Source organism: Ochotona curzoniae, unplaced genomic scaffold, assembly GCF_017591425.1.
Source record: "Ochotona curzoniae isolate NIBS_2020 unplaced genomic scaffold, NIBS_Ocur_1.0 scaffold_4701, whole genome shotgun sequence".
Lineage (NCBI taxonomy): Eukaryota > Metazoa > Chordata > Mammalia > Lagomorpha > Ochotonidae > Ochotona > Ochotona curzoniae.
The window spans coordinates 25,801,280-26,089,637 of NW_024467122.1; the positions used below are offsets into that span (position 1 = coordinate 25,801,280).

Consider the following 288,358-nt stretch of genomic DNA (forward strand, 5'->3'; position numbering starts at 1 on the left):
AGGTACAAGTTTGTCATCTCAAATGAAGACGGGATTGGTAGAGCAGGATGAATGCTCAGTTGTTTGTTTCTTTTGTTTTTGTTTCTTGGTCCTAACTTAGCATTGCTGAAACTTTGCTAAACCATAGTAAACTTCAGTATGTCTTAGGTGGGGAAATTCTACTACAACTTGTGTAGAATCAAGGATTCTTATACTGTCAAATTTTACAGATAATCACCATGCTCACTAAAGGGAGAACACAGTAACTTGTGATACACATGAGAATTTAGTCAAGTGGTAGAGTGGTAAGGCTTAGTGTTAATTTGACTATTCCCAAGAGAAACTTGGCAGGAAATATGTTACAGAATAAATAAAACCTGAACTGATCTTGAAAAAATAAGCAAAGAAACAGGCTGTGAAGTAAAAGAGAAATCATGAAGAGAGATGAGGGCCTACCGTGAATAACTGTGTCCCACAAATGGCGCACAGATATGTTCGTTTTTATACTTGGCTCTTCTTTTAGAAGGAAATGACAATGGGATTAAATTTACATCGATAATGGAAGGAACAGACAAAAGGAAACCACTGAATTTAGACAATAAATTTAGAACAAAATGCAGTCAGGAGATGTGAAATTTCAAAAGGATGTGAACATTTGCTCAATAAAGTGAGAAGTGGATTGGAAGATATAGAAGACAAAGCAATGACAAAAATTTAAAACATAGGCAATAGGAAATAGATTTCATTCTTGCTCTTCTTTCTGAAAATGAGCGATGATTTTTCTTCAGGAATCAAGGAAGTTAGTGGAAACAATTGTCAGCAGACAGTTCAGTTGTAAAATTCCTTTCATTCCTTCTGCTGTAGTACCGCTTTGATGAACACTTAGTCCAGTCTTGTCCCAGTTGGGTAGTCTGGGACAGATCATCCCGTCTTCAGACTCTCCTGGTCAACCGAGGCTGTTTAGACCGCAGTGCATCATCTCAGCATTCGGTTTGTAGAACTGTAAAACTGAGTGATTTGAGTTGGCCAGAATGGCTGACAGCAGGGCATTGTCAGAGCTGCACCTTGCTACCTGAGCCCTCGTGTTCCTTCCACCTTCTCAGGGTGCAAAACTGACCAAGTCTAAAAACCACCCACAAAAAGCTACTTAGCTCTCCTGCCACTCCACTCACTTCTCCATTCCAATCCCCAAATGCCCAGGCTGTTGGGTCACTGGGTCTCTGCCACGTGCTTCTTCTGTTTGCACATGGGTAGCTGGCCACCTCTTTGATTTATTCCTCTGATGTTAAATCCAATTTGCCTGTGAGTCTGCTCCACATCTGCTCTTTGTTCTGCAACTGTGCTAGACTTCAGGAACTCCTGCTGTTCTCAGTACTGCCACAGGCACACACGCACCGAGACAAAAAAAGTGACAACATTTAGACCACATGCTAAGGAAAGTAGATTATTTATCCCTCGTTATTTCTTACAAATGATAAATAATACTATTTTAAAAGACTGGTCTCGCTCTTTTTAGTCTCAAGGCAATTTTGCTTGTCAAGAAGAGAGTATTTAAAGGAATTTCAAACAACATATATATTATTGACTCCGTCCTCATATATAATACTTCTTTCCACTATCAGCAATACCTCCACCTCCTTTGAATAATCTACGGTGCTGAATTGTTCACCCTATGGCTCAGCTTTTCTTTTTCAGCAATGATTAATCGGGTCTGTGGAAATTGGGAAGGCGAAACATGGACTAGTTTTCTGGTAGGTTGGTGTTCTCTGTAAAAGTAACTTGCCTGTTAGCCATTCTGATTCCTTTCACTGGGACACAGCTTTTGGAAAATACAGTTTTATTAAGCACATCAAAAGTGTTTTTGACTGTTCATAATTATTAAAGGTTTCAAGTACGATATTAAGAGAGGCCAAGGTCACCTTGAGAGAGAGTAAGTGCACCTGGCACAAGTTGTTCTCCAGATATTCAAAGTCCAGCTTTTAATTAGCAAACATGTCACCATTATTTGTCTCAAAAGTTTTTTTTTTCTTTCTGCCTCATAACAACAACAACAACAAAAGGTTCGTTTTTGGGTACTTGAAAATTTCTAATTAAAGCAAAAAGTCACAACTTTTTTTATTTAATGTATTTGAAGAAAAATTTTCCAATTAAGAATGGGCAGGAATGTTAGTCAGGAAACATCAGTTTATGGCCTGTCCGCTAGTTAAGCTTAGAAAGCATAATTAACCAAGTAGACACTCATATCCAGCAACCTACCTAGCTGAAGATAGCCAGGAAGGTCTGTTCAAGCTATCGGCTTTCTCTGTCAAAAATTATGCATCCATTTAGTAATACAGAGCTTTTTGAATAACTCCAGAAAATAGTGCTTTTGCTCTATATAATTTTAAGGTAATTTGTGCTTTTATTGTCATTTTTTAAAAATTGAAATTTAAGTGGACTTTTATTACACAGATTTATCTAAGCAATTTGAACTTATTAAATCAAATAAAAGTTTAATTTCTTTTTATATTCATTTCAGACGCTGTCTTGAGTAATTCATACAATAATTAACAAAAGTGACACCTTTAAAGATGCAGTCTAATTAGCAAAAAGTATTCATGTTTTTATCTGACTTTGAATTAGGGAAAACTGCTTTTCAACTGGGCAGAGAAGATGTAGTAAGATTTCTCAGAATTTCAACCCCCCAGATTGCTATTAACTGAAAATTTCCATAGTGTGTAAATATATGATTTATGATAATGTCATAGCAAGAAACCAAAAATTTATTGCATCATATGTCTATGTCTTTGAAGGTGACAAACAAGAGGTAATGTTGTGAATATGTATTCTAATTGCCACTGCTTTCTGTGAGATGCTAATTTTTTCTCCAACTTCACCCTCACAGCCTAGGACTAATCAGTTGATTACTGATTAGTGAGTTTCAATTGTCACGTTACAATTCCTTAAATCATTGTCGTTGTTTTGTAATAGACTTTTTTTCTCCTCTAAATGTGCTAAATGCCCTTGTAAATATGTTGCTGAAAGGTCTTATAATTGCCATGACCAACACAATTTTACCCAATGTCCCCCACCTTTGAATAATCATATTTATGAACTCTTAAGAAGTGGTAAATCATTGTGGAAATAGAAAAAACGTTGAAAGTATAATGGGAAAAAATACTACGCAGGCAGTTAGTTCACTGATGAAAATTCTAGAACATCTTCTTGCATACCACACACCTTTATTTGCTTTCATAAATAACTTCAACTTGCATTGATTTTCATCCTCAAAGTATCATCAATGCTTCTATAGCACATTAATTTATTAGCATATATATTATATATTTATATATACTATATAAGTGAGACTGATAGTATATAGTGTGTGTATATATATATATATGTATGTGTGTATATATCCCCACCCACAGTGCACTAAAATTTAGTGCTTTTAGGTAGTAAAAGCACTTTCATTGATGCAGGTATTCGCCATGATCTGCGTAAACAGTTTCATGAAAAGACAAATTCAAGTCTCATAATTGACTACACAAGGACTTACTGACGTTAAAGATGTATTAGAGGATTTAACAGAAATTCATAAAAACTGGGCTTGATTGAAATACATAACACTGTCTTTTCATTTAAAAATATTAATATTTATATCTGATATCCCCTCTAGAAAGGATGCAACTGAATGTAGACATTGGTTTGCTAAATGTACATTTCTATTAGATACTGTTTCCTAGCAGAAGTTCAGTACCTATTACTTGGCCATGGTAAGAGATACCTAGTTTCTTGAGGTATTTGTAGTGAGCCTTGATAATCATTTCCCTGATTATATACTGAATATAATTTAGCTGTGCAAGCTTTTGATGACTCTGGTAAGGGTTTGCTCATTTTTCCAGGACCCTGGGGCCGCCACAGTCCATCAGCAGAAACAGTGAAGCACAGGAAAGCCACCTGGGGAGCAGTGCAGTTTGTTAGGCGTATGTAGTTACAGCCTGAATAATTGCAAGGTGTTTGCTATGGGAGCAATTTAGCTTTCTGGGTCTCTGGAGCCGTCCAACAAGCAATAGATCAGGCTAGCCACCAAGGAAAGAGCTTTTGCTACACAACCCTTCAAATGGCAGGCAGGAATGACCAAGGAGAGAAATCAATCTTTTTTATGGGCTACATTGGAAACCAAAGTAACAACATAGGGTACAAGACTAAGTGACTCTGGGAGAAATGCAATTGTATCAATCCTGTGAAGCATGGGGAAAAAGCTCAGTGGATCTTGGTAGAATGAAAGGTGGCTTCGAACTACACTTTTGGGAGAAAGAAGTTCCTTCCAGGAGGGAAGTGTTTTGTACCACTATGTTCCAGGTTGTGTGTGGAAACAAGGCTATTATGTTTTATACTGTCTTTGGTGGGTTTTGAAAGAGAATACATAACTCATTTACTGACATTTTGCAATAATTGCTCAATATTCTTTCCAAAATGGTATGTTCTTCATTTATAAAAAATGGAAAGGCAGTGAGAAGGTCCTGCATCTGCTGGTTCACTGGCCAAATGGCCACAAACTGCCAAAGCTGGGTTGATCCAAAGTTAGGAGTTAGGAGCTTCTTCTGGATCTCGCACATGGGACACCCTGAATTACTCTAATTGGTCATAAACAGAGATGTGTATTGGAAGTGGAGAATCTGTGACATAAGTGGGCACTCATGTGGAATGCTGGTGCCATAGGATGGAGGATTAGCCTTCTGAAAATTAGGTCAGTCCCCTAAATCTACTCTTAATTCACATCGATTGAGCCATGCATCTAAGATTCATTTTATTAAGGAAAATACCTGTGATTTGAGTGCTCAATAGAAAGCAGTCTGGTAGTCAATAAAAAAAATTAAACAAATGAAAAAGGAGAATTAAATTTATCTGGAACTGATCTCAAAAATGACATTTTAGATTTTATAAACATACGTACTTTATACATGGTTGAACCCTTTTAATTCAATGACATTATAATGACAACTTATAAATGTGAAAGGGAAGAAGCAAGTCCAATAAAATGAGTAGCCATTGTGCATCTGTCTTCCACTCAGAGCCATGCCTGAAACCAAAAGGAATGTTAACAAATTGCTATTGTGCTCATTGTGATAATTAGAATGCTTTGGATAGAATTTGGGGAAGATAAAAGGGCAAAATATCTTGAAAAATCAAATTGGCCCCCAGTGACTTCAGAAAGCCTGAATGTTACATGGGTAGTGTAAAGAGTAGGAAGCAATTTTCAAAGCAGTGAAAGTGTCTTTTGGATAAATCATAATGGTGATTACAGTTGGTAAGTAACAGTGTTCTTTTTTTTTTTTTAGTTATAATTTTCATCGGTCACGTTAAATTGACAAAGCAGAAGAATTATGAAGGTAAAATGAGTCTCACAAATTAAGAAGCCGACTTTATGTATTTGTTGGTAAACAGAGAAGTCCAATCAAGAGATAATTGTTTGCGTGTTTTGATATTTTTTTTCATAAAAGCAAGGAGAAGTTTGATATTACAGAATTCTTATGCCTACCAGGATTTTTTGTGCCCTGAAACAAGTCAGAGGAAAGATGGTGATCAGGTAACCTCCATCTCTCTATGTATTACCCTTTGGTTCTCCACAGAGAGCCCAACCCCTGTTTGATGGCATTTCGAAAATGCTTAGAAAAAAAGGAATCCAACTACTTCCCAATTATTCTGACTTAACTATTAAAAGATAAACAGTACAATTTTGGAAAACTGTACAGAATCTGTTTACTTCTGTTCAATATTAGAATATTGGACATAATGCTAATCTAATTGAATCATGCAAATGTTTCAAAAGTGCTTTGAAACATCACCCATAAAGAATCCTACATACTCTTCTCTGATTTGAAATCAGTTTTACTTCTAGTATTTTAGTACCCATTTAATGTTGAGCAATGACCAAAAAGCACAGAAACATCAATCAAATGAACAGAAATTAGATTACAATAAAGACCAAATTTTAGTCTCCCAAAGATGTTAAATCTATCCCTACATATTTTTTGTATATTTGAGGTCTCATGTTTTTATTTTTTGAGATTATAGTAAGTGCATAGTAATGTCCATATGTTTTTCTTCTTTTTCCTAAATCCATTTAACAGCACAAGATAAAAATAGTTGTAGGACATTATGTGATGGTTCATTAAATGTGTGTCTTGTGAGATATAGAGTTATGGTTAAAGAGAGAACACGAAAAGGCCCATTGGTGGCATAGCTGCACAGTAGATGAGTGGCTGTAAATAAATAAAAATATTGATTATGATAGCAACATTAATTAGCTCATAATAATCTAGGCAAAATTTTGGCTGCATCACAATCTTTAACTATTTTAATTTCCTACCTGCATCGTAGAAACTGATATTGTATTTAGAAATATTTTTAAAAACTTCATCAGAAAGAGTGTGTAATTTTATCAACATAAGATAATTGCTAGCTTTAAGATTTATAACAAATACATACTTGAAAATGAAGAATCCAATGCATATTATTAAACAAAGACTACAAGGTGCATGGAAACAGTTCTCAGTAATTTGGTAAAGTCAAGTTATTCTTAGCAGACTCGAAATTAACAGTAGGGATGAGTGTACTAAAACTACTAAATTATTTAATATAATTGTCATAAATACAATATTTGCAAACTTTTGAACAGTACATAAGTCACTCTATTACAGTGTTCCCTTTACCCAAAAATTAAGAGAACCATATCAGACAAAATTTTAAATACATGAAAGTTTGTCTTAAGGCCATTTTTTCAGTTTCTACCTTGATATCCAAAAAAAGTGAGGAAAGAGAAACAAGTTGGAAAGGAGGAAGTTAGTCTCTGTTTGCAATGGTCTGATCTAAAGTGGATAGGAGCTACCTTGCTCTGTGTGTGTGATTCTGTCTTTCAAGCACATGAAAATTAAATGTTTCCTTATGTACTGTTGCTCTTTATTTTATTTTCATTGATGCTATTCATTGGGTATCTGAGCTAAAAAATAGGATGTAAAATTAAAATTTACAAAACTGGTGTCATGTCATAGCTTATAAAACCGCTATATAAAAAAGCTAACAAAATTGTTTTCTTTATGCTTGTCACATCTCCTTAAATACACTCTTTGCAAAGAATACTTCTAAATCATATACTGAAGTTTCAGCAATGTAGCTTTCATTGATGTTAGGAACTTTCCTGCTAAAATACTGCATGATACTTTCATAATGCACTTTGTATGAAGAGAAAACTAGTGGACATTTTCCTAGCCATGTTATGACTTTTCACTAAAACAGAAAGCAAGTATTTCCCAGCTCCCAGCTAATAAAGTTGCTATCTAATATCTAGAAAGTATTAAATAAAGCAATTGCCTGCTTTACTTATTAAAGACCATGTAATGGATTCTCTCTGGGGAATGTCAAAACAACATCTGAATATAAACAGATTTATACATATGTGTATATATGTTTCACTCCCCAAGTGAGTGCAACTGCCGATGCCCAAAGCTTTGGGCCATCCTCAACTGCTTTCCTGGGCCACAGGCAGGGAGCTGGATGGGAAGCAGGGCCACCAGGATTAGAACCGGTGCCCATATGGGATCCCGGGCATGCAAGGCAAGGACCTTAACCACTGTGCCACCGTGCCGGGCCCAGAACTTACAAATTTTTTTTTTAAAGATTTATTTTTTATTATTTTTTCATTGGAAAGGCGGATATACAGAGAGGAGAGACAGAGAGGAAGATCTTCCGTCCGATGATTCACTCCCCAAGTGAGCGCAACGGGCCGATGCTATGCCGATCCGAAGCCAGGAGCCTCTTCCGGGTCTCCCACGCGGGTGCAGGTTCCCAAAGCTTTGGGCTGTCCTCGACTGCTTTCCCAGGCCACAAGCAGGGAGCTGGAAAGGAAGCGGGGCTGCCGGGATTAGAACCAGCGCCCATATGGGATCCCGGGCGTGCAAGGCGAGGACCTTTAACCACTTGCGCCACTGCGCCGGGCCCCAAATTTTTAAACATTAAATAAGTTAAAAGTAACTTGATAGGTTATGCCACTATATGACCATGATTACTTTGACAACACAATTTAAATAGAATTTAAAAGTCTTTAAAATATTCAATAGAAAATATAATAATAATATTCAATACTAAATTCATGTTTGAATAGTCTTTCATTTCACTTTTCCCATAGTTCATCCATGCTATCAATAAAATCGAGCTTCGTGGGGCAGACAGAATGTTATAACACACTAATCCTCTGCTGTGGCACTGACACCCCAAATGGGCACTGGTTCAAGTCCTGGCTGCTCTGCTTCGGTCCAACGCTCTGCCTATGATCTTGGAAAGCAGAGGAGGATCGCTCAAGTCCTTGGGCCCCAGCACCCAAGAAAGAAAGCAAAAATATAGTTGTCATGGCTCCTGACTTTGGATCAGCTCAGCCAAAACCATTGTTGTTATTTTTAGAGTGGATCAATGGATAAGAGACCTCTCTCTCTGTCTTTTTTTCTCTCTGTAAATTACATTTTAAAATATAAGAGAAAGTAAATTGACTTTTGAAAAGAATCTATCAAAAATAAGCAATATAAGGCATTATGAGTGAGTGGAGAATTTTTCATATTGCCATATAATAAGCTAGTGTAATAAGTCTAATGAAACAAGGAGGAAAACACTACTCAAAAAGGAAAACCTGAGTTCAGGAAAATGGCCTCTTAGCATCTCCATTCCTTTCTCACTAGTGCTATTAAACTTCATCTCTCTCTACTTAACTTTAAGAAATAAAGGGAGAATTTCTGAGTTTTCTTGCATTTCTTCACAGATATGAAGAACTTGCTTTCTTATAAAATATTCAGATGGAAAATTTATTCTAATTCTGCTAATTAAAACTGAAAGAAGTTGATTTGTCTATATGCTAATAAAATCTGTCTTATTATATAATGTTACATTTGATATTGTCTTAAATGTGCTAGTCAATATTAAATTTTGTCTCACAAGTAAGGAAGTCTTTATCTTGTATCATTTGTTTCCAGGATCTTTTAATTTAGAAAATAATAATAGTATTGGTTCCTCCTTTAAAGCTGTTAAAGCACGAATTCTTGGAGCCTCAAGATTGAGGTGATTATTACTAGGTTGAATGAAAGGTGTATTTTCCCTGTTCAAACTCACGCTTAAATCCTTTCCTCACCAACCTAAAGCACGAATCACTGAGTTGGTGCCAGCTGGGTAAGCAGGGGCTTAGAGGAGATACCATCAGGAGCAAACAAACTGGTCTGTACTGATAGCGCTTGCAATAGAATGGAGTTTGATAAAACCTCAGGTTTCTTGCAAACTGTACAGATGTGAGATTCTTAACTGATAATCAAAGTGCTAGAAAAGCAAGGTAAGAGAAAACATTGTCCCCTTGTTTTCATAGTTCTCTTTTGGAAATGGCAAAATATAAAAATCCAAGTCAACAAATAGCAAGTTTTTCCTGAAGTAAACTTTTGTGATACTATATCTGTCTCATTACACAACCAGTACCATCAGTACTCAAGTCAATGTTTCCATATTTCTTGTTCGTGTTCTTGGATCATTCACATTTTACGTGATTTTCCTACATCTGTTGCTGCCAAAAAGCATCACTTTATGTGTATTTAATCACTGATACAGATGTGTATTTTGCATCATCCAGAATATATGTGTATAGGAAAATGCATACAATAAGGAGTATTGGTGTTTAAAAGTGTTAAATTTCATTGCAATGTATAAACATTCTTTCATTCTAATGAGCCATGATTTGTGTTCAAGGAATACAGTGTGCCAAAAATAATCCCTTTGAATAATAAAGAAGGCATCTCAGAATATCTGGAGATATCTCACTCTTTTTGAGACGAACGTGGTATCTGTCAAACTATCACTCCAAGTTGAAAGAAACGTTTGGCATCCGTGGTGACAAGGAAAAAAACAACATCCAAGTGATCAGTAGGGCTGAGTGTATGCTGAATTTGTGGATGCTGCAGGTGGAGATACTATCAAAGGGGGTAAACAAAGCATAGCATCTTGAAGAATACAGTTTCCTGTTTATGTAATTTCAAAGCTTGATATTATAATTATTATTCAAAAAAGAAACCTTCAAAGTGACACCAAAATACAGAAGTCTATGCAAAGTTACCTCTTCGAACTAGTATAGTTTCATGTATATCAGCTTTTGGGAAGTAAATCTTAGCATTTGCCATACTGTGGATGAGCTGGGAAGATACTGTGCTGAAATCCTCCAAATGTAAAATTGGAAAAAAGAGATTACGTTTACTGAAGTGAAGAATGAAGAGTGGTTACCAGGGGGCGGGAAAGGGGAGAAAATACAAGAACTTCATAGATTTTTGCATCAAAATTGTCTTTAATTCAGATCTTTCATCAACCACAGACCTTTCTTTTGACCCACCCCTGCATCTATATATTCACATGAAGATGTGAATTTTTATAAGAAAATATTTGTTAGTTAAACTGAAAATCATTGTGAATGACATTTTTTTATGATCATAACTGGCGCCTTAGGTAAGTTAATATTACCAATAGGAAGCCACGATTTTCCATCTCTCAACTGTAATGGGTTTATAATTTCCATCTGCCCACATCGTTAGAAACCTCATCCATTCCTGCCTTCATATTTAAATCATGTCTGATTGTTCAGCATCACGTTTTATAGTGTGAATCCCTGAGCCAAAACATTTGCTAATGGCCACAGTTCCAAATCGGAATATCCAATAATCTGCAGTTGTTACGCCAAGTTTCTGGCTAGAAAATTGAAAGTAAAAGCAAGCAAAGCACCAATACAAGCAACAACAAACTACGTATAGACTGTTTCCCTGAAGTTAATTCCATTCCATTATATGTGGTTTTGGTCTTTTTCTTGACCTTTTTCTGAAATTTTTTTCCAAGACTCTAACCACAATTAACTTTCTATTTAAGACATATGTTCTTAAGAGACAGAGAAGGAATTGACATTCTATAGATGAGATGTTGATACTGAATAAAAAGTTCAAGAACAAAATTATGAGTATCCTAGACAAGGACAGGGGATTTCATTATCTTCCATTCAGTCAATTAAACATTTTTGGCTTTTTTTTATTATTATTTTTGCCAACATATCTCTTGCTTTTATAATTTGGCCATTAATTTTTAAATTTGTAATTTTAGAGATACATTTCCATTTTTATGACTCTGTGACTTTCAGCTTCTAAATAAAAAGTTTCTACCAGCTTATTTTTGAATACTATAGTTATAATGCTTTAATTTTGCTAAACCTAATCTCATTAAAAATTTTTCCCTACAAAATGGTAACTTTTTTAACATTTATTTATTTTTATTGGAAAGTCAGATATACAGAGAGGAGGAGAGAGAGAAAGGAAGATCTTCTGTCTGATGATTCACTCCCCAAGTGACCTCAACAGCCGGTGCTGTGTCATCTGAAGCCAGGAGCCAGAAACTTCCTTCTGGGTCTCCCACACGATGCAGGATCCCAATGCTCTGGGCCATCCTCGACTGCTTTCCCAGGTCACAAGCAGGGAGCTGGATGGAAAGTGGAGCTGCTGGGATTAGAATCGGTGCCCACAGGGGATCCCGGGGCATTCAAGGCAAGGACCTTACCACTACACTATTGCGCCAGCCCCCAAGATGGTAAATTTTATAATTGCTAACTTTCTTTTGAAATTTGATTGTCTATTTGGAAGACACAGCAAGAGAATGAGAGACTAACCAGCAAGTAATTCACTTCTTAAATGCCCACAGTTCCCAGGACTGGGACAGCCTGATTGAGAACAGAGCTGGACTTGAACCCAGTTACCCCCATATGGGCTGTGGGAGTCTCAGGGCTGTGGGAGTTTCAGGCAGGGTCTCATGATATAAGCAGGATCAGGTCTTATGAAGCACATAATGTTTGACTCATACTATTTTCCACTGTTTAACTTTGTACACATTTGACCATCTGATTACCAAATAAATTGAGTGATATTATTCTGACACTGCTCTATTTGGATTCTGTGTAACTTTTATAGTGTGAGTAGCTTTGTTATATTTTTTACATGAAAAAATTGTTTACTTTTATCCTCATATTTTTCAGCATGATCTAGAAACTGGGTCAATACATTTTTTTTTTACTTATCACTTAAATGATTTTCTTGTGCCAGTGGCCTATTTATGAGGTTCAAATACTAAAATATCAATAATTGTTCTTTTTTCTGAAAATCTATCCTTTGTTTTGCAGTTAATATTATTCTTTGGCAACATTCTTCTGTAGTTTTAATAACCTTTTAAATCATTTTGTTCTCTGAAATTTTTGTGTTCCTGCATCCAGGAGTTGTGCTAATACAAAGTGGAACTACTGTCAGTGTTATTTCCTGTGAATATTCTTCAATCATAGGATTTTGATACTTTGAAAAGACAAATTCTTATGCCCCGCCATTCTTTCACAATCCAAGGAGCATCAAATTCAATCTGCCTACTGCAATGGACATAGATTTTCTTTTGGATGCTTTCAAAGCTGTAGATTATGGGTGTTCAGTTGTTGCTTTCAACTTGGTTCAGACACAAATCTGTTGTCACTGTGTGCTGTGTGTGTGAACACCCAAACCTTTAGGTAACATGACCTGGTAATTATTCCAACAACTCTCCTAGAGCAATTAGGTGGGGCTGTTTTAGACAACAGGTTCTCTACTTCAATTTCCATTTATTTCATTTCTGCCACGTTAGTATTTTTTAATCATTCTTTATATGTGTTTGACCTATTTATTATATTTAATTCAGCAAGTCTGGGTCTTTTTTAGCTGAGGAATGTGTACAAATGTTTCAATATGCCTTTTTTCGGGATGAAGAATGAATGATTTAGTAATTATAATCCCTTGTGACTATTACGGTCAATGACAGTACATCACCTTACAGTTAACTGTTTGTATCAGTGCTAAAAGTATACTATGTTTTCAGTAAAATGAAACCCAAGAAGTGTGAAGATCTTAATTTTGGTAAATGTATATAAAAGCAGGCACTCGTGACTTACATTCAACTTGCAGCTCAAGAACAACGCAGCAGGAGCACAAATACTTGGGATGTCTTCAACTGCCTTCTCAGGCAACACTTGCAGCGAGCAGAACTGGAAGCAGAGTAGCTGGGTCTCAAGCTGGGACTCTGACTTGGAAGGTCAGGGTCCCCAAGGGCTATATGACCTGTCTGCCACAATGAAGTCCATTTAAAAACATATTTTCACTTTGCCAAAATAACTATTTAGAGTAGTCTTCCCTCAAAGACCATACATCATTTCTACAGAATCAATTGGTGTTCTCGATGCTTGGACAGGACTCACAGTTCTGCATTTCCCACTCTATGTAATATCTAGAAAACTAAGTTAATAAATGCCTGACTGCAAACCTATTGGTTCCCCCCGCTCTTTTTAAAATCACATTGACTTTTCCATTAAATATATCCTTTCAAATACTTTCAGCAGTGGTGAATTCAATGTTGCTTTGGCAGTTCTGCCTCTCAAGTGACATCAATGAGGAAAAGTTGCAGTGGGTGGGCCAAAAGGAGAAAAACTGGTGGTGAACAGGCATGGAAAAGCAGCTTAAGTAGAACTCCACTCCTTGGACCAGAGAGCACACTGCTGATTCACCAGTGGGTCCATCCACAGCGCCCACAGAGGAGGTGCAGAATGCGATAACCGTGGCCACTCAAAGTATATTTTCCACTATAGAGTGTTAGTGAGTGGTAAACTCTACCTGAGATGCTGTCTGGCGGTGTGGCATAGTGAGTAAAGCCACTGGTTAGGATGCTGGTGTCCCAAATTGGAGCTGGTTTGAGTCCAGCTGCTCCTCCTCTGATGCAGGTCCTCAGCAGGCACTCGGGAAAGCAGCAGAAGGTGCCTTTTATGTTCGGGCTCCTGCGACCATGTAAGACACCAGGATGACTCTCCTGGTTTCTGGCATTGGCCTGGTCCAGTTCTGGCCGGTGCTGACATTCGGGCCACTGAACATGAGCATCGAGGATCTCTAGCTCCCTCTTTATGTTCTGAGACTCTGCTTTTCAAAGAAATAAATAGTTTTTTTCTTTAAAAAAAAAAAGCTATATTAGGCTTTCGGTAGCTTAATGCAGTATTTTTGTCAGTAAGTATGTTTTGGTAAATTATAAGGGAAGCACATCTGAGATTGTGTCTTAACACATTGAGTAAAACTGCAGGTAGGAAAAAATCAAGTACCTAAATTTTCATAACTACATAAAACTGTACTGAAACTAATCTGAACACAAATAACCATTGGCTATATTCTTGACAGTGAATTTTTTTTACTTGATGATCTCTTTATTTATTTATTGGAGCTTTAAGTCTTTGTCTAATGAAGTTAACTAAAATTACATCACCAAAGTGAAAGAAAAAGGAAGGGAAAGAATAAATGCCATAGTCATAGAATTTTGTCTATTAAGTGTATGAAATTGCTTTTCATGCATTAACAAGAATATTTAAGAATCAAAAACAAAAATAAAGACATTGTGATGTATTTTTAAAACATTTATTTATTTGAAAATCAGAAAGTTGGAAACTAGGAGCAATAAACAGAAAGAGAGAGAGAAACTCCTGCTTGCTAGTTCAATCCCTAGCTTGTCCCAGGAGCTGGGTCTTAGTTAGCGAAGAGCCATGTGTGTCCCCTGGCCCCCCACTCCTGAGGAGGATGGCAAAGGCAAAACTGGAGCCTTTGATCCACATTTCCCACATGGGTAGCAGAAACCCCACTTCTTGAGACATCAGCACTGTCTCCAGACTATGCATTAGGAGAAGTCTGGAATCAGCAATCCTAGGTGGCATGGAACCCAATCACTCCAACATAGTATACAGCATTAAGTCCTGGGTTAACCATTCACAGTGTACATTTAAAAAATTGTAAAAAAAAATCCCAATAGACACTTTGCATGTTACATTTTCTGGCCAAATAACAGAATATTATTTCTCTAATACTGCTTTATTCTAGGTAAGTTTAACTTCAGTCACACCTGATATAAATTAAATGATGACAGTGGAAAACATCTGGCTTATATTTTATCTGTGAGTTTTATGGGTTACGTCATCCAGGACAGTTATTCAACTTATTGAAACTGTCATTTATCTTTTAAAAATATATTTATTTCATATACCAACAATAATCTACAAACTGTAAATAAATGTATTGTTTACTGGCTGGTTAGAAAAAGCATGGTGCATTGATGAATATACTATGGCAATAATTGCTTGGGATGCATAGCAAATACAAATTTTTGTTAGATTTATTATTATTGGTACTGTTGTAGTAATTATAGTTAAAATGTTGCCATGGTAGTACTATTTCATTTTGCTAATGGAGCATTCCATTAGCTTGGAATATCAGTATTTCTTTTCCTTGTTGCAGCATATAATTGCACTTGTTAGGCTACAGTGTTTCTATAACCATCACTGGCAGGATAATAAATGACTTGCTTAGGTGACATGTATGTATGGGACATTCTTCTATTTGCCTTTGGGTTTAGATGTCATTAAGTGAAGCTATTCTGTGTCATGTGGCTCCATTTAAGAGAAACACAATGATGAGGAATTCTATCATATAGCTTTAAAATTTAATTGGATTATGGTCTGATCTCTATATCATGTGAGTAAATGAAAAACATAACTATTTTTATCAGTTGGTTTTCACACAAATTATTTCTTGATTTAATTTAGTTATTTAAGAAGGTATTTTGATAATTTAAAATACTAAACTTTATTCCCTAGGAAGTGAGCATTTTTTTGAGTAACTGAAAAATCTTTCCATTAGTTAATTTTATATATTTGTCCAAAAATACTTACCTTCTTTGTCATGAACATGCCAATATGAATTTTATTTTTTTAATGACTTATTTTTATTGGAAAGGCAGATATACAGAAAGGAGGGTGAGAGGAAGATCTTCTGTCCTCTGAGTTACTCCACAAGTGGCTGGAACGGCCAGAGCTAAGTCAATCTGAAGCCAGGAGCCAGGGAGCCCGGAGCCTCTTTCAGGTCTCTCAAGCGGGAGAAGGGTCCCAAGATTTGGGCCAACTTTGCTTTCCCAGGTCAGAAGCAGAGAGCTGGATGGGAAGCAGGGCTGCCAGGATTAGAACTGGCACTGATAGGGCTTGCCAGTACAAGCAAGGTGAGGACTTTAGACGCTGGGCCTCCAAGCTGGGCCCTAATATTGTTTTTGCAATCACCATATTTAGAGCCCGGAGTGATTGCTTAGCATGTAAAGTCCTCCTCATGAACACACCAGGATCCCGTATCGATGCCAGTTCTGGTCCTGGCAGCCTAAATTCCCATCAAGCTCCCTGCTTGTGGCCTAGGAAGGCAGTGGAAGAAGGCCCAAAGCCTTGGGAACCTGCACCCGTGTTGGAGACCAGGAGGAGTTCCTGGCTCCTGGATTCAGATCAGATCAGTTTTGACTGTTGTGACTGCTTGGGGAGTGAATCATCAGATGGAGGATCTTCCACTCTGTCTCTCCTCCTCTCTCTCTATTTTTCATTTTGCAATAAAAATAGATAAATAAAATTTTAAAAAGCAACTGCCTTCTTGATAATATATTCATCATGATCCATCCAAATGAGTGAAAAAGTATGCTTCATTTAAAAGTCAAATAAATAATTAAGTATTTGGTTTTTCCTTTTCCTTTGCTTTTAATTTAGCACATTTGAACTCTAACAATTTAGGCCATTTAGTTGAGCTGAGCTTATTCTAGCTGAAATCATTCTTTGAGCAAGCATAGCAGAGTTCTATACGTGGGTATGTACTTGCTCGCATCCATTCAGTCATTTGCTGTTTATAAGTTTAGTACTTCTAAATTAACAGCTGTTTGCTCGAGCTGATTACCTAATATTTGGTGACTTATGAGTAGGTTAAGTTCAATTCAACCTACCACTGGGAACCAACCTATAAGCACATGATATTAGATCTGATTAAAAGCAGACTCTGTATGGTCATGAAAGTTTTCTCAAACATTTACTGAATTTGCCAGGCGGTTGCATACTCTCAAAGCCAATTTCTTCCTTATTGGTACAGCAGAACACGAGGGCATTTATCACCTATTTCCTGAGTTCAGTCTTCTATAGAGATTTGAATGGCCACACCATATGGCAAGCTGGCAATACTACAGCCTGGGGCCCGGCGCGGTGGCGCAAGTGGTTAAAGGTCCTCGCCTTGCACGCCCGGGATCCCATATGGGCGCCGGTTCTAATCCCGGCAGCCCCGCTTCCCTTCCAGCTCCCTGCCTGTGGCCTGGGAAAGCAGTCGAGGACGGCCCAACGCTTTGGGACCCTGCACCCGTGTGGGAGACCCGAAAGAGGCTCCTGGCTTCGGATCGGCATAGTATCGGCCCGTTGCGCTCACTTGGGGAGTGAATCATCGGACGGAAGATCTTCCTCTCTGTCTCTCCTCTCTGTATATCCGCCTTTCCAATGAAAAAATAATAAAAAATAAATCTTTAAAAAAAAAAAAATACTACAGCCTGGATTATTGCACGTTAACTTCAGCTCCATTCTTTAAGACTATTAGAACAGTCGCACTTAAGGGTGGAACAGGGAGTGAGGCAACTAGAGCCATCTTTTTGGAACTTTACCCAAAGAATGTGTGAAATCGGTTCTCTTCATGTAATAAACTTGGTTTCAAAAAAATTTTTTTTTAAATTTAAGCCTCACATAGAAAGTGAGAAGACGCTGTTCTGTCAACTTTTAGTAGCAAATGTAAATTTCTATCTCTTATAAAGTGAAAGATTCTATTTCTGAAGGTATGGTTTCAGCTGTAATTTAGTACTGAGTACATTTATAAATGATGCTTAAATAATTTAAGTTAAGTGGGCTAAAGCCCACTTACAGCTAAAATCAATGTGTATTTGTTCAGTGAAGTAGCTGCTGCTTGAGTATGCTTGAGTTCTGGCTTGGAATCCCAAATAGCAGACCGTGATTTTGAAGGCATTATAAATTATTTCTGAGAAGCCATAAAGAAGCCATCAGAATATGGCCTTGTGATTACACTGAAGAGTTAGAAGGCTTGAATCACATTCTCCACTGGGTTAATGATCCTTTTTTTTTAGCCTGGAAAAATCAATCAAATAATCAATAGTCAAACATAATTAGCTGTGAATTTAGTCTGATAGTATTATATTTAGGTGTGCATTATTTGCTGAAAATTGTCTTGGGTGCAATAAGATTACGTGCATTTTCCTTATTATATGCTTTTCCATATCCAACTATTTCTCCATTTAGGACTATTTGACAATATACTATTCTTTTTTTCTTCATTCAGAAAGCATATTAAAACAGTAACTCTGCCGTCTATATGTAATTTTTAGTAGTTTTCTTTATACGTGTTGGTAAATTGATAAAAGAAATAGCAGGAAACTAAAAGAATGCCAAAATAAAATTATTGGGAAAAATCCTATTATTTAATAAGTTGGTTTTTAACATAAAACTTTATTTATGCATTGATTTTAGAGAAAGTAAATAGAAAATTAATACTAGGGCTCGGCGTGGTGGTGCAGTGGTTAAGGTCCTCGCCTTGCATGCCCAGGATCCCATATGGGCGCCGGTTCTATCCCAGCAGCCCCGCTTCCCTTCCAGCTCCCTGCCTGTGGCCTGGGAAAGCAGTGGAGGACCGCCCAAAGCTTTGGGACCCTGCACCCGCGTGGGAGACCCAGAAGAGGCTCCTGGCTTCGGATTGGCATAGTATCGGCCCGTTGCGCTCACTTGGGGAGTGAATCATCGGATGGAAGATCTTCCTCTCTGTCTCTCCTCTCTGTATATCCGCCTTTCCAATAAAAATAAAAATAAATCTTTAAAAAAAGAAAATTAATACTAAAAATGTGGTCAAAAGGCATACACACACGATAGAAATAGAAAGAAATATCCAGTCGGTTCTAGCAGTACATGGTTGCTGAGGCGATACTGAATCATTCACTTCACTCAGCATCTCCCGCTCAGTCAGGGCAAGTCAGCACTCAGCTAATCCCGCTGGTGAAAACAACCATCGAGAGAGAATGAAAGGCAGGAATTGTTGTCATGACTCATCAGTGAATTCAGTATACAAAGAAAAAAAAAATCAAGCTTTTTTCCCCATAAAGTAGGTTGATGGAGCACCAAGAATAGCGATTTAAGTTTTATTTTACATTGTTCTTAGAGTTGCTTTCTCTAACATCAATACCCAAAGTTCCTATTGTTATTATTATAAAAGTTAAAAGCATACATTTTAAAATGGAAATAATATTTTCACCACTCCTTGTTTTAATGACTTGCTTATGTGTAATTGCTACATTATTAGGTACTGAATTAGAAATTTCATCATTTACAATATTCCTTTTTTTTCTCATGGTGTTTCTAGAAGACTTATTTTTGTTTACATGTTACTCTGTTTTATGAAAATGTTGTGTTTGTATATTTATTTAATCCAGTCAGAATAAGTGCTGTTATTGGGGAGTCACATTTTCCATATCATTAATCTATTGACTTGGCATAAACATGTATCAGGTGATCAAAAATCATTTATTCTCCATTCTAGAAGCACATAAAGCTATCCAACCTGTGTTAAATAAATTTTAGCTTATTCAATATGTGAATGAATGCTCCATGGATGATGTTTCTTTCACCTTCTCTTCATTTATCAACAACTAGCTAATTTCATCGAAGAAAGATTTCCCCATACATCTTATAGCTGATTCTAAATTTGCCAATTTTTTCTGACGTGAATCTACTGTTGAAATGCACTTAGAGAATACATAGTTCTTGTACACTCAAAGCTAAGTGCCACTGTAGGAGACAGAAACTTTTCAAATTAAAATTGAGTCCAAAAAAAAGAGTATGCATAATTCCATAAACAACACAAGGATATCTTGAATGTTGGATTTAGGGAAACTGGATTGGATTGATGTGGTAAAATATGGACAGTAAGTTGAAAATGAGACCATAGAATAATCTGTCTCCGCTATCTGACTAATAATTTGGAGATGTTAGTATGTATTCAGCTTCGTTAATTCCTCTTTGTTCTTTGTACTTGATTTCCACAGTGATGATTCTAAATCTGAACTCTATGTGTCCACACATTTAATTTTACTGTATCTGAACACTCGGGAAGCCTCTGAGTCACTTATTTCTGTATCCAAAGTGGAGCAAATCAGACCTGGCACATTTTAACAGCGGAATAAATGTTTGTCAAATTGTATATATTTTATAAATGGAACAGATATTTTGAAATAAATTTTTGAAAATAGAAAACCGCAAATGACTCAAAAGGAAAGAGAATATTTCAACAAGCCTATAAAAATAAAGACATTGAAGAGGCGACTGGAGCCTCTGAAGAAGTTCCAGAATGAGAAGATTCACCAGTGATTCCTATTACACACTTAAAGTGGAATCAACAACAACTCCTCTCAAGCACTTTCTAAGAGCAGTAAAAAGTGGTTTAAAACACTTCTTATTCCATGCGTCCATTAGTGTCTTGCTACCAAAGAAAATAAACCTATATACCAATATGCTGCAGATAGATAGATAGATAGATAGAAAGATACAGATAGGGATAGAAGCAAAACCTTAACAAAATAAATGCAAAGATATTTTGCAAAAAGGATGTAAGAAACATGAAGGATGTGTTCCAGGAACATCTGGTGAATGCAGGTAAGAAAAACAGTCAAAGTAATTTGGAACATTAACAAAAGGGAGAGGGATGGGAAAAAGCATATTGTCATTTAATTTGACAACGCAAGTTAATTAATAAAATCTAAAACTCTTTCACGATATGATACAAAGGAATCTGGAGACAACATGGAACTTAACATGATTGAGGCCTCTTATGAAAAAATTGCACTAAATTATACTTGCAGGAAAATATGGAAAGTTTTTCTTTAATGTCATAAACAAAGAAGGTTGGATATTTTGACCACTGCTATTCAATATTCTTGATAAATTTCTAGGTATTGAAACTACATCATAAAATAAATGAAAGGCATTCAAATTGCAAATGGAAAAGTAAAATACTTCTGTTCAGAGATGGCATGATCTCATACTCAAAGCCTTTCAAATAATCCTCTAAGGAAAAATTAGAGTTAGTAAACAGCTTCAGTCAAATTGCAGTTTGCAACAGCGAAAAAACAATGTTGAAAGAAATTAAAGATGTCTTAAAGTCAAGTGAAGGCATTCCAGGTCATGGGTTAGAGTTTTCAATGTTGTTATCATGTAAACGCAACCCAAGCTGACCTGCAGAGTTGATGTGATCTCTATTCAAATGTCAACAACACATTTTACAGAAATGGAAAATCCCAATTTCAATTAGTGTCTCTGTAATCTTGAGATAGAAGAAAAACGTTGGTCAATTCATCCTTCCATTTTAGACTTAAAGAACTGCAATAATCAAAACAGTGTAGTGGAGTGGAATGCTGAAGAGGTCCATGAAATCATCTTAAATGTCTAGTAGTAGAATGGCTTATTTTCAGTTTCATTTACTTGAGAGGTAAAAGGAGAAAGAAAAGAGATGCAGGCATGGAGGAAGAGACATACAGATAGCCTTCTGCTCTACAGATTTCACTCCTTCAGTGTCTGCAAAAGCCAGTGCTGGACAAGAAGAAAGTCAAGAACCACAAACCTGGTCTAGATTCCATCCTCCCAGATGACAGGAACTTGATTATTAGAGCCCACTTTACTGATTCTCAGAGCCTGGGTCATCGGAATCCTAGTCAGAACTCACAATATACAATCAAGCCCAGGTACTGCAATGTGAAATGAAGCCATTTCATCCAGTAGGCTGAAGGCTTAGTACCAGGTCAATCCAATTTGACAAGGTTATCAATTTGGTGCTGGACATTTAGGTTTATATCTCCAAAACTGCAACATGGATCATCTTACTAATAGGTGATATACAATGTTGCTAGATATGTCACCAAAATTAAAGTAAGATCTAAAATCATGGAACTCTTAAAAGAAAACAAAGTGTAGATCTTTATGATCTTGGATTCATAATGGGATATTTAAGTATGCCAATAACAGCACAAACAATAAAGAAAAAATATCATCAGCCACAAAAGTTCAAAACTTTTCTCAAGGAAGTGAGTATATAAACTATAAAATAAGGAAAACATCTTAAAATCATATGTGATAATAGAACATTGCTACAACTTAACCACACAACAATTGTACAGTGAGCAAAAACTTGAACAGATATAATTCCAAAGAAATACAAATGGCCAGTAAGCGCATAAAATATTGAACATCATTAATAATTAAGAAAATGCAAGTTAAAGTCATTTGAGATATTTCACACCTACTTGGATGACTTTAAAATTGAAAAAGAAATTTTTGAATAAATTGCAACCCTGACACCGCACGTTACACTGAAATAAATGGGAAACACAGAAAGTCTGAACGCAACATGGCTGATTCCTCCAGAATAGTTCAATAGAATCCTCAAAACTAAAGCTCTTGATTTAGCAATTCCACTTCTAAGCATATACTTTGAAAAGTTGAAAACTAAGAGTCACACATACCTGCACATCAGTGTTCATTGCGGCATTGAATAGTGAATAAAGCAGTGAAAAAACACAAATATCTATGTGATACAAACATGCTATGGAACATTGTTCAGGTATAAGTAGTAAACAAATCCTGACGTATATTCAAAAGAGATCAGCTTTGAAAGTATTATAACAAGTACAACCAGCCATGTACAAAAGAAGAATAACTAACGACTCTAGATCACAGTTTTTCATAGCCTGGAAAATGAAGTGAAGGGCATTATTGTTATCAAAGTATGTAATTTGGATTTAGATTGATAATTGCCCAAACGGGCTTTTTTAAAATAAGTTTTAAAAACAGGATCAAAATTGGACAGTATTGTGAAGATTAAAAGTTCCATTACTTTTTATATATAACATGTTTAAAATATCAAATTCTGTGTTATACTTTCCAAAATCAAACACACTTTAGGAAAGGAGCACAGATTGCCTGCATCTGTCACTCATGGATATTAAATGAGACAGTCACATGGTAGGGACATCTAGTTTGGTTGTACTCAACATATTCTGTGGCATTTGCATTTTAAATAATGGTGCATGTCTTTACTCACAACACACAGTATATTTAATGAGTAGCCTTATGAAATATCAGTACAAATAGATTTTGAAAAAAGTATAGAAGTTGAATAAGTTCTTAGAACAAACAAAAAAGCAAGATTGTGAAAGAAAAAAAGTGCCTGAGAGTATAAATGTAGTTTTGTAAAAGGAAGCAAAACATTTTCATGGAATAGTCCACATATATAAAAGTAGACCCTACATATTTTAAGTAACAATTTAAAATGTACAAAAATGCTTCTGAGAACCTCCAAATTATGAAGCAAATGTAAGATTAAAATTATTTGAACTTAATTTTTACATAAAATTATTCCTTTTGATTAGAAATAATGTTTTATTAGTAATCCTCAGTTGTGCAATTGAAATTATAGTTGTAGGTAATCAAAATATGAATTATAGTTTTCAGTTTCCTTTCTTATATCATCAGCTGTTCAGAATTTTCCTTGAATTTCTTGTGCACACATAATAATACAATACAAAGCATGTGGAGTGTGACATCAACTGAATTACAGGCCCATCTTCTAACATGAATTTGGCAGGCAGTCACATTTACATGTACTGGGAAGTGTGGAGTAAAAGGATAACCAGAAATATTTCCAGCCAATGTCCCTCAGCCTTACATTTGAGACTTGACTCCATATGTTAAACCATTCCTGTATAGCACAATATGCTCACTTAAAATAAACTGATTCTATTGATTGTAGTGATCAGTTTTAATTGATCACTCATTTTCAGATGATTAGTTATATTATGGTGTGATCATACATCTCTTTTGTTATGTCATTGAAAAAAGTCTTATATGGTGTTCCACTAAAATTGAGACTCAGACTTAAACCAAGACATAGACTGTGAGTGCCTATCTAATGTTCCTTGATTGAATGCATAATAAATGGAAGTTTTGGTTTTATCTGAATATCATGCAGTGAATAAGTAACTGAATTTCCATTCACCTGTAGCACCCTCAAAGTACTGTTTCTTGGTTATAAACATAGTATGAATGTCAGAGGGAAAAGGTAAGGCGGATGACAGCTCAGTCAGGAACACTGCATTGCTCTTCTCAAAACTCAGCCAAAGTGGAGTTTGAACAATGTGGAAATAAATAAGAAAATCACCTGCAGGAAAGATTTTCACAGCTGAGACGTTAAACTTTCCTTTGTTTGTGACCATGAAACACCATTCCATTCCTGCAACTTGTGTATTTGAAAAGTTGTATACAATAGGAAAAGTTTCACAGAGCTGATGCTTGCTCAGTTTGTCTCCTTTGCATTGGGATAAATATGTATGTGCATATATGTATGCATACATACACAGAAATACGGTTATTCTAGAAAAAATAATATTCTTCAAGTGATCAAGAAACAGAAATTGTGCAATACAAACTAACAACAAATCCTCAATTTAATTTCATTATTCTTGTTTCAATAATGCACCACAACTTTCTGGAGGAGGGTTTATAGGAAAGTGAGGTTCCTGAGTTCCCATAGTCATTGATTTTGTGCAGGCTGTTTTTGGGGACTTAAATACTTGTGACAGATGAGGACACAAGGGATGCTTTGTAGATGAATCCAAACGCTCTGAAAGCGGACTGTGTACTAGGACCAATGTTGTAGCACAGGAGTGAGCTGCTGCTTGCATTGCTGGAATCCAATCCACTTCACACAGAGCAGAATAGTGTCCCAACCTTTCCTGTCTAACCCAGCTCCCTGCTAATTTAGCTGTAAAAGCAATAGAAGAAGGCCAAAGTACGTTGGCCCTTGGAACTCATCCTAGAGACCTTCATGTAGTTTCCTGGCTTTGGGTTAATCTAATCTTGGTTATTGTGGGTATTCGAAGAATGAGGCAATGAGAAGATCCTTTCTCTCTCTCTCTCTTTCTCTCTCTCTCTTTTTCCTTCCACCTTTCACATAGGCAATAAATAAATATTTTTCAAAAAGGTAAGCTGTATTCTAGTTCTTATATTGTAAACTATTGCTTGGTATTTAAACTACAAATTGCTATTATTAATCAGAACTGTCAGTGAATGAAAAATAATCCCTTATGAATTTGGAGAATCTAAATTCATTTCAAAGAAGCAATGCCACTAATAATATTTTTATGATTGTAAAGCTAGAGGGGAGATCAGTGGGGAGATTTAGTTCTTATCTGAAATACTTGAATCATTTCAAATTCCATGCTAATGTATATCTTGTGATGATATGGGAGACTCAATGGGTAAGTAACTGACTAAATTTTCAGTTCAAGCTTGCATCACACCCAGGACCAGCTCTTAAATGCCATGTTCAGATATTGCTTAAATATGTTTGTATTAATATTCATTACTCATCAAAGATGCCTCACTCATACATGCTGGTAAAAATCAGATGCATATTCTTTATTTACCCTGGGATTGGACAGAACTGATGAATTTGACCCTCAAAATAAGTCATCATTGCTGGTATCCCCCTTTCTTCTGGCTTTCTCAGAAAACAGTAAACCAATTACTATGAATATGCCCCAGTCTTCTCTGAGATCCTGCAAGGGGATGAAAAGCCATCAAGCTCCTGTCTTACAAAGAGGCATACAGTTGACAAAGATCTGTTTAACTCACTGAACATCTCGCCCATGGAAGAGGAGGCTCCTGATTCGAAGGAGAAAGAACTCCAATCATACTTACAGTCTGTGAGACCTCGATGTTTCCAAGCAAGCTAAATTTAGAACAGTATTTTTACCTCTTGCAATAACCAGCTCATCACTCAGACTTGAAGGAGAAAGTCGTTCACAAATCAGGCATTGTGCAAATTTGGTCATAGTAAAACATTTATTTGTTAAAGTGTTATAGGTTATTCAAGATTCTACAGTCTGTTAAATCATGAATGGCAATGTAAGATGGACTGATACAGAAATTGATGCCAATATAGGCTTTTCTCTTTCCATCTTTAAAAAAAATATTTGTAGGCCAAAAAAAAATTTGGTTTCCAAAGGGGATGAACCATGGTCTGATGGAGCCATTGTGCAGGCATCAGAGACTTCTACCCCAGTCCCCATGGATGGTTTCTTTCAGGATATCAGTTCAACAATTAACTCTTGTGAACTGAAACAATTTTTAACTTTCCAGTAAAAATATCAGTGGCAACTTCTTTCAAGGGAGACAATAGCGCTCTTCAGACTGACTCCAGCCTCTGAAAAGAAAGGAAAAGAGAACACATAGCTAATAAGATGATCATGCTATTAACCTAATTATTGAGCTGTAAGTACTCAAGCAAAACTTTCTTGCCATAAAACGCCACCTTCTTTTCTTTTCAATCCCCAAAGTATCTACACATGCACACCAACACATAAAGTGCTGCTGAGTCATTTCACATTGGTGAATATTTAAGGCAATCTCATTTTTTGAAGCAGTCTAAGTGTGTGAAGCCTAAACAGCTTAATCAAAATCAAGCAGTGGAATGCCATGTACCTTGTTGAGGTTTTCACGTGTGTCATTTCAAAGTAAGATCAAACAACAAAAGGTTTTATTAATTAATGCGTGGCCTTTAGCAATCAACAGACATTTATATTGTTTTTTAAAAACGACATATATAAGTTTGTCTGGCTGTCTGCTTAACTTAGCATAGAAACTAGAAGGTGCTGCCCATACAGTGAAAGGCTACGTGAAGTGAAATTGCACCTGGACTGCTGTCTCTTAAAGGAATATTGATACCAAGTTCCACTAGTATTAGTCATCAAAACAATAGGACAACTGTAGCAGAAACCAGCCACAAAGTACAAAAAGGAATAGTTATATTGGGGTCAGATGCTATCTTTCATCCGATGACAGAGATAACATGAGCTTAAAAAGACAGGATGGTGTATTGCTGCTAAACTTTGTTAAAATTATTTTCTGTGGATTTTTATTTTCTAGTCACAGTATGGAAGGAAAATTTATGTTGACAAAATAGTCATCTCCTTTATTAAACAATAAAAGCAATAGGGTAAAAAGAAGACCTATTTAAATCCATTTGCAATGCACCACATAAAGTTAATGCAGAATAAACACAGACATATGAAATTACTACATATTGAAATAGCTACTCACTAAAATAGGTTGCAACAGACTATTATTTGTATCCGGGTGGAAAAATTTTATGATTTTTAAAATTTTATTATATTATTCAAATATTATATGGTTGTATTTTAGAATTTAAAAGGAATTATTAAGCTTGTGTGTATCTATTTTATATATATGTGGTATCACCTTCAACGGCAATATGAAGACTTCCTAAGATACTGTTTTTCCCTAAATTCTACCTCAACTAATGTGGTAAAATAAAGAAAAATATCCCATTTAGGAAATGTTTAAATTAGCAATTAAAATGACTGTTCCAAATGTAATGCAAGTTTTAGCAGTATTCTGCATTATGTTCCTTAGAGATTAATTTTTGATTCTCTAATCCCTTTTTAAAGATACACTAACTTTCAGTTCAATTGAATGTTCAAAATCATATGATGAATGATTAAAAGGATATACAGAGAAGCAAGTGACTGAGACACAAATAGGAGGAGACAGGAAGATAGGGGAGGTAGAAAGAGGATAGCAAGCAATCAAACAGAAAGAAAGAAAAAAGAAAAAGAAAGAAAGAAAGAAAGAAAGAAAGAAAGAAAGAAAGAAAGAAAGAAAGAAAGAATAAAAGAGAAAGAGAAAGCGAAAGAGTAGGAGGAAGCAACTAGCAGAGAGAGAATGAAGGGGTGCATGGCAGCACCTGCCTCTTCTCACAGGTCAATAAAATACACACACCAGAGCTCAGTGTGTGTGGCATGTCCAACACTGTGCTGGTGACTGCGTTTAGGGAGTCATCTGTTGGTCTTTTCTTCTTTCTTTCCTTCTCTCTCTCTCTCTCTCTCTCTCTCTCTCTTTGCATTACAACAATGGGATCCTAAATTCAAGAATGAAATAATGCTTGAAAATAATTTGAGTTTTGGATGTTGCTCATTGGGGAAAACCCTGAAAGGTTGACCAACTTCCTATTGTTTTAAAACTGAAATATATATTAAAAAACTATTTTACTACCACCAAATAAATCAATGGACTCCTTGGGAACTTTTAAAACGGAGTATTTTTTTTTTTTTCTGTGCTAAACCTAAGGCACATGGCTGATGCTTCCAGCTGTTTGAACAGATTGTGTAAGTGCTATTCTGTTCTGGAAATCTACCTTCTGATTCAATTAAAACACAGAAATCAAAACCTCATTTGAAATTTCAGAAAAAAAAAAAACACCACTCAAGAAGAGTAATTGGTTGCTAACAAAAGCAATACCATGAATATTTTATTTGTACTCTTTGGTTCAATTTTAAAGTGCCTTCATTCATTTTAGATAAGAGTGAAACACTTCTGTTGGACATTTTTCAATGAGACGTAATGTATCATCTCAGCTCCTTTTAGGCTATGGCGGCCAACAAGAGAAGTGAATATCTTCTTTAGAAGTTGCTGTATTCACTTTAGGAAATATTTGCCATAATGAACATTGTATTGTGCGTCACTGCAAGAAGAACTTTGATGTCTAAAACTCCATTGCTACTGCTACTTTCATTTCTTACAGTGTGATTAGCTGGAAAGGTGTTTAAACTTAGGAATTAGAAATTTACTTAACAATGCAATTTTAGTATTGTTTGTAAATGCTAGTTATAGTCCTGTGAATATGTGGTCTTTATATGTTTTTTTACTTTTTGAAAATCATGGTTAGTGGTGTATTAAACCTGTCATTATAAACTGGACTGAAATTATGGTTTTGTAAAACAAAAAAAAAAAGGAAAAAAGAAGATGTGCATTGAGTGAGAAAAAAGGACTGGGGAAAGTATGGTTGTATTCTTAGAGTTGTACCTTTGATGCACAGAAGATCTGTTCCCTTTATACTGACAAACATTTTAAAAAGAAAATAAATAAATTTGCTGAACATAATTATATCAGTATGCACTACTTAGCATTCTGAACCATAATGAGAAATTTCAACATTATACAAACTAGCAAATAAACATTAAAAATGAATCATGAAAGAAAACATCCATGTAAGAATTGAACTAGGTGGCTAGTAGTAAGAATCTCACCTGTGTTTCCTGGACCACCTGGTCAACATTAGTCAGCAAAGCATCTGGGAATAAAATTTTCAGTGTCATAAATTCATTTTTTAAAGAAGGACTTCTCACTGAAATCTTGGAAATTTTTTCTTAGCTATGATTCATGTAAATATTTGATTGGTTTTACTTACCAGTTTTGGGGGTAATTGTAACAGATTTACATATTAATTGATAGTTCCCTATGGCTGCTTCCTGAAACAAGTACTGTGAAAATGGAATTTTAAAAATATTGGCCTAATAACTTTTATAGAACTTTAATATGAAATGTGTTTTCCTTACAAGAGATGAATAAGAATTTTTTTAATTTCCTTTTGCACATTTCACATCTCAACTAGATAGTTGCATCTGATCAATATGGAAAATATGTCAAGTGAAAAATAATCCAAAGCCAACAGAGTTTTACCACATTCAACACAGAGATTATAAAATAATCACTTTTGTTTTCAACCATCATCCAATACCTACTACTTAAATAGCAGCATGTATATATAACCCACCCTCATTTAGTATTCTTTTGTAAGATAGCATAGAATACATTGTATTGCTGTAAAAAAAAATCTTCCTTGGCATGGTAGGCTATTGGCTAAGGTCCTCAACTTGCACACACCAGTTTCCCATGTGGGTGCTTACTTGTGTCCTGGCTGCTCAACTTCCCATCAAGCTCTCTGCTTGTGGCCTGGGAAAGCAGTCAAGGGAGGCCCAAGGCCTTGGGACCCTGCACCCACATGGGAGACCTGGAAAAGGTTCCAGGCTCCTAGCTTCGGATAGGCTCAGCTCTGGCCATTGCGGCTGCTTGCGGAACGAACCAGAGGATGGAACATCATCCTCTCTGTATATCTGACTTTCCAATAAAATATAAATTTTTAAAATATCTGCCTTAAGAAAATTAACTTTATCATTTAGAATGGTTACAGTAATAAGAAAAAATAGCTGTCAATGGGAAAAAAACACTTTCTGTGTTCACAGAACAGTATGAAAGACTAGGGATCTCATTTTTAAAAAATAAAACCTTCAGCATAAAAATTCATGTAAAATTCCAATGGCTTCTGGAGTCCAGGTTTTACTTGAAATCAGTGACAAATTTCACATTGCATGAAATACAGTCAGGAATTGGGAATATGACAGAACTAACATAGCATTTTTCATAAGCCCCTTCAGTGTATTATGGTAATTGTATGTATTGGGCATATTCTGGAGCAAAATCTGGTACTTACATAGCCATGTGTCAGTCAAGATGAAAAGAACAGCTACATACAACCACAAGTATTTTAAATGGCTTTCTCCTGAATGTACTTGAAATCTTTTGTGTGCTTGTTTTAAGCATTCATGAATGTGGCATGCACCAGTTTTGAACTTCTGGATGAAAGTGGTACATCTAGTTGTCATGAGGAAATTTGACCACTCCATATGCAACAGTAGTTCCTATAGTCTGACAAAATATGTCCAGGTACAATTTTGTTACACTAATGTGAGAATTACTAGTGTGTGTTACAGGCCAGAAAATGTCGATTATGATTGATTAGTATCATAAAGATAGGTTTATATATAATGCAAGATTCACACCTATGTATCAATATGTATATATGCAGCAACTTGCAATGTATGTATATTTCCAATATTAACCTTACATGCTAAGTTTTTATCTTGAAATAACTGAATATAATCAGAAACAATGGTATACATTTACATTTTTAGTGACTATAAAATTTTATAACCATTTATTCCAATTACCTTAGCAAGATAATTTAATGGTTAAGTAAACTCCAGGCTATAAAAGGTTACTTTCCATGTCCTAGTCGCATAACACACTTTTAAGGATTGCCCAACAACAGTAGTATGTTTTCTGTGCTTTGCAATTAGTCTTCTGTAGTGCTACAAGAATAATGGTTTTATAGATAAAAATAACTAAAATATGCAAACTAATTGCATTTCTAATCATATCTATTTTCTGTTATGGAAAGGGAATGAACACATAATATGCAATATAAGATTTTGAACCAATTATCAAAACCTAACCTTTGCTTTCGATGCTGAAAAATATGCAATTAAAATATTACTTATACATAAATGTAATTTAATGGTACTAACATAAAGTATATTAATATTATCAGCAACCTAGGAAGATAAGGAGCAGATCTTTTTTCCCATATGTACAACAATGCTCAGACATCCTTTCCCCCAAACATTTCCCACTCATACATAAGCAAACATTAAGAAAATAGAATCATTAGACCTTGCCCAGTCTGCCTCTTTCAGAACCAACCCTTACATTAGCAGACCGGGCAAGGTCCAGCAAACCTTAGCTGACAAGCAAGTACAGAAACTAGGCTGGAGTGCAGGTCATGCTGGGTTAGGGTATCACGCCTTGTATGAGATAGGGATGGGAGCAGACTGAGCAAGGCCAGGTTCCAGCAATTACGAGTGAAAGTTGGGAATGGGGCAGGCTGGGTCAGGCCATGCTACAGCATCCAAAGGCAAAGGCCAAGACAGGGGAGGGGCTATACCAAGCTGGTCAGAGCAACCACTGGATTGCACAAGGTCTGTGCTGGATTCAGGTCTGGTTGGAGCGCTAAGAGGATGCCCTGTGTTGTGGTTCCCACTAGTGAGTGCAGGGGCTGCAGTTGGGGCTGTGTTCTGGTCTGCATATGGCTGAGTGACCCTTGGCGCAAGTGTGGACCGAGACTGGGGTGTGCTGGCCTGGGCTAGATTCTAACACTCACAGGTGCTCATTCAGACCAGGGTAGGTGTAGGACAGGCTAGGCTAGGATAGTTCTTTGCCCCTGCTCAGCCATGTGTGAGCTGTGCCTGTGTGTGAACCAGGCTTGGCTGGGCTGTAACACTGAACAATAAAAACCAGAATGACTTGAAGGCTGGTCAGGAAAGACCTCTGTTCTTGCTGGAACAAGAGGTGGACTAAGTAGGCTTGGCCCATGGATCCATTAATGCACGTGAGATCTGGCATTGGGAGAGGTTCTGATGGAGGAGCTTGGGAAACTCCTCTGCTGTGACACAGTTCTGCATGTAAGCGCAAGAACCAAGAAAGGGAGCAGCCCAGACCAGGCCAAGGAATGGTACCCAGAGGCATATATTTGGCACAGGTCGGGGGCAAACCAGGCAGGGCCAGTTCATATCACCTGCTAATGAATCCAAGCACCAGAATGGAGTGGAGTGTGGGTCAAATTGGGTTCAGGCACAACACATGCCAGTTCACATGAGGGCCAGCTAAGCTGGAGTAGGTTGTGGCCCCCAGCAGAGTGAGCTGGAATTGGGAGTGGGCTGGGCCCAGCCAGGCTACAGTACCCACTAGAAAATGTCAAGGTGAGGTGGCCATGCCAGACTGGGCCACAGCACCCAACCAGTACATATGGAATCCAGTGGAGGAGGAGACAAAGCCAGTAGAGGGGCTGTGTGGGCTCCTATGCTGGACAACCACTCCCGCTGGAGAGCATGAGTTGGGGGCAGATCTGACCAGGCAGGGCTACAACACCTGTTGGCTTCATGTGAGTTGGATCAGGGAAAAGCCAGGCTGGACTGACTGTTTCTACTGGTCCAAGCATAAGCCAGAGTGGGTGTACGTTGGTTGGGCTTTACCACAGCATTAGCTGGGAGATACTGGCACTGGGGGCTAATTCTGCCAAGTCAACCTGAGGAACCACCTGGAGAGCACATGATCCAGGACTAGAAGTGGGTCCATTAGGGAAACAGTGGGTGCCTCTTGGTTACCACTTCCACTGGTGAGCATGAGACCCAGCGCTGGGGCAGGCATGGCTGGACAGAGTGGCACCCACTGGAATGTGTATGGGCTGGATAGTGGGGCTAGTTGGGTTTAACAAGGCTTCAATGCCCATTAACATGCATGAGAGCTGAATGGGATGTGGAACAGACTGGATCAGTTTGTTGTACATACTGACAGGCATGAGAACCAGTGCAAGGGGCAGAACTGGTGGGCATTACTGCAGGTCGCTCCAACAAGGTTTCAGCTCCCACTGGTTTGTGTGAGAGATGTGTGGTGCGCAGGATCAATCTGGGCTTCAACACCCATTGGGTTGCATGAAACATGGGTCTGGAGACAGAACTGACCCAGCAATTGCATCTACCAATATATGCATAACCTGATTTGGGCGATGGACAATGTCAGATCCTGTATCAATGAGCACACACAAAAATCAGGTCTGGGATCACCTGATATGAAGTTTGTTTGGGGATCCCCCAGTTGAATTGCTGGACTCAGAATCCCATCCATGAAGAGAATTGCAGGTTCCATGTTCTGATCTTGGAGTGCATGTGTCAAACCTGAGCCTTCTCAGTGGCTCAAATAGAGCATTGGACAAAATATCTAGATGAACCCGGAGAATATGGCAGTACATTGGAGCCTGCGGAGGACACCTGGTACCATGACAGAGGCCAGAACAAATTGATCAACTACCCCAGCCAAGTTTAGGCAGTGAATATCTGGGGAAATGGAGACCCTAGGTTGCAGTGTGTCAATCAGTGGGTCCTGGGGCAGGTTCATCATGCTTGGAGTAGTGAGATTGGCAGTAATTCAGAACCGTTGAACTATAACAATCTCTCGCCCAGGACTCTCAAAGCATGTTCAACATTGGCATTCCTGAGATAGTGACAGGTGCATTCTATTCCAGGGTGCAGAGGCGTTTGAGAGGCTGCATGTGGCTTCTCTGCTTGTCCCTGTTCCCCCTTCCCCCAGATATAGGAGGAAAAACAGAGAATGTGAAAATGCTGATCTCACCCACCTCCCTGTAGCCCTTGACCCTTATCAGCCTATTTAACTATCATCAAAAAGAAATATAATTAATAAAAGAAGAAATAACACTATCAACCAACATGTGCTGCTTTTTGGAATTTTGTGCTTTGCTTGACATTTGTTGGGACACAGTTATTCGAAAGGAATGAAAACAATAAGGGTCATATATTATTCTAAAAATATTTGCACCTATTCAGTAAGCACCTACTAAGATAGCCTTATTGACAAACAATATTTTATGTTGTTTTTCACATTCAACAAAATGAAAGAATAATGTAAAATAGTTAAAAATGCAAAAAATGAGAGTAAAAATAATCTGTGGTCTATACAATATAAATAAAATCACCAAATATATAGAGCCAAACATATGTTTCTGTTCACATAGGTGTGACTGGTTAATTAAAACAGGCAACACATGACAGAAGGAGAAACTAGAAAAGGAATTTCTTGCTTGCGACAGCACATCTAGATCACAAATCTATTATACTGATGTGTCATATCAATATAACTTCCTCACTGGTCACATTCACTTATCTATTCTTTTATTTACTCATTAATCCAGGCAACTCTTCTTGTGACATTTTAACAGGCTTGATTAAGTATCCCCAATTTGTTCATACTTATTTTTCCATCTCTTTGTAGTGAAATTGCCCTTTTAGAGCATTTTTTCTAAACACTTATAAATAAATACAGAAACAAATTGGTTTCCCCGATAGGCCAATATGCACATTTTGAAGACAGGAAAATGGTCCAGATATTCACTTTTAAGAACAATTGTCCAGGCATTTGGTTAAAACACTCTAAAAGTGATATAAGAAGGACAATAAGTAAAATAGTGTGCACGCCTTTGAGGCACAAAATAAATTTTAAATGTTTGGACACCATAGAGGTTTAAATGTGTTTGAGAAAAATACACAGGTCATTGGAAAGAAAAAACGAATTCTTGGAGAAGAAGTGCTAAGCTTATAAGCAGTTTACAAATTTTCAGGGCCTCCATCATTAAAGACAACTTTCATAATGCCAAAATTCTTCCTATTTGAATTCATTTTTGCAAACCGTCAAGTCTTTAACATATTCAAGTATTTTAAATAATATACAAATAAATCTAACATGTGAAATGTAATATCCCTTTGTTATTCAGTACCTCCTTAGGAAATGCATAATTAATATTAATTAAAAGTATTTTGCTCTGACTAGTACACCATTATAGTAATCATTTTAAAAATATGCTTGAGTCGTGCTTTTGATTTAATAAATTAACTTCCATCCATATGAGCTCATTTATTTCTCCCAAACACCGTATACCTGAGCAATAGAAGGGAGTACACTTATCGAAAAGTAAGGGGTAACAGAGAGGAGATGCTGCTTAGAAAGTGCCTAAGATCAATAAAGTTCATTGGGAAAAATATTTTTCCAATAAAGAGCCTGTGCTCTACTTTGACTTCCCACCTAATGAAGAAACCATGATATACGCATGGTAAGATACAGCTCTGACAAGTTTAAAATAAACTACAGTGTTTGTATATGCTTCTGTTAGAATGAGTTTAAACTCTTAATTCAATATTCCTCACCTATGCCTAGCAGTGCAGGTGATCTTAAACAGTTGATAATAATTTTACTGTGTGTTTATCTGACTCTGAGCAAGCATTTTATGAACGTAACTATCTATGATAGTGCTATGGGTAACATACCATGACTTTTTATAAAAAGAAATGGGTCTAAATTCTTACATGAGCTTTTTTCTAAAAAGACACATTAATAACATTTATGGAACCTTACTGAAACACCATCAAAAGGAACATTTGATTTTAATAAGTAGATAGACTCCTTAGTTATAAATCTTGAGTTAAGGAAATATTCATACATGTAATTTAGAAACAATGACATGTTATTACTAATTCAAATTTTGCCATGAAGTATTCCTACTAAACTGCAAGGTTTCTGAATAGATTCATCAAGGATTTTTGTTAAATACCAAAGAAATATACTTTAAAAAAGAAGCATCAAACTTACATCAAAGGGGGGAATCCACTGTTTGATTAACAAGCTATGACTTCATATTGCTTATAAATGAAATGAGATTTTTGTTAGAAGCTTTTTATTTCATTTGGCTATAAAAAATGAAAATTCCTTTGATAAAGATAGTCTTTTGTTTCTCTCAAATTAAGAGCAAAGTAAGTAGCATTCACTCAACAAATGCACAGTGAACGAATGAAACCATCAAGACATGTGACTTCAAACTGGTTGGATCAATTGATGAAAGCAAAAATAAGCAATATTTTCCCTTTTTTTCTACTTCACAAAAGTTATGTCATGGAAGACAAATGTGTCAGAACCATTAAGGCACCTAAACAAAAAATGCTTTTAGGATGGTAGGCATTTGATAATTGTTGGGTATACTAGCTGAACATTTTATTTTAAATAAATAATAAAATAATTGATCATCACAACATTTTCTTAAAGACAAAGGCAACATCCTTGTGATGAAATGAAAGTATATAGTCTACTAATTGAGAATTACCAACCATTCATGTACGGCCTTTTGGAAAATTTGAGAAAATGTAGATTTTCCTATGTGAGATTTTTCTCTCCATGACAATTTTGATTTTGTGATTTGCTGTTGCAGGACCTACAGGCAGGCCTTAGAAGAAGGGAAGGCACTCCTCCTGTGTCGTCTGTTTTTTCCCTAATCATTCATGTATGTTACCTTTATTTCTTACATTTAAATGAAGTATACCCAAGAATGTGTACATACAACCTCCATACTAGGAGCCATGCATCAGAGAAACAAGACTGGAATTCCAAATTGCAATTTCTTATGTGAATTCATAAAATAAATTTTCTTTAAAAGGAAATCATAAGTTACACCGAGCTTTCTAATATCCACTCAGAATTTGAGAAAGTTACATTTTCACTAGGACCATCAGAACCTCCAGACTGAATTCACATCCCATTCATAGACATGCTTCTTTGAGAAAACAGTCCACATGTGTTCGGTGAGTTAATATAACAATAGTATTCCTTTAATTCTCCATCCAGAGAGTACCTTTGCCTTGCTCTGGATCTCGTGGTAGGCAAAGTGAGAAACTTACTTGGCTGCGTGTGTGCTCTTTTAGCCGTGGGCCCCTCTGTGGCAGAATCCGGAGGTCGGCTAGCTAACTGCAATGCAGTTGAGTTGTTCCTGTTAGTGTTTTGGGACTCCACATTTGTGACAGCTTCACTCTGTGATTCGGTACTCGGCTTTGCGCCAGTCTTTCTTTTCTGCTTTTGGGACACAGATGTGCTTGAAGTCCAGGTAGGAGGCAAAGCAGAGGTAGTGGTAGAGGAGTCCTGACTCGAACAAGTTTCTGAAGATTGGATCACATTGTCATTGGCAACTTTACAACACTGGGTAGTGTCTTCATGTACCACAGCTTGCTTAGACATGGACTGGGGCAGCGTGACACTGCAGCCTTGGGTTTGAGCCCCATTTGTTTGAGAATAAACATTGCTAACCTTGGTGACTTTATGTTGCCCGTTATTGTTACAAACCTTGTATCGGATCATTAGAATGATGATGAAAACCAGCACAGATGCTACAATTATTCCACCAATGATAATAATCATGGTGCCTCCCAAAAACTGGGACTGCATGAAATGGCAACGCACATAATCCTGTTCCGTAGTAAACTGGATGCAACCCACGACTCTTGTGGCAGTGAGGGAAGTGATGCCATCGTCATATATGGCCAAGACACATAAGTCATACATAGTTCCAGCAGCCAGATTATTGACCAGGAAAGTTTTGCTCGTAGGAGGGATCATTCTGAAGGACAATGGAATTTGTGTTAATATGAAAAGCAAGACAAAACATATACACAGAAAGTCATTGCGACTGCAGTTCTGTCTCATTGCAGTACTCACTAAGAACCTTTATAACAGCTATGGAATATGGGAAATGATCTAATCTTGTATTTGCTTAGTTGAAATGGCTGAAAGTCATTGTTGGCATCTGCATTATATTAATGCTGCCTGCACCTTGCCTTGACAAGCTTACTAATTACATTGCTTGGCAAAGCAGAACTCCTAATAAAAGCCAGTGCTAAAAAATCATTTATGACAAATTGCTTTTGAAAGGTGTGACTGTGACATTATCTGACTACTAAACAAATCCATTTAGCACTTACAACACCTCTGTGACTAAAAGCCAATTTGAAGAAAGGGAAAACACTGACAATCACATTAGAAGCCAGAATGCAAATGCATTTCAGAGGCCTTATTTTCAAAATCCCTAGTAAACTGCTGTGCCCACTGAATCTATCTTTAATAACAAATATAACTAAGATTCATGTATTGTATTTATAGACCTCGCCCCTCTCTTATCCTTGCAGCACTCGTTTCCTGCCATGTTTTTATTTATAAATGAGGATGATGATCATGTATGAATTAAATGAATAAAATGATCCTGGAAACAGAAAAGGCACAGATGTTGACTAGAACGAAAGTCCCTTGCTCTATTGTTCACTGATGAAAATCTCTATGCGAAAACATTTTCCGAAATCTGTCAAGAGTTCTAGACACTCTAAACTATAAGAAACAAATATATTTTGAAAGTCTTTTAATGTGTTCTTTCTGTACAATCTTTTTTTTGTTTTGTTTTGCTAATTTGGAGAAAAAAACTCAAAATCATATTTTTCATTGAGAACGAGGTTTAGGGATTTCGAAAATTGACGATATTGATTTTTTTTACATTAAAATAATGTGTTCTAAAGAAGTATGGGGATTTCATGCAAGAGCCACTATCTGTGACTAACGCACCCTGCATTTGTGTGACCATTTCAAGTACCAGGCAGTAATGAGCCCTTTATACGCATCTAGAGCTGTTAGAATCACTTTATTTGACAGGTGTTTTCATTGTTTCACAGATGCCAAACCTTAGGATTAGAAATCCAAGGGATTTTCTCAAGGTCACACAAAATTATTTGTCACTGCTTGATTCAAATCTTTGGGTTGAGAAAATAATCTGACCGATTTGGTAGAAGCAATGTCTGTGGTGTACAGAATTCTCAACACCAACAAGCAGGTGAAGTGTTAGGGCGAGTGCCTGATATTGAGAATGCACTGAAGAGTGCCCGGGCTAGGGCAAGAGTCCAGTATGACAAGAGAAAACCGCTTTATACTAACACATGTGCATTTTTTTTCTACCTTCCTACACATTTTATGATGAGAAGAGTATTAAAAACCATCTAGTCTAGTCTTTCCCATTTAAAGATGAAGATGTTAAAACTCAGGCAACTAGAACCTTGCCCAGGTTTGATCATCAAGCTACCTAGTATAATTTGGTATTTTTTTTCCCTACTAGTCCATACATTTTTTTTTCAAATTACTTTCACTTCCACACACAAGTGACAAGCAAATGATCTTCAAGAATTCACCTGAGTATGTAAGAAAATAGATGATCTGATATCTGAAAAGCTTAAAAGCACAAAATCATTTCAAAGCCAGTATTTTGCCTCATTTCCTAGGGAAAATAATTGTTCATCATAAGTTAAATTATAGGAAAGGGTAAAAGTGTGTCGTTACCACTGAAAATTGAACAAGATGTGACTATAAATCAATGAGGCTGAACTTCAGAAAAACATACCAGAAATTCTTTAGCAAATGCAAATTCTTCATCGTGATTCTTACCTGGAGAATACATATTTAACTCCAGTGATACGTTCACTGCTCAAAATACTTAGAAAATTTCTCTTTTGGAACTGTCTTAAGAACCAGTGCACATGAGACCCCACACACGCATGCAACTCAGTCACTCAAAAGAAAAAATCAGTCTCATTATTTTATAGTTACATCCTATGTTTGACCAAAAATGGCAAATACCCATCTTGATCACCCACCTTATTCATAAGACTTGGCTCCAAATGGCTTTTGCTTGTTTCCAAAATTCAAATTCACCCTCAAAGGACGAAGATTTGCCACAACTCAGGATATTCAAAATAGTATGACGAAGGTTCTAAAGATAATTCCAAAAGTGCTTTGAGCAATGGCAGCATCATTGGGATAATGGTATAGCCTCCCAACGTGATTTCCTTGAAGGAAAGAACACTCAGGTGGATGTGTACATTCTGGTATGTTTTTGAATTTTTAAAATAAATCAATCTTGTTCCCTGATAGTCACATCTCAGATGAGGTGAAAAAGTAAGCACAATAGTAAATATAAATTTGAATTCTCTAAAAATAACACCCTTCAAAACATTTCCCCACATGTTCTCAACACTTTTCAAAAAACCTTATACAATACACTTTAAAAACAAAGTGTGGTGATTACAACACACAGTACAACTGCTAATTAAAAGAAATTACACGAATAGGCCCTATACTCAGATGCTCAGAATCCTATAAATCTGCTTAGTTCTTCTTACCTGTAAACAAGGGTGTCATCATAAGTACCATTGTACTGGATTTGAAACATACGTATTCCAGGGATATTTCTTTGAAAATTAAATTTTAGCAGTGCGGTTGATGAAGTTGCTTCTGCCACCACAATTTTATCTTGACTCATTTTAGTATCACCATTGCTACTGCTCGTGTTAGAACCTGACTTAGTAGAAGTTGAAATATCTGAAGAACCAGGATCAGGCTCATGAATATGGTTTGTACTGTTGAGTACGTGAGGGAGTTTAATTATTTGTAAAGCCATTGATTGGGTTGCTTCCCCTGCAGGATTGGAAGCAATGCAGGTAAAAGCACCTGAATCCTTCATAGTGGTAATCAGAATATCAAGTGTTCCATTATCATACACCAGAGATCGTGTTGCATTGGAAATAAGTTTCCCTTCAGGAGAAATCCAGTGGATGGCAGGCTCAGGGTCCCCCCTGGCCTTACACCTCAATGTTGCTCTTTGGCCCTCCAGGACTCTCATCTCATGTGTGTGGCGAGTGATAAGAGGAGGCTCACACAAAAACTCTTCCTCGGGAATTGACCAGAAATAGCGACCAGTTAGCAGTGCAGGAGAAGCACACGTCTCTAAGTCATCTTCTCTGGACAGTCGCCTCAACCACAGCAATTCACAATTGCAATGCAAGGGGTTTCCACCAAAACTCAACGCGAATGTAGATGGGCTTATGATTCCTGAGGTTGCTAGTACCTGAGCTCGCTGAAAGAGAGGGTCAGGTGGTAGCTTCTGCAGTTTATTGGATGTCACATCTAGCCGAGTCATCTTGTGCAAGTGGGAGAAAGTCCCCTTAGGAATGTTGTCAATCATATTGTGATCCAGACTGAGGGTGTGCAAACTAACCATCTTCTCCACAGCATCCCAAGGAATCGTTTCCAGATTATTATAGGACAGGTCCAGCTCCTCCAGGGCAAACACGTCGTCGAACGCAGTCGAAGAGATTAATGTCAGCTGGTTGTTGTTCAATATCAAATGGTGGAGGTTGGAAAGCCCGCTGAACATGTCATTTGTAATCTTAGTCAACCTGTTGCTATTCAAATGCAACGCCCTCAAATTTCGTAGGTCAGCAAAAGCATGAGGAGTAATAAAACTTATTGTATTCCTGGATAGTGTCAGGTCCACCAAGCTGGTCATATTGGCAAAATCTTTTCTTTTGATATTTGTAACAAAATTGTCTGCCAACCTCAGTTCCACAGTTCTTCTGTCAATGTTTGGTGGAACAAATAAAAGCCCTTTCTTGGCACAGAGGGTTGCAAGATTAGGAGACAAAATCTGACAGACACAACGCTTTGGACAGATCTGAGCTCTCACTGCTATGCCAATGAAAAAGAGATAAAAAAGAAATTTTTCCATTGTAGATCAGTTTAAGAGCCTGTAGGAAAAGACATAGAATAGGGTGTCAGCATCCAGTCATTGAATGAGTGCAGATTACTGCTAGAAAAATATCCGTATGCCATTTAGAATATAGAATGTCATACTTAACAAAAAAGTACTCAATATCTTCTGTACTGAAGACTTTTTACTTTGAACATCAGAATTGAATACATATCATTTATAGCTTGATAGCACATAAGAGAAATAAAAATATTGTTGAAGTATTCTACTTTTAAGTGACATTTTAGAAATATGTCGAAGATAATAAATATGCAAAACAGACACTACCAGACTGACTTAAATAGTGGAATTTCAGAGATACTTCACCCAAGTCCCAAAGAATATGTTTTGTAAGTAGGCTGGTAGGTTAAGGAATATCTGAGGATTTCCAGCTAGTTCAGATCACTAGTCTACTTTAAAGAAATAAAAATAAAACACCAAATGTTGTTAAATTAACATTGTAGCATGATATAATTTTTAAAGATTTAGTTTTTATTGGAAGGACAGATTTACATAGAAGAAAGGGCAGACATGGAGAGAAATCTTCCAACTTCTAGTTCACTCCCCCAGTGGCTGCAGCCACCACTGTTGGTTCAATCCGAAGCCAGGAGTCTGAACATTTTTCTGGGTCTCCCCACATGAGTGAAGGACCCCAAGGACTTGTGCCATCTCCTATTGTTTCCCAAGCATATTAGCAGGGAGTAGAACTGAAAGTGAAGCACATGGAATTGTAGGCAGAGGCTTAACCTACTAAGTCATGGTGCTGACCTTGTAGCACAATATTTGAATAGTATAAATTATTCACCAAGTTTCAGTCATGTTTTAGAAAATATTTATTTTTTGTTGTGAAGGCAGATGTACAGAAAGGAGGAGATATCGAAAGAAAGATCTTCTGTCCGCTGGTTCTTTTCCCAGCTGTCCACAGCTGCCAAACTGAGCCAATCTGAAGCCAGGAGCCAGGGGCAAAGGGTCATGAATCTCTTCCTGGTCTCATATGCCAATGCAGAGTCCCAAGTCTTTGGGCTGTCCTCAGCTGCTTTCCCAGGCCACAGGCAGGGAGTTGGATGGGAAGTGAAGTAGCCAGTGTATGAACCAGTGTCCATATGGGATCCGAGTGAATACAAGGTGAAGACTTCAGCCACTAAGCTATCGGCTTAAGTTTTATTCATTTTTACAGTCTATCTTTGCATAATTTTACTTTCTATCATTCAGGATCCTATTGACAAAAACCAAAGTATCATTTACTACATTGCGAGCTTTTGAAGATAATTTGTGTAAATCAGTTCCCCAAAGGACTCAAGAGTAAGCTGAAAAATATCATATTCTGCTCTAATTTTTTCAAAAAATCATAATGCCTTAATATTTGTCTAAACTGAATTTTAAAAAGCAATAAACATTTTGGTTATTTCACTTTCCAGTTATCTTGATATATATTCCTATTGAACTTAATTCTCAAAAATAAAAATATCAATCCATTTGTGATTAATTTCATAGTTTGCAATGTAGGAGGGAAAATAGCTATTGAAAACATTTAGTCTTTTAACTGATTTTATGTATGAAACACAGAATCATCGAAAAGTTATAAATCACTTTAATAGTTATAGCATATGATAATTTTAAATTATTTTGTTTTCTTATTAAATCTTAAATATGTTTGTGTTAATTATATTAAATATAGTTTTCTCTACAAATTCTTTTTACTGACTGAAAAAGCAACGAGTTCTTCCACCACTGGTAGCAAAGAAAAAAAGTGTGAAAATATATAAAAATTTTCAGATGTAGGAAAAGATTAAGCTTAGAACTACGATCCTTGATATAGGTGATTAAAATACAAACTTTGTGATTACTTTTGAACACATTTTTCACCATACAGTATGAAATGGGAAATAAAGACAAACTATAAGCAGTCTTATTAATCAGATGAAAGAGGATTTCCTTGTACAGTCTCAGGAGGTTACATTTTGTGAGGTAGTGTAGCAAAGGACAGAAGACTACAAGTTCTTCCAAATCCGTTATTATTGCCGGTATTATTGTTGTTGGAAGAAATGGAGAGAATCCATCCATCTGTTGCTTCACCCCTCCGAAAGACGGCAGCAAGAGTTGGGTCAGGGATGGAGCCAGGAACTGGACATCATCCAGGTTTCCCATAGTGAGGACAGGAACCCAAATTTCTTGAACCATCACCACCTGCCTTTCAAGATCTGCACTAACAAGAGCATGGAGTCTAGAATAAGAGCCAGAAATTGAACCCAGTTGAACCCAGGCATCATAACATGTCATAGGACATTAAAGTAGCCCATGCAGGGGCAGGTCATCAATGGTAACCCTCTTGAAACGTGGGGGGGGTGGGGGGAAGATGACAGAAAAGGAACAAAATTAAGTAACCTAAGGAACAATTACTAAAAAGTCAAAGATACTCTAAGTGGAATATCAGAATATAGGGAGGGAGATCACCCCTGGATCTCTGCCTGCCTCGTCCACGTGGAAGGTCACAAGGACACAGCACGTCATGTCCCTGAAGGAGCATCCTGGCATTGGTCTTAACACACTGAGACCTCAACCTGACCTGATCATTGGCCATGCAGGTGAGAGCAGTGGGCTGCGCACCAGTGTCTCTTCTCTGTCCTTGGACAAGTTGTGTTGGGACTCCCTTTATAAGCAACTCTGAGAAGTCGGCAGCCCCATGTTTTCTGCCAGCCAGACATGATCTACATGGTCTAAAGCATTTTTGAGGGTCCGGAGAGACAGAGATGCCTACTAGCCAGTCACGGTGCCATTGTTGGGTGGGAGGGTTGTTGGGAGACACCCTTCTACCTTCTCTTTTTCTTCGTCTATAGCAGTGTGTACTGGTTTTCCGATACCTGAGCATGCTCGACCAGATTGTTCCAGTTTTTCTTGTTGAGGAACACTTCCCTTGAGATCATGGGGGCCTGCTGGTCAGGGCGGTGAAGAAATGAAGGCGACCACTTTTCAAAATGTGATGAGAAAATACTAACTTTTAAGACTAAGCTTAACAGAAAGAAGCCATACCTAGCTACATCATAATCAAATCGTAGAGACCCTGGGGATCAGGGGAGAAACCAAAACCATGAAGCAGGCAAAGAGATAAGAGAGATTAAAATAAATTGAACAAAATGAGAGTGACTTCTAATTTCTCACTGACTTTTTTTTTCTGTAAATAAAACAAGATGGGAGAGCATCAGAACTATTTTTGAAGAGCTTAAAGAGGAAAAGAAATTATACCAACACTGTGGGATATTTTTTTATCATATAAATCAAGAAGAAAATTTAGAGAAGTATTATTCAGCTGAGAGTTTTTGGATAAATTTTAGAGTTTCATCAATAACAGATTACAAGAAAATGCAATATAATGAACAGAAAAAACATACTATTTTGTAGCTGAAGGAAATTTACAGAACATGGCAATACTTATCTCTTGAAAAATGGAGAAAGATCAACAAAAACGATACATTAGTACATTATAGATAAATATGACACTTTTTGTTGTTGTGCTTAGAAGGTTTATAATAGCACTTCAGGTATGGATATGGAAAATGTAGGAAGCTATCATTGTCACTGCAATAATTACAATAAAGTGGGCATGCTACAAATAATATTCCTAAATATGACACCATAAGCTAATACAAAAAGAAGAACCTAATTCTACAGGTGATACTGCAAAATAAACCATACATAGGTCTCCCTTTGTGCATTAACAGAACAAAGATGATCTGCCTTTCTGGAACTAGGAGACACCTGCCCACATTCTGTGCAAACATAAGCCACAAGAGACCCCAAAGCAAAAGGAGAGAACCCCAACATTCATTCTCTGTGGTCTGCATTGAGTGATGGGAATAACAGCTGGAAAATATAGAGATGGAAAAAATGGAATTTCTTTCAAGTTCTAGTTATCTGCAGATAGAATTGCTGAAGGAAAGAAAAAATGAAAGAAATACTTTGCATGACTTCAGCTTGAAACAGAAAGGAAGCAGAAGCTCAGAGAAATGGCCATTCTCAAGCAGTTCATCTATAAAAGACTAAGGGTATGATAAGAAAGTTGAATTTCTTTTTTTATGTTTATCTTATTTTTATTGGAAAGTCAGATATACAGAGAGGAGGAGAGACTGATAATTCGTCCGCTGATTCATTCCCCAAGTGGCCGCAATGACCAGAACTACATCAATTCACAGCCAGGAGCCCAGAGCTTCTTCTGGGTCTCCCACATGGGTGTGGAGTTCCATCTTCAACTGCTTTCCCAGGCCACAAGCAGGAAGCTGGATGGGAAGCAGAGGTGCTGGCATTAGAACCAGTGCCCATGTGGGATCCCTTTAACTGCTAGGCAACTGTACTGTGTTCAGAATGTTGAATTTCGACAAGAATGTGTGCAGTGGCACTGGGCAGCTAAGAAACCCTTGGGAACCTCCACCATCATAGAATGTAAGGAAAATGCAGCCAAAAGAAAAAAAAAAAAAAGTCAAGGCTGTGATTTAGGATCAAAGACACCTGCTGGGTTACCAACAAAGCTTTACGGTTTTAGCACAGGGCGAGGTTTGCAGCTATAGAGTACAAGCAGATTTACAAAATTACCGGACAGTCAGATCCCAGATCCTACTCAGTAGGAACTTCCTAACCCCATCCCCCAAACATTTGACAGTATGGACAACTGAACAATAACGGCATTGTTAACACATTACAAATGTTACTGGCAGAACATATAGACTGAGTCTTCATTACCAAAGACCAAAAGAAGACAACATCCTTTCAAAAAATGTGTATGCTGCACAAATCATTGCCTAAAAATATGAAAGAAGCATGAAAATATGATCAATATTCAAAAATGGCAATGTTCAACAGAATAGATGCAAAGACAACCTGGACATTATAGTAACCGTCGGAAGTATGTATGTACTTAGTGGAAAAGATAGATGAATTGTCTGAGAAGTAACCATTTGGTACTTTTCAAATGTCTGTGAGGACACAGCTAAGTGACATAATAGCTCGGTTATAAGCACCTGGACATTCTTAGGCAAACACAAAGTTAGTGGTCAAAAGAGTTAAAGTGAAAGCTGAAAAGATTGTAATCTCATAGTCATAGATCAAGGAGAAAGCAGGGAAGGAACTGTGTGCTAATACATACATATATATAGTTATAGTTATAACTTCCCAGGTCTGCTGCGCCACCAGGTAGCTGGTCTTGAAGGATCATTGTGAAAGTCTCCTTTGTCTGCACCTGCTGCATCTGATTCCACTTTGAGTGGACAGGTGGGGCTGTTTTCCCCAGTATGCATAATTCAAGGGAATTTCAGCAGAGATATAGGGATAACTTTAGAAATATAAATTTTCTAGAGTATACAGCCTCACCTAAATGAATCTTAACCAGGTTTGTACACAGCAGAATAATGTATCGGTGTATTTGAAGATGAACTCCTACAAAATGTCTAAAATGAATTCTAAAACCCTGACAAAACAGAATTTTTTGGACATTTTAGCCAAAGCTTCAGGACATCTAATGATATAACTGTAGTGCAAGAAGTTAGACAATGAGGAAGAAGAAATATTTAAAACAATAGCTGAGAGGTTCTCACGTTAATGAAATAAATGATCTCAAAAGGCTAGGGCAGTAGGATGAACAGGAAGTCAATGGCATGCAAAAAATCAAACAGGCATTGAAAAAATCAGAAAATGGATCCGAGACAAAGTTACCACATTTGGAAAGTAGCTGTTTGAACTGCAATTGAATTCACATCATACAGAATTAAGGAAAAAAGGAAAAACTAATTTATAAATTAGTAATATAAAGCCAGTCATCTAGAATTTTATATCCAGTAAAGTATTATTCAAAATGAGAATAAATATATTTGCATATCACTAAACACTTAAAAAATTATCTCAGTGATTCTTAGAAAACATAACAAGATCACTAGCATACAAAGTAAGGGAAGTAATGGAGCCTCGGGGAAAATATAAAATCAACCCGAAGTGGTAAAATCAACCTAAAAATGTATCAGTAATTTTAAGTGCAAATGAAACGTTAAGCTAAAGGAAAATATCATTGATTTGCCTAACATAGCATGCCTCAATCATAAATCTTTAGAAAATATGCTAAGTTTGGAAATATATAGATCCCTGAAAAATGAAGGCATGCTAAAGATACATCATGAAACAAGGATAGAATTGTTTACTAAAAATTTTTTTTAAAAAGGCAGAATGTATCAAAGATAAGCAAGAGCATTTCATAGTGCAAAGGAATCAAGTTTTCATGAAACCATGAAAATACTGAATGGACATAAATTTTACAGCAGCACTGAGGTCTAAGTAAAGTAATATTAATACAGGACAAAAATAGAGGAGTGTTTTAAAATCCATTTACAATTTGAGATGCAAATTCACTGGAATAAACAAAGTAAGCTGTCAGAAATGGGAGCAGTAGTTTAGAAGATTTGAGTAATCCAATATTAGTATCAAAAAGCACAACGTAATTTAGGATTTGGAGACACAATTTCAACATATATACTTACTTAATGATGCTTTGTGAAGACTGTCTTTATAACTCATGAGTTTTGTTACACTTGTTCTTCATGGTAAGTCCGTTAGAATATTTCTCTGATTTAATTTTTTGATCCATGCAATTCTGAATTTTCATTTCTGCATTTCTTAGATGTTTTGTTTTATTGACTTATAAAATGTCAGGTCATAAGCCTGTGTAGTCCATCTGATACAAAATATCTTAGAGGTTTTGAGAAGTAAGGTCAGTTATGCTTTTTATTCAATCGTTCCTTTTCATTTGTTAGTTAATTTTAGGTTTCAAGCAGACATAATTTATTTTGAACAAGAGTTTAACATTCTGTGATAATTTCATGAAAAGGAACGATTGAATAAAAAGCACAAATGAGTGAAATAGAAATAAGAAAGATAAAGACGTCATATTAGAAAGTTATGATTTAGAAATATTGGCAAAATTATCCATATATATATTTAAGGCTAAGAAAAAAGAAAAATGCTTGTCATTTTTGTTCATGTTTGCACTCCAGTCGAAATGTGGTCTTGTGACCTTTTCACACAGAATTGCTTAAACGTTATGATCAGTAACAAATTGAGCCTGTGGTGGTCGAGTAGAGGCATGGACGTTGGTGAAGCGAACATGACAGCAAGGGAAATGCAATTGTTTTCTTGGAATTGTACCTCTGTAACACATAGAATCTATTCTCTTTATAAGAATTAAAAAGAGAAGGAACAAATAAAAACAAACCTGAACAGCAAGAATAAAAAAATAATCATCAATAGAGACCCCAAAGGCATTAAGAGACCAGTAAAAGATTTTTATGAATATTATCATGCCAGTGAATGCAACAATTCACATGACACGGGCAAATGTACTAACAATATAAATTACTATATATATTTCAAGACAGACATGATGATTGACAAAACGAAAGTAAATCAGAATAAACTTTGGCCACGCTCTTTAACTATACTTTCTGTTTGAGACATCCCAATAATTAAGAAAATAATGTGAGTTAAGATCAATGAGTTTTCCCAAGTTATTAGAAGTAGGCTGAGATTTCAAAAACAAAATAACAAAATGTCTAGGATTAGCTAAAGAGCTACAGTTTTCAAATCCTAGGAGATAAAAAAAATCAATTCATGACCTATTTATTAGATTAATACATGACTGCTTGAAATAATGCATATGAGTTAGAACAGAGTACTTTCATGCTTTATTATAATTAACAACTTTTTCTATTTAGCAATGTGAGAAGGCCAGAATTGCAATTCTGTGTAGCTTGCTCATGGTAAAACAAAAAAGCCATCAGAACGGTGTGACTGAAAAGTTCTTTTTATTCTGCTGATGAACCTACGAGGGGTGGGATTGCGCTTTCATCTTGCTAAAGGTATCTTGTGGACAAAAGCCATCTTGTGAGCTTTTAAAGGAACATCCACCTTTTCTCTTTCCAAAACTTTCATCCATATCATCAAATGCAACATAAAATTCTCTTGTCTAGTTAAATAAAAATATTTCAAACAAAAATTTCTGTTGTGAAAAGAGTTAAATGCAAAAACACATGTTTTTTTTAATTAAATCTTGGATTCTACTATAACAGAAAATATTAACAGTTGAAAACTTTGGAAAATATTTACCCATCTCTATTGTATATGGTGTGTTCCTTCAAGCAAATTCTTTCCAGATACAATGTGGTACTTGGATAAATAAAGAAGAGTCTATCACACACCCAGCTTTCATTTCCTGATATCTATAATGCATGCTCAAGAGAATCAGTATTTATTGGGAAACTGGAAGGGGATATAAAAGATTTTAGATTTTGCAAGCAACTGGAAGGATAAGCTTATTCCATGCAGAAACCAATATGGTAGAAACTGACATACTGAGTTAAAATAAAAATGGTGAATTCCACTGGAACTGCCTAGTCATAACTCACAACTCAATCAGGCAAATTAGGACTCCTTTACAGGGCCCAGATTAATCCTTCAAGATAGTCTGACAAGTTATTTTAGGATATTGAAATGGTTACAAAATTGAAATAATATTTTCATACATTATAGCTAAGGACATGTGATACTTTTGAATGTTGTTGGTTGTGACATTACCCTCTTGTGGTAGGTTTGTAAATACTAATACTTAAACTGCATTGTTCATCAAAATATAGAGTGAGGTTATTGCAATTGAAATGACTGAATCCATGCCTAATAATCTGATAAACATAAAATAAATATATTTTTGATTATTTTATAGGTGAGGAAGTGATTTTAAGAAAAACTTTACATTAATTTACTGAGTGGAAAACTTGTAATGGATCATCCTTCTAATGTATAGATATGCAAGTGATTTAGCATGTATAAACTCTAACAATTATCTTTTTTCCTTAATACAGTTAACATAATAAATCATTATTTTTCTTAAGATGTATTTGTTTTTATTGGAAAGGCAGGTATACAGAAAGAAGGAGAGACAGAGAAAGACCTTCCATCCATGGAATCGTTCTCCTATTGACCTCAATGCCAGAGACACGCCCATCAGAAGCCAAGAGCCAGGAGCATCTTCTTGTTCTCCCACTTAGGCGGGGGGTCCCAAGGTCTTAAACTGTGCTCTCTCACTTTCCCAGGCTGTAAGCTGCAAGCTTGATGGCAAGTGGAGCAGCTGGGGCAGGAACCAGTGGCCACAATGGATCCTGGCAGATCCCGGGCAAGGATTTCAGCCACGCTATATGCAGGCCCTTAACATAATAAATGGTTAAAATATACCCCTCTATCCATGCCTGATTATTTTATTCCAATGATTTATTTCACATGAATATCATATTCAAAATATTTTGCTGGAATCTTCTATATTTGGAAGGTTTGATTCATTATAGGACAAGTGCACATAAAATTAATACAAATGTCAATAAAATGCTTCAATTAGTGTGTCTTTTAATGCTTAAGTATACAAAATTCAAAGGGGCTTGTTAGTTCTTAGGTGACATTATGAGATTTTTGTTTGCAGCAAATTTATGCACATGGATATATTTTGACATGATTTTTGCATATACTAAGACATAATATTTATAATGTTCTACAGGTAAGTGACAACAAATATCAATAGCAACAAGTAACGGCAGTCATCATTCACTGAATATAAGTAAACATAAAAGAAATAATGGTCTTTTTATTTCATAAATGAGGAATGAACTTGTGGCACTGAAACTTCACATTAATTTATTGAGCAAAATTTGCTGTGTTGTATGATCTCTCTAACTTGCAGTTAAGTAAATATTTCAGCAATTCTCTGCTTCTCTAACTTCAACTGAAAGCTAATAGACACTGTATGTCTTTTAAAACCTTTTGAATTAATTTATTAATTTACACTAGAAAGCAAAAGTTTTATATTGTATATTTATGCTATATATATACTTATATACTCATTTACATTATATTTATATACTTAGCATATGATATTCTGTTTAATCAACTCATACAATTACATATAAGAAATCAATTTTTGTTCACATTCCAATAGAACGAAATGGAATTTAAGAAATGTTAACTAATCCCTACAAGGTCTTATAAACAAGTTAAAAACTAAAGGAAATTAAAAAGTGAGTTGAAACATAAACATTATCTATTTTTAAAACCTATGATTTTCCTACTATTTTAATTCTTCGGTTGTAAATTTGATACACTGTGTTTTCCTTACTAGATAGGACTTTTTAAATTTAATTTATTTGTTTGACTTGACAGCCATAGGTTCACTCCCCAATGACTGCAATGGTGAGAGCGCCACTCAACAGCAAGGAGCCAGGAGCTTCTTTTGAGTCTCCCCAGAGAGTTCAGGGTCCCAAGGCTTTCCCAGGCCACAAGCAAGGAGCTGTGTGGGAAATGAATCAACAGGACCTGAACTAACACCACATGGATTCAGACATTTCCATGAGGAGGATTAGGCAATTAAGCCATCACATTAGCACCTATGTAGAACCCATAATGTAAAAGTTGCTAATTATCACAATAGCCTTGTTATCATATGGTCCACTCAATTATTTTTCTAGTCTGTACTCATAATCAAATTATATTTAAAAGAAAATAGCTTAATTTAGGACAAACTTTAGCATAGTGCTTTTCCGTTGTCGTTAGCTTGTTACATGGTTATAATCCTATATAATTAAATCAGCAAAGAATTGAAAAGAATGATTTAATTTTAAAAATGAGAAAGCCAAATCCTCCACCAAGAAACTATCAGAATTGATAAAAGAAATTTAGTAAGCTTTCAGGATGTATGACCAATTTAAGGGACTCACGTGTGGTGGTCTAGCAGTAGAGTCAACCTGTGGAATGATTACATTGTACATGGGCTCGGCTCTGTCTCTCTGGCTGTTCTGCTTCTGATCCAGCTCCCGTTAGTACAAGACGACCAAAGACCCTGGGTTCCTGTTGCCCATGCAGGAGACCTGGAAGAAACTTCAGGCTCTTGGCTTTGGCCAGGCTTCGGCTCAACTATTCCAGACATCTGAGAAATGAACCAGTGTGTGGAAGATTGCTTTCTGTTTGTCATTCGTACACACATGCACACACACACACAAAGGCATTCTGGCATTTGCAATAAGATGAACCCGGCTACTGTTATGTTGAGCAGATAAGAAAGAAAAACGCTGTTCTCTTGTATGCAGAACTTAAAAATAATAAAATTTATTATTGTCCAAGATGCTATGTATAGTACACATACACTTATGTGCATTTTTAAGCATGTATGTATATATTTATATTTATGTATTGGATTTTATATAATCATTAATAGTGTTTTAGATGGGGGTTTTGGAGAGCTTGAACGATATGTACCAAAACACAGTGAAGTGTGATAAGAAAGTTTGATGATTCCCTACAATGCTTAACCTTCAGGATTTGAAGTTCAACTAGCTATCACAGGCACCAAGGGTTACCTAAAATAAATTTGTGTTTATCTTGAGTTTTCTTAGTTGGAAATAGAAGGTGAAGTTTATAGGGAATAGGAAAGTAATTTATATTTAAACCTTTAACTATTAATCCAATCGTACCTATAAAAAGGGTAAGTATAATCCATCTGGCAAAAAAAAAATGGTTCTTTGTTGAGATAAATAATTTGACAACCTATCTTGTACCTGAAAATTTGCCAAGGCATGACTTTCAAAGATGACACAAAGCAAAGGATAGCCAAATTCTTCAACTTGACACATGATGAGGAAGAGCAGCAAAACTGAGAGAACCAAAAATATTTGGATGAAATGGTTGCGATATGACCTTCAGATAAACAAGTGAACTTTCAGTTTAAGAGTATCTGGCATGGCACGGTTGCTACCCATCAATGTCAAACCTGAAGACTTACCTGCTTTATGAGCAGTAGGAAACAGAACTTGACACTGAGTGGTGAGGAAACTGAATCTTACTGAAAGCCTGAAGACATTATGATGCATGTAAGATTTCAGCCTGATTCACTGCTGCAGACTGTTTCTGCCACATTTCTTTGCAGGATAATCAGGCTTATGTGGACACGGAAAGAAAAGGCATACATGCAGAACACGGTCATCAACATGTCACGCAATAGAATCATCATGTTTCTAAACACAGTAGACAACCTTTGTTCTGTTCCAATATCCAAGAATATAACTGCCATTTATATAGCACTGACTCTTGGTTATGATCATCTGTAAGAATATACAAACACTGAATGTGCAAATTAAAAGGAAGCAATGATATAATACAGTGATTACAGAAGAGATTACATTTTCTTCTCAACCAATGAAGATGTTTTTACCACAAAATGGACAAACATATGAGATAATGCATTTCTTAAGTCATTCCACATATTTGAAGATATATTATATACAATAAATATTTATAATTTTATCTGATAAATAAAGATGAAATAATACAATTGTATGTTATTGGCATTTCAAATAAGGAAGTGACTTATTGATTTTATAATACATTTTAATTGAAATTATGAAATGTAAATCTTTGGGTCTTTAAGGCATTACAGTAGCCAATGTATTTAACATTCCCTCTAACAAGATCCTGTGGTATTGTTGGCTCCGTGGTGCTGTTGCCATAGCAACTGAAGCAACACAGCCATGGGGTACTACAGGAAGGGTTTTAATCAACACAGAGTTTGAGGCAGTTTGGTCATTTTCAACTGAATTTCTAATAGAATAACTAAGAGTCAAGAAAGCTGAGAAACATGGAAGAGGAAAGCCCTACATGTCTAGCGTCAGAAGAAGTAGATTTACTGGGGGCTTTACTGCTAAATATGTGAGCGGATGGAAAGTACCGGCCGTGCTCCTACAGAAATATTTTGACAAAGTAACACCATATGGAAGGTTTTATATCTCAGAAAGCAGTGTGTTCCCTCTCTTGCTCTTCTTCTCTGTCTCCTACCCTCCTACACCCACTAGCCTGTCTCCAGTTCTCTTCCTCAGGGAAGTGAGAACTAAAATTATGTACAATAGTTTACTGTTAGGGTAAGTGCACTCATTTTGGTATGAAGAATATTAGATAAAAGTGGTATAATTTGTAGCATATCTATCATTTTATTTCACGTTGACTTTACATTATGTGATACATTTAGTTCATGACTGAAAGGAGGAGCAAGAATGGGTGTTATTCACCTGCGATGTCTCCAAACTGTCTCACAGCCCGGTGGTCTGGGATGCACGCACCATAGGTAAGAGTGCGGCAAATATGCCAATGCAGCAGCGTAGCTGGCAGAGTCAGAATAACCAGGTGGAAGAGCCTATTCCAACTTCAGAGAGAGCTTCCCTCTGCTATTTCACTCCCCAGAGAGCTGCAACGGCAAAGGGCTGACCTCAGCTGAAGCCACGAGCCAATAAATTATTAGAGATCACCCATATGTGTAGCAGGGACCAAATGACTCGGGCCATCTTCTCTTGCTTTTTTGGGTCATTAGCAAAGAGCCTTATTCAAAGCAGAGCAACTGGGACACAAACTGGTGCCCATTTAGGATGCTGATATTATAAGTTGTGGCATTACTCTATGTCACAATGCTAGCCCCTTTCACTTGGGTCAATTGTTAATGAAGATATTAAAATACTTTCATGAGTCACAAAGAAGCAGAACATAGGAACTTAGTGGAACAAAGCATAACAAACAAACATACAATCATCTTATATTCATACAAGCTTATTTATGCATTTCTGTGTTAAAACTTATGATCATGAATATGACTATACAAGGAGGTTCCCTTTCTAAAATTCATTCTTTAGGAAATAACCCACATTTCTATCTTTTGCATTGCTTCCCATAATTAAAAGTTTATTTTTTACTTCCTCTGCAAGTAAATGTAATTCTGTGAGTTACAGTTTCCTATGATATATCAGTAAAAAATTGTCAGAAGAACTTTAAAGTAGACTGGATAACAAAAAATATCTGAGATGGGCCATAGCTTCTTGTTGTTTTATCTGTTTGCCTTCCTCTGAACTAAAATGTACACTGTTTTGAAACTTGTTGCATTGTGACTTTGTGGATGAGACTTATGAGCCAAGATGATGAAGGAAGAATTCCTGATCATCATGGATTTGCTCTATCAGGCCTGGATTACCTCCCGGCATGTTTATGATACTATTTTAGAAAGTCTCTTTAGGGGAGCTTAGGGGGGAGCCAGTTGACACTGTCATAAAAGCAGATGGGAAGCAACACTTTCCGAGTGCTAGGAGTTGGCTCCCAGCTCTACCCTGACTTGAACCTCCTGCTAACCTAAGCACCAGGGAGCAATGCAAGAGGACTCAACTAGTTTGGCCCTTGTCACCAACCTAGGAAATGCAGGCTCACTTCCCAGGTCCCAGGGATTTGAGGAGTAAATGCTAGTTCTGTATTTCTAATCTTTCTGTACCTCAAATAAACACATGCTTTTGAAAGTATCTGCTACTGGGCCTGGCACAATGGCAAAATTGGCTAATTGTGTTTTAACAAGAGCCAGGATCCCATGTGGGCATTGGTTCATACCTTGGCTGTTCCACTTCCCATCCTGTTACCTGCTTGTGGCTTGGAAAGGCAGTGGAGGATAGCCCAAAGCCTTGGGATCCTGCACCCATATGGGAAACTGAAAAGAAGTTCCTGGTTCTTGGCTTTAGATCTGCTTAGCTCCGGTCATTACAGCCCTTGGGGAGTGAACCAGTGAATGGAAGATCTTTGTCTCTCCTTCTCTCTGTAAATCTGCCCTTCTAATAAAATAAATAAATAAGTATCTGTTATTCACAGCCAACTAATCTCAATTGTTTAGAGTGATTTTTAAGTTGCTGATATATCAAGTATAAATATGCTAGATTATTTAGACAGAAACATGTAATATATTCAAGTCTTTATCACCATATTTTCAATATGCTTTATGTTTTAATATTTTTAGTTTACCAATTACTATATTTCATTATATTCACTTCATCTGTATGTTATAATCTTACACACACACTGTTCTTGAAAGCATGATATGGAATTCATGACAAGGATCATAAAGTGAGAAAAGAGTGCATTATTTTGCAGAGGGTAAATTTAGTAGCACAACATTTATAGCTATTAAATAATTTTTTTCAAAAATTTATATGCAATGTGCACATATTTTGTGTAAAACAAAAAGAGAACACACTAAAACTAACTTTGATTCCATTAATACTAATGCACCCATGCCAGCCATGAGTGATAACCATAATAAGCCTATTAATTGAGACATTTCTGACAGATATTGCTCTAGGCTATAACAAAATTCTCAAAGACAAGCATTTTAAGAAGATTCAAGTGGGTAAACACATTTAGCATACATCCATCATTTATCAACGGGAAAGCATTACTCATTTAACCCCTAAAGCAATTCTTGATAGCGTCTTGATAGCTAAGGAAGTTCATTACATTAGTGTAACTAAGAATAATTTCATATATTTGTTGTCCAATTACAGATAAGCCCTGACTAGGAGAGTGCAATGTAAAAACAACTGTACAACTTGGCCACCGTTAGATGCGTGGCCCAAGAGAAATAATTAATAATGTGGAAGTCAAGGTAAAGGTTTCCACTGTAGAAGTATGGGTTGACTAACAGGAAGGGCAGGGCCTTGATATGGGTCTCCATCTTGCCCAGTGTGGTGTCCACATACATGTGTATTTGTGAAAATTAAGTTCTACATTTACATATGCACTTCTGTATGTGGTAATTTAGTACGATGCTTAAAATAAACACAATTCACATGAGAGTTATTACAGCCTTGTATCAGCAATTTCAGTGTTTCTTGATCATTACTATTTTCCAAACATTCTGGGAGACATTGGAAATAGAAGAATGAATAAGACAAAGTATTTCTCCCTAGCTCTAGTAAAGGTAAAACCACACCAATACATTTTAAAAACACAGCCCTACGTTGCTAAAATGCAGCTTTTTAAACTGTGGCATTCAAGATGTGTTACAAGCAATTTGAATACTGAAATACATGATAAGAATGGATAATTGTTGAACAACAGAGGAATTCATGAAGCAAAACTTGTAGAAGTGAATAAAAACTTAAATAGCTGATGTATAAGGAAATGGTCTTACATCAGTAGAATAACAATGAATAAAGATAGAAACAATAAAAAAGCTAAGAAAAATAACTACTTACCAACATGTTAATAAAAACCAATGTAAAAATAAGCATTTACTGATTACAATATGGTATATGTATGTATATATTATATACATATATATATTCATTTAACACATTAAGATACTTTTGCAGTTTTGAAATATTTCTTCACAAAAATTATTATTTTCCAGGGAACATGTGGCTGGTTTACACACAAAGAAATCTGACAACTTTTTACACTAGAATTTCTTTAACGACAAAGCTACAAAGAGAGAGGGAGAAATGAAGCAAACAGCCATGTGCTGGTTCCCTGGGCCTCCCACAGCTTTGCAGGGGTCCAAGACCTCGGACCGTCTTTGCCAGCTTTCCAGGGAGCATTCACAGGGAACCGAATCAGAAGTGGAGCAGCATTCAAACCAGTGTCTCTATGGGATGTTGGCCACACAGATGACACTGACCAGCTGAGCCACAGCATCAGTCCAATTAGATTTTTTTTTTATTATTTTTAGTAACATTTTAAAGAATTATTCCAAATATTTAAAGACCGAAGAGGACTGATAACAAATTTATTGTACAATATTGGATGAGACTCCTTTGTAGAATTATTTTTTTCCTTTAAAGGTCAATATTGGGATCATTAAAATTCTCTTTTAAAATGTTTCACTTCATTTGAATTGTCACTGGAGTTTTCAGGGGTTTGAGTTGAAGCGGATGTTTGCTGCTTTTGAGTTCCAAGCATTCCTCCCTCTGTCTGTTCCCTAGCCCCTGCTGGTGTCTGCAGAACTGCCTCCGTCACTACGTGGTTCTCAGGAGTGGCCATTGGTGCAATTCGGTTCCTCTGTGCTGGCTGGAGAAAAGGCAGTTACGGCAGCCAAGGGGGCAAATCCGTTTCACCAGTCTTTGCTATCCAATAACCCACTGAAACGGAAGTTCAATTTTCAAATTGCAGTTCAGCAACATAATTAAATACAGCCACGAAGATTTTGAATATGTAACAAAAATAAATCTTTGCGTGTACATGTATGGCCAGGATAAGGTGCTAACTGAAAAATTATTAGCTTCAAAATAATCTAGTTTGTAGATCCATTTATATTAAAAAGTTGCCTCTGGTTATATTTATGGCTGTTTATGCAGACAGTGATGTAGAAATATTAATGTAAGCATAAAACACATATTGGAGGAAAAGAGGAAATATTTTAAAAACTCACAGGATCTGGAATATTTACAGTGTTATAAAGAAGCAGAATCAGGGGTCTGGTGCTGTGGCAAAACAGGTTAATTCTCCTTCTGTGGTGCTGGCATCCCATGTGGGCACCAGTTTGTGTTCCAGGAGCTCTACTTCCAATCAAGCTCTCTGCTTATGACCTGAGGAGGCAAAGGGGTGGGGAGGGACTCCTGCACCTTGGAGACTCAGAGGAGACACCTGGCTCCTGGCCTCTGATCTGCTCACCCCTGGCCATTGCAGCTGTTTGGGAAGTGAACAATGGAAAATCTCTCTGTAAATTTGCCTTTCAAAGAAAAATAAATCTTAGAAGAAACTGGAGCAAATGCAATAAACATCAGTTTCTCTAGTGTTTGTGTCTGTCTCTATAAAGTGTATAAGTAATATTTTATGCTGAGCACATCCCTGTGCTTTTAAATTTATTAGACTTTGTGTGTACTCTGTGTGTGTGTTCTGCACTGTAATGCAAATTCAGCTTTCCTTTGCTTTCTAGCAAGCTAGCCTTGTGCTAGCGTGCTACTCTCTATCAGAATTATCTTGAATCTTGTCTTTGGATTCAATTATTGAACATTTAGACAAGATTCAAGCAGAGGAATGTAAAATGAATATATTAACCTCACATTTAATCCACGCACCTTTGTCAAAATCTGAATCATGTTAACCATCTCAGAAGCCCAGCATAACAGGATGATAGAATATATGATGTGATGTTTGCATAAAAGAGCATAAACACAAGTGTGAAGGAGTTAAGTTCAACGTGATGATAACTTTGAGGAAGTAAGGAAGTATAAGAGCAATTATATAAAGGTATGGTACTTCAGATATTACTAGAGATAAACTCCAACTGAAATACAAAAGCTAACCTTCTTTCTTAGGAAATCTGTGCCAGGATTATTTTAGATATTTCTACTTTGTACAATGTTTGAGTGTCTTCCTTCTACAGTAGAAAACTGGTTGAGTTAAAATTTGCCAGCATTTGACCTTACTTTTTTTTTAAAGATTTATTTTTATTATTTTTTTATTGGAAAGGCGGATATACAGACAGGAGAGACAGAGAAGAAGATCTTTCGTCCGATGATTCACTCCCCAAGTGAGCACAATGGCCGATGCTATGCCAATCCGAAGCCAGGAGCCTCTTCCGGGTCTCCCACACGGGTGCAGGCTCCCAAAGCTTTGGGCCGTCCTTGACTGCTTTCCCGGGCCACAGGCAGGAAGCTGGAAGGGAAGCGGGGCTGGCAGGATAGAACCGGCACCCATATGGGATCCTGGGCATGCAAGGCGAGGACCTTAACCACTGCACCATCGCGCCGGGGCCAATTTGACCTTACTTACAAACATGGTCCCTTTTGGGCACATGGACCATTGAAAGCATCCCCTTTCTGAGACGCACATTAGGTATTTATGATCTCTGTCCTGAGACGGAAAGGTGTTCAGCCATTGCCAACTCACTGTATTAGAGTTAGACATGTTGATAGCTCTAATAACCTTCTGAGGTTACTTCCCTCAAGTGGTTGGAAATTAATGCAGTTTTACCTGCAAACTTACGTTTGGACAGAGTTCAATTTTGGAGGCTGAGGGAGGGAATATGGCAGATTGATGTAATCAATGACTGAGAAAGCCTTTTGGAGCTGCTCTAGGTAGCGAGTTACTCCTACATATAACTTTAATCTGATTGCTCATGCCAGTAGCTAAGAAATCCAAAATTTTTGTTCCAAAAATTACTTTTTTTTGACTCATCACAGATATTTGCTAAATTTCCAGAAACTTTTCAGGCTGTTTCATCTCACAATGATGTCTCCAGAATAATATTGGTGGAAGTAATTATTCCACATAGATTCACAAATGCTGCAAATCGGAGCTTCTCCCCTAAATGCCAGCAAGCCATTATACATTGGCTTAAACACTACTGTGCTAGTGAAACAGTCTTTGTCATAACGTACATCATGACTAAGAGCACATGAGTCAGTACTGTAGGGTAGGACGCAGTATCTGTGAGAAACATGGATATGCAAGGAAAGCTAGAATATAGAACTAGGACACAAAACTGCGTATACCAGAAAGTCATAAAAGGAATCACCCATGTGAAAGGCCTGGAGAGCCCAAATAACATGGCAGGTGAGAAATATTCACTGACGTTTATGAGTAGCAGTTCAGTATGGTTGTGTGCAGTGGTGGATACAGAACAGATTGCAATGAGCCCAAGAGAACATAGACAAAGAGCATAGGACAAAGGGCAGGGAAAGTGCGTTCCTAGGGAATACTCTGAAAATAATTTGAAAATAAGACTGAAAGAACGGTGGGAGGAAGGATCTTTACTTTGTTATTTTTTTTTATTTCATTTTTACCTTAGCCATGCACATGCAAAGCTGAGGGTAACACCTTCAGAAGAATAAACAGGGCAGAGAAAGTACTTGAAAGATGGGGGCGTCTGTGATGTCAGAGGTGATCAGATTCAAAGTATAAACCTGGTCAGGAGACAGATGAAAGTGGTGTGGTAGATGCAGAAGCACACTGACTTGTGCTTGAAAACAAAAGCCCTTTTTCTCTCGAAGTAAAGGAAACTGGTTCCACTGACTTTCCTCAAGGTGGCATGGGCTGGATAGTACTGAGGAGGACACAAAGTTCTTTCACACAGTTTCTGATTTGGGAGCAAAGGAGCTGCTTGCAGAAAAATCTAGTCTCAAGTAAATTGGCCACACCATACAAGAGAGGAAGACATATGCTCTATTATCAATTCATATAATACCACTTCAGAGCAATTTGTCATCAGCTCTATTCTGCTCTTGACCTTGACTTTTATTCCTTCTCTCCAAGCTTGTTTCATTCTTTTGGCTCCAAATGGACTTATTTGATGTTGTAAACTTGCAATAGGATTTTCAGCATAATATGTGAAATATCTATTTTTAAGATAAAGAATTATAGGCAGGACAGAGCAAGGAATGAGAGAGAGGGAAGTGGAGAAAATAGGAGAAATAATGAACACCCAAGGAGGTATTGAAATTATAAATAGAAGCACCACTGACTATTGAAAAACTCTTTATTACCTAAACTTGCAAAAAATAAAAACATTACACAGCAAAACAGTAACAAGTACAATATAAAAAGGTGAATATTACTCAAGCATAATGCACAGAAAAATATCCCTGGAAGTTCTAAAATTCCATAATCTATTTTCTAACATTTTATTACACAGATAAATAAATCTAGGACATCCATATTTTTTGCTTGTTGGTTTCTAGGGAAATGGTATAGATAAGTTATTTAAAATTGTGGCATCTAGGTGTAACCGTCTATTGGCTAAATCCTCACCTTGTAACCACTGGGATCCCATATGGGTTCCAATTCCTGTCCTGGCTACTCTGCTTCCCATCTAGCTCCCTGCTTCTAGGCTGCGAAAGCAGTGGAGGGAAGATGGCACAAAATCTTTAGACCCTGCACTCGTGTAGGACACTCAGAAGAAGCTGCTGGCTCCTGGCTTCAGATTGACTCAGTTGTGGCTGTGGGACCACTTAGGGCGTGAGCCAGCAGACTGAATCTGCTTTTCCAATAAAAGTTAAATCTTAAAGAAAATAAAAAAAGAAAATGTGGGATCTAGCACCAATTACTTGGGCTCTTTCAAATCAAGGCTGTTACTGAAAGTCCTGGGACCCTCAGAACTGCACTGGAGTCTTGTGTCTTGAATTTAAACTGTAAGATGAGAATAATAACAATTATACCTATTTCAATTCATTCAGAAAGCCAAATTACACAATCTGCACAATCTAAATGTGATTGGTATTAGCCATTGATAATTTGGGAAAGATTTTATAACACCTGAAAAACTCACCAGTAGAGTTGATCATGTTCAGATCCTCACACATACTAATGTTTCCAGGCAAAAAAATCAAGTGTTTGAAACAGTAGCATACAAGGGTTGGTGCACATTCATCCCATGGTTCCTTTACCTAATATGAATCCACTAAAGCTTCAGCTGCTGGATGGAATGGGCTGTATACCCTCTAAATTTCTGTCCCACAGAGGCCCTGCTCACTGTTCTGAGTCACGTATTCAAGGATGCTCTAAAAAAAGCCCATTCCCTGCCCTGCTGTCTCTTCTGCTGCGTGCCTTCCCAGGGCTCTGGTACCAGGCTGGAGCAAGGCTTCTGTTGACTCAATCACCATGATACACATGATCAGTCATATCTGTTCTTCAGACAACCTCCTAGAAAGATCTGACCTTGCTTGGCAGTTGAATGTCACTGTGCCTCTGCTCCTACCGAGAACCTGACAATGTGCTCAACTGTTAAATACAGGCCATATGTGACTACATCTGCCAGATGATGTCCATGGAGGCTAAGAGATTGTGGGGGACCTTGACATTCCAGAGACTCACGAACACTTGGTTCTCCAGGGCCTTCACCATGAGGCAGTTACTCATCCCCCCAGTAGGACACTCAAATCTGGTACCATCCATAACATTGGTATTTGGGTTAATGTGGGCAGGTGTCGGGGTGGAGTTGTGTACAGGGAGCAGACATAATTGCACCTCCACATTATATATCTAGCTTCAGAAATTTGTGATAGACCAATTCCAGATACTTCAAGCACCTTTATAAACTGTACCACTTGTATTAGTAATTATCATTTTCAAGCGTATAAAGTAGTTCCAAATCTGCACTGCAGTTACTTGGTTTATCCTGTTGTAAATTTTGTGAGTCTTCTGCCTTCTTGCCAAAGCTAAGAGATCCTCAGGACCATGTGTAAATCTAAGTGGAGGAATCCTCAAACTGTAAAACACTCTACACTAAAAAAAAAAAAAGCAACATATCACAAACTAAAGAAAAAAAAAGTCATGTTTATATTTTTTGAACATAAATAACTGCAAAATGTGAAGTCATTTTGTGGAATGTACCAGCAGATGGATACCACGATTTCTCTTTCTTTCAAGCATATGGAGATAAATATGTTCTAAAATAAGGTAAATTACAGAAAAAAAATATCTGTCTTAGAATACCTATATAATCAGAATGACAGAACAGGAAGACCATGGAGGTTACATGTTGATTTTTAAAATATTTCTAAAAGGCAATAATCACTGAAGATTTTGTGAACTGCATCTACCATAACTCTGTAAACTAAGGGAAAATATCTATGGTAATTCTTGTTCAAAAATTAACTATTTTATATGGTTACAAAATTCATTTTTACCTAGCTTGTTGAGTTGTTATAGGTACAGGAAAGGCTTACTATTTACCACTAGGACCAATAAAATATTTATAGAAATGTTAATTCAGCTTTCTAGAAGTAGCCATGAAGAAGTTTCCTAGTAGACATAAATCCCTTTAATGAGCAATATATCTGTGTCTATGACATTCTTTTCTGACTGTCCAAAGGACCATTTTCCTCAGTGTTATCCTAGGCACAGGCTAGAAAACACACTGTACCAATGCGAAGTGTAGCTAGATACATTTAGTGGCAGTAATATAACATAACCTTCAAATTACCAAAGACTAAGGCTCATCATCTATTTCCAAATATGTTCTACTGCTTGAAAATCACCCAAGTCTCCCAACTTACCACGGAATAAACCCATACACAGCATGATTTTCACAGGCTGTCTTTGTGGGAATTATAGCCCATTTTTTTCATACCTTTGCTCACCCTGCCTCCTCCTTCCAGAATAGATTCCCTCCAAATGATGTCCATCAAAATCCCATTCATTCTGAGATATGTTTTCCTTCATGAGACCTTTCAAGGTCACTATGCTTGAAGCAGGGTTGCTTTGAGCTTTGATAGAAGCTTATCTGTCACCTAGAACACAGAACTAAGCTGTGTCCTATCCTGCATTCTGGAGATAAGTATTCTTGGGGAGAAATGATGAATTCATAACATGTTCACATGAGTGCATGCTATTATGATATATTGGTTTTATTGACAGGAAACACAAATTTGTTACTGCATGAAATGTAAAATCTACATGACAACCACACTTCTCTCCACAAAACAATATTTTTATTTTCTCTGATGAAGCACTAACATGAACAGAAGAACTCCAGGGGGCATACCTCGTTTTCCCCAACACACACGCTGCCGTCTAACAGTTCCTCGTAGTGAACCTGTGTACATTTGCATTCTCTCCTTTAGCTAAAAGAATTTACTCAAAGATCAAATGCTTCCAACAAGATGGTTTTTCTTTCATCCACCCCAACTTTTAAAGGGGATATTTCAATGGCTACTCTCTTTTCCTACATTAGTGATGTCTGCATACGATTATGTCCAATTGTACACAGATGTGTTCTAGTGCCTCCTTTAAGCAAATGAAAGTCTTCCTCAGCCTCCCACCCATCCCAGTTCCCCAAAGTGGGGCATGCCCTTAGGGTCCTGCTCAAGCAGTTTTGATAGTCCAACAGTTCTAATTTGCTGCCAATCTCGCCATTCCAATCGTGATGAAACCTATTCAGAATCCACTGGCTGACATAGTCTCTTTATGGTTGGAGTTCTGAGAACAACAGTTCAGTTGGAGAGACTCTTTGTACCCTAATTAACTAAATAAGATTATTAAAAAAAAAAAAGAAAAGAAAGTCTTCCTCAGCAAGCACAATGGCTCACTGGCTGAATCCTAGCCTCTGATATGCCAGGATACCTTATGGGCACTGAGTCAAGACCCAGTTGTCCACTTCCCTTCCGTCTCTCTGCACGTGGCCTGGGAAAGCAGTAGAGGAAAGCAGTACGGCCCAAAGCTTTGAGACCCTAGGCCCATGTGGGAAACCCAAAAGAATCTCCTGGTTCCTGGCTTCGGATTGGCTCAGCTCTGGTCATTGCAGCCATTTGAGTATTAAACCAGAGAACAGAAGATCTTTCTATCTTTCCTCTCTGTAAATTCGCCTTCCCAATAGAAATAAATAAATCTTAAATAAAAAAAAAGGTCTTCCTCCCAGATAAGATAGCTTACTCTTTTGTGCTGGAGCTTCCTCTCATGCAAACTAAAAGTAATAATGGTGCCAGATATGGTATGTTTGTCATAAGTACTAAATGAGTGCTGTAATTAACTTTAGGGTATAAGTTATTCAGAGAGGACAAAATGATCATAATTGTTATTATTAATCTTCTTGTTAGAATGACTATCACTATCCCAAGTTATATATTATTTCTACCACATATCTAAATATAACAATTCCTCTAACATCTGGCAGTTCTCTTCATCTACATTCTTATTCAAATCACTTTGGCATTTCCTGTGGATTTCATTCATTTCCGTAATGATTTTATCCACTCCAAATATCTCCAGTAGTCATTTCCATTGAGAAACAGATCGTATGTTTATCTGCCTTTTGGCATAAATTATCTTAATTGTAACCCAGTAGAAGCCTGCTTTACTTCCATAATGCTTCCTCACAAAAAGTCTTTTAAGCCATTTCAAGTCTTAAAAATTTCCTGGGCCTGAAACAGTAGCCTAGCAGCTACAGTCCTTGTCTCACATGCACTGGGATTCCATATGGGCACCTGTTCTAATCCTAGCACACCTGCTTCCCATCCAGCTCCCTGCTTGTAGCCTGGGAAAGCAGCCAAGGACCGCCCAAAGCCTTGGGACCCTGCATCCAGGTAGGAGACCCGGAGGAAGCTCATGGCTTCAGATTGGCTCAGTTCTGGCCATTGCGGTTGCTTGGAGTATAAATCAGCAGATGGAGGATCCTCCTCTCTGTATATCCAACTTTCCAATAAAAAATAAATAAAAGTCTGATAACCCATAGACAACAGACTCGAGTCAGCACTAGACAATAGTAAAGCTACACAGGCATAAGGGAGGAATTGGGAGCGACCCTGAAAGCCTCTTAACAGGAGGTCATGCATATGGAGCTGGGGGAGACCTCAGAGTGGAGCGGAAGGTCAGGAGAAGGCTTGTATCCCAACCCTGAAGACTCCCAGATCCTCATCAAGAACTGTCAACACAGACACCAAGGACTACATCCCAACCTCTAAGGAAACCACGGGGAATAGGAGTGCCTTCGGAGGCTGAGAACTCTGAGGTCACCCACCCCCATCTGGAGCCTCCACAGGAGGTGGAAGAAATCCAAACTCTGCGGTGCAGAAACCAGCGCCACCGGAACGATGGCCAGGAGACCTGAGTGGTCTGCAGAAACAGAAGAATAATAAACTTCCTTCTTGTATAGGGAGGCGAGCTCCCTCTGGTCCTAGCCTGGCTCAGACTCTGGGTCCCCACACTCCCTCGCGGTGACCATTAGGATCGCTCCAGTAACCCCTCAAAACAAACAAACAAATACACAGACAAAATCTAGAATGGACAGACAACAACATGGAAAGCTTAGAATTAGACAGGAAACGGCCAGCGTGGACCCAAACATGCCTCACTAGGTGGGGCACAAAGATTAGTTACGCCTCACTTGGGCATTGCGGATTTCTCTGCATACCCATCCTAAAAAAAAAAATGTATTGTACCTAAACTGATAACTGTATGGAATCAGGTTGAATACAAACCAAAATTGAAATGTCTATAAAGAAGTCACAGGATGTAGTTAAGAAACCGCATCTTCCTATCAACATACTATTAATCAATGTCATGTCAATTGATGCCATGAGATTGTAAATGGCTGTTGATGTTATGTCGGGCCTTTAATTGATTGGGATGATGCTTTGCTGGCTTTGCCTTCAGACCAGAGATGGTCTCACCAAGAAATCGTTGAGCCCACTAGGATAATAAAACACTGGACTTTATGCTTGGTAAATATTTCCAATGAAAGAACCTCAACTGAATTTGAACTGTGGTAATGCAGCAAGGTGGAGAAATTCACCATGGGGAGTGGGTTCGGGGAGGGGTGGGGGGAATCCCAGGGCCCATAACACTGTGTCACATAATGCAATGCAATTAATAACATTAAAAAATTAAAATAAATAAATAAATAAAAGTTTTTTTAAAAATTCCTTGCAAGATCACTTCACTACTATCTCATGTTTTTTTCCATCCTCGACATCCAAAATAATTACTTAATTATATTCATCTGGATTAAACTATATCTTAAATTCACACACAGTTATGATTGCTTTTTCTTTCACTGTCCTAAAGCGAACCTACTCACCAGTGTTCATGTTTTGTTTTTTTGTTTTTCCTAGAACAGCATCCCAAATTGTAATACAGAATAAAGGACAAACTGTTCTGAAGTGGTACTTGTAATATGAATCAATAGATGAAACATGTGTCTTCCACTCTTGTGGTTGTTCACAATTTATTTGAAAACGTTCTAGATTCTTAACCACTGCGCCACCGCGCCGGGCCAAAGACTTATTTTTTATTATTTTTTTTATTGGAAAGGCGGATATACAGAGAGGAGAGACAGAGAGGAAGATCTTCTGTCCAATGATTCACTCCCCAAGTGAGCACAATGGCCGATGCTATGCCGATCCGAAGCCAGGAGCCTCTTCCGGGTCTCCCACGTGGGTGCAGAGTCCCAAAACTTTGGGCTGTCCTCGACTGCTTTCCCAGGTCACAGGCAGGGAGCTGGAAGGGAAGCGGGGCTGCCGGGATTAGAACCAGCGCCCATATGGGATCCCGGGTGTGCAAGGCAAGGACCTAAAACGTTCTAGATTCTAATTTTCAAAAAAGTATTTGCTGGCAAGCATCCTGTTGCTCACATGGCTAGATAATTCACGGACACCATCACTCTGGTTTAGAAATACATCAGTGAGGACGTGCCGTGACTGTTAATGCTAGAACTGTTCTAAGATAAATGATGTGGTTGCACTAAAGACAGGTCCCATTGCAAGAGACACATTAATGACCCCGCAGTTCACATACTACTTGACATATCTAAGTCTCTAAGTTTGAGTCCCAGTTCTACTCTGGATTCTGTATGCCCTGAAAGTTGGCAAATGATGATTAACAAATGATTTCTGCCAACAAAGTTGGAAATCTGGATTAAATTTCTGGCTTTCAGTTTTAGCCTTGCTGGTTAGATATATTTGTGGGTGAATCAACAGATGGAGGATCTCTTTCTCTCTTGCTCTCTTACCCGCTTAGTTCCTAATTGTTACCTTATTATGGGACAATCCACATTATGTCTCCGTGTTAAACAGATGTACCTGGTTAATTTAAATGCATTTCTGTAATAAAGTACATGTGTATGTTTACCCATTGAGAAACTTTTGAATAACTGCTTCACATACAAATTTTAAATATAATATATAAAAATGGCTAGTGCTTTTTAACCCCTGTGGCATTTAAATTTGATGAGAGCTTTTGTTTTACCATCAGTACAAATGATATAATAGCAATAATCATAGAAGAGAGAACAAAAAGGTCATTATCCAAGAGTATATGTGATAAGATAAACCTGGGAATGATGCTCAACCAACAGGCAGAAAATCTCAGTGCTGCAAATCCAAGAAATTCAGTTTTTTCAATCTTCAGGAAAAGCAGGGAAATCAGTTATCCTCTCCAGCCCACAGAAAGGAACAGATCTGCTAACACTTTGAGACCCATGGCAGACATCTTGCTTACAGAAACATGCACATAAGTGCAGTTGACAGATTTCCATGTATACACATTTATGCCACTAGTATCCAGAGAAATAGAACACAACTGCTTCAGTTGTTACTACTATTCTAACATTTAGTTGTGATTGTTTGGGAACTTTCTGAATACAAAAGCATATACTATAGATTTTCTGTGTCTTATTTCCCTGAATATTATGTATGTGAGGTCTTTTTTTGTTTTATTTCACTGTCCTCACTCTGTAGTATTAATACATTATATGAATAAAGTATACCTTGTGCCATGTATTGCTGCTGGACGGTTTTGGGTGATTTCAAATAGCGCTAATATGAATTTTCTCTTTTTTTTGAGATTTATGTTTATTGGAAAGTCAGATATACAGAAAGGAGGAGAGTCAGACAAAAATATCTTTCTTCCACTGATTCACTCCCCAAGTCCCAAGTTGCCAGGAACTTCTTCCCAAGTCTCCCATGCAGGTGCAGGGTCCCAAGGCTTTAGACCATCCTCTACTACTTTCCTATGCCACAAGCAGAGAGCTGGATGGGAAGTAGGGCTGCTGGGATTAGACCCTGAGCCCATTTGGGATCCTGGCACCTGCAAGGCGAGAACTATAGCCACTAAGATATTGAGTGGGCCCATTATGAACATTTTTACACTTTTTGTAGATATATATCTAAACCCATGTTTCATTTATTCCAAGAAACACAATTTCTAGGTAGCAAGCATTTCATGTGTCTACACGTAAGTACATCTTTGGCAAATACTAGAAATAGTCTCCTGACATCGGTGTATAGTTTTGAGGTTGCTAAATTTGCTCTGGCATATTCTGTAGACACTGACTACCATGAAAGCCAAACATATGGTCATGTATGTATCATCCTAACTTAGTAATAATTAAGGAAAGGCTCTAAACTGACTTTACCATACTTTGGTTATCTTTCAGAAACAAATGTGTTGATAAATGACAAATTATTAAGATGTACACTTCCCTATTTTAGTTCACGAATACATGCACAATTTCTCACCTGCAAAAAAATAAACCATTTTCAAGTCTACATAGAACTGCTTATTTTAATCATATGCAAATATTTACTACTATTTTCAATATAATAAGCAAAAATGACATGCACTCAAATTCTTGCCCAGTTGTATCCGTTTGTAACAGATAATTGTGGAATTCTGTGAATGGACTGTTAAACTGTTAGCAGTAGAAGCTGGTCAGAGTAGAAATACATTCTGTCACAAATATTGGCAAGTGCTACAAATCAACACTTTACTTTTCATGGGGAACAAAGTTACCAACACACAATGCATGATTCTGTGCAATCAATGCTAGGCAAATTAAGCATAAATAATGTGATATTACATTTGCTAATCTGCCTTTTAAGAGGTCGGTAATGATTTTTAAACTAATGGAAGCATATGAAATCCTCCACAACCACATAAAAATTTTCTGTGAATTATACATTTTAAAATTATTTTTATTAACTTTAGAGTTGCATTGTGACATTTTTATATTTGAAAATCTCCTATTATTAGCAAGGCTGCTTTTTCCCCATAAGATTGACATCTATTTTTTCCTATTATGAGGTATCTGTGCACCTGACCTTTCAGTTGTCAGTCCCTTAGTGTTTTGTATTGCTTGGAATAAACTCTCTGCGTCCTGATGACGGTAGAAATTTTATTATCATTGACTACGTGCTGCAAATATCACACTGTATCTGATTTTCCACACTGTTATTTTTACATGTGGTAGTTTGTCCTTCATCTCCACCTTCATGATTGATTCATTTCTTATAGGCTATAAATTCCATGTTCATAAGATGAACACATTCATGGAGTTGTGTATTTGTATAAAGTTGCATTTTGTGTTGACATTATCTGGACTTACTTTGATAAAGGACTCAAGATTCTAGTCTGTCCAGGTTTCTCGCCCACCAAGAACCTTAACACAACATGAAAAGAAAATAGAGAGGATCACAATGATAACATAAGTATATGAGAAAAACATCAATACAATTTAATAGGGAAACAAAGTCTTCAATAAACAGTGATGTATATCAGTATATATTCATAAGATAGAACATGAATCTTGACTGTCAACACAAAAGCTGATTTGTGGAAGGTTAAAAATGAGAATCTTTTATACTACAAAGGAAAACACAAGAGTTTTTTTTTTATGATAGTGGAGAAAAACAGGGAAGTCAAAAGTCATCAACCGTTAAATAAATGCTAAGTCAAATCTAATCACAAAAGTTATGCTTATGAAGCATAGTTTTGAAGTCTTTTAAAATCAATTTCACAGTCTTGGAGAAGATGTTCATAGTACATATACATAAAAAGAAATCAAATCTATCACATAAAATCAGTTTCAACTCAACATAAATTAATAACAGGGCAAAAAACGTGAAGAAATATTTTATTGCAGAAGGTATTTACATTTTAATAACATATAACGTACACTAATTTCTATCCGATAATATTTAAAATCATAGATAATGTGCTTAAGATTATATCAAAATGTCCTAAACACTTCAGTAGCTGTGATACTAAAATACTGACAATATAGATTATAATAGAAAAATGAAATGATTATAACTTTACACATTCCATGTGTACAAAATGCTATAGATTCACTCAAGAAAGATCCGTAGTGGCCCAGAATTATGACTCAAAGGCTAAATTCTCACCTTTGACGTGCAGAATCTCATATGGGCACCAGTTCATGTTCCAGCTGCTTCATTTATCATCCAGTTCCTTGCTTATGGTCTGCAAAGCAGTAGAGGATGGCCCAAAGCTTTGGAATTCTGCACCCATGTGGGAGACCCATAAAAATCTCCCTGTCCCTGGCTTCAGTTCAATATTGGCCATTGGGACGACTTGGGGACTCAACTAGGAGATGGGAGATCTTTCTTCTCTACCTCTCATTACCAATGTAAATCTAATTTGCCTTTCCAATAAAAATGTCTTTTAAAACAAAAGTTGGGTCTTGTGTGAAAAATATATAACATATTTTGAGAACTGAAAACTAAATATATACATATAGTTATATATGTGTCCTTACTACAGCTTTTGCCAGTATGATAATGTATAGTAATGTATGGATGCTGATACAATTCTATTTGGTTTAAATTATATTTAATCAATTTATTGCAACGGAAAGATTTTTTTTTCTGTGATTGCAGTTAATAAACTAGTATAGTTTGGGAACAAATGTTTGTTGGTATTTCCTTATTTTTTAAAACATTTATTCATTTCCATTTGAAAGTCAGATATACAGAAAGAAGAGACAGAGAAGATGATCTTCCGTCCATGATTCACTCCCCAAGCAGCCAAAACAGCCGGAACTGCGCCCATCTGAAGCCAGGAGCCCAAAGACTTTTTTGGATCTCCCATGTAGGTGCAGAGTCCCAAGGTTTGGGCCATGCTCGACTGCTTTCCCAGGCCACGAGAAGGGAGCTGGCTGGGAAGCAGAATTGCTGGTGTTAGAATTGCTGTCCATATGGGATGCCTGCGCATGCAAGGCAAGGACTATAGCCACTAGGCTCCTGCTCCAGGTGTGGTATTTCTATATTTTCACTAGCACAAAGAGGTCAAACAGTGAGACCTGCATCTCTGCCATTCACTATGTATGTAATTTATTTGTTGATTCACCTAGTAGTTTTGAACATAGAAAACTATTTGTTTTTATTTCTATGATATTTACAACATGTTATTTTAAAATATGATGCATTTTAAATTTTTTTCATTAAATATCTTTTCTCTAATGCTTTCAAATGTTCAAGCAAATCAAAAGACAGTGTATTTACAATAAATGTATATACTGCATAATGGTATACAATTAGAATATATCAGATTTCATACCATGATGAGGAAAGCGATAGGGAAATATGCAGTCATGCACGGCATTATACTTCATATACAAGATGGTTTGATATATTACTTTCCTTATTATAATTTGTCCAAGCCGAAGTTTATACAATTTAATTTTAATCATATCAATGGTCAACAGCCAACCCCTAATATATCCACATTTTTTACAAACAGCTACAGTGAGCTCATATGAGCTTTCTCCAGTAAATCCATTCACCTTGTGATCAGAAACTGTACAACTTATACACTCAAGAGAAACAAACATACACACGTACAAACAGACTTGGGCAGATTGTTGTTCACAGCTTAATTTACAGAAATAGCTCCAAAGCGGAAGGACCATGGACCCCGAAAATCTTCAAGAACAGCATTCACCAAAAGATTATGGTGTTTTCATATCACAAACTCTATACAAATTAAAAAAACTATCCATGCATCTTTACAATGTTTGAATAGGAGAAACCGGATACCACAATGTATAAACTACTTAATGCTATGTGTTCATATACACGCGAACATGCTTGAATCAGTGAGGTTCATAAATTAGTTGTAAGAAATAAATCCATATGTCACACAACCATGATTTTATAACTACCTGTTCTAATAGGGAAATCTATTTTGCCCCTTTGTTTTACACACAACAAATGTGAACAGATTTTCTTTTTCAGTATGTATTTTATATGGGCCTTTAAAAAAATCAAAATGTTACAACTGCCATCTACTTATTCATTATAAATATAGTCACATATTACATATAGTTGTATATTTGCCAGTATGGAGGTTCAAGAATTAAAACCATTGCTACAGCTATATACTCGTATCGAATGATGGTTGTGGAGTACATTCAAATATCTTGCTTGTGACTATTAAAAAAAGTAGCTGATACATTTATTCAGGATGTTTGTCTAAAAAGTATTATCACTGCTAACTTATATTTTAGTCTCTATGCCTGGAACAAATATATTATTAAACATTTAACATCAACAGATGCTAATTGTGTAAAGTTTAAATAAAAAAGATGTTTACTTAAAATTACTTTAAGTGGCCCCCAGTCCTCTGAAGAATACAGCTCTTTTGGATCACTTAGCTGGAATATCCAATAATACAATGGCAAGGTTAAAACCTGCCCTACTTAAGGGATGAGTGAGAAAAAAACATATCCATTATTGATGCACATGGAAAATATTTATGCCTGAGACTGCCAGATCAGCATTTTTACAATTGCTAAAGTCTATTTTAAATTGTACTTAAGCACCAATAAAATGTTTTAACATATTACAATGATAACTTTGATGTTTCCTGAATATTACTATATGAAATATTTGGTAGGCATGATTAAATAACAACACAAGTCATTTTTGGTTCTGTTGCCAAATGTCTTTCAGGAATAATTGAAAAATAATCACAAAATACATTTACAAATGGCATGTATGATTCATTTTATGATACAAAGGACATTTAGAAACGTCTGTCTACCTATTTTTTGCATGAATTCCCTAGGGATATGAAAATCTTCATACGGCTAAGAAGAAAAACTGTGATTATTTTGTAAATTGTTAAGACGGCAAACAACCTACTAGACTAATTCATGGTTGTCTACATCTTTCTGGACATTGCAGATCACTTAACACATATTGGATATTTCTGCTTAGAAAGACTGGTACTCTCTAACACGAGTTTAAGGTCATTTCATAGTTAATGTACAATTCCAAGTTATCCTTCCAAGAACTCCTGAAATTAGATATATGTTTTAGAGCTAGAAGAACAAATGGAAGAGAAAGAATTAAGAAGAAACATTATGTCAGAATGATGTGACCATAGTGAGACAGGCATGTGTTCGAGATATGATGATTCTTTGGCTGCTTCTTTCAGTATTATCAAAGCTAGGAATATGTGCACAAAGCATGTTTAGCAAGATCTATTGGTTAGGAATTGAATTAGCTGAAGCCATGGGAGTTTAAGAGAAAGACCTCAGCAATGGAAAAGCAATAAATTTGCAAGGTGTCTAGATTAGGAAGATGATTTTCAAGATCATTTCATACAAATGTCTTTGGTGAGTTGAACTGTTAATCACAAGTTTTCTAAATATTAATATCATGATTTATAAAAAATCTGGTTAATATTTAGCAAGGGATTATGGCCGTTCTGCCCAGGATGCAAACAGGGCATCCTGTTTTTATGGAAAGCAAAGGGTAGCACCATCAAGCAAAAGTAAAATGGTTGACACATATTGCAAGGACTGGTATAATAAATGATTATAAAAATAGAGATACCCAAAGAAACAGCTTTTTGATTCATTGACCTTATTTATTGCTCTTTTGGTCTCTATTTTTTTTATTTACTGTCTTTTGTTGGCTATTTCTATTTTCCTGCTATTATATCCAGATGTAAGGATAAAATGCAGTATGTATCTCTACTTCCAAGTCAAAGACGGACTCCCAATGAAACTGTTAAATATATCTTCACAGTAGGATGCTTGACTCTCTGTCATTGTCTATACTGTTTATGTCAGGATACACTTAAATAGCAACATGATGGATATGTAACTGCTCATGAAAGATTTTACTATTGTAATGATACAGGCGATATCAGCAGAAAAGGAGAGTATTTGTTGAAAGAGAAATGGTAATCCCAGAGCTTATGGAACTGTATCATCAAATCATAAAAAACATGTTAAAAAGAGATACTATTGAGATCAATAGTACTGAATGTATTGTTAGTGTAGTACATTAAGAATCAAATACATGTTGCATAATGACAAATAACATATTTGGAAGCATTTCATCTCTTGAAGAATGCCTGTCTTTTCAAAAATTATATTCTTTTTTTTAAAGATTTATTTTTATTATTTTTTTTTTATTGGAAAGGCGGATATACAGAGAGGAGAGACAGAGAGGAAGATCTTCCGTGCGATGATTCACTCCCCAATGAGCGCAATGGCCGATACTATGCCAATCCGAAGCCAGGAGCCTCTTCCGGGTCTCCCACGCGGGTGCAGGGTCCCAAAGCTTTGGGCTGTCCTCGACTGCTTTCCCAGGCCACAGGCAGGGAGCTGGAAGGGAAGCGGGGCTGCCGGGATAGAACCGGCGTCCATATGGGATCCTGGGCGTGCAAGGAGAGGACTTTAACCACTGCGCCACCGCGCTGGGCCCAAAAATTATATTCTTAAAATTAAAAGAAACTAGTCTAGGATGTCATGATTGCCCAAATACTTAGTAAATGTATATCACTTTGAGTTCTACTTGGAATAATCTTTCATTTATATATGGAAGAAGAGAGGTAGCCATACTTATTGGAAGAAGTGACTGAGAGAATGGAAAATGTGAAAACATGTGACATTCTAATTTATGAAATTTATACTCTTTTCTGTAGGATATTTAATAAATTATTAGGAGAGAGCAAGTATTTTCGCAGGGAAGAAGCACAACTCAATATTAAAACCTTACGGTATGATGCAAAACAAACAACAAAAATGTTATTCTGCAACTGCCTGGTTTGCCTAAAAAAATTTTTAAAAAGATTTTGGAAATTGTTTTGTTTCAACTCTTCTTAAGATAAAGAATGGTTTCCAGTCACACTTATTTAGAGGCAATAAGAGACAAAAAAAAAAGAAAGAAAGAATGAAAGAAAGAAATACTCAACTCATTCATGACTGCCCGTATCTTTAACACTGTTAAAAACCATCATTTTCTACATCAGTCCAATAACGTCCTCTAATTTTAGCATCTTAATGAATAAAAAATATTCAGCCATTTGTGAGGTATCTATTGATAGTTTTACCAAAATGATGACACATTACAACTGAAAACATTTTAGTTTAATCTTATTTTCTTATCCTTATTTCCTCACTCTCTCCATGCCCCCTTTGATTTTTTTTTTTTAACCCCAACGGAGAACACAGACACAAGAATTATTTAGCAAGGAGATGATAAACAGAGTTGCCATTCTTCTTATGTTAAGACCCCTTTTCACAGTTCTCACTTTAGAGATTGCAAACAATTTAAAAACTAGCTACATGGCACTTGTGCTATTGAAGATTTCAGTGGGGTACTGAAAGAAAGAATAGAATAGGACCTTTCAATTTGATATTGTTCTTACCCAATTCTTTCCTGATCCTATGAGGTATTATCTATGCCACAGTTATATTTTCTACAGTAAATTAAAATGTGTAGGGCCCGGCGCCATGGCCTAGTGGCTAAAGTTCTCGCCTTGAATGCCCCCGGGATCCCATATAGGCAACGGTTCTAATCCCGACAGCTCCACTTCCCATCCAGCTCCCTGCTTGTGGCCTGGGAAAGCAGTCAAGGACGGCCCAAAGCCTTGGGACCCTGCACCCATGTGGGAGACCCAGAAGAAGTTCCTGGATCCTGGCTTTGGATCGGCATAGCATCGGCTGTTGCACTCACTTAGGGAGTGAATCAGATGGAAGATCTTCCTCTCTGTCTCTCCTCCTCTCTGTATATCTGACTTTCCAATAAATAAATAAATCTTTAAAAAAAAATTGAAATGTGTAGCATTAAAATCTCAGTATGTATTTGTGTTCATGTGTGTCTTCAAGGAATTTCTTAATACATTACATTCTCGGGGTCGTAGAAACACTTGATAATTGCCACAATACAATTCTCATTAATTCATTTGCCATTAAGACAAAGAGAACAGATGAAATGTAGTTCCTAGATACAATACTAATAAAAAATGATACCCCTTTCTTCCCAACCCTTGATTTTTGTTATATAATATTTTTATGAGTGTGTATGTGTGTAATATGTGAAGTATTATCAAAGGAAAAGAGTGCCAGAAACATTTGCATTTGATTTTGATCTCTACGATAAACAACACAAAACAAAACAGCATATTAGTATTCTCTGAACTTTTAAATGCATTATTACATTGGTATTACACCTTCATTGATGATTGATGATAGAAACACCTTCATTTCCCTTTGACATACTTGGTGTGGTTTGCAAGGCAAAAAGAAAAAAGAAACAGCGATTTCATTATTTTCAATGGTGAATAGTTCTTTTCCCGCATGGTAGATTTAATTCTATGTGTGTATGCAAATGCATCAGTAGGAATATACAATTGCTAAGTTTACACAAATGAGTGTATTTGTGAAAAACTGGTCTAGAAAATAGAATTAAATTACAATTACATCAATATCTAGCTTTTCTTGGTTTATAAGTTCCATTCTATAAAACCTTCAGAAAAACAAATTATCTTAGCTACATAACAGCAGCTATTCTTCAAACAAAATGATTATTCCACATAACAAGGAGTTTGTACATGCAGTAACTAATATTTTAAAGTGTGTCTGACATAACAATAGAGAAAGGGCGCCAGTTCATATTTGTTGGACTATCTCACCCCATTTAAGCTGTAATGATTCACTATTTACTACTATTCACAATATATTTATCTCAAAATTAGGTTGTTTTTCTAGTCAGGGTCTGTAACTTCCAAATTGCTTTCACTCAATTAAAAAATTGTCCTTCCAGGGCCCAGGCGGTGGCAAGAGGTTAATCCTGCACCTGTAGCACCAGCATCCCTTATGGGTGCCAGTTCTAGTCCCAGTTGCTTCACTTCTGCTCAGTCTCTGCTTATGTTCTGGGAAAGCAGCAGAGGGTAGCCCTGCACCCAAGTGGGAGCACCAGAAGATGCTGCTGGCTCCTGGCTTCAGACTCTTACTATTGTGCCATTTGTTGACTACTCAACTCTGACTATTGTGCCATTTGTTGGGCAAACCAATAAATGAAATATCTCTATCTCTCTGTGTGTCCCTCCTTTCTATAAATCGGCCATTCAAGTAAAAATCAATAAATGTGGAAATAAAATATTGTCCTTTCAGTTTAGTATTCCAGTTTTCCTTTTCATCAAGGTCTTTCCCCATTAAACAACTCAAGATACAGCAAAGGTGCTAAAACATGGGTAGCAGCAGATTCTGCCCTTGAGTGTCTTTCTCCACTGCCTCCTTTCATATCTTAGCAGTTTACAACTGAACAAGGCAGCACACTATAAAAAATAATCCTTGCCTAGTCTGCCGTCCGTGGATACTCCTCCAGTATGATATCCTGCATGCTGACATCATTGTTGTAACTGGAATTTCTTTAAATGTTGACTCTTATGGACTGTGTGTAAGCATATTACGGTTTTATAAGGCCTCGGTCTCCCAAGGTCCCTAATTCAAGAAAAAGCATATTAAACCAGATCTCTTCTTTACAACACTCTAGAAGTAATTCCATGGATTTCGTTTCTCTGAAGAAATACTACCTAAAGAGGGAGTTGGATTGGCTGTCACTCAAGCTTAACCAGCTTCCCTAGTAACCCAGAATGAGAATCTATCCAACCTGGCACAGTTGAACGCGGACCTGTAGCACTGCTCTGTCATTCTGTCTCTTCGCTTTGCTGCTGCATCTTTGCTTAGGAATACTTCTGGCAATGCAGGTCCAAAAGTGCTGTACAGCAAGATGAACAAGGATGCTCCTGTCGGATGCATCCTGGTATCTATTAGCAAGTCTATTTGGGTGCAATACTGTTCTCAGACTGATTTTAAAAATTGTCTCACAGAACAAGAACCACAAAGCATAAAGGCCCAATTGTTATATGTATTAGCTATAACTGGGCAAGATCCAATCCTAATTATCCCTGGATTATCTTGAAAGATGATTATAATTCATTTTTTCAGCACTGAGCTTCAAGCAAGCAAATTGTTTGTATAAATATCCTGTAAGCAATGATCAAGTACATACATTGCAACAAATATGTGCATGCACATAAATTATGTATTTCATATAAACTTAACAAAACACACAGTTACACTTGTATGTGTATACTGGTGTATACATTCATTTCATGCATGCATTTTACATTTGTCTGATTGGCTGAAGGCTGTATATCTGATATTTGTCTGTGAGAATTCCAAAGAAAGAAGCATATCTTTGACAAAGGTAAATGTTACAAAACTTTGTCAATCACCAATCTGTCCAGGGACATTCACTTTGCAGGAATTACAGAGAATAAAAAAAAAAAGCTTTAACTGGTGAATAAATGTAGAAACTAAAGTCTGAATTAAAAAAATGTATTATTCAGTTACCTTTCCCCCTTCCAAGCTAAGTCGGATTTATTCTTAGAGCCTTTAATGTCCTTTAGAAACATTTATAGGAGGGAGATGATAGAATTTCTGAGCCTATTTGATGTTTATCCTTACAAGGTGATCATATTATTGCATTCACATTGCAATAAATTCTGTAAGAAAAAAAAAGACATTTTCAAAGTTTAAAATAAATCTTGCTAATATGGCCACAAATATTTTGGACTGCATGCTGTTTGTAGATGAACCATTAATTCCATCTAGAATCAAGGTTATTATGTACATTTCCTAATTCTTGTTCTTTCAACCCCATTTATTGACCTATTAGCTTTTAATGTTCTTTGATTAATTTAATCCTGTCTAAAGTCAGGAGGTCTATTTGAATTCAAAGCAATTGATATGCATTCTACTACCAAATATAAGCAACTGTTCATATGGTTCAAGCTACGGGCTAATTTAACTTTATATTTATTGCATAACTTTTGTGACCTTAATTAAAGTAAGGTTAATTTTTTAGCCTATAATAAAAGAAACAAAGTGATAAAAAGCAGAAAAGAGCCATGGGTATGTGTCAACACCATTGTCTAGTTTGCAAAAATCATGGTTTATACATCAGTTTGACAATCCTGGACTCAACCAACTTTTCATTCTGAATACATATTTGTAAGTCCCTCCTTAAATCCACTTCACATTACCTTTGTTCTTTCCTCATCCTTTTTAAAAGCCACTGTACATATTTATGACAAAAAAATGGTTTTCAGATATTTGTGCTTCTAAGATTAACTTCACTCTTTTAAAGATTTTTGAAATACTTTTCAGAAATACATTTCAGTCTTTTTCTGAAATACATTTCAGAGCAATATTCAAATGTTAGTCCCTTTAGACCATTTAGCTTGATTATCAAGCAAGATAATGTATACATAAAGGAAATAGAAGATGTGCTTATCAAATGTTAAGTGAAACTGAACATGAAAAGCTATGTTTCACAATTAAACTACAGAAGATGCTAGCAGAGTCTAAAGTTCGACCAAGGTTAAAAGGCTTAAAAGTACTGAATGCGCTTATTTTCCCAAAGCAGATAAATATCTTATTCAGTTTTTGATACTTCAAGTCTTTGAGCAATTATTAGAAACAAATTAACGAAATAAAAGCAAATAGGCCTAAGTGGAGTGTACTGACAAGTATAGGTAAAGCGCAGACAATTGCACTTAAAGAATAACAACTTTTCAGGAAACATTTCTTATTTCCAGACACTTATTACACAAAAATCAAGCTGAAGCCTAACATGATGAGGTTCCTTAAATGCAAAAATTAAATTTTTAAGGTATAGAAATAGAGCAAATTATCGAAGCTACAAGTACACAGTGTGAATTCAGAGGCGAAATCGAAGCTTAGTGAGGTTCTATGTAAGAATTGTCTAATTTCTCCTTTGTTTCTCTGGAAAGCAGGACACTGCTGCACTAAACAACAAACACAGACAAGAACGCAGGCTACACTTTGTCCCCGAGCATGATAACTGGGACACGGATTATTTAACAAAACTTGGACCTTGGTTTCACATTTCCAACAATAAGTAATTATTGATGCAGCTTAATTCTAGCAAGGCATCTCAAGGAGACAGCCATTCAAAAGACATGAGTTTGAAGAAGACCAAACTCTTTTCTTTGCTGAAAAATTAGTCAAGGCACTGGAGCAGCTGGGATATCACATGACAAAATAATTTAACAAACTGGAGATATTAGATAAAATGGATAACAAGTTAGATACTAGCCCCAAGCCAACAAGTAAATATACATGGCCTGTACGAAACAGGACATCACATGGTTTTTGCTCTTGATTGATAAGTAGAAGTCTGCCTACTGGCAGTTGCACCATGAATGTGTCATCATAAGTAACCCTGAAGGAGAGCCACAGAGAGAAATCTGCCAGGTGGGTGACACTTAACCAGTGAGCCCTGTTGTAAATTTGCCTGCATGGAGATGAACAAAGGAATGGTTTTTCGTCAACTCCTGAGCGATGACGGATAGGTTGGCTTGAATGACAAAAGGTTTGAAAATGAAATAAACAGAAAATTGTCAAAAGAATGCTGGAAGAAGTACAGATGGACTTCTCTTATTGGGTGCAGAAATGAATACATTATATCACCCATAAGTGTCGGTCACACAGCAACTTGCAAGGAGGACCCGCCCCCACCCCTTACAGAGATAAAATGGTATTTCCTGCAGATGCTAGCCTCTGGTCCAACTAGTCCTCTCTTTATTGAATGAGCTCATCAGGAAGGTGGTTATGGCAACTGCAGTGAGTTTACAGGTGACCTTTTCACATTAACTTCCACTCACCAACTCTTACAGACCTGAAGTTACTGGATGAGGAACTGCCAGCATCAGAGATCAATACTGAGACCTTGACATGGAAAGAGACCCTGAAAGGGGAGTCAGCTCCCTGATGTCTGGTTGAATATATTACATTCCTTCCAACACAGAAGCAGCAGCATGCTGTTCTCACAGGAGTGGGTATTTATTATGGATATAGATTTCCTTATCTTACCACAATGCTTCAGTTAAAAGCAATCACTCTCATCTTCCAAAAAATAATGCACACTTGGACTTATAATCTTGGAATGCACTGCTTTTATCATGTCAGTCTCTGAAAGAGCTGACATGGTATAAAATCAGAAAGACATTTTAAAGACTCAATTAGACTGTTGTTGGCTGAGGCAGTTGTCTTCCAAGATATGGAATATTTTGGGGGTAGGATTTGAATAAGAGGATTTTATGTGGCGCTGTTTCTCCTCTGAAGGCCAAGAGCAGTGCAAGGCCAAAAGCTTTTCATTATCACTCCTAACAATCTAGTGAAATTGTTTCTCATTACTGCAACTTTAACAGTCCAAGAATCTTGCTTCTGAAACAAACCATAGTTTGTTTTACTAACCATAGTTCTACCTAAGGGCATAGTGGTGTTTCCATTAAATTGAAACTGACACCTGGTCACTTAAATTCCTCATGCCAATAAACCAACATGCACAGAAGGAGCTGATTGTCCAGACTATAAAGTGGTAGAGAGGCAAGCACAGGAAGACTCAAATAGAAGCAAACTCTTGGGTTCCTCTTATTGTTTTTATACCCTGTAATGAGACAGTGGACACCTGCAACCTGTCAATGACACATAACATGCAGGAGTGAAAGTTAATCAGAGAATACTGTCCTGAGATAACTTGCAAGCCAGAACTCATGACTAGCCCAAGTGTTTGCTGAGGGCTACTTAAACTGTATTGAATTTCCTCCCAATTTATGTCTTGCAGCTCTGACTTCTGAGTGAAAGTATTTGGAGATAGATTTCTGGTTGGGGACAGTAGTTAAAGGTAGATGTGATCCTAAAGGAACAGCACCAATGATGAGATTCATGGCTTTTTAAGAGAACGAAGGGAGGGTGATTGTGACCATTCTTTCTCCGTCACGTGAGGACACAGCAAGAGAAGCAACCACCTGCAAGCATAGAAGACAAGCCTCAGAGGAAACCACATGTGGCAACAGCTTGATCTTGAGTTTCCTAATAACAAGTGTGAAAACTACACAGCTGGCATGTAAGCTACTCAGTGTGTGGGGTTTTGTTTCAGCAGGCTAAGTGAAGTAAATCAAGAACAAAGGTTCAATGGAATATGTAGAGTAAGAAGAGATATTCATATGCCACCTTAGATGGCATTACCAGCTACAGGGAGGGAGAGAGCAGAGATATTTACTAAAGATCTTCACAAAGTTCATAGAAATTTGCAATTTGAGAAAAGCTGGAGAGATTTCAAAACATTTTGGCTCCACTGTAAACTGATTTCAATTTCATTTTCTAAACATTTTTGAAGTTGCGTTCTTCTTTACAAATGTAGTTCTGGATGTATGTGCGTGTGGATTCAACTGAAGGAAAAAATACTTGTAAGTACATAGGTGTCTTTTTCCTCTGTGTAGTTTATGGTGATGCATGTTATATAGGTGTGTGCTTACACGCAGGCAAACATGTACGCACATGCAAACATACATACATATAAGAATGTGCTTATTTTAAATGTGTCATGTAAGTAAGTGTATTATATAACTGTATACATTTACACATATAAGTAAGTACTACATAAAGAGCTTATTTATACTTTTTCTTGCATGCTGAAACATGAGTAGACACTATGAATAACATATTTGCATACGTACAAACATGCACTATGTGATTGTTTTCCGTCACCCAATGAAATAGTCATAAAATCTATTTCTAGAGATTAGATAATACATGACTCTGTATTTGAATTGCAAATGACTCAACTAGGAAAAGAAAATACAATATTCGAGACGGAAAAGGAAGGTGCATTCTTTGTGTTCTCTTTGGTGAAGAAAAGCAGCATGCATTTAATTGTAGAACGCACAGTTACATGGCTTTTTCATCACTTTATTCAGAAGGACTATATGACTAAGAAAGTGAAATCTGAATAAGAAGTCCCAGTGGGTTTTCAATGATGATGTTAAACTGTACAAATATTGGTAAGCTAGATTTATGTATATCAAACTTTTGGTATGGGCAAATAATAGACATTGCCAGCAAAGAAAGCATGTTATGGGAGGAATGAAGAAATTGCTGTTAAGACTGCAGTGAGATGAGGGGAAAAGTTTATGGCAGTTTCCAGTGGGTTCTCGACTCCCCTAACTTGTGCCTCGTTCATTCCAGCTGCCTACAGTGCTAACTACGGGCCACTATCAGAAACAACAGGATTGCACATTCCTTAATGCTATGCTTTTGGCAGGTTGTCCCCAGCTCCCCGCTCTCTGCTCTCAGATTTGGCTGGCACTCAGGGCCGGTAGCAGTTACTCTTTGATACCCCAAGGGCTATTTCTGGATGCACTTCCTCTATTGTGTCTTTTATTCCCCACTGCTCAGAGTATTTGACGGATACAGAATGCTGTTTGTTAATGTGTAATACACACTTTACTTTCATAACAGTCTATATACTAAGGAATAGTATGAAAGCAAAAGCCAAATGCATAAAAATCAAGCAATACAGAAACAACTTAAACTTTTTATATTTGATAATACATAAGCCAGAGAGAAAAAAAAAACTCAAATTAAGTTGAAATGGCCTTGAGTGTTTGGCATAGGGGATAAGACTCTGCTTGTATTTTCTGTAATGTCAAGTTGGAGCTCCAAGGTGTGAGCACTGATGCTGCTTCAGACTCCATGGGAGGCAGAAGGGAACAGCTCAAGTACCCTGGCAGCTGCCACGGTGGCATTTGGTGTGAAGTCACAAATTTCAGACCTGCACCTGTGATCATTTTTTCATTTATAGAACCAAACCATAGTGAGTCATGCAACAGAAAAAAAAATTCAAAAGTGACAATTAAATAAAAATAAGTGGAAGAAAGAAATAATATATCTGAATGATGTTCTTAATATTTGAAATCTAAAATGTAGTCTATTCTACTGATAGAAAGTTCATGACTAGAGGAAGCTGATCCAAATATTCCTTATGACTTAACTCCATTTGATAGTAAAGCTATCTATTCCCTTCTATTATGACAGATAAAATCCCCTCCTGACATGAACCAAGCCCATCAAGCAAAACCTTGAAGCAAGTACACCTTGAAGAATGATTATTGAAACTTTTGAGAATAGAAGCACATGATTAATGCAATTGAAACAGAAGGACACATCTATTACATTGTATTTTTTGGATTAAATAATTTAGGGAAAGAAAAAAGATATAAACTAGAACCAGCCCCTCAATTTAGAAACATATATGCAAAAAGTTGGGGTATAAAATTATAAATTTATGAATTACTATCAAAAATAAATGATTATTTAAAGCATGGCAGGATGTTATGCTGCTTAACTGCATTTAGTGAAGTTTTAATTTGTAACAGGAGTAGATGACCTTTGTTCTAGAGTTTAATTGCAATAGTTAATGAAATTTAGGTGAAAAGAAATTTAAAATCAGATGGTGCCAGGATTTCAGAAAATGATTAATGAATATTTCATTCATATTTTCAGTTTTTTAAATATTCTTGTTATACACGATGCTTATATTACTTTTGCAATGTACCCAGCTTGATATTTTACTGGCTCACAACATTTTCTCAAATGTACATGTTGCAAAGAACAGAAGTATTAGTCTTTGAAGAGTTGCTTCTATCCTCATCTTTATGCATTTAAACTCCTATCACAGCACTACCTGTAATTTGCTTCTTTTGAAAATTAGAAATAAGTGTTCAGTTTTTTTGTATGTCTGAAAAGTGGCATTGCTATCATCAGCTTGCATTTTAAAAGCTTTGCTTTTATTCCATATGTTTTTGCAAAATGCCAGTATCTCAGTATGCAAAAAGAAACTTCCAAATAACCCAGCAGCTTCACAAACGCAAGAGGAAAAAGCACTGCTCACGTCAACATGGAAAAACTTGGTACTACTCTTAATTAATGTCAAGCCGCTAAACAGGTGTCATTTGGTTTGGATTAAATGTGTTTTAGGCTTCAATCTGTGAATCAGGTAAGGCCAATTCATGTTTCTGGAACTACTTATGAAATGATGTTTACATAATCTTCAAATTGCAATGAGAAATTAAACTATAAGGTAGACATAGTTAGTTCTCAAAACAGTGGCCATATTCCTTACTCCACATCACAAAGTCTTTCTAAATTGATGTCAGAGATGAAAAAAAAAAAAAGATTATCAACACGATAAGACAAAACACATTGGATGATTAAGAACATATGTCCAAATATCTCAGAACTTTAGTTACAATTGAAACAAGTAACCACAGCAAATTTGAAAGAGCAGAATATCACTAATTAGCCCACATACATATTTTTTAATTCAAAGGCAGTGGTACACAACATCAGAAAAGAAAGGCTGAGGGGTTAAAGAACCAACACGAATTTTCTAGATAATAGTCTATGTAAAAAATACTGCTATTTCTCAAGTCTCTATCCAAATCTGATACATAAAACCTCTTCTACCTCTCAAAAGAAAACTACTTTTTCTCTTCTTACACTGAAACAGAAAGTAAGGAATCAGGCACTGTGCCACAGCTACTTAAGTCGGACCTGTGATGTCTGTATCCCATATTCTACTGAGTACAGGTTCAGCTTTGCTATGCTTCTGATGCAAGTTTCTAGAACTCATCCCAAAGACAGCACATTGGAGCTCTAGCATTTCAGCTGCTGCAGTGCATATGATACAACTAGTTGGTGTTTCGGATCCCTGGCATTAGCCCAGCCCAGTCTTGAATATTGTGAGACTATGGGAAGTTAAATAATAGATGAAAGGCATCTTCCCTCTGTCCTTCTCCCACCTCATTGTGTCTATATGTGTCTGTTGCTGTGTCTCTCTAGCAGATCAGCATAAACAAACACATATAAAATTTAAGAGTTCACAAGAAAATAAATTTTTATAAGAGAAAAAAAAAGAAGCACTAGATGTTAGACCATAGTGTATGAAATCAAAAGAATGCTTTAAAATGAGTTGAAGACAGAGTTATTTAGCACATCCAGGAAAGAGAATAGAATGGAAATTTGTGATGAGCAAAAAAGGGAAGAAGAAAACATCAAGACCTAAAAAATGAATGCCTACTTATGATGATTAGCACACAACAGGTGAAACAGAGGGAAGAGAATCATCATAGAAATTTATTAACAAAGCCCCATAACTAAACAATCAAAATTAAAATTTCTCAAAATATACAGGGAAAAAACGAAGTGAAATTAAAAGAATTGAAAATCAAGGTGACATTTCATTATTTGGTGCTGGTTTGGCATGTAAGAATTTGATGTTGGCATTTTATCTTACCAGCAAATAAAAGATGAACAAATTTCAAAACCAATGTCCATTTGTAGATCTTTCAGAGACATAAGATCACATGGCAATGTGCTGTCTACAGAGGTGGTGATATCTACCCACATCATTGCACACAACTGCAGCTTGGAGGAGTGCAAATCCCTGAGCATAAACCTAAAAGGGAAAAGCACCTATCCCTGGAGGATCAGTAAAAACAAATCTGAGACTTCAACTCTCTAGGAGACGCGGTAGTTAGAGAACTCATGCTTTTCTGATTTTACCTCAAGGAATTCTTGCAGTGATTTCTGTGGAAATCATCTTCTGGAGCTTTTAGCAGAGTGAGGAGAAACGCACATTCTGAAGTATACCAGAGCAATCCATTCTCAACAAGCTTTGCCTCTGGGAAAGTCTGTTAAACAAAGCCTGGTCTCTCTTTTTAATCTTAACTTTAATTGAATGGGGGAGAGAGAGAGAGAACAGAGGGGAAGAGTGGAAAGGGAGAATCTTCCATCTGCTGCTTCACTCTTAAAGTACTCCCAAAAGACAGAGCTGGGCCATACTGAAGCCAGGAGGCTGGAACTCAATCTGGGTCTTGTATGTGGATGGTAGAGATTTAATTATTAGAGCCTTCACCTGCTGCCTCTTAGGATAGGCATTAGAGGAAGTGAAGTTTGATGTGGAACTTGGACTTGAGCCTGTCCTCTCAGTTCCAAAGAAGAGCATCGCATAAGGCATTTCAAATAATATGTCAAATGACCACCCTTCCCTGGGAATGATGTCATAGCCTAATTGATGTGGTATCAGCAAACTATCCAACAAAATCCCAAATCTAGATATTCTGGGAACTAAAAACTATTAGAGTGGGCTAAGAAGAATGTATAAATGTGATGGTTTAGAAGTGCAAGTTCCTTAAATGTCTAAAATGCACTCATTGCACCATAGCACAGTGCTCTCCCCACATTTAACATGGTATTTCTAGAAGTGTATATTTCTAGAAATATATATATATATATATATATATACACACACACACAATCACACAATATTTCTATGGTGCATTACATTTAATTACCATGGAAAAGTTGCAAAGCCTACTAAAAGTCAAAAACACCATTTTGTAGACACAAAACAAGCATAAGAATCAAACTGCAAAGATGGCAATGATAGTGGGATTTCAAGCTGGAAATTTGAATGAGCCCAAGTGATGCATTAAAACTTGATGGAAAAAATAGAAATATGTAGTTATAAACAGATAACAAAGCAGGAAATTTAAAACTCTAAAAAAAAAAAAAAGAAAAAAGCTACAGATTGAAAGAAGTGTAACAAATGAATAATGCTATGGAGACATATTGGATGGGCAGAAATTCTTTGAGTTTGAGATAGCTATTTGCAAAATATAAGAAAAATAATCAAACAAATATACAATAATTGTTAACACAAGTACAATGAGAATTACAGAAAGGAAAATGAGAAAATGGAAGTGAAAACACAGTTGAAGCAATAATGGCTGGCAATGATTTAAATATGATTGAAGAAGCCAAAACAAAAGATGGAGGAAGCTCAGAAAACACAAAGCAGAACAAATCCCAGAAATAATCCTACCAGGCATACAATGTTGAAGCATGTTGAAGAGTTCCTAGATGGGGAAAATTCTGACAGAAGCAAGTTCATGGGGAGTTCTCGCCAATGCAGAAATAAACACAAGAACTAAAGTTTGACTTCTTACACTCCATGTAAAGAACAGAGTGCCATGAAAACTCTTTAAGTGTTGAGAAAGAAAGAGATTCTGTATCCTGTGGTACACTCCTTTGAAAGTTAACAATAAAACTGAGCAAATTTATAGATTATAAAATTTCCATGAAAGAGATGCAAAAAGGAATTTTAATGGAAAGAAAAGGATAAAATTACAAACCTGCAATACGGTAAGGAAAGGAATGTTGGTCAGCATCATGCTGCAGTGGATTAACACGCTTCCGGGTATGCTGTACCATTTACCAACGTGTTGTCTGGGGTCCTGCCACTGTGCCTAGCTTCAGCTCCTGCTAATTTACTTGGAATGCAGCAGATGATGGCCCAATTGTTTGGGTTCTGCTAACCATATGTTAGACCTGAATGGAATTCTTTGCCCCTGGTTTCTGCTTGGTCCATCTCTAGCTATTGTAATCATTCAGAGAAAAAAACAGTGGATGGAATAACTCTGTCTCTGTTCCATTCCCTCCCTCCCTCTTTTTCTGTCATTCTGCCAGAAAATATGTTCAATGAAAACCACAAAAGGCATAAAATGTGAAATATAAAAGTAGAAATAAAGAATAAATTAAAAACTGAATAAGTCTAGCAATATTTATTCCAAATACTAACAAGTTCATAGTTGAAAAATAATTATCATGGTGAACCAAAAGGATCAAATTATAGCTCATCTACAAGGAATACATTTTAAATGTAAAGACTTGTAGAGATATAGTAAAGACATGGAAGACAGATAATGCTAGCACTAATTATAAGAAAGCTGTATTAACCTCAAGCAGTGTAGAATTTAAACAAAGCAATATCATCAAGGATGAACATGGGCACTACATAATGATAGAGTCAAGTTTCCATATAAACCTAAAAATCCTTAATGTGTTTGTGTAAAAATAGCATCAAAGAATGTGAGGCAAACTGATAAAATGGTACAGAGAAATAACTTAATTAAATAAAAATACTCTTTTATCGGAAATGAACTGATCCAACACACAGGAAGTCATTAAGATTCTGGTTGAACTCAAACTCAACACACTATCAATCATCTGGACATAATGGACAACTATCAACTACTTTCTATCGGAATTGAGTTCCTTTAGTTCTTAAAATGTCAACCCCTGTGTCACCCATATTGGACATTTTTGTGTGCTGGACTTTTATCTGAAATCTTCTGCTCACCGTTTCCCAGGGATGTATTTTTTCTTCATGTCAAATGTTGAATGCTGAGGCTGGCAGTGTTGCATAGCAGATACGGCTGCCACCTGCAGCACTGACATCTCAAATCTGCACTGGTTCCGGTTACAGCTGCTTCAACTTGAATCAAGCTCCCTGATGATGAGCCTGGGAAAGCGGTGGAGAATCGCCCAAGTACTAGGGCCACTGCACTTATGTGGGAGACCTGGAAGAAGCTACTAGAAGCTACTAGCTCCTGGCTTAGGACCAGTCCAGTTCTTACAATTTTGGCTATTTGGGGAGTAAACCAGTAGATTTCAGATCTCTCTCTCTCTCTTTCTCTCCCTCCCTTTCTCTCTCATATTAGGAGGATGATTTTATTTTTGCTTCAAGTACTAGAGAATACATGATTTTAAGAAAAAAATCAAAACTCCCCATGGAAAGAAATTAAGAAGGAAACAGCCACTTTCAAACTTTGTAGACTGGACAGCCTGCAGGGGGAAAAAAAGATCCTCCTGTATTGCTGCCCAACTCAGAGGACCAGAGCTCACACTGAAGATCACACAGGAAGAGATATACTTGTTAAGAACAATGCATACTGGAAAATGATTAGAGCCGCTCATCATTTTGTTATGTGTAGCCTGAGATAACTTACTAGTCTTCCATCCAAAGATTGTTAGGAATACCAAGATGTTCTTAGAATCATGCTTTGATGATTCTCCTCAAGTTTGCCCAAACAAGCAGGCCTTTCAAGATGTGGAAAGACCTGATGTTGGCTAATAAGTGGTCTGTCCATTCAGAGAGATGAACTGCAAGGGGGCAAAGCGCTTAAGTGGGAGTTTCTCAGAAAAGACTGGGAAGACTAAATTCAATTTTGCAAACTTTGATTTCATTTTAATTAAAGAATCTGCTTCATTTACCATCAGAGTTTAATGTGCAGTCATATTTTGAACTGAAGTTGCATAGCTTAAATAACTCAGAAGTAGAAACAGTGCCTTTCCTCTTGGGTCCCATGGCATTCTGAATTACAAGCTGCAACAAAAAGTCCAAACCCTAGAGAAACACAGCATTGATTTTTCGCTCTTCCGTAGCACGAAAAACAGGTCAAAAGTCACTTGTAGTTTGCTCCATTGACCATTTCTGCACCTTCTCTCTCTGATTTCTATTTGTGTTGTTCCTTCATACCATTTTACATCAGACTGTTCACGTATTCATACTCACACGGTAGCCCGGTCTCAAAAGAGAAATGAGGACCAGACATGAAGATGTGCTAGAGAAAACAAGCGTTAAATGTTGGATCTAAATCATGAAAACAATCGAAGGGATGCAGTTTGAATTACTTTCTGTGCTTTTGAGAATATAAGTCATAAACAAAATACTTTGCATCCATCCCAAAGGAGAAGAGCTTAAAATTTTACCTGGTTAATTCATATGTATCTTTTTGTTCATTTTGATACTTGACTGGAGTTATAGGAATAAAACTGTATGTTTCTTGTTTGCCTATGCTTATGCGATTGAAGACAATATTTTTCTATCATTATCTGAGTATCAAAATATCTACAGAGCATTTAAATTTAAATGCTAATATTTTTTTAAAAAGAGCTCTGTTCTAATCAATTTATTAAATCTAGTATTCTTATAATTCTGAGAAAGTGAGAAAAACTTGAAGCATTTTTTACATGCTAAACTTTTAAGAAAAATCAAAGAATATCAGGACAATCACAATACTAAGAGCTTACCAGGATGCTTGCACAGTAGTGTCAGGACAATACAAGTTAACAACTACAGGCTGTTTCACTCTGCTTGTCATCCTTTAGTTTAGCAGTCATTTCCATGAAAATAAATTTAGACCATTATTTTTAATGACTGCAATTTATTTTCCTTTCAGGTCTCTATAATTTGTTCAATCCTGGTCTTATTAAGGGACAACACCTCATTGAATGAACTATTACAAATTCAGCTCTCTAATCTAGTGTTTTACTGTGCTTTGTTCTGGTGAAAATCCAGATGGGAACAACGATATGGCAGTTAGCAGTAGAAAGGAAGGCCAGTTAGAGAGAGGGAAGTGTGATCCTGATTTGTAAAGACTTTAGGAATTACAAGTTGCTCTTCAAAATCATTTTTACACTTTCAACTTGTAACTGCCCAATGTTCTTCACTATAGAATGCCAATTATAAGGAAGGAAGATGGGAAGCTTCATGTTAATTTCTACCTCCATTCAACGTTACACAGAAAAGCATTCAAATTCGTATTTATTTGTCCCTGCCTTTATTTTCTCTTAATTACTTGTGGTTCCTATTCTTTTCTCTTTTTTTAAAGATTTCTTTATTTCTATTGCAAAGTCAGATATACAGAGAGGAGGAGAGATAGAGAGGAAGATCTTCCACTCAATGATTCACTCCCCAAGTGACCTCAACAGCCAGTGCTGCACTGATCCGAAACCGGGAGCCAGGAGCTTCTTCTGGGTCTCCCACATGGGTGCACGGATCCAAGGCTTCGGGCCATCCTCACCTGCTTTCCCAGGCCACAAGCAGGGAGCTGGATGGGAAGTGGAGCTGCCAGGATTAGAACTGGTACCTATATTGGATCCTGGTGAGTTCAAAGTGAGGACTTTACCTGCTAGGCCACGCTGCCAGGCCCCTGTGGTTCCTATTCTTACACATTAAATTAAACAATTTTCTCCCAGTTTTTCACAGCTGACACACTGTTCTGTGACCATTAGGATTTACACATAAAGTGCAGGATCTTCTTGAAAGAGAATTTACTACTGATTTCCTCAAGTTTTAGTACCTAGTGGACAGTTTGGGCTGAACAATATTTGTTGAGTGAATTTTCATCAGGTGTATTTTGCATTATTCTAATGGCTGCAATAATTCTATGATGACTGCATTCCACTTTTAAAAATCATCCATATTTAGGCTATTGTATTTCTACTAACATATGTACATATTTTTGTAAACATCAGACTGCATGCTTTCCAAAAAGTGCTTTCTCTTTTTTAATGCTTCCAGAAATCAATAAAAAGCTAAAGTACTATTTTGGCCAAAAATGCTTTTAACCGATACCTGAATCTAACCAGTTTGTATTTGCCCTTTTTTTTTTTTTGTATTTCTTTTTCAGGTAGAAGATGAAGTCTACGAACGTCTTTTAATATTGAATTCTATATGATATATTACCAAATTATACTGAATGTTTATACTATTCATTTCTCTTACGGAATGCCCTGTTTCATTTTTGTCACGTTGACTCTTTCCTGGCCTATTACAGGGTATGGATTCCATCAACCGTCTTGAAATCTAGAAAATGAGGCTTTTCAGGGCAGCGTTGGATAACCAGACGGCGGGAGGGAGTCACTGTTCCTCTAAAGAAGCAATGGGATTTCAGCTGTGGGTTATTTTATTGGACAGTTGAGCGGTGGGGCTTCAGCGAACCTGTTGATTCATTTCTTTTGGGATTTTGACTGCAGGATCAGGTTCCATTCAGTTTCCACGAAGTGGGGGTGTCTCTGGCTGACAGTGCCCTAAGGATAGCTTCTTCCGAGGTAAGGGAGCATTTCTTAGCAGTGTAGAACAAACAGGCAGCTGATTATTTACCCCAGACAGATACTTGGGTTGGAAAGTCAGTGCTTAAACAGTGATTCTTCTCTAAAATTCAGTTTTCCTAAAAACCAGTTCTATATACAGCAATTACCTTGAAATTACCACAGGAGTGACCTGTGTGGCTTAAGTTGTCTTGGACAATTGAGGCGTGTACCTACATAACTGGGCAAAGCTGCTGCATTGGGTTTCTTTACATTTTAACTGAGGGCTCACTGCATTTGTCGCTGGGATTCCTGAAAGCCTAGTCCTGCTCCTCAGTCAATATAAAAGGAAGATGAGCTGGTTAGCATTGATAACCCACTGCCTGCAGCATGCTATACCTCTAGGGTTCCTCGAGGTTGGCTTGTCTTCTTGTTTAGGTAGTGTACATGACTGACTTGCATCTGGTATAACTGAACATACAGCTAAGCCTGGGTGCAGCACCAGTGCTCTACCAGAGACCCTAGTGAAAGCTATGCCAAAATGCCCTGGGACCAAGATTCCTCACTCATCTGTCGATGACCAAAACTTGAACAAAAAGCCCCACTTTGCAATAACAGTGAAGAGGAGAAAAAGAAGGGCAAGAAGCAGAATGAGAGGGAGAGGGAGAAGAAGAAAGGAAGAAACAAAGAAAGACATCCTAGGGAGAGATCCCGGCAGAAGCCACTCGGCTCCAATATCAGCTTGCTTTCTTTCCTTTTTTATTGTCTGTTGCATTCTCCTCCATATTGAAGTAGAACCCATGGAAGCTCATGCGAACATCCAGCTACCAAAATCTCTTTAACACTGTATTCATTATTTGTAAAACATGAAAATAAAAAGTTAATCAAATGTTATTGCTACTATTTTCATAATCATAAATCGGTCTAACATTTCTTCCCATTTTTATCAGAAGAATTTCCTTTTTAGGAATCATATATTTGTTGCCATCCAAGCCCTTGGTTGGGAACAGAGCAGGCAGAGACTCATCCTGTAATACAATTTTTATTTAAGTGGAAAATGCAGATGCTATTTATTGCTTTTCTTCTGTAGCTAATCTTAGTAACATCATCTTCCATCTGTTTCTTGGTTCATATTGATTTCTCCTCCTCCCTCCTTCCACAGCAAAAACATTACCACCACTAATGGCCTAAAGATATTTACAAGCAATAACTAATATAACGATGATTTTTTACAATTAATGAACTTGCAATTCAAAAATAGGAAATGCACATCTCTGCTTTGAATGCTTCCTGGCATCATAACAATTATCAGATTATTTTCATAACATTACCCGAAAATGAAAATTTCAAAAATAAATGAAAACAAGACATTAATTCTAAAACAATTTTTATATTCTATCATATCTAAGAAATTCTTCTTAGAATGAAAAAAGTCATTTTAAAACAATGACATGATTAAAACTATGTACATTCAAGCGCTCTGCTCAATATGATAACTGTGTTATATAACACCAAAAATGAAAATTCATAAAACTTAAAAACTTATATCAATTGGAAAACACCGAAATATTTCTGATAACATGTATTCGCTAAAATTTCTTAACTAAACATTGCATACAACATAAAGTTTGAGTAACGTTACTTTTGTAATTTAATGTAACAAACAAGTAAGAAAATCCTCTTGCCTATAAATATCATCTTCACTATGACTTTAGCCTAGGAGTTCATTAAAAAGGAACAGATATTTTGACTTTTGCAAATAAAACTTAGGGACCAAAGAAGTCTAGGCTATGAAAATTTCATCCCAGTCTGTTAAATAGCATTATACTGATAAAGACTCTCCCTATGGCCAAACTTTATTGAGGCTTTTAGAATCTTTTCTAGGGCCCAGCGCCATGGCCTAGTGGCTCAAGTCCTTGTCTTGAACGTTCCAGGATGCCATACAGACGCAGGTTCTAATCCCAACAGCTCCACTTCCCATCCAGCTGCCTGCTTGTGGCCTGGGAAAGCAGTCGAGAATGGCCCAAAGCCTTGTGATGCTGTACCTGCATGGGAGACCTGGAAGAGCTCCTGGCTCCTGGCTTCAGATTGGCGCAGCACCAGCCATTGTGGTCACTTGGGGAGTGAAGTATTGGATGGAAGAAATTTCTCTCTGTCTCTCCTCCTCTCCATATGTATCTAACTTTGCCATAAAAGATAAAGATTTTTTTTTTAAAGAATCTTTTCTCAAGTAAGTTGCGACTGTCGGCTATTGTGTTTATCTTCAAGTTGTCCAGTTTTGGCAAAAGTTGTATTCGTGAGAACCTGTTACCCTCAGTATTCCATATCGGAATGCCAGTCGGAATCCAAGCCACTCTAATGCTGACCCAGCTCCTGCTTACGCACCTGAGAAGCAACAGTTGACAGCCCAGGGAATCATGGTTCTACGGGAGACTCACATGCACCTTTTGGCTGCTGGTTTTAGCATGGCTCAGGTTGAGCTGCTATGGTTATTTGGTGAGTAAAGAAGTGGATATGAGATGAGTCTTTGCTCTCTCCTCTGTCCCTTCCACCCAGCTCTCCCCTCTCTCTTCCCTCTTCCTCATCCTCTCCTCCCTACTTCTTCACCCACTTTGTCTTTTGATTGAATAAACGAAGCTATACAAATACAATTGCATCATTTACATATAAAAGAATCCTGCCGAGGTTAGTTAACTGTAATTTTGCCTACCACTGATGTTTCCTTGAAAAAGTTCTCATCTCCCACTTCCCAGCACTGCCCAGGTGCCCCTTGCCTGTGCAACCCTGCTTGCTTTTGTAATGTTCAGAATTGATCCCAATTCCACACTTCGATTTATTTTCCCCTATTGTAATATTGCCAGAATAAAATCAGTTTTTACTGATTGAACTATTGTCCAGCTCTGAGTTTCTTTAACAACGGCGAAGGGCAATTCATATCACTTCAGCACTGCTGACGGAAAGATACATGAAATCAATCCCAAACACTCCAGTGTTTACCACATTTCCTCCACCAAAAGACTCCTATAAAATCCGTATTCTGTGGATTTAGAACTCGTTTTCATTCTGCTTCTTGACTCCCTGTGATCCCTTACTCGCCTCCCCAGTTCTTATTTCCACTTTTGTTTCTTGGCAGGCATACTGTAGCTTTAACACCACTTGGGGATGTCGAGGGCAATGGTTCTCTTTCCTTCCACTCTGCAGAAAATGCTGCTTTTCTCCTGCACAGGCTTCAGAAACTTTTCTCATTCCAGCAGAGCAATTTTTGCACTTAGACCCAATCATTCAAGTGAACGTGGTGAGATAAAACATATTTACCATCTCCAACACATTCTATATGATACTTCAAGAGCCCCCAACGTCTAGCATAAGGAGCACCTGCTGTGAGCTCAAAGTCCTTAAGGATCCCTTCTTGTGGAGAACAAAGAAAGCAGGAATGGGAAAAGGTGAGAAAAACGGAAGAACACTGATGAAGCACAGAAAACTTTCACTGTGGAGTGGCGGTCCATGGGAGACAAAAAGAACACTTTGAGTACGCAATCAAGGGCTCTTGTCCTTAAGACGCATGGAGTCTATTCGCGTGTAGGAACAGTGAGTTCCAGGCCATTAATGAACACTGTCTTTAGAATGAAGAACTAAGAAAAAAAGCGAATATATCTGTGATATTTCCACAAAGTGCTCTAAAAATATGCATGTGCTTAATCCTTACAATAATATTTAAGGGGAGACTGCTGTTCTATTTTTCATATGCAGTTAGGGAATGACTGAATACCTCTGTAAAAATTTAGACAACAATTATTGCTAAGAGCTTGAGGACAACTTTACATTTTTTTAGGTTCCAACACCAGCTGATTTTTCTACTCCATTACCAATCTTTATTTATGTATACTATTTAATGTTCATATAGGACTCCTGATATTGTTAGCTATAATATGATTTATGTATATTATCTAATGTTCATATAGGACTCCTGATATTGTTAGCTATAATATGATACTGCCACTTTATATCAATAAAATATACTGCATTAGCTTTACTGTAGATTTATTAATATATCTATATATATTTCCAGTCCTCATGTTTAAAACATAAATCAGACAGTGCTGAATATTACAAATTTTTTTCTGTGTGGTTCTGTTGTATTGTGTGCTACTTGCTCTTTGTAATGTTGCTGAATTATTGAATGCATTCATTCAGTTGTGACACATTTATATTGACAAGCCATGATTTGAACATACCATTCCCTAAAGCCAAAGGGACAAGGCTGTGGTTCAGCAGTTTAAACCACTGTTTACAAGGCTCTGCTTCTAATCCTAGGTGCTAAGGCAGATAGAAAACACCAGAACAAGAACCAAGCGGTTTGACCCCTGCTATTCATAAAGGCAACATGAATGAGCTCCAGATTCCAGCCTTTGACTCAATCAGTCCAAATTAGTTTTGATAATGAACAAATGGAAAAGCAATCTCTCCCTGAGTATCAATTTGCCTTTCAAATAAATAAATTAAATTGTAAAAAAAAAAGAAAAGAAAGAAAAAGAAGCCTAAATAAACTATGTGTCATATAAATTTCTCACTTTCACTTTAGTTTATATTTAAGGAAGTAAAGTCCGACACTATTGGACTAAAATATTAAACATTTATATCTGTATATGTGTGTGTGCTTCTGTTTTAGTACCTATAGAGAATTTATTTTTGTTCTAGCTGTCATTTTGGGGAGAATCAAAACTTTTTGTGCAATCACAATATTAATCAGAAGTAATTCTTGCCCACCTGTACTTCCTCCCAATTAAATGGCAGCTGTGGAGAAAAACTGAGGTATCTATACAAGTGATTATAGAATAGATTGCCACTTTAAATTTTCAATGAGTTATGTGGCACTTAATTATGGTGTCAAATTCAGAGATTTACTTTAGACATATAAACTGGTGACAACTCTACAGGATAATGCAGTTTTTACTGGCATACAGTGAGGCACTTTGTGTAGCAGCTAGCAATGAATTAATCGCCCATTTTTTTTCTTTTATTGACTTTAAGTATAAGATCTCATTTCCATCATCTTCATGCCTTATAAAAATGGTATTGAGGATGTTATTACTACCCATCCCTTAAAAATTATAGATTGACAATGGTAAAACAACAGTTAAAAGTCATACTTCCTAAGTTTATCTTGAAAGACAAACATGTCCGTCATATGCACTTACCTCCCACACACCAACTATATAACTAGCAGTAAATCAATTCAGATAGCAATGTATCTACAGTGACAAGAAGCACACATCTGATGCCATCAAAAGAAAAGTCATCTTAAATGACAGAAAGAAGAAAAGCAGATAAAGGAGAAACGGTGTCTACGTGTCAGCGACACAGAAGCTGCAGGAGGGTTCCTTTAAGCAACAGAGGTAAAAACAAGCAGTGCCCAGAACCCCCAGAAAGAGAGGTTAAATCCAGGAATGTAGGGCAAGTACAAAACACTGGTGGTATGTGCACGTTTCTACCAAAATCAACCCTATGTTCCCAAAAGCTCTCAACACTCACACACACATGAAAAAGCACAAACTGCTGAGTGCAGAAGACCTGTCAGAAATTTGGCTTCCAAATTCCAAGACGAAAAAAAAAAAAAAAGAGCAGAGAAAGAAGAAAGTGGGGGAGATTTTCCTAATCAAAAACTGTCATAAATTCCCTTGTAGTGGTTAGAACAATTGGATTTGAACTCTATAAAAATAGTCTTCGTATTGGGAGTTGTAGTGGTCCCTTGGTTCAATATGGCAACCAGCAATCTATCTACTTATCCTCCAGCGAAGCTTATTAGTCAACAAGCTTGGATCGAGCACAATACTCCCAAGAGTATTCACAAATCATTTTAAAATTTAAATGTAGTTTCCCAGGTCATCTAAGGCAAATCAGAAACCAAGTAAAAATAAACAATAGAAAAAAGTAATAGAAGACAGATGCAATAAAGGCTGCATGTATTACGAGGAAGTCTAAATAATTCAGTTCTCTGATATCAAAAGAGTTAGTATGTGGATACAAATTAATACCGTACTATAATGAATGAATTATGAGGTATATAGTACACACCCAAAATAAAACAGGAGCAGTAGAAATACACTGACCCAAATTTCAAAACTGAACAAATGAAAACATGATAGAAATCATAATTCACAGATGCTCAATGTAAATATTTTAAACATTAAGGAAATATCTAGGAGAAAGGGTATTTTAGTTATCAAAAATTAATAGAGAGTAACTTTTGTTGCTAAAGACAATTCATTTCTAGTCAAAGGGCTTGCTAAATGCCAGAAGAAATGAATGTAAACACACACACACACACACACACAAACACCATTCATTGGCACCATTCATTAGGAAAGGCATGCCACATGGATCTGATACAAAAATCAACACTGGTATCAGCAGGCAGCGAAATGATGCCTGAAGAATAGGCTACAAATTAAGATCTCTTTTTCCGATATCCAAGAACTCACCATAGGTTCCTCTCTAAAAGACTTTCTCAAGGAGCGTTCAGTGCAATGAATGAGCCAAAGCTGCACCAAACCAATTATTTAAAAAGCAATAACCTTCCCAAGGTAGTACAGTTTGAAGGACTAGAAATCAGTAACTCATTTCAAAGTAGGGATATAGACAGGTAGATGAGGAAACTATGAACATAATTGAAGTCTTGATTTTAAAAAACAGTGAAAATATGATTACCAAAAAAAAAAACAAAAGAATGAAAATTTGATAGAAGGAAAATCAACATATTTGTGTAAACTCAGGAAATCCATAATGAATCTTGCAATTGACCAGTAACATGTGTGCGGTAGCATTTTAAGTGCAAATCTTTTGTAAGACATAATTAAAAATAAATGAAGTCAGATATTAAAATTCTCAAAGATAACTAAAGTATATATACATTTACATATACATACACAAAATTTTAATTATTGTTCTATATATGACTATTTAAATTGGTAAATCCAAAACTTTTCTTGGAGGGGAATTTAGCAAGTTCTAAACAAATAAATCTAACTAATCAATTTTTAAATGAAAGAAAACCACTTACAAGTGAACACTTTTGCAATATTACACAATAAAATCAAGCTATACAGTTTTAAATAGAACAGCAGCATCATAGGATTCACCAAGGTGCGAAGAAAATGCATTTTCCTTGCTGAAACTTAACTGTAGACTTTCGAAAAGTAAGCCTTCACAAAATGGGAGGTAGCATATTCCAACAGCATTGAGAAAAGTGTCTAAATGCTTCAGAAAAAATATTGCTAAAATTATGCTTTATAGTACTGAGAAAAGAATGGACTATCTAATGGAACATTTATGCTTTATTTTTTTCTTTTCTGTGAGACAGAGATATAAAGAGCCATGGAAGTTAAAACAAGAAATAAAACGTATATGGGCCCAAATATCACAGTCCTTGTGAGGATATTCAATATGGCAAGAGGACCAAAAATTCATATGGACTTTTTTAGGTATTGTTATGCAGAGTTGATATGCTTAGATAAACCAATATTAATACTAATACAAAGATCTTCAATCACTAAGTAAGTGGAGATGCAAACAAAGTTTATGAGGTATATTAAGACTGCTGTTATCTTTATAAAACATAAAAGCTAAAAATCATAGCAAAGACTGAATTTTGAAGTATGCTTTGAAGTACTATCCAATTCTTATAAAATCATATTTTGGAAAAATATTGAATGATGCAGAGCAAATTTTTATGATCAACTCAGATTTAAAAATTGACACTCTAAGTTGCATTACATTTATATTTGTCATACACTCTCAAGTATTTAAACATACAAAATTAAAAATCCATGGTTGCAATGTTTCAGTGGATGTAATTTGCAAATAAAATTTGTGAATTACATTTTCTGAAATTTTGTGTATTTTGGTACCATATGACTGTATAGGCATACCTGCATAGATACTTCCATATGTATATTTGTAAATACAATTCTAAGTTAGAAACTTTCATTTATATTAAACAAGTGATTATAATTAAATAAAAGGAAGTTTTGAATCAGATCATGTCTTCAATGGAATAAAGAGAAATTCTTAAAGTCAAAGCATATCTTTCACAGTTTTTTACTATCACAAGCTATAATCTATTTCATTAGATACATACAGACATTTGTTATCTACCAAAGCACAATAACTTCAAGAAAATTTATATTTAATTCTGCATTCTTACATCTAGGTTCATCTTGGGCTGTTCTCACACACTGATTATGACAAATGTCAACATTCATGGTGTATTGTGTGTGTGTGTGTGTGTGTGTGTGTGTGTGTGTGTCTGTGTGTGTGTAAAAGCCATGTTTGTCCTGTTCATATAGTCCTGCTAAGGAGAAAGGCAAGTGATATGACTATCAGAATGACGTACACTCTGTGCTAAGAAGGATTTGTGTATAATGTTCTATGGAAATGCAAGCATAACTTCAATGAGTTAGAAAAGTCTTAGTAGAGGTAATATTTAAACTGAATTTTAAAGATAGAGTGGCCACTAGAGCCAAATGCTGGAAGACCATATTATAAGAATGAACTATTCTAGTCTAGGACACAGAAGTATCGCAATAACATGATAGATGCTAAGTATAAAAAGTCCAGTACTCTTTAACAACACATGTACATCAAAAAGGAAATGATCTTAGACAGAATACCGGAAGAATGAGAGTGACTCAAAAGTTAATGGAAATGGAACAAAAGATTTTCATTTTGGTGCAGAAAATTGCAATCCTCACATTTTAAGAATCATTATACACATTTTGTATGAATATTTTGTAGATGCTTCTATACACGGACTTAAAAAAATATTTTGAATCACACTGAAATTTTCTTTTAATGCAATTTTCCATCAAGCTTTTGAACTACTGTCTTATTAATACTGAATACATTTTGCAGGTATTGGAATATAAAACATGAAATGTTACAAAAGCTGTGCTGGTTATCTCTTTTTTTGGATAAGGGCATTATAATACAGTAAATGATCATCAGAAGCAAACCACTGGTGACAATCTTAGAGTGGTAGACTGTACTCAGACTATCACTTAAGAATGCGTTGCATTTATAACTACAAATAACACTATAAATATAAATATGCAGGCGGAGCAAAGCAGGAGACGGAAGAACCCTTTGAGATTGAATGAACCTTTTAATGGAAGTCAACATCCCCAAAGACACTTGTTAATAACAAATCCAAGACTAATACTCAAGCATACTGTTAACACTACATATTTCAAAATATGAGATGATTATGGTAAAATGTACACATCATGTAAAAGTTAATCATGAAACTTTTACTTTCTATTCCAGAACTGAATAAACATTTGGAGCACAATTAAATGAAATAGAAGCATAATATAGGAAAATGCATCACATTGGAAAGATTGAGTTTTATGATATAGTAATGCCTATTGATTCATATTATCGTATGTTGATGTCACTTTATTATGAAACAGTACAAGGCATCCTTTAGAAGCGACTGCATCTATTAAGTATGTGAGGCAGATAAACAATTGTACTGGAATTTTTCTGTTGATGCTGGATTTCTCAGAAACTATAGATCAGCAAATCTCTCATCACTTTGCTTTCAAGTTATTATTGATACATTTATTGATAATTTATAAATGAATGGCTGCCTATATTTTAATTTCAGTAAAGCTAAAATAATTTCTAGAAACAGTAGGCAATCAAATTATCACTTCAAAGCAAAAAATTCATACAAATAGTGTTGGTTCATAATGTTAATTTTTGTGTTAATTTAGAGGTCAACATGATTTTAATCTTCAAGTACATAATCAGTATAGAGCAAATTTTTTTTCACATATTTTAACACAAGTTTCTCCATAGTGATGACCCTATATAATACATACAATAATTAAGATGTAATCACATAACTGACATTATTTGAATCTATACCTATATTAATATATACCTATATTAAAATATTTCAAAAATGAACGTAAAATATAATTAAAGTATAATGATATCAGATAAAACATATGATATTTGTTCTTTTTGGATCTATCTCTATTCCTGAAGTAAAGATACATTCCCAAATAAAATTCTAATTATATCTTGAGAATAGAATGCTGGACCTTCTACCATTGTCTATACCCATAATGTCAGAATACACTTAAATAGCAGAATGATGGACTTTTGTCTGTTTTTGAAGTACCATACTAATGTCATAATATAGGAGAAATTGGTGGGGAAGGGAAATTGAAAAGAAAAAGGGGGAAATCCGGGAACCTAAGAAACTATATCATAAAAAAAATTAAAAATAGTTTTAAAAAGTACTGTGCATTCCAGAAAAAAAAGATAATCAGCATTTTCTTTGATCCTTAAGCGTTTCCTATGAACCTTCCCGTATGTGTGATTCCCAACTACAAAGTCATTTAAATTTGACCATATGGTTGGAGGCTTGCTGCAGGGGTAAAAATGCTACTTGAGATTCTGCATTTGAGTGTCTGAGTTTGATCTCTGGCTCTGCTTCTCATTCCGGCTACCTGCCATCTCAGACTTCGGGGAAGAACTAAGGAGGAGGCCATATTTATTTCTCTTCCATCCACATGGGAGACCTGAACTGAATCCTGGAAACCTGACCTTGACCTGATTCAGCCCCATAAGTTACAAGCATTTGGAGAATGAACCAACAAATGAAAGAATTATGTCTTTCTCTCTCTCTTTCAAATATATAAAAATGAGTAAAATATTAAAAGCTGAAATTAATGACCACATATGATCTAAAGAGTCAAGGAAAATCTCTTTGTTGGGATCCAATGGAGAAAGGAGAAATTCTAAAATGAACCCATGTTTTCCATAATAAATATCTACCTTGAAGGAAAAATGTTTTATCGGACTTTAAACCATGTCTGAGAAAGAATTTCCACTCACTTGAGCAAAATCCAGGCTTTCTGATTCATTAAGTAAGAATGGAAATATTACCCCCGCACAAGAACACTTGTGAAGACCACAGCCAAGAGGACACAAGAAGACAGACTTCGTTATAAACAGAACATTTATGCAACCCTTTGCAGACAAGATTTGGGTGGAATAAAGGTGGATTATGACTGAAATTTCTACAAAACACAGTCCCTTTCTAGGAAACACTACTTAAGGTAGCTCAACACTGAATGGTGATAAAAACCAGATCAACAGAAGAATGTGAAAACATTGATAGTGTCAACAACAGCAAATATAAGAGAAGGGTCACCAATAACCAGATGAACATTACCTAAACGTTTATTGTACTTTGTTTTGTTTTGAGAGAGACAGAGAGATGCAGAGCTCTTCACTGGTTCGCTAAACAAGTGTCCTCAATGACACTTCTTGGTGAAGGTGGAAGACATTTTGCAGCCTAGTTCTGAAAAAATGGTCCCCAGGAATCTATCACCACTGCCTCTCTGAACCTTCATTAGCGTAAAGCTGGAGTCAGTAGCAGAGCAGGCTGTGAAATCTAGGAAACGCAGTACAAGGTGGTAGCATCTTCACCAACATCTCAACCTGGTGTGGAAACCTGCCCCCAGCGGCTGACTTGCTTCCACTTCATTACCCAATAAAAACTGAGTGTTGTTTAACAACATATTGCAATATGTAGCAAGGAGGCAGATTAAAAACAAAACACATTCTAAAGAATCAAAGCAAGCATCAGAAAAGGACTTATGAATGATTCAGATTTTATACTTAGCAAAGACAGTTTTAAATAACAGTAATGCAGATGCTAAGGGCTCTAGTTCAAAAAGCAATATGCAAGAATGATCATGAAACAGAATGATGCAATTCTAAGAATGAATAAGAGCATGGTAGATAATGCATGCACTTTTTCATGAATGCATGAGCTAAAATGAAGAGGCAACCAACATTAATATCTCAGAAATCTCAACAGCAAATGAAACAAGCCAGCTAAGAGATGGGCAAAGGATTTGAACAGGCATATTTCAAAGGAGATTATACAAATTGCCAACAGACACATAAAGAGATTGCTCAGACTTATTGGCCAACAGGAAAATGCAAGTAAAGACCGCAATGAGGTACCGCCATGCCAGTTAGAATGGCTGTCATCCAAAAACACAACAAACAAAAATAGCTAATGCAGGAGAGGATTTGGAGAAATAAGTACCCTGAAATGCCATTACTAGGAATGTAAGCAAGCATATCCATGATGGAAGCTGTACGGAAATTCCACAGAACACTAAAAACACATGTACTGTATGTCCCAGATACCGCACTCTTACAACAATCCAAAGTAAAATGAAAAGGAAGTAGACCGTGAGTTACTTCCACTTCCTTGTCTACAGCAGCTCAACTCACAATGGCTAAATACGGAGCCCGTCAGGCTGCCCATCACCTGAAGACTAGATAAAACATATGTGCTACACATACGTGATGGGATATTACTGCTTAGAAAATAATGAAATACTGATATTTGAAATAAAATGGATGCAACTGGGGATCCTTCTGCCATGTGAAATAAACCAGACATGATACGAAAAGCCTGAGGTGTTTTTTTTTTTTTGGTAGTCAATATAGAGATATATGTCTAGTTTAGTATTATGTCTTTGGTTATAATGCACATTAAAAATATATTGCCACAAAAATTAAAATGAAGGAAAGAAAGAAAAAAAAAGGAAAGAAGATGGTATCAATATAACCTTAAAAAATTGTATTTAGAAATCTACAAAGCGAATACTGAGAACTAAAGAAACCTGGCCTTCAGAATCCAATGCATTTCTTTTTAAAAAAAAGCCAAAACAACCATGTGGATGAATGTCAGATTATACAGACACTCCTCCCTCAAAGATTCAGCATACCACCCATTCTTCTTGAGTGGACTATACATAATGACTTCCTTTTAAAAAGTACAAAATGACTTAGCAGTAGTAAAATCTGACAAATATTGCATTAGCCAGAGGAACAAGCTCAGCAGCAAAACAACATTTTGCACACTGCAAGCTTCCTTGCTTGATATGTTGCAGTGGAAATGGTCCTTTAAATCTGTGAACTTTCCAAACACTTCCTCCAGTCTATGGACAGCCTCATAGCTGGATTTTGCAAACTACCTGACTAGATAGATATCTGCAAAAACTCTAAGATCATCAAAAAACAAACAAAAAAAGTTTGAGAAACTTCAACTCAAAAGGAGCCCAAGGAAAACAAAGTGAGGTACTTTGAAACAGAAAAATATACATTGGGTAAAAATTAAATTTAAATAAAATATGAACATTTGTCAATAGAAAGGCATGATAGAAATAAAAACATCACTACAACAAACATGAAAAATACCTTTCAAGGGCTCCACGTGGAGTGGACACAGCCAAAAAATGACTCAAAATAAGTCAACAGAAAGAACTAAGACTGAAATTCAAAAGAAAATAAAAAAAAAATACAATTAAATAGAAAATGGTATTCAGTAACTAAAGATAACTTCAATAAGTGAAACCTAAGCCACAGAAACACTAAAAGAAGAAGCAAATAGTGATGGAGGAGAAAGGATTGAAATAATAACGGCCAAGGATCTCCTAGAATTAAGGAAAATTATCTGAGGAAAGGAATACAGACCATACGAATACCAAGCAGAAGAAAGCTGAATAGCCATAATAATTTCAGAAAAGGCTAATTCCCAAATGAGATTCAATTATCTAAAATAGAGAGGGGTGCAATGAAAAAGCTTCTAATTTTTCAGTGTGACATACCATTCTTTAACAAGAACACACTTAACATTAGAACATCGAAATACTTGACACGGAAATGATAGATCTGCAAGAGCAAAGGCAATGCTGGTATTGCAGTGGGAAGCATCAACAGTCCTCGTTTAGCAACTGATAGGTAAAGCGGAGGGAAAACTACTAAATATCCATAAGTAAAAATAAGTCTCAAAAATAATTTTTCCAACTAAATGAAGTTGAAAAAAAGTTATCAAGAACCATAAAATCAGTTGCACTAGGCTTCACTTGAGGAGCTTATAGAAAGATTAACATAATGAACTTAGAGAATGTAGAAAAAAATTGTAATAAATAAGGCAAAATGGAGAGAAGAAAAAATATTTGAGAAAAAAAAATGTGACAAAAAATCTGCTATTGTGAAAAGAGCACTAAAATGAATGAACTTCTAGCCGTTAGAAAAAGTATCTACAAGTATGGAGGTCATCTCTATTGTGCCTGGAGACTCCCATAGAAGTACAATTCCTTCTGACCACATAGGAAAGAATCAGGTTTCTGTAGTGACCTGCAAACATCAGGTAAAATTCACAAGGCCTACTGCACTACCACGTGTATCTATGCCCTGTCTGGAAGGGAGGGTGTGATTCACGCATTTGCCTCTTTCAATTTTCTGAAGGTCAAGGGTGAGGGGCTAGTCTTAAAGTCTGCTTCTATGTTGTGTGTTATCAGCATTGTATAAATTTTCTGTCATGGTGGAGGTAGAATATCCACCATGATATTTCCTCCTTTCCTGAGCCTAGAATGCTGGCCTCCAATGAATAAACCCTAATTAAAATCAAGTCACTAGGCGTTGAGATGATGGGTGAAATGCGAATGTCCGAAAAGTCACCAAGAATTATATTGGATTCCTGCAAAAAGGTGTGTGTGTGTTGAAAAATCACAGTAATTTAAAACAGTGCAAAATATTAGGACAGCAATAAATTTCATTTACATGGATCTTAAAGAAAGAGAAATCCACAGAGATTCTCAATCTTACTAGTCGATCAAACAAGAAGGAGAAACCATTTTTTACAAAATGTGGAAATTCTAAAATTGTCTATTCAGTATCAATAACATATACGAAATCTACTTAAAATCTGAAGAAGAGAAAAATGTTCTACAGAAAGCTATGGAAATTCTTACCCTATCTCTTAATTTCACTCACATGGTATCTTTTTATAAGTTATATATATAATTATTGGACATTTAATATGTTAAACTAAATATTTTGATTAAAGATGCAAGTTATCCCATACAAATTTAGTTAAATGGACTTTCCAGATTACTTCACTTTTCAATTTTTTTTCTAATAATTATTTATTCAGAATGATTAAAGCATTTTGGGCATTTTGGAGTAAAGTGGAAATTCTTAGGTATACTAAACACAGATTACTAATTCAACAAGTTCATCTAATACTGAAGACAGAAACAAGATATAAGCCTGTGACACACTTTCTCTAAAGATTTCTAGGGCTTTGAACTAGGCATTTTAAACATTATTCTCAATATGGTTAAGATCATACATTTTTCTGCATGTGTGTATATATAGTCTTCAAAAATCTTAGGAAAATACATATTATGAAAACAGAATCTTTCACTTTCAACATAAACTTACCTATAGGTGTTAATTTCCCATCAACTTTTTGAAATACACTTGTGTACATTCTTATGGTAAAGGCATATATTTGCTTAATAGTTTCCAGAAATTTACATAAAACTGGCTCATAAGATGATTAAATAAGTGCTCATTTTATTTAACTGGAGTAGATTCAATTAGAATTTTTCATAGGATAATGCATCATGTAGGCTGAAGTTACTATTTTATCAATGGCCAGATTTAGAGTTGAAAGTGATTCAAGAAATATCATCCTGAAAAAAAAAGGAGCTAAGATAAATCCATTTTATATAAAACAGCTGTCAAGGGTGAGAAAATAGGCCTAAATTTGTTATCCAAAGCATACAAGAGCAAAGTATTTATGCCCATGATTTTCACGTTGCAAAAATAAGTTGTAATGATACTGCAAAGACCGGATAAAAAAGAAATAAGATCAATTACTTAATACCTTTTTCACTCTTTCCCTGTCTCTATTTAATTTATATCTCTTTTTACTTATTTGAAAATCAGAGAAATAATGTCAGAAATCTCCCATCTACTGGTACACTCCCCAGATGTCCACAGCACTGGTGCATGACTAGGCCAGAGCCAGAAGCTGGGATCACCATCCAAGTTTTTCATGTGGTGTAGCAGAGTCATACACTTAACCTTCACTAGAACTTAGAATAGAAGCAGAAATAGGAGTATAACCCAGGTCTCCAGTATTGGGTTCATGTGTTGTAAGCAATGGCTTAACAGATTATTGCATTAGGAATAATGCATGTGATTTGCGTCCCCAAGGATTTAGAGAACAGGATAAGCACTATAAAATTCTATATAAATTGCAACAAAAATACATCTGAGGTTTAACGGGAGCAATATGTATGCTATGATAGAGATCTATATTCCCAAAGCAATACCGGGGTGGCCATCAGAGTTATCAACATATGGCTCATTCTTAGATACCAGTGAGATGCATTTATATATAAATACAGTTTAAACTTATGAATGCTATAGATTCACACACATTTTTAAAAGTTAGTTTATCTTTTTGAAATGCAGTTACTCAGAGAGAAAGGGAGGAAGGGAGAGATAATGAGGGAGAGCAGAATGAGGGACAGAAAGAATCAGAGAGGAGGAGGAGAGACAAGGAAAGGGAGTGACGGGGAGAGAGAGAGATTAGGTCAGAACAAGAGGGAGAGAATGCTTCTATCATTGGTTCATTCCCCAAATGGCTGTGCTGGTCCACAGCCAGGAGCCAGGAGCTTCGTCCAAGACTCCTAGATTGGTGTAAGGGCATAAGAACCCATATCGTCCATCCTTCATTGCTTTCCCACACGTATTAGCAGAGCAGACGCAAATGCAGAGCCGCCAGGTTTTGAGCTGACATCCCTGTGGGAAGCGAGTGCTGCAGGTGGCAGCTCCACCCACCCCACAACAGCGCCAGCCTCCTCATTTTCATCATAATATACAAACATCAGTGAAAAGATAAATCTTGCCTAAGCATATGAGAATCTATTGTTTCATTTCAGCATGTATATTAGAAACATTTAAAAAGTCTTTATATTATAACCTTGATAAAAGGAGAGAATTGGTTTCATAATACATATTAACCAGTGTTCATTTTACTCATAGCTTTAGAGACTTCTTCCCATGCAAAACGTTATCTTCTGTCACTTTTTAAATAATAAGTGCATGGTTATACCCATGTTGGAATCATTATTTTAATAGATATTGAAATAATCTAAGAGGTGTTCACTCTCTATAATGGAACTCCATCTTTAAAACCTGAACAAGTAAGTATGTATTAGGAGATTATTTGTCTTTCAGATATTAAACAGCATTGTTAGCGCATCAGGATTTGTTTTAGCAATCCTACCATTCCTGCAAGTGATTAAAAACAAACAAACAAGCCAGATTCTTACCCCTTACCTGAATTGCCTAACATGATGAAACAGCAGCCATAAAAAAAAAAGTTACTCTAATGGAAGCACCAAGTCTTTCAACTTATTTGTCAGTGCTAATATTATCTGGTATTTTATTGTACAACCATAGAGACATGTATGCCATTATGGATTCATTTATACCTTTAATATTCTGATAAGATCGAACATAAGGTCAATGAGACATAAGAGTTCCAAGTACAAAGTCAGTCACCTGCATGTCAGCTTTGCCCAAAGACAGCTGTACTTATCCTCTCGTTTACACTGCTTTCAGTGCCACTGGGATTCTTACATGATTTGTCCAAAGTGCATTATCCATGCAGCTCTACCTGTTGACTTAATCCTTTTTAAATCATGTCTCCAGGTTTTCTCATGCTGCTAACATGAGAAACAGCTATTTTAGTGAGTTCCCTGATTTTTTTTTCATACCACTCCACATCTAGTTCTAACAAGAATGATGTTTTATGCCAATGGTATTAAATCATTAGTAATATTGTTAGTGTTTATAGTGTTTATAGAACACATAAATTCTTCTAGTCTGTCAATGTCTTCCCCTGGTAAAATACAGATTTTGTGGAAGAGAAGCCTTTGCATCAAAAACATTGTAGTTTTGGCTATTAAGTCTCTCACCATCTGTTTAATTCGCATGTGAGATGCCCCAGTTGAAATGGAAGATTCTAAATTTCACATTTCCTGAAGAACTCTAGAGGTCAGCATGCAAAGGTATGGGGAGGTACAGTGCACAGAGGGAATGGAGTGCTCAACGCAGTAACTGAGATGATGACCTTTGCTTGATGCAGTACAAGCTGGATTGTTTCCCTGGGGTTTCATAGCCAATGCTTTGCAATTGGGTTGTTGCCTCCTATTTCATGTCAACTACCAAGAGAACACGCCTTGTGACAACACTCTTTCTTGATCCTAAAGTTAAATTATCATGATCGCTTAAAGCAGAACATTTTCTCAGACCTCTTCCCAGAAACCCACAAGGTTAAATCAAACAACAGCCAGACTAAGCAGAGACATTTCTCACTAGGTACTGCCACGTAAGACGTTTTTAGTTTTGGTGTCAGTACTTAAGAGCTTTGGGGAATATTTGGCATTATACCTCTCTCTTCCGGATTTTTTTTAACCAAAAAGATGAATAATATCAGCATACTAATGACAGTTCAGATTTGAAACTTATCTCCGAAGCTCAGAGAATCTCTGCTTCTATAAAAAGTCTGCTTTCAACATCTTTGCTGGATGTCTTTTCCCCCTCAGGGAACTCATGATTACTTGTTGTTTTTCATCATTTTTATCATTTGCTTGTTTAGCTGTTTACTTTCCCTACCTGAAGGGCAAAATAACAGACAAAGATGATGTCCTACGCAAAAACAGACACGCTAAGATCAGGGTGAGGTAACGGGACAAGAAAGACTAAGTGGCTCTATGCCTGGACGAGATGTGGGATGCCTGAGACCTTTAGAAACTATGGAACCTGGCAGAGTATTAAAAGCCATGATAAAGAACTGGGTCTTGATTCCAAGGATTATGGTTTGGGGAGATAATATGAAAGTTCCATTTTGTGTTTTGTAAAACTCTCTCACTACCTATGAAGAAGAAGCAAAAGATACTTTGCTCAATAAGAATATGTAACCTGGGAAGCCCCAGGGCCAGGGAAGACAGGCTCGTGACTGTAATGATGTGGCAGTGAGGAAAAGAAGATGAATTCATGGGATTTTTGTGTGGTAATCTGACCAGATTAGATGGGGGATGGGAAGGGTAGAATGAAGGAGAGAGAACCAGATAAATTGTGCTTTTTCTAGTTTATTCTGATGTCACATACTGACCTCAAGAATACAGAAATGATTTATTTGTAGAAATCATCAAGAGGTTATGTTGCAACAAGATAACTTTAGAGGATTTAGGTAATTAGATGCGGCAATTATGGAATTGAATGGCAAAGTCTGTATTTACTATATAAATTTATGAGTCAATTTGAATTTTTTATTCTTTCTTTTTTTTAAAAAATGAGCTACAAAAACATGTTTCTATATAGCTCTACTTTGGGAACTTATTATAACTGATCCACAACTCAGAAAACCACATAAGCATTCACAGTTAGTCTATTGCTTTTTAACCTTTTAATGATCCTGCTTTCTATCTGTATGTGTTTAAGAACATATTTTGGAATGATTTTAAGGGCATAAACATATATGTAAAGATAGTAAGCATGAAAACATACCCCACAAATTAAATTGACAAATCACGTCAATTTCCTAGTACATATGGTATAGAAATCAAATAAGTTGAAACTTGTTAAAGAGAATGTGTACATTATCAAATGATAATAGGCTTGTCTTTAATATGTTAAACAGCTAAGCCCTCACATTTAGTATCAAAGGTGATTATTTACAGTCTTAAACATAGAAGAACTTGTATCATGAAAACAAAGTATATGAAGTAACCAGTATTTATTAGAATTAAGAATATTTCAGTACTTAGAAAATATGTAAGATTGATAGACTTGGAGGTATTGCTGTTATGACCTTTTTTAATTTCTCAAAATGCGGGTAACACTTTTTACGATATATTTTTATTTTATAATTAATTTATGATTTATGTTATGACCATATTAAATTAGGTTATTGTAAAATGTATTATCTATTTTGAAGGAGTTACAGAGAGTAGGAGACACACACACACACACACACACACACACACCCTGGAACTGAGAGACTGAGAAAGTGAATACACTAGCTTACTACCTACATGACCACATGTTGCTGTGGACCAGGATAAAGCCAGGAGGCAGGAGGTTCATCCAGATCTCCAATGTGGATGGCAGTGATGTAAACAACTTGGACCACCTGTTGTTGCTGTTCCCAGGCCATTATCAGAGAGCCAGATCAGAAGCTGAACAGCCAGGACACTAATCAGCACACACCATGGGATGCTGATGTTATAGGTGGTGATTTCACAACCTGACATTCACTCCAATGCAAATTTATCTTTATAAACACGTATCTATGTATTAGTTTAAACTGACGTGAACACAAAAGCAGATGTCTTGTTCGGACATCATTGTGTATTGTTTAAATTAATCATTGCTTTGCCAAATGAGAAAATTAGAATAATAGGAAAATACAAACCACTTTCTTTGACCACAACTAAGTGAAAATATCACAGTGAGAAAAATCATCATCATAGTAAATAATAGTATATTAATTTTTTGGCCCCAATCACAAATGCATATTTTTGCATCATGATTTTAAAATGGATTTTCCATTCACAATTTCACTCCAAGAAAATTGAAACATTTAATTTGATTTTTTAAGGGACTGAAATGAACTTCCACCAGGCTGTTTAAAATTGATGGAATTACTTGGGTAAATATTTACTTTTTTTTTTTAGGTTAATTGCTTATAACACTTGCAGTCTACTGTTACTCTGAAGTGGGAAAAACAGAAGAGAAGAATCTTCAATCTGCAAGCTAATAGTTAATGTTAAAAACGGAATCAAGTTGTAAGTCAGAAGTCATTTTAAAAGGTAGACTTCATAAAGAGAAAAGGAGAGATAGAGAGAAGGTCTTCCATCCGCTCATTCACTCCCCAAATGACTGCAATAGCCAGAGCTGAGTTGATATGAGGCTGGAATCCAAGAGCTTCTTTTGGGGTCCCATATGAGTTCAGGGACACAAATGTTTGAGTCATCCTTTGCTCATTTCCCAGGCCATAGCAGAGAGCTGGATCAGAAGTGGAGCAGCCCGGACTGGAAGCAGCACCAACATGGGATACAGATGCAAAAAGGTAGCATACTAAAATGCTCTGCTAACCCCAGAAGTCATTTTGCTTAATTTTCTGTTATCAGATTAAGCAAATTCTTTTTGAAGCCATTAGTAAATGAAAATGTATTTGAATTTCTAAGATGAGAGCATCTATTTCAGCAAATAAAAAATCTCTTTAGTACCAACTTTCATAATGTCAAATGGTTTGCTTTAGAAAAACAGCTTAATGGGGTGGGGGGAGGAGAATTCAATATCATAAACTAGCAAATGTTTTAAACTAAAATATGTGAGACCAACTTAGATCTGACAGTCTTCTGTCTCCTTAAAAAATACAAAAGAGAAAAAAATAAATGTTTTCCTCAATTTGCCTCATGTAAGAAAAAGCCTGAAATAGCAATGAAAAATAGCTCTCAAGATAAATTAATACATCACGTACAAAAGTAGTATAAGAAAATAAAGCATACACAGAAATTATACACACTAAAAAAATGATTTGCAATCTATCTTCTGTATATTCAGACTTTCATTTTATGCTAGTTATAACCACCATGAATAACCTCATTACAACCTTTATATGTATACACTCACATATATCCAGATTATATATAATATACAAATTACATATATAGTTTATGTCTTTAACATAGTCCTTCCCAATGACTTTAGGTGTGCTAGTAGCACCATACGGACTGCCCGCTTTAAATCTCACATAATTAGTAACATTATAATTCAGAAATAAACATTTAGCAACGGTCTTTTGATGGCATTTACATTTCAGTGGCAAACATGCTGACATTATAATATGCTGCAAAAAAGCTAAAGCTATTAAGTGTCTCCTACTCTTCCCTACAAGAAAATTGTTAAGCATTTTGAGCCATCTCAAACTTCTCCTCTCCATAAAAATGCCCACAAAAAACAAGAGATGCCTATATCGAAGAATTGGGGAAAGGGAAATAAAGAAATATCTCAAATGCAAACTAAGAAAATTTAAAATAGAATAAGACTTTTACTGTGGACTTGAAAAGCCTATGCTTTTCTGGAGACTGTAAATATCAAATATTAAATATAATGATTAAACTTTCAACATATTAAATCCCATTTATAAATACAATATTAAAATATTCAGTTTTTTCAAAACCTATTCACATTAATCTTATAACCAATGGCTTTACTTGGTTTTTTGAGAAAGTTTCAATACCTGGAAATAAATCTGTGGTTTTTATTTTTATTTTGAATTGCATTTCTACATTATATTATACATTTTGTTGACCCCTCATGGACCATGATTTCAATTTCTTTTCCTTCCTGTGATTTTTCTTTTGTTTTCCCATTATGGAAAGGATCTTATGGTGCCATAAAATATCTTTGAATGGAACACAAAAGGCATCATCACTTAGCACTAACCCATCAGAAACAGTACTGCCAGCCACAGCCCATTATCCTCCATATAGCATTGAGCACAACAACCATGGAAAGAGCTTTCAGCTCTTCACATCTGAAGATTTTTAAGTGATTCTAAGAGTCTTAACTGACCCATAAGAATTCAGATTCCAAATATATCATTTATTAGTTAAGCAATCACGACAGTATCCTAGGTCATACTAAATCCATCTTATTCAACTGCAAGCATTGTTCTAATCTCTACCCTTTCTGTGCCTCGAAACTGCAAATGCGAATTGTTTTGTGTGCAAAAAAGCAGTTCTCAAAGAAATCCAAAATTTCATAAGGATAGCGGTGAAGAAAAAAGTGGCATACTTTGTGTCTCCAGAAAAAAAAAAAATACACATGATGTGATCCATGAAGCTGGTTGTTTTGCCTCCTGTATTTGTTTTGTAAATGTCTAGCTAGCCTCTCATCAGTGTTCTAAAACCTAGCAGCAACCATAGAACTGAAGCAGCCAACTTACTTCTGAAGCCTGAAGAGTTCTGGACTGCTGTGCAGGAGTCAGCACTGTGCCTGGCTGCTACAGAGGACCACCAGGGTGAGAGCATCTCCAAAGATGGTGCCGAGGACGGTGTCAGAAGGAAGGGCGCTCAGCTGCTACACCTGGCGGAATGGTTACAGGGATTCTTCAAAGGAGGGAAACACAAAACAAAACAAGGTATCAAAATGCTTATGTAGTGTCTTTTAAACAATCTCAAACAGTATCAGAACAACAAATATGTAGCATTCACATGGGTTAGCAGAATAAGGCTTTCCAACAGAATATGAAATTCCTTCCCATTCCACCAAATACATCAGCATCTGACTTCTCATTCTCCAGAACAAATTTTGTTGTCTCAGAACTGCAGACATTCATAGTAGTTCATGTAGTTCATGTTTTGATTATCCAGAGTAGGGCAAGAGTGACACATGCTTAATTACCACCTACTGCCTACCAGCTAGATGACACAAGAGCTACAGCAATGAATGAACTGGACAAAGCCTTGCACTCACTAAGAGTCCTACTTTGTGTTACTTGAATGTTCTCTAAAATAGAAACTATAGCCACTGAAACACATATGTCTGCAGAAGAAACGCAAGGTGTATATGTTAAATTTTGTTAAAGTTAACATTCATGTTTCCAATCTTCTACCTGAACATTACTGACTTCTACAGTTTTCTGAGGGTCTACAACAGTATGAATAATAATTGACCTGACTCTTCTTGATGCAATATTATGCTTTCTTTCCTCTAACAGAAAACAAGCTGGATTGTATGAGACAGGACTTGGAGAAGTGGTTGGGACACCTTTACCTCATGCACTCAGACTTGTGTTCAGGTCTAGCCTTCTGCTTACGCACATCCTGACAGGCAGAAGATGATGGCTCTAGCATTTTGTTCTGCCACATCTGTGGGAATCCCTCATTCAGTTTTGGATTCCTGTCTTTGTGGCCCAACTTCAGTTGCTGAAGTTATTTGGGGAGTGAGGCAGAACAAGGATGATTACATTTCTCTGCCTTGAAAGATAAGCAAAAAATGTAATTTGGATGGTTGAATTTTGAAAGAAAAAGAGAAATATTGAAATAAATGGAATAAATGATGTTTAACATTGATAATGGCATCATATCACAGAAAGAAAAGTGAGGAATCAGGAAATGCTGTGGCACAGTGTGTAAAGTCACCACCTACAGCACCAGAAAGCTGCAGCCACTGTGGCCATTTGGAGAATGAACCCACACGGGTGAGAAACTCTCTCTCTTTCTCTCTCTCTGTCTCTAGCTCTTCTAAATACACAAGATAAATTCTTTTTTAAAAAAAAGAATCTTTAAAATTTCTAAAACATATCAATAAAACAAGTAAAAAACAGTAAAGATGTAATAATAATAAAGCAGTTTCCTTTATTGCTCCTTTTGATTCAATTTACAAACAGAAATTATTTCATAGAGACAAAAAATTCATTATGTTGCTTATGTTGTCCAATAATTATCAGTGGAAATGAATGTATTTGATAATTAGTATTAAAGAATCTCAGAAATATTAACAACCAATTCAGGTCGATGATAAAAGAGAATGACAAATTACAATGTCCATATTTTATTATTTCAGTGGATGTGTCAACCAACTCTATCATTTTGTTAAACTTGAATTTAATAAACAAAATGTTTATTACAGAATTGCACAATGAATAAAATATACCTTATACATGCACTTGATTATAACTGAATCATATGGCAACCACATACCAATACTTGTTGCCTTTTCAACTATTTGCTTCCATGAGTATATTATCCTATTTTTTTCTTTTCATGGAGACACAATAAAAAATATAAGTGATCCAAAAGTAACCTTCACTCTAAAACAAGATATGTCCTTTAGAGAGGATCATTTTGCATTTTAGAATGTTCAGAAATTGTGACAAACACATGCATAGGTAACTGCACTTGTGTAGAATTTTCAAAATAAATAAAAATATTGCAATTACCAATATTCCACTTCTGTTTCCTATCGCCAGCCCATCCATTCTGTGAGTGCAAATTTAGCACACCCATAACTGGCTCAAAAATGATCTTGTGCAAAAATGTGATATGATCAGAGTTATGTACCTGCAGCTTGCACCTCTTAAGTGAATTCATGAATAATCAATTTCCACAAGTAAAAATGTGGATTACAAAATCTCCTTGCTCCTATACTTCTGATCATGTTCTCTGTATTTCAGAGGATGTATGAGAAAAAGAGAAATTTGAATCTTTAATTTGTTTTATGTTATTGCCTTGTATTAACAAAACATAAATTCCTTAAAATATTATGTTGGCAGCCTCCCTGTTAAAACTATTGGCCAACTGTATATTCAGCATGAAAAGCCCAGTAGCTTCTACAACGGTTCTCTAAAGTCAAGTGGCTGACAGAAAGTTTTCCTTGTGCATACTCAGATTATTTATCAAAGAGAATATATCTTTTTCTTATAACACCTTTTTATATGAAGTTCATAAAGTTTAATCTATCATAAAACATGTCAATCAAATATTCCAAAATATTGCAAATACTCCAAAAATCCAATGTATATATGGATATGCACATATATACTCACTGCATATACATATGTGTGTACATACACACATATACATATGCATTCACACATATATATTTCTGTATAATTGCTACAAACAGCAAAGACTGAGAAAGATCAACAAACACTGAGATGGGTCACCCAGCTAGCTACAGGCAATGTCAGTCTCTCATATTGGCCTTTCTCCGTGAAATGTGTTTCATCAATTGCTGTGAGGACTTCAGAAACTGCCACAGGATTCTATAACCAAATAAGTTTATACTTTTTCAATCTAGTTATTTTGTTCAATGTGATGTTCAAGCTAGGAGATTCTAGATTTATTCTTGTAATACCAAAAATTCCTCACATTATCACACAATGATTTACTTTTCTTCTTGTAGTAAATTGAAAATAACCATGAAAAAAAAAAATCTGATCTATTCCACAGTTCCAAGATGTTACTACATTGGCCATCTTCCACAGTGCTAGAGAATTTGGAAGCTGTTACTGTTGATGTACACGCATTCTCAAAAACATGATATTTTTTTTCCTTCTAAGAATGGTTTTCATTGCCAATTCTACCCTCTAAACGAATTCAGGAAGCTTGGGGAAAACTTTGGAAGTTATTAGGGAATATATGTTTGAAAGTAATAATCGTGTTTTCCCAACTACTCAATGGTACTCTCTTACCCTCCACCTCATATTCACTAAGTGCGTATCAGTTGTCTGAATTTATACATAGATAAGGCCACGCTGTTAGCAAAAACAGAACTTTAAAGTTACAGAACAAAAAGTTAAAATATTTCAAGGTGTAAACACAGTGATCAAAATACTTTCTTTCCACATTGTAGGCAAACAACAATTCTGTCTCGTTTGGAATATTGTTCCTAAGATTGGCGCAAATTTTACTCCACTACAAACTGAGGAAACCCTAAGCATTTGAAGACAACAGTGGTAAGGCCTCAAGTAGGCACACCATCTGGAATATCCAAGTATTTAGAAAAAAATTTAGTATATCAAATTGTATCATTAATATTACACATCCCTATTATTTTCAAATGGTATAAAATATTACATTTATATTTAATTATACTTACCTTTTACTGGGAATTATTGTTTGATCTCCATGATGGAAAGAGCCAGCTGATTTCAGTACATAAATAATTGAATCATATACTCACATTGCAATTCACTCAAACACTTCTTTAATAGACATAGAATAATAAATTATTTGGCACAATAATGCTATCAATTTACTACTCCAAGAATGGGAATTTAACATCAATGCTATTTTCTTAATATAAGCAACTTGAAAAAATAATTTGGGCCAGAAGAGTTAATTAAAATTAGAAATTATTATATCTTAATGACTTTGGAAAGCATGAATATCCAGATTAATTTATATAAACCGTATTACTAAAATATACTTGTTTTACAACCAGTACTGCAAAATTCACCTTAAAAATTAGGGACCCTGATCAAATATATCAATGCATTTATATTATTGGATAAAAGCATCATACCATATACTTAGCTATATAAAATAGTTTACAAATTATTACACACATCTGGGAAAATACAACAAATAAATTAATGTACCACTAGATCATTTATTGCTTAATGCAAATGCCACAATATAAATGAGAACAACTTATCATTCCTTTCTGCTTACAGCAAAAGTTCAGCAGTTGCACTAAACATAAATCTTGGTGACCTAAAAATTTTATTACTGCCTACTAATTTCCCATGAACAACTCACAGGAAATAGCTTTCACTGATACTGCATTTCAGGAAACTACAACCCAAAGTGAAAGCCTTTTTGCCTGTGTGTTTTGGGGTTGGGAGTGATAACATACAGACTAAGGGTGATATACTACATTTTTTTTTGTATTTGCAAAAATACTGCAAGTTTTACATCAAAATAGTTGCATCCAAAATAACTTTTTCATTTAACATATATCATAATTACAGCTTCAAGTAAAATATTCTTAATTGATCTTTGATCACGTGGGGAAACAAAATGCGTACCACAATTTGAAGTTGATTTTAAAAGCTTTTATTTTTGATTGGAGGGTGATTATAGAATTCCTACACAATATAAAGAAATGCACAGTAAGACCTGTATGAAGGCTATAGATTTCAGGAAGTGCTTTTCCTTGCTTAGAAAATATTTTACCAGATGGTCATGAAATTAATTACAGAGTAAGGAAAATGTTTAACATTATAATTCTTTCACAATTTAAATTTAATCTGCCAAGACCGTATTTGAAAGTCAAGTGTTTGAATCATATAATTTTTCTCCCTAAAGACATATTTACCACCTACTTAGTCCTTGGTGTGGTAAAGAGCATCATGTTTTGGTTTCTTTACTAGTGCATAGTCTGCTCTAACAAGTGAGTTGAGAGGCCTCCTCTTCTGTTTGGAACATGGGAAAAATACCCAACAAATTCTTGTGGTTTTAGTAATTTGGCCAAGAAAGCAGACATGTACCTTGGTCACTAATGTGCATGCCAGTTTTATTTCCTCAGCAGTGATATTTCACAATTTGAAGGAAGTATTATCTGAGTGTGATTGATGCAATGGTGATTTTAACTGTGCGTATCTGCAGGTATCTGCCCTCGTTTCTCCTGCATTTCCTGCTTTCTTTTTCCCTATACCTTCCAACAGATGTCCATTGCTCCTTTCCTCCCACTTTTACCTCCCTCTCTCTTAAAACTTTATCACTTGAATGTGAAATAACAAATAATCTAATGAAATCATAATATCTATTTAATGAACATATACATTTGGAAAAAACATACTTTAAACAATTTCTTTTTTTTTTTTTTTAAAGATTTATTTTTATTATTTTTTCATTGGAAAGGCGGATATACAGAGAGGAGAGACAGAGAGGAAGATCTTCCGTCCGATGATTCACTCCCCAAGTGAGCGCAACGAGCCGATGCTATGCAGATCCTAAGCCAGGAGCCTCTTCCGGGTCTCCCACGCGGGTGCAGGGTCCCAAAGCTTTGGGCCGTCCTCTGCTGCTTTCCCAGGCCACAGGCAGGGAGCTGGAAGGGAAGCGGGGCTGCCGGGATTAGAACCGGTGCCCATATGGGATCCCGGGCGGGCAAGGTGAGGACCTTTAACCACTTGCGCCACCGCGCCGGGCCCAACAATTTCTTTTTTTAAGATTATTTATTTATTGTTATTGGAAAGTCAGATATATAGAGAGGAGGAGACACAGAGAAGCAAATATTCCATCCAATGGTTCACTCCCCAAGTGGCCACATGGCTGGAGCTGAGCAGCTCTGAAGCCAGGAGCCCAGAGCCTCTTCCTGGTCTCCCATGCAGGTGTAAGGTCCCAAGGTTTTAGGTTGTCCACTCTTGAGTGCTTTCCCAGGCCACATGCAGGGAGCTGTATGGGAAGCTAGGCTACCAGGATTAGAACTGCTGCCCACATGGGATCCCGGAAAGTGCAAGGTGAGGACTTTACATTAGGCTACCATGACAGGCCTAAACAGAACTTCTAAACATACATATCATGCCAATTTTAGGATAACTGATTCATATGCAAATTTCTAAAACCCTGACCAAGTTTTTAATGTGCAAATTAGAAAGTGCAGATTTGTTTAATATTCATTATGTAAATAATGAATGCATATACACTCCTCTCCTTTTCTTCCCACTTGTACTATTATTATTATTACTATTATTATTTTATGTTCCATATGCTTTGGGATTTCACTGACCCCATTCCTGAATCCCCTCCTTCTGCACACTGATTTCCCCTATATTATGATAATCAAATAGTTGTTCATAAACAGTCATAAGTCCATCGTTGTGGGCATGGACAATCGTAGACAGCCCAGCATCCTATTGTCAAGATAAATTTAACAATTACATTGGGAGTGTAATAAGTTGTTCGAAAATCCCACCCTGGACTCAGCACCATTTCCTCTTCCTCACAGCTCACGAAATCCATGCCAGTCCAGCCATCCACCAATCAGGCATTACCCCTGAGAATCCCGCCCCCAATCTCCCAGCCCCTTCCCCAACTCTGCCCGCTTACCAGTCATTCGTAGGCAATCACCTGTGACAGTCTCAGGCACCAATCCCCTGGGGCCTGCACTCAATCCCTCCCATCCCTGCCCCCCCACACCTGGTGGGCTCACCTGAATGGCATAAAGGCCCCCAGGTGAGGCTCTGGCCCTCTCTTTTCCTTCCAAAATCCCTCCCCTGTCTTCTTCCACCTCCATTCTGCTTCTGCCCCCTGCAATAAAACCTCCTAAGATACATCATTGTGTCTGGTGTTTTTAGCTCATGGTAAAGAAACAGGCTGTGGGAATTAGCTGTGCTTAATAATGTAAAAATTAGAACTTTAACTGTTTTAAATAGCTAACAGGGAGTCCATCTTTGATCTGCAAGTAGAGATGCAGGCTGCATTGTATCTTCACATCTGGATATGAGAATCCCCATTACACAGTTACTATACATCCCTTTAAATGAAAAATCATAAAACAAAATCAACAACATGGAGAAAAATAGAAATTTACAACACCATGAAGTTAACATGCTACTGAATGACTAATATGCCACTGAAGAAATGAAAAAGAAAATCAAGAATTTAACTATCTTCTGAAGGGCAGGTCTGGAAGAGGCATATTCTTTGAGCTTATCTTTACTGTGGGATACTTTCATTTCCTTTTCAAAGACAAAGGAAAGCTTTGCTGGGAATGTTATGCTGGACCAACATTTTTTTTTTTCCTTTTAGAATACGGAATATGTCACTCCATTCTCCTCTGTTCTGGAGAATTTCCTGTGAGATATCAGCAATGATTCTGATTGCCATTTCTCTATATATGAATTGATTATTTTCACATGCACACTTAAGGATCTTTTCCTTATGTTTGATTGAAAAGAGCTGGATTATCATGTGCCACAGTGAAGATTGCTTTTAGTCAACCCTGTTAGGAGTTCTATGCCCCTTGTGGATGTTGTTTCCCAATTCTTTCTCCAGATTTGGGCAGTTTTCATTTATTATTTCTTTGAACACAGCTTTCAACCAAGCTTCTCTTTCTGCCCCTTCTGGAACTCCTATAGAAGGACACTGTGACCCTAGAAGGTCAACAAGCACAGGATTACAAATGATAGGATTACATTTGTATGAGAGCAACTGAGTGGATAGCAGGTGAATGATAACACTTGGAATATACAAAACAAAAGAGTTCCAAACAATGGTATAGAAACTAGTGATGGGTTCCCTAGATAAGCTCAATACCTCCTCCCTTAACCTATGTGACCCTCAGTCTATAAAAGGCCGATGTCACTAATAAGCTTTGGCTATTGACCACCAGTCAGCAGTCCACATGTGCACTAAGCCATAGCTGTGCACCAAGCCATAGCTGATGGTCAGCTAACAAACTCCCATAACTTTTATATTTGGCTTGTAATAGTGTCTTTTAATTCTTGAATGTTTTTTTTTTTTTAGCTTGAGCCAGCTCCATTTCCTGCTTTTTGATTGTATGGCCCCGTTGTGCAAGAAATATCTTCCAATTTTGAGATTCTTTCTTCTGCTCATTCATTCTATTATGGAGACTCCATTGAATTTTTAATTGTTTTATTGCAACTTTCATTTCCAATAATTCAGTGTGATTTTGTTTCAGTGTTGCTATTTCCTGTGTGACATATTCCTTAAATTCCTTGAATTCCTGTATGTGCTTCTCATTGTTGTTAAGAAGCTCTATAATGGGTTTTCTGAATTCTTTATCCCCCATTTTCTCATTACATTCCTCAATAACTCTGAGGTTGACAAAGGCTTTGGCTCCTTTGCAGGGAAGTCTTCAGTAATATTCATTGTGCCTCTGTCTCTTCTTTTGCTCTTGGCCATTATACTTTTGGTTATCAGGTTCTTCTCCTTAGGACAGGTTTCTAAGCTGTGTCATGCACAGGCCTACAGTTCAATTTTACTTTTTGTGTTTGATACCCAGTTCTTTGTTTACGGTCACTTGTACCTCTCTCTCCAGTGAGTTTCAGACATGAGCTCTTGCGTTAATCTTGGACCATGCTCTCTAATGCCCCAGCTCCTAGTTCACTATTCTCTGCCACTCTCTTCCACCATTCTCTGTATAGCATTTCTCCCACTCCTTGTTTGAGCAGGTCCCAGACTTAGGGAGACACAAGGTATCCTAAAATACTAAATTGTTGGTGGTGCTAATCTTGCTGGAACCTGATGGCCCATTAGGTTTGAGGGCCACCTGGACCTATTTTGACCTGTAGGGTGCCAAATTCGGTATTATTTTTCCTGTGGGACCAATGCAATGCATTAACCTGGAAGTAAGTTTGTGCCCAGCTTAGCACATGCGCATGTCCTTTGCCACACTGTACAAAATGGCATCTGATGTCCCATTGGTGGAGGTCTGGATCTGCTGGCCATTAGGCCTGGGAGTGATCCAGATCTGTTTGGGGTGGAACCTGTAATTTGCCATTTTGATGCAATGCACTCAGCCAGAAGTGAGTTCTCTCCAAGCTCAGTGCATCAACAGTTCTTTCCCTATAACCTTTGCCTCCCTATACAACACAGCATCCAGTGACGCTCTGGTGAGGGTCTGGGCTATGAGACCTACCTTGTTCCCACATCGCCTGTTTGGGAGCTATTGCTCTGCCTCTGTTTCTGGTTGAATCAAACAAATCAGCAGCATGAGATATTCTTTGTTGGATTCACCTGCTCAGCTCCCGGTGAACTCTGCTTCCTCCCTGGCTAGTGCTGGATCTCCAGCTACTGGTTGAGTTCAGTTTACTGTTGACTAACTGAGCTGGATTATCTGGTCACTACAACAATACGCCATTGTATTTGTTGCTTTCCTGTGTCCCTCAGATTACAGTTGCCAGTTGCTCCTCTGCTGTCAGCCTGTCCTTTACTATTTTTTGGAGTGTGCCCGCTCTGCTTCACTCTGGCTAATGATTCTCCATCTGGTTAAATGTGTTCTTACCCCATTCTGCCATCTTGATTCTCTACACTCCTCTCTTAAAATTAAACATACTATGTTGGGGGGAGGGGGTGGCTTGAGTGTGGGAAATGGTTGCAAGATTATTATTGGAATGGAACTCATCCATCTTTCATTATATTCATAGATTCCTAGATTGGAAAACTATATGTAAGTATTTACAAGTCTATGAATATTTGTAAGATATGAATTAAATGAATTTCTTTTTTGTGGCACTGTACTACATTTATTCAATATGTACCCTTTGAAAGGAACTATGTATTGCTTATGAGGAAATCTCTGCATTATTTTCCACAATTGCATGAACAGCTACATAATGATGCATTATGTTCCTTGGCATGGGGCTTAAATGTCAGCAGTTTTGCTAATGTAATCTCTGTACTCTGCCAGAAATTCAGTATCAGAACAGTGTATCTGCAGTGAGTTATTTGCTTTTTATCAAATCACATCTAGAACATAATGTGCTCTCCAGAAAAAAAAATTAGCAAAAAATGCAAATTAGTTAGCTAAGAAAAAAACACTGAACTGCCACTACTTTTGAGCAGCAAACCACTTCATTGTCATTATTGTAAGGGACAGTTCATAAGGTGATATTTTTAAAATCTAGATTTCATGAAAATATGTGTGAATGTATGTAAGAGGCAGAAAGAAAGTTTGAGCTTATATTTACTGGTTCACACTCAAATTCCTGCTGTGCATAAGGCTTTTCTTAGCTGAATCTGGGAACCTACAACTCCAACCAAGTCTCCCAGGTGGGTGACAGGAACCCTTTGCATTCAGGGCAGCCACAACCTTGCAAGACTTGCATTAGCAGGAAGCAGAATCAGGAGCTGTTATTGACTCAGGAATCCAGAGACTGTGTACCAGACAGAGGCATAACTGCTAAGCCAAATGCCTGACCCAGAGTTTAGGTTTTGCGTTAGAAACTGACTGACTATTGCATGTTTTACTGAAGTGGAATAGTTTGAGAAACTATTCTTGTTTGTTTTCCTTCATTGGGCCAAAAATTTAAAGAAAATACGGGTTTCTTTTGCAGAAGAAATAAAATTGCCTTTGTCTAAACGCTTGAGAAACAGTAGGGTTTTTCTTTTATTTGCTAAATGTTAAATTCTTTGCCTGATGGAGTATTAAGTCTGTGATTGTGAAGTGAACTAAAAATGTGCCACTGTAAACATTTTAAAAAGAAGATAAAGAAAAAGGAGGGTGGGTTGGAATTGCAGGTAGGAGAGAGAGGAGGGTGGGGAGTATTACTGTGTTCCTAATGTTGTATTGTGAAATATGTGAAGAGTATTCACTTTATAAATAAATTAAAATATAAATGTATATATGTATATATTATTCTGGACAAAGAATGAGAATTATTAAGAGAAAATATTAAGCAGTGTAAATGGATATTATTTCACATTTTAAAAAATATATTGGCTTATTTATCTTTATGGAAAGGGAGGGTGAGAGGAAGAACAAAAGGAAAAGAGCAAGTGTAGACCTTCCATTCTCTGGTTCAATTCCCAAAACATCCACAATAAACAAAGCCAGGCCAGATCCAAACTAGGATCCAAGAATTTGACCCAGGCCTGCACTGTGGATGCCCGAAACCCCCGTATCTGGACTACCATCCACTGCCTCCCAGGTGCATTATTAGCAAGAAGCTGCATAGAATGCATGGAATAGTCGGCACTGGAACTCGCATTCTGTATTGCCTATGAAGAGCCATTCGAAGTGGCTTCAGTGTTTCTAATCCATTTTTGGAAATTTGATAAAAATCAAAAACGTATATTGAAAAGTCAATCTTCAATGTTAAAAATCCAGCCAAATGAATCTACAATACGAAGAAGTTTATGTACCCTGGCACATGTAACACAATGCCTACACACACATACACACACACACACACGAACACTGACATACAAACACGCTAGAGACTGTCATGTGCATACATATGCACAAAGATATTTCTTCCATGTACATCCACTTGTGTGTACTCAAACACATACATACTATAGAACACTTCAATATAGGGGTATAGGCACTCACCTATCTACAGACATGTACAGAAATACGCTACTCTCTGCGGCTAGAAATGTGTATTTATGGAGAGGGAGAGACAGGAACAGGGCTAGAAAGAATAGAGTATATATGAGTAACTCTAAGAACATTGGGGTGCACATACTTAAGGCATCAAGTTAGGCATAAGGCTGTAAATCTTGACCAATACTGCATAGTTGAAAATCATCATTGTAGTGAGTTTAAACAAAATTTTGGAAGGAGACCCCCCTCAAAAAATCTAAAGACTACATGGAAAATGGGAATTTGGTGTTACTACAAATATGTTGAAAGGCAATATGGGTGTGATGGGTGTGGGAAATACCTAGAAGCACAAGGAATACTCTTGAGGGAGGTTAGCCATGGAGTGAGAACACACTTTCACATGACAGAAAAGTACGAGACTTTAGTTGTGAAAGAATTATCTGTGCCAATGTATCAATCTAATGGGGCATCTTGTACCTTAATTTCTTAAATAACCTATAGCTCTTTAATGTCCTAGGACATCATACAAATAAATGCAAGCACATAGCATCCTACAGGTTTATCCTTTATAAGACACCGCAAATGCAAATTAATGCTTTTAAGCTTCAAATAAAAATATACTTGAAAAACTTAGAAGTTACACCTAAAAAAGATGTTTTCTAATTCAAAAAGTGAGCAGTGTTCTCAAAGTGAAGTTCTTATGATGCAATTAAACTGATTTTGATGACAAAGGAGTCACTGGAAAGAAATTGCAAGAAGTCCTGATTATTGTACGGGAGGAAATCTCCATAAAGTTAGATTATGAAGTGTCATGTATAAAAGATAGGAGGAAGGATGCAGAACTAAAGAGGAATGCAAGATTGTGTTTGCAAAGCACTTTCAGACACATTATTTCATTAGAGAGTAACCCTGCTGTCCTTGGCCTTTTCTTGTTCAGCATTTTAACGCTGATTTGAAAGAGGATATGAGGAACAGTGCTTATTAAATCTGTGAATTGTGTCTGATACAAAACTTGGATTTAAAAAATGTCTCCATGGGATAATGGATGAAGCAAGGCTGTCAAAATGAAATATAATAAAGCTGAAAGTAAAGACGCTTAGATCAAAAAATTTAACTATTAAAGGGCAGATGAAGATACTTTTTAAAGGCAGTTTATATGAAACACACATAAGGGATTGTCTCTCTGACCCTTAAGGGCTGACTTAAAAACTGTAAACTCATCATTCATGAACAGCAAAGGCATCTCCAGAATAAAAGGTTTAACAGCTGTATTAAATCATTTGTTCCTATGGAACCAAGTCAGAAACATGAAGTGTCTCATTCTGAATTCTGATGTATAATGGGGGACATACCGTCAAGGAAAATATGGCAAATTTGATCCACTGCTCCTGGGAAAAAATGATGAATTGGAATAGTAGTTTGAGAAAGAGAATGTATAGGCAATGTACCTCCAAATACCACTTTTAGGGGGTAGCAGTGGTGCTGCTAAACACAGAGCACATGATTCTTCACGGAGGATAAAGGTTCTATGAGGAGTCTCCTGAACATGAGGGTCAGTTCAATATATCAGGCACAGAGAGTAAATACTGCTTGCTCTCAAACGTGGAACCTTAAAAAGTTAATCTCACAGAACTAAAACACAGGTATGTGGTGTCACAGGCTTGATATTTGAAGAGTAGGTAGATGCTGGCTAAAATATTTATAATTGTAGTTTAACAGAAAAAATATTTTTAAACAGGTGAATAGAGGCAGAAAGTATATTAATTGATTTTCTGGGGATTGGGGGTGATGGGAAGTCTTGAAGAAAGAAGTGTGGAATAATTACTTAATATTTATTGAGCTTCTTTATAGTGATGAAAATTTTCTAAAATTGTTGCGACTGTTGTACAACTATATGAACAAGCTAAGAACACTGGACCAAATGTTGTGGATGAATGAATTGCACATATGCGGGTAATATCAATAAAGTTCTGTTTAAACAGTCCCATTCAATGCCTTGGAGGCACTAAGGATGTTGAGCTCTAAAGGGTGCACTCTATAAGAATGTCAAAGGTGCCATTCATTTATGAATCTTCAAGTTGGAGATTTGCTGAGAAGAATGCCTCCAATTCTAACACCTGCAGTACTGCATGAGATGTTCTGTAGATTCGGTTTGCTCTGGGTCGAAGACAAGTTCATTTCCCTGAAGTGTCAGAGTGCTTGGAGATACTTCTGCTGAAGCACCAGTACTACTGGGACCAGAGCAGTAGCACAGCCAACATTAAACTGAAGCTCACACCATCTGTGTCCCAAATGGGCTCAGATTTGAACCTCCAGCACTCTGCCTCTGATCCAGATCCCTGCTAATGCAGCTGAAGGAACCGCAGACAGCAGCCCAATTGTGTGGGTTCCTGCTAACCAGGTAGAGGACTTGGATAAAACTCTTCACTTCTGGCCTAGCCCTTGGGGCCATGTGTGGCATGAATTAAAAAATGAAAGATTTCTCTCTGTCTCTCCTCTCTCTGTTACTCTGCTTTTCAAATAGATAAATAAATAAATCTTAAAAAATTGTAAACATACAAGTATAATATTTTTTTTTCAGTATTTTTAAGTAGAGATCCCACTATTTGACCAAAGGAATTGAAACTGTATTTACAATTCTAAACATGTTTGCACTTCAATTTCCCTGCATTTTTAACTGTGAGTTTTAATTTACTAAGGAATAGCATGATTCCATTCTCAGCTTTATTGTAATTAACCATATTTGTATAATGGTTCTATACAGGTGATCACAAAGATCAGAATAAAAATAAAAATATTTAACAGTTTGCATATTACCATTTTCAAAGCTTTTCACACACACGTTACGCAGTATGACCTCCAGAACAGTGTTATGCAGCAAGTACTGCAGTTATTTGTTGCTCGTTTCTAAGGTTGGAGATGATGAATCAATTGCACAAAGCCATGCCAGAATTTGATGGCAGATAAAGGAGCAGACTATCGAATTCTGCCTTTCTCTAAGTCTCTTTCCATTTAACTGTTATTTGGGATTTATAAGAAAGGCTATTCAGGCACAAGAAAATTCTCCTAAGATGTAATGTCAGAGAGAAAAGAACTGATGGCAAAACAAAAGGATGTTGGCAATGCAAAATAAAATGGACAAAGTGCTAAATCACGTATACATAATTTTTTAAAAGTATTTTGGAGCTAAGGGCAACATACAAATAGGTTATTAAAATATATTCAAGACAAATAGCTAAACAGAAAGCAAATTTTTATATAAAGAAGGATTATAGAGACACAACTTGAAAATATAAATGTATTCTTATTGCATTTTACTCTAGGTTAACATTTTTGAGGTTCTTTCACTAAAATATATAATCATTTGCTGATCTACATCAATATCCTTGTTAATTGTGATAATAATTTTATAATAAGGGCCATTGAAATTAACATAAAATACTTTCAACTGATTGATTCAATGTTTTAATTTTCTCTGGTTCTATTGGCACTCAGAACTCACCATATCTGTTATAATTCAGTGTTTCACTGTCATATAATTTAATGGAACAGATTCTTCATTGAAATCTCAGCTCCTGTCTCATTCCTAGACAGTAAGATCTGTATATTTTCATTTGGATAGCAGCATAAAGATTTTAAAATGCAAATAAGACTATTTGCTACATTCAGATTTCTAGTGTGGCATTCAGGATCTACAATCATCTAGCTTTCCACATTCCTCAAATATCATGCTCCACACCTTTCAAAACACATACCTTTTTGCTTTGATTTTTACAACTCCAGTCAAATGGATGTAACACAAAGCTTACGCTACTTTTTTTTTAATATGTGATTCCATATTAAATACATGCATACTGTTCTCCAACTGCCGTCACAGCATTTACAGAACAGTTTTCACTTTGGAAAAAGTATTAAGCACTAATTCCCCACGCTCTCCTTTCTCCACCTGTCTCTGATCTCCACTGTTCTTTTTTTAATTTCTATTTGTTTATTTATGTGGAAGTCAAAGTTAATGAAAAGAAGAATGAAAGACAAAGATTTTCTATCCACTGGTTCACTCTCCAAGTGGCTTCAATGGTCCCAGCTGAGCCAGGCTGAAGCCAAGAACCAGGGGCTTCATCTGGATCTCCCACAGTGAGGCAGCAGGGCGGAAGGAACAGGCATGACATTCATTCTTGCTTTTCCCACGCCTTTAGCAGAGAGCTGGATTAGAAGTGAATAGCCAGGACATGTACTTGGCCCATATGGCATGCCAGTGTCGCATAAAACAGCTTTAAGCCCTCTGGCAACACCATGCCTCCTTCTTTTGGAAATAAAATTACTTGTTTGTTTCTTATAAGTTGGTAGACTAACAAAGAAATTCAGATAAAACAGAGAAAAAGAACTTCTGTCTGTTGGCTCTCCCCTTGATTGCCCACAGCCAGGAATGCCATCCCGGTTTCCCACATAGGTGGCAGTGGTAGAAGCACTCGAGGCAAAATCCAGTGCTATCCCAGCTTCACCAGTAGGGAAGGGGATCAGAGTTGGAGTAACTGGGCTTAACTGAGCACTCTAACAAAACATGTCTAAAAAAGTCACAAGTGACTTATTAACCCAATGAACCACAAGATCTACACCCAGTAACCACTTGGCTGTCTCTATCTATAAGCTAACTATAAAAATACTATAAAAATACAATATTATTTTTATATTTTTCTGATTGGCTTTCTTAACCTCAAGATTTATCAACGTTCCAGCATATACCCGAATTGTCTTTGTTGTAAGACTAAATTTTTCTTGGTGTTTATAAGCCACATTTTCCTCATCCATTCGTTTGTTGTATCTTGAGATGTCCATCATTAAATTTGTGAAGAAGGCTGTTATAAACTTAAGTGTACAAATCTCTTCAATACTCAACTACTATATTCAGAAATAGAATTTTTGAATTGCATGGTAATTCTATTTTTAACTAGTTCAAAAATGATCATAGTATTTCTGACAGAAGTTGTGCTATTTGACATTGCTGGCATCCCCAAAACAGTGCACTATTTGATCCACAGCCCCTTCAATGCTTCATATTTTGTGTTTTTCTTTTGATGCAATCATCCTAATAGCTGTACAGTTGTATAATATTACAGCAATTTAATTCTCCTTGTGTTTGTCTTAATCCATGTAATTAATATTGTTTAATTGTGTTTTTTTTTCCCCCAAAGAACCAGCATTTACTTTCAGTGATTTTTTTCAAAACTAGGTAAATTAGAGATATTGATATTACTGTGTATTCTCAGAAGTTCAATTATGGGCCTGGCATGGTAGCCTTGTGGCCAAGGTCCTTGCCTTTCATGCACAGGGATCCCATATGGGCTGCTTGCCCAAGCCATAAGCAGGGATATGGATGGGAAGTGGAGCAGCTGTGACATGAACTGGCACCCATAGTGGTTCCTGGCACTTGCAAAGGGAACATTAGCTCATAGAGTCACTGTGCCAGGCTCTGAGATAAAACTTTTTACTTGTTAGTTTTATTCTTAAATAATTCATGAAAATGTATATATTCGATTTTTAAAAGTTTTCAGTTTACATATAGTAAATAATATAAGTTTAGGAGTGTGGTGATACTTTCTGTCCTGTTCCTCCTCTTTTCTGCGCTCCTCGCCCAATCTCTCTCTTCCTTATTTCTCATTCTATTATTATTTTTAATTTTTACAATGGCATATTTTCATTTCACTACACAGTCATGGGCTTATGGCTTCATTGAAGAAAACCCCTATCATTTCTCAAGAACATCGACACAGGACGTAAACAATAATGAAATCTCACCTTTTTTTTTTTTTTGGTAGTATAGATCATGAAGACACAATATTCCTTTTTGGGAGACTGGCTTATTTTACTTTAAAAAAGTTTCTGGTTGCATTTATTTTGCTGCGAAAGACAGAGCTTCATGTTTTTCATGGCCAACTCGTTTCCCATACCGTACATATAGCACATTTTTTTACACAGTCATCTGTTGATGAGCATCTATGTTTAATCCATATCCTAGCTACTGTGAACTAAGCTGCAGCACACATGAATGGACAAGAATCTCTAGTAGATTGACTTCATTATATTTGGGTAAATTCCCAGGAGTAAGATGACTGGGTCATATTCTGGATCCACTTTCAAATTTCCAAGGAATCACCAAAGTGAGCCCCCTAGCAGTTGTGTTAACCTACATTAACACCAATAGTTGAAAGGAACATATCCAATTTAAAACAGGGATATAAAAAAAATAAAATGAGAAAGTCTACCTTAAAGAAAGCATAATTGCTTTTTGTTGAAGGTTTATTTTATTTATTTGAAAAACAGAATGGTTGAAAGGAAAGGAATAGCACAAGAGGAGATTTTCATAACTGCAGTTCGCTTCGTAAATGGCCACAGTGGTCAGGGCTATGGCAGGTGGAAGTCATGAACCCAAGAATCTCACCAGGTCTGGCACAGATGTGGAGGAGACAATAAGTGAGACAGTCTGTGGCCGCTTTCTTGGGTGTATTAGCAGCAAACGGAGTTAGATATAGAGCTTGGATTCTCAAACTAGTACTCTAATATGGAATACCAGCATTCCAAAGAATGGATTAATTCATGGTGCTACAATGCTGTTTCCAGCAGTGGTAGCTTCCATATAGCTGTTTAAGATATATCCAGGGTCCAGCTCAGTAGCATAGCAGTTAAAGTCTTTGCCTTGCATACACCATGATCCCCTATGCACACCGGTTCTAATCCGGGCAGCCCTGCTTCCCATCAAACTCCCTGCTTGTGGTTTGGGAAGGCAATCAAGGATGGCCCAGATGGAAGATCTTTCTCTCTGTTTCCCCTTCTCTCTGTATAATTGACTTTCCAATAAAAATAAAATAAACCTTAAAAAAAAGATGTGTCAAAAAATCATTTTACAAAAAACAAGAAGATTTGAAATAATTAGAATATTATTACTCAAGGTAATAATCTTTTTTGTACTGCATAAAAACTGTTATTGAAAAAAGTATGGAAAACTAATGCATACTTTGATGGTTTAATTGATTGTGGAAGTTGAGCTTGTGGTTGGAAATCTGGTTCTAGGTTTCCAAATATAAATCAGATTTATTCTTAAAATATGTCACATGTGGGGCCCAGCATGGTAGCCTAGTGACTAAAGTCCTCGCCTTGAATGCACCATGATCCCATGTGGGCCCCAGTCCTAATCATAGCAGCCCTGCTTCCATCCAGCTCCCTGCTTGTGACCTGGGAAAGCAGTCGAGGACGGCCCAAAGCCTTGGGACCCTGCACCCACATGCGAGACCTGGAAGGGCTCCTGGCTCCTGGCTTTGGACCTGCTCAGTTCCAGCTGTTGCGGTCACTTGGGGAGTGAATCAATAGAGGGAATCATTTTAAGCCAAAATGGATGGATCTTTAAAACTGTTGGTCGGTAGCTTAATTTTTTAAAACCTTACAAAAACAACATAGTTGATCAATTTTTGATAGAGCCATTAAAATTAAAGATGCCAGTTTTGTCAAAGTGATAAAAATGTCTCTCATTTAAAATACTCAGATATTCAACGGAGTTAAGAACATTAGAGTCAAGGGACTCATAAAATGTCTTGGCTTCAAGTTAGAAAATAGTTATAAAATTTGGAAACCTCCCAAATCTTACATAGTAGAATTAATGGATTTTTCTAGTGATGAAAAATTAAGAGGAAAGATATACAAGAGATTGTAATTCTTAGCTAAAAAGAAATCAGAGCATTAAGATTTCACAACTATTAAAAAATTGCCGCAGCCTTCACTTTTTATTAAATGATAAGTAAGACACTATTTCAATTTGTTTTATTTTCCATGATGGTTATTTTCAGAAATGAATAGAATTGTATTTTTCCTTATTTCAGAGCCTTTGGGCTCACTAATAAGATAACACATCCGAGACTCAAAGAAACATTTTTGCTGAGTATTTTTTTCTAGATTACAGCTTTTTTAAAAGCTTGTCAAAAAAGAAAAAATTTCCAAGAAATGCTTTAATGGAATTTTTATAAGATTAAAGTTAGAGGAAATTCCTAAGCATAAAAAATGAATAACATTTTTTCTTTAAAACAAGTTATGGACAAAATTTCAAATACAAAACAAAAGAAAATCCAAACGGTTTCTTACCAAAAAGATTTCTTGTAGTCAGTCACAATAAACTCTAAATGTTATATGAAGTCCATTCCAAAACCATGCAGAAAAAAAAAATGTGTGTTTCTAAACACAATGAATTTAAAAAATATAACTCACTGGGTCCAGTGCAGTAGCCTAAAGGCTCAACTTGCCTGTACTGGGATCCCATATGGGTGCCGCAGTGGGAACCCATATGAGTGCCAGTTATAATCCCCACTTCCCATCCCGCTCTCTGGTGTGGCCAGGGAAAGCAGTCAAGAACAGCTCAAATCCTGCGGACCCTGCCCCACATGGGAGACCCGGAAGAAGCTCCGGGTTTAGGATTAGCTAAATTCTGGCACATTGTGGCCACTTGGGGAATGCACCCAATTTTGGTTTCCACACTCATAATGCCTCTACTGAAAAGAGGCTGAGAAACACACACACACACACACACACACACACACACACACACACACACACACACACACAATATGCATTTGGCCAGAAGTATCTCTAAATAATTGCAAAGCTGTAGAATTCCTAGAAATCCTGTAAAGTAATTTTCAGCTCCTGAAAAATAGATGTGATTGAAGTCTAGAGTGGTTCAACTGCAAGTAATGTTTTGTATCCAAAAGCATGGCACAGAAATGGAGGAATTAAGGCTGACTTCCGGCTTTTGAGATAGCCTACTTGTTCTGCTATGTGAGACAGTGGAAACTACTGGCAGTGGGTTAGAGTATTTGGGAAGATACCTCTTTCAACGCCACATAATATGCAGAAAGAGATGTTTACATCAACATGCAGTTAAAATGGCAATTATTCCCAACAGCAGATGAAACCATAAAAGGAAATGGGGAGCAGAAGATAAAAGACTGACACAGGAAGTTCAACACCGGAAGTTCACCTCAGTATCCTGATTCTGCCTCGGAACTGCAACATCATTGACAAATGAGATCAAGATCTTTAAATCTCAGGTTATTCATGATAAAAATGTGAGTCTTAAGTCTGAGCATGTCTTGTAAGAGCGGTTGTACAACGTAAATGAGAGAAAGCATATAAGGCAATACACTAATAATTCCGTTGTAAGTATTAGACCCTCATCCGTGAAGAAACAACAAAAGAGAGAGCTCCAAGCTAAAACTTAACCAGTGGTTTTCCACTTTTGCAAGGCCAACATAGGAATAATTTTAAATTATTTACATAAAACAGCAATTTGACAAAAAATGGAGAAACATTAGAAAATGAAGCCATTGAAATCTGCAGGGACATGAAGGCAATAGATTAGAACTGAGACATAAAATAGAAAGCATGAAGAACAGGAAAAATAAATGAAGTTTTTATTGGGTTTGTGGCAAGAGGATGATTTAGAACTGATACAAATAGATGAAAGGATCAAGTGGAAAATGCGAAATTAGCAATTATCAAATATAATGATTTGTATGTTTAGCTTATTACAAGTTATTTTGTGTACTAATTACAATAAAGTTACGGTAATTATTAGTGTCAAAATGAATATATTAATCATGATATTAATTTCACGAATTATAATGAAAATATGCTATAGCTAAACATTTCTGTTTCTGTTCTCATTGATGAGTGAAATTGGCAGTATTCTATAGGAAATTAGTTTGCATATTTACGATGCTAAACAAAAATATACTGACCATTTCATGACTTCAAATGACCATTTTAATGTTGTCTCATATTTTATTAATATTTAGAAAATTCCTGTTATTTCTAAGACCAAAATGTGACCTAATAGCACATTAGATTATAATTTAACTAAAGGTGCTAAGTACACAATTTTTAAAATACGTCAAATGTTTTCAATGAATTTGCTGGTCCATGAAACACATGCTTCAAACTTCACAGCCCTTTTCAATCTTGCCCAATGTGATGGATTAGCTAGGCCTTTTAATGTCTGGAAACAATTTGAGTAAGATTTCAGAAAAACAAACATGTGTTTCTCTTTTACTAGAACTTTCACATTCTCTTTGGGTCCCAAATTCTAGAAGATGGAATTTCACTATAAACTTTTTTCTTCTCTATAAATAGAGGTCAGATGATAGAAAGGGAGGTAGGTGAGACAGAAACATGGTTATAAAGAACCAGAGCAAAATATTACAGACCAAAATTTAAAGTTACTTTCAAAATATTTAGCTAAATCAGAAACAAAACGGTTAGAATACAAGGATGGTTCATTAGGGATAAACCAGGACTAATAAAATGCTAAGTAAGCTAAAGGACACATTTTAAAACAGTAGTAAGGATAAAAGGTTGTATGTGGGTGACTTGGAATAATAGCTCTTATAATAGAGGGATAATTACAATGTTAATTTATTTTAATATATACATATGTAGAGCAGGTGCAAAAATACCACACACACTGACTATAAAAGGATGCTGCAGTCTTATTGCATTTTTGCATTTTAAAAATCATGTATCTGAAGATTTGATTTAAAAATAGGAGCGCTTCACTCAACATTCTGCTATTTTGGTAAAATTAAAAAAGTCATACACTATGAAAGTCATTATGGAGAGTGCTCAGACAACTGAAAATTAATCTGCTGTATGACCCAGTTATCCCACTGCTGGGAGTATATCTAAATGAGGTGAAATCTGTATGTGGGAAAGCAACATACAACCCTATATTCAAAGCAGCACAATTCACAATAACAAAGACATGGAAATAACTCGGATGCCAATCAAAAGAGGAGTGGATATAGAAAGTGTGGTATACTCACTCCATGGAATATTACTCAACCGTTAAAAATATGAAATCCTATCATTTTCAACAAAATGGTCACAATTGGAGACTATTATAGACAGTGAAATAAGCCAGTCTCAAAAGGGAAAGCATGTGCTCTTTCTAATACAAAATAATCTTCATGCAAAATACAAAATAAGTATGTATATATATATGTATATATATGCTAACAAATACATAAATAAAAAACAAATACATATCAAAAAAACAAATACATAAATTCTGTTAGATGAGCTGTGTAATGAAGACCACACATCGGGAGGTGATAAGGCATTGCTGAGCAAATCTCTACTTCTGAATAGAAGGGGGCTGCCAATCAAACAGTGAAATACACCTTAACGGTATGATGCTAGGTTTTCTATATTTGCCTATACTTACAATATCAATGATACTTTCTAAACAGCAGAATAATAAACTTGTAACTTCTATAAAAGGACTATACTACTTTAATAATATGGGGAGATATTGGGAGGGGAAAAAGGGAGAGAGAAAGGTGAAGGGAAGGAAGGAATCGCTATAACTGCAAAACTGTATAAGGAAAAGTGGTAGTGGTAGTAGTAGTTATAATAATAAAGAACCTAAATGAAAAATATAAAAAATATAAAAATAAAATTGAGAGGTGGAAAAACCTCCATGTAAAGAAAGCCTAAATAACAAAGGTATAAGGTGGTTGGTGCATTTCAATTAAGAAAGATAAATTCCTTTTAAATTATTTAGGAATCCACTATCAGGATGACAGTAAAGCGAATAAAAGAATATGTTCCTAAAGATAGAGCTGCTAGACATTTCACAAAGGAACAAACCCAAATGGCAAACAAACATATGAAAAAAATGCTCAAGTTCCCTGGCAATAAAGAAAATCCAAATTAAGACATCAATGAGGTACCACCTAATGCCAGTAAGATTGCCCCACATTCAAAAACAAAAACAAAAACAAAACACAAAAAACCAATAACACTTGCTGGCAAGGATGCGGGAAAAGGAAACCCTACTCCACTGCTGGTGGGGCTGCAGATTGGCATAGCCTCTATGGAAATCAGTATGGAGAACGCTCAAACATCTCAAAATCTGCATACCATATGATCCAGCAATAGCTCTCCTAGAAATATATCCAAAACAGCTGTTTCACGACAAACCAACATGCATCCCTATGTTCATAGCAGCACAATCAGTAATTGCAAAAACATGGAAGCAACTGAAATGCCCATCAGCAGAAGATTGGATAAGAAAGCTTTGGTTCATCTACTCCATGGAATACTACTCAGCTATTAAAAAAAAAAAAAAAATGAAATGCAGTTCTTTGTGGCCAAATGAGCCCAACTGGAAACCATAATGCTAACAGAAATGAGCAAATCCCAAAAGGTTAGATACCACATGTTTGCCTTAATTTAAGAATCTATAGCCAGTTTAAAGTGTATAGAACCCGGTGGTATATAAACTAAAATTGAAATATTAATGAAGCTGTCACAGGATGTGGTTAAGAACTTGCATTTTTTTTTAACATATTGGTTACTCAATACTATGTCCACTAATTCCATAACGTTATAATTTGTTGCTGATGTTATGTTGGGGCTTTTAATTGATCGGCTCTACCTTCAGACCAGAGATAGTCCCCCCAAGAAGCCGTTGAACTTTCCTGAACAATAAGTTACTGGACTCTATGCTTGGTATATGCTTGCAATGAAAGAATCTCAACTGAACTTGAATGGCGGCAATGGAGCAAGGTGGAGGAATCCACCATGTGGGGAGGGTTTTGGGAGGGGTGGGAGGAATCCCACTACCTATAAAACTGTGTCACATAGTGCAATGTAATTAATAATAATAATAATAATAATAATAATAATAATAATGAAAGATAGAGCTGCTCTCACATGATGACTGAAGGCCAGGGCTACAAAACCCAGTGGAAAGGAAGTTTAGAAAATTCATAAAGGGACCTGTTTGCGAAGTTTGAGACTCTGGTCAGAATACAGTGTTCAGCTTTATCTTACAATGTTTCTGTGGCTATGAAATAGCTTTGGTAACATTTGCTTTTTTCCTGTTTACTGCAAAAGAACTGGCAAATGATTCTCTCTCTAACCATGAGAAACAACTTTCCATTTGTTTTAATGTTTCTATGTGGTTCACATACCTACATGTCAAGCAGTATCTTTCACCAGCAGGATGCCAGTTACCAAGTGCAGGTACAGTTGGATTTCTGAACTAATTGGTAACAACACAGGCAGGATGACTATGGCCATGCCATGAATCAGCACACAGCTGGAACCTTTGGTCACTTTGGTGATTACCTTGGTGTTCAAGAAATAAAATGCCACCAAAAGAGATGAGATGGAGTTAAGTGAGTCAACTTCTATAATGTCTACTTCATCTAAAAAGGGCCTCTTTCACACACGTGCTATAATGAACCAACAATTTAAAACAAGGGAATTTCAAAAGCTAAGTGTCTTATAATTTTACTAAACACATACTATGTAAGTTGGAACATGTGAAATACAGGGTTAAAATGACTACAATAACTAGCATTTTTGTGTGCTAACTTAAGACTTAATATTCTGTCTTTTCTAATCTCTGCCAGACAAATCAAAGTAAAGATAATTAAGTGGTCATTTAATGATATGGTTGAATAACTTCAATGATCCCAAAGATTACTTGCATTAATGATACTTTAAATTGCAGAGAATATATATTCTAGAATTACAACCCACAATCATCTCATTGTGAAGTTACTATTTGTGTGCAATATAGTAGATATGATATTTCCTTTTGACAACTGATAAAGCTTGTCATGAAATTACATGGTATGTAATTTCACCAGGGTCACTGCAACAGTGATTTTAATGAGTCCAAGTTATGTTCCAATTTTATGCATTTCAAACTCTTTACATTTTAGCTAAATATAGTAAAATGCTCAATGGGAATGATTGTGTGCCAGTTTTGACAAAAGATCATACAATCTGAAAATCCAAGAAAAAGTAAAAGATAACTCCAAATTCCATGAAGAATTAGGACATGGAAGCAGGAATGAGAAACATTTTAAAACCTGTTCAAAGACTTTGGGCCCCTCACATCTTTCTAGGGCCTAGATTGTGGTTGAAGAAACCATCTGTTCAACTGCATTTGTCAGAACCTAGGGTACAACTCAGAATGACAGAAGCGAAGCTGCTTTTCAGAAATTTCTGTTAGAGTTAAAAATCTGTAACACATCAGCCTCAGGATTGGACACAGACACATAATGAAGGTTACTGTGATCCTTGGGACGGATTCACCCCAAATAAACTGTATAAAATAATTGGATAAAACAATAATGAACCGAAAAGGTGAAAATGCACTTCAACAGAGATTGGAGGCTAAAGGACTCTAGTTTCCAAACTCTCAAACACACAAGGTGTAGGATTGATCTCTGCACGAAAATGCCTATGAATGTAAAACTACATGTTTATGAGATTTGTGTCTAGTAAAACAGAAATGTCCAACTGTCAGAGTTTTGTATGATGGACTTCTGAGGGTACTTGGAAGACTGGAGGGGAGAAGAAGAGGGAGGTGGTGGGGAAACCCTAATGCCTATTTAACGTGTCATAAAATAAGGAATTAAAAAAAAAGATGAAAATATTTTTTCTACTTGTGTCCAATAATTTTGTCTTTAGCATGCATTGGCTCAAACAAGGTTAATCTGAATCATTCCTAAAGTTATCACTGTGACTCAGAAGAATCAATTTGTTTAGCTTAGGATGCTCAGATGGGTGGTGTACAATAGATGGTAGCAGGGAGGAGGGAAACATGATTTGCATGAATACATAAAAATATAGCCACTATTTTCATCTGTTTTTACAAATGCAGAGGCTGAAAATGCTAATTTGTGAGACTAAACATAGTCATTGTTGAGAAAGAATAAGAAAATTATCACTATATTCAAAAGATCACCTTGTTTCCAGAGCATACATATAAAAAATGTGATTTAGAAAATACCATTGTTTGATGCGCAATAAAGGCTCGAAATATGGGATGTAAAAACAGAACATTAAAAAAAAATAATTCCAGATGCTGGGGTTATATCCAGCAAGTTAAGCTACTCACCGCCCCACCTTTCTCTAACTCAGCCCTTCTAATAATTAAAATAAAAATTTAAATATGTCCTTTTCTCTTAGAACAAAAATTCCATTGATGACTATAGAATATAGGTACATAGAAATATAGGAACGAATACAGAAAGAAAGTCAAACAGATATCATAGAAATCTAAATACTCATTTTTTTTCCTGAAATTACCAGCTATTTATCAAGTCAGATATAAAATGTCAATAGAAGTGATTTTGTTACCAAAAGAAAAAGAGAGAGAGGGAGAGGGAGGAAGAAGGAGAGCTTTAGAAAGACTAAAAAGGGGCAGACGGCACATCAGGATAAACCAGCGCTTCAATTGCCAGTATCCCCTCTTGGGATGCCAGTTGGGTACCAGCTGTGATGCTTCTGATGCAACTGACAGCAAATATGTCTGGAAAAGCAGCAGGAGAAAGCCCGTGTACTTGAGACCCTGCCACCCACATGTTTGTTTCAGGTTCCTGGCTTTTCTTTGTTCTATTCTAGACTGTTCTGGCTATCTGGCAAGACAGTCTCTGAATTGAAGATATGTGTCTACCCCTCACTCTTATCATTCAGTCCTTCAAAACAAATGAACGTTATATACAGTACATATATATAGTTATATATATATATACTGTATATATATACTTATATATATATACTTATATATATAGTTATATATATATATACTGTATATATATATACTTATATATATATATATAACTATATATATATATATAGTTGGTTAGTTAGTTAACAATACAATGACTGTGAAGAGACAGAGATGAAATCCTAACCTTCCATATGGTGTCATGGGAAGTCATCATGACTTTCAACAAATCTAATTTTAACACAAAATAAAATTCAAGCATCTCACAAAATTAGAGAACATCCAGATGATTCAGTTCAGAGGAAGGATACAGGAACAACAAGGAAATAATGTCAAAGATGTAACCTGAGGTGAATCCTCCTTGAAACATAATTTGCTTCACAAAGGTAATCATTTCTTCTGAGTCTGTGCAGTGGCACAGCAAGCTAACCCTCCAGCTGTGCTGCCATCATCTAATATTGGTGTCAGTTGGAGTCTTGGATGCTCCAGTTCCAAACCAGCTCCATGCTGGTGGTCTGGGAAAGCAGCAGAGGACAGCTTTGACCCCTGCACCTGCGTGGAAGACACAGAAGCTCCTGCCTTCCAACTTTGAACCAACTCAGTTTTGGCTGCTGCATCCATTTTGGAAAAGGAATCAGGGAATAGAAGATTCCCTCTCTCTTTTTCTCTCTCTCACACTCTCTCTGAGACATTAAATTACAAAAAAATATTTTACAAAACAATGTCTTCTAAGCTCCTGTTCTTCTATACTGAGATCACATCAATGGAACCACTTTCATTAATGCTAATAATTTCCATATTTTCTTTCTGAATTTATTGAAGGATTATTTCTATAAAAATATACAAAGAATCAGAAATAATGCTTCTATTATTATTAATCTTGCACATGTATGTACTGAATTTGTACATGTTCACCGTATCAGTATATCCCCTTGTGATAAACATCTGCATTTGTGTATTCATTATTCTCTTAGTGAACATTTGATTATTGCTAACATTGACTATTATTAGAATTGTAGCCAGAAATGTATTTGTTAACTTATTTAGATTCAGAAAAGATTTCCTGGGATTATTGCATTCCTACACAAATGTTTTGAAACCTTGTTATACAATGTATCATAAATAAGCTTAAGGAAAATACTGAAAATTATATAGACTTTAATTCTTTTTGGAATCCAAATAACATTACATTTTAATAACATTTTTCACAATTTTTACAATTTCCTTAATGTATTGATTTTATTATTGCCAAGTATGATTTTTAAAAATAGTACTATGTTATTTGGAATTACTGTTAATTTATGAATGTTTGTAGAAAATAATTCAAAATATGTTTTGTAAAAATGTAAACCTAAAATAATTTTAATACTTTTCTTGTTTGAAAATATACTAGATTATCTCAATCTGTTATTCATATCTTTAAATTTCTACTAATTTCCTGATTTCTTCCCTTAATTTCATCAGTAATTTCTGTTTAATCTATTATTGAATGTGTTTTTAAATTTGCCTTTTTATTATGCAGTATTACTTAGTTCTTTTCCTATCCTGTGTTAGTTTTAATTGTCTTATATTCCTCAATATCCTTTTTATTGCGCTTTATAAATGTGCACACATAGACACAAACACACACACACATTGGTATTATATAGAAAAACTTGATTAGCATAATTTATTTGCTATGACTTCCACATGATGTTATTGCCTCATACAAGGTAGTTCAGATTAATTAGAATTGTATTTTTGAAAGTATTTGAATATATTGTTTCATGAATTTTTCCTAAGCAGCCTGTGATCCACAAGTACAATCCATCTGGGGGCAAAATGAAAAATATTTTATAGCTGGTTGGAAGTAGAAGTACAATAAACTTAGGGGAGCAAGACGTTCTGTATGGTTGTCAGGGTGAGTTTAGCATTTTCAGGATATATAAAGACACACTCAGAGTACTCACATATTCATACACACACCAGTGAAAGGTTCAACTAAAAATGTCTGCTTACTCTTTGTGGGTGCAGCATTTTTTTTTTCCTGCTCTCATTCATTCACAGAGCATGGTATTCTCCAGCGATCAGGCTTTAGATAGGCATCTTTTGTGAGTCACTCCATCACCACATGCTCTGGCGTTGTCCCCTACAGCTGTACTATGTACCCTCGAAAAAGTAACTCAAAATACCTGCAGAACAACGCACAAAACTATCAACTGCTCACTACCCCAGCCTACCACTTATTTTTTATTCTTTATCCTGGATTTATTAGTTTCTGGCTTATGTGCATTGTATGTTGTGTTTTATATTTAACTTCCCTTTCTCTTCTTTTTTAAAAAAAATATTTATTCATTTTTATTGCAAAGTCAGATATAAGAGAGGAGGAGGAGAAACAGACAGGAAGATTTTCCATCTGCTGGCTTACTCCCCAAAGTGGTCGCAACAGTGAGAGCTGAGCCAATCAGAAGCCAGGAGCCAGGAACTTCTTCTGGCTCTCCCACAAGGGTTCAGGGTCCTAAGGCTTTGGGTCGTCCTCGATTGGCTTTTCTGGGGCACAAGTAGGGAGCTGGATGGGAAGAAAAGCTGACAGGATTAGAGCCTGTGCCCATTTGGGATCCTGGAGCATGCAAAGCAAGGCCTTTCGCATTAGTCTTCCGCACAGGACACCTGCTCTTTCTCTTATCGTAAGATATTTGTTTAGGATACTTGGTTTTCTTTTATAGTAAAATGAAACCAGTTACTATTTTGAACAATTTTCTTAATTGAGTCATCAAATTATGATAATTAACTAAATGTTCAAGTAAAAAATGCATCATCACTGAAATATATGCTTTAATTTTTATTACATTTATCTTTTAATCTAAGGGGAATCCAGAAATTTGGTGGCTCTAACAAAATCAATTGCTTTTACTTTAATAAGGTAATATTTTATTCTTGCAAAAACATCTGTGCTAATGGGAAGGCTACTGAACTTAGATTTGACAGAATACGAAGCCAGGAGTCAGGAGTTACAGAAAACATATTAGATACGTGAAAACATACCAAAGCCTTTTTAAATCTTGGCCCAGAAGTGATTTTCATAATCTATGATAATGGAATAGCTCATTAATAAATGTCATTTATTTGAAGTTCTCTCCATATATTAGGGAATTAAGACTCTTTGTCAGGATCTAAAATGATTAGATACTAGTGTCAAAGCAAGTGTATTGTTGCTTTCATGTAGTTGCCAATTGGAGCACAGTGATGTATAATCTAATGCATTCCTACAGTTACCTCGAAAATACTTTCCTAAAGTAATTTCAATTTATACTAAAAATCACAAATTATAAGGATTTTTAAAAGCAACAGCATTGACAAATGAGCTGGTTTGGCACGGCCGTATTCATGAAATATTGGCATAACATATGGGCACTGATTCAAGTCTTGGTTGTCCTGCTTCCCACCCAGTTCCCTTTGATGTGCCTGGGATGGCAACAGAAGATGGCCCAAGTGCTTGAGTCCCTGCGACCTACATGGGAAATGTGGATGAAGCTCCAGGCTCCTGACTTTGGCCTAGCCTCACCTTATATGTTCAGAGCATTTCTGACTCCCCTGCTTTCTCTGTAAGTCTGCCTTTGTAAGAAATAAGCTATATGTTTCTAAGAAAAAAAAATTCTAAATATTTGACCTTAAAATATATAATAACTGATATATATATATATATATATATATATCGCTGAAGTTAATCTGTGCTCAGTTGGATAAATCTGAACACAGACCTGGCTTCCAATACCATGTCTCTCTTGTTTGTTTAGGAGTTGTTGCTACCCAAAATACTAAGTCAAAAAAAGCTTAAATTGTCATATCTAATTTCCCACAATATTTTGATTCTATGGATATAATGCTAAAATAAAAACTAGATTTCATATAAAGTAGGTTAATAAAAATAAAACAATCAAAAGAGTGTCAAATATTGACAGCTTTCAAGCACAAATAGAAATTAGATGACATTGTTAATACTTACACATCACTGACAGGCAAGACACTTAATAGGGAACAATGAGGGATATCATTTAAAACAAAGTGTGATTTAAAAATCATAATTATAAAAATAAATATGTTGAGTGTTTCTCTGTCATTACATTTAACAAATCGTTTGAAAAATAGAATGTGATCTCAAATTCCAGTCCTCAGATATATAATATCATTCCGAGTATGGATCCAAAATTGTACAGGGGAGGGTAGATGATCTCATTTTGCTATAAAAGCAAGGAAAGCTACTGAAGTCTGATCAAAAGGATTTGGAAGCAACCCAAGGAGCTTTCACTTTCCAAATTTTTGGTAATTTCAGTGTAATGGTACTCTACAATCAGTCCAGCAACAACAAAACACCCATGTGTGTAGAGAATACTTGGAAAGCAAAATACTTTGAAATTTAGTAACAATGAAGCACAGATCCTGCTTTTTGTATAATCATGGAATTGTATTCACAGATAACAAACAATTGATGAAAATAAAATTTACTTTCTAGAATATTTTCAGTGAAGAAATGGGGAATGATAAAATCAGATTATAATGACATGGCCAAATCTAGAGAAATTCTAATCCCCAATTATGACCAAGAAACAGTCAGTGAATGACTGATAGATGGCTGTGATCTCATATGAGTTAGTCTCATAATACAGGATAGCTAAATTCTCTGGAGAGATTAGATACTATCTCCTTAAATAAACATTTGGACATTCCTAACATCATCAAAGAAGAACAGTTAAAAAATGCAAATCCAAATCTTACCTAGATTCTTTTTACCTAGCAATCTCATCCTTTAGAAAACAAAAGTCAATCAAAACAACAAAAATCTGAAAATGCAGGAATTTGGAAAATCAAAATAGGGCAACGATATAGAGTAAAGCAGTGCCCCTACTTTAAGGAATTTTTTTGTAAGGAAATGAATATGAAAATTGAAACATTTATGCAAAAATATATAATAAATATGGTGAATAAGCATTAAAATGTCACAGAGCATCCAGAATCCAATAGTAAGACAGTTGTCTAAGGACAACATTGGGAAAGGATAACAGGGCAGAAGATGCCCATGTCCTCCAATGGTATGTTATTAACTCTTTCATTGATCACAGAAACTGCTTCTAAAGCAGGCTTTTTGACAATAATGTGAAATTATACATCTTCAAAGCTATAATGTATAGCTATGCAAAGTTATACCTACTTTCAGTCCACGGTAATTTAAGTAAGTGGATCTGTGCATTTAAAACTGTTTTTTTGGTGGTTTTTTTTTTTTTCTTTAGAGAGGAAGCAAGCACTTCTTTCTCTTGTCATTTCTGAGTTCCGTGACTGTGGATATTATGGCTGAAGTTCCATTGAAACACTAGCGTGACAGAGGGCAGAGCAGTCCGGTATATAAGTCACAAGAAGCAGCTAATCATTATTTGCATTGTCTACCACAAACATGAAGACAAAGAAAACACAATTAAATCAATAATCTAGATGCAGATTGAATCAGTAATAAATATCCCCAAGAAATAGGATAGGAATAGAAGGATAAGCAGTGTTTTTTTAGCCAGTGTCATTAGGCAAGAAAAGACATCAAAGGGATATTAACTGGAAAGAAGGGAGTAGGATTATCTTTGTTTGCAAATGATACGGTCCTTGTACACAGGTGAACCAAAAGACTCTACTGACACATTATTGGAGTTTATAAAAGAGTTTGGTAAAGTTGCATGATATAAGTCAACACACAAGACTTTGAATATACAAACAATGTCATAGCTTGGAAAGAACTTGTAACGTTAATGTCACTCACAATGGCCACAAAAACACAAATGCCTTAGAATAAATTTCACCAAGCATATGAAAGATCTACACAATGGAAATGGCAAACATTAAAGAAAGACTTAGAAAAAGACATAAAAATGCTGCTTATTCATTACCCAAAAGTCCATAAGAGCCCAAGCTTGGGCCAAGCCAAAATCAGGGCCAATAACTCTAACCACACCTCCACAAAAACTGCAGAAGACTCAAGTATCTGAGCTGCTGTCTGCTCCGACTTCTAGGCACATCAGCAAAAAGTTATATTGGAAGCAGAGTTCGGAAAGACTCAATCTCAGGCCCTCCAACATGGATATGCACATCACAGATGGCTTAACTCATTGCAAACCAACACTCACCCCAGTTCTACACTTTCTGAAGTACCCTCATGGGTAAGTGTAGGATATCAGTGTGCCTTGTCTGATAAACCTGAAGAAAATCTGCATTTTGCAGAGTATAGAAAAAAAATACACATCTAACTCCACAATATAATTTATTATGAATATACAATCTTTATATAGAATGCATACGCATCATGCATGCGATTTATGCACATAATTAAGTGCATGAAGATATGAACACAAGGCTATGGACTACCTGGGGTAACGACAAACACACAGACAACCGTGCTGGACAAAGTGGAAGAAGGGAAGACGTGTTTTATCACATCTGTAACATGGTGTCCGTGTGTTACCTTGCAGAAGCCTATACTTACTACAGTATTTCATAATTGTGTGATAGTGCGTGTGTCTGCATGTGTTTGTGACAGCGGATGAGGTCAGAACCATTACCAGAATTCTAATGATTTCCTCAGAATGCTTAATAGAACACTTCTATGTCACATTTCATCACCTCAACTTACAGTAGTCTCCTTGCTAAGTAACTCAAACATCATCTTAGTAACTCGAAGAATCTTTATCCTCTACAGCAAAAGACTTTGTGAAGAGCTAGTTACGATGATATTACTATTTATGTAACATCAATATCTTCACTGTCTCCTAGAAGGAGACACAGATCAAGCTACTGCATATAATGCATTGCACTATCTGGATTTGAGATTATTTATTTTGCATTTTCACTAAGTAGATTTTGAAGCTAGTTTGCAATTATGTTAGTTAATTTATTAGAAAAACGTTATATCCTTGTTTTGAAAAAATATGTATTTTAGTATTTAAAGGCTTTTCAAGATAACAAGTGAACTAGTTAAGTCACAACAACTTTTACTTGCAAAAAATGGTTGATGCACACAGTTGACTTACCTACATATATAATTTCAAAAAGTGTATCTCATTTTTATGTTGCATTCTCTAAGACCATCTGGATCATGAGCAGATAGAATCCAGAAACGTATTTACAATAGGCATATATCTCCAAGGAGGTATCGTTTATTTCAGTTAACATAAGTATCTTCTTTATTCTCCCTCCAAAAAATATTTTTAGAATAACATTTATTCCTGATTCTATTCAGAAGCAAAGGGCAATACTAGGTAAGTGGCATAATCCTTCACTTAAAAAAAAAAACTATGTAAGATAGCTGGAGAAATAATTGATAACACGTTTGGAAATGAGAAAAAAGAAACTGGTAACAAACTGGTGACAGTAAGTCTGCAGAAGGACATATGATTCTAATTGAAGACGAAGCAAGAGCAACATGGGACCAACGTCAAGTACTGCAAAATGAGAAAATCAAAGAAAGGAAGAAGCATGTATCACATGCACACTTCAGGAGTTATAAATTAACTTCCCCACCTACATGTTATGCTGATGAAACTAAAGGTGGTGCTCCAAGAAACACTTGGAAATACAAGACTCCTCCTCACTTAAATGCAAAAAAAAAAAAAAAAAAAAAAAAAATTCTGTAGCATTCGTTTGTGTCTATTTTAACCATTTTGGACTCACAGACATCTAATCAAATCTTGTTTTCATTAAATCTCTTGTGTGTAAAGCCTCATTTCCTTGAAATTAAGGTGTGGATTGCAATATTCCCAGGGTAGAAATTTATGGAATAAAAATGGAGCTATTTAAGAGCAATAAGCAAGACAGGTACCCATTTTTCTGAATTCTTACCTTCTGCTTAACGCTAACATGTGTATTAAGTACTATTAAAAGAAAATACAATGTTCTCCAAAGGGGAAAATTTCACCATCAGAATTTGATTAAAAATTGCCATAATACAGGCAAAAGACATTGGGGACTGGTGTTGTGGCTAGTTCATTAAGCCAATGCCTTCAACATTGGCACCTGTTACAAGCATCAGTTCTAGTCACAGTTGCTCCACTTCCAACCCAACCCCTTGCAAACAGTCTGGGGAAAACATCAGAGAATGAGCCTTGGACACCTGCCACCCATGTGAGAGAGTTCAGATGGTTCTTGTTCCTGCTTTGACCTAGCCCAGCCCTGCTGTTGTATCCACTTGAGGAGAGAAACCAGCAGATGGAAGATTCTTACGTCTTCGTCTCACTCTTTCTCTGCAATTCTGTCTTTTTACTATATTTGAAAAAGTCTTTAAACACACACACAGAGTGACACACACAGAGTGACATTCATATGTATTGCACCATCTTACAGTATTATCCTTGGGGTAAAAGAAGTAGTCTGGTTTGTAAAGGCTTCTGTCATGAAATGATCATCAAATCAACGGCATTTACTCTGGGTAACTTGCACAGTATTCAAGACCAGAATTTATAAATAGTTGGATTCTCAAAGGAAAATGATATGGAGCAAAATTTCCTGTGTGTTGAAAATCTTTTTTTTTTTTTTTAAAAAAAGAGGTACTTCAGCTAGGTACAGGAAAAAAAAATACACTTATTTTCTTTGATGTGAAGGTCAATCTTTTTCAATGAAATAAATACTAGTGAATTGATTATACAGCCAGAATGTTATAATCAATGCATTTTTCAAAGAGCTGACCAGTGTTTTCATTTCAAATTCTTGGAGAATTTTTCAATTATTTGGAGCAAAAATAGAAAAGGTCCAACGTTAGTTTGTAAAAATTTCTTTTCTAGGATAACATTATTTTGATATTGTTATAGTATTTTTTCACTATAACACAATATCATGGTTTTTAAATATATAATTCCAAGCCAATCATTAAATACTATGCTATATTTAAGCTATCAGAAGAAATTAACTGAAGAAATGCAATGATTTGCTGATATAAACATATTCCATATTTAGATAAATATGAACATTGCCATAAGATCTTTGTCAGTATCATAAAGCATAACTCGTATCTTAAAAGTTTTATTTATTGATTTGAAAGGAAAAGGAGTGGTTAGAAGACAGAGAGAGAAAATAAGTGAAAGAAATATATAGCGAGAAATTTCGTATGCTGCTTCATCCTTAAATGTCTCCTATAGCTGGAACTTGTCCAGGACGAATCAAGGACCCAGAACTCCATCCATGCCTCCTACATGGACTGAATTCCTTGAACCATTGCCAAGTGCATTTCACGCACATTAGCAGGCAATTAGATCAGAAGCAGAGTTGGGAAACATCTCAGAAACTTAGGTGAAGAATGTTGGTGTCTCAAGCAATAGATTAACCCCTTTATTCACAATTCTCACATCTCCTAATTTTAGTTTTAATCTAGATTTTCATTTCTTCTTTCTTTTCTTTTTACAAAAACATCTTTAAGAATATTTCCAACAGACACAACAATTTAGAAGTAGCACAAGAATTTCATGATTTGAAAAGAAAGCTAGTTCAATTAAACCATCCAAAAATACATTTTCAACTACTTAAAACTGAAGATACTGTTAGTCCTTCACCAAATTCTGTCTCTCAACTGAAAAACAAAATATATGTTTCAATAGTCCTGCATGTCTATAACTCCAGAGAACACATTGGAAATGTGTTCTAAACTCTGGAATAAAAGTTGCTTTATTTGCAATCAGAATAATACAGGGTGGCAGTGTATTGTGCTGATGGTGTCATACTGATTCAAGTCAAGAGTTTGGGAAGTTTATTAAGCAAATGACTCCCTCTGAATCATCATCTTGTAATCCTTTCTCCCTCCCATCTCCACCTTCCTTCTTGTGAGGTCTCTTCACACCACATGCCTTATCAGGTGCCTCCATCCTTCTCTTTCTGATATTCTTGACATTTTTATTTTTAAGAGGAACACAATCTCAGCGACTTAAGATTTCACCATCTTCTGTATGTAGATGGAGTTATTTAATAATGACCATGATTTTCTTGAAATTATCTCTCACCTGTTGACATGGAATATTTTAATTCATCTACCAAATCAGCATAAAACCAGAGTAAGTCTCTCATCTGCCAGTGGATAAGTCTGATATCGACATTGCACCACTGGTGTTGACTTCAACTCATTGCTTAGCAGGTACCATGTCCTAGAGCTTCTCACATTTTAAAATGGAGAGTTAATTAAAATGTAGATTTTAAATGATAGATCTTGGATGGGGATTTATGTTCTATTTTTCAGAAAGGTTTTGGATGATGCTAATGTTGTTGGTCTATGTTCCAAAATATCACAGGAGTGTTAATGTTTTTTTCTTTTCCTTCTGTTCCCCATGATGCTATCATCATCATCATGAATTTTCTCAGTGTTGACTCACCTCTAGTGATCTGTCTCAAAGAGCTGGACAAGTTTGTCATCACATCACTCATTTATCTGTATTTTATTTTTGCCAATAGAACATACACAGACCCATGCAGCTGAGCTGGGGAGTGGCTCTTCCTACCAAATAACAAACCCCATTTGATCAATAATAGTTTGTGATAGATTTTCTTTGGCTTAGCAATGTCTCCTTTAGGAGACATTCTCTCTCAGAGGAGTCTCTGACCTTACATAGGAATTATCTTTTGTAAATCTGCCAAATAAACTCAGCAGAAAACAAAAAAAAACAATCACTCCCCTCTGGAGCTAATGTTCTGAAAAAAAAATTAGAACTATGCATTCACTTACCTTTGAATTTTGCATTAACTAGGAACAATATTTCCGTAGATCAGTAGACTTTTGATGTGTATGTCTATGTCCCTGTTGCCAAAATCACTACCTCCAAGGTCATTATATAAATTACTACCAAGAACAATAAAGGTCAACCATTACATATTCAAGTCCCAAATACTATCTGAGATATATTTCTCTGAATATATTATTTACTTTTATGATATGAGCCTGCTCATCTAAAAACTGTGATGTGAGGCTCTTTCAGGGTCAAATTCCCTTTCAACGCTATTGTTAAATGACATCATTATACCCTAAATATGTAACACTTCGTGACTAGTTCACAAAATTGGATTGTATTTTTTTCCCATCCAATCTTGCAGACATTCGTACTAACTCTAATATTAATACTGGGGAACATCATGGCATCCTAGTTTTAAGGTAACCTCTCTCCCCTACATTACGATCATATCCATGTCATATCCACCATTTCGGCAACGTATAACCACACCATCTTCTTACCCAAAACTCATAATATACTTTGTTTTTTTTTTTATATTTACTGCAAAGTTAGATGGAAGTTCACTCTGGTCACACAGCTCATTTATTCATTTCAGCCACCACCATCAGCCCTCTGTACACATTTACTACATTTGTCTGTATTCAGAACCTTTGGTGTAACAGTCTTCACAAGGCTCTCTCCACACACAAACATGTCATTTCCTGCTGTCTTCCACAGGCTATTGAGCATGGCTAACACGAGTATCGACTTCACGCACCTGCCCCAATTCAAACGTATGTACCGAGTAGCAAACACAATTTAAACACTGTTTTAAAATTCTGATGTCACAACTTGTGAGTTCCTTTTTCCTTTTGGAAAAAGAAACAGTAACTTTTCCCTTCTTACTTTTCACAAATATCGTTACCCTCTATTTTCTGAAAATGAAAAAATATTTTGATAACATTTTCTTTAGTTATTCTTTTCTATCCTTATAGATAAAACAGGTCTTTTCTTTTTTCCGTGGTGTATTCTCAACACTAACGTCCTTATTCTACTTCTTGCAGTGTTCCTTACATACCCACATTCAATTTCACATAAAGAACATGTCAGATCCTAGTGACGTCAGAGTGTTGACTCAACAATGCGGTGACACTATCGTCCATTAAGTCGTAATGTCATGTAGATTAAAACGTGCATTTATAAAGCACACTGAGTTTTACATTTGCTGCGACAAAAGATGCTGGATATAAAACAGTCCTATTATTTTCTTACTATCCCAAGTGTTTAGGTTCAAATAGTATTTTTAATGATGAACCAAGTTTTTCACACTTGGCTTTAATGAACTGCATAATCACCTCTCCAAAAGTTTTCCCAGGTATACTTTTAGCAGGTTTTTTATTTTTTACTTTTTACTCAAGTTTATATCATTGGTAAATAAATTTTATAACTGATAGCATTGTCTTCATGATAGGTTTTGATCAAGGCTATCAAGAATGATGCTTCAGAAAGTTATGTTTTAGTTAAACTCCTGCTCAATTAAAGGATATGACTGGCACCTGAAGGAATGGCTCAGAAGCTAAATCCTCACCTTATATGCACTGGAATCCTATATAGATGCCAGTTCATGTCCTGGCTGCTCCACTACCCAACCATCTCCCTTATTGCCTGAGAAAGCAGTAGAGGACGGGTCAAGTCCCGAGGCCCCCACATCCATGGGGGAGACCAATAGGTTCTTGACTCCAAGCTTTGGCCCAGCCTGACTCCAGCCTTTGTGATCACTTGGGGTTAAACCAGCAGATGAAAAATCTCTCTCTCTCTGTTTCTCCCTTTCTCTATTTCTCTGTAACTCTTTCAAATAATATAAAAAAAAAATTTAAAGGAAATATTTTCTGAATAAACTTTTAAAAATCAGAGATAAAATTAATTCCCTGAGGATGAATTATTATCTTTCTGTAACAAAATGAAGACTGAGCATCCTTATGAGTTCATGCTCAATTTTCTGGTTTGAGTCTTCTCTTTTCAAATGTGCTTATATCCCTGGATCTTAGCCTTGGTTGCACAGAAAAACCACCTGGGGAACATAAAAGTTACTGATGCCCAAGTTTCAATCCACAGGACTCCAATTTGTCAATGGGTATGGCCCAGGAATGGGATTTCTAATGCCCCTCTGATGATACTGACAGGCAAATAACGCTGAGAATCACTGATTCATTAAATATTCAAACTTAAAGTACAGAACTTGATAAGATGTAACAGAAAATACAATTTATAAACTATCTGCCATAGTTTTGAGGTTCTCACTTTTTATCCAACTATTAGAGTAAGCCAAAACTGACCATCCTAAGACAATTCTTTAGTATAGATATAAAATTTTTAACAACAGTAATTAGTAGAGATACATACTAGGTATTTGGGAATTTTTCAGTAAACAGTTTTAATGTAAAGAATACAATATTGAATATCTCTACTGGGAATGATAATGGGAGGCTGTGTATATTTTAAGAATTGTTTCCCCAAAAGTAATATGTAATTTTAAAACAATCTCAATTGTTTACCATATGAATTGAAAAACTGATTTTACAATATATTTGGACATATAATCCACCCAAAAAGAACAAAACAATTTTAAAACTGCTTAAACATTAATCACTAAAAGCACTTTCACTCTTTGAGCTCAAGTCTTACTCGCAAGTTGAATCATCTAGACCAGATCATATTTTTCCAAGAATAGGAAAATACATCAGTAAGAAAGGATTGAAATCCAGAAACAGAGGCACACATACACAGTCAATCGATTTTTGACAAAGATTTCTTAAAATACCAAAAACATTGTGAGTATTTATAAAGGCAAAATCCGAGACACAATCTTCATATAATTAAAAATGCATGGTTTTCCAAAGACATCCTGAGGAGACATCAAAGGGCAAGGAGCAGGTTGCAGGTGCAAGAGAGGGACATACCCAAAATGTATAGTGAGCTTCTGGTAAGGCAACAATGAATATGTGTAACAACCATAAGATACCACTTCTAAGTACAATAGCTAATATTTTAAAAATATAACAAACTTAATAAACAAATTTTGGCACATAAAGAACTACAGATTGGGAATGTGAAGTGGAATAAATACTTTGAAGAGTCTTTATCAGCTTCTCGTTGTTTTGATATGCTTAAATTACATTTCTATTCCTGTACATTACCCCAAGAAAATAAAATAAATAAATAAATAAAAAAAACACATACAAGAAGGCTTCAGAGAGTTTGTGAAAAATTCAGTACACAAGCTTATTTTGGTGCAAAAACTTTTCGAATTTGTGCAGTAAAAATACATGTTCCCTAAATTTTTTATGACTCTTCTTACAGACACCAAAAAAAAAAATTATCATGTATATTAGCCTAAGATTCCTCATAATGAATCATAATTGTAAAATAACACAAATATCCATTTACAAAATAATTTCTCCATAAGTGTGATATAATAAAAACATTAAATGTTACTTAGCAAAGCAAATAACTACCAAGGAGTGCATTAACTCTACTATATCAAAAATCATCAATATTATTTTCAGGAAATTCAAAGACTGGCAAAATACATGTAAAAGTTACATATTGCATCCTAACATAAGAAAGTATCTGTTTGTTAGAATAGCAGAAAAAGCGTTCATCTGAAAACATATCACAAAGAATCTGAAACAACGAAAATTTTCAATATCTTGCATCAGATGGTGATTGTTCTTAAACAATGATCAAAAATGATCAACTGAATAATTTCTGTCATAAGTTTCATTAAATTATAACTATCTTATACTATATCTTCATACTTATTGTTATATATAAGTATATCTTTATACTTATAAAATTGTATAACTTTTATAATTTTTTGACTATATATGTATGAAACTTTTATGTAATTTGATCAGAAAGTGACTCTTCAAAAAATATTTGACAATGGGGCCCGGCGCGGTGGCGCAAGTGGTTAAGGTCCTCACCTTGCACGCCCGGGATCCCATATGGGCCCCGGTTCTAATCCCGGCAGCCCCACTTCCCTTCCAGCTCCCTGCTTGTGGCCCGGGAAAGCAGCTGAGGACGGCCCAAGGCTTTGGGAACCTGCACCCGCGCGGGAGACCCGGAAGAGGCTCCTGGCTTCGGATTGGCATAGTATCGGCCCGTTGCGCTCACTTGGGGAGTGAATCATCGGACGGAAGATCTTCCTCTCTGTCTCTCCTCTCTGTATATCCGTCTTTCCAATGAAAAAATAATAAAAATAAATCTTTAAAAAAAATATTTGACAATGAATTGTTTATTGACTGAGAGCTACAGAATTGAGTTAGAAATTAATCATAGAGAACTGTGAACCTCAATTATAATTCATGATAAAATATGAAATGCTGATGGAAATGGAAAAACATTTTGAAATGGATAATAATAAGATTTCAGAGTAAATGAAATATATAAAAAAGTTCCAGCTTGTAGCTGGAAAGCATATTGGAATTCTTAAAAAGGAAAATAAAATATTTTAATGGCTCAGGAACATTTATTTTTAAATATAAATAAAGCTTTGCGATGAGACCAAAAAACAGTAAGTAAATAAAGAATTTAGAAACAAATTTAAAAAAAAAAAAGCCCAATATATGACACTGTGGATAACCAAATGCCTGGCATAGCTCAAGATTGAACATGGATTAAAATTTTACAAAAAGGAAACGAGTTAGGCACAGAGGAAATGAGTATAAACTAACCTTGAACATAATTAGATGATGAATAAAGTTTTGGCTATGAAGTATTTGTCTCTATTGCATATAATTATAAACTATTAGATGCTCTTGGGTTTGGAATTGATGCCAAAAAATGTTTTAGAAGATTTATTTAATAACCATATTTCACAAGAAGTGGATTGTTTAAAGAGGCACTGGAAGCAAAAAAGCAAAGATTAATTACTCAAAGAGAGACTGGAGTGAACAAAGAAGGAATGAAAGCTAACAAGATGTCAAAGCAAGCAATGGGAGAACTATTAAGAATGGGGAAAAAGAGACACGTTTTAGAGGAAGAGATGGTCAGCTTAGACTTACGTAATTGCTATTTTCCCATTAGCGTAACTTGTACTTTAGAAAAAGAAAGCGCATATTCTCATCTCAGAGAAGTATTATGTGGAGAAATTCACTTCCTCTTATACTGACATTTCTTCTCATATCCTCATCAAATCTGGTGGATGTTCTATTTTCAAGAATCCATGTTGGAAAATGAATTTCTTTTGCACCAAAGAATGACTTTTACAGTGACAGCAATTTTTAAAACAGATATTTATATTTCCTGGTTGGAATTTCTTTTGCTCCATTTTACTATCTTCTTTGTCCTTACAGAAGAACTTTCAATGCCTTTACCAAGTGATAAAATAGGAGTTTTTACGAAGAAACTAGGACATAGCGAAAATGAATGTTCTCTGTAATATAATTCATCATTGTTAAAGGAATGCTGACTGAAGGTAAGAAAATAAAAATTAGTCTGGTTTTCTATACTTCTTTGCTTTCTGACAGCCTCAAATACAATTTCCTAGCTCTGATTTTGCTTTCTATTAAAATAAGAATGGAAGGTAAAAATCTCAAGACTATTCCAGAGAGGAATTACAAATTTATAAATCAAGTTGATACAGCCAAAGAAGAATCTCAACAGCAACAACAACAAAGCAAAGCCTTCAGAAACCTCAATGTTCACACCATGTTGTTTTTGACTTGAAGCATTCATCACAGGGATATAACGCTTTATCTTCTCAGTGACACTTCCCTAATTACATATTTTTAAAACTGCAATGAATTTATTTGACAGGGAATAATAACAACCATTCAAAAAGACCTTTTTGACCCAGGATGTTTTAATAAATGTGATTTTTACATGGGATAAGAAGTGTGGAACAAGAAAAGAAAGAGAGAGCTAGAACATTTAATTGCCAAATATCTTAGTGTAGTGAACTTAGTACGGAAAATGACTGTTGACTGCAAATTTCAAGTTCTTGAAATTGAATGAAATTTCAGCTATTTCCCAAATCTTCCCACAAAATTTTCAATCTGTTTATAAAAACATACATAAAAGAAATTCTACTTTATGATATTCTGATATGTAATAAAAATGAAGAACTACACACAAATAATCAAAATGTTTTAATGGGTTATAACTGTTAATAATCTACTACTGTTAACAATCACGGTATCTATACAAAATTACTATATGTCAAGCACTATAAAGTAACTTCATTGTATTCATGCATTTATCTTCAAGTAGCCAAATGAGCCACATACTGTTAATGCTGTGCTTTGTGAGAAAACTGAAACACAAGACATGGAGTAACTGGTGAAGGCTCTAGAGTAGGTCACGGCACTCCGTGAAGTAGCACAGTGGAAATGGCTGCTTTGGCACCAGATTTAGCGTGGAGAAACTATCTAATCAGAAACAGCCCTAATCAGAAAAAACAAGATGTTCATCAAATATTATGGAGTGGAACTGTATATTTCTGAATCACACACCACTAATTATAAGCAGGTAGAGCTGTCAGAGGACATGGCCAGTAGTTGTCAGTAAAGATAAGGATGGAAAAGAAGATTTAGCCTCAAACTTAGAAAGGCAAAGAAATGAAAGGAATAGCAGTCATTCACAGCTAGAGCGTGACTAGGAAGCATTAGCTTTCCAAAGACTTTCAAAGACTGAGATTCTTCTATTGAGGCTGGACATTTAAATTCCTCAGGCAGAATGGAATCAATTAAGGGCAAGACCCTAGACATCCAGCAGCTTCCAGAGAGCACCAGAGTGATACATTTGACTACACAGAATGGTAAACTAGAATGAATTGAAAATTCAGTTCTTTGATAATTCTAGATATCTTTCAATGCTAAACAGCCTCTAGGGCTGCAGACACTGCAGTAGACAGTTAATGTAACAACCTTATCAAGCATACTTGTAGCTGTATACAAAATGGAGCAATTGTATGTACTCAGGTTGCATCAATAATTGAATCTAGTCCTCATGTGTACATATGAATAACCATGAGAAATTCAATAGCATTCACTTTGATTTGTAAAGTGATATTCTTTGACAAAGTATAGCTGATGAAAAGTAAAATAAGAAATAGCAATTTACTCAGTGACAGTAATTCCACCAATAGCTATGATAATGTTTGAACAGTTATTAACTTTAAAGTCTGGTAAAGAAATAGCAGAAATAAATTGTAAGATTATATGGGTCTGATCAAAGTAAAATATGTGAGCCATCATTATTAACCCCCTTTATATTTACATCTGCTGATGTCTCAACTCTCTTATTGACTGGTTAAGGGAATGACTAATTGTTAAATCTAGGCTTGCATCTTTCATTGGTAAGTACAGATGTATACTGCATTGTATCTTCACATCTGGATGTGATAGTCTCTGTTACATAGTCACTATACATTCCCTTAAATGAAAAGTCATGAACCAAAATCAACAACAGGAAGAAAGTTAAGAAATGTACAATGTCATGAAGTTAAATAGAATGTTACTGAATGACTAGTGTGTCACTGACGAAATGAAAAAGAAAAGAAAAAGAAACTTCTTGGAGAAAATGATGCTACTGTATGACCTATTAGTTGGTGAAGAATTTAATAAGAAAAAAATAAACTATTATTTTATTATTTTATTCAGAATCTTGACAATATGACACTGGATTCTCTGCCATTGTCCATACCTGCACTGTCAGGATACACACAAATAGCACAATGATGGACTTATGACCGCTTATGGGGGATTATACCATTTTAATAATATAGGGCAAATCAGTATGGCTAACAGAATTTGGGAAAGAAGAAAGAAAAATCCCACAGCCTTTGGGATTGTATTATAAAATAAAAACTAGCATAAAAAATAGGCTTCCAAATTTGACATTTGTTCAACAACTGGAAATGGGAACCACCTTTGTAAAATCAGATTATCAGACATAATTGTACAATCTCAACTTTTCCAATAAATCCCCATATTGGAAAGTACTAATTTTACCCACATTTTTTTCAGCAATCACATTCAAATAACAACCTTTGATTCTGGGGAAAGATATCTACATGAGAAAAATGAATTCTTGACCTTTTGGTTTCCCTTAGTTGGCCAATTCCTAAACCACAGATGAAAACTTTAACAGATAGTTATTCAAGTATGAAAACAACTCTTTCATCATGTTTCCTTACAAAGTGTGCACACCCACTAGTTCAACCCCATCCCAAAAAACTGTACAGAAAAAAATACAAAGTCAAAAATATAACCTGTTTTTTCATTTGGCAAAAATTAGCATTCATCAAGAATTCTAGTTAATGAGATCTTTAATGCCGAGTAGGTGGCCCAGTGACTGATTTTTATGGAAAGGGAAAGGGGAGGTGGTTGGAGTGGAAAGGGGAGGAGATAAGAGTAGTTGACTCACTGTTGACTCACAAAGTGTCCACAGCAGCAAGGGTCTCATTCTGTATCAAAACCAGTATCTGAGAATTGAACCTGCTTGGCCTCCATTTGATTTCCCCTGTAAGTGGGAAGAACCCAACTACTTGATACATCACAAGTGCTCCAAGTGGTTTGCCTTAGCTGGATGCTGGAGTCAGGAGCTGGAGCCTGGTGTCAAACCAAGTCAACCCGTTGTGTGACACAGTCAGGCATATGAATTGGCATCTCTGTTGCTTAACTATACATCTACCCTGACATAAAATAATTCTAAACTGCTAGTAGAAAGTGACTTTTATGGTGAGTTAGCCCTTTCAGTTAATGTTTGTGATTCAACTTCATGTGAATAAAACTGAATGTTAGTTAAATCTAAGTGAGAAAGTCTCCAAAAGAAATCTTGCTAAAAGGTGAAATATGTATAAGCTACTATTTGAAAAAATATATTAAATATTTACACAAAATACTCTTTGGTGTTGGAGTTGGTAATTTTAATGTAATAAGCTAACTCATCACACTAGAACCTAATACAGTAGATAAAAAATAAATTTTAATACCACAACTGGACTTGCATTTCTAATTAAATTCTTAAGATACATCATAAAAGCGAAAACTTCTTTGTAATGCAAGTAAATAATGGATATCAGTTCTAGATATTAAAATGGAAGTGCAAATTTTAAAACTCCTATTCTCTACCGTGAGTAGCACTCGAGCTTCTTCTGATTATTTCATTCTGGAAAAATAAATCATTCATTTTGTGTTAAAGTTTTCATAGCTGGGCATGGCAATGTGGCGTTGTGTACTGATGCAACAGTGTAGCAGGTTCATTCATTGCACATGGCACCAGCATCCTTTATGAGTGCCCTCAGGTGTTCCACTCTGATCCAGTTCTCAGCAAATGCCCCCTCAAGACAGCAGTGGAGAAGGGCTCAGTTGCTTGAGCTCCTGATATCCACATGGGCAATTCAGACAATGTTCCAGTCTCCTGGAAGCTGCAGAGGAATGAACCATGGGACGTACTCTGTCTATCTCTGTCTTTTTCTCTTTTATCCCCTTCTTCCCTTCCTTTCTCTTTTTCCCCACCTCACCCTTTGCAATTCTGCATTTCAAATAAATGAAGAAAAATCTTTAAAATTTTCAGAGCAAAAAGGAATAAATAACTAACCTGAACCATAGTAAAGTTCAATAATTCTTGACCTAAAAATTTCAATTTATCTGTTTTCTTCAATGCTTATAATCTGATAATTAACATTTCACACTCACCCAAAATGCTTAGGGATTAATATTATCTAATGAATAAGCAATTTCTGGTACAAAATGCTTAGATACGTTTTTGCACTAAACAGAGGGTGGTGAAACATTTATAAATACCATTTAATTACACTGTCTGACAAAATATTTAAATGATAACTCTGCAGTCACTTACAAAAATGTCTAATGTACTTTTGCTCTTCTTTTAATTTTCTTTAGTCCTCATGAAAATATTTTTGAGTTAGAGAATAGAAAGCACATCATTTTTCTTATGTCTGTTCCCAAGAATACTTTAACATAATATCAAGCTCCAGACCGTAAAATAATTCTGAATCCATTTGTTCTCTTAGCTTGTGATCATAAAGCAAATTGAATGTATGCCATCACAAAAACTGGAAGAATAGATCTGAAAGGAGGGAGGGTGGCAATGAGGAAAGCAGGAAGATGCCGGCCTAAAGGAAGTATAATCTCATTTTCAAATGTGTATATATGAAATACACAACACACATTCCATTTATATAAATAAAATAATTTTAAATTCAGAAAAGGAATTCAAATTCAGAAAGTTATTTTCAAGTCGTGAGACTTTTAAAAAAGATAATAAGCAAAATGTATACTTTGAAGAAAGTAAGCATTGTTTTGGAAGACAGAGAAAGCAAAATGCTTCACTGACAAATTAGCATGTGCTGGCCAGCTAGCTGAAATAAAATCTATGCTCCCCAGACATTTGGCAGTTACCTCATGGATAGAATTACTGTCATCACATAAGACTTGTCTTCTCATGTATTGATTTGTGAGGGCCAATCTCTGTTCCGTCAATACCAACACATTAGCAGAGAGAAGCCAATCAGAGGGGGAAAAAAAATACTTCTTAAAAGCTCTCTCAGAGAAGGAAAACAATCATTTTGTGATTGAATAAACATTGCATAATTTTTCCTAAGGGCATTTAATCTATGTCTTTGGATTAGGAGAACATTTTAGAATGTCTGAGTGTAAACACATTCTTATATTAGAAATGTGAATCTTTCAAAGTAGTAAAATTCAAATTTATTAACCTTAATAGTAAACACCACTAAGAAAAACTGCCAGTCCAGTAAGTGTAAAGTGTTGGTACAAACAACCGCAAATTGTTTTAAGCATGGTTCTGTATTCTGCATTACCATGTAAATTTAGAGAAATAAGTTTAATCTTGCATTTTTAAATATGATTTTATTTATTAGCTGCTCTTGGTAGCATTCTTATTAGTGAGAGCATCACCCATAAAATTTAATAACTGCCAGCAAAACTATAACCTAACTGTAATTCTCCCATATCTCACATATAGAAAATTTACAAATCTCCCACTCTTTTAGGCTTCATGTTTACTGTAACAACAATTTACACGGTGTATAAGGATGAATGCAATGCCAGATTACCACTAAGCTACCGATGCCTGGATAAATTTAGGCTTTATGAAGGTAAACTAACACTGAAGTAATTTGTAAGAGTTGCGTTATATACAATTATTCTTAAACTTGCAAACTAGACTCCTTTCAAGGTAATTCACCCTTATTGATGACTTTGGTAATAGCTACATCTGCTAAATCCTCTTCTGTATCTTCGTAAAAGGAGTACAGTAGATACATAAAATAGGAGATTTGTTTCTTCCTTGTAAACTCCCATGCAAACAGTTGACCTGCCCTTGGGTCATAATTATGTGAGTTCTCAGTACATGTTACATGTCTTTCGTGAGCTGTGAATTTCTGTTCACTCAAGTCAAGGAATGCAAGTGAGTCCTCTCTGACTAGGAGGAAGTATGCAATATTCTCATTAATATTTAAAGCAATCACGAAAGTCTGGTTTTACCTTCTACAACATCATACTTTTAACTCAAACCTAACAAAGCAGTATTTTTAATGAAAAATATGTAAGGATAATATTAGTCACCTCATATTTTTCTATGAAGACAAAATTAGCCTAAGCTGTGTGTAAAGTTTCTAAATTTTTTCGCAGATCATATGTAGTCAACAAACCTTCCCTATTTTTAGTCATTATGCTAATATTGTGAGTCATCATTGTAATTCACATGGAGTCCCTAATGTACTTATCAAGGTACAAGGTACATGCATACGGAACCTCTCTAACTCTCAACTGCAATGGATACAAAATAGGTGGCAATGTAAGTGGTGAACACATTGTTCCGTGTCAAACTGGTTAAACTGGGAACTGTTTCTCAGGATTTGAATCCCCTTTTTAATGTCTGTACAAGTTAAAGTTATTGTATAGTGAGGTTTCCACAAAATTTACAAAGTGTACGTGAAGCAGGTTTCATGATTGCCTGAACGTTACTTTCCAGTCATATGCGCACCATCAGCCACAAAGATGCTGCTGGGTTCCTTGTCTGTGAAATTGTCCTCTGCTCTTCTTACCAGTCTTTGTGCTGATGGCAACTCCAGGGACACAACAGATATTTGGCTGCGATCTTACAGGAAATGACGCTGCACAGAGAGCTCCTCTAGGAACTCAGCCTTTTCTAACAACATTTCTGCAGCCACATGTTCTTGGCTGCTCCAGTTTGTAGGTTAGTGACTTGCACTCCGATACCCTGTTCAAATGCCCTCTCCCGAGTGCCCTGACATTGTATAAGGTTTACTTGCTATAAAATTTTTGAAGATTTATTTGTTTCTTTATTTATTTGAAACACAAAGAGAGAATATCTCATCTTCTAGTTCATTCCCCAAATGACCACAACAGCCAGGTTTTTGTCAGGCTGAGTATAGGAAATAGGGAGTCTAACATGATATATGTTAGATATATGTTATATGTATGCCTATATGTATACATCTATGTGTATGGACATATGTGTACATCGTCCACACATGGCTCTATCTCAGTTTCCTTTCCTTCTTCACACTGCTGTAAGTGATGTGTTTGACTGTAGCCTTATCCCACAGTGAAGTATACCTGTCTAGTCACTGATTCTTTAGATCCAGAGTGGATGACAGTCTCCTAGATTTTCTTCAGTGGAGATTCTTAAATAATCTTGCACCCTAGGGACTCCAGTTTAATCGTCTCCAATTAGAAAGTGAGGATTTGAATATTTGTAAGTATACCCAAATACTTCTGTTGTAGGTGGTTAGGAATAATGTTATTAATAACTAACTACCAAATCTGAAGTAGACTCTTAGGACTCATCTACAGTTGACCTTAGTGCAATATTTGATCTCCTGGAAAATTCTCCCATGAAATTTCATTAGCCAGATAGATGCTCATGTTCTTGGTCCTTAAGAATCAGTATTGACAAGGCAACAACTTGTTAATGAGTTGATAAACGCTCTAGACAATATCCCCTATGCTAAGTTTTTGCTTGCTCCTTGGTCTGAGGCTTTAGCAGCCTCCTTTCCTTCTCTTACCGTTGTTATTTCAGGAGATATTCTTCCCTACACAGTCCACCGCAAAAATAAAGTAATGTAGACTGAGGAATGTTTGTTGAATGTTTACTGTGGGTACTAAGGATACACTAGTGATGTCATGAACTTTCTCGTATCACACTTGTGCATTCAGGTTTGCTGTTGCTTCATTTTTTTTTTTCCTATAAACCAATTTTACCACCTATTGTGGTCCTCCCCAATTTCTACTGCTACCACAATGGCCCTTTCTGTAGGACATTGTTCCTGATGACTCGGCTGACAGTGTCACCTCTGTGACTTCTGTTCCCTCTGTCCACATCCCCTAACATACAATAAGTAGCTGGAGTGCTAGACCTCACTACTTCTAATTGTTATGGATTTTGTGTACCCAGAGTTACATTAGTAGCTCCCAGGCCCTGCCACAGATCCATATTGAATAATTTTTCCCCAAATTACCTACAGTTGATTACCATTACTGATTTAATTCTTTAGCCATTGTGCAGGCATATTGTACAAATGCACAAGGCATCAGCCTTGTAAAGCTGTATTCAAATTACTCTTGAGGATTATTAAAATATAAATTCCATATACTTGACTTAATATGGGTGATTTTGGATGCAAGAATATTAATTTTGGAAATCCCACTATGTAATTCTATAAATAGCAAAATTCAAAAAATGCTTGTGTGGAAAGAGTTCAAACTGAGATGGAACAAATTTGTTATCTGCTGGGGATTTAATTCATGAGCACCTTATATCTCATTAATAAATTCTTGATGATGAATATTTAATTTAGAAACAAATAATAAGAACAAATAATTTTCAAAATTTTTTCAGCTTGCATAAATTTGAAGAACTCATAATATACTTGCAATTAGTCTTTCTTCCCATCTTTTTGAAATCTCTTTTTGAGTAAATAAGAATGAATAACAGTAATTTTAAATCAAACAAGGATGCAGGAGCTAAAAATGCAATAATTCTAAGATTGCAAGAAGAAGTAATGTTTAGTTGCAGTTAAGAAGAGATGAATGTGTGTTCATCTTCACCAGACTATCCTAATTTCTTAATATTTCATAAAGAAATATTACATAAAGTATCTCATATACAGATGTATATACACACTATTTATATGCATGTAAATATATATAGAAAGAGACAGAGCATGACCCTTGAAACATACACCTCAAAATAATTTGAGATCCTTATTAATGCTATAGTCCCCCAGTTCACACCTCGTAATTACTATATCAGAATGTTGTGGCAATAATCAATAGGTTTATAAACACTCCAAGAGAATGAATTCATCTGTCATTTCAGAAATATTGGCATCCATGACTAAATAGTTGAGGTAGAATGATAGATACAAATAACAAACAAGCTGTTCTACCAGCTACAAAAGGGATCTGTTCTCTCAGGTGCTCTTCCAGGCAGCCCCTGAACATGCACAGAAGATGTTGGCACATTGTGTAAATCCAGCATATTTTCTGATGTTAGGGATAGGGAATTCAAGTATGTGTGCAAGGATACATTGTAATCCAGTTCATAACTACTGCCTTGTAAATGTACAAGCAGTTTGATCCAGTGTGGTTCTAGGTGGAAATAAAAACATTTGAATAGGACATGAACTGACCATAAAAGAGCTACAAGAGGCTTTAGGGACTAAGAAAAAGAGATAAGAATCACAATGCACAGGGATTGGAGATACACCTACTAGGAGACAGGATAATGAGTTAAGTAAATGAAATTGCAGCTTTGCTGAATTACATAGTGTGGCTTTCATAGTAAAATCTATGATTAGCAACCATTAGTCTTGTTAATAAATGAGAACGCATGTGTTACAATGCATTAAGCGCAGATCCATCATATCTAAAGGTTTAGCTGACATTAAACAAATTAAACAAGAAACAGTGAGAAGCCTTTCCTAAGATATTGAACTATTTGTAGAAAATATGCTAAAAATCTCATAACACAGTGGGATCCAAGAGCGATCCTGACAACCTCTTAACAGGAGATCATGTGCACAGAGCAGGAGGGGACCCCAGAGTGGAGCAGGTGAACAGGAGAAGGCTTGTATCTGAACCCTGGAGACTCCTGGCACCTCACCAAGGATTATCAGTATGGGCACCAAAGATTCTATCCCCAAGGAGATCATAGGAAATTGGAATGCTCTCATAGGCAGAGAACATTGAAGTCAATCATTCCCTGTTGGTCTCCCATACAGGATGGAAGAAGCCCAGATCCTTCCTCACAGGATCTAATGTCAGTTACTCCTCACTAAGGTATTGAAGATTTCTCTGCACACTCCTCCTAAAACTGTTCTGCTCCTCAATTGTTAACCTATGGCTTGTTAGAGTTGTAAGCCTGTTTGGACTATCCTAAAATTCGCAAAGTTCAGTAAAAATCATAATTGAATACTATAAGCTGCTAAATGTAAAAATGAAAATAGACACAAGACAGTTGAATAGTACCCTATAACCATCTTAAGATTTATAACAGCCGGTTGTGCATACACTAAAATTGAGATGTCAATGAAGTAGTTGCAGGATGTGGTTAAGAACACATTTTCTAACATATTGCTCACTCAATACCATGTCAATTAACTTCATGTTGTTGTAAATTTCCATGTTTCTTCCTGTTGTTGAAGTTAGGTAGTGATTTTTCATTAGAGAGGATGATATTCTGCCAGCTCCACCTTCAGACCAAGGATAGTCTCCCAATGAAACTGTTGAATTTATCTGGACAATAAGGCTCTGGACTCTCTGAATGATCCATGCTCCCAATGAAGGAATCATGACTGGTTATGAACAGTACCACTATAAAAATATGGAAGAATTCAGTATCGGGGGAGGGTATGGGGAGGGGTTGGAGGAATCCCAGAGCCTATGAAACTGTCATAAAATGAAATAATAAAAAAAAAAACTAAAAAAAAATTCTATTGAATGGAAAAAATCTTAAAATGGGTATAATTTAATAGGTTAATAGGATGCATGTATTATCATATTTTGCAGTTGAAGTTTTTATGAAATCCATTACAAATTTGCATATTTTCAGATAAGGAAATAGTTTGATACCTTAGATACAAATTTTGTGCTTCAACTTCAAAGAAAATAATTTGGAAAATATATTGCAAATACACAAAAATTATTTGAAAAAGTAAGTGAAGAGTGAATTAAGTATCGTTCACTACTTTGCCTGGACAAAATCATTTGTATCAGTTGTGCCATGATTAAAGGAACAGAATAAAAGTGCCAACACACACCTGTCTGAAATGTTTGAAGTAAATTTGCCATTTAATTTGATTTTTTTAATCCTATAAATGAAAGTCCCTGTTCCCTAGAGAATCATTCTGACATGTTCTCAAGGTCGAACTTCTCTGCAAAATAGGTTTCCAATATCTCACCCACTAGGCAAACTGAAATCTGCAGTTGTCTGTCTCAGGCCAAACACGCTATTGATCCTTGAGATACCGCATACACAGTTAGCAAACAAGTCTCAACAAACAGTGGGGTTTTGTTTGTTTGTTTTTGTTTATGTTTGGTTGTTTGTTTTTTAAGATTAAAGAAAAAATCTTTTGTTAGGCATGATGTAGTTTTGAATTTTATTTTCCAGGGCTTTGTAAACAATTAGAAGATGTGTGAATTTTATAACAAAACCTTGAAAATATAGTATACAGGTAAAAGTTGCTGTCTTTCTGAAAGGTACTTTCCAACAAACTATCAATTTTCAAAACAAATCTTAGTCTTAGTCTCTATGTCAGAGGGAACAAAAAGCTTACTGATGCTAAATAAATTGAATATCCCAATAAATTCTCAAGTTGTATTTGAAAATGGAGAATTGTGGGGCCAGTCATGGTAGACTTGTGGCTAAAGTCCTTGCATTGCATGCGCCAGGATCCCATATGGGTGCCGGTTCTAATCCCAGCTGCCCAGTTTCCCATCCAGCTCCCTGCCTGTGTCCTGGGAAAGCAGCTGAGGACGGCCCCAAGCCTTAGGACCCTATACCCACATGGAAGACCCGTGGAGGCTCCTGGCTCCTGGCTTTGGAATGCTGCAGTTCCAGTCATTGTGGCCACTTTGGGAGTGAATCATTGGACAGAAGATCTTCCTTTCTGTCTATCTGTCCTCCTCTCTGTGTATCTGCCTATCCAACAAAATAAATAAATCTTAAGAAAAAAATGGAGAATTGCAGAGATAATGAAGTTATCTCATAACTGTTTCAAGCACATAACAGACTTCATTTTGTATTTTAATATAATATTTCAAGAGTGAGTTGTAAATTTAGTCTCATCATGTGATCATCACATGATAGCAATCACATTTTTATGAGTCAAAAGCTCTCACATTCGACCAAATTTCGCCTATCAAATTTTTTTAATCAGTTATGTCTTAGTTGCAAAGACATATTTGCAAGCTACCGTATTAACTTCCTACCAAATGCATTAACAATTCTCATAGTACTCACTTCTAGGATGCCAACTTTAGGATACGTCCTCCTGGGATGAATCAGATGGCACCGTGATTCCAATGGCAGCTGGGGGAAATTTCCCTTCTAGTTCACATAATTTAAGGTCAAAGTGAAGTTCAGATGCTTACTGAGTATCTCATAAAGGTGTTCTCCAAACCCTACTGAAAATATTATTGAAAAGTCATTCTTTACATCCAGCCTAGAAAATACTTTCATCTCTTCATAAAATATTTATTAAAAATATGATTACTGAAATGTCATGTTTTTGCTGTTGTCAATTGAGACAACCAGAGTTTCCAAACATATTTGATAATGTAAAGGAAAATGCAGGTATGGAATATACATCAAAAATTTAGTTGAACAACCAAAAAATAATTATATATTCCTGTCTTCTTTACTTGTTAAATAAATCATCCTGCAATTTAGTCTCCCTCAATTCCCCCTGCTATGTAGTAGGAATAATATCTATAAAACACAAATCAATGTAAAAGGATAAATGATTTAGTTTAAAATTGGCTCACATGGAGAAGTCTCCCTAAACAATAAAATTATGTAAAATTATGAACAAGGATCAAGTGGTACTTTATGGTCATATCTGGTTGAAGAAAGAAATCTACTGTGTCTATGAGGAAGTAACACTAGAAACAAGAAAATAAAATAGCACTTTAGGTTCCTTAGCCTTCTCAAGTTTTATATAAGAATATGAGCTTGACAGTTTCTTCCTCCAAAGGAGATGCTTTAGAAGCATCGATAGTGATTAGATATTGGTTTGGCTGAGCATCATAACCCTTGCCATGTGAATGAAGTATGTAAAAAGGCACTGTGGGATGGAGGAGTATCCGTAGGCTGAAGACCTTAGACTTCTTTTACGAATTTCCCTCTCCTCTCCTGCTTTCATCCTGACTGGAAGATTTGAGCTCATTAAATCTTTTAAAAAGTGGCTTAACAGAACCGTTCAGGTCTTGATAAACCTCAGAAATATATATATATAAATTTCACCAATAAAAACATTCCAATGCGATCAAACAGGAATAAAACTCAGTGTGAATGACTAATGCGTTCAAATTCATTTCTTTCGTGCCTTTGAGTGGATGGGATGGCATAAGGGGCCTATTCAGAGCGTAGGCAACAACAAAAACTGCAATAACTCATACTTTGTAGTGACTTTCGTTTTTGGATCTGGATATTCTTTAATTTTCATAATAGCCTTGGGAGTAAATATCATTATCCTCATTTCAGAAGAGATAAAATTGAGAGATTAGTGGTTTGCCCATAGCTACATGGTAAATGAACTATATACTGATTTTAGTCTAAGACACTGGCACTAAGATTACTGCATAACTAAAATTTTTATAGCTATATGGCTAGTACTGGAGAGACATAGCATTGATATCAATAGCCAACTTAAACTCTAAAAATCAAAACATGAAAATAAGTATAAAGCCATAAAAGAATATGTGGAAAAGAACTGATGGGCATTCCAAATAGGAAAATGTTAATATTTATTATGTGCTATGTCTATTCTACGTGCTTTATATGAATAAACTGTGAAATCCTTATTTTATTCCCCCAAACAGTGATCAAAACTGAGACTGTCATTTTCTTCATACTCCTACTCTCCACTTTCAATCAGTCAAAATATTCCATGGTCTTAGCTTCCAAATACGCTCCGATTTCACACACCTCCTGTCTCTTGCCTCCTACCATGCAGGCTGCAGCATCACCTGCTCTAGCCTGTTTTGTTTTTTTCCAAATCAGTCCAACTTCAGTTTGTTTCCTATCTGACTGGCCAGGAAAATCTTTAAAAAATCAGACATGTCATTCCTATTCCTAGAAACTTCCTATGGTTTCACTGCCATACAGTTTACTCCTCTACAGAGTTCCAAACATCCTGACCCTTCACCCTCACAGCTCAATCAGATTTGTCATTGGCCTAGAACAACTAGACAAATTGTTCCTGGATCATTTTTCCCATCACTTTCCTTTCTGAAAGTCATGCTTCCCTGTCTGAAATACTCTTCTAAGAATTAGCATGCTTTTGTCCTGGCTACCTCATGTTTCTTTTCAAATATAATTTGAAATGGCCACTATCAAAATGTCATATAAATAAAAAGTAGTTCTTCCTATAGCTATCATCCTGAAACGACTTCACTGTCCTCTAGAAAATAAAACTAGAGATATAATTAAATTAACTGCTTGCTTTTACAGGTAGTAAAGTCTGTGATGCCCATGATAATGAAAGCTCCATTCATGGAGTGTATCTGTCTTGTACATTGCTAAAAGAGTATCAATCTTAAATCAGATGCTCAAAAAAATATGAAAAATAATACGTTGAACAAAGCATTAGACCAACAACATTAAGAGGTAGGCAATGCAACACACCTTTAATAAATGCACAGGTGGATCAGCATCGTGTTACATTGCATGAAGCTGCTGCCTTTGACATTAACATTCCTCATGGACAGTGGTTTGGGTCTTGGCTGATCCACTTTCAACCCAACTCCCTGCTAATGACCTGGGAAGGTTATTGGAAGATGAGCCAAGTGTTGGCAGCCCTGTCACCCATGTGAGAGGCCTGGGAAAAGTTTCCTGGACACTGACTTCAGTCTGGCTCAGCCCAGGATACTGCAGTCATCTGAGAGAAGCAGCAAACCTAAGATATCTTCTCTCTCCTCTCTCTTTCTCTCAAAAGCAGCAGCTAATAGAAGCCCAGAGATAAAGTGATCAAACCACAGGGATTAGACATCCTCAGAAAATCTGTGACATGGGATTTCACAGCACATGAAATTACCAGCAAACTGCATAACAGAGATTCAATATCTCTATGAAAATAGTTCTGTGGCATAAAAATAGCCATGTTGTTAAAAATACCAATCCTGAGTATTCTGCCCTTTCTTATTATCTACTTGTCCTTACAAAAAACTCGTCAAAAGGTGTCATTAATCTTAGTTCCCCCTGGTTTCCATTTCCATTAAGAGGTGCTAGAGTTCGTGGAGACACAACTGATAACAAGATTGGGACAGGAAGAGGAAAACACGAGTCTTGTACCAGAAAGTGAGAATGTGCTGGATTCTAATGAAGCTGTGTGGAAAGAACTTATATATTCAGTCACCTATTATGCATTGAGTACACTCTGTATATTCTCAAATAAAATCTGCTAAACAGATACCAGCTGAGCATTCAGCAACATGTGTGACATGCAGTAAACACACTCACATCGTGTTTAACCTAATGGGAAATACAGAGCAGGAAACTGGGCTCACCATGGTCATAACACACTGAACCCATGATCCACCATAATGGTTACGGAAGGAAACTGAAAGTGTAGGGAAGAGGAAAGAAAGGGAAGAAGGGAAGAAAATGAAAGACAGTAAGAGTGAGGGGGGAAAATGGGAGACAAACATTCTAAAGGGTGTCCTGATGTCAAACCCTTCAGCAGAACACAGCATCTCTTGAGCAGTAACCATACCAAACACGTTCAACTGGAATTTAATCATAAGGAATGATCAGACTAATTTAAGATCAGAAATATTCTGCAAGAAACTACATTGATCTTCTCAAAATGCCAATGTTATTTTTCAAAAAGAAAACATAGGGCATGATCCAGACAACTTAAATGTGGTGTAGGATATTTTGCTGAATCTTAGACTACATTCCAATTCAGTATAAAGGATAGTATTCAGTTGATAAGCTTTAAATATGGGCTATATTTTAGAAAAGATGGGGTCACCATTGCCACAGAAAACACAACAACTAATGCTCATCTTAATCACTGATTCAAATTTAAGGACTGAATTTCCAATGAATTATATTAAAAATAGTTAAGTGGTAAATAAGTGAAAGTAGCTTTTTATTTTGAAGGTTTTTGTTGTTAATGATGGTGTTGTTTTTGGTTTTAGTTTCTATGAATTTGAGCAGAAGAGCTTCAGTACAAGCTGTAGAGAAGAGCATTCATTCTGGATTATTTAATGCTACAAATTATTTTAAGCTATAAAACGATGTACAGAATCAGTCACAGGCCTAACAATCAGATCCTAGCATAGGATTTCAAAACACAGTCCTTGTGCTTGGGCATTAAAGGAAGTGTAGCTCTGTCCATTGCCAAGACACCAGCTTCCAGATTTATGAATTTCTTCTACAAACGATAGTTGTGAAACTACATGGCTCTGGTGCCATCTGTGAAAGGAGAATAATGCCATTCTTCCTCTCTGAGTCTTTCTTCACTTAACTTCGTTCCAAATTTAAATGCTTCCCAAAGCCATCAGATTGACAAGATCTAGATGGCATGCAGAAACCGCATGTAAATTTGCCCAGATTCTGTAGCTGTTGTTCTTCCGACATCTATAGTAACAGAAAGGTCTACTTGAAAGGATATTGGAAAGGATATTGAGCTATGCAATCCAAGATATGACAGTCAACTTAAGTGGATTCTGTTCATCAAAATTTACAAATTCCTCTGGCTGCAGGGAAATCCAGAGCCCAACTCCTCATAGCTATTCATCCCAGAATCCAGACCTACTTTACTAACCTCATTTTTAAGCCCATCCTTCTCTCAAGTTTACCATTAATCACACTTCGTTATGGCCAACTTCTCCTTCTTTCATAAAATCTCACCAGTGACTAATGAGACTTATTCCATATGACCTTTAATAATATCTGGCCATAGAATTCAAGTGAAAATATTATTTTGCTTTACAATATGTCTCCTTCTTACCACCCACCACCATATACCCAAATCTCTCACATTATCCACCATTAAACATCACTTTGTATACTCAACAACCCTCCAATTCCCTTTAAAAGCTTCTAATGGGCCCAGCATGACAGTCTAGTGGTTAAAGTCCTTGCCTTGCATGTGCCAGGGATACCATACAGGCACCGGTTCTAATCCCAGTGGCTCTGCTTCCCATCCAGCTCCCTGACGGTGGACTGGGAAAGCAGTCAAGTATAGCCCAAAGCCTTGGGACCCTGCACCCACATGGGAGACGTAGATGAGCTCCTGGCTCCTGGCTTTGGATCAGCTCATCTCCAGCCGTTGTGGCTGTTTGGTGAGTGAATCAGTAGATGGAAGTTCTTCCTCTCTGTCTCTCCTCCTCTCTGTGTATCTGACTGTCCAATAATAATAATAATAACCTCTACAAAGCCTCTCTTTTTTTTATATCCTTGAGTACTCCATATTCAGTGGCCAGCAATGTATCTTGAGGTACATAGCATAATTTTTTTCATTACAATTTTGAAATCGTTAAATAACTCAGCCCAGGAGATGGACATTACTGGTTCATTCAGCAGTACCAATCATGAGTTGATGGCCACACAAAACCTTCAAACGTCTTTACTACCACATTTCTTCAACCGAATTTCCTACTCTTTGAGACAACTACTTCTCACTGAGTCAGTGCCTCACATTTCTTAGACATTTGCATGACATCATACTTAGTTGATAGCATCAGTATCTAACTCACAGAGAACAAGAACCAAAACATGAGAATTATTATACTTACACATCTTTTAGTTCTTTTAATGTCCCCGTATCTATGCCTCAGTAGTTCACATTCCTTTTTTTTTTTAAGATTTATTTATTTTTATTACAAAGTCAGATATACAGAGAGGAGGAGAGACAGAGAGGAAGATCTTCGGGCCCAGCACGGTGGCGCAAGTGGTTAAAGGTCCTCGCCTTGCACGCCCGGGATCCCATATGGGCGCCGGTTCTAATCCCGGCAGCCCCGCTTCCCTTCCAGCTCCCTGCCTGTGTCCCGGGAAAGCAGTCGAGGACGGCCCAAAGCTTTGGGAACCTGCACCCACGTGGGAGACCCGGAAGAGGCTCCTGGCTTCGGATTGGCATAGTATCGGTCCGTTGCGCTCACTTGGGGAGTGAATCATCGGATGGAAGATCTTCCTCTCTGTCTCTCCTCTCTGTATATCCGCCTTTCCAATCAAAAAATAATAAAAATAAATCTTAAAAAAAAAAAAAAAAAGAGAGGAAGATCTTCCACCCGATGATTCGCTCCCCAAGTGAGCGCAACGGGCCGATACTATGCCGGTCCGAAGCCAGGAGCCTCTTCCGGGTCTCCCACAGGGGTGCAGGTTTCCAAGGCTTTGCCAGTCCTCGACTGCTTTCCCAGGCCAAAAGCAGGGAGATGGATGGGAAGTGGAGCTGCCAGAATTAGAACCGGCACCCATATGGGATCCTGGCGCGTTCAAGGCGAGGACTTTAGCCGCTAGGCCATCCGCTGGGCCCAGTAGTTCACATTCAATCATATTACCACGAAAGAAGTATTTCTATTCCTATTCAAGGTCAAAATTGCCAATTATGTCCAGATACTCACTGTCTCTTGCCTACATCAATAAACATTATCAGTTTCCATTCTTTATGGAATAATTAATATCAATAAATCAGCTAATATAATTCACTTTAAGTAACATTCATAGTCATACATCCATGGTCATAAATTCCCAAGTATTCAATATCACCTCCAATGTCAATTCCCATAAAGTAGTAAAATTCATCCAAGTTGTCTATATTGACTGTATCTTCTTTTTTACTTTCCATTCTTTATTAAATATATTCAGAGATATACTTAATATTGTAAACATTACATGGCTTTTAATGAGTATGCCAATGAACTTCAATGTGCCAGTCAGTAGTAATTCATCCGTTCTAGTTTTATTTATGAGCTCAATAGAATTTATAAAATCTATTACTATCTCTTCTTTAAGATTTATTTATTTTTCTTGGAAAGTCAGATATACAGAGAGGAAGAGAGACAAAGAAGAAGATCTTCCACCCACTAACTCACTCCCCACATGGCCCCAATGGCCAAAGCTGAAGTGATCTGAAGCCACAAGCCAGAATCCGGGAGCTTCTTCCGGGTCTCCTACGCAGGTGCAGGGTTCCAAGGCTTTGAGTCATCCTCTACTACCTTCCCAGCCACAAGCAGGGACCTGGATGGGAAGCAGGGCAGCCAGAATATGAACCAGTGCCTATATGGGATCCCAGCACATCAAGGCGAGGACTTTAGCCACTAGGATACCGCTTTGGGTCCACCATTACTATTTCTTAAATACTATCTAAGGGTTGACATCATGATACAACAGATTCAGCCACAGCTTATAATAGCAGCACCCCATATCAGAGTTCTGGTTTAAATGTCAGCTGCTCCATTTCTAATCAAGCTTCCTGCTAATTATTCTGGGAAGAGAAAAGATGATGGCTCAAGTACTAAAACACACAGAGAAGATCTCTGTCTCTCTCCGAACACTGGGTGGCTTACACAGGAGACATCTGTTTTCTCACCATTCTGCATCCTTTTGTACGAGATCAGGTATTCGTGGAATTATTTACTCCCGAGAGAGAGTATTATATCCATTAATTTGACCTTATCTTATCTTACAATCCATTAATCTTATCATACACCCAGTATCTCATTCTTTTATATATATTCATGTGAAGTTTCTATCTTAAAGTCCTAAACCCTTGTATCCCAAAAAGTAGTTACAATTGGATGTAGAGGTAACTAAGTTAAAATGAGGTGACTAGAATGAGCTCAATCCAAAGATGACTGATATGGTATAAACAGAGAACAGTGCACACACACACGAAGAAGACCAAGGGAAAAACTCAGGGGTAGCTAACTCCACTAACACCTCATCTCATGCTAACAGATACAGAATGCTGAGAAAACAGATGCCCACTGTTCAAGCCACCCAGTCTTCGGAACTCTAGAAAATGGATTCAGCTGACAACAGCACCAGCCAATATAGTGGGGATTGCTTAGTAACGTTTGTGGCTTCCGAACACCATTTGAAATTAATTGCTTCTCAATGAAGGTGTTAGGATTCACAATATTAGTATTTGGATATCTATTTTTTATCCTTTCTAGAGGAAAGCACCTTGCAGCACTCTATCCCAAACCTCTCACATATAAACCAACATTGGGAATTTAAAAATCATGACATGACTTGACTACTAGGAAATGTAGAATCGCTCCACCCCATTACATTTTAAATTATTTCTGATATTCTGTATGTACAAATCTAATCCTATTTAATTTTCTCACAGATGGTTAGTTTTCATTTAAGGTATTGTTTTTAGCTTATGAGACAGACTTTCTCAGGGAATACCTTGGAAACAGCTTAAGAGGAATCTATTTTGAAGTTCAATATTTGTTATAAAAACCTTCCAGAGTTGGAGAACTACCTCCTCAACTCAACTGACTGAGTCTACATTATTGCAGCATAATTTGGGCACTCATTAAAAGTTTCCACTAAGAGCCTGGCACCTTAGCACAGTAAGTTAAGCTTCTGCTGCAGTGTCAGCATCATATATGGGTTCTGGTTCATGTTCCAACTGCTCCACTTTAGTCTAGCTCTCTGCATATGTCCTGGGAAATCAGCAGAATATGGTCCAAGTATTTGGAACCCTGCAGCTTTGTTAGAGACCTGAAGGAAGCTCCTAGCTTCTGGCTTTAGATGGCTCCGTTCTGGCCTTTGTGTCTGCTTGGGGAGTGAAACAGTGAATAGAAGAACTATTTCTCTGAGTAACTGTCTTTAAAATAAAAATAAAATAAAATATAAAAAAGAAAGTCTCCACCAAGGAAGTATAAATTTTCATGGTTGTTGAGGATTCACAAAAGTGCAGTGAAAGCAAATATTTTCTACAACTTTCTCCGTTTCCAAACAGGAGCATGGAATGAGTTTGTTGTTTTCATGTTCAAACAAATGAAACAATATCTACAAATGGTCTTGTTTTCTTGTGTTTTCAATTTGATAAATGATCAATGTATGTACAAGATAAAACGAATATAATTGAGTGGCCCAGTAAACTTTGTGTGAGATCTGAACTATTTAATGCAATCATAATGGCTTAGTGAACACTCGTGACACTCATGAAATGTATACCTGTTGAAAACAGATGGAACTGGAGTTAGCACCATGGCAGAATAGGTAAAGCCTCCGTCTATGTCACTTGCATCCCTAATGGGCACCAGCTAGAGACCTGGGCGTTCCACTTCAGATCCATTTTTCTGCTAATGTGCCTGGGAAGCAAGGAAGGATGGCTCATATTCTTGGGGCCCTGTATCCATGTGGGAGACCAGGGAGATGCTCCTGGCTCCTGGCTTTGCACTGGCCCAAGTTCTAGTCATTGCAGTCATTTAGAGAATAATTAAGCAAATGTGTTTCTCCTTCTCTCTGTAAAACTACCTTTCAAATAAAAAGAATCAAGTCTTTAAGAAATAGATGAAATTATGTGGAAAGATATAGATATGTTTGTATGTTTATGTAAAGTTATATAACTTCAATTGCTAAGCTAAATACATAATTTTTTGTTGTATTGTATTCATGTTTATTTGCCCATGTAAGGTTTACTTTTCTTCAAATTATATGAGCCTAGATAATTACCCTACAGTTTAAAATTCACCACTACTCTTCCCTGCGTCTTTGTCTATTCCTCTCTGTTTGAAACTGAGAAGTTTATCTTGCCATTCAGTTCAAAGATTGATTGACTCCTAATCTCTTGGGCCAGATTTGGCCTCGCTTCTTATGTTAAATTTCAAATTCCTCTTCTTAGCTCGTCGACATATCAAAATCAGTTTCTAAACCTGAACTTATTTTCCTCTGGAAAATTCAGTCTGCAGGCCTGTCTCATCCTTGTTAGAGTGAGAATTAAAACCCATGGTACAGGGCCCGGCGCAGTGGCGCAGTGGTTAAGGTCCTCTCCTTGCACGCCCGGGATCCCATATGGGTGCCGGTTCTATCCTGGCAGCCCCACTTCCCTTCCAACTCCCTGCCTGTGGCCTGGGAGGGCAGTTGAGGACGGCCCAAAGCCTTGGGACCCTGCACCCGCGCGGGAGACCCGGAAGAGGCTCCTGGCTTCGGATTGGCATAGCATCAGCCATTGTGCTCACTTGGGGAGTGAATCATCGGACGGAATATCTTCCTCTCTGTCTCTCCTCTCTGTATATCCGCCTTTCCAATAAAAAAATAATAAAAATAAATCTTTAAAAAAAAAAAAACCCATGGTACAATTGCCAGCTAACTCCTGCCTCCTCTTCTCCCTTTTTTGGTTTTTCCATGCTTGGGTTTTATGAGTCTTTATCATCTTTCCTGCCCATTGCAAAAGACTCCTGACCTGCTCCCATCCCTTCTTTAAAGTGCTATTAAAATGATATTTCAAGTGATGGTGCTTCTTCCCTAAAATTTTCCATGATATAACATATTTACAGAAACATATTAAAACTGTTTAAATAACATTTAGTTACTGACTTGATATCCTAGTTGAACTGAGGCTGGGTCTCTATTATGGGGAGTAGACCGGGCCTGAGACCAATATGTGTCACTCTTTGTTTCTGTGACACAGCGGTTTTGTTTCCTGGATGTGGTGATTGAACAGATTTCAGAATATGAAAAAATAAAATTTTATATTATCCAAATTCATAGATTATAACAATATGATGAAAAAAACACATTCAGAACACAAACTAAAAAAGCATATGTTACAGGGTCTTGGTAACATTTTGAGTTAATATTCAAATGTATACATAGCCCATAAATCAATAATAATGTAATATGGACGTTTGCTCTTAAAATCTTTCATGAAATTCAGTTTTTCAGCTGTTTCTCCTACTTCCTCAAGGATTCTTGAGAAACAAAAGAATCATCATGTCCTCTGGATTCTCTCAGCTGAGGCCTCACTTGAGGGATGCCAAAACCATGCTAAATTTGAGGGCTTAAGAAAACCCACTTCCACTCTTACTTCACAGCCAAAGGTAACTCTGACAGCTATCAGGATTCCTCATGGTCAGCAAATAAGGAGCTTTGTGGAGAAAGATATTTTAGGAGTATCAGTGGACACTGTCTTGCACAGCATAGATGTTTAGTAAATATTCAGTGACTTGACCTGAATTCTTAAGAAGTTTTAAGATAAACCAACAGAAAACAAAGTCAGCCTAAAGGAACATAATACTGCAAAATGATCAGGACGAAATTAATAGGCAAATTTCTCATATTATTTTCTCATTTCCAAAAAAAAAAGTTTTTTTGGAATGTAGCTATAGTAAAAAGTGATGTTTGGAAATAGCACATAAAAAGGGGGCTTGTGATCCTGATACTTGTGCCTTACCCAAGAAGTATAGATGTGGTTAGACTGTTTAGCATTGTCTCTTCAATATGGAGTATACTCATCACCAAACCAACACGATTCACTGCCAAGTCCAGCAAAGGACAGGAGGATCTCATGGGATTAAAATGAATCTCATAGGAGCAGGAGGAAACTTCTGCACTAAAATTTTAAAAGCTCAAGAGAAAGTGTTACACATATATATATGCTTTAAATAATATGAGTTAAGAATATTCCATCACAGAGAAAGCAGACAAAATTACTAAAGACTTTGAGTTGACCACATGATAAATTCTAGTGCGATTGCTTAAGGTGCAATATGGAGGCTGGTGGGTTCCTGAGACTCCAACATCCCATGATGGAGTGCCTAGCTCAAGTCCCATGCTGCTTCCAATGCAGCCTCCTGGTGACGCACTTCCTGGTAGGCAACAGACAATGGCTCAAGTATCTCAATCCCCCTTACCTACATGCAAGACCTGGAGGGACTTCCACACTCCGAGCTTTTTCTTAACCTGTTTGTTCTGATATTTGGAGATTAAAACAGCAGATTTCTGATTTCCAAATAAAATGAAAATGTTAGATATGTTTTGGTGCAGGTGTGGTGGCTCAACAGGCTAACATTCTGTCTTTAGCAATGACTTGCTATGTAGACTCCAGTTCTATTCCCTGTTGCTCCACTTCCAATCCAGCTCCCTGATCATGGACTAGGAAAGCAGTAGAGGATAGCTCAAGTCTTTGGGTCTCTGCTCCGACATGGGTGACCCAGAAGTTCCTGGTTACTGGATTCAGATAAGCTCAGATACATTTGATGGATCATCCAGAAAATTCCTGGCCCCACTTATTGTGCGCATTTGGGCAGTGATGAAAGCAGATGGAAGAGCTCTCCTCTCTGTAATCTACCTTTCCAATAAAAATGAATCTTTTTTAAAAAATAATGGTTTACCACTTTACTACCTCAATAACAGTATGTAGCTTGTTCAAATTTTCTCAAAACATTAAGGTCACTTATATCAGCAGAGTACACAGGAATTGGGAGGTCCTAATTTTGCTTGACTTGCTCTTCAATCCACTAAGATTATTGCATTGCATTTTTAGAAAAATAGTAACACCTGCTCAGTTCCAGTGAACAGTCATAATGATGAAGTGTGACACCTGAAAAAAGGAAATAACGGCTTACTTTACTTTAAAAGAAACTAGAATAAACACTGTTCTGTATTTAAATAGTCCTCATTTGAAAGACATAATCCTTTGGAACACTTCCAACAAGGTATGCATTCTTCTAACAAGAGGAGTAGCAAGATTCTGGTTGGCACCTAACTTATGAGAAAACATTTGCCTTTTTTTTTTCCTTTTGGACAAGCTCTCTAACAATGCAATCACACAAAAAGAACTGCTGATAATCACTGAGAATTTTCTTCTAGAAACTTTGCAACATTTTATATGCATCATACCCCATTGTTCCCTTAACCACTCTGAGATAAGCATTATCATTAACTTCTTTTTAGCTGAAGAGATTGAAGCTTAAAAAGCTAAGCTCAGTGAACTAGGAAAAGTAGTACAGATGAGCCTGTGCAGACCGATCCATAGGAAAAGCTCTTAACCATGACACTACACATGTCAATCATCTTGCTGTGACTGTTCTAAATGAACCAGACAGCTATCACAGAAGACCAAAACAAATAACGCATGTGTTAATTCGGATTGTCAAAGATGATCTTCAAGATTTCTTCCAATGTTATTTTTAAGATTCTCTGATCTTATATTTTTTTGCTTAAGACAAACCCATGTCTTTAAGCCAAGATTCTCCTGGGATTCCAGCCAGATCTGTTCTGCTTTTCAATGTATCAGAAACAAATATTAAAGCTCAAGGGCCTTGAACTTGTAGGAAACGGGGTCAAGAAGGAAGCAGTTATATCCATTTCTTTAAGATAAGCTTTATTCTCTTTCATAACAGTGTGCACTTCAGTGTCTCCCGATATACTGCTCATATGCACACACTATATAGCATGACACCTCGTGTGGCATATGATTGCTGATACTTAAACTGATAGCACCTCTTGCATAATCAAGAAAGTTTTTTTATTTTTCACCTTATGCTCTATAAAATCACTGGAATGTAATTTGAAGTAAGTTATATTTCTTTTTTAAAAAAAATTATTTTATTTTTATTGGAATGTCAGATATACAAAGAGTAGGAGAGACAGAGAGGAAGATCTTCCATCCAATGATTCATTCGCCAAGGGTCCATAACAGCCAGAGCTGAGCCAATCTGGAATTAGGAGCCAGGAGCCTCTTCCAGATCTCCCATGTGGGTGCAGGCTTCCAAGACTTGGGACTGTCCTTGACTACTTTCCCAGGCCACTAGCAGGGAGCTGGATGGGAAGTGGGGATGCTGGGATTAGAACTGGTGCCCATATGGAATCCTGGCACATGCAAGGTGAGGACTTTAGCCACTAGGCTATTGTGCTGGGCCCAATTGTTTTTCTAAATATATGATTGATCTACAAATAAATATTCACTCTTTTTCTATAAAGATGTGATCTGCTGAAGAAATTCAATGATTATTTATAATACCTGAGGATAGCCTGTACCTATGTGGTAAATAGGAAAAGAAGAACTATTTTAAGTCCACTTGCAATCTTAAATTCACACTGGAAGTATAAGAATTATCAAAACTAGTTATAAATGTCTACAGAATTTTAGGGGTTTCAGAGTTTATCCTAAATCTAAAACACTCAAATGTTTGCAAAGTAAATCAAACACTAACAAACCATCACTTTTTCAGCAGCATCTCGATAAGCAAGTGAATGTGTATCGTGACGACATCCATGCCAATAACCTTAGTGTTGTGTTTAATTCTGTATTTAACAGCCTTTTTAATTAAAAATAATACATTTGAGAAACAAGAGAAAGAGAGCAGCAGATGCAGACAGAATCCCCACTTGCTAGTTCACTCCCCATATGCTGTCACAGTAACAGCTTGGCCAGGCCAGAGATGGAGCTTGGACATTAATCTGGAGAGACCCACTATTTCAGCAAAACCACTGTCTCCCAGGATACACTCCAGGAAGGAGTTAGAACTGGCACCAGAGTGGGGACTCAAATCTTCCCCTCCACAAAACTTTTGAAGCACCTTTTTAGAGAAACCTTTATAATTAATTTTTGGATAATTGTTTTTGTCAAGTAGTTGTGTGTATGAGGGTTGTTTTAGTTTCAAAAACGTTCCTTGAGCACTGTGGTGCATCACCACAATTTGCCATTGCTGAAGACATCAAGTGTGGGTTCAAGTTCTAGCTTCTCTGCTTCCACTCCAGGATCCTGCTGATTCTGCTAAAATGTTTTCAACATTTTGGACATTTAGTTTCTGCTATTTTTGCTGGATTGTCTTCGTTTACTCAAGCTCTTATGGTAAAAGGTAATGGAATTAAGATTGCTTAAAATCCATTTAAAACTCTTTTTATCTCTTGGTTGAATTTATAAAGGACTCACAGAATCCATACTTGAGTCATGTTAAGTTACCTTATCAAAATATCTGCCGAATCTAAAATACACACACATATCGTGTCCCTAAACATTAGAAGCTTTATCTCTGGAATCATATTTAGTTAAGACACGTGTGTGTGTGTGTGTGTGTGTGTACATGTGTTGAAAAGCAAATCTGTTGACTTTCTGAAAATCAGCACATATTATATCCCTAATGGCTAGAAGCTAGGGATGCCTAATCAGTATTCTCAGTCAAGAGGCTAATTAAATCCACTGGGGTTATTTTAAATTTTCATTGATTTAACTGAAAGTTGGAACAATGCAATAAAAAAGAGAAAGAAAAAGTGATCGCTCATCTTGTTCAATCCCCAGATGTCTGCAATGGTCAAGTCTGGCCAACAGCCAGGAACTCCATCTCACATCTTGGCCTTCTGACACTAATTCCCTGGTACATTAACAGGAATCTGTTTCTGAAGTGGAGCTGCTGTAATCAAACAGACACTTCAACATCAGATGTTTGCATCGCAAGAGCCATCTTAACCTGTTTTGGCTCAAGATGCATCCTTAATACCGCATTCAGTGTGACTGCTTCATGCTGATTATGTAAAGCTCTTAATCCTTTTTTATTACTTCTGCTAAAACGTATGGTGTAAGTTGTGATGAAGTGTGAAGTGACAGTATACAAATGAAACAAATTATTTTCATTTAAATGACTGGTACTTTAATCCAGCTATCTGTCTTTAGTCTTTATCTAACATTCAAAACAACCATGTTATATCATGCAGAATTTTATCGAAAACAACAGCATTTTTCAATGTCTTACTCTAGCGTACAAAGTGCTAACAGAAAAAGAAAAGCAAAAGGAAAGGTAGTTTAAAAGATACAAGTAGGGATCTCTAAGTTATGAGGAAAATTATCTATCAACCCATATTGGTGGTCTTCATTTTGTCCAGGTTACCAGGAATACAAAAGTAGAAAACATGGCTGTAGCTGCAGAATCTACACTAGTTCCCCCGACATTTCACATCTTGGCAGGAAGCTGGCATTGCCTCCAGGGTGGGAAAACATGAAGCACAACAAGAAAGCACCTGCCTAAGCTGGTACATTGATGTATACATCACCTGAATCAGCATAGCGACATTCTCTGAAAACTCAGCGAACTGTCTACAAGTGCTGTTTCATCTATGCTGGTAACATTCATTGATTTGAATGAATAGTAACATTAATATCATTTGCAAATGTAAATCATGAAATACGAAGAGGTGATATGCCAAATCTGAGAAGAGTAGGATTCAAGTTTGAACACAACCAGATTTCATTCTATAATCTGTATTCTATAATAATGGCCAGCTTGTCCTTTGTGCACATGATTCCATTTTTGTGACATATTGCATGAAGATGAAAGTGGAAACAGTTAGATTGGGGAGCCCGTTGACCTTGTATTGGGTAAAATAGTTGTGATGTTTTCTTAATGCTACAGATTCAAATAATAAAAAAATACATGTGTTTTTTACAATGGAAATTATTTTTGCGTCTCTGCTAAGCTGTAAATCAATAAATAGCACATGAAAAGAATCTGTTGTTGGAAATAGGACATGGGTTAGGGTGAATTTCAGCAACTTCAGGTTATTACAGAAATGCATCTCAAGAGATCGATATGCATTTTTCTTGCTCAAAAGAATTTTATGCTGACATACTCATTTTTAACCAGGAGAAACGTCACTTTATGAAAACAAGAGGAAATTGCTTTGATTTATGTGACTATAGCAATGCTTCAAAGCTTCACTTCTGATGTTTTTAAGGCAGAAAGATTACACTTCGCTTTCAAAAATCATTCAACTCTAAATCAAAAAGCCATTTTCAAACATAAGAAGCTATGTCAATACCCATTTGGGGACACTGTGAATCTGATACTGATAGTTTTCTAGTGTGTTTTTTGAATGTAAGAGTAATTTATTGTTTAATTTCACATTGGTTATCTTCCCAAGTAAACTGCCAACAGCTATACAGGTACTCACAGAAAAACCAAGTCATGCCAGAAGCTCCAATTGTTACAAAAAAATGAGAAAGCAGTAATTTTATTATTACAGTACAATGTTGTGGAACATAGAAAAACATTATCATAAAATAATAACTGTCTACAACTTGCATTGACCAAGCTATGTTTTCCTGACCCATCAGCAAGTACTCAAAATGATAAAATGATACACAGGTAATACTTTCTTCATGATGGCTAAAGAGAACTACTAATTTACTTCTTTCATTTATTTTACGAACTCAACAAACAAATGCATTTCTCTCTTCTGTGGAGTGCACTAATACAATATCTGAATGTAGAGTTAATATTTCATATGATCCAACCAACGTCCTTCTTAGACCTTCAGAATAATTTTTGCAAATGTCCTCTAAAGAGCCCTTCCTGTCTCCGGCTGTGAACAAATGCATATCAAGTTACTGTGCTGCGGTATTACATTAGGAGGGGAATATCTGCCCACAGTTCATGTAGCTTGCACTTGAGAGAGCACTTTTTTTCTTTTCCATCCTTAGACTGCTCAGCCATCCTATACCTTTGAAACATATAAAGTCCTTTGTGTCATTTTTTTCAAATATTCATCCTTGAAATTCTTACACCAGGGGATTCAGAGAGAGCTCCTACAGAAATGCCCTATATATTCTGTTTAGACCTGAAAATTTTCACCTTTTAACCAAAAGTAAAAAACAGATCATTTAGACATAAAATCTTAGAAAAATATATGCCAGAATTGTGAAATCAAGAATTAGGAGATGAGGAACAATAGAATCTCAGAAAGTTCTTTAGTAATCTTCCAACTTGTACATGGACTTGCTTGCACAGCAGCTCAATGAAAGAAATTCAGGGTAACTTAATATTCAAAACAAGTTAGTCAGTGATTATGATTTCTTTGAGATAATATATGAAGAGATATAGATATATAAAAATGAACCTACTTCTCTTAATGCTTAGCAATTTTAATTTTTCATGACCATGAAATATGACTCTGCCTCCATGCTGCCTTCATTGTTCTTGTGTTGCTCCTTTAAATGTATAAAAGCAACACAATGCAAAAAAAAGTCCTGATAAAAAATAATTGGAGAGCAAAAAGACATCCGCAATTTGCTTTTCCAAAAGAGAGATTTGCTTGCCTAAACTTCCCACTTTGACATTATTTATTGTCAAGAAATATTTGTTATGAATTTCTAATAACTTATTCAAATCAACAGTGGCATTCAACTGGCCATGGCTTATATAGGCCTATAAAGACAACGCATTTTTGGAGTGGCGAGATCTTCAAAGTAACAAAGAAATACACTTTCAATTCTGACATTTCCATTTCCTAGGATTATTTTTCATCTGTGAATTCTAGGATATGACAACCAAGTACAGAATGCACTGGATATTACCAATGTAAGAGATCTTACTGTTTCACTGTTTATTTTCATGTTTTCATTTGTATCTGTTTATTTTATATCTTTGAAAGGCAGAAACACCTTTGTCTTTCTCTCATCTGCTGGTTCTCTCCTCAAAGGCAAATACCTATTAGTGTTGGCTATGTAGAAATCAAAAAGCAAGTACTCAATTCAGCCCTCCCATGTGAGAGTGGGGATCCAACTGCTTCAGCTATTACCTGGTGCCACCCAAGGTGTGCAAACGCAAAAAGCTGAAATAGAAAACAGAGCTGGAACTTGAACCTTGGCATCCCTAGATGACATGTAAGCGTCCTGATGGACTTAAGCGCTAGACCAAATACCCACTCCCAGAACTAGCTGTTGAAACATATTTTCTTCAAGTATTCCAGAATTAAATTTACTTCCCTTTATCTACTCAATTCTACATTTTTCAATTCCTATTTTACATGTGAAGCATTTTCCTTTTTATAATCCTGTGAGAAAGCTGGACCAAGTTCAATTGTGATTATTTTATAGTTGAACCAAATTGGAGCTAGCATGATAGCTCAAATGACCTGGCTGCCCCACTTCCCATCCAGCTCCCTGTTTGTGGCCTGGGAAAGCAGTTGAGGACAGCCCAAAGCCTGGGGACCCTGCACTCGCATGGGAGACCTGGAGGAGGCTCCTGGCTTCAGACCTACTCAGCTCCAGCCATTACAGCCTCTACAGTCATTTGGACAGTGGATCGGTCAATGGAGAATCTTTCTTTCCAGTCTCCTTCTCTCTGTAAATCTGATCTGCATTTCCAATAAAAATAAATAAGTCTTCAAAAAGAAATAAATAACGAACAAAATAAGAACTGGTGAAGTTAAATGATATTCTCAGTGCTTAGTAATCAAGGAGGTATCAAGCCAAAGATAGAGCCCACATATTCACTTCCTAGTACAGATTTTGATTTGTGCAGCCATGTACCAAAACTGAAAGTCAAACAAATGGATCTTCATTGGTGAACTTCTCTTGGCTCAGTGTAGAAGAAAAAATAAGACCACATCATATTGTCTATCAAAGCTGTAGAAGATAAATTAGTTACATTGTCCGTAATTCCAGAATACCCTACGACCCTGCACCTACATGGGAGACCCATGGCTCCCGGCTTTGGATTTGTGCAGCTATGGCTGTTGTGGCCCCTTGGCGACTGAATCAGCAGATAGATGGAAGATCTTCCTCTCTGTCTCTCTTCCTCTCTGTATATCTGACTTTCCAATAAAATAAAATAAATCTCAAAAAATATATATCAGGCCAGGCGGCGTGGCCTAGAGGTTAACTACCTCGCCTTGATCGTGCTGGGATCCCATATCGGCACCGGTTCTAATCCTGGCAGCTCCACTTCCCATCCAGCTCCCTGCTTGTGGCCTGGGAAAGAAGTCGAGAACTGGCAAAGCCTTGGAAACCTGCACCCCTGCGGGAGACCAGGAAGAAGTTCCTGGATCCTGGCTGCAGATTGGCATAGCATCGTATTGGCCGTTGTGCTCACTTGGGAAGTGAATCATTGGACAGAAGATCTTCCTCTCTGTCTCTCCTCCTCTCTGCGTATCTGACTTTCCAATAAATAAATAAATCTTAATATGTATATAAATCACATCAGACAGCATTTAAAACACTACACCCATTTAGTCTCTGATACTAGAGTATTTCCAAAAAAAAAGTATATTTTCATCTGCCTCTAAATTGTTTATTCATTCATTCTTTTCAAACACACACACACACACACACGGAGGGAGATCTTATCTGTTAGTTCACTCCCAAGTATACACAACAATAGATTTTGGCCATGCCACTTCTGGAAGCCATGAATTCAATATTTTTCTCCCCTCTGCTGTCTCTTAGGTGCATATTAGTCAAAAGCTGAAATTGGGAATGGAGCCAGGATTCAAATCAGGCACTCCAAAAGATGACTCCAAGGTCCTTTCCTCTGCCACGTGTCTGCTGTTCAAAGCTAATTTTAAATGGTTTAATACATTTTTTTATAAATGTGAATGAATTCACTTGTTGTTTTGGGATATTTAATATTAAATTTGTTTTATTCCATAATTTAGTTTATTAAAAATGCACCAAATTATTTGGTGTATACTATTTTTTAAATTGGCTTCAATAGCCTGAGATTGGTTAGAATTACATTTTTTAGAACTAGAATATTTCATAAAAAGATGCTAAGAAGCATTAAAATACTACACTGTGAGAATCGAAGTAGAAGTTGGTAAGGCATAGATTTTTTAATGTCTTCAGTTAATTTAGCAAGATAAATCAATTGGAATATTATACAACATATTTGAAATCTACTGTTTTTCTTACTAAATTTTCTGATCATATATTCTCCAAAAGTATTTCTGAAGTGAAAAAGCAGAGGTTACCCTAGAGTATTTCTTGGAGGAATACAAGCGCCTCCATATGTAGAATGAGATTTGAACACTATACCCGTAGAGATGTTTCTATTGCATTCCAGAGAAAATTCAACCTTCTCTCATGTTAATTAGGAGTAATAAGTTCAAGCTATAGCTAGCATAACAAAAGAAGGTGGGAGCTACCAAGTCCTCACCAACAAGAACAGACAATCCAGATTTGCTGCCATCTTCAAGATTACACTATTTTTTTTTAAGTTAAATGAAAGGGGTCATATTTCACATGGAGACAGATTATCCTCTCAGTATAGCTTGAGCTTAAATTAAGGTTTCAGAGTTGCCTCCCAAATGGAGGTTCGCTGGGCTCCAACAGCAACAAAAATGGAGCGCTCGTGGCTGTGTCATCAGCCTGGAAATACAGGAAAATTTTTAATCTTAAATCTAATGAATAAACAAAAAGTGAAACTCAACTTCAAAGCAGGAGTTGGAAATAATCCCTAAGGCAAATATACGCTTGAGAGGAGAAAAAAAGAAAAATCCCTATCTAATTACCTACTCAAATTTGAGTGGAGAGGAAATATTCGAGATGCTGGCTGACATGACAAAGCACAGAGCAACAGAGAGGTAGAAGCAGCAATCTTTCTTGCATCTGCTGGCTCACTTCCCAGAGCATCACCACCAGAGCCTAATTCCTAAATCTGCATTAAAGTAAACTTGAATTCACTGAGCTATCCCCCTCCCCACATTTCTAATTTGTATATCAGGTATTGATTGTCCCCCACGCCAATCAGAAAGTTTTAATTAACTTTTTAATAAATGTATTTATGTGAAGTCAGAGAGAAAGATCATCCATCTACTGGTTCATTCACCAGATGGCCACAACAACCAGGACTGAATCAGGCTGAATCAGATCTGAAATTCAGGTCTCTCACATATCCGAAATTACTTGAGACACATTCTGCTGATCTCCCAGGCATTAGCAGAGAGGTAGATCAGAAACTGAGCAGCTGGGACTCTAATTGGTGCCCGTAAGAGATGTAATCTTGACTATTGTCTAGAAGACAAATATCTGTTGGATACATACGTCAGCATAGGCTTTCCACAGAAGAACTCTGAAAAACCAGCTCAAGTTGGACAGCAAGAAGTGATACAGCAAACATTCAAGGAACAACAAGCCCAGGGTGAGAAACAGTGTGCAAGCCAAGTAACTCAACTGTGTTGTTGTCAAGAGTGTGAGTGAACTAGAGACTAGTCATGGCTGAGACTGCAGGCTTGATCTCACTGGGATTTGGAAGGCCATGAATGCCAGAGAGCAAGTTAGAATTTAATTTATATTTAATGAGGAACCTCTGGAGGTTTCTGCGTACAGAGATTACATGACTGGAGCACTTTAGAAAGACATCTGGCAGGAAGTGACAGTGAGGACTGAGAGAGAGAATTAGAGTAGAGTTCAGGGCTCTTCACGAGCCATTCCAACTTGATTTACTCCAACATTTCCTAACTCAGGAAAGACCTCAAGACTTGAATTTGTATTTCAGATGAAGTCAAAGAGTTTAAAGAAACCCCAGGGTTTTTTGTTTTATTTTTAATACAAGGTGGTAGTGAAGAGAACAAATGCAAATTTCAAAGGAGAACTCTGAGGAAAATAAAATGCTTCCAACTTGATACAAAATACTTTAAAAGTCACCAAAGAAAATCTGAGTATAATATTCGATGCCCAGTGATTTGACAGGTGTACATATTATATGACTAAGGTAGCAACAGTTTAAAAAATTATTTATGTCCTCTTAAGTGTATATATTATACAGTAATAACATTCCTAAAGAAATGAGATCATTCTCAATGCTTTGTTACAACTAAATTAGGAGCAAATATAGATAATCATAGTATATAATGTGAACCATAAAATAAACATAACTGTGTTCTGAGCAAATAACATGAACCAATTTGGAATGAATGAGAATGGTATAACTCAAAAAAGACATTTTAAAATTTTCAAAAATCCCTGAAAATATCAGCAACTTTTGAAGAAAACATTGACAATACTTCCTGCATATCTATGACCCAGAAGTCAGTTCAAAAGAGAGTTACCTAGTTGGAAAATTCATTGTTTTAAATTTTGTTTGAATTCAAAGGATTTTTCCTTTAAATTTTATTCAAGATGTTTATGTGGGTATTAAAAAAAGTTCTTGGAAAACAGAATCAAATGATCCATTTATTTAGTTTCAAAAAAGTAATTTGAGATAGTTTTCCATAACATGTATGTTTCATGAAAATTTGAAGACCCCTTATGTTTATAAATTTAAACATTTGTACACAAATAGACTTTTTTTCAATAATATTTTCTATACCCCTTTTGAAGTAGTCACATGTAAGTTTACCCAGTTCTTCTGATACTATACTTCTTTATTGAGAAAAGTTTTCAAATACTACCAGGCATCAAATACTTCATTTAATATGTTAGCACAAGTATAATCTCAAAGAAAATTGTTGCATATGTTTTGTCATTTACACACAATTTAGTGATTCACTTTGATAGCAGTTCAGACATTATTCTAGAAACTCAGAAAAAATATGAAAAGTGCATTAAATATCTTATACTTCCGAAGACACTCCAATCTGTCTAGTTAAAGAGAGGGGAAAATGAAATGTTGTAAGATCACCATTTTATAAATGTGTAAGATCACCATTTTAGAAATATGATATGGAATGGCCTCTGCACAAAGAAGCAGAATCCTCAAAAAGTGCCAGCTAGGGATTCTGAAGCTGAATGTGCCCCTTTCAAAGCTGCTTTGCACAGAAAAGCAGACTGTCACCTGTGAGGACCATGTAAGAGTAGGGGCTATATAAACATGCGTAGCCAGCTGGTCTTTGACAAGGAAACTGAAAACAATCCAGTGAGAAAACCTGGTCTATTCAACAAATGCTGTTGGGACAATTGGATAATAGCCATCAGAATTAAGAAGCAAGACCTGCACCCATCACATTACGCAAAAATTAACCCTGAATGGTTTAAGTACCTAAATCTACATCCAGAAACCATAAAACATTATATAAAGTAAAACATAGGGAATACTTTCCAAGAAATAGGAACAGGGAAAATCTTCTTAGAGAAGATGCCCAAAGCACAGGCAAAGACAAAATAAACAAATGGAACTACATCAAACTGAAAAGCTTCTGTACAGTAAATGAAATAATTCACAAACTGAAGAAGCAACCAACAGAATGGGAGAAAATTTTTGCTACTTTACAAGTGATAGGGGACTAATATCTAAGATTTACACAGAGCTTCAGAAACCTGGGACACAAACAAACAAGCAAAAACAACCCTGTGAAAAAATGGGCAAAGGAAATGGACATTTTTGAAAAGAACAGATTCAAATGGCTAGCAGACATATGAAAAATGCTTAGGCTCCCAAGGCATCAGGGAGAAACAAATGAAAACCACATTGAGGTACCATCTAACTCCAGTGAGATTAGCCTACATTCAGAACTCAAATAACAACACCTGCTGGAGAGAATGTGGGGGGAAAGGAACCCTCCTTCATTGCTGGTGGTAGTGCCTGCTAGCACAACCTCTATGGAAATCAGTATGGAGAGTGCTTGGAGAATTGCAAATGAACCTGTTATATGATCCAGCTATCCTGCTGTTAGGAATATATCCAAAGGAAATGAAAACTGTATATGATAAGGGGATATATAATCCTATATTTACAGCAGTACAATCTACAATAGCAAAAACATGAAAATAAGCAAGATGCCCATCCAAAGAGGAGTAGTTAAAGAAACTATGGTACATCTCCTTCATGGGATATTACTCAGACATTAAAAATAATGAAATTATGCCAACTACAAATCATTATGCTCAGTGAAATAAGTCAATCCCCAAAAGACAAATACCATATGTTCTCTCTAATATAAGGAAGCCATCGTGCAAATTGGAATGCATAGTGACACAGTAATGGAGACTACTATATCCAAATGTGAAGACACAATGCAACATGCATCCCTACTTCCAAATAGAAGTTCAACTCCCAATGAAAGTGTTGTACATATCTAGACAATGAGATGATGGACTGTCTGATATTGTCTGTACCAGCAATGTCGGGGCACACTTAAATAGCATTTTGATGGAATTGCAACTCCTTATGAAGGAATGTACTTTTGTGACACTATGGGGAAAATCAGTTGGGGTGAGAATCTGGGGGAGGGGAATCCCAGACTATGCAGAATTATACCATAAAATTCAAAATTTAGGACCCGCCGCGGTGGCGCAAGTGGTTAAGGTCCTCACCTTGCACGCCCGGGATCCCATATGGGCTCCGGTTCTATCCCAGCAGCCCCGCTTCCCATCCAGCTCCCTGCCTGTGGCCTGGGAAAGCAGTCGAGGATGGCCCAAAGCTTTGGGACCCTGCACCCACGTGGGAGACCCAAAAGAGGCTCCTGGCTTGGGACCAGCATAGCATCGGCCGTTGTGCTCATTTGGGGAGTGAATCATCGGATGGAAGATCTTCCTCTCTGTCTCTCCTCTCTGTATATCTGCCTTTCCAATAAAAATAAAATAATAAAAATAAATCTTTTAAAAAAATTCAAAATTTAAAATAATGTTTTTTTTTTTAAATGGAAAAAAAAAAAAGAGTAAGGGGCGATGACACTAACCTCAACCTTCAGGCATCAGGAAAGCCTTTTCCAAGAGAAGATGTTGAACTTGGTTATGAATAATGGGGAAAAACAGATAATTAAAGAGCGGGGAGAACAGAAGCAAAGACTCACTAAAAATCTGGCATTGCTTAGCATCCTTGTAGAGCTATAAAGAATTGAGTTAACCTTGGAAAAGGTATGTGTCAGCTACAATGACTACCCAAGTAGACTATTCCATTCAGAGAAATAAAATGACCTTTTTAACCTGAATGCAAGAAACTGTTGAAGACAATGAGCTAAAGTATAATAATAGAATTATTTTACAAATTAGTAATAGGAAACTCTTTCCAAGTTATAAAGAATCATGAAAGTGTAGTCCTCAAATAAATGAGCATGAAATTAATTGTGCAATAAAACCCCAGCTAAATTATGTGACAGTGTAATACAAGAAATAATCATAGAACAATGCATTTTGGATTAACAGGGGATATTCCTAAAAGACATTCTCAGTGCTGCATTTCAGCCAGAACCGTCTGTTTTATAAAAGTAGGAAAACGTGCACATTTCATAAATAACTGCAGAAAATATTTTTTTTCTTTTGTCAAATATAAAGACACACATGACATTTCCAAATATTGAAAGATCTAAAAACCATACTTTTAAAAATTTGGTAATAACTCTGGTCTAGTAGGTGAATTTAAATACTGCACACCTTAAATAAGAAGTTTCAGGAGTCAGAATGGAAGTTCTAACTTCAAGAACTGGCCCAAACAACCATTACTGAACCATATAGAGTGAGCTGATAGGGCATTCCATGGAAGATGAGCCTGAGGATGCATGGCATTGCCACTCGCGTGTTGTCAGCCCGTGCTGCTTCCTCCTTCGTAATAGTCCTGACACAGGAAAGGCTCTAACGCTGCCACCAGGACCAGACATAACATAAATGTGCAACACACTGAATCCATGGACTCATGAGCTTTCTTTCCTTGTTTTTCTGCATATACAAAAAAGAACTAAGCATAAACACGTAAGCAGAAACTAAAAAGTTTCTTATTGTTTCTCAAAAGAGAGAAAAAGACATTTCAACTAATATTCATTAAATTGCTTAGCCTAATAAGTCCCTAAAATTATCAGATTATTCAAAACAAGAGTGTCCCTATTAGACAACATTCACTAATAAGCTAATCATATACAATATAACCTTATTAAGTAGCTCTCCACATAATATCAGGTGTATGGAGCACAAAACACTCTACAATTCCTGCTTGCAGGGACATGGAGAGATTGGACAGAGTCTAGAAAAAATATGTCTCATCATAAACATGTTTCATGTCATTTTAGATTAGAGTAAATGTTAAGGTATTACATGTACTCCCCTCCACAATATAATTATAAAGTGAGGGTAAAGCAATAGTATTTTTGATGCCTCACAATTTTTAAACATGTCATTAAGTGTCAGGTGCAGAGTTTCTTTCTATACAGTGCAACTAATATTTTAGTTAAGGCCATTTACTAAATTTCTGCAAATAATTTATAAAAATATTAAATTTTAGGGCCCGGCACAGTGGCGCAGTGGTTAAGATCCTCGCCTTACACGCCCGGGATCCCATATGGGCGCCAGTTCTAATCCCAGCAGCCCCGCTTCCCTTCCAGTTCCCTGCCTGTGGCCCGGGAAAGCAGTCGAGGATGGCCCAAAGCTTTGGGACCCTGCACCCGCGTGGGAGACCCGGAAGAGGCTCCTGGCTTGGGATCGGCATAGCATCGGCTGTTGCGCTCACTTGGGGAGTGAATCATCAGACGGAAGATCTTCCTCTCTGTCTCTCCTCTCTGTATATCCGCCTTTCCAATGAAAAAATAATAAAAATAAATCTTTAAAAAAATATTAAATTTTATAAATATAACTAACACGTTCCCTGGAATTTAGCACTCTAACAGTACTAATGCATCATAATTATTTTAAAATATATTCAATTTTACTTAATGTATGATAATAATGTCCATTAAAACTTAAGCTTGTTTGTTATGATTACTTATTACATGTACAAGCAAAAAAGCTTCAAACTCTATAATAGAATTCACGGTGGAGAGAACCACCGTGTGTGTGTGTGTGTGTGTGTGTGTGTGTGTGTGTGTGTGTGTGTGTGTGTGTGTTGGCAGAGACGAAGGACATTATCCTTCAGGTTTTTTTCTTCCTGCTTCCTTTTAGCTTTACTGCTATTGTTAATTTGTCAGACTTACATTCCTGTTAAATGTCCCCTAAATGATTTAGAGTAATAGTTCAATCACGCTTATGGTTCCAACAGCTACAAGTGAGTCTTTAGAATACTTTGTGAATCTCATAAAAATCATACAATGAATGCTCTACCTGGATGGAAAAGGACAGGAAGTAGAATGCTATTTGTGTACCTATTTCTATATTCTATTCTTGCTAGGAACCTTCCAGCTCAATGGTTTCCCCTCTGGAGAGACACTTAAAAAGATTACAAGTGATATCATACTTGTCCTCAATGTTCAGGCTTACATAAATCTGTTGTTGTTCATATGAATTAAATAATAACTGATAATTCCACAAAGGAGTTTATTTCAGGAAAAATAACTGCTATTCAAGTTTTAGGCCATTTTTTTTTTTAAAATGATGAAAAGTACAATGACTTGGACTGTACTTAAAAGTAAAAATATTCTGTTATATATATCCAGTAAAACAGATTTCATGCTATTCATATTGATGTAAGGGACACAGATTCATTGAAATCTGAAGAGCCTATGGAACTGTAACATAAAATAATTATAATAATAATGGAAAAGAAGAAAATCTGAGCATCTAAAGCTCAAAATACTTAGCATCAAAATATTGTATTTGATGGTCCAGGATTTACTTTTTCTAGAGTTTAATGTTGTCTATGTTATCTATTAACCTAACCACATTGCATAAAATGAAACAGGAACTTTAGTTAACCACACTGCATTTTTGTCTTTGCAAGCTGCCAGCATGTCCCTCTCAATGGAAAATATAGAGATGTGATTTCACTGCCAATATTATCTAGATTTTGGAATGCTCTCACTAAAAGTTGACTATGATAGCAAAATTTCTAAACTTCCAGGTGTACTATATCGAAGTAATCTGAAATAATGGTAGATATACAATTTTAAAGACTGTGATTGCCTTAAGAAGTCCACCTAGTTCAACTAAAGTATAAAAATAACATGAGTAGATATTTCCCACAGGTGTCAATAATGCTTGCAGAGTCTAGCTATATGTTTGGTTTAGTTCCTCATTCAGCTTTAATCCACAGCTACTTAATAAAGAATGCATACATCAGGAGCTTCATTATGTTCCCATTCCCTACATAATTCAGGTGTGTTGGATTGCTTTTCTGCCATGCCAGTAATGGGAATTCAAACATAAATTTTTCAAAATCTCCCCACAGAACAATGTTAGCTATTTTGTATGTCTAATGGGAGAATCCTAATTTAATGGCTAAAGAAAAGCTGCCTGTGGTCTTGAGGGAAACAATTCAGTGTTTAGAGGAAGGGAAATTTAAGCATTAAACCCTATGCTGAAGCAAGAGATCTGAAATGGACTAAACTCATCCCAGGCCACGGTGGTGTTGCTTCCTTACTGTAATTGAAATCATAACAAAAAGTCAATATGAAATGATGCTTTATTCCAGCTCAAAGTAAATTCCATATTTCCATATTGCCCTGCCTGACCTTAAATTGACATTGTAATAAAAGGTTAAAATGGAAACTTTAAATGCTTTTACAGAGTATTTTTTTTTATTTTTTAAGCATGGATTTATTTTTATTGGAAAGGCAGATTTATACATAGAAGAATAAACAAAAAGAAAGATCTTCCATTTACTGGTTCACTTCCCAAATGGTTGTTATGAGCCAATTGAAGCCTAGAGCCAGTCTTCTACATGGGGGTAGGATCTTAAGGACTTGGGTCATCCTTTGCTGCCTTTGAAGGCTATAGCAGAGAGCTGGAAGAGAAGTGGAGCAACTGGAACTCAAATGAACACCCATATTTGATGGTGGTGCTTGAAGGTGAAGGCTTATCCTGTTGAGTCATTGCACTGCCCCAACAAGCAGAATTTTCAAATAATGCTTAAATTCATTCATTACCACTTATCTTTTCCACATTTACTTTATTTTAAAATGAATACAATGGGTGATTATTATGGCACTGCCAACTAAGTCATCAGTTGGGACATCCATATCCAATTCCAATTCAGATCCTCTGCTTCTGCAAATTTCCTGCCAATAATCCTGGGAGCATTAGCTATTGGAGCATAATTTATTAGCGATGTGTATGAAAGATTACATTATTTAATTTATAGATTCATCTGGAAAAGAAGTATTGCTATTATAACCTTTCTCCCACTTCCGGTTGGAGCAGTCCCAGGATTAAGGAGACACTAGGTGACTTATATAACTAGGTTGTTGGTGCTGCTGATCTTGCTGGAACCTGTTGCTGTCAGGTCTGAGGGCCACATAGACGTATTTTGATCAGTACGATGCCATAGTCATTATTATTTTTTTTTGTGGGACCAGTGCAATGCAATGAGCTCGGTGAGTCCTTGCCAAGCTCAGCGCAGGCAGAACTCACTACTGTCCTCTGCAGTCTTAAATTCTTTGCCACTCTGTAAGAAATGCTGCCTGATGTGCCACTATCAGAGCTCTTGATCTGCTGGCTGTCAGGTCTGAGGGCTACCTGGACCTGTCTAAGATGGAACCTGCACGATGCCACATTGTTGCAGTTCACTGAGCCAGAAATGTGTTCACTCCCAGCTCAGTGCATGTGCAGTCCTGCTCTATAGCCTTTGCCTCCTTAAACAAAATGGTGCCTCCTTAGGTAACACCTGTTGCTTGTCTGGGACCTGCTGCTCTGTTTCTGCTCCTGGTCAAATCAAACAGACCACTAGGACAAGCAGTTCTTTGGTTCACCTCCTGAGCTCCTGGTAAATGTCCCTTCCCACCTTGTTGCTGGTGGAGTTCCGGCTGCCTGTGGAGTTTAGATCGCTCTAGCTAAATGCCGCTGGAGTATCAGTCACTGCAACACCACACCATTGTTTTCACTCCTTTCCAGTATCTGTCAGTCTCCGGGTACCCCTCTGCTGTTGTTCTGTCCTCTCATATTTCCTGGAATGTGCCCTCTCTGCTTCACACTGGAAAATATTTCTCTGTCTATTTAAATGTATCCTTACCCTATTCTGCCATCTTGATTCTCCTGTCTTGCTATTACTTTAACAGACTTCTTTAGTCCTGAGTGTCAAAAGAGTACAGCGGAGACCCAAGTGCGATAGCGTAGCTGCTAAAGTCCTCACCTTGAATGTACCAGGATCTCATATGGGCACTGGTTCTACTCTCAGCAGCCCCGCTTCCATCCAGCTCCTTGCTTGTGGCAGGAGAAAGCAGTGGAGGATGGTCCAAAGCCTTGTGACCCTGCACTCGTGTGGGAGACCTGGAAGAAGCTCCAGGCTCCTGGCTTCGGATCGGCGCAGCACGGAAGATCTTCATCTCTGTCTCTCCTATTCTCTGTATATCTGCCTTTCCAATAAAAATAAATAAATCTTTAATAAAAAAGGAGTATAGTGGAAGGAGATTTTTTTTTGAAAGAGATTTATAAGCTGGAAATTTATTTAGGCCTGTATTAAAGGCTGACAAATAAAAGAGAAGGATATGTATTTTTTGAGAAAAACTTCAATATGCACCTTCATATGTAGGTAATTTTTGATATGTACTTTCATAATTCTTCATTATCTATGATTAAAGCTCTCTTCCTTTCAACCTATATGATGTTAAAACACCTATGGTATTGTTTGCCCATTCCACTATTTTCCAATCCATGTGTTAAGTGGTTACTTATTCTTCACAAATCTTTGGGACAGAAATAAACATTAGTCAGATTTCTACAGACAAGAATTCTGATTCATGATGTGCTGTGCTAAGGAAACAAGCTTGCATGTATATTTCACATGCTATATCATTATTTTAGAATCCACTAGTAGAATTCTCAAATAATCAGCCCTATATGTATTCTCTATCTTAAACTCTAAAACACTACCAACTTTCAGAAACATAACATAAATAATACATTTCATATGTATTATAATTCAAGAAAGCTTTCAAACTCATAATTACTAAATACATGTAAAGAAAATGTTTAGGTAAATATGAAATGCATTCCTAAGCATACCCTCACAAACATATTCCTATTAAATCTTAAAACATTGAAGTCAGCTATACTTTTTAATTACATATTTTAAACAAATAAGTAGTAATCAAAAATCTATAATCCCATCATAATTGTGCTTTCCTGTGGCCTCTACCTTGTACCTTACTATACCTATAACAGTGTATTCATTTCCTATAGAGTAATTTGACATGTCAATGAGAACATTATTAAATAAAATGAGATGCATATAAAAGCTCTGAATAAAGTAAATGTACAATCTAGATTTACTATAGGAAAGAAATGAATAGCAAACATGAATCACTAGAACATAACTAGAACCTAAGACGAAACCTAGAGGTGGCAAAATGCCACGCTAAACAAAAACAAACCCTGGTGCAACTTGGAGAAGTTTAGCAAGTCCTTTCTTGGGCTTTTGGTAACACACAGTTAAGGAAGTTTCTCAAATGTAATGGTGAGGGGTTACATAAGAAAACAGGTTGATCAAAAGTATCATCAGGTGCATTTAGCCATTTAAAGAAACATTTGACAGAAGGTACCCACCATAGGATTAACAAACTCCATTGATGGATTTATAATTAGATAGATAAGGTCGAGTATATCTGGATTATCTAATATGGTTTTAGCCCCATATCCCATGACTGCCAGCTCAATCATCATATAATCATTGCAAGGAAACCTTGGCTCCATCCCATTTGTTCAAGAGGGCAAGAGTGGAAGTTAGTGTCCTCTGGAAGGTTAGAGGTCAAGGTTATGCCATATTCATGTTGTCACACCTCTCATTCAAAGAAAACAACAAGGCAAACACAGCTTTTACAGCAGGAAAACAGACATCTTTTCTTAGTGAGAAGAAACGCACTAAATTTGTGGCCTGTTTAAATTCACCACAGACGACACAGAGAGCAGATCTCAGACAAAAGCACACATGAGTGATTGTTGTGTAAAAATCTACCTAGAATTAAGCATTTTTTAGAACTTCTAATTAATTACCTTTTCCGTCACATTAAAGGCACAGAGATCCAAACCCTGCTGGTTCATTCCACAACTTCCCACAATAGCCAGGATGGCTTTGCTCAACTCAACTGCGACCCAAGTGCTTTACTGATCACTCACTGCCTTCCAAGATCCACAGAAGCAGGAAGCCAGAACTGGAAGTGGAGCCAGAACTCAACACCAGGTGCCCTGTCACAGGAAGCAGGTTTTCATAGCAGTACCTTCACCTCTGCCTCAAGCATCCACCCTTTAGTGCTGGTTTTGACTGTAATTATTAGTCCTATCATCATTGAAATAACAGTGTTGATTCAAGGTAAAGAAACACGTTTGTTACTTCCCTTATTTCTGGAGCAGTGGTGTCAACAGCATGTACAGTATGCTGACAAATGCCACTTTTGTTCTGATGGGGAGTGAATACTATGTCCTATCCTATTCTAGTATTGCAATATTGTCTGGTTCCTCAGTACTAGGAAAAGTGTTGAAATTATTCTTGGTCATTTGTGGCACATGAGTAGTCTCTTCTGTGGGTTACCCTCAAATCACACAGCCTAGTTTGGAAAAACATCTGAATATGCACTGTTATCCCAGACTCAGGAACCAAACGCCTTTGCAATATGAACAATTTGCCTCTATGGCGAGTCATAAAAACTAGCAGCACATGTCAAGATAAACTTTAAGACAGCTTGCGGCACATCACAAAAGTCAAAATAAGTTGAAAATAATGAGTACAAAAGTATAATCTTTAGAAGAATTTTAAAGACACACACTGCTCCGGTGCTATAGCCGAGCGGCTAAAGTCCACAACTTGCATGCGCCAGGATCCCAAATGGATGCTGGTTCTAATTCTGGCAGTCCCACTTCCCATCCAGTTCCTTGCTTATGACCTGGGAAAGCAGTGGAGGATGGACCAAAGCCTTGGGACACTGCACCCACATGGGTGAACCAGAAGCAGCTCCTGGCTCCTGACATCAGATCGGTGCAGCTCTGGCCATTGTGCCACTCGGGAGTGAATCAGCAAATGATCTTCCTCTTTGTCTTCCCTCTTCTCTGTATATCTCTCTGACTTTCCAATAAAAATAAATATATTTTTTAAAAAAATACACACAAATGCACACACATACATATATAAAATAAACAGAAAGGCAGACGTAGAGGGAACTCCCAAAGGTACCACAACTACAGCATCAAATATTTGGATTTAAATTATACCTCTGTAATGCATTCATTTTGCCATCATAGCCAAATCAAACAGCTGCAGCAAGCCTCAATTTTTTCCTTTAAAAATAGATACCACCATGACTAAGAGCTAGACTACTACATGGGGCAGAAAAAAGTGAAAATGAACAGCACCAGGCCCAGGGCACCTGCTGAGACAAGGACAAAGATAATTCTATGGATGCCGCTTCATGAAGATGATCATCATCAACCATTTCATGTTGTCTAGAACAGCAGAGGTCTTTTCAAACTGTCTTCATAAGGAACATGGTTGGAAAGGACAAAGATTTAGGCTCTCATTCACTCCCAGGTTCTCAATTAGAAATACATCTAACAATATTTTATTGTGCTCATAAATACCTATTAGTGAGTTAAAAAAGAAAAGCAGGAACATTAACAAAGATAGCTACACGGCAGCAAGGGACACTAAAGGAAAATAAGAGAGGAGAGGAAGACTGGGACCATCAGTATCAGCATAAACTGCCTTAAACTTGTAGATGAGTCATGAGAGTGTTTTCACTAAGGGTATATATTACTAAAACACATGATGGAGATCTAGAGCCACTAAGAAAAGGTGAACCAGGTCCAGCATGGTAAGCTAGTAGCTAAAGTCTGTTCATGTCAGGATCCCATATGGGCATTGGTTCTAACCCTGGCAGTCCTGCTTCCCAGCCAATTCCCTGCTTGTGGTGTAGGAAAGCAGTCCAGGACAGCCCAAAGCCTTGGGAGCCTGCATCTGCGTGGGAGACCCAGAATAAGCTCCTGGCTCCTGGCTTTGGATCAGCTCAGCTCTGGCCATTGCAGCTGCTTTGGGAATGAATCATTGGACAGAAGATCTTTCTCTCTGTCTCTCCTCCTCTCTGTATATCTGCCTTTCCAATAAAAATAAACCTTAAAAAAAGTGAGTCATATTTAAACTAATGTTGATGCCTACTTGCATCCACACTAAATGTGAGACTTTCCTAAACAAACTGTCACAAAATAATAACATGTAGTTTTACAACTAATGTAATTACAAAAATTACAAAAAGACTTATTCCTCATTTAAGTATCAAATAAAGGAAGGATTATCATCATTGCCTTCTACATTCAGACTTACATTCCTTTTGGTAGACATGGAGTGTCCTCATAGGGTAAGGAATCACTAGGAATCTATTAGGTGCAAGGGGTTGAAGCTGTATGCATTAATCCTGGAAATTAGTATATAATTAGCAGATATCCTGGAAATTAGTCTAACCTATATTTAAGGTTAGATTAAAAGGTAAACTGTAGGATGTCACCAGCACCAACTCATGAGTAGGATGCCTTTCTGAAAAAAAAAAATATTTTTTGAAACTTTAATGAGTGTCATTGATGCCATTTTGGCTTTTGTGTTTCACAGAAAAAATAATTAACAAAATAAGCATACACATAATTCTTGATGTTTGTTAAAGAAATTTAACAATGTGTTTTGAGTCATTTCTGTCTAAATCAGAAGATCGTAGAGTGAGGATGAAGTTTCTGTTACTGTATTTTTCTGTATTACATTGTTGGGCATACTCGTTATGAACACTATTAAAATGATTTGTAAGTTATTTTTGCTGTCACCATGTAATGCAAAGGTCTTAAGATGTTTGGTCACTCTGAGTAAAGAGTATGATATGAAAGCTGAGAAAATGTTCCCAGGAATATACTAGCATCTGCATTGGGAATGGCTGGTACTTCTAATGTTGTGACTGTTTTTGGACTAGCAGGTTGAAGCATCTTCTCTGTCAAGAACTCCAAGGTTCTATCCAACGTAAAGAGGATAAAAAGCTGCCATTGAGTTGTAACATCTAGCCTGAATGCACAATGCAGTGTTACAGCACACATTCCTCCTGTTAACTCAAAGCAAGAAATCATGACCCTGTTCAGTTCTACATCAATGAGTTTTTGGCATTGGTATTGAAGTTCAGTGAAAACTTGGACACACATACCAGTCCTGTCCACTTGAAAGTAATGAAGACTATTGATAGCTAATATTTGGTGAAAATAAAACAAAAGTGAGCTTGCAACTCTTGCACAAGGAGAAATGTGAAAAACAATGTCCAATTTATTTCTCATAATTATAATAAATAGAGAAATTGTGGGGTAAAGATAACAAAACATCCAGTTCAAATTCTCCAACTCCTTTCATCAAGATTTAGACATGGCCTACTATTTCCCCAACAGACTAGCATTTAAAAGCTGTAGGATGGCAGGGGTCAGAAGCAACCCAAAAAGAAAACATTATGACACATATATATAAACTTGTATGATCTACTTAGAAAGGAGTGATTTTGGAATCACCGAAGATACTCAAGCTTAGTTGGGATGATCACATGGCAGTCGTTGAACATTTCACAACGAATGTGAATTGGGAGTATATGTCCTTCAGAGGATGAAATGAATTTAAATTTGAAATTTCAATCTGAATGTCTTTGGGTAACATATCCCCTGTGTCACATACCATACAGCCTGAAGTTTCTTATACCCTGCCAGAAACTCTGCTTTAATATTCTGCCTTAACCATGTGACGTAAGACCTTTGGATGCTTGCTTTGCATGAGGTCACCATACCTTGGAACCCTGAAGCTGTTTCTAGACAAAGTCTTTAAGCCATCCAATAATCACTTCCTTCATAATTCCCTAGCTCATCATGAGATGACAGTGATGACAGTAGCAGTGATGGTGATAATAGTTAAGTGCCTGTTGACTCTGTCACTGACACATCCTGGCCATCTTCATATGAATTATATTATTAGCCTCAATTCCTTCGTGAAGATGCTAATATTCATAGAGTTAAAATGATCCAGTCAAGGTTACTTCAGGATGAATTACCTACATATGGAATTCTTAATTTATCCATTACACAATACCAACATCATGATTTCCTAGGTTCTTATCTCTCTACCTCTAAAAACCGTAAAACATCTAAAAATAAATTTAAAATATTTGCTAGTACACATGTTTCAAGCTTATGTGTTTGATTGCATATTTCATGTTAAGAAAATGAGTCCAATAAGATCAAGACTCAGTGTTTGGTTATAAGCTGTGCAAGCTGTTAAAAATGCCTCACATAAAACCATCACCAAATGGAAAATATCCTATACAATTCATTGTGAGGTATGTTTCCATTGAATCTGGTACTTCATATGAAAATATCTGTGACTACGAATGATTTAATGATTGTATCTTTGTGAAATAAAGCATTGTACCACTCCATGCGGTGTACAGTGTTACCATGCAAATCATATGCATTTCAATGACACCGCACAAATGCCAAAACACTAATTAAAAAATGAGCACACAGAATCATTTTACATTGACTAATCATCACATCATGAAAAAAAGTTTAAAGAAACGAATTTGTAGGGAAAAATCTACAGACCATATTTTCAAAGGCGATAAAATAAAATAAGCTGACATGGCCTCATAGTTAATATGTTCTGAATATGAAACATTTCAATGAAATATCCTACATCTTTGGAGGTGAAAACATGAAGATTAGTGACAAACCCCAATACAAGAAAGGTCATAGGAAGTTCAATGGAGACTGAAGCCTGGAATACATCCTGAGGGTATCCTTTGGTGTCCCTTGTTTTTTTTTTTTTAAGATTTATTTTTATTACTTTTTCATTGGAAAGGCGGATATACAGAGAGGAGAGACAGAGAGGAAGATCTTCCATCCGATGATTCACTCCCCAAGTGAGCGCAACGGGCCGATACTATGCCGATCCGAAGCCAGGAGCCTCTTCTGGGTCTCCCACGTGGGTGCAGGGCCCCAAAGCTTTGGGCTGTCCTCTGCTGCTTTCCCAGGCCACAGGCAGGGAGCTGGAAGGGAAGCGGGGCTGCCGGGATTAGAACCGGCGCCCATATGGGATCCCGGGTGTGCAAGGTGAGGACCTTTAACCACTTGCGCCACCATGCCGGGCCCGTCCCTTGTTTCTTGTTCAAAAGAGCTGCGCAGGGCAAAGTGGATGAAGCCAACAGGATTATTTTTAGTTCTATTTCTGATTTATACACACACATATGCAATCTATGCATACATACTCTCTATATTTTATATATACATATGTACTTTGCATATACGTGTGTGTATATATATATATAATATATACGTTCCAATTTGTTTTGTTCCAAAAAATTTTTTAAAAGTTCTAGAGTTTGTTGAAAGCAATCCACAACCTTTTTTTTTTTAAGATTTATTTAATTTTATTGGAAAGTCAGATATGTATAGAGAGGATGAGAGACAGAGAAGATCTTCCATCCAATGACTCACTCCCCAAGTGACCACAATGGCCGGAGCTGCACCAATCCAAAGCCAGGAGCTTCTTCCGGGTCTCCCATGTGGTTGCAGGCTCCCAAAGTACTGGGCCGTCCTCGTCTCCTTTCCCAAGTTACAAGCAGAGGGCTGGATGGGAAGTGGGACTGCAGGGATTAGAACCAATGCCCATATGGGATCCTGGCATATTCAAGGTGAGGACTGTAGCCACTGGGCCACCGTGCCAGTCCCTAATCCACAATCTTAATAATTTCTCTTAATATCTCCTTTTGAGGGCATGAAAACCTAAAATAGATTCCATTTTCTATCAAAATCCTGTGAATAATGTTTATAAGGAAGGTGAGACCTCCAAAGTACTTCACTGGAAGGCTTTTTAAGGCAACAGCTATATAGATGAACATATTCACATATACATCTGTATTTATCCATACGTGTGTGTATGTATTATCTATCCATCTCCTCAAAGAAATATAAGAATAATAGTACAAGAATCTGTAAGTGACAAGTTTGGGGCCAGCACAGGGTAGCTCAACAGGCTAAACCTCTACCTGCCAGTACTGAACGCAGCTGCTCCATTTCCAATCCAGTTCCCTGCTTGTGGTGTGAAAAAGAAGCAGAGGCTGGCTCAAAGTCTTAGGTCCCTTATCCACGTGGGAGACCCAGAAGGAACTCCTGGCTCCTGGTTTCAAATCAGCTCGGCTCCGGCCATTGCAGCCATTTGGGGAGTGAATCAGAGGGTGGAATACCCTTCTTTCTGCAAATCTACCTTGCAAATAAAAATAAGTAAATCTTTTTAAAAGTGTCAAATGTCTTTTATAAAAAACAAATATTTTCCAGACAAGCTTAAATTGTTCACTTGTCATTTTTTCTTAAAATATGACCATGTGACACAGGCAGCATTTATTTTTAAAGTCAAATTCTAAGAAATATTACAAATGTAGTTAAAATAATAAAGTTTTCATGTGGTTTTCTTGGCATCAGCAATATAGTAGTACATCTATATATCCATGGAATTTCACTTTTATTTTTCTATCACTTCTTAACTGTAATCATAATCAACTTTAAATTATACTACATTTCAATAATAAACAGTCTACCAGAATGCCATGAAGAGAAAGTTTAGCAAACCATTTGCTATCACTGAGTTAAATTTGTGTATTATTATCTCTTCTCAGTCTTATATAAAAGTAGGGTTTTAATACTATTGTACAATTAGTGTTGATTGAGCCAATGGTCAACCTCTAACTAGAATAATTTTAATAATTAGAAACATGCTTCTTAATTTTGTATGCCCACACCATAAAATGGCAAATAGTGCTGCATTTGCTTGTAAATTGTTCTCAATGATTGAAAGATGCCCCAGGAATAAAAATGCGGACTTTAGATGCGGAGTAAGTAAGCTCATTCTCAAAGCGTGTTGAACAGGGCCGAGAACTCTGCACATGTGTGCCCTTGGAATGATTTAGCAAAATTACCTGGTAGTCATGAAACCGGGGGTATCAGATTCACATCTGTAAGAGTTCAGCTTGCATTTTTCTTCTTCAATGAAACACAAAACTGAATAGTTTACACAGAACCAGATGTGACGCTCACATGTCTCATTTCTGAGTAAACAAAACAACCATCAATGGAATAAGGCAACACCTGGACCAGTTCCAGTTCCTGAAAGTTTCAGAGAGCTTTCTTCTAGGACCTCAGAATTGGCAAAGATAGTTACCACTCATCTTATTTATTGTAAAGTTATCTCTAAACCAATGCCTGAGTAGTTATGATGCAGTATTTTTATTCACAGTCAGAAATGTTGGACGTTAGTGCTCACCCCACTACATGACAACATTACAACAGTATCAGCAGAAAGCCAGATTCTAATGTCACCAGCTAGAAAACTCAGCACAACTACCAAGCCAAAAGTGCAGCAAGCAGCAAGAGCCAACAGAACTCTGGATTAAATGACAAAGGGAAATGGCATTCATTCATGAAGAGAGGCAAGGGCAATGTAATGCAGAAGAGTCACTTAAATTCCGGTGCTATAACCATGCTGAACCCCAAGAATGTACGTAATGGTAAGGGAAGCAAAAATCATTTAAGGGAGAAGACTATTGGGGCAATGCTCTCAAATGACATGATTCATCTTCCCCTTTTTGGGAACCAGGAAAGAAGTAATCTCAGATCAGTGTCATTCAAACACCTTGATGAACTCTCCCCAAAATACAGCAGCATAGGAATCTCCTGTTTCAAAGGTGAAACGTGTGGGCTGTGTGTGTGCGTGTTTTCACCTGTGCATTCTACACATTTGAGAGTGAGAAAGGTGTGTGAAGCTCAGCAGTGTAGTGCTGCTCAAGGTCATCCTCTTTTTGAAACCAGAAAGAAGAAAAAATGACCAAAAGAAATAATCTAGTGGACAGACAGGAATCACGTGACAACTTTTAACCATCTGATTATCTGCTTCTCTATTCCCATGGGTGCACTGAATTTTGTATTATCCGACTCCTAATAATAGTTACCAAAGGAGGGCTTAAGAGTAAAGGGGCGGGCCCGGCGCGGTGGCACAAGTGGTTAAAGGTCCTCGCCTTGCACGCCCGGGATCCCATATGGGTGCCGGTTCTAATCCCGGCAGCCCCGCTTCCCATCCAGCTCCCTGCCTGTGGCCCGGGAAAGCAGTCGAGGACGGCCCAAAGCTTTGGGACCCTGCACCCACGTGGGAGACCCGGAAGAGGCTCCTGGCTTGGGATCGGCATAGTATCGGCCCGTTGCGCTTACTTGGGGAGTGAATCATCGTACGGAAGATCTTCCTCTCTGTCTCTCCTCTCTGTATATCTGCCTTTCCAATGAAAAAATAATAAAAATAAATCTTTAAAAAAAAAAAAAAAAAAAAAAAGAGTAAAGGGGCTTTGGATGGGATATTTCAACCCATTTATGGGACAAGCCACAGAGCCAGCAACGAGTAACAAGGCAATGGACTCAGAGCCCCCACTTGGTTTGACCTCTCTCCATCTTGTTGGACCAGGGAAAGGAGAAAGGTGACACAAACTCCTATCTGGGAGGAACCTCTATGTATGTGTGGTACCCTGTGCTAGGAGCTCTACATCATTACAGCACTTGACCTGGCTCCATAGCATTTTTAAGTAGGAATCAAACTGTAATCTATATTTAGGGCTCTGAACATTCTACCTTTCCTGAAGATGAGGGTACAAATAAACACTTAGCCTGCAAAAGAATAAATCTTTTAGTGGAAAATGCCAGAATAAAACAATAGGAGAAAGGATATGGAAGGCCACTTTAATTTTGAAGTGTCAATATTTTCCACCTGCATTTTTTTTCTTGAGCAATGTCTACGTGGGTATGATTTCATTGTTGACATATATTATGGATATTGCACTGTTTCTGTTATAATATGCTGGAAAAACTAGAAGACAAGATAAGGCCTTGTTAGATGTTTAGCAGACAGAAATGAGCTTTCAGTTTAGGATTTTCTTGATAGAAGAATATCAAAGAAATTCAGTTAAAACGAGAGAGAGGGAGAGAGAGAGAGAGAGAAGAAAATCCTAAGAGAAGAAATCTCCTAAGTCTTTCCAAATACCTAGATCTTTAAATATGTGAATTATTATTTTTAGTGCAGGAACACCTTTTTCCTTCCAGTCCTCAGAGGGTGGAGACCTGCTTTTCTATTAAAATCAAGTTACCCTCTAAATCCTTCTGAGTTCCTACTAAAGCTATAAGTTACAGAGCAGATCTGTCTGAAGGGCAGCCCTTAGGGGGCTCTCATACTTAGGGGGAGGGAGAGTGTGGGAGGACAGGTCAGGACACATTACAATCTTGTTTCAGCTGCAGGCAAACATGGGTATAAATGACCTGCCCAAATCCCGAAGAGCATCGGGGAAAGGAGAGAGAAGACAGCTACGTATCTAGGAAACACACAACTAGTTTTAGGGTTTTAATCCTGGTGAACAGTGCAATATTTTATTATCAAGGTATTTTTGTAACTAGTTTTCTTTCAGTTCATGTGCCTGTATATTCATTAAGAGAAAGAGCAAGGGGGAGAACAGAGAGAAGAGAGGGGAGCGGCGAGAGGATAAAGGGGGTGAAAGAGAGAGGCTTTGCAAGGCACGGAGTCGGGCAGGACACCACCGCCCTGCAACAGCCTCTCTCTTCCCCCCTCTTCTCATATCCTGGGGACCACCTAGGCCCATAGGGTTTGCTGGCTGCTCAGAGTCCCCGCTGAACTGTCCTGCCCCGCCCCAAGGAAGTCTCAAAGCCGACCTGGCAGCTGCAGTGGCAAAGCCCAGCCCCCAGAGCCCACTGCATACGTGGCCTTGTAGCACCACCAGCCTGCGAGGGCTGCAGCAGCAGCCAAGCCCAGACTTCAGAGGAGGAGTTGGGGACGTCAGCGCGCAGGGACAAGTGGAGCAGCTCTCGCCCAGCTAGTAGTCTGCAAATGCCATCATAAGGATATCGATAGAAACGCAGAGAGTGGAGGGAAAGGAGGCAGCGCCCCTACACTTCTTGAGCTGCTTCAGCAAAGAGCAACCCCAGAGCACCCCAGTCAGTGGCTCCTTGAGGAGGGTGCCAAGAGATCCCAGGGCCAAAATCTCTGAGTGCAACCAGCAAGCAGCTCCCAAAGGCAGGAGACAATCGAACACTCCTTAGCTGAATTATTCAGGCCATCTTCACTATGGAATAAAACATTGATGAGATTACTTTGGGAGTGCTTTATCTTGCTAATCCAAATGCTCTGGAGAAGGGGTGATACGAAGGAAGGGGGAGGAAACAAGGTGGAAGGGAAGGGGCTTTGGAAGTTAACTCAATTTGCTCCCCCTGAGCTGACCAAGGGAATCTCCATCTTAACATGTCAGACCCAATATGTTAATTAGGCAGCTGCAGATTCAGTGTGTTCCTGGTAAATCCAGATACTGGCAGGAATTTTTAAAATACCTGCTTTTTCGGGGGTGGGAGTGGAATAAGAAGGGATAAAACCAGGCATGCACTCCCCTCTCTGCAAGGGAGACAATATAACTGGGCATGGGGTTGGGTGGTGCTTATGGATTCGCCTCATTCTTCTAGATATAAAAAAGACTGCTTTTATGAATGTATTCTGCCACACACGAGCATACCTTGGCAACTAAAGACCCTAGCTCAACACACAGATTCACACAGGCACATCACACACACCCCAGGAAATGATCTGCTTCCATACAGAGCAAGTTCCAAGAAAACTCCATTTGGGATCAAAGTCTCCAGATGTTTAATTTAAAAAGAATCTAACTTAAAAAGAATGTTTAACTTAAAAAGAATCTAACAAGCTATTCACGAGGAAAGGAAAACCACCCAGCACCAGGGTAGAGAAGGTTAAAAAAAAATGGAGCAAGGATCCTAGGCTGAAATGATGGGAGGAAACCAAACAGAATCTCACACCCCATAATCACGGGAGGGCAGGATACCAAATGGCCCATGGACACCATAGCCTGAAGGAAGCCTGGATTTTTAATCTCTAACATTTTCAGACAGGTTCAACACTACACACACACACATTGTCTTACAGTGGTATCCTCCACAGCTTCACTTTCATTACCAGATTAAGTGCTCAGGTATAGACTGATATTCCATCCAGCAGCTTTGTATTAGAACCTCACAGAGCAGGCGCCTTAAATACCCAGCCCTTCCTAATGATTGTCAAAACATTAATAAGTAAAGTAGCCTGCAATGCAGATAAGACACTAGAAACAAGACCACAGGGAAACTGGGTGAGGCAAGTAGTCGTTTGCATATTACCTGGTGCCTCAGGGGGAAAGATGGTCGTAGGACTTTCTGCCCGCAGGTACAATCCCAGCAAGGTAGCTCCAGGTGGCTTTCACAGTCCTACACGGATCTCCTTGGTCACTTCGCTGCCCTTTGCCATGGCTCAGCACCCGCATCCTAGGGAGTCCGAGAGGTGGCTCTTGCCACTGCCGCCGCTGCCCGTAGGTCGCGCTGGGTGGGGGATCCGCGCAGATCGCCCCATGAAACCCGCGGCTCCGCGCCCGGGAAGCGGGCAGAGGCAGGGCGGCCGCGCACGCACACACAGACACACACACTCACACTCGCACCCGGGCGCGCGCGCACTCGCACTCACACTTGCACACGCACCGTCGGCCCCGCACGGGGAAGCAGAAGCAAGGAGTGAAATGGTCCTTCTCAAGGCAGGCTGCGCATCCCACCGAGCGGCAAAGAGAACGTTCTCCCATCGCCTTTGATCACGTTTCCTTCAAGTTCTCCAACCCAAATCCTTGCGCTTCAAGGGCTCGTGACATTTTGGTGGTGAGGACCGAGCGCAGGGGAAAACGCTGAAGGAAAGTCAAGAATTTTATCAAACAGTTTGCAAAGCAATCTTTATCACCTTGTTTGTAAAGCAAACCAGCTCCTGGAAGGGCTGAACTTTTGGCTTCAGATGCTGTGGCCCGCCGCGTAAATAGTCTTCCTAGCAAGACAGGAAAGTCTAGGTGGACGGGAGCAAGACGGCTTCCAGACCCTCTCTTGACCTTGTGATGTACCTGGAGGCAGGTTAATACTGCTGCTTTTCAAGTCTCTGGGTAATGTAATCCACACATATATGTCCACAGCCCAGCAATCGCTCCAAATCCAGCCAGGAAAATGGATCTGGGTGTCCCATGGAGGGGCATCGCCGAGTTAACACATTTGCGTCTGGACAGCTGGATAAAAGGCAGACAAATGCATCAGCAAGGCATGCGCGCGCACACACAAACACACACACGCAGACACACATGCACACATTGTACATACACACATACACAGTTATCTGGAAAGCGGCTTACAGGACACCAGAGAGATGCCAAGATGCCTTGCAAAGGTTAAAAAAAAAAATCAGGATTCTTCAGGAAAGCAGAAGGGGCAGAGGAAAAGAAATAAAAGTCTTCTCCGGTGCTTCAGTTCTTCTTTCTCCCGTGAGTGTGTGCGTGTTTCCAGGAGGTTTCTTTGCTCTGCCCCACCCCCGTCCAGTTGCGCTTTTTTTTCCACCTCCCGCTGATAGACCCGACCACGTAAAATGGATGAGATGGGTGGGTTGTGCTCACAGTCCCGATCTTTCCAAAGTCAAGGATGCTAAGGGAAAAGCCAGCTGCGAAGCCATTCACATCCTCCTGGGAAGAAGGCAAACCATGCGCAAACACACGCACACACGCGTGCACGCACGCAAGGCCTGCCTTGGTCAGCCTCTGCCCAAGCTTCCCGCTCCCTGCGCGCCGCTGCACACCGCGCCGCGGGGCTCCGCCGGCCGCCTGGGGATCCTAGGCGAGTCCGTAGCTCAGTCGCGAGTCAGGCAACGCTGACCCGGGTTCCGACCGCGGCCGGAGTGGGCCCCGGACACGGGCTCCACTCCGCGGCGCGTAGAGGCAACGCCGGCTCCCTGGCCCGGAGGAACTGCGCCCGGCGCTGCAGCATGGAGGCGGCGGAGGCGGCGGGCGCGCGGCCGTGAGCCCGGCCCTCACCGCAGTGACGGGAGCGGCCGCGCCGCCCAGACCCCACGAGTCAGGTGCAGGCGGGTACCGAGAGCCGGGGCCACCCAGCTGCCCTCAGTCCTATGGCTCCTCACGGCCCCAGATCTTCTGAACCGCATTAACCCAGGGGGTTTGGAGCGGGTTTGCAAATCTGCAGGCAGATCTGGCTGGCGCGGGGGCGTTGCAGGCGGGGTGGGGGTGGGGGATGGTGGAAGGGAACTCCAGAAGAAGAACGCGAACTTCCTGGGACGTCCCCAGCCTGTGCTAGAGAGGGATGTTTGCTGCTCTCCCACTGTCCCCCCGAGATTACAGCATCCAGAAGCGTCCCCGGGTCAAGCTGAGACTGCTGGGAGCTATGGGGAGAACAGTGCGCATCTTCCCCGCGGAGCAAATCTGAAATGGGGACCCCCAGGCTACACTTTCAGAACCGCCTAGCTATGGTTGCAAATTGTGGTTGCTCACTGCTCTGACGAGAGCGGCTGCTGAATAGAGCATATATGGGGGGTTAACCCTGCCTAGCATCAGACACTGCGAACTCTGTAGTGGACCACGTTTAGTATTTGTCAAGGGCAGAAAGTGAACCCAATTTTCGTCACAAACCGGGCCCTGGCCACTAACTCATCCATCCCCAGAGAAGAGGAGCTACCGGGAGACATAACCCAACCCCAGGACCCCGCGTCGCCTCGGGGCAGCCTGTGGGCTCCCCTAGTTAGGATCCCACCATTCTTACGGCGCTCCTCCGCCCGACTGAATTCATGTTCCCCCTGCCCATTTGTAAACAAAGGGATTCTTGCTGGGAATTCCAAGTGAAACCTAGCTGTTTGGGTTTTGTTGGAGCCACGTTATTCTCTAGGGGTTCGCTCGCCCGCGGTCCTCGATCTTAGCGCCATACATCTGCTTTGGCCTTCCCGCCGACTCACAAACCTCTCTGAATCCAAAGGGAATGCAGGAGTTGGGGCTTTGCAGAGATGTTCTTTGCTAATAAGAGGCCTGACAGAGCCAAACGTGGGTGGCCTCCCGGACCTGGGAGCCCTTGCTTTTTGGCGACCCGGCAGAGCACGGCCAAGCTGTACGGTCGCCCTGCTGGTGCACTCGCGCGCGCATCCTCGAGCACACCCACGGGCTCACCCCAAGCGCGCACTCGTGCACCCACGCAAATAGGACGCCTCTTTTCGAAGACAGCCCGAGGAGTGCAATGCTCCAGGAGGAAACCGCTCCCACCTCCTCTGCTCCCCTGTCCTCCAGGTCTGATCTCGAATTTAGACAATCCAGCAACTGCTCTGGCCTCTTTGTTCTGGAGCAGTGCGGCTCCCGGCTGCAGTTTCCTCCACTCAGCCCGGCTGCAGGTCGGGAAACTGCACCTGAAGCCAGGACTCCGTGCATCGCCTCGGGAGCCCAGGCCGCTGGGAATCCGTGTTTGAAAGCTACCCCAAACAAGCACGCCAAAGGGTCAGTGCGGACAGTCACGCCAGAGAACACACTGAAGTCCAAAGTCTCCACTAAAAGTCATCGGCGATTTCTCCTGCGACTTCCTCTTCCCTGAAATGGAAACTGGGGCGTCCAAGAAGTCGTCAGCGTGGACCAGCGGCGAACCTAAGAAGCCGACGCCCGGAGACAGCGGCGAGGAGAGAGTTCCCATTCCTGGGTTCCTGGAAACTTGGCTGCGGTGGGAACTTAACTGGCCGGCTGCAGAGTTGCGGTAGCGCTGGACCACCGGCTGAGCCCAAGAAGCATTTTCAAATCCGTGAGCACGTGGGGGTGGGAGACCGTTTTCCTGCAGGATTGTCCCACTTGCTCTCTCCCGGAAAATGAAAGGAACCGCTCCAAGTCTGGGAAAAAAGGATGTGCGGTTCCCTCTGGAAAACCAAGTATGAAGAGATATGGAGTGAAATCCAAAGACCTTGTCTGTTGGGCTGACCTTTGTTGGATTGGTTCTTCCTTTTCTTTTTTTCTCTTGTTTGTCTTTCCTTTCTTTCTTTCTTTTTCTTTCTTTCTTTTTTTTTTTTTGGCATGTTTTTGGTGGTTTTCATGGTTTTTCTTTTTAGTGATATTTGGACCTTGGTATGTTGGAGGAGGCAAGCTTAGCCAGAAGTTCAGCAGTGGAAACAGAGCAAAGTTCAAGTATGTATGGTGCTTTTAGGAAAACCGAGTGAGGGGAAGAGTGATGGAGAGCGGGAGGGGGAGGGAGGAGGAGAAGGGGGAAGGAGAATTCTACCCGAGGGAGAAGAAACCAGGAGTTGTGTAAAGCAGAGAACAAGGTGCCTGGCCTTTCCGTGGTCTTTCATGCTACAAACCCACCGCCCTGACAAAATCAACCCTCCTGGCCTCCGTAGACATTGTGTCTTGTGTTTGAAAGTGGTTTCCTCTGCTTTCCTGATCTCACTTCATTTCTAGAAAACAACCTCTCCTGAGACCAGACGCCCTTTGCTCTTCAGGGAAAGCTATAACTAACCATTATTTTTTTTCCTCCCCTCTACATCACAAGCTGATGACGCTTTGCAAAGGGAGAGAAGCAAAGCTTCCCTTTTGGTTCAATCATCCCTAGAAAGTGCAGGACTTCCAAGGAGAGGCCTGCCCGCTGTCACCCCAGAGGACATCACTACTGCCAGAGGTGACTGTTCAGTTGCTCTCAAGCCCCATTAGGGATCTCTGAAAACTACTGAGTTTTAAGTTGTTGCTGTTCTTCAAGCGATTATTATTGATAATAGCCAACTCTGCCCTTGGTACACTTCTAAGAATTTAAACAACTTCCTCTTAGAAGAGTACCTGTTAGTATCTGAAAAGAATCACATTTTTAAAGCAGATGACTGCCTGAGTTGTCTTAAATTTGTTCCCATATTCACTGTCGATGTCAAATTGCTCACTTTACAGAATGATTCAAGATGTGGGAACAAGATGAATGCTTGCTAATTTAAGAGAATCATGGAAATGTTTTATCATTAAAACTGGGAATATCAAAAAAACCCAAATTTCTTCTTGTAAAGGGCATTATCTACTCTTTGTAAAAAGTAATCATGAATTTTATGATTTCTGTGGATTAAGGAACGGGGCAAGTCATCCCTGTACTTCTTTTGTTTCACGTCTACTTGGGAAGTTTATTTTGCTCTAAATACATCTTCAAATCACTGCTGAGTTGTGAACTTTTGCTTCTTGGTACCAATATAGGGTCTCTGTTAATCCCAAACTGGAAAATCATGTGCAGAGACAAGATCACGTAAGTTTCTTGAAATGAAGGACTCGCATGTGGAAAACTGAGGCAAAACAGAGGAAATTAAATTCAAACTATGGAACCATTTGCATAGCTGGGCTCTACATAGTTTGAAATGTAAGAAGTCTGTCTAAGGAGCATGCTTCTGATATACCTCCTCATAAAGTTTGAGCATACAGCATATTTTGATAATTCCAACTTAACTACAACAAATCATGATTCCATAGCTCTGGCATTCTTAGTAAACAGTCGTCAATTATTTTGAGCCAAAATTGAATCATGTGCATTTAGTATTCAATATCCCTTTCAGATACAGATGATTTTTTTTTTACTTTGGTTTATAATTATTTTTTTAACTTCATTTGTATAAAACACTGAGTGGCATCCCCCCCTCATATGTTTATTATTTATGATTAGTAGTTCAAAATACTGGTGCATAGAAGAGCTAGGAAACTGTGACTAGCACTGAGAATCCAGCCAGCTACAAGGTGAAAATTATCTATATTTTACTATGAAAAGTTAATTTTATTCCTTCATTTTTTGAAAATATATATTTTTAGGAAGAAGATCATACACTAGGCAAAGGCTTTTTGAAAGAACTCCAAAGATTAAAAAAAAAAAGGTTGAGTTAAGGATAAGTACTACTAGTCAGAGGACATATATAAATATTGCAAGTAACAAGTAAATATATGTTATAACCATCATTTTCCCTGGTTCTCTGCTTATATTTTCCCACTAATCCCATGTTATTTTTTTTCTGGTGCTGTCATTTAGTTGTCCAACAGCCCGTAATTACATAATTCTATGTAGGAATGTCTGATACAGAGAAGATTAATACACATTAATGGTTTCTTTTCCTATCAAAACTCCTACTTGAGCATATTTCATGGATCCAATTGAACACGTTATGCTAATCCAAACTAAGCATAAGTGAGTAGCAATCTGTCTGCTTTGGGAATATAAAGCCAACCTAATTTATGAAAAACACGGTTTCTAGAAAAAAAAATGTGCTAATGTGTATAGTAAGCAAGTCTTCTCATCATTCTTTGTGTATCCAGTTGGATATTAAGCATGCCACTGCTTTCCTACTTTCCTTTTTGTATTTTTGATCACATTATTAAGCATTCAATCCTAATTTTTAGCTTCTGAAGAAACTTTTTTGGTTGTACGTATACCTGTATAAAGCATTTCAGGAAAAATTCACTAACTTTACTGTAACTTTACTGTAAAATGAATCTAGATATGAAATAATCATCTTGAGAAGCCTGAATTGTTGTGGCTTAATTTTTGAGTATAGCTAGAAATGTCAGATCATAATAGATGGCAATAAAATACTGATTGAAGGTCTTTGGACTTCTTTAACATACTTACATTAAACACCTGGTTTTGGGCAGTGTAAAATTGTTTTTGCTTAGTTATACATTTAGTTTGCTGATGTTTATTCATCTCTAAAACCATCATGTAATTTCAGGCAGATGGCTAAAAGTTAGCAATATTATTAGGTTTTCCTTTAGGCCTCCATAGATTTCAGAATGAAGAATTAATTTCTACTTGTTAAAGATGAACTCTCATGCAATTAAGTGAGTTTATCTACACGGGAGCAGATAGTTTCAGAATGACAGTATATTAATATAAATTATTAAAGTATGATTTGCTTTCTAATCATGACCTCTTTAGAGAGAAAACTGAGTTATGCTGCATGCCTTTCCTTGTATTTCACATTCGTAGTCTCCCTGTCCTTGTAACTGCAATCTTTCTACTAGCTTGATGTCAAATTTCTGTTGGATTTATTACACAACTCTTAGCAGCTACCCTGTCTGTCATGAAAGGGAAGCTTTACTGTAACTGTTTGCTGCCAGGCTTTTTCTTCCATACAAGTCTTTATTTCAAGTCTTTATTTGCTTATTCAATGAAAATCCACTGGGCATCTTACTTTTAGCCAGTGCCCTCTACCAGGCAAAGGGAAAAGAAGCTGTCCATCATGATTTTGACCTGTGTACCCCACAATGCTTTCCCATCTAATGGAGGCTAATGGATCAAGTGCAAATTGCTGCAATAAGTTACTTTTATGTTACCTATTCTAATCACTCACCAAGAGCAAGTGCTTGCTGTTCTGAGATCGCTAAAATCACCGATCGACACTAACACTACTTGTTGAGTTGTTAGTTTCTGGCTTGATTTCCTCATACTTGAATAGTCTTGGGAGACAGCTTGTAAGGTGAAATTGTGACTGTGTGTGCATTTATTGATTAATTTGAGAGAGAGCGCGAGAGAGAGACAGAGAGAACTATCCACTGGTTCACTCCCCAGATGCTTCAAGAACCTGGATTAGTCCAAAACAAGTTCCTTGCATAAGTGGCTGGGACCCCACTCTATGAGCTAACTGCTGCTTCCACCTAGGGTGCACGTGAGCAAGGAACTGGAATTAGAGCTGGCACTTCAATACAGGCAATGCAATATTAGGTGTGTTCTCAGCATTGTGTTAACAGCTAGACTGATTGCATTACCTTGGCTAAAGTTTCTTACTGCAATAAAAACAACACGCCATATTATTCAACCATATTTTGGAATAGAGCAGATCTAGGCTTGAATTCTTGTTCTGGGGTTTGTAACTTCAGTTTTGAATATCTCTTCTCTAGCCTCAGTTGCTAGATTTTTGTGCCTATAAAATAAAAATGAGAATATCAAGCTTTGGTGATGGTAGACAGATTTTAAGGGATTCTGCTCCATAAACTAGTCTAAAGACATATTCCACAGATGTAACTTCTTTTGCTTATAATTAGTCCATTTTTTAATTATAATAAATTATAAATTTTACTGAAAGTATATTATAAATAATCCCACTTGCCAAAAAAATCAAGAAAATTTACTCAGGGTGGGCATTAGCATACAGCAGATTAAGCTGCTTCTTAGGGATTCACATTCAATTTGGAAGTGACAAGTCGAGTTCTAGATACTCTACAGTTCAAATCTATATTTCCGCTAATTTATCTGGCAAGGCAGCAAATGAAGACTCAAATACTTGGGTTCTTGCCTGCCACCAGAGAGAGCAGTGTGAAATTGCTGGATCCTGACTTTGGAGATATTGCAAGTATTTGTGGAGCCATCAGACAGTGTTAACTCTCTTTATTCCCTGAAACTCTGTTCTCAAATACAGAAATGACAAATTTGAAAACAACTACTCATAAGGCAAATAAAAATGCTGAGAAAATTGACTAAAGCATTCTATCCACATGTTTATGCCGAATACTTGAACGATTTGATGAGGGGCTTATTAACAAAATTATGCTACCCAATTTGCTCTTTTAAGACAATATTCTCCAACAAAATGTTTCCTGGAATTTGTTTTTTAAACTGGTGTCCTATAAACCGACGCTCTCAAGAGAGCAGCAGTTGCATCCAAAGCATCTTCCTTTTGTCTCTGGTTCTTGTGTATATTGGTGTATCTGAGGTAGCCAGAGCGGAGAAAATTGTATAAATAATCCCCAACATTCGATGATTCTCTTCATGATTTTTCAGCTTTCTGCTGTATGTATCTCAAGTGATACACAGGCAGTAGAAATGTTACTTAATTTTGAAATGTGATCTCTTTCAGGGCTGGTAATATCCTCTAAGCTCTGCTCCTGTGATGTCAAATCATGATGAACCACAGTGTCAATCAGTCACTAGGTTATGTATGGCTTGAGTAAACAATGCTTTCTAGAGTATTGGGTAGTTGAGCTATGATGTTGGGTAGGCTAAGTTTATTAACACAGTTTTGACAAGATATTTTGAACTGACAATGCGTATTTCAGGCCTTTGACTCAGTGTAAGTCAAGAAAGTTATAAATTACATTAACTTTTGGAAGCAATTAAAATATGTTGGTAAACATTAGACAACATAAAAATAACATGAAAACATCATTGAACATATCCAAATAGTTTTGAGATCGCTAAGTTGTTTTTTTTGTTTTTCCGTGAGCTTTTTCAAGTGCCCTTGTATATTTTAAATTCCGTACACTCCAATTTACTAAAACTCAGTAACATTTATCTTGTAGAGCATTTATTTTAATTTTCTTAAATAAAAGTTTCACTTGAAATGCAAATAGAGACAGAATGAGAGATCTTGAATTCACTGATTTATTACCCAAATGTGTGCAATAACCTTTTTGAAACAGGTTGAAGCGAGCTGACCATAACTCAAGTAGAGAGACCACATGTGTGAAACACATCCACATACATGGGCTGTCACTTGCCACCATCCTGGATGTGCAGAACCAGGACTTGGATCCAGACATTCTGACATGGGATGAGCTTGTCAAGCAATGGCTTCCCTGCTGCACCGAACTCCAGTCATGAAAACATGATTCTTTGTAAACATATTTGTTGGTATTTTGTAATGGTGCTAAGCAACAATATATTTATACTTTCTTTAAATCAGATTTATATCATGCCATTATAATTTTAAACCATTACCCATCTGCTTTCTTTTGTTCCTTCATGTATATGTAAAAACTTGAGTTACTATGTTATGTTGGGTTTATTTTAACATGTTTTGACATATTGGAAATATCCAGCTGGAAACTTCTTAACACCAAAAAAATTATTGAAAAATTAACATAAGAATTTTTAGGTTGTAGGAATGTATTAAATACTTATAGTGGTTTTATAAATAAGAGAATGGAAGAGCCACAGAAGAGCGAGATTGAGCCAGGCAGTTGGCATAATAGTTAAATTGTTGCTTGAAACAAGGACATAACATATTGGATTGCTGGATTCAGTCTCTGTTACTTTCCCATCCACTTTTCTGTTACTGTGCATCTGCAGAGGTAGCAGATGGTGTATTGTATGTTTGGGCACATACCATCTACGTGGGAGAGACCTGGTTTGAATTGTAGGTTCTTTGCTCTAGTCCTCTGATGCCAGGATTTTAGAGAATGAATACAGGAAGTATCTCTCTCTTTCTCTTCCCACTCCCCTTTCAACTAAAATGAAAATAAAATTAAAAAAAAATTTTTGAAGGGCAAAAATAAGAAGAAAAAAACCTGTGGCAACTTGTGAGATTGTAGTTTTTCTGTATCTTTCAAATATATGTGGCAATAATAGATTATAGTTGGCTTTTTACAAATTTAGGGATTTGTACATTTCTGGAGAAAAAGATGCAAGATTGTTTTGGTTTTCTGTTGTGCTGATAAATGTAATTAAGACTGCAGAAACATTGACACTAAAGCTATCTAGTTATTAATTTATTTACTCATTTATTTATTTTTGTCAACAGTGTACTACACCATGTGTCACTATTGCTGTTGACTCCATGCAGTAGAATGTGGTCTTTTCTCAAATTTTCATTGACTTAAAAAGGGCACTATATGTGCAAAGAAAACAAAAAAGAGGAGGAGCAAAGAATTAAATTTAAGGTAATGGTTATTAGAACAATAAACACTTCCATGTATGTTCGAAGGAATTATTTTAAACCCAAACACTATTTTCAGAAGAATTGGTTTATATTCTTTATTTTAAAACTGGTTTATATTGTATATATACTATTTTACTATTTCATTAATGAGAAAGACATCAACAGATGTTTTCATATGAAATATAAAATTGTGCATGAAAGATGTTTATACTGCTATAAAAGATGCCTTTTTCAATCTGCTAAAAGAATGGCATCGTAAACACTAACATTGCCTTTTATGTGAAAATATTTATTATGAAAAAACTAAATATCTTACCGATTTTGAGATGTGTATGTGTTTCAAACAGTGAGCTTCTTGAATAAGTTAGTTTCTTTTTGTAGTGACCTTATATTGGAAACTTTGATTGGATTCAGAGGTTCAACACTCTTCATTTAGAAAATTGCTAGTGAGCTATGAGATGGATTCCCTGACCTCCTGGAATCACTTCTTCTTCTTGTGCTCTATGTTTATGCAATACAACAAGCTCATCTTGCCTGCTTTTGGTATAGAAAAGCTTCTGATGTATCTTTTCTGAGAAGACACTGTTTTATAGTTGAAAAGCATTCTTATTTTCCAAAGTGGAGACACATAGCTATGTCTTTGCTTGGAATCATAGAATCATCTCTCATTTCTTCAAATAGCTGTAAAAGAGGCTTCCAGAAATTTTTTGGATAATATACCCCATTCCCCCAGGAATTAATTGGGACTTTCAACTATTAAATAATGAAAACAGTCTATGCATAGTGACACTATGCAGATTAATTATGTAAATGGGAGCGCACAGTTGAAAAAGGAGTTTATTTTTTAAAGTGCTTGAGAATTTGGATAGAGAAGGTTAAATTCTGAATCAAAGCAACATAGTAATATGTGTCATAATTTGAAGTCTTATGAAGAAAGCCATTCATTTAAGTGAGGCATGATTTCTGAATTTCTTGACATTGAAGCAAGGTACAGTATGAATTATAATAATTCTGAAATTGTACCCTTCCTTGAAAAGAACATGATTTATATTATAAGTTAAGACATAGGCTAGTTGTCCATCATGAGGCTCTGAAATTCAGATTTGCCTTAGACTGTACCACCAACTTCCTGAGTGGAGGCAGATCACAACACATATTTTAACACTATATTCATAATGAAGCATTATTTCTGATAAACATTGAATTCATATTCTGTCAAAAAAAGACATATAATAAGTGCATGAGGTACAGTAAAAATAAATGATTATGGTAAAGGGCATGGGGGTATTTGTGTTTTTCCAAAGAAGGAAATAAGCAATTATTTGGTGGGTCAGGGAAGGTTTGCAAATATAGACATTTTAATCGATTAACTATAAAAGGTAAATGGAAAAGATCCAGATGGCAGAATTGGCATCAGATAAATACAAACATCCCAGACACCCGAACACTGAGGGTAATATAGCACAGCCTGGTTCTGGACATGGAACTGCTTGCATAGATTGTATTTTTAAGGATTATACTTCATCTTATTGTCAGCAGGAAGCTATTAAATGGCTTTATTTTTAGAAGGATCATTCCTGTAGCATTGTATATTATGGAAGGATGACCAAGTTAAAAAAAAAAAAATAGAAGAAGGCTGCCTAAAGGGAAATTATGGCCATTTGGGTGAGAAATACAAGTGTATGCCTATGAAATGGCTGGAAAGGATCAAATCTGAGTTAACAAAGAGTTGGTTTGCTTAAGGCCTAATAATTAATTAGATTACTTGTCATGCTGATTTGCAGATACCTCATTCCCAATTTCCTGGAATAATGAGGGTATTTCAGAAAATTTGTGGGGCACATGAAATTAAAACACTCTGTTTTGGTACAAAATTATGAAATAATCACTTTTTAAAAGCATAACTTTTTGGTAAAGTTCTTAGACTGTGTATAGATGACTGTCTATGAAACAAAATGGAAACAACTGAAGAGTTATGAGCAAGTATGGAATTAACCTTTCGCTTCACTCTCTTAAGTGATACAGAGGGCAGTGCCCTCTGGGGTTGGGCGTTGGCCTGCTCTTCTCTAATTGACTTAGCTTTTTCATTCAGATCAACTCTTATCCTGCTTGATCACTGGAGAACATGATCTTAATATGATACTCTCATTTAACTTTCCTGATTCATATTCCAATATTATAATACTGCCTTCTTTCTAAATCCCAGATTCATTCTCCAGATGAGGAATTAAAATGACTCAGCTCTACTCGGAGACAGGGCAATCTCATTTGCTAACTATTTAGTAAATAGAATTTTTGGTAAATTTTTTGAAGAGTGTCAAAATAGTAAAGTACATACTGAGATCGTCAGTCTGCAGATATGTGGATATAGGCAGCTAGTTTGGGCAAAAAGCACTAATTCATTTTTTAGATGTAGTTAAAATGCCTGGAATACAAAAACAAAAGTTGTCAGGCACCATTTAGATAAATAAGTTGAGCAATCAACAGTGATAATAACAGTGATATAAATGAAAAGCATTCATTTATAGACGATCGTCAAAGCATGGGATTGTGTGAGGGTGAGTAAATGAGCACCTCTGACTGAAGATGGACGCAGAAATACAAACGAGTGAAAGAAGCAGTGATGTTCGGGGGACTGGTTCAGGACTATCATGAACAGGATTTGAATCTATAATTGGGACACTAAAGAGCTATTTTCCCTGCCACCATGTTAGAACACAGGGAGAAGTCACCTTTTACAAGAGGAAAGGCCCTCAACATATTCCAACTTTACTGGCATCTATTCAGTGACTTCCAGCTCTCCAGAATTGTGCAAAACGTGTCTCTGACTATATACCAGTTCATATATTCAATCTATTTTCACAAAAGTATACATATTTATGGGATACTGTTGGTGTTTTCATAGAGTGACCTAAATAGTCAAAGAGTTGCTAAATTGCTAGATGAAGGTTTGCAAAGAGCTCAGAGAAGTTTAACCAGCAGGCACTAACACCAGGCACAGGCAGGTGCACTGCTTAGAAGAGTGATGGAATCAGGGACAGATAATCTAATCTGGATTCTTATGCAAATACTTGTATTGTTGCATTATTAGTTTTATTGATTTTTTACTAAATTTAGAGAAATGACATGTAGTGAAACGTTTAACTGTCTTTTGTAGTGCAAATATTCTGTATATACCAAACTATGTAAAAAGAATCTAAAAAAAAGGGGGAAAAAATAACAAACTCAACTATCATTTACAAAACAAGAATATGTTTCTATATATGTATTCTATATATGGAGAATTTCTATATATAAACTAGAAATTGACATATATATTTAAATTAATTTATTTGTTTCTTAAGTGATCTTACTTAGTTGATTAGGGCACATAGGGTCAAGGGCTACAGAAAAGTGGGTAATAACATTGTTTCCACACTAATATCATTTTTCCCCCTGTATCTGGGGTCAAGGGAGAAACAAAGGGAAAAGCCCCACCTAGCCTTCCACCCATACCAGGTCCCCAATGTGAAACACGCTCCAAGGGTCCTGCACAAGCAATTTTGATAGTGCAACAGGTCGGAATTGCTGCCAATCTCGCCGTTCCAATTGTGATGAAATCTATTCAGAATCCACTGGCTGACATAGTCTCTTCATGGTTGGGATTCTAAGATCAGCAGTTCAGTTTGGATCTCCAAAGAAACTTCATCTGAGATGTTCCCAAACCTGCTTCTTGTGTGAAATTTGCCAGTACAGGGTCTGGCACAGTCCTTCGCCCCAATCAGCTTATGCACATGCCGGTCGTTGCAATTGCTGGGTCAGTTCTGTTTCCAGCCCTGTCTTCCACTCCAGTCAATGGGAATTGTATTCCAGCTTGATTCTACCCACTTCATACTCAGTCCTCACGCAAACCAGTGGGAGCTGCAGCCTAGTTGGGACGAATCCCCATAACCCCTACCAGGCCTGATCCCTACCCTGGTTTCCTGCATGCTAGTATGTACCACATGCTTGTTCAGTCTGTCTCTCATCCCATTTAGCTGTCGTATTTGTCAAAGAGCATCGAGGTCTAGTTCAACCCAACCAACCTACTATCCAGCCCACACACATACTGGCAGGTGCCTTTCTGTCTAGCCATTTCTGTTAAGTTAAATGCCAGAACCACCTGGAGAGTGCATAATCCAGCAGTTGGAGTGGTCTAGTAGGAAGATGGCACCTACCTTGTGGGTAACCACTCCCACTGGAGAGCACTAAAACCAGGACAGGGGCAGGGGTGACATATATTTTTAAACTATGTACTTGATCAAGCACAACATTAATAATTGGATTTAAAAGAAAGAGACAAAACAAGACAGTTCAAACTGACATCTGTTTACCTGTCTCCAATATTTCTTCCACTTTTAATGGATTTGGATAACTACAGATTTTTCTTAAAACATCCCACATGAACACTTTGCTTTTCCAAGGACAAATAGTTTATGAAGGTAATATTATGATTACATCAAAAACACTTTATAATGCACGAAGCAATCAATCAAATTTGGAAGGGTTATCTGACAACAATTTTCAGAAAACATTTCATGTTTTTTTAGAGAAAAAGATCCTTTATGTTTTTTTTAATGAATTGAGTCTCATAATTTCATAAAAATTTTAATAATGTTTATGAAAGGTGTTTAGGTTTATTAATCAGGCATAGCCCAATCCATGTTTCAAATGTCTGAATGATACTTCAGTGTCCACGTGCTTAGCCTTGAAAAGTCAGTGTTGTTAGTGATTTGCCCTTTAGGAACCGTGCTTCTCTTCCTCTGGACCCTGGTATAAGGTTTTCTTTACCAAGTAAATGTATCTCTGTAATAATTTATACATTTTGAGTTTTTAAATTATAGATGTTTTGTGTTCTTTGCTGGTACCATAGAACCAACATGTTACAGGCGATAGATACCTCACTAATTTGAGAAATGTTATGGGGCATGCATGGCAAAAGGCAACCATGATGCTGGTAGTGTTTTATGTAGCAGCAGGCGTTGCAGATCATACAGTGCTGTTCAATGGCTAACAATTACCTTGGCAAAGGAAAAGAAGAGGTTTTCATAGGCAATCCCCTACCTACATTTTTTGGCAAGCCCTGCCAATTACCATGGTTGAAATGAACTGACCTTGGCCAATTTAAGCTATCAAATGAGATCAGTGAATACAATTTTTGAGAGATGTACATAATTGGCTTCAGCTCGCCAACATTCTGGTCCCTGCAACTCATTGCCTCACATGGCTGCATTAGTAAATACTCAAACTCTTGGCGAGCGTATTCGCCACTAAATATTCTCAAGAAATCTACACCAGTTGTGATATTTGTCTTTACGTGGTTGAAAGAGCCTGGGGAAGAAGGAAGCCATATCTTTGAATTAACTATTTAAAAAAATAATAATTTCTTTAAAACATACTTTACATTTAGTAGACTATGGAGTAACTCATTACACAATGAAAAAATACCCATATAACTCTTGCAATTTATATCACTATTGTGATATTCTGTGTAATTTACATTTTCTTTCCTGGAGCCAATGCTGATTTTCCAAAATTTTGTTTTAAATAAATCAGTAAAATTTTAGAACATTGGATGAAGCATTAAAAGTGTTTAGTTCACATCTTATATAAATAATTTCAGAAATAAGCCTGTATGCATATTTTTTTTAGAAATTTAAGGATTCAGACAATCTGAATTGTCTGAAGTAAATAATATCAGTTTCTAAATTGAATGATTTGTGGAATCATTAAAACCTGAGTAGAGTTGCGCAGCATTTTTAACAATTTTGTAAGACTGAAAATGAAAAATAAATAGCTGTTCAAGAATTGAGTCAATTTAATTTTGGAGAGAAAATGCTGACTACTGTTAAGTGATCAAAGAATACAAAACCTTTCAAAAAAGACCACAAGTAGAAACATGTCACTTTAAAGCATCACAGCAGAGCAATGCAATTGTTTTCTCATCATATATTCAAAAAGCACAGACTATCCATGGTATTTATTCCTCGTTTCTGGATGAATCCTAAACACCTTAGTCATGTTCAGTGTTCTGCGTGGGTTCATACTTTCTCAGAAGATTGTGTTAAAACAATGCATACATTTGGAACAGGCATGCCCAGGGAAGGATTTGACTTCTTTACCATAATATCCAAAAGAAAATACAATGAACTAAACGTAAAATAGACATTCTTAATATTATTTATCACATGAAGAATCTGTTTTCATATTCTTTAGTCTGAAAGATGGGGGAGCTGTTGCATTACAGAAAATCCCGGCTAATTCTATTCTTGTAGGCATATTCCTTTGATTAAAATCATTTGTAGTAAAAACGACCCAAGCTTTTGTAAATGACTTTTAAACAGGGGTCATAGTCTAATGAAATTGTGCCTTCAAATGTGGTTCAATTATTGTAGCTATAAAATCTTGGTTACCAGTAATATATTTAGTAATATATTTAAAGTGAATCATCAATTCTTTCTGTAATGTTAAAACATATTGATTCATATTCTATTTTTGGACTGAAACATACTAGAATTTTAATAAGAAAGTTTGTGTATCTGGGCCAACATGAAAATATGTTTCTTTAAAAATAAATGCTCTTTTATTGTTTAGTTATGTTCCTTCTAACACTCTGATAGATCAGACAGATCTCTTAATCCCTGTTAAGGGTAAGTGAAAAAGAAGAATTCATTACAAATTTAACCTTGAGTAAATCCAAGTCATGAAAACAGAAGTAGAATGTCTTAACAATTTAATCCTACAATGTGAATGTTGAGAGGAACAAAAGTATTAACACTACAGAAGAATAACCTGAAGTCATTTTCTAAACGAGTTTGGAAACCTGGTCATGAACAGCTAATATTATCTCATATTTACGAGTTTTTTGTTGTGAAAATAAGTTTGGCAATTAAATCATATTGCACCCACATGAAAACAGAACAAGGGTTCTTTGCAATATGCAATTATTTTTCTCTTGCTTGTCCTAGTATTGCTAGACCTCAGGAATGAAGCAGGATATCAGCATTCCATTCTGGAGTTAAGGAACTGAGATACACAGGAGTTATTGTTTTCTTCAAGTTGTCCAGGTGTCTGTCACTCATCACTGTGTTCTGTCAGTGTTGCTCCTTCTACATTTACTTTAAAAATGAAAAGTGAAAAACAATGACCTATTCTCTGCAGCATTATTAAAGACAATGTGCTTCAGAGACACTTTTCTTCACTGAATATGAAACAAATGTCACTTCTTGGTCTCTCATTATTGCTTCAGCATCCTGTCCACTTTTATGAATGACATTTATTTATTTATTTATTTTTAACTTATTATGATTATTATCATTTTATGATACAGTTCCATAGGCCTGGGATTTCCCTTATCCTCTCCCCAAATCCTTCCCCACCCCACTGAGTTACCCTATACCATTACTATAGCATAGTTCTTAATACACAGTCATATGTCCATCATTGCGGGCATGGACAATGGCAGAGAGTCCAACATCCTATTGTCAAGACAGAGTAAACAGTTTCATTGGGAGTCCATCTTTGTCTGGAAGTAGAGATGCATACTGCATGGTATCTTCATATCTGGATACGATAGTCCCCATTACACAGTTACTATAAATCTGCTTAAATGAAAAGCCGCAAAACATAATAAACATCAGGAAGAAAAAAGAAATTAACAACACCATGAAGTTAAGTAACATGCTACTGAATGTCTGATGTGTTGCTGAAGAAATAAAAAGCAAATCAAGAACCTTCTTGAAGAAAATGATACTACTGTATAATCTATTAATCATTGAAGAATTTGATCAGAAGAAAGTGTTTCGAAGAGATGAAACTAACAAAAAAAATCAAAGTCCATGAGATATAGTTTCTGCTGATCTTTATTGGGGAAATGTGTCTCCTGCAGGCAACAAATAAATGGGTTTTGTTTTTTAATTCAGTCTGCTAATCTTTGATGTTTGGTGAATTTAAGCCATTTAGATTCAGGGTTAATACAAATAGCTGGTAATTTGGTTCTGTCATTTTAGCAATGGGTTGTTCATTGATTTAGCTTGTTTATTGATTTTACTGGGATGTTTTTCACATTTGCCTTTAGCTTTGGTGGGTGCTATTCCTTTTCTCTGTCAAGAGAACATCTTGAAGTATCATTTGTAGGGCAGGTTTGGAAGAGGCATATTCTTTTAACTTTTCTTGACTGTGGAAGAATTTTATTTCATTTTCGAAGACAAAGGAAAGTTTTTCTGGATACGTTATCGGGGGCTGACAGTTTTCTGCTTTTAGAATCTGGAATATGTCGCTCCATTCTCTTCTGACCTGTAGAGTATTCACGAATTGAAAGACACTATTAAAAGGCCAAACATAAGAGTTATGGGAGTTGCAGTAGGTACAGAAAGAGAAGCTGGCTTTAAAAATGTATTTAATGAAATTATAAGGGAATACTTTTCTAATCTAGAGAAAGAATTGGGAAACAGCATCCAGGAGGGGCACAGAACTCCCAATAAGGTTTTAAAAAAAGCGATCTTCACCAATACATGTGATAATCAAGCTCTCTTCAATTGAACATAAGGAAAACATCCTTAAATGTGCACGTGAAAAACATCAACTGACATATAGAGGAATGTCAACTAAACTCACAGGAACCCTCTCACAGGAAACTCTACAGGCAAGAAGAGAATGGGCTTTTGTTTTTAATGTTCATTGTGCAGTCCTGAGACATAGCAGGGGGCAAGGGGATTCTGAAAGATTTTTTCAAAGATTTACTATTTTATTTTATTTTTTATTGGAAAGGCAGAGAGAAATATCTTCCATCTGCTGGTTCATTTCCCAAGTAGCCACAATGGCCAAAGCTGATCTGAACTGAAGCCAGGAGCCAGAAGTTTCTTCCAAGGCTTTCAGCCAGGCCTGCTTTTCCAGGCCACAACCAGGTACCTGGATGGGAAGTGGAGCAGCAAAGACATGAAAGTGGTGTCCATGTGGGACTGAAGGGAGAGGATTAGCCAATCAAGCCATTGCACAGTTCCTGAAAGACTATTTCAGTGTTGGCTCAGACATTTGGCATGATGATTAGCCTGAAATGTCTAGTGGGCATCCAACATGAAAAAGAGAATAAGTATGGTGATGTAAAATGTATTAATTCATTTTATGGCCAGGTAAACAAAGCTTAATGCGTAAGACTGCTTCCTTCCAGTCAGTTTTACTGAAGCCAGGCAACTAACTGATATACCCAATGTATGCAAATTTACCACAATTGTTCAACACTTCTGTCAGCATACATCATAATCTGAAGGAAAAAAAATGCCTGCCTGTTTAAAAAAGCATAAATGGATTGGATGGCATCTAAAATATCACCTTGGATAAACTTGATATCCAAATTAAAAGAATTGGAATAAAAACATGAACTGTTGGCAAGATTATAGTTACAACTTATTTTTTCTAAAGATTTGTTGATTTTTATTTGAAAGGCAAACTTACAGAGACAAGAGAGACATAGAGACAAAGAGAATGAGAGCCAGAGAGAGAGAGAGAAAGGGAGAGAGAGAAAGAAATCTTTCATCTACTGTTTGACTCCCCAAATGGTTGCAACGGCTGGAGCAGAATCGATCTAAAGCTAGAAGTCAGGAATGTTTTTGGGATCTCCCATGTGGATGCAGAGTCTCAAGGCTTTGGGCCAGCCTCCACTGTTTTCTGAGGCCATAAACATGGATCTGGATGGGAAGTAGAACAGCCGGAGCTAGAACTAATGCCCATATTGGATGCCAGTGCCACAGATGGAGGATTAGCCTATATGCCACTGTGCCATCCCCTACATATTACATCTATATGTGATATATATTACATAAATATATAACACATATTTATATAATAGCTTATACATATCTAATTATTATTATTATTATATAACTAATGATATCTAATAATGAGATATATATTAAAAGAATTATAACTTGGGACAATTTTTAAAAACTAATTTCTCAAATAACTTGGTGGTAGTCTCTAAGACATGGGTCTCACACATTTTAATGCAAGTTAAGCTTGTTAAAACCATTGAAGCATATCTAAAGCGTATGTTTTATAGCACGTGAATTTTATAAGTTAAATGACAGGAGTTTGGGTATATGGTGTTATCACTTGATAGAGACAATGAGCAGTAATTCAGCACTTATGTGCATTTGAGACAGACACCTACACAGAACTAATGACAAGTTTTAAAAGTCTGAAAGATACTTAGGATGGTATTGAGGAAGGTAGCTACAGTCAGAGGAATGGGATCTGAAAGTTTGTTTCCTATGTCGGCCATATGTCAGTATTATGATTTTTGCATGATTGACTTAACCTCTTTTTCTTCAGCTGTAGCATGCAGATGACAATACCCACTGCATAGCTGATACAATCTTGAAGTAAGTTAACACATCAGAAAACAGGAAAAGCGTGTAGATTAATAATGGATGCATTATGTAGAAATACACAGAAACTCTTTGAATCTTAAGGAAATCTCCATACATATGACTTTGGCTTGTTAATGTTGTATTCAGGCAAGCAGCCTCTAGGATAAACATAAATTTATTTATTCTAAGTCCATAAATTATCATGTTAGTCAGAAACATCTTGATTCAACCACAACTGTTATTTTATTACATATTGAGTGGACCATAATTTGTATTCTTTCATAAAAATATAAAGTCAATATTACTAATGCTTTCTTGAGGTTTTTTAAAAGCACTGTTCTTTATTTAAGACTAGAATATCTGGTATGTTATTGATTTCTAAGAAAATCTTTTTAAAACTCAAATTTAGATCACCAGCATTCACAATTAGGTACTCTGACTTCAAGAGTATCTACTACCAAACCTTCTTTGAATTCACCATTTTAAAGGGAACAGAGTATTAATTATTGGGTGAATACTGCCACTCACTAATTGAGCCAAATATCTGCATCCTGCTATTTATGTGTCACTTTTGTGTGCTATGGAAGACTCGAAGTGTTTTTCACCATTAGGGGATTCTTGCGGAGGCCTGTGCATTAGCTGATTTGGCTAAATCTTCCCCCTTCAACCACTGGTATCCCATAAGGGCATATGGGTTCCTGTCCTGGCTGTTCCACTTCCCATCCAGCTCCCTGCTCATGACCTTAAGCAGTGAGGGATGGCTCAAAGCCTTGGGACCCTGAACTTCTATGGGAGACCCTGAAGAAGCTCTTGGCTCCTTGCTTTGGATGGGCTCAGCTTCAGCCATTGCAGACAACCTGGGGAGTAAAACAGCAAATGAAAGACCTGTCTCTCTGTCTCTCTTAATACTGTAAAACTGTTTTTCAAATAAAATGAATAAATCTTAAAAAACAAAGAGGTTTCCCCATCAATAACATTTTTCTAGTTAATACTATCAAAATGAATATAATTTCAGGCCCTGCTATCATTTATTTGAGTTCGAATCTGGGAGCACATCATTTAAGCCTTCTTTATATAAGTATCTTCTACAAAAGAAAGCAATAGTATTGCTTAACAGTTCAACTATATGCAGAGAATTTAAAATGGTGCTTGGTGCATGGTAACTGTTGAACATTAGCAATTATTTTTGTGTAAGATAATATCACATAAGAAATTCCATGGAGGGGCAAGTTTAGCTTAGTGGTCCAGACATTGCTTAAGACACTGGAATCTCTTATCCGATTCCTGCTGTCTATTAGATACCTAGCTCTGTCTCCTGACTACAGCTCCGTTTCAATGCAAATACTCAGGCCAAGATGATGATCAGGTCATTGTGGGAATCCTGGATTGCCTTCTCGTCTCCCATCTTGGACCCTGGCCACTCCCAGACACTATGGACACTTGGAAAATGACTCTAACTCATTCTGCCTCTTCACTTTTTAAATTAAATTAATTTTTAAAATAAAATGGAAAAAAAACCCTACATGCACACAGATATTCCAAAAACAGGTATGGAAACTATAGCTACTAATTACTGAAGATACAAACATATTTGTTATATAATCAAAGTATTCAAATCAATTATGTAACTTTTCTTTCTCAGATGGCTTCAATCTGAAAAGAGATTTCCTTCTTTATTGTGAAGGTGAGGAAATTGATATTACGTGGATAAGTATATCATAGCTGTCTGGAGATAATAGTTTTTCTCAGAGGCAGAATTGCCATGAAAACATCATTACGGGATCAGATCTTTAGATATGACCTCTTGAAAGTTAAAAAATATCAGGACAATTCAGGCATTTGCATTATTAATTCCTCAACATGAAAAGGCTAAAAGTGAGCCTGCAGAGAATAAGATAAGAAAACAGAGAGGAAAACTTCTTTCCAATGAAGAAAATTAGATAATTTTTTCCCATAAGGCATTAAATCTATCTGGAAAACAGATAAAAAAGAAAGAAAACCAGTTTCGAAGAGAATAATTAGCCCAAAGCCACAAGTCAAAAAGCTGTTTTGTTTGTTTTCAAATCAATCAAATCAAATTCTGAGATGGTTTTCCATATTCTCCTTAGTGAAAAGAAACATCACACTAATCCCCATGTGAAGAAAATGTTGAGAAAATATGTCCTCCCAACAAATTTACAGATGGCCACAAAAAATTTCAGTTGAAGCATTTTGTTGATTTTGAAATATGCCAACTTTTATTCATTAATACACTTGATGACTTTGTGATTCCAGAATCCTTGAACAAGTTTTTAGAGAGGAGAAAATCAAGGTGATCTCGTTCAGGAACAGCCTTGGAGGAGCTTGACGGGGGAAAATGCTCTCAAATTATTGGTCATGAAGAAATGCTGATTGTTTTCTGTTCTTTGAAAGTAGTAATGGCCCCAAGTTAGATCCACATTGCTTTCTGAGTATGTCCTAATGGTTGGAAGGCATGGGACTTGGACAGAACAAAGCAAGGGAAATGATGAGAATCTTTTGGACAACGTATGCAAATAGACCACACACCATGAGTTAGGGCTAGAATCAAATATTTGTAGACATAGAAAGATGCACTCCAAATAAACAAGAGAAGGAAAACTCTGTGCTTTATTAATCGGGTCATAAAATGATTCTCCTAAAGGTGGAAGTTATCTATGATCATGATAATAAGACTTCACCACAACAAACTGACTTGGTTATTCTGTCTGCTAAGTACCTGTCTTCTAGCACAGTAATCAATACTGAGTCCCAGAATGGATATTAGTTTCAAGAAACCTGTACCGTGAATATTCTGAAAGCATTTGATCACGTTAGACCAGTTCTTTTGAATTGGTCTTTTGTTTTTTCACATAAACAGAATACATGTACACAGAACATTCTAGATTGGAAATGTGCTTTTAAATTTCATCATGAATACCTCATGATTATTCTCTGGAGAATTCCAAAGTGCTTTATATAAGGTATTATTTTCCAAATATTACTTTATAAATGAGTTCATTTTACAATGAGAAAAGAAAAATTGGCAAATGTTCAGAGAATTCACTGATTTTGTGAAGTTCTCTGTAAGCCCGAAGCTAAAGAAAACTGTTAGAGCTATCTGAAGCTTGTATGTCAGTAGTTAAAAGGCAGATTTTATCAGTGTTGGGCTGTGCTCTAACAGGGTGAGGCACATGCTCCAAGCCAGGGAAAATACATGATGCTATCTTTCCCCAGAGGGCAAAAAATTTGAAAAAACACAAAAAGATAGAAACAGACATAGATCTCTCTTGTGTAACAGTGACCCATTAGCAAAAACAAAAAATAAAACAAAACAAACAAAACAACAAAAACATGCATTTATAATAGCATCTTTATCTATTACTTGAGAGCTGCATTATTTAGAGATTTAAAGCCCAACAGAAAATATTTCTACCAAGGTATGCGTGCCCTTAGTTAACAGTTAACAGTGAAAGTTTAAGGAGTTGATTGGAGGCTATTGTTTATTGGAGGCTATTGTTTATTGTATCAAGCTGAAATAGCCTCAGGTAAGACAGCTAAATCAGTGAAGAGTTCAGATAGGACCCAGTCCATTTTCTCAGTGCTAAGTATTAGAGGCAAAATACGGGCAGAATCACAAAGTATTCATGCCCTAAGTGAGGAAGTCTTGAATAACCAAGTCTTCACCCACACAAAAGAAATGGGAAAGTTCAGTTGTTGATTGAAGGCAAGAAATTTTGAGTAACTGGTAAAAAAAAGTATTTATAAATATCCCTCAAGATCTTGCATTAATTAAAGGAGCACTGAACTTCTTGCTTATTTGATTTCTTGTGTATATATATATATATATATACACATTCAAGTATTGTTCTGATTAATTTCTGCAAAATTGTTTGAAAAGGTCAGTGTCAGATATACATATTCTTTCTTTTGAAAAACATAAATAACTTATAAAAGACCAATCTCAAAAGTTTATGTCTGGCCACTACTCATTTACATTTCTGTGATGAGATACAAACAAATTAAAATATGAATGGACATGAGGGAGATTCCTTTTAAATAAATGTTTCCCCATCTAATTCATTTTCAAATATAAATAATGCATAGGTCTTTTAAGACTAAAAAAACAGCATGGAATATCTTAATTCTGTCAGAATTTTTACAGATGGAAGTTCAACATCTATTTTTTAAAAATTTCATGAGCTCTTGTTATGACCATTTCAGTAGCTGAGAAATCATAATGAAACATTTCATCAATTTTACAGTAAAATTAATTAATATTAGGAAAGCGTATGTTTTTCACAGTTGAAAATGTAACTTCAGCAGATAGGTGAAAAATCCATTCATCTTCTTGCAAGTATTTGTATAAGAGATGCTTACAGAAATACTGCATAAGGAAGTTTCTTGCAAGAATAGGTCCGTACCTGGAGTGAGCCCATGTTAAGACGGGCAGGAAGAGGAAAAGCTGAAATAAACCTGCTGTTTAGAATTGCAGCCTGGGGTAGGATACTATATTAATAATCCTTGCTCTCAATGACAGCTGTGAGTTCCTGGAACTGCGAGATAAAGAAATAGTGTAGGGCCAGTTGTCACATGCCAGATATTAAACATAAAGAATTGACTGTCAGATTGAAGTAGGAGAGTTGATTTAATGACTCACATTCTATGGGGACTTAGGCAGTAATTGAAAAAAGCAATTCATGTGTTTGTGCTGATGTGTTACGCACACTCATTCAGATGATACATATAAATTAAGAATATGTCATTTGGCAGGTGCAAGCAATTGTTGCATCCGCCTGTATCGAGAGAGACAAGTCTACCAACTTTTGGCAGCTTTATTTTCTCAAGAACTGTCATGTAATCTTTTTTCTACTATGGGAAATGTATGCCTCCTTTACGATATATATTAGTGCCTTAACAGTTTCTTTTTTATTTTGATAACTACCAATGAGTTTCTAATTGTGAAGAACATATGGGAGGGCTCATATAATGTATTATAGAATGCCTTTGGCTTGCACAAGTTTGTAGGAATTTGAAAGCTTTCTAATAACATCTTCCTTGCAAAAATTCTTACTTTAATGGATTCTGTGGGTTGATTACCTTCTTTTGGTTGCTCAAAAACATAACAACTTTATCCTAACAACAAAATAAGAAGCATTTTATCACACATATCCAAAAAGCTGTTGTTATAGAACCCGGCACAGTAGCCTAGCAGCTAAAGTCCTAGCCTTGCACCGGCCAGGGATCCCGTATGGGTGCTGATTCTAATCCTGGCCGCCCAGCTTCCCATCTAGCTCCTGTTTGTGGCCTGGGAAAGCAGTTCAGGACCGCCCAGTGCCTTAGGACCCTGCACCTGCGTGGGAGATCCATAAGACTCCTGGCTTGGGTTCAGCTCAGCTCTGGCCTTTGCAGACGCTTGGGGAGTGAATCATTGGACAGAAGATCTTCCTCTCCTACTCCCTGTATATCTGAGTTTCCAATATAAACAAACAAAGCTTTAACAAATGTTATTATAAATGCATGTCATTAGCAATTTACATTTCTCCGGTCAGAGGTCATCAATGTTTACTTGTATTTCTCAACTCTTACTATCAAAGTTTTAAAGCATTTGGATATCCTGCCTTCTTGGAGCACAGTGGAAACTAAAAACATTCATTGAACAAAGTGATATTTATTAGGCACGCAGTTTATAGCAAAAATTTGGCTTAAATGTGAACTCTCATCAACTAATTTCATAGAGAAAAAAATCATAACCATAAAGCTAGGAAACGCACTTGAGGTAATATGACATGAAAGAGACTTGAACTAAGAAAATTTCTGATCATTCACTGAATGAATTTTCAGTTACTTGACACATTAAGAATGATGTGTATGTGAAGAATCAAATAATGCACTTCTTGAAATAAAATGCAGGAGAAGAGTGGGATTTTTGTTTAAGCTCGACTGAATGCTTTTGGAGAGTATATACTGCTTACATAACAATTCCCCAATTTATTCATGTTTCTTGAAAAAAAAAAAAAAAGCACCTGAGCCCAGAGCAGAACCTTAATGGCTAAAATCCTCTCCATGCACATGCCAGGATTCCATATGGGCTCTGGCTCTAATCCTGGCAGCATCCCATCTAGCTCTCAGCTTGTGGCCTAGGAAAGCAGTCGAGGATGGCCCAAAGCCTTGGGACTCCGCACCAACATGGCAGACCAGGAGGAGGCTCCTGGTTCCTGGCTTCAGGTTGGCTCAGTTCTGGCCATAGTGTCCATTTGGGGAATGAATCAGCGGACAGGAGAGCTTCCTCTCTGTCTTTCCTCCTCTCTGTGTATCTGATTTAAGCGGAAAAAAAAAAAGCACCAGCACCTCTGTATGTTACCAATTTAGTTCTCACTCAGAACGTTTCTTTATATATTTAGTTTTTAAAACTATTTATTTCAAAAGCACAGCCAGAGATACAGGGTGAGAGTGAGCAAGCAAGAGATTTTTCCACCTGTTGGTTTGTCCCTGAAATGACCTGAACAGGACTCAAAGCATCACTCTGATAAGAGATGGAGGTCTCATAAACAGAGGCTTAAGTTGTTGCACCATCTTGCAGGTTTCAACAGTAAATTTATTTTAACAAGGAAGCAAGCTTTTTATAAGATCTTTTTTACAGTTTATCATGTATACTAACATCAATAGAAGCTAATACTATTGAATGTACCTTTATCTTCAAGCCATAGAATGATTGGTCTATTAGAGATTTCCTGAAAGTTTTATTTCTTAATCAGCCATGTAGCATTACCAAAAAAAAAAAAAAAAAATAAAAAAAATAAAGCCACTTCTTTTAACCAAGAATATAAGAATGCTTTATATTATCTATTCTCAAGATTATATATATTAATTGAAGATTAAACTGTCTTAAAAATCAAAATTTAAGTGAGCAACATGTTTACGTTATTTCAATTTAATAAAGCAGACTGACAAGAATTCCAGAGGAAGGGGCAGGTGCTGCAGCTCAGGAGCTTAAGGTTCGGGATGCCCTTACCCCCCATGGAAGTGCCGCTTCAAGTCCTAGGTGTTTGACTGTTGACGCAGCTCCCTGGGGATGCGCCTTCATAACAGCATGTGATGGCCTCCTGGTGAGAGGCCCAGAGGACCTTTCCAGCCCCTGCTTCAACCTGGTTCTGCCTCAGCTGTGGCTGCCATTTGGAGTCAGAATGTGGATGGAGCATCTTTTGCTCTTTGTCTGGCACTCTGCCTTTCAAATAAAGGAATAAATACTTAAAAAAAAAAAAGAATTATGGAAAGAAGAGTAAAAATGCATGCATCATGTTATTGCTTGAAGCAATTCATGATTATTTCCTTGTTTTTCATTGCTATGGTTAATTTTAAATATTAAGCATGTTTGTATCTAGTGATAAAGTCAACATATTGATAATAACCATTAGTTACAAGGAAATACAGAAAAATTCACATCTAGCCATGTGATTCAAGTCTGAATTTACATTTAATAATTGCTTGAAATGATTTCCCTTTGTAGTGAAAAGATACAATGCCACCACTAGAAATATATGAATATTGCGTCCAAGTACCTTGCAAATGTCACATTTACTTTTTAAAATCTAGCCTGGATTCTGCATTGCCACTGGCAGGCAGCTTTAATGAAAATCGTCTCCCAGGCAGCTGCAGCTTCCACTTCAGTTTTGGTCACAGCAGCTTTTCTGATTAGCCCCTGCAGGAGCTGCCACAAGACTGAACCTAAATTTACTCTCCTAAGTCACAGACATGCGTAACACAAGGCCACCAGTTATCAAAATTCATAAAGGCAACGTGATAACCTTTCTGTAGGCTTAATCATTTTGCTTGCTCAGAATAGCCATAGATATTCACATAATGTGCATTGTCTAAGCTCTTTAAGCATATGGCCAGTAATTTGTTATTATGTGATTTTTCCCACCACTAATGATAGATGATGTACAAGAGCATGGAGAGCTAAAATAACAAAAACCATATGGCAAAAACCATAACCACCCAAGGACTTATTCTAATCTTTTGTGTTTAATCACACACACTTGCACTCTTGGTTTCCTGTAGGTTTTCTGTGTAACTCAACAGGTGCAGGGCCTGCATAGTTCTCTGCAATCTTTATGCAGAAAAAGCACAGCATGCAAGTGAGGCTTTATTTAGAATAAATTTCGCCATTGAAAAGTCTGTTTGAACTTTTGCTGGTAGAATTTGTGTGTGTGTGTGTGTGTGTGTGTGTGTGTGTGTGTGTGTGTGTGTGAATATGCAAGGTTTTGTTACGATGCAATCATAATCTTGGGCTTCATTCTGGTTTAACTTATCACAAGGTCTTTCTAAAATTTTTACTAATTATTCTGGACACAAGGAAACCTTCCATTGACATGTGGGTTGTATATGTGAATACTTGTCTGTGACTGAGTATTTATACCCCATCAAATAGACTGGGTACTCAAGAAATGAAATAAAATGTCAACAAAGACATGCATGAAGTGGTATTCAATGGCCTACATTAATAGAACATTTTAAGAGGCCAAAGAAAACGTTATCAAGACTTAAAATGGGAAAAGAAGAGCTCTGAAGAAATTGATCTCTGTATTTAACAGAAAATTTAGTTGAGTCCAAAGATCAAAGAAGCTGTGATTTATTTTTGAGAAGTGTTCACCTGACACTAAATTGTGCATCTCAGATAATTAGAGGTCATACAAAAGCCATAATTGTGCTTCCCCATTTACTTTGCTCATCCGAATACACACTGTTTCGGTAAGAGAAAGACTATCCTGTACTTACAGGTGGTTGTGGTCACGAAAATTGATAAACATTTCAGCTTCATTTAGGTCTCTGCCCCAAATTTTGTCAGTAGTCGAAGAAAGGGAGGATTTACATTCTGGAACTAGGTGAGTTAATGCAAACAGAACATCAGTCCTGGTAAGGATCTGATGCCTTTTCTTGGAAAGTAGACTTTTGTCTAGTACCTAACACAGGACTGGGCACAACACACAGTGTTTACAGAAACAATGCATTGAAGCATATGCTGACGAATGGATATATAAACTCCGGTCAATCCTGTGCTGTGTGACTATGTCTTAGCTATATTATAATACATCATTTATGAGGCTAGTCATCAAGATGTGTCTATCTTGGAAAACTTACAGCTTTTGAACCTTGCTTTTTTTAGATACAATCTGAAATTTGTAACCTGGTGTTCTTATGGTTACTAATAGAGAAAAAGATGGCGTTAGTGGGAGAGGCAGGTGAGAGAACACATCGAATGCCTAACACAGCACCTGGATTTTTATTATTCAGTGATTGCTAATTAAATAAATCAATACGTTCCTATGTGAACACAGACATGATGAGATACAAGGCTCCTTTGGAATAGAGATACAGACTGTGAGCGTACCCATCCCTCTGGCTGATCCTTTGAGCCACTGGCTTCTTCACATTCTTGAGGCCCCTCTACTAGGGATCGGATCCACTCAGAGCAACGGGATGTCCACCAGTACTCGGAGTCTAAGAAACTGTAGGAGCTGAAGCTGAAGGTTGTCAAAACATAACAGAAGAGCTAAGAACTGATAGTAAGTGCTGTCAGTTTGGAAAGTGGAGAGTTTAACAGGTGTTGTGGCAATTAAGTTAGAGAATTTTGAAAGCGTAAGCATTATAAAATCAGGCTTAACTAAGATATTTTTTTTTTATAGAATATTTCTTTTTTTTTATGATTTTATTTTGACATTTTTAACATAGTTAATTAGGGTAAGAAGGTTCAAGGGCTACATGAAAGTGGATAATACTAGTATGTTTTCCATATTGTTACCTTTAACTAAGATATTAACAACATTTATTAGTTGACAGGATTGCCATCTGATCAAGTAACGTCAGTTGAGTTTACTTAACATCATATGAGAGCTGTATCAATAGCCTGCAGGTGATGAGATTAAGGGCATCAACTAGAATTGAGATACTGTAATTTTTACTGTAAAGTATTCCATTCTATTTACTGCTCTTTGAGGCATAAATGTACACCATAAAACTGCAACAGCTTATACATGCAACTTAAAATACTCTACAGAAACTCAGTAAAAACATGTTCTTATTTAGAAGCGATTGTCAACATTAAAATTTTAATAATAAATTACAATAATATATGTGATAATAATAAAAATTCAGGTGCAGACTTTACTGCTAGCCATGAACTATTTTAAAACATTATCTTTACTCAAATGTTCCCCATAACAACTCACTATGATAGTAATAAGGTTACTAAGGGCAGTCAAAAGCCAGACTTTTTTCATGTATGTTGATTCAATGTGATTTTTCTCAGCATCTTGATTTAAAATGTGTACTTACATTTTAACTCATTATAAAATTATGATTTATCTCCACGCGGTGCTTTGAAAATGAGAGAACATATGAAACTGTGATTGACATTAGAGGAAATAAAAACTTGAACCTGAGGGACAGCTGTGACTTTTTCACCATACGGTTTTTTTTTTTTCTATAGCTGCGTGTGCCCCTGTCCTCATACTCGTAATGATGTTAGAATCTCAAAGAGATGTTTGTACATTTACTTTCACACATCATGGAGTCAGGACATTTTCACACTTCAGCTCCTGGTGTTTCACTCTCCGATGTGGTATGTTAGGAGATAATGTATGTGAAGAGATTTCTTTATTTTTTTCCACAACTGATAAGCAATTGGCTTGTAATATTGAGCAGGCCATTAAACTTTATGTACCTTTTGCTTTCCCTTGCTGTTGCCGGATCTCTCTCCATATGGTGACGGAAGCAAGTACCCTCCCTCCCTGTTCTGTGGCCTACTTTCTTTTATCTCGTTGTGATTCATGTTGCTACTGTCTCTGAATCCGGCTGTGCTATTATTAGTCTGTCAGGGTATTGCTTTCTAATATGTGCCAGGGAATAACTGAAAATTCACACTCTGTGTTGGAAGCCCTCAACGATCAGACTTAAAAATAGAACCCTTGACTTATTTCTACCATTCTGGGGCGTTCCTCCATGCTTCTTTTCAAACTTGTGTAGATATTTGAACTTTTAACAACTTTCATATTCTCTCTAGCACATATTGAAGTATGCTTGCTTCTTGTCACAATATTCTTCCTGAGGATGAAGTGGATACTATGATTGTGCCATGTCTTTTGTTAGGGAAAAAAAAAATCCCTGAAAATACAGATTTCATATTTTCTTTTGGCAAAATACATATATATAATATGTATATATACACATATATATAATATATAAAGGGCAACATATTAATTAGCGTAAGATTCATTCAGCTCTATCTTCATCAAACAGTTGAAGACTGGAGCTATTTATCACATGAAAACAGATAAATGTGATTGTTAAAGTGATCCCTAAGTGAAAAAAAAATTTGACCTAAAAGTGATAAAGACTTGGGGCCGATGTCATGGTGTGTTAGATGTAAGCCCCCACCTGTAGTACCAGCATCCCAGCCTCCACCTGTAGTACCAGCATCCCAGCCTCCGCCTGTAGTACCAGCATCCCAGCCTCTGCCTGTAGTACCAGCATCCCATCTGGGCATTGCTTTGAGTCCCAGCTGCTCCACATCTGATCCAGCTTGCCGTTGATAGTCTGGGAAAGCAGTAGAGAGTGGTTGAAGTTCCCAGCCTCTTGCAGCCACATAGGAGACCAGGAAGACGCTCCTGGCTTATAGCGTTAGACCAACCCAGCTTCAGTTGCAGCAGCCATTTAGGGAGTGAGACAGCAGATAGAGGATCTCTCTCTTTCTTTTTAAAGATTTATTATTATTATTATTATTATTTTGGAAAGTCAGGAATATGGAGAGGAGAGACAGAGAAGAAGGATCATTGGTCCGTTGATTCATTCCCCAAGTGGTCCTAACGGTCAGAGCTGAGCTGATCCCAAGCCAGGAGCCAGGAGCCTCTGCTTTTGGCCTGGGAAAGCCAAGAAAGATGGGCCAAAGCCTAGGACTCTGCATCAGCATGGGAGACTGGAAGCAGCTCCTGGCTGCTGGCTTTGGAACAGATCTGCTCAGCTCTGGCCATTGGGGCCATCTGGAGATTGAGCCAGTGGATGGAAGATCTTTTCCGCTATCTTTAACTTCTCTGTACATCTGCCTTTCCAATAAAAATAAATAAATAAATATATATATATATTTAAGAAGTTTATTTTGTGAAAATCAAGTAATGTATTTTAGTTCTTATTCTAGCATAGAAAAAGTAATCTTTGACCTTGGCAAATTGAAAAGGAGTCTTCTCTCTGGAAATATCCAATTATTTTGAGACAAAAAGTTCATTTTACAAGGATCATTAGATGACAGAATTATAAAAAATATCCTACTCCTACTCCAACTGGAAAATAAACCAAGAAGGTGTGTGCTGATATTTTGCAGCTTTTCAGCCATGCAGCACTACATGAGAGCAGCATCATGCCTCTGAAGGTACAACTGCATTCATTGTTTTTCACAATTTTAGTGTACACGTATTATTTCTTAAACAATGATATTCACTTTTATCAAGACTAGTTTGAAAATACAGACTGATAAAACCAGAGAATAATCCACACAGGATTTTTCTCTTGTAGTAGTTTTCTCATTCGATATTTGTTATAGTTCCCGTTCCTTACTAGACACTAGCAATATTTATGCAATCAGATTAAAGTGTCTAGCATGGCAGCAGGGAAAACGATAACAGTGAGAAGAGGATGCTATGATGAAAGCTCACAAAAGGATATGGCCTATGCTGGGGTGAAAGAGCTTAGGAGCATGCACAATTCACACATGGACTGGTGAGAATTTGCATCTGGCAATTTGTGGTGATGATAAGGTGAAAAGAGGGTGGCTATTTCCTGAGTTACAGTGTGACCAAACGGTAGGTACTAATTAAATATCAAACTGAAGGCCATTTATTTCTGATTGGTTGATGATGCCATGATTATACTTGTGGCAAATGTATGACATGAAAAGCTAGCAACACAAGTTCTTGTGTAAGTCTCTACACATGTTTTATTTTTGTTAAAAATGTTTATTTGACAAGAAGAAAAGGAGGTGGGAGAACAAGAGAGAGAGGGAGAGAGATCTTTTATTCACTGTTTCACCCCCCAAATGCCTGTAAGAGCTTGGGTCAGGCCAAGCTGAATCCTCGGATCCTTGACTCCATGCCTGTCTCCCAGATGAGTCTAAGGAATCCAAACACGTGGGCCATCCCGTGATGCCTCCCCAGGCACGTTAATAAGAAGCTGTATTAGAAGCAGAGCACCTGAGATGCAAACTACCTCTCCGCTCGGGGCTATAGATGTCTGAAGCTATGACTTAACCACACTGCCCACTAAAGCACATCTTAGGATCCTGAAGTTTTTAATATTCCCATCTAAAACTAAAATTATTAGTAGAAGATTGAAACATTCTACACATCTATGAATTACAAATATGCCAGACCCATTTTTGGGTGATTTTGTATTGTAAACATGATTTATACATGTTTCAGAAACTTGAAGGTTACATATGCTTCAAAACAAAAGTCAGGACACCCAGGCTAAGCTACTTTGAACAACTATCCTCACCTACATAATGCATCAGCATAAAAATTTTAAGCACTAGCTTCCACATAAAAACAACCCGGATTTTGGAATCGTGTTTTGCAGCTTTCCTGATTTAATCTGACATTGCCATTTTTAAATCAAATAAAATTTTATGTTTTCTGAATATCGCCATGTGTGCTATAACCAAGAAATAAGGATCTGTCACCCACTAGATAGCTGTAACATTTTATTTCCATTTTATAGTATAGAAATTGAAATATTGAGAGGTTAACTTATTGTTCAAGATCACATACTCTTTGAATAACTTAAACATAGGAGAACTCATGGCTCTATGAGTTTCCTATAAATGTTATTTTGACCCTAAGTGCGTTGTTGGGAAACATGCTAATACAGCTATAGTTAACAATTATTTATTTCAATTATGCAATTTCAAAGTTTGCATGGGCTTTAGTGGAGCATATGTGTATGTGCATGTGTGTGTGTGTGCACTAGTTGATTTTATAAGATACAAATAAAAATCTACACATATATAACAAACTGTATAGCATGAGTGTTCATTTCTATTTTGGGCATTTCTGCTTGGCTTTCCAGATCTTCTCTCAGTCCTTCTTCGGCCTGCCTCGTGCCCATGGACATTGAGCTATGCAGCTAACATATTATTGAACTTCAGTTGAATTAGGTCAATGTGATGCACAGAACCAAGATTAAGAGGCAGGACAAGAGAATAATAGGGTCATTAATTCTTTTTCTTCCATCTCTGCTTACCTAAGCCCAGTTTATCTGCTTTCAGAAAGCTGATGCTTATTCAGAAGAGACTTTTCCTACAAAACTTTTAGTACTTTCTGATTCTAGCAATGTCTCTCCCCTCATGCACGCAGGTGGTAACAGCTTCAGAATCATACTCAGATTTGATCACCATTTGTGTGTGTTCCCTCCATCTGCTTCCATGGTTTTACAATTACTTGTTTGCAGATAACTGCCCCTCAAAACATCTGAGTTGCGTCATCTTTATGAGTGCTGTAGATAATACAGCTTCTAGATCATGTGTGGCTTTTTTCATCATGAATTTCATGCTCGAGATATACATTCACAAAATTGTCTGTTAAGATACATAATAACATTCCAAAGACTCCTTAAATATTCCTTGGCAGTATGAGGAACTATGTAGATAAGTTCAATGGCTGAACCACACTGCTGAGTAATTAAAAAAAATTCTAAATATGTAGAATGGTTTCCAGTTTTAAAGTACTCTATAGCTATTTCATTTTCTGGCTATTATCTTTCTGAGACCTTCATATTTCTCAAGTATCATCTGTAACCAGGATTAGGAAAATAAAAAACTACTATAAAATGGTCCATTTTGTGTTTTAGATTCATATACAACAGGATGCTACAGGAAAGCGTGAGATCAATAAGCCCTCAATGTGTCAAAAATATCAAAATGATGGGCAGCTGAATCACAAACCATGATTCGGTGACAATCAATTTTTATAGAGTATGAACTTTACAGTCTAGTGGAACTGGCCTAGAGCTACAGTTTAGGGCTATGGGGAAGAATAACTAAGAATGACATAAGGTAACAATGTAATGTTTCAGAAAGAGCATAGGGTTCACACTTAAAACAACTCAAAGCAACATGGATTTTTACACTTACTAGCTACATTTTTTAAAGGCAAATTCATTCATTTATTTAAGCTCCAGTTTATCTATCTGTAAAATAATATGTGATATAATGACTAGTTTATAGACTTATTAAGAATGAGAATTGATAAAACAAAGCATAGAATTGCAATTAGACTGTAGCTGTAGAACTCTGTAATACAGGAATTCTCTGTATCCAACAACTTTCATTTATGTTTCCAGAAGGCAGATCTCACAATGGGTTCTAACAAACCAGCTTATCACAGGTCCAGAATCCATCAATTACAATGTATGTGACATGTTCTTAACTAAATGATTTAATCACCATTCATTTGCTTGAAAAATGAGTTGAATAACATTAGCTATCTCTTACAATTATCATGAAAATTTAATGACTTTTTTCTAAAGAGCTTGATACACTATGTGGTATTGAGAAAGCAGCCAATAAATATTTATATAAATAATAATTAGATATTCAGAAAAATAAATGGTAATGAATACACATTGGTTTTGATGTTCAAGAATGGTCTTTTTGCTCTATCATCCTTCTTCCAAATAAAATGAGTAAATGTAGATTCTTATGAACAGTAGTGCACAATTTATTGTGAACTTGTGAATAGAAGAATTATTACATTTAAAAAATAATTTTATATCAAAATAAGATCTTTGGGAAGGATAAGAAGCCAAAAATCAGATTTTTAAAAAAAGATGTATTTATTTTTATTGGAAAGGCACTTATACAGAGAGGAAGATCTTCTGTCTGCTGATTCACTCCCCAAGTGGCTGTAATGGCCAGAGCTGAGCCAATCCTAAACCAGAAGCCAGGAGCTTCTTCCAAGTGTCCTATGCAGGTGAGGGGTCCCAAGGCTTTGGGCTTTCCTCAAATGCTTTTTTCATGCCACAAGCAGGGAACTGGATGGGAAGTGGAGCCACTAGGAATAGAACCAGTGCCCATATGGGATCCTTGGCGGGTTCAAAGCAAAGACTTTAGCCACTAGGCTACCATGCTTCCCCCCTCTAAATCAGATTTACACACACATATACAACTACTTTACTTAGAATTATTTAGAATTAGATTTCATCCACAGTAGAATTAAAGAAGAAAATTGCTCCTGCACAATTATTCCTGAGTTTCATTATGAGAACACCACCATTCTCCCAGGCACCTGAGAGACACAGATAGTGTTAAATTGAATGTTTTTGCATCTAGGTTACGATGCTAAGTGAGATGATGCTCTGGAGAATAAACATAATTTGAAATTGTTAATAAGTCTGTAAAAATTCAAAAGTCCAGAGATGCTTTCCTTTGTTAATTTTCACACTTGATAGTTTTTACATGTGCAAAGCTGATGGCAAATGACATCCTTTCTCTTAAAGAGTTTTCTGTTGATGGGTGTTTACCTGTGACCTTGAGAGTTTCACAAGTAGCTGCTCCAAACTTCAGCCTTGACTTGGGAGGGGCACACTCTTTTCTGACTTTGCAGAATAAAGTGTTATGGCTTTGTGCTTCTTCAGTAGTTTCTTGGCGGGTGAATCATGATTCCTTAAGGGATTTTTAACAAGTCACCTCTATTATATTTTTCAAATGACATGACTTGGATGCTTGTTGACTAGATTTCTAGCTTCTGGCTTTACTTGCATTGTGTGATGAAAACAGGTGTAGATACGTGCAGCATTCTTCAGTCTCTCAAAGATGGAGATACAGTGAAGTCTCCAGCGGCTGTCCTGCTGATCAAAGCCTGATTGGCTGCATTACCGAAGACTGCTACAGAGCGAAGTGAATGAACAAGGATTGAATGTAAAACCAATTGTACAGTTGTTGGAGGGGCAACTTGAGCAGAGCAGCACCTGTGCTTAGTGATTTCATCTCAGATTTAAAAAGTACACATTGTAGCTAGCCAAAGAAGCCTGAGTAACACTATACATTGCTAATTATGTACCTTAAATGCTTAATTTAATAGTCACACATTTGCATTTTAAAAAGCACGTGGGAGCAATTGCAGAGACACTTATTCAGGAGCCAGCCTACTACCTAAAACGAATCAATGTAATAGTGCCCAGTACTGCTATGGTCTAAATACCAAATAGAAAATATCTATTTGTTTAGATTTCACAGATATCATCAATATTAAATATTATGGGCATCTACCTTTTGCAGATTGAAAAGACCATAGGTTGATAGCATAAGTAAGTAATATTTTAAAAATGAAGGCAATAACCTTCATCACCCTTATGCTCTCATTTAAACATTATTTTCATTGTATGCAAAGGACATATACAGAGAGAGGTGTGGGAGAGAGAGCAGGGCAGACACAGAGAAAATATCTTGCCTATCCAGGTTCATTCCCTAAAGGCCAGTAACAGCAAGGGTGGACCAGGTCCTAGTCAGAAACCCAGAACTCAGTTCAGGTCTCCAGTCTGGATGAGCAGCTACATGAGTCATCCTTGCTGCTCCTCAGAATGCATTAGCAGGAAGCTAAGTCAGAAGCAGAGTAGCCGAAACTGGAGCAAGGCACTCCAGTTTGTGACACAGGCATGCAAAGCAGTGATTCACCTGCTGCCATGAATGCCTGTCCTTCAACTGTTTCAAAAATTCTACATATTTATGGATGCTTGCAAGAAACGAGTTTAGCGACTAAGTCATTACACCAGGCCACGTGAACCGTTTTGATACACTGGATGGTCCTACATGAATTTCGTTAGTATTAAAAAGAAATACATCGTTTTTTTACATTAAGCCACAAGTCATGTTTCTTTTTTTTAAATTTATTTTTATGATTTTTTTTATTGGAAAGGCGGATATACAGAGAGGAGAGACAGAGAGGAAGATCTTTCATCCGATGATTCACTCCCCAAGTGAGCCCAACGGCCAATACTATGCCAATCCGAAGCCAGGAGCCTCTTCTGGGTCTCCCACGTGGGTGCAGGGTCCCAAAGCCTTGGGCCGTCCTCGACTGCTTTCCCGAGCCACAGGCAGGGAGCTGGAAGGGAAGCGGGGCTGCCAGGATAGAACTGGCGCCCATATGGGATCCCGGGCATGCAAAGCGAGGACCTTAACCACTGCGCCACCGTGCCGGGCCCAGAAGTCATGTTTCTTAATGTATAGTAGTCTAATGCATATGGGCGTTTTGTGTTATTTGATCTCTCTTATGCTTCATGGGATTCAGCCATATGTAAATGCTCTAGTAAACAAAATACATATGTAACAGAATAATATAGAATTGAATCAGTTTTAAAATTTTATGATTTCTCAGAATTTGATGTATATTAAAGCAAATGTGTTCATATTATGTGCTTTTTGCTTAATTTATTCTGGCTTAGTTTTCCTAACTAGGGTACATTAAAGGTTATATTCCTCCATGCTGCAATAGTTACATTTGAAGTCATTTTCATACTTCTATTTATTGTCATATCATGTGAAACCTTACAAATGTCAGTGTTTCCAATGAATTAATGAAATATATTCAAACCCTGCTTCTTACATCACATGCTGTAAAATAATGAAAATGATTTGAAAACCAAAACAAAATGTCAATAATTGCTGAACTCTACAAAACGACCAATATTATTTGTGTACTGCGACTTTCATCTTTAGATTTAAGGTACTTGTAATGCCAATTTTTCAAATGCTTACCTACATGGAGCAAATACAACATCAGTATTTTCATATATACTTTAGGATATACCTTGAGCAAGCCCATTTCTACAGAATTCCACAGACCAGACTGACTAAGGAAAATATTCTGCATTCACGTTCACAGAGGTGGGTATCTGCCTTTTCCCAGTGCTGGTCATCTTTTCTTTATAATATCTTCAAACAGCACATTGGAAATGTTGCCTACATGTTTTTTGTTTATCACTGTTTTCTGCTGGGGGCAATGTAGTCTATTAGCTAGACTGAGCTCACCAGCCTCGGTTCAAACCCTTCTCTTCTCAAACCCCAGCTTGTGATACGAACAAGTCTTTTTAGACTAGGGCTGCTCTGCTCTGCAGTCATATGGAATTTGATCTGTGGAATAGTCAAGTCACCAATGTGAATGTCTGCATAACCACATTGTTTTTTCCTGTTTGATGACTTTCCGTCTTCCAAGAAGACAAGATAGTTGCAGTTAACAAGGCATCTTGTTTTAAAAAAAAGTGTGATTATACATCTTGTAGCATATGGTATGCACAAAATAGACTTTTCCATCTTCCCTTTATTTCTCTGTGGTATTCTCTAACATTGTATTTATATGGTTGAACTGTTTTACTTTCCTGTTCTTGGTGCCATTCCTGTGTTTTTTTTTCTGTTCAAAAATCTTTTATTACCCCAGAGAAATACTCACTAAAGTGTTTGAAATTATTCGATAGAAAGTTGTTTATTATGGATTTGCAAGTGATAGCAAAGAGTGTAAAATGCAACTGTCAATATGAAGCTGATTGAATGTAACATTGTAAATATATTTAGTTGAAAACTACTTAACTATTTCAAACAGTGAACTAATAATATTAAGGAATGTCGAGGACACTATAAATAAACAAACAAGGGGGATAGCGGTATTCACTACACGAGGAGTGTTTGAGTCATCGGTAGAGATTGACTAGAGACTAGGTCAGATTAATTTCACCTTTAGCTCCATGTCCCTATCTTCTATTTAAACCGGACAATAGAGTATCTATAACTGAAAGTGTTCATTTATTCTTTTTTTTTAAAAAGCTTTCTTTATTTTTGTTTTTATTGGAAAGTCAGATCTACAGAGAGGAAGAGATACAAAGATTTTCCATCAACGATTCACTCCCCAAGTGGCCACAAAGGCCAGGGCTGCGCCAATCCGAAGCCAGGAGCCTGGAGCCTCTTCTTGGTCTCCTATGCTGCTTGCAGGGTCCCAAGGCTTTGGCCCTTTCTTTTCTACTTTCCCAGGCCACAAGCAGGCTGCTGGAAGGAAGCGGGGCTACCAAGTTTAGCCCATATGTGCCCATATGGAATCCCAGGCGTGCAAGGCAAGGACATTAGCCACTAGGCTATCGTGCAGGGCTCCATTCATTATTTTAATAGCATGATATTAAAAGTACTATTTTAGGGTCCGGTGCTCTTGGCTCAATGCAAGATGTCAGTGCATTATAGAGAACAGAATTATAATTCTGCTAACTACTCAAAGGTCTATGTAACTAGTACTTATAGGTGCTATGTAAAATATATGATAATCTATTTAATTACTTGTTTTATAACTGAGAGATAGGATTTAGTCAAAAGCGGGTGGCAATTGGTAGTGGTGGAGAGAACATTGTAGCACAGTTCATTAAACTGCTTCTTGAGTTGCTAGCAGCCCACACAGGCACCAGCTCAAGTTCTGGCTACTTCACTTCTCATCTTGCCTCTTGCTCATGTGCCTGGGATCCAGTGAAGTTTCAGGATCCTGATTTTGCCTTTCCATGCCTCAGGCCGTTATGGCTATTTGGAGAGTGAACTGCTGGTTGGAAAATCTGGGCACTGGTGCATGTGTGGGTCCTTGTCTCTTTGTAACTTTGCCTTTAAAATAAGTAAAACCTTAAACAAAATGAGGTTGGGGGCACTGAGATAGAGATGGAGTGTCTGAAATGGTTTACTTCCTGGATGATGTTTTCCGAAGACACCCCTAGCACTTCTACATTTAGGATTTTACTCAGAGGAGGCTGGCTACCTCAAATAAGGAAATCTTCAAGAAAGACGCCTTCAGTGTAAGTCATACATTTTTGAAATGCAATTTTTGAAGATGTATTTTAGAAGTAGAAACGTTCCTCTTCCGCCTTTTCCTGCATTCTGTATGCGTCCCCAACTTGCTCAAAAGCTCTAGCAAACTGCTTCTCAGGGAGACAGCCTATTTAGAAAACTGCATCTTATCACTGCCTCCCTGTCATGTGTAAATACACTCATTCCTGGAGCATCTCCTTCTTAAAACTTACTGTTTGTCAATACTTCAACAGTTCCTCACTGTCCTGTAAGTCACAAAATCCTTCACATTTTTGTGTGCCTGTGTCTTCTCTTATTGCTCCACTTCTTGTGTCAAATGAATGAAAATCTAGACAGAAATAAATCTCTTTAAAAAAAAGAAACTGTACTTGAAGACTATTGCAAAAATGGGAAGTGGAAATTGCAATAACACTGCAACCGTGGTATCTGCCAAGGATCCCCAAGGTTAGGGACCAAAGTGTTTCTCTTTTACAAGGTGAGGCAGAGGAGTTCTCAGGACTGCATCATGAAAAGTCAGATGAGTGGGTAACACGGTGGGATAAATGGTTAGGAAATATGCTCTCTCCCTGTCAGTTGATTCTTGCAAAGGTCCCTTAGGAGAAGATGATGTGACAGCTCAGGCTGAGGATGGCTCAAAGTTCCTAAGCCTGACAGGGGAGAGAAACTCAGCAAGTTAAGTGGTATTTTGGCCGTAATGGTGAGTGAGGATGAACCAACACCTCAGACAGCTGATCATTCATGAGACAAGGTATGGACATTTGGAGGATTTGTGAATGTCTTTTTCATAGATGAATAAGGGTTGCACTATTATCTAAGTCATAATATGGATAGATAAATCTGTAAAGTTAAGCTGTTCTCCACAAGACAAAAGGGGGCCAATTTTCTTAGCAACCACAGTTTCCAAGAACAAAGGACGCAAGGAGGTAAAATTCAGTATTGTCAACTTGCATGGCAGGCAACAACTTTATCCACCACACCAAATGTCCCACCCTAAAAAAAAAAAATAGTGTGGTTCAACCCTCACATTTTTGGTAATAAAAGCACGGTATTGAGCTGTTTAAATCATTTTAAACTTCAGACAGCTCATTGCCAAATATTTTCTGTTTTTCCTGCTGACATTTGTAATGAACATAATGATAAAGCATTCTGCTTCACAAATCCGCAACCCATCTCTGAACTCCCATTCAAAAAGGTTTTTCAGAAATACATTTCCAACAGTAAACTTGACTTTTTATCTCGAAGAGATTACTTGTTGCAAATGAGAAGCGTTTCTGCCAGCTTCCCGACACACTCACATCACTGCAAAAGAACAAGTGAAAATTTTCATGAAATTGCTTTCTTACTAGTCAGTGAGAACCAAATAGGAAAAGGTCATTTTAATTTTTTCTGTTTATTTTGCTTTGCAGGGTTAGTCTTCTTTGTGAAAGAAATATGTTGCCAAAATGTCGATTGAGGACAAGCAAAGCATTATTTTAAGTCTAGAACGAACAATGAAAATAGACCCTATGTCAGAAATTTCTGCCTGTGTGTATAAATATATATTAGAATATATGTGTAAACATAGGCAAACACACATACATATATGTATTTCTATACAGGAAAGAAACAGCACACTTCCACTAAAAGGACTTGTGATGGTCAGACATGAAGATGTGGTGTGCAGCTCTATTTACACCTGATGATGACCTGGCCACCATTTATTTCCCCATCACTAGGGAAGAAATCGGATACCTGTGAGTGTTTCCTGGGAAAAAGTGAGGAGAGAGGCAATTCATATTGAATTGCTCAGGAGGAGGCAGATTTGACTTCTGCTAAGGCAGCTGAAAGCCAGTGCTTACACAGAGATGTAGTGTACAACCTTGAAATTATGATCGTTTGGAAACTGTATGGTCAAAACACAGTGGTTAATTGGTATTTTTACAATTTTAATATTAGTAGACATATCAGGATTGTGTTGTTCTTTGCACATACGTACTTGTGGGTGGGTATATTTTAGCCTATAATTATTTCCATGTGATTGTGTATCATATCATGTATATGGCTTACTTGTTCATGTCATTATTCCTAGTCCTGATTGTTCCCAGCTATCCATCTTTGCAAGACCCATATCAGGGACTAGCATGGTGGTTCATGAGGCTAATCCTCCACCTGTGGTACTGGCATCCCATACAGGCATCAATTCACAGCCTGGTTGCCCCACTTAAGATCCAGCTCCCTGCTAATGGTTCAGGAAAGCAGAAGAAGATGGCTAAGATTTTTGCAACCCTAAAACTATGTAGGACATTTGAAAGAAACTTCTGGCTCCTGGTTTTGATTGACTCAGGTCCAGCTGCTGTGGCCATTAGGGCAATGAACCAATATAAAATCCGTAAAACCTGCCTTTCGAATGAAGATAAATAAATATTTTTAAAAAAGGACCCATTTGAAGCAGCTGAATCTAGTTTAGAGAAAAGATAAAACTATGCCCATTGAAGAGCCTGTAGTGTCATCTACCAAGTCTAATACATTTTTGAGTCTGATTGCACACCCACTTTCAGGTGACTTTTCCAATTCTGTTTCTAATCCTTTAACACTTCTTTTCTCATTTTCAGTCTTTGTCAATGATGGCATTTTCTGTTTCTCTGAAAAAATTGAAGAAAGGGAAAGGTGAACAGAGCTTCCTACAAGCCCTGAGCAAGCTTCTTATAATCTCCATGTGCCTTTCCTTCTATTATAATGAATGCATTGTCCAACAATATTAGAAACCACCCTTCATGTGATCGTGCCATTTCAGCTTTAACTCATTCCAGCCCAACAACTTCACAATGGATCCCCTTTGCCATTTGTAAACTGTATCATTCTATACTGTATCTTTCCTTCTTTGGCTTTTTTCCCCCATATATACAATGAAATGATTTTTTTTCTTTCAAATTTACTGTGCCTATTCTCATTTCTCAACTGAATTGAATGCCTGGTTCTTCTCTTACTAAACTGCTGTTCACTAGTTTTCTGTTTTTGATAGAGGATCATTCTAAGATCTTCCCTGGGTGGTCCAACTTCCCTGAGTCTTCCTTCTAGGTCGTAACGAAGGCTTGCTTTTGTCTCCCTACCTGCTTGAGTTTGCTGTGCTCCAGAGATCCGTTGTTGGTATGGCCACTTTTACTCCTCTGATGATTTCTTCCTAGAGCTTTAAATACCATCCCAAGATAAAAGCAACTAATTTCATACCTGAACAACAGCCTTACATTTCCAGTTGTCCATTTCACTTGTCAATGTCATGCCTACTTTACATTTCAAACTTTACGTAACTCAAAGTGAATTTCTCAATGCTCAATTCTCCCGCATCTCTTTCTGAAATTTGCAACTCAACTCAGCCAATCTGATTCCCCTTTTTACAGAAGCTCAGGAAACCACTGAAGGATCTGCTTGAGTTTGCCCTTCTTTTTGACACACATAAATGAATCTGTTAACAAATTCTGTAACTGGCATTTTCAAAACATGTATAGAATGTGACAGTTTCTGCAGCATTCAATCTAGGAACTTAAATGTTATCAATTCTCTTTTTATTCCTGCCGTTTCCCCCTTAAAGTCCTGAAAGTGAAACTCTAAAAAAGATTCCTATTAAAGTAAGTGAGATTATATCGTTCTCTTTCTCCAAATCCTGCAATGACTTCTTGTTTATCTCAAACTACCAGCCATGGTTTCAAGAAGTGTGTACAAGATCCTTTTGGAATTTCCCTACTCTTTTGCAACACTACGCTAACACTTTGCACTCTAGCATGCTGAATCTAACTCAACATGCATCTAATGAGCACCCACTATAAAATCAGTAATTTAAAAATAGTATGGGAGTGGTATAATAAGAGCCTAAGAGTTTCCCTGTTTCTTTTCCCATGTGACATGCATGTCCCTACATGCCTTGACGTTTGTTGACTCCCTCTGGGAAACAGTACCATCTTACATTCATGAAGATTTTCCCTTCCTTCTTGAGGTGTTAGCTAGAGCAAAGTCTCACTGATCTCGTTTTTGTCTTCTTATTCCGTAATGGTTTACCCTATAATTTAAAACTCCTTTGCCTTTCTTTATGGCATTCATCACCGAATGATATGCTTTACATTTGTTCTGGTAATTCTGCATCTTCATCATTGGACTATGTTAAAGATCATGCAGGAATGGAACACAGTGGCATAAAGAAAGGAAGAACAGACAAATTATTTTTAACATATGACTATATTCTACATATGAAAATATATGACGGTGTTCATCGCCTCCGTTTTCATTTAAGTATATGTTTTGTTCATTGTCATTTTCATCAATATTAGGACAACAGAATGTCTTTTTGACTTGTTTAGTTTTACTTGTGAATTCTTCATGAAGAAAAATGGTTTAATTGTCTTTTAAACACCTGCAACAGATTGTGCTGGACAAAATCACAGTCAAAATGTTATGTACTCTAATTAAAATTTTGTTTCCAAACATGACAGAATGGCATGCCTGGGAAATCTGCACCCACTGGGGAGACCTATACAACGTTCCTGGATCCTGGCTTCGGACAGACTCAGTTCTGCCTGTTGATAGCCATTTGTTTAGTGAACCAGCAGATGAAAAATCTTCCTTTCTGTCTTTCCTTTTCTCTGTAAATCTGATCTGAGTTCCCAATAACCATAACTTGAAATATATATATATTTAAAAGGCAGAATTTGTGTGGGAAAGGTAGAGATAAAGAAAAGAGAGTTTTTTAATCTGCTTATGTACTACCCAAACAGCCACATCTGTTGGTGGGCCATGCAGAAGGCAGAAATCAGGGACTGCACTTTGGTTTCCCGTGTGGGTGCAAGGGTCAAAGTACTTCAGCAACATTCTGATGCTTTCCCATGTACGTCTTTAAATATTAAAAAAATTAATAATTTTATAGGAGCTGGCATAATGCTCAGTGTTTAAATCCTCACCTTGTACATGCTGGGATCCCACACGGGTGCCAGTTCGTATTCTGGCTGAGCTACCTCCCATACAGTTCACTGTTTTGGGCCTAAGAAAGCAGCTGAGGATGGTTCAGAGCTTTGGGAATCTGCATGCACAGGAGAGACCCCGAGGAGGCCCCTGGCTTCAGATTGGCTCAACTCGGGCTATTGTGGGCACTTGGGGAGTGAACCAAGAGACAGGAACTTTTTCTCTCTGTATCTGATTCTGTTAATCTCCCTTTGCAATAAAGATCAATTTTAAAAAATCTTATAATCAACCATTCTCTGTCACCAGGCAGTATGCTCCTTGGAAAGTAGCCAAATTTGTTATATATTTCAAATTCAGTCAGAGCTTAGAGTAATAATTTTCATTCAGGAGGCTTCTGTCATTGTTTCAGGACAGTTTCTATTGTCATGACTTAGGAGCAGAAGGAGGTTGGCTTAAGGAAGGTAGAGGTTCTGCTTATTACGGTATGATGCACAGGACAGTTGCTGCCCAGATTCTTGGCTTAAAATATCATTTATAAAGTCAAGGTTTATCAACCTGGCTTTACCATGTTTCTGCTCATATTAAATTATTCTTATTTATTTATAAATAGTTAATTATTTAAAATAATATAAGATTGTTTATATATAATAAATCATATAAAATCTATTTATTTATTTATAAATAAAATTTCAGGTATAGAACATTTAAACAAGTTCTGTATCTCAGAATTCCATTCAGTTTCTTCTTATATTACTAATGATCAATTATTACTATTTTGCTAAGATTTATCAAGGTTTAGGACTTACGCAGAAGAACCTGCTGCTGGCATCCCATATGAACACAGGTTCTTGCCCCAGCTGGTCCACTTCTGATCCAGGTCTCTGCTAATGCACCCGGGAAGGCAGTGAGGATGCCCCAGGTTCCTGGGCTGCTGCATCCACATGGTAGACACAGAGGAAGCTCCTGGACCCTGAGCTACATTCTGACCCAGCCATGGTCCTTGCAACCATTTAGGAGTGAATTAGCAGGTTTGAAGACTCTCAATCTCTCTCTCCCCACCCTTTTTTCTTTCACTGGAACTCTGCCTTTCTAATAAAAATAAACAAATAATATTTAATTTTAGAAAAGAAAAAGGTTTAGGACTCCAAGTTGTCGTTTTCTTCTTGCTTCTTCCTTAAACTTTCCCTCCATCGTTAGGTTGCAGAGTGAAAAACTAGACATTAAGGAAAGAGCACATAATTGTGAATTATACCAACCTATATAAAAAAGTGATGGTCATTTTTACAACCCCCTGGGCTTCTTCTCACTTTGGGATTTCCATTATTGGAGACGATATCTAACATGACTTGCCCCTTCCTTGCGGATAATTTAATCTCTTTTAATTCCTTGAAGATTTGTTAGACTGTCAGGCAACACAACAAAAACTTTGATATTAAAAAAATGGGAAACATTTTGACAGGATCAATCTAAACATACACTATTGACTAGGACTGAAACAAAAGATTGTGGGACAGCTACCTTGAATTTTTGACCTAACAAAGCTAGCGGAGGAAAATAGAAGGTTTTGCTTGATTGTCCCTATGTCCTTGCTCTACCACATGCCCTGCCCACAAGCATCAGACTTTTTCCGGTCTTTCATAATCTGTAGTCCATGTCTTGGAAAACACGCTTCTCTCAAATTCTACTCTAGTCCTCCCCTGGGACTTGATGTATATATTGCTTTTTACTGAGAAAGAATTCTTCCCATACTTCTGTGCTTTTCTACCTCCTCCTTAGCCGTCGGGATCCTGTTCAACTGTGACTCCTGAGAAACTTGCTGTGACTGTCCCCATGTCCCAAGTGAGATTTAAATGACCTTTCTAAATGCACGTCCTTGACTCCTATTGCCTGCTCCCCACAGAACACAAGTAATCTGAATTGCTATTGTTTGAGATTTTCCATGAAGAGACTCTATATATTTCCTTCACAGCATAAGCAATTATTTTTTAAACAAATGGATAAAAGAAATGATACTTAATAAATATTTGAGGAGATAAGATAGTAATTCTGAACAGATCCTCTGAAATAACACTCTTGTAAAAGTAATTACATTAATTATGAAATCTAAGGACTCTAAGGAAATTTGGGGCTATCTAGTCTCTTTCCTACAAAGAAGCATAACAAATAGTTTTATGGACAAAATAAGACTTACACTGAACCACTGGAGACACTTTTAAGGACTGCAAAGGCTAAGCAGTTACAAAGATAAGAGCTATTCCCGAGGGGACATGGGGTAACCTTGAAGTACATTGCCATAAAATGGAACAAAAGGATTTCACAGCTCATCTTGGTGATAAACAACGCTGAGTCTAGCACCAACGAAACACAGCGCAGTGGGGGCACATGGAACTGTTGTGGTATTCTCAGGAAAACAGCGTCACTTTCATGACCTGGTTTTGGTTTCTGAATATGGAGGATGAATGAGCTATCACTCCCCTTCCGATCTATCCTGAAGCACTGAGCGTAGGAGCTGTTTTTCTCAGGCTCAGCAGTAAAGAGATAACAGGATATATAGAGGACCCCAAAGTGAACACAGTAGAAGCTGTGTGAAATCCTGCACTGTTCCCTGTGGCAGCATCGTGCCTCTTTCTGGAAGCGCTCAGCCCATGCCTCCTCACAAAGCCTGCACATGCTCACCTAGGAATGTTTCTTTTGTGGCAGTGGTGTGTGAATTCTGTAAGAGCACTGGGAGCCTTCAAGAATTCTTATTGATGGGGGCGGGAGGGGGTGTTAGGTGAAATATTAACAGTATCCACTGAAGACATCTATCACACTGTGAAACCAGAGCAAAGAGAGAACCTAGAACAATAAATATTGAGTTTTTGTGAACCTTTTTCTCACTAAGTTGAGATACATGCTGATACGCTATCACCACACTCAAATTGTGATAACTATAAAACCGTAAGAGGAATTTTTAACAAAACATTGCTTCAGCCTTGGCTATTACTGAAATAGATGTCTGAAGCAAGCTTCAGATTCTGCGTTGTTGGTGCCACAGTGTTAGTGGGATGGTCTAATTCAAAGAACGCTGAAGGTTGCAGCAAGAGGACTTTGATGAGAGAATAAGAGCCTACATCTTTATCTAGGAGTTTATTGGAAAGGAATCTAAGAAACATTGAGTTTGATATGAAATTTGCTTTTCATGTTGGAAAAAGATGCATCTCTTGAGGAGCCATACTCTACTTGCTGGCATAAAATGCTAGCAAATGTAAGACACACAAAATGATGCCTATGATATGGTAACATTAACGTTTTTTAAAAAGACTTTTTCTGAACTATAGGTAACAATTTTCTAAGTTTTCCTATTTCTAAAAGAAAGTATCTTCTGAAGGCGAGGTTTATCAAATGAAGGACAAGATTTTCAATTATAATACAAAATGCCAGTTTTTAAAACCCAATTGGAAAAAAAAAAAACCAATGAGATGGTTTTTCCTCGATCTGATCCCAATAACAGCAAAAACTTTTCCTAACTGAACATTAATAGCTTTTCCTGAATCCTTCAGAATTAAGGTTTCATGACAAACTCTTCTAAAATATGGGGAAAATAAGAGGTGAATTTTTCCTGACATCTAAGATAAGATCCTTTACACACTCGTGTTGTGGTTTAAGTGTTAGAAATTTCTGGCACCAGAGCCTTTCAGAGTCCCTTCCCTCCAAATATCCTCCAATGTTCTCTCTCTGAGGATTTGACAAAGAATAGAAAAGTGACCATTGTGAAGTGCATCCAGAAAATTCTATTTAACAAAGACATTCTCTCCAGAGGAAATGAGGGTACTGAAACCCCATCTAACCTGGTAGGAGTAATTTTCACTCCATTCAGTCTGCTATTGGCTTCCTGCCTTACCACAGCAGAAACGTTTATGCCCCTACAGAAATCCCTGGGAGGGTCATAGTCAAGTGGCAAGGGTTCACTAACATAGATGTGTAGTTAACATGGTTGCAACAAACATTGCCTCCACCATATCTTAATACTACATGAACAGATCTGCAACTAAAGAATGGAGATCAGCCTAAAGATTTCCACTTTCTAAGGAGACTATACAAAACAAAAGAAAATGGCTAGGAGAGAGATGAAAACAGGAAAACACAACAATTAAAATATCTTGCTCCTCAAATTATATCAAACACCAAACACAACCCTGGTTAACTGATTTGCTTTGATTTCATCAGCCACAGCAAAGTTGTAGGGCATGCCCCAAAGGAAGGTATTGTAAGGTATGCCAAAAAAAAGATGCTCTGTGAAGATTTAAATCATGCATGAAGTTAGAATAAGATAGATCCAAATATTGTAGTTATCAGATAAAGGAATTTCACTGTGATTTATATGATAGACTGAAATGATGTAGAAAACATGAATGAAATTACAGAGACTAGTGAAGACTCTTCGGAGTATTAGTAGTGCTTTGCTCTTGAATTAGGCTTTGGTTATGAGAGTGATCAGATAACCAAAATATTTATTTAAACATTTACCCAACTTCCAATTCATCTGCCTGCTGATGCAGCTGGGAAAAGCAGAAGATGATGCCCCAAGTGTTTGGGCACCTGTCACTCATGTGGAAGACCTAGATAAAGCTGCTGGCTGCTTTAGCTTGGCCCAGTCCTATCTGACCATTGCAACTATTTTGGTATTGAATCATGGAATGGGATAATTCATTCTTTCTCTCTCTTCCCTTTTAAAGAAACAAATGAACCTTTAAAAACAAGAAGAAAAGAAAGTGACCTGATAGAAACTCCCAAACTGAGGAGCAGAGAAAAAAGAATGCCAAAAATGATATTAAATATCAGAGAGGAAGCAACTGCTACTTGAACTGATACTTACAGAAGATGGCAGTGTGCAAGGCTACATCCATTTGCCACAGTGTTGGTCTCAGATAAAGGTGCTTTCAAAGGGCTGCCATGTCCTGGAGTACAATAGAGGATAGCTGATTTCTGTGTTATATTTCCTCCGTGTCTTAGATTGTGACCCCTTCAACTTTTTTTTTTTCTTTTAAAGCCAGAAAGTTGTAGTCACGTCAACCTTTCACTGCATTATTCTGACATTAACATTTCAGTCTCCCTGTTCCACTTATAAGTACCCTTGTCTTGACATAAGATACAATGTAGTAGTTTGCGATAATATCTTGATTTTTTCAACACTTATTTGTTTACTTTGAAAGTCAGCATGATAGAATCAGAGAATTAAACAGAGAGAAAGGAAGCTTCCATTCGCTGGTTCACTCCCCACGTGGCCTCAACAGCCAGGGTTAGGCTAAGCTAACGCCAGGAGTCAAGAGTTTTATTAAGGTCTTCTAAAGCAGGCAAGGGTCCAAACACTTGGCCCACCTTTTGCTGCTTTTTACAGGACACTAAGAGAGAGTTGGGCTGGAAATGGATCAGTTCAACATAAACTGGTGCCTGCGTGTGATGTTACTGTTGCAGGTGACAGCTTTACACATAACGGTGCTGACTGCTAATGCCTCAGTCTTACACTCATCTGCTTTACAACTGTAAATAAGCCTAGAATAAGCACATCCTTGGGTTCCTATTTTTCACATAGCACATTTTCCAGTTTAGAGACTTACTTCAAAGTCGGAGTGTAAAGACAATTGGGGATTGGGAAAAAAGCCAGATACATATTCCAGTGGAAGAACGAAGGATCCTAAAGCAGAAATATGCGAATATGATACAACGTGCACTGAAAAACAACCAAAAGTAATTCAATGGAACAGAGAAATAACGATATGAAATACAGACCTACACCTTTCCAACTATTAGCTCAACATGTATTTCTGACATAATATAAAATATAAAGCTGCAAAAAACTGAGGAAAAATATGCTATACATGGAAGAAATGTAGATAAACGGAACTCATATAATTAATGACTCTCGTCTAGATAATACATTATCAAAAAATGAAAGGAGAAATCTGATTGGAAGTGTTTGTAAAATATGTATCCAATAAAGGACCCATACCCATAATGTACAAAGAACTCATAAAATCCCTAAGTAGGGAAACTGATTAATAAGTGAAATTACCTTGTAAAACATGGCTAATAAACATAAGAATGGATGCACAGTATTGCTTGTCATTGGTGAATTTCAAGTTGAACAATAATGAGATGCCACCAAACAAATGTTAGAGCAGCAACAAAACAAAAAGTCCTAACAGTTCCAGTTGGTGTCAAGTCTGAGAAGCACATTAGCACACATTAATAATGGCTAAAAATACACGTTATGACTATTTTGAAAGACAAATTGTCACTTTTCTTACAAAGATAAACATGTCACTATTATGTCATCTAGCAGTTGCACACCAACATTTTTACCTAATTTACTGGAAAATCAGTGTTTACACAAAAATGTTTATATGGGATTTATTCAAGATTGCCAAAAACTGGAAGCAATTAGGATGATATCCAAAAGGTGACTGCCTTAATAAAATGGCACACATTTGGTCAATGCTGTATTATTTAGTGATAAAAAGTGAGTTACCAACCTGCAAAGCATATGACTAAATCTTAAACGTATGTGTAGTTTAGTGAAAGAGACTAACATGAATGTAAATTCCAAATGACATTCTGAATCAGATAAAAATAGAGATGATAAAGAGGTGAGTACAATCTTCAGAAATTCAACAGGCGTAAGTAATGTGGAGGGTATTTTAAATAAAGGAAGCCCATTGGCTCTTCTTACAAATAATTTCACATTAAAACTGTTTTATACAATACTGAACAACCAGATACATGACCCCATGTGTTTGTCAAAACCCTTCAGAATTTCAATGCGCACGGTGAACCTCAGTGTCTGCAAATGTTTAAGAAATGATTGGGAAAGATAACAGACCATAAGATAAAATCCAGAATAAAATCCAGCAATCGAACTGTGAACACAGTCAGGCAAAGGATGGCGGATCTAGTAATTGTGTAAATTAGTGGATTCTAAGAGGACTAAATTCAAAACACATGGCACAATAATGCTTCATGCCATGTGGAAAATCATTTCCCTGTGGCAGATAGGATTAACAAGTGTGACACTGTTTATATTAGTTTCTTGAGGTTGCCATGACAAATACCTCAAATCTGCTTAAGTTACAAAACCTTATTGTCTCACAGTTGTGGGACATCAAATCCAAGATCAGTGTTTCATTAGGCCACAACCCACTAAATTCACCACAAAGGCTCTTGTTCTATATTTCACTTTTAGCTCCTGCCAGTACTATGGCTTTATCAGGGACATATTTGTCCTAATCCGTTCTGCCTGATTTTCTGTGTACATTTTCTCCCTTTTATGAAGACATTAGTTACATTGTTTTAGGGAAGTATTTTAACCCACAAATTTATTTATTTTTGTTTGACAGATTTACAGAGGGAGAGAGAGATCTTCCATGCCTAGCTGTACTTCCCAGATGACTAAAATGCTTTAGTTGAGAATATCCGAAGCCAGAAGCCGAGCGTCAGGAGCTTTTTCTGAGTCTACCATGTGGGCAAAGGGGCTCATGAACTTGAGCCATCATTCACTAAGCAGAGTGGACATAAATAGGTGCCCATATGGGATGCTGGCCTGCAGATGGAGGATTAGCATGCTATGCCAGTGCATGAGCCCTGGAATTGTCTTACTTAAATATAATCTCATCTTCAGTAATTGTGCCTAAAATGACTTTATTTCCCAAGGAATTCACTTTTTGTGTTATTGGTGGTCAGGACTTTAAAATTTGATCATATGGGAGACATAATTCAACCCATAATATTGCCTCAATTGCATACAAGAACTGAACATTAGGTTAATGCCTGCTGCCTCTTTGAATGAATGAGCCAAGCAGCAAGGGCACCTCAGAATCCAGGAATATGCCATATCCTCAGTTGCTGGTTTCTAATATGACTCTTAGATCCTGAAACTATGGCAAAAAATACACAAGTTGAACCGGAATCGAGAGCAGCACTGTCACTTAGTCTTGCAAAGTTTTCAAAATTTGAAGTTTACAGACATGAAGAAAGTCTACAAATACATTTGCCTTGTGCAGGAAAAAGGGACATCTATTATTTGATAGTACGAAGAAACCGGGGTAAGTGAAATGTTTACAAGTGGGACTGAAAGAAACTTCTCTTTGAAAAATATGAAAAATAAGCTCCCTAAAGGGAGAATAGAGTGGGAGTCCATCAAAACCTTTCAACATTCTCTAGTTTCTGAAGTCCTCACTCTCAATCTCCAGGAATAAGGTAAGTGTTCTTGTTACAGGAATGTGGAATTCATTGTGTCTCTCACTGAGAAGAGCAATAAAATGGAGTAAGCAAAGCAAGTGGAAATCAATTTGAGAAACAGAGACCCCTGCTTCCCAAGAGGACCCCTGGTCCTCAAGGGGCCAGTCTGTCAAGGTCTGAGTATTGAGAGCTTACACAAGGAAGGACTGTCAACTGACCAGTTCTACACTGTTGTTACACACCAGGCATTTGCTGTTTTAAATGTGTCTCTTGTGTAGTAGTCATGGTTCCTTGTGAGCTAATAGACATCACCATGTCAACCACTTGGATGATGTGACAGTCGAGAAGTATCATCCACCTGGCCAATTACGGCAGGTTTTGTCTACTTGATCAATTGCTGAACATCTGGGACGTGCTGCTTTGTGGTATGTTTGGTATGATACCAGAGCCTAGTTTTCCGAGAGATGACCTTTGAGTTTGATGCCAATTGTTCTGTTAGCATAAATCTTTTCTCTTTCTTTTTGGATCAATATCTTTGTCTAATCAGTAGATGGGAAGTTTCAAATATCTGATTCTTTATTCCCACGGGGTCTTTCAGCTGCATGTTAGCCTTCCTAACTTCTCACATACAAAATGGTGAGAGGCCTCAATGTCTCCTCTTGCAATAAATTTAAATGTTTCTTCTTATAATAATTTAAGTATGACAAGAATTTCTAAAACATTCCAAAACAGAATTCTCCTTTTATTTGTTTTCTACACAAAGGCATTAGAAATTCCTGGTTCTGATTTTTCCCTAATTAATTGATCTAGTTTTAATTAAATACACAGTTAATGTGCAAAATTAAGTGTTTTAATTTTCACAAGATGGTAAAAACAGAAGCATTATTTTATTTTAAAGGTATCGGATGTATTTTACCTAATGCATTCCTTTCTGCTTGAATATATTTTGGCCTATCTATAATAATGCCATACGTAACAGCAAAATTATTTTCCTACAATAGTGAGAATGCTATAAATCACTGCTTTTTTTTAGAAAACAGTTTTATTTTAAAATTAATATCTTAATAAAATTGCAATTTCTTGGCTTCACAGTTATGAGTCACTTTTCTATAGAGAAATGGTACCTAATATATTTACCCAAGTAGGCCAAATATCCAAAGTATGATTCCTTTGGCTCTAATCCCAGTGAGGCATGTTATAAAAATAGCAAGGATTACCATCCTTTTCATCTCCACTCATTGTGGCACATCTCTCACTCAGCAGCTGAACTGATTTCCTGAAGAGCAACAGGGCAAAAGCATCACCTTACCTGTTTTTCTCTTTTTTGGAGAGTCAATCGTTGAAGATTAGATTATCAAAAGCAACTGAATATCTTCAGAAAAGTGGAAAGTCATTGTGGGTGTCCAGGAAAAGGCACAGACCCAGAAACGACCTGAGAAGACTTGATGTGCTAATAGTGATTCTCAGCCTAAAGCGTCTAAACAATTTATAAAAACTCAGAAAGTTAAAACAGAATGGTTAGCGACAAGGATTTGATTTCTAGAATGTCCGTATTAGATTTAAGTTTCAGTTTCCAGCAGTATGAAACAAAATCACAAGGCATATGAGAAACAAGGAAATAAGTATTAGTTTGTCTAGATAAGTGATAATTAGCCACAGCATTCCTTTAAACCAGATTCTAGTGATGAGTAGGGCCCTAACACTTCTCAGTGCTAAGAAGGTTGATAAATGTGAATAATTATCAGAAGAATGTGCAACACCAGCTGAAGTTGGCTCACGAGGTTTAAGATGTCACCTCTGTTAAACGGAAGTGCAAGACGAAGCATTAAGTGCTGCTGTAGAAGGTGCGATATGTTACATAGGAAACAGAGCTAAGAAAACCCATGCAATTGACTACCCTCTCTCCCATGTGTTGCCTGCTGGTAAGGAAGGCTTGCAGCACAAGTCACATCCAAGCTCAGTTGATGCTGGCAGTATAAAAGTCCAATTGACTGATATCATGGGTCTCTATATGGGACCATGAGCATCACCATGTAGGATATGGCTTGGCAATCGTGACCAATAGAATCTTTTCAGTAATGAGTTCCAGCAGTCGCAAACTAGAGTAGTGTGTGTAGTTTGGTGCCCTACTACCCGTAGGTTGGAGTGCTTCTCTTTGCTGTGTGTCCCCCCACTAGGAAGCAAGTATCGGAGGCTGTCCCTTGACTTTCAAGTTAAAAATCGAGTTGGTTTACACTTGAATCTCACATCCGTAGCTCCTTACACTAGTTAGAGAAAGCTGGGGTTGATGCAACCCAAAACACACATCCATTTGTTTGGAGTTTATGTCTTCACATTATGCTGGTGGATACTTAGAGTTTACATCTGGAGATAGAGATCTTTGGCCTTTATCTGTTGCTTGATGTAATCTTAGCAGGCATGGCACAAAACTTCAGAAATCTCTATAATTTCGCTTTCCCACCTCTCTAAAAGCTGGATCTCTATTACAAGTTAGGAGAGGAATTATGGAGATGACGGTGTTTCAGCCAGTCTCGGATCTAATATACTCAAGTTCTCGTGGGGGAAGAGAATTTGGGGTCCTATTAAGCTCTAGCTTTTATGACAGATGATTTCAAACTGGATTTCACGTCTAAGGGCTATATTTCTCTTTTCCTTCTCCAAATGAGAGCTGTCTCCACATCTGTGTTATATGAACAGCTCATTCTTTCTTGACATCTTCGATGTGCCCTATCTAATTACGCTGTGATCTGACACTGTGATCATCTATGGCTTTGCCAACTTTGTGAAGGTGATTTGATATGTTAATAGCTGTTTAAACAGGTACTGCTTAGAGATATTGCTGGAAGATCACATTCAGTATCATTTTGCTCTGCTTCTTGATCATTTAAGTCCTCAGATTCTCTGATTTACCTCTTTGCCTTCTATTTTAATTAAAAACATGGACGACTCCAAAAATAAGAACATGGAAACAAAATGAGAGACGAAATGGGAGAAGACAAAGTACGAGTGCAATATATTACTTGATTAAACTCACCCTTGGAAATTGTGATAAATAAACCTGCTTTTATTTCACTGTATTCAGCTTAGTTTATATTTAGGTGTTTAGCAAACAAAACACATTATTCTTCAACATTTAAGCCTTTAGAAAATGGATAGGTATTAGTTAACTGAAACTACATTACATCTATAAATCAACTTTTTTAGATTAGCATCTCCTCTGGTTTGCAAAAAGTAAAGTGTTTTGTCAAAAAATTTAAGTCAGTCATTAACAATTAGCTGCTAAGATGTCGGAATCACACTTTGAAATAATCGTGTAAATTTATTTGCCGTGTCTCCTGATTCTAATTTCCTGTCACTACTTTGGAAGTAGCAGGTTACGACTAACTCAACTGGGTTACTGTGAACCATGTGGGATACCTGTACTAAATACTTGGTACGGCATAAAAAATTACCCACTTCAATCCTTAGATTTGGTACATGGAATAATAGAGAGAAGATCTTTCACTAAAGAGCTAAGGGGTGGTTGTTCAGGGAAAGTCTTCCCTCAACTCACAAAGAAAGAAGCATCAATCTGAAAGCTGAGAGCAACCCTTAGAGACCTTGTTTCCCTGATTTCTTTACTGCAGTAGTTATTCAAAGGTAAAGTGGAAAGCAATGGATAGAAAACCGTCAGCATCAGAGTAGAAACTAAGAGGAATCAGCAACACCCTGGAAGAAATTGGCAATGAAATTTCAATGATAGAACGTATGGGCCAAAATGTTTCACTGTTTAGTGGGATGACTGTAGAGCAAAACTATGGATTATACTCGATATAGAGAGAACTGGAGGAGGACAACTAGTGAGCTCTAAAAGTGAAAAGAGAGCAAGGAAATGAAGTTCTGATTGACTGATTTGACCAGTTTACCTTGTATGGACTTGTTGTATTACAACTCATTGCTGCAAACTTGCACAAAAGACTAAGCAAAATATATCTTGGGTCTCAATGGAGACACAGAAAATCATCTAGGTGATTGTGATTCAGAAATAAAATTGTCAGGTTTTTGTCTCTTGCTTTAAAGAATAATTAGCAATGTTTAAGAATAGAGTTTGTTCTTGTTATGCATTTATTTATTCAGTTACTTGTCGGTTGGTGAAGCAAGAGTTGGTACTTTTTATTTTTAAACTGATTTGTTTTATGTGAGAGGCAAAGACTGAGAGAGCTCCCATTCAGCAGTTCACCCCGAAATGCTTCCAGCAGCTAGGGCTGGACTCGGTCACAGAGAGGAGCCGAGAACTTAACCTACTTTCCCAGCTGAGTTTCAGGCACCTAGCTTCTTGGGCCATTATAGCTGATTTCCAAGGCCTACACATGTAGGGAGCTAGAGTCAGGAAATATAGCAGCACACAGAACACAGGAACTACGATGAGAGACAGGCATCATATTATCATCTTAATTATCAAGCTAAACATTCCACTGAAGCATCTACTTTTTAATTAAAGTGGTGAAAAGCATATACTATTTTACATTTCACTACAAAAATAAAGATATACAACAATAATAGTTCCCCTTTTTCCTTTAAATCTTTCTTTTATTTTTTAGGAATATGTTGACCTTAAAGTCTGTCTAGAAAACCAAATATTTCACTCAACTTGAAAATAATTTGTTTTAAATTTATTTTATTCTGTGGGTGGATATAATATCATGCATGTCACATTGACTGTATGTATCTTTCATGTGGTGTTGGCCTGTTCCCTCACTTCCTTGAGAGAATAGATATAGCTCTCATTCTAATTTGTTTCTTAAACTTGGTGATATACCATCCCATCCAAGGTCCATAATGGCATCTTCGGAGGCAACAATGTTCTCTGGCTTGTTCATTTCCTATGAATTCTGGCTTAATATTTGCTTCATATGTGAATGAATGGACAGAATGGCCCACTCTCCAAATTTATGTTCTAGTTCTACCACATTTGAGTGCATTGCACACCTATTCACTTAGTCTTTTAGATTTGTAAGCTGGACCTGTATCTCTCATATAAATTCTCCAGTAAAGTCAAATTCTACTAAGTCATTTAAAAGTAGAACAGCATTTATTCTCTGTACTGTGAAAGTTCTTTGTTTTCCATCATAAACGTGAAATGATAGCAGAAAATGTGGAATGCACTGTTTTCTTTTGGGACATGTTGAAAGATTTCTCAAAAAAATAATTGTTTCATTTGGAAAGTGAATGTCTGAACCTTTGAATTTTATGGCAGCAGCTCTGAACAACAGATTCTGAGTAAGACAGATTTGATTTGAGCACCTATAAGGACGAAAATATTCTCCCCCTCAGGCGAACATATTTTCTCTGCTGGTTTTCATTGAAAGTTGACTTTTCGTGAAAAAAGCAATAGCCTAGAGTTACGATTCCAAAAGCAGAAAACATAGCAGCCAATTTTAGGTGAAAGTGCTCTTAGGAATATTTTATTGATTAGATGTTCAATTATCTATAAAAATTAAGATGGAATAAAAGTAGATAAATACTTTTGAAAGAATTATAATAAAACACATGTCCATATATCCAAGCACATTTGTCATTTCTTTATACTTTCTCTTCCTGGATGTTTTCTTTTCACTTTCCAGAAAATGATTTAAGCTGAGTATGCAAATCATTCAATCAACTAGATTTTTGCTTTCATCACAATCTAAAATAGCTGGCTATGTTCTACAAAATAAATCAACTCAGAATAATTTCCCCTTATAGAATGATGCTTTTCTGACTTGATATTGATTACATTCTTAAAAACGTTTATAGACTCATATTTAATTGGTCATAAATACTTTTTTATGGAAAATGATTGGAAATTTCCCTTTTCACATAATTTCTTTCTTGAAAATTATGTAGGAATGACTTGTCTATTTTAGTAGAAAATTCAGAACTCTAAGGGAATTTTATACACTTAAGTTCATAGTTATATTTGTGTTTGATAGTAAGGAGACAGCACTCCCCAACCTCTGCCACACACATTTGCACTATACTTTCACATTTCCCAGTAGAAGATTTATTTGTCTCACAGATATTGATTAACTTTTAAAATAGCAATTAAATATTCCCATCACATCACTGGGTTCATAGATGTTCCTGGCTGACTAAATGTTAGTGAATGGAACATATGGTAATAAAGGCACCCTTATTTAATCTTCTAGAAGACACATGAAGTCATATAACGAGGGATAAAAAATTACAGAATGATTAATAGGAGAAATTGTCAAGATCTAGACAGGTGTGTCTGAAGAATGGCAGTTTCTTCTAAAATGGGATGTGTAGTATAAATACGTTACATTCATGCAAGTGTCACAATTTGAGAACTATCAATTATTTAACTAATTCACTCACAGAACAACTTTGGTTTTAGTTGAAAAAGCTGAATTATACAACATTAAGGGAAAGAACACAATGTCATACAACTAATCATGGGTAACTCTATGGTCATGAGTCACACTTCTGACAGATAATTTATTATCTTAAATTATATAACAATAATTTAGACTTTATTTGGAATAAATAAAATCTGGGGCCAGAATCGCAGCAGCATGGATGAAGCCATGGCCTGTGATGTTAGCAAACAGTGTAGGGGCCAGTTTGAGCTCCAGTTGCACTACTTTTGCTTTAACTCCCTGATAACGGTGTCAGAAAGGCAACAGAGGATGGGCCAAGTGTCGGATCTCCAGCAAACCACACAGGAGACCCAGAGGAAGTTCCTGCCTTCCGGCTTCGACCTGACCCAGCCCTGGCTATGTGGTTACCTGTGGAAGTTCTCTCTCTCTACCTTTCTTTCTCCTCTCTCTTCCTGTGGGGTATGTGTGAGTGCGTGGGCTTTCAAATAAATAGAAGTGAAAAAAAGGAAAGGAGGGAGGGAGAAAGAAAGAAGGAAAGAAAAAAAGATCTCACTCTATGTCTCTCTTTTCTGCCCCTTCACCTTTAAAATAAATAAACGTCGTAGGCATATACAAAGCATATACTTAATATGCCTTTGAGAAGAAACTCAACGAATATAACATTGTCAATGCAATGCTGGAAGTAGGTCTTGTAAACCCAGAGCCTCATAGCTATCTGCTTGTCTTGTTTTTCATTCTTCTAGTCCTCTATGTTGGACTGCTGAAGTCATTTAGTGCTTTGGAGATGTACTGGGTGCTTTGGAAGGTAAATTCTTTCATCATTCTAAGTAATATTGCCTACTTAAAATCACTGAGGAAAGTAAAGACATTTCAATTAGGAAAAAAACTGAATAATAAAATTTTTTAAATAGGAAAGTAGGGTAAAAATAAACGTGGGAAGAAAAGTAGAAATGAGTAGTAAATAAGTTACTAGTGTGGCAAATAACAGCCTTTGAGATTTAACTTCTGAATCTCTTCTAATTTGGCTTTTTATTTGGAAGCTTCCATGTGCATGCTATAAAAATAAACAGTTATTTCTCTGGATGGAACCATTGATAACAGAATCTACCAGGGAAGCCAAAATGATGACTCAAAAGTATGAAACGCAATATACATTAAAAGTGATTGTTGGGGACACTATAAATCACTTTCAAGTCTTACAGCTTTAAAACGATTAAAGAAGGATACTTAAACTTTTCAAAAGCACGGTTGTGAATTCTGGACTTCAACTAAAATGGGATTCCAGGAAAAACACTGAAATATTTTGCTGAAATACCAAGCCTCTTGGAGTTGGAGCCTGCCAGCAGGCCCCGTAGTCACTGAAGGTGAGGTGACAGTGTTCTGGTGAAGCAAGCTGGTGAGGAATGTCCGTTTACTCAGCACAATTTTCAGGATTTTAAACGTTAAGGAAGGGGAGGGCAGGGGCGTATTCTCTGGCAGTCCCCCCACCCACCAGAGACACCGTAATTGGTTATACAAACACGTTTATTTTCCTTATCCTTCCGGTCATGTCGGAGGCTATGCTCCATGTATAGCCCAGGAAACTGTGCCTCAGGTCATAGGCAGGCAAGCTCTACGCCTCACCTACCAGGTAGCAGGCAGGGGCCCAGAGGTGGTTGTCCACACAAACCATCCATCACGAATGTGTATTGTTAATTGTATGTAATCTCTCTCCAGTGAAATGAATAATTTTTAAGAAATAGAGTTTCAATTGGTTTTGAGAACTAACTTGATATTGGACTCTCCTGGAGTTCACATTTTCTTAGATCTCACAAGTTTATGAGTGACATATTTGAAAAGAACTTGATTTAGACAACTACCCAACTCCACACAGACTTTATTTTGGTTCCTCACTGGCTTGATGAGCATCTGTTCGGGTTTTGAAAAACCAAGTCTGCTCTACTCACATTTCCAACACAAGGGTGAGGATGGACAGTTGTCTTGTCACTCCTGGTCTTCTCAGAGCATCTACACAAAACCCCAGCGTCTGAGAAGTCGGAATGTTTGTGTAGCCCAACCTGCATCTTCACGCTGATACTAGTGACATTTGGAGCAAGGGACTAAGCTTTTCTAAACACCACATATTACCATTTGCAGGGTAAGGCTAATAACTTTAGCCGCCATGTTGTAATGTTGTCAGTAGTAATTCAGAAAAAGGTTTGCCTTAATGCCCAGCACATAAGTGGTCATACCTATAAGTTTTTAATTTTCAGCTAAGGATTTAAAGCACTGAGAGATTTTTTCTTAAAAAAAGAACAGCATGCTAAGTAGACAGACTACCTTGAACTAGTGTATTTATTCATATTCTCATTGGACACCTACCACACAGATGTCACTTTTCCCATGTCCTGTCTTACTATTTGCCACATAGTAAATGTTAGCTGTTACTAATTTATCATTGATATTGCAAGTATGTTTACACAAGTAGCCAATACAGTGGTTTCATAAATTAAAATTGTATGCTTATTATGATTATGTTTTTACTTTTTTATTTTGAGATAATTATACATACATAAGAAGTTACAGGAGAGTATACAGGCAAGTTCCTTGTGTCCTTCACCCTGTTTCTTTGTAGAACAACTTCACTATCTGGAAACTGACACTGGTGCAACACAAACTCTATTCATTTTGCAGTGGTCATAGAAGTCTTGTAGCCCAAACCAGATGGGAAATAAGTGACATCTGTAGGCATTTTACCTACACATCTTAGGTTTCTGAGGAGGCTCAAGAATAGCATCTTTTTCCAACTTGGTCTCTGAGCTAACTGAAAAGTAAAAGGCAGCAAACAGAGCCTGGCAGATCACTTTTAACATGAAAAGAAGTGAGGTTGTAGGAAGTAGCTCAGGTTGGGCTCCGCCATGGTGGCCCAGCGGCTGAAGTCCTTGCCTTGAAAGTGCCACCAGGATCCCATATGGGCGCCAGTTCTAATCCCGGCAGCTCCACTTCCCATCCAGCTCCCTGCTTGTGGCCTGGGAAAGCAGTCGAGGATGCCCCAAAGCCTTGGGACCCTGAACCCATATGGGAAACCCAGGGGAAGTTCCTTGCTCCTGACTTTGGATCAGCTCAGCTCTAGCCATTGTGGCCACTTGGGGGGTGAATCAGCAGACAGGAGATCTTTCTCTCTGTATATCTGACTTTGCAATAAAAAGAAATGCTAAAAAAAAAAAAAGATAGCTCGGGTTGAGAGTGAAATGGTTTACTAATTGGATTGAAAAACCAGGCAGATTTCTCTATGGAAATGGAATAGCAGGCTGCCTCTGCAGAGGGCCAGACACAGACATGTTCCCCTTCAGGAACACAAGAGAATACTTGCAGCCAGTCACCAGCGAACTGTGTGTGGTTCAGTGCAATAGAAAACATGGAAAACATTGTTGAAAAAGCTAGAAAAATGTAACTTTAAAGGGATCCGACCTACTTTTTCCTTTTCTTTTACTGTGTCTTTGTTTTCTAGTTGATCCAAACATATGTTATTTACCATTTAGTGTCATCCTGGTTAAAGCCAAATTAATATTATAAATTGTAAGTGCAAATCCTACTGTCTGTTTTCATATTTTGCGTTTATAGTTTTAAATAAAAATATAACAGCATGTAATATTGACAAAAGCATAATATGTAACACAACCTAAAACTTCTAACTCATACATACATGTGTATTTTGTTTATACTAAAACAGTGGAAGTGAAATATAAAACTATCTCAACTACTTTTATTTTATTTCTAGATCCGTGTGCCATTTAACAATGTTCTGCTTTACTAATGAGTAAGGAATATTTAATACAAGAAATGAATTAAAATTCATCTATTTTTCCCCTTTCTTCTATGTCACCATTTTAGATAGTGGCTGATTAACACAGGGGAAGAGCCCAAGTGATAAAGGAAATGAATGCTTTCCTTTCGTTGTCCTGTTTCTTAGTATGCCATTGCCTCCTTTCTGTTTTCAAAGTACCTTCTGGCTTGATTCAGAACCTTGGCCTCTTAGGGTTGTCAACATTTCCACTTTCCAGAAAGAGTTACTGAAGGTTACATTGAATCATGCTGAATCTTCCTTAGCTCTCTCTTGTGCATGGTGAATCTACTGGAGTGTTCACAGAGAGGATACCAGTATCACCGTATAGAGGCTCCGTCTCCTCTGCTCACACACGTGCTCCCTGTTTCCCAACATTTCACATTCACATCACAAATGCAACCACACCACTTCCACAAGGTGTTGTTGTTAAGGTGATGGCAGCAGTACGCTGAGTAGAAGCAGGCTCCTCTTAGTGGTTGGTTCTGTGTGACTACACATGTGACATGCTCATGAAGCCACTGCACTTGCTCAGTGGAAGCAGCTAAGTGCCATACAATGCAAAGCTCTCTCCAGGGGTGCACCTGATATTTGCATGTCTACTACATTTGTTCTAAGCATACCCATCAGTGAATCACTCCACCGAGGAAAAATTAAAGTAAAAACGACATGATACAGTAATCTCCAGATTTAAAATATATACCTCTACAAAGGAAAACACATTTCCTTTATTTGTCTTCTAGTACGTAAAGCATTGAGGAAAAGACTGAAATTTGACATTGTGAAAATTTGTGATAAATCTGTTGGAATATTCGGTTAAGCATATCTGCAAATTGTTACTGCCCAAAAAGCTTTGTAATACCAACGCGAATATTTCATTAATGTACTTTTGGACATTAAAAAAAATAACATTGAATAGTTAACATATCAATTAGACTTACAAATAACTCGTTGTATGTAATGGAAAAGTTTGAAAAGAACAAAAAATGAAGAAAATATCTTTTGTGTTGATATGTGGGATTGTAAGACTTTCAGGTATGACGGAGCTGGAAGAGAGTAAGGCAGGTTGGCAGCTGTCCAGCTGTAGCCCTCAGAGACTGATGCCAAAGCAGCTGTGGATACTCACGAACACAATGGGTAAAGCTTCCTGAGATGCCGTGTGAACCTTTTTATACTGTTACCATGGGATGACTTGCAAACAGCTGGCTGTTTTTCAAACATTTTAGGTAATAGTGTTGTTTCCACAGAAAATTCCACAAACACACAATTTGGACCATTTCCCCTGCTGCTCTTTAACTGTGCTTTTAAAGATGTTTGCTTGTTCTGAGTGAGTCTGATAAGATCTTCTGGCTTTAAGATGTAAGCTAGCTGTCTCTGTGGCTTTTCAGCCTATTGACCCCATCTTAAAAAGTTGGAGAAGCATTTGGAAAAGTTACAACATTGAAAAATGTGCAAAAATGAAGCATTTGGGAAGGAAATAAAATTACTAATATCCGCACTTAGTACGTTCAATTTAGCCAGCAGATTTATACTTTTGGCACATTCTAAAAAGCTTTTGCACAATGAAACAGAGGCTTACTAAAACTCTCAGGCAATGCAGGATAATACAAAATGAGGAAAGGGTGGTGTGATGCATAGTTTACTGCATATAAGATGGTTGTTTGAAGCAACTTAGAGTTGTTGGAAAATCTGTTCTTCTTAGCATTCATTAGGCTGACATCATATCATGACCTAAATTTATGCCTTTGATAGTCTTCATAGTAATATGTATCCTTAATTGTGAACAATCATCCATAACAATATATAATCTTTACCTTTAAAACTGTTAAGAGGTGGCTATATACAAATATAATACATTATCTTCCATTTTATTTGTTCCATATGCTTGACTATACCATGATTTATGTTAGTGTATTAAGAATTATTTCCACTGATGTATCATGCTTAAAAAGGAATTATTTTATGGACCTATTTTCTTGCTCTGTTTTATTGGACTCAAGTAACACTACCTGAATACAAAGCCTCACATTTCCATATAATGAATAGCTGCGATCTTATTTTGTGGATTTAATGTTTTCTGTTTATTTGAAAGGCAGCAAGAGACAGAGTGACAGAGTCAGAATTCTTTCACCTGCTCTTCTATTTCTCAATGTCCACATCAACTGGGTTGGACCATGCTAAATCCAGGATTTCAGAACTCAATTTGAGTTTCCCTTGTGGATCACAGAGACAAGAAAATAATAGAGCTGCCCCCAAAGCGGATGAAAGAGGGAAGCTGCAATCCGAAGTGGAGCTAGGATGTGGATCTAGGAGTTCTAGTGTAGATGCAGGTTTCCCAAGGGGTGTCTTAGTTGCTGAGAGATTTATTTTCTAATGTAGACACTTCATGATTTTAGTAAAAAAAAATTAGTTTATTAAAAGCTGCTCTCAGCAATGTTCTTTGCAATATTCTAGCTCACCTTTATAATTTCCATTTATAAAAACCATGCCATTTTCAGATTAAAGTGTGAATGATAATTTGTTCAGCATAGATTGTTAAAATATTTGATGCAAAATCATGTTTCAGTATCTGTTTCTCTTGAAAACCTGTAGTGATTTTCACTAAATCAGGGTGAAATAGAAAGGTCTAACTTCAGCATTGGAATGATCACTTTATTGCTCTCTTGAATATCTACTATACCTTGTCGATTTGTACCTTATCATCAGACCCTGTGCATCATGAGAAAGTAAAATTCCATATCAAGAGATATTTATCGGTGAACTTCACATAAAAACATCCTTAGGAATCAATTATTAAAATTCCAGTTGATTTTTACCCAGGAAAACTTTAGTATATGTGCTGCCGAAGCGAGCACTACCCAGGAAAACTTTAAAGGATTTGTTTTTAAATTATTTGAAAGACATAGTTAGAGAGAAGGAGAGCTAGAGGGAATCTTTCATACACTTTCATTTCCCAGATTACCACAAGACCAGCTTGGGCGGGCCAAAGCCAGTAGCGCAGAGCTTCTTCAGGGCCTCCCGCGTGGGTGCAGGAGCACAAGCGCATGGCCATTCTGTGCTCCTCTCCTAGGCCATTAGCAGGGATTTGGAGAGAGGGGTGGAAAAATGGAGAATCAAGGCAGTGCCCATAGATGGTGCCAGCATTGCAAGTAGAGAAGTAAGTTGCTACACCTCTACACAATCCTCCATACCAAACTTCTGAGAAAGATCAGATGTATGTGATTTTGTTAGAAAGAAAAAAAAAAAAGAAAGAAATTTACATGGAGAGTTGATGAATTTTTGCTGTGGCTGAGAATCTGGGGCAGATCTAAATGATCTCTTGGCAGTTGTGTAAAATCAGGTCACCTGGGTGCAATGTCAGTAAAAGGTGACGATGAAGTTGAATATCTAAGAAAAGTAGAGTGCTCTTCTAAGTGTTCATGTAGTTTTATCTAGAAGTTGATTTGATGGTAGATGTTTGGTCGAGAGGTTAAAATGCATCTCCCATCAGTGTACCTGGATTTAGCTTGTCCCCAGCTCCAGTTCTAGATTCTTGCTAATGTGGACAATGAGAAGCAGTGGTGATAGCTCGAGTGATGGAGTCCCGTCACTCGCGTGGAGGACTACTCACAGGAAATGAGTTTCCAGTTGGATGGGCTCAGGCTGTTACTCAAACTTAAGGATTAAACAGTAGGTGGAAGCTCTCTCACTCTTTAGGACTATCACTGTTACTTTGTTTCTCAAGTTAAAATAAAAACTGTATCCTTATGAGAGCAAGGCTGAAGTGTCAGAGGAGACATCATTGTGAATAAAAAAGAAACAATCCACAATGAAATGAAAAAATGAAAGTGTCTTTATGGAATGAATGATAGTGTTACCAACATGAGATGAAAGAGATTAGTTGTATAACATAATAAAATAAAGTGAATTAAAGATTAAGTTGCATTTCATTATGTGCATTTAAAAAGGCAAGTCAAAATACAACCTACATGAGTATGTTAATAATTGCTTTTTACACAAGTCCTGAATCACCTCCCCCCACCAAATTTATTTGTCTTTCTGTAGACAAATAATTATATGTGATTTTCAGCAAATAGATATTTTGAATATGTCTGGTTCTTAGAATTTAATATTAAAGTGAATGCTTTTTCATTAGACATTATTTTGTGAAAAATAAGGCTCTTGCACTGGCTTGATGATTTCTATATAATTTCTTTTTAAAACCTTCCATTTGAAGATGGATCAGATTTTTGCTTCATTCAGACCACATATCTAATTACCGCCTCTTTAAAAGTGAAGCCAAAATAGAAAATCACCTTTATTCTTATGTATTCAAGGAAGCCTGGTTTCTATCTTACCTGAGTTTTGTTTGAGCACCATGTAATCTAGTCCACATTTCAAAGGGTACAATCCTACTTGATGCCGAAAGGTCACACATATTAGCAGTAATTGGCTTTTATAAATATTGCTCATTATGCAAATGCTTTGTTTACAAGCACCATTAGTCCAAAGTAGATGGAAAACTTGGGTAATAGGGTTTTCTGCATTCATTATGAGGAAAAATGTTTGACAATATGTACAGTAGAAATTGATTATAGATATTGGAATACAATTTAGAACGTGAAAAACTCAGGATGTTTCTGGTTTATACTATCTGAAGCCAGGCTGTTTTGCAAAATGAAATGACAGTAGGTTGGGTGTGAATATTCAGATGACTCATTCATAACCATCTGAGATGGAAGTATTCAATAATGAATAACTCTAATCAATCTGATATGCTGCCATGTTAAACGAAGTATTACTAGCCAATTGTTCTTGAACTAATTCCAAAATATTTTTCTTCTGAATCCACAGAGTTCTACCTAGGATGCTGTTGTTGAGATTTGAAAAATTGCAAATAACACTGTGATGCATACAGATTGAGGTAGCTTCTTTTTAGTTACTTCGTATGATTTAAATGTCATTGTGAAAGAAATTACAGAGTTATCAGAAGCAATTTTTTTTTAATTTAAGATTTTAATAACAGGTTGAAATTGTTACTGTAGGTCTGAATGGAACAGCCTTTGTTACCCGTGCAGTACTGCTATCAATGCCTCTCTTTCTTTCCAGGGCATTATACAGTCACTGCATACCCTAATGTCATATTCTGCATTTCTTGTTCATTGTCTGACTTTCCCTAGTTGCTTCCCACCAAGATTACTCTCTTATTGAAGACATTGCTAGATTTTTTTGTTTTTATCTGCCACAGATCAAGTACAGCAGTGGTTTTATAGCCATTCCTAACCTAAAACAGAATATTATACTCAGGCAATTTCTGCTGAGAAGTTAATCAACAGCATTTTAAAAAGGGAATTGTCATGGAAATGTAATTTTAAACATTTCTGACCATGCCCGGCATGTTGGCCTAGCGGCTAAAATCCTTGCCTTGAACACTCCAGGATTCCATACAGGTACCGGTTCCCATCCAGCTTCCTGCTTCTAGCCTGAGAAGTAGTCAACAATGGCCTAAAGCCTTGGGTCCTTGCACCATGTGGGAGACCTAGAGGAAACTCCATGCTTCTGGCTCTAGATAAGCTCAACTCTGACTGTTTTGCTCACTTGAGGAGTGAATCAGGGGATGAAAGATCTTTCTCTCTGTCTCTCCTCCTCTCTGTATTTCTTACTTTGCAATAAAAATAAAATAAATCTTAAAAAAATTTCTGGCCACCTATTATGAGTTATGGAAAAATTAGGGACAAAAATTAGGGAAAATGCAGTATGCTAACACAATATTTAAGGTGGCAACACGCTTTGGAGTTTCAATGAAAACAGAGTGAAGAGGGTATGTGGTTTTGAACATACAGAAAATAGAAAGTGAATATGATTTGGGCATTTTTACATATAAAAGTGTTAGAATTGCAAATAAAAAGAAATTAAAAATTGTCTCAGAAAATAATACACTACCTTAGAGGCATGTTCAACTTGAGATATCAAGAGAAATCTGTTTAAGTCTAATAGGCAGCTGAAAAATGATGCACTCAGGGCGAAGTAAGAATTCAAGAGAAGACTTGGTAGTTATTCTCCCAGGCATAATAGTTTAACCTATGGAAAAGAATGGGTTTTTAAAGCTAGCTCTTTCATCTTGCATTCTCTCTCTCTCTCTCTCTCTCTCTCTCTCTCTCTCTCAATCACACACACACACACACACACACACACACACACACTCACACCTGTCGAATCTGGAAGCAGAATCAGGGTGGAGTAAGAATCCAAACTCAGGCACCCCAGTGTGGGATGAAAGTGTTCCAACTGTTTCATCTTAACCTCCAGCCCACTTCTTGGACGCTTCTGAAAAAGCTTGGTGTTACACCTTTTTCTTAAGCCTGAAGGAGAAATCTGCAGTGAGAAATTTTAATGCAAAGACAATGTTCTCATAGTTATCTTACTCTCAGAAGAGAATTCTGCCTAAAAATAGAGGAGGAGGAAGCAGCCTCATAAAAGAGAGAAGGTGTTCAAGGGAGCAGGGAAAGAATCTAGGTAATGTCTCCCGAGAGTTAAACAGGAATGAGGCTCCAGGAGGGAACGCTTGATCGTACTAAATGCTGCCAGCTCTGACATAGGATCAATGAAAACAGGATCTTAGTCCTTGAGTTGTCATTGGAAATCTTGTCTCCAACATTTCCAGGTGACAGAAAATCATGACAGACAGCACTTTTAAACGTGATGTCTCTACAGAAAATGAATGTTATACTTAGTTATGTTAATTAATGCTTTTGGTTTTACTAATAGTTTCACTATAGTGAAATGAGAAAAAATTTAAGAGCTTCAGCTCTTCTGTAAGCCAAGAAAGAAAATGCTTCAATGTCACAGTAATCAAATCAATAGCTAAGTTTACATTTTCTTTCCCTTGATTTTGAGAAAGATTATTTTAAGCAGACTAAAAACTGATTCTAATGATTTCAAGCACTAAAACATTA

General features: G+C 37.0%; 1 protein-coding gene across 1 annotated transcript; it reads right to left on the reverse strand.

Annotated features, from left to right (window-relative positions):
* Positions 1-25,840: 25,840 nt before the first annotated feature.
* Positions 25,841-217,449, reverse strand: LRFN5 (leucine rich repeat and fibronectin type III domain containing 5). The gene is made up of 6 exons (XM_040969002.1): positions 216,512-217,449; positions 117,623-117,785; positions 40,312-41,715; positions 37,003-37,715; positions 29,119-29,162; positions 25,841-26,216 (listed from the first exon to the last, which is right to left on the reverse strand). The coding sequence occupies exons 3-6, from the start codon at positions 41,694-41,696 to the stop codon at positions 26,199-26,201; spliced, it is 2,160 nt and encodes a 719-aa protein (XP_040824936.1). The 5' UTR covers positions 41,697-41,715; positions 117,623-117,785; positions 216,512-217,449; the 3' UTR covers positions 25,841-26,198.
* Between the last annotated feature and the right edge of the window lie 70,909 nt (positions 217,450-288,358).

Excerpts from the sequence above, each read along its gene's own strand:
- LRFN5 (XM_040969002.1), bottom strand. The coding sequence starts at position 41,696 with ATGGAAAAATTTCTTTTTTATCTCTTTTTCATTGGCATAGCAGTGAGA. Across the intron at positions 37,716-40,311 it reads GATGACACCCTTGTTTACAG|AATGATCCCTCCTACGAGCA; the intron begins GTAAGAAGAACT and ends ATTGTCCTTCAG. Across the intron at positions 29,163-37,002 it reads AAGAGCACACACGCAGCCAA|ATGCTTTGCTGACTAATGTT; the intron begins GTAAGTTTCTCA and ends TTTTATTCCCAG.